This window comes from Ptychodera flava, chromosome 7 (assembly GCF_041260155.1).
Source record: "Ptychodera flava strain L36383 chromosome 7, AS_Pfla_20210202, whole genome shotgun sequence".
Classification (NCBI taxonomy): Eukaryota; Metazoa; Hemichordata; class Enteropneusta; family Ptychoderidae; genus Ptychodera; species Ptychodera flava.
The window spans coordinates 33305800-33542519 of NC_091934.1; the positions used below are offsets into that span (position 1 = coordinate 33305800).

The 236720-nt window shown below is 38.4% G+C and overlaps 10 protein-coding genes and 3 long non-coding RNA genes across 19 annotated transcripts; 9 read left to right on the top strand and 4 right to left on the bottom strand.

Annotated features, from left to right (window-relative positions):
* The first annotated feature begins 7174 nt into the window (after nucleotides 1-7174).
* On the top strand, nucleotides 7175-8269 carry LOC139136455 (solute carrier family 35 member G1-like). Its single transcript, XM_070704180.1, has one exon. The coding sequence runs from the start codon at nucleotides 7175-7177 to the stop codon at nucleotides 8267-8269; it is 1095 nt and encodes a 364-aa protein (XP_070560281.1).
* A 15592-nt stretch (nucleotides 8270-23861) lies between these two features.
* On the top strand, nucleotides 23862-24896 carry LOC139136456 (tropomyosin Tod p 1.0102-like). The gene has a single exon (XM_070704181.1). The coding sequence runs from the start codon at nucleotides 23862-23864 to the stop codon at nucleotides 24894-24896; it is 1035 nt and encodes a 344-aa protein (XP_070560282.1).
* Nucleotides 24897-47261: 22365 nt separating this feature from the next.
* Nucleotides 47262-57418, bottom strand: LOC139137334 (beta-galactoside alpha-2,6-sialyltransferase 2-like). Of its 3 annotated transcripts, none has more exons than XM_070705369.1 (5): nucleotides 57131-57418; nucleotides 55190-55408; nucleotides 53343-53539; nucleotides 48784-48961; nucleotides 47262-47612 (listed from the first exon to the last, which is right to left on the bottom strand). In XM_070705369.1, the coding sequence occupies exons 2-5, from the start codon at nucleotides 55377-55379 to the stop codon at nucleotides 47377-47379; spliced, it is 801 nt and encodes a 266-aa protein (XP_070561470.1). In that variant the 5' UTR covers nucleotides 55380-55408; nucleotides 57131-57418; the 3' UTR covers nucleotides 47262-47376. The 3 variants fall into 3 exon arrangements, with proteins under 3 accessions (XP_070561470.1, XP_070561468.1, XP_070561469.1); XM_070705367.1 differs by having other exon boundaries at nucleotides 55190-56158; XM_070705368.1 differs by having other exon boundaries at nucleotides 55190-56158; nucleotides 57057-57418.
* A 3550-nt stretch (nucleotides 57419-60968) lies between these two features.
* LOC139137331 (uncharacterized) lies at nucleotides 60969-67722 on the bottom strand. The gene is made up of 3 exons (XR_011553369.1): nucleotides 67519-67722; nucleotides 64700-64781; nucleotides 60969-64074 (listed from the first exon to the last, which is right to left on the bottom strand). It is a non-coding gene; the product is annotated as an uncharacterized lncRNA (long non-coding RNA).
* A 7239-nt stretch (nucleotides 67723-74961) lies between these two features.
* Nucleotides 74962-90183, top strand: LOC139137332 (beta-galactoside alpha-2,6-sialyltransferase 2-like). Its single transcript, XM_070705364.1, has 4 exons — nucleotides 74962-75692; nucleotides 76947-77143; nucleotides 85885-86065; nucleotides 89605-90183. Exons 1-4 carry the CDS (start codon nucleotides 74996-74998, stop codon nucleotides 89838-89840), a joined length of 1311 nt encoding a protein of 436 aa, XP_070561465.1. The 5' UTR covers nucleotides 74962-74995; the 3' UTR covers nucleotides 89841-90183.
* Nucleotides 90184-93990: 3807 nt separating this feature from the next.
* On the bottom strand, nucleotides 93991-113644 carry LOC139137335 (beta-galactoside alpha-2,6-sialyltransferase 2-like). Of its 4 annotated transcripts, none has more exons than XM_070705372.1 (5): nucleotides 113507-113644; nucleotides 104631-105262; nucleotides 98912-99111; nucleotides 97924-98101; nucleotides 93991-96381 (listed from the first exon to the last, which is right to left on the bottom strand). In XM_070705372.1, the coding sequence occupies exons 2-5, from the start codon at nucleotides 105166-105168 to the stop codon at nucleotides 96110-96112; spliced, it is 1188 nt and encodes a 395-aa protein (XP_070561473.1). In that variant the 5' UTR covers nucleotides 105169-105262; nucleotides 113507-113644; the 3' UTR covers nucleotides 93991-96109. The 4 variants fall into 4 exon arrangements, with proteins under 4 accessions (XP_070561473.1, XP_070561471.1, XP_070561472.1 ...); XM_070705370.1 differs by having other exon boundaries at nucleotides 113209-113625; XM_070705371.1 differs by having other exon boundaries at nucleotides 104631-105260; nucleotides 113131-113625.
* LOC139137752 (uncharacterized) lies at nucleotides 100478-103062 on the top strand. The gene is made up of 2 exons (XM_070706018.1): nucleotides 100478-100662; nucleotides 100842-103062. Exon 2 carries the CDS (start codon nucleotides 101287-101289, stop codon nucleotides 103060-103062), a length of 1776 nt encoding a protein of 591 aa, XP_070562119.1. The 5' UTR covers nucleotides 100478-100662; nucleotides 100842-101286.
* On the top strand, nucleotides 103532-104108 carry LOC139137338 (uncharacterized). The gene is made up of 2 exons (XR_011553370.1): nucleotides 103532-103855; nucleotides 104038-104108. It is a non-coding gene; the product is annotated as an uncharacterized lncRNA (long non-coding RNA).
* Nucleotides 113645-116890: 3246 nt separating the features above from the next.
* On the bottom strand, nucleotides 116891-127834 carry LOC139137336 (tetratricopeptide repeat protein 17-like). Its single transcript, XM_070705374.1, has 3 exons — nucleotides 127237-127834; nucleotides 118664-118850; nucleotides 116891-118048 (listed from the first exon to the last, which is right to left on the bottom strand). Exons 1-3 carry the CDS (start codon nucleotides 127506-127508, stop codon nucleotides 117482-117484), a joined length of 1026 nt encoding a protein of 341 aa, XP_070561475.1. The 5' UTR covers nucleotides 127509-127834; the 3' UTR covers nucleotides 116891-117481.
* A 195-nt stretch (nucleotides 127835-128029) lies between these two features.
* LOC139137333 (dolichyl-diphosphooligosaccharide--protein glycosyltransferase 48 kDa subunit-like) lies at nucleotides 128030-139088 on the top strand. Its single transcript, XM_070705366.1, has 11 exons — nucleotides 128030-128206; nucleotides 129535-129645; nucleotides 132159-132245; nucleotides 132804-132907; nucleotides 133724-133818; nucleotides 134818-134911; nucleotides 135559-135707; nucleotides 136116-136263; nucleotides 136977-137097; nucleotides 137749-137855; nucleotides 138339-139088. Exons 1-11 carry the CDS (start codon nucleotides 128065-128067, stop codon nucleotides 138492-138494), a joined length of 1314 nt encoding a protein of 437 aa, XP_070561467.1. The 5' UTR covers nucleotides 128030-128064; the 3' UTR covers nucleotides 138495-139088.
* Nucleotides 139089-145767: 6679 nt separating this feature from the next.
* LOC139137339 (protein unc-93 homolog A-like) lies at nucleotides 145768-199271 on the top strand. Of its 2 annotated transcripts, XM_070705376.1 has the most exons (5): nucleotides 145768-146055; nucleotides 148607-149694; nucleotides 150279-150543; nucleotides 151404-151607; nucleotides 198709-199271. In XM_070705376.1, exons 2-5 carry the CDS (start codon nucleotides 148645-148647, stop codon nucleotides 198759-198761), a joined length of 1572 nt encoding a protein of 523 aa, XP_070561477.1. In that variant the 5' UTR covers nucleotides 145768-146055; nucleotides 148607-148644; the 3' UTR covers nucleotides 198762-199271. The 2 variants fall into 2 exon arrangements, with proteins under 2 accessions (XP_070561477.1, XP_070561476.1); XM_070705375.1 differs by lacking the exon at nucleotides 198709-199271 and having other exon boundaries at nucleotides 151404-152287.
* On the top strand, nucleotides 156720-171176 carry LOC139137340 (uncharacterized). Its single transcript, XM_070705377.1, has 5 exons — nucleotides 156720-156904; nucleotides 162073-162380; nucleotides 164170-164311; nucleotides 165293-167468; nucleotides 171071-171176. The coding sequence occupies exons 1-4, from the start codon at nucleotides 156724-156726 to the stop codon at nucleotides 165445-165447; spliced, it is 786 nt and encodes a 261-aa protein (XP_070561478.1). The 5' UTR covers nucleotides 156720-156723; the 3' UTR covers nucleotides 165448-167468; nucleotides 171071-171176.
* LOC139136210 (uncharacterized) lies at nucleotides 188921-190677 on the top strand. Its single transcript, XR_011553153.1, has 2 exons — nucleotides 188921-189062; nucleotides 190040-190677. It is a non-coding gene; the product is annotated as an uncharacterized lncRNA (long non-coding RNA).
* Nucleotides 199272-236720: the final 37449 nt, after the last annotated feature.

Sequence of the window (236720 nt, forward strand, 5' to 3'; positions counted from 1 at the left end):
GGGTGACCCGTTTGTTGTGTGATTTTATAATGCTGCCCATGTTGTGCATGCAACTGTAGCTTAATTTGAGTGTATTTCTGTTAAGAACTTTATGTAATTTACAATCCTTTGGGAAATGTTTCTCAAGGAGACGGAAGAATTCCTTTCCGACGTTGGTTTTCACACTCTTACTGTAGGGTGGGTTGTACCATGTAATTCTACGCTGTCTGCTCCTTGTTTTCTTTACCGGCTTGTCAACACGTGTGTAATTTAGCTGGTCATCGTACCCACTGGCCTTAAGTGCTTCACTGTAAATATCACTGCATGCCTTGTTGAACAGACTCTCATCGCTGGATATTGAGGAGATGCGCTTTCCAACTGTATCGGGGATGTGTTTAATTATGGAGGGAGGGTGGTTGGATTTCTTATTGACATATATCGTGTTGTCGTTAGGTTTTCTGTATGGGTAGTATTGCCGTTGCTCAAGTTTAGAGTTATGTCAAGGAAGTTCACGATACTTCTGTTTACATCGATGGTTACTTTCAGGCCGAGGTCATTGAACGTCTTTGATAAGTCCTTTTTCATTCTATCTGCTTTTCTGCCAGTGGCGTTCTTGATTACACCCAGGCCGTCATCTCTATATAGACCAATATTGTTTTTATCGAAGGATGAAGCAAGTATGTTGAGAATATAAAGCCCCACCAGTTCACATACCTCAGCTCCTTATATATATATATATATATATATATATATATATATATATATATATATATATATATATATATATGTAAGGATATGGACGAGGCTAAAAATAAACCGCTTCATCTATGATTTGTTTGTGTCTTTCTTTAGGATGCGTGCGATTTCTTCCCTGTGATGAAATCAACCGTTTCGTTTTGAATTCAAAGATACAAGGTGTACGTTTCCGGCAAAAAACTGGCAATATCGAAAAAAAAAACCGGTTCAAAAAAAAAAAAGTTAAAAGAGTGCTTTAATGAATGGGACTACTGGACACTACAAAAACGTCACATGGCTCTCGTGCTTTCATATCAACCCTTTTGGTTTTCACGAATATTTTAATTCCGGTCGTTGTTACTGTTATTCATTCGGTGATTTGACACAAAACTGTCGAAACACCGTATATTTCCCACAAATTTGTCGGGTTTTTATATGGTATTTAAAGTGCATAAAGTGAAATTTCGCAAACTTTGACCTTGCATAAGTTTGTATAAATTTACACTTCTTTCTCACCAAACATAGAACTACTTGTCATGTTAAAGTTGAACCAAATCAACGTTTTAATCTTTGGTTTAAAAATTAATTTACATTTACCGAATCTTTGCAAAAAATATGATTTTGAGCAAAATACACCCTGTTATGTACTGTATATATAACACAGTGCAGCGCCACCTCAAACTCGGGGCTGAGTTCCGGTGTCTGTGAATGCCCTCAGCATACGTCACGTCATGCCAGGTCAACGGGCTTTACCGGGTCGCACTATCATGCCGTTCATACACAGGCCATTAAAACGCCTCTGAAACGGTTCTGGGCCAATACTGGCACAGAAAGTTATGTGTTGACACTCCGAAGTGGTTGTGAAGCGTTTCAGATTTGAGACGGTTTAGTTGGCCCGACCTGAGCCGTTGTAGGGATTAACTCTATCTGCAAATCGCTGTGTGGACGGACCGAGCCGCTTCAGAGGCGTTTTAAACGCCCTCGCGCGACAGGTATTTGTAACATAAACAAACAAAAACCAACATACAATATTCACTTTGGTCATGGCTGCCGAACACAGCTCTACGTCTTGTGGAAATAACTGGTCAGACGACGAAATAAGTTTGCTGATCTGAGTCTAGGCAGACGAAAGCATTCAGAGAATACTAAAGAGAACGTGTCGCGACAGCCTCGTGTACAAAAAATTGCAGAAAAGGCTCTACAGAGAGGTTTAAACAGGACAGCAAATCAGTGCCACGACAAGCTCAAGGCACTGACACTAAAATACTTTAAAGAAGTTGTCGACAGCAACAGACAATCTAGTATCGCAGTTTGACATATCGACGATTTCGGGACTAATATCGATACTAGACGATACTAGAATGAACTGCGGTTGTCCCGTGGGAAGCCGCGTCTATGAAATCGCCGATATTTACCGGCGATTTGGGGACTCTAATATCGATACTATGACAGAACCCCATGGACGATACTAGATTCTTTCAAATCGCGCATAAATGTCTGATATGTATAGGAGATTTTACCGTCTTACAGTTCTGGTGAAACCCGACTTCCAAGGACTGACTCTAATATCGATACTAAAACTAGATTCTGTCAAATCGCGCGTAAATATCCTATATATATATATATATATATATATATATATATATATATATATATATATATATATATATATATATATATATATATATATATATATCGGAGATTTCACCACCTTAAAAGTTCTGGTCAAACCCGACTTCCAAGGACTGACTCTTGCTTTTATACTAGACGATACTAGATTCTGTCAAATCGCGCGTAAATATCCGATATATATCTGAGATTTCACGACCTCACAGTTCTGGCCAAACCCGACTTCCAAGGACTGACTCTAGCTTCGATACTAGACGATACTAGATTCTGTCAAATCGCAAGTAAATATCCGATATATATCGGAGATTTCACCACCTTACAGTTCTGGTCAAATCCGACTTCCAAGGACTGACTCTAGCTTCGATACTATAGACGATACTAGATTCATCCGAATCGCGCGTAAAAATCCTATATATATCGGAGATTTCACCACCTTACTGTTCTGGTCAAATCCGACTTCCAAGGACTGACTCTACCTTCGATACTATAGACGATACTAGATTCATCCAAATCACGCGAAATATCCTATATATATCGGAGATTTCACCACCTTACAGTTCTTGTCAAACCCGACTTCCAAGGACTGACTTCAGCTGCGATACTAGACGATACTAGATTCTGTCAAATCGTGATAAATATCCGATATAGTATCGGAGATTTCACCACCTTAAAAGTTCTGGTCAAACCCGATTTCCAAGGACTAACTCTTGCTTTCATACTAGACGATACTAGATTCATTCAAATCACGCTCAATATCCGATATATATAAGAGATTCAGCCCTACATAGATCTAGCTAAGCCAATCTAACTTCGATATTGTATACAGTCTGGTAGCCATAAATATCGGATATCATATAAAAGTGCAATGTCGCGGTGTCCTCCATCAGGAGCGACACAGGCAGAATATCGATGCCTTTCTTCGAATAACTGTCTCAGATCCTCGGTAATCGGCTGTCTGTCAATCCCAGTAAGAACACCAACAGAATACCTGTTAGCTATGCTAAACATTATTCTGAAAAACAACACATTCGAATTAAACAACGTGTTAACTACAAACAAACATGTGGGTGCGCAGTTGGATCACCATCGTCACCCGAGATTGCTGATCGACATCATGTTTCACGAATTAGAACTGAAAGTCATACGTGAACACACAACAAAAATATCACTATGGTGTAGATTCAGAGACGATATTTTCCTAATCTTCATTGGAACGGAGCACGAGCTCCACGAATTTATAAAAGTAATTAAAAAAATGCATCCTTTTTTCAAATTTTCATATTAAAGTTCTTCACACGAAATAACATATCTTGACCTAGTCATTTACAAAGGTCAACAATACAACAACGAAAACATACTAGCCACTAGAACGTACACAAAACCAGCAGATACTATGACAGAACTCCATGACCTTGCCTTGACGTTTGTGTGGTACGGAAGTTATTTTCACGAGTGATGCGGTGTATCCTGCGGCCGTATTTTCACGAGCGAAGCGAGTGAAAATACAGCAAGGATACACCGCATCACGAGTGAAAATAACTTCCGTACCACACAAACGTCAGGGCAAGGTCATGGAGTTCTGTTATTATTACATATGTTCCCAAATTACACACGTTGGTAACTTCGTCGAGCAAGTAAATTCTTGGATCGGCGGATGGATATTACTTAACCTATAGAGTTATTCGCCCCTCAGCTGGTACACTCAAACAACGTTCACTCACACACACACAACACTGCAAAATGTTTTCAAGTGAAACCGTTCGTATTTTATGTCATTATAATCGAAATTCACGTACACTGGAACAAGAACAATGAGTAAAACTTCAAAACGAGAAAGTCTAATTATGTTATCGGTTGAATCATTCAATCTGAGTCGGAATCGGAGTAGATCACTGAAGGTCGGCGACGTTTGGAGGCGATGCAACGTCGTCGCGTGATATACAGGCGAAGACTGTTGAGATAGGGAATTATTTCCGGTGATGTTGAAGGTAAAGTTGAACGATCCACCACTGATTTGTGCATTTGAGAACATCCCTGGTAGTTGCGGAAACTGATGGAGGGCATTAATTTTGATGCATTGACGACAAGGGACCTCGAATAGCATGACCGGCCACCGGTCGCGGTGTATGTTCGGCGGGCATCAGGCTTGTACTTCCGGTCGCGGTCGATTGCGGATCAAATGCAGGTTGTATACCGGCGAGTATGTTGCTCATCTGACGCTGCTGGTCTGCACTGGCCATAGAATAGCGGTTGAGTAATGTTGGATTTTTGTGCCCGCTTAGCTTAGTTGTGAAGCCACAGTTGGTGGAACGCCGGCATCGAGCAGTCGTTGTACGCAGGCTTTACCGTACGAGCGCTGTCAGTGAGGCCCGTCGCTCTGAAAACAACGGGCTAGCAATTGATCTAACTCAGGTGGTGGAATGTTCAGAACTTCGCAAGTTAGTTCTGTCATGGTGTGAAGCCATTCCTTGAAAAGTGCCACTTCGCGTCTTGTTTTCATTTTCGTGTTTTGGTTTTCTGCGGTGCAACTTTCGACATGTCAGCTGTGTTGACACGGGCACATCTCCCTGTGCAGTCCCAGACGGCACTGTCAACGACGCTACCGTCGCGATATCCTTCGAAAATACTTGTTTCTCAAGTGTCACAAGGTGTTTCCATTGTGTCTCCGTAATAAAATTCACTTTCGAAATGATCAACATATTCGCAATTTTGCCAGTCGTAATGCTGGTCCTCCATCGAGCGGGTTTCAATATACAGTAGACGACAATTTTTACCAATTTGAAAGTATAAAGTAGTCCGCCAAATTTGATACTCATTTGCATAATTTAGCGTGAAAATACCGAAAAATTATTGAATGGGCACGTGACTAATTTGCATAGTTATTTGATGGCTTGTGACATTCTCCCTCAATCTGTAAGTACGTTTTTAGCTGTTTGACAAGGAGTTTATTGTTAACATTTTGTGTTATTATGATAAAATTAATAAAGTGTAGGAAGCAACTGTGTAGTCAATATGATATGCAATTTATCCTGCCAAAAACCGAATTTTGAAAAGGAACTATTTTTCTCATATGCACATTACTGAGATTCAATACCAACTTTATGTGGTGGGGCACAATAGAATAATCTGCAGTACATATGTAATAAATTCCATCATGTCATCCAAAATCACCCTTCAAGGGCCTGATCAAAGGCGAAACATAAAGGTACATGAGGACATGTAACAACGAAAAGGACTTTAACAACAAAGTCAAAACATTTAATGAAAAATTGCTACAACGAGGATATTCACAACAAGAAATATAGAACATCAATGCGGAAACAAATTATGCAACATTAAGAACACATTTAAAACACAAACAAAACACAACAACAACAACACAAATAAAGTGATATTTTCTACCACATAAAGTACACATATCAAAACAAAAGACATCAAACAAGCACTCCTGAAGAACTAAGAAGAAATAGAAAAAGACCAAACACTAAATAATTTATTCATGATGAAACTGATCATCACAAAAGAGCGACACGCTCAATAAATGCACAAGTACACAATCTTACAGAAAAGACCGAACAAAATGAAACACAATCAACTGACTCGAATATAAATATTCTAGCTTCCTTACTGGACGAACAAAGCACTGACAATGATTAAGCCACAAACAGTGAAACAAAAATCCAAGGGGAGAAAATATCAAAAAAGCGACTGAGGAAGAAATCACACTGGTTTCGAAACGTAGCGTCAAAGGATCACACTGTCATTCGACAGCCAGATTACGACTACGTCTCGCCATGACTTATATCTACATCAATAGCCAAACGCACAAAATAAAACATAAACACAGAGAACGAAAAAATAGTGCAGGTGATGCGTGGAGCCGCTTTCCCTTTATTACAGTTCTGAACGTATCAAACACAATCATTTGGTCCATTAAGGCGACAACGACTCTGTCTGGACCGCATATGCAGCAGGTAAAAAAACCCAGAAGACAAGCCAGTACGACGTCGTTCATTTCAGCCATCTTGTTACAATACCGTATGCTTGGTCATACATACCTTTTGAACTCGAGAGGGCGCATTAAGACATCTTAAATAAATTACTCATAAAACAAGTGTGTAATGTAAAAGGAAAAGCAGTTGAGATTATATTTGTTGATTAAATCGGCATAACTTCACCATCCAATTATCCCAACTTAGTTCAAATTGTGTTAGTAATGATTTGTTATTTCCATCAATTTGCATGCTGTTCTTTCATCAAAATGCTTATTGATCCAGCCTCAGAAGGGATTTAATATTTATTGAAATCCACTGTTTTGAATTTGGATAGCAGAGAACATTCTCACTAAAATATAGTGTCTGCACAAAAAAAATATCTATCAGTCGCTGCGGATACATTATCTTTCGGGTCCTCCGACCCCGGTATGAATACATCCCAATTTTTTTACTCTCGAAACATCCTTTAAGCAGTTTCTGCCTGTTTATGTATGCATAATTACATGCGACAAAGGATGTCGACTTTGAGAGCAAAGTAGCGCAGTGGGAGTTCCACATTTGATGTCCCGGAGGGGGTGTCTGGATGATTTGAGAAAAAAAGATTCACAGCAATTGTCAATGAAAAAAATTGGCCAGAGAAGGCCTGACGAAAAAAGGCGGAAGAGTGGAAAAATATCGTACAATGTATCAGGTAAAAAATAATGCTACCTCATCAATCTTCAGACCCCGCCCGGCCCCAGGATATCAAATGGTCTATCCCTTATCGATGTACACTTCTATTTCATTGACGAAGTAGACCCCGTAGGAAGCGCACTCTCTATCCATTTCAAGCCACGATGGAACCTCCGTTAACACTTGTACGGGTAATACACGAATACGACTCATCAGACGATGACGAGTTATTCAACTGGAACACGGACATTCGGAAGCAGAATCCTCGGAGTCGACTTGCGAACTTCATCGATTCCGCACTCGGTATCACCCTGGCCCTACTGAGCGGGACTTCCTACGCTGTCAGTTCTGTGTTCATCGTGTTCGCCCAGAGAGCCGGCGTCACGCAGTATCAGATCAAGTTCCTGTCTGGCGTGGTCGGTACTCTGACGGTGGCGCCGTGCCTTGTCTACAAGCAGGTGGACCCGCGACTTGAAACGTGGAAAGACCGTTTCGCCATGATCGCCAACGGGGCTGTTGGAACTTTGGCGTCTATTGCTCTGTTATATGCACTGCCGCTGGCTCCGCTGGGTAATATCAATGCCATCATACAAGGTATGTTATCAATCGTGACCGCGACTCTTGCATGTCTGTGCCTTAAAGAATTTTGTCGTGTTTCAGAAGCCGTGGCGTCTGTCCTTAACGTAATAGGCATTCTGCTCATCGCCCGACCGGAGTTTCTAGCACCTGCGCACACGGCATCGAGCAAAAACGAAACCTTGGCCTACGGTTTGACGCTAGTGTCTGTTCTGGGTATTTCAGCAGGATACGTCATCGGGCGGGCGGTCCGCGGACGGGTTAACGTCTACGCGATCATGTTCTACAACAGTTCGGTTGGGACAGTTATGAATTGCGTTCTCATGCTCGTCGTCAGTCCCGCTAAGTGGGACATGGAAGCAGACGTTGTATTTTTCGTTTCTGCAGTGTGTGTCAGCACTCTGTTCAGTACATGGACGCGATACAAGAGCTTGCAGTTGGAGTCGGCGGCAACCGTCGCTCTTCTGTCGAACATACAGCTTGTAGTGGCCTACCTGGCCGATATTTTCATCTTCAAGTACACGATTTATCCCCTCGACTTCGCCGGCGCCGGTGTCGTGGTCCTCGGTTCCGTTGTCGTCTCCATCACCAGTTACAAGAAAAACCATAATGTCAAAAAGCAACCAAAGACAGACGGCAAGACGCGGGAGGAATTGACTGCACTCACAGCACTGGAGGAGTGAAACAGCATACATCCAATTCTTCAAATGTGTCTTTAGATTGACAACGCCATAGTTGGCTGCAGAAGTTACAAAAATACTTCAAATCCATGCACATTGTTCTACGCGTGCCAAAAACCTTATTTCAATGAGAATAAATCGTAATGTGCAAAACAAAATCCTAATTTCAAGATGGAGAAACTTGCTCTTTGGTAGACTGTATCCGTGGCCGAAGCTCTGGTCTTGATAGACGCTAATATACTTTTGCTTTACATGTCACCCTGCCCATCAAATTCACAGGGAAGCAAACAAATCTTTGAAATTTTAAAGTTTTGTTTGAATATCAAGTGGTGTTTGTGGATTTTCAAACATGCCTAATAGCTGTTCATTTGGAAGTGTAGTTTACTCGTTTGCAAGGAACCATCGACGGTAGAGTTCCCCCTCTACTGTCTATGAAGGAACTAAGATTGAGGAAAACAAAAATGAATTATTTTAGTTTGAATAAAATCACACATTTCTTTTCAAGAGACTTATAAAGTAAATTTGTCGATATGAAAAAGGGTACTTCACATACTGCTTTGCCGTTGATAAACTATGGCTGTACCTAGGTAAGTGCTGTATATTTCCTGCCCTGGGAATATTCCAGATTTTTTCACTGTGGATAGCACTTGTTAGTAGTCACTCGGATGTAGTGGTAGAAAGCTGACGCTTGTTTTAAAGGGACATAAGCTGTAACTTTTGGCAAGTTTTTCAGTATTCTGCTTCTGTATATCAACTACCGTGTCTGACCCTAATCCGTTAGTCATGTTGAAATTTGGAGTATTCTTTTTGTCAACACAGCTTGTATGTGTGTTGTGATCATTGTTTATTGTTACAAATGAATTCTAATCCGGACTTGAATACAATTTTCAACAAAAACAATGGAGATTATACCCATATAGGTTGTGTTGATATGCTAAATACCTGGCATTAAAGTACAGTTTAGGAATCCAAAGCAGAAAGCGTAGGGAAACCACAAAACAAAAGTTCGGAAAAAATAGCCAAAAAATACAGCTTATGGAGCTTTAATGGTCATTGTTTTTTAATTTGCACGCTCTCCGTTCCTGTCGATTCCAAACACAAGAATTTTAAGATTTTCAGGTACTCCTCTTAGCCTTCCTTGAAGATATATTAAGCTATTAATCATGATTTAAGGATTCAGAGAGATAAGATCAATACACAGCAAAACCATTGAAGTCTTAGCACGAAACGTGCTTGCCCATAAAAATGGCAGAAGCTTTGGAAAAGGGTACTATACTGCTGTATGGAGTCAGTAAGCCAGGGGAGTCCCCCGAGGTGGTCACGTGATTAATTGTTGATTATACTGCTTCATCTCTCCCAAAAACCGTTCAACTCACCCGAGTTTAAGTTTTAGCATAGGATTGCAAACAGTACGATTCCGTTTGCGTGATAGATTGCCACGTACAATTCCTATAATCTTTGACGGTGCAAGGACTCTCAATTTTGTACAAGACTTTTCAGATCGACCGCTTATAGAGGCTCGTTTTGAAGTTCTTGTGTTACATGAAGCTTTCACCGTCTTATTTGTCTGGAAATCGAAAATAACACAGAGGTAGCGGCCATTTTGAATTTAATATGTCAGTAAAATTAAGTTAATTCCTTTCTCCCGTACTAAAATTTGCATGTTGACCACTGACTTTTATTTTTTATTTTTAAAGAGAATGTTTGAATGTTTCTTTTAGGAAAGCTTGAGCAAAGTCTTTTACTTTCGTAGCGCATACTACCTTAAAGAAAAGGTAGTGATACTCTGAGAACGTCTTCGGGTGTTTATGATCAGTTACTGATAGTGACGTACAAATCGTATCGCAAACACCATTTGCAAATAAAATGTGTACTTCTTTTTTTGGGTTGGTTTTCTGTGCATTGTCGGTATGGACAGCTCGCCCATTTAGAGAATATGAGACAAAAATTGCCAAAAGTTGCTCGAATAATTTTATTGCTTTGATTGTGAGAACTATGAGGGGCACCTGATCGCATCGAATTAGATGAAAAGGTACCATCGAATTAGATGAAAAGGTATCATCGAATTAGATGAAAAGGTACCATCGAATTAGATGAAAAGGTATCATCGAATTAGATGAAAAGGTATCATCGAATTAGATGAAAAGGTATCATCGAATTAGATGAAAAGGTATCATCGAATTAGATGAAAAGGCATCATCGAATTAGATGAAAAAGTATCATTTCTGAAAAATTAGAAACGCATTGAATGTATAATCTAGTCAATTCTTACGCGAATTTTCGACTGAATGGTGGTGTTGGTCTGTCAGCTTGCAGCGTCTCTGCTGCTCTTGCACCAATGATAGTAAACTTTCCCCCAAGTCGAGGGGCTTATGAATATTATTACGGGGTAAACTGAAGGAATAAACTTCCGCAGTTGGTGGGGTGATCGCGATTGGCGAGCCACCGCTTCCTCCCGAACAAAGTCATAGATAAATGCGAAGCAACAAGTGTGCAAGACTCGCAGGTTTGACAGGATCTATCTGGAATAATGATCGGTGCAGATAATATTTCTATGCACATTGTTCAAAGGGCTGTAAAACAGCTTTGCGTGCTAATTCACTGTCAGCTCTGTATTTAAATAAAAATGAGGCAACGGTATTTACACTTTATGTGTGAGAGTGAAAGAGCTGCACCGATACCTTTGCATTGAGCTACTCTCGATATTGAGATTTACTGCCGTCAAAAAAGACTGAGTACAATAAAAAAATCAATGTCTTGTTTTAATCTACTGTAGCTTGAATACCTGTCTAAGCAGCCTTTTGTGTCATATTCTTTTCTCTTTCATGACGATAACTGTTTTGAATTGGTCGAATGTTTGCTATATCGGAGAAAAACTTCAACAATACACTATTTAAACAATTATTTATTTATTTATTTCAACTTTATTTCAGACAAGTTAAAAAATAACTGTCCATAGCACAAAGAAAGTTAAAAGGACACTATAAAAACTATACAATTAAATACTGAGAGGAAATAAAGAGTAAATTAACAGAAGCCATCTATCAATCAATCCACGATCACTTTAAAATCTGCTATAGAGAAGCTTTTGCCATTTGTCTTGCAGGCCAAAATAAGCGGCGTCAGAGTTTAATAGACTCTTTAGCAGTTCGTTTTCACTATATAGAAGTCTACGAACAAAACTGTACACAGCTTTCCTCCTCAAGATAGGAAAATTGTCAGTTTGGTTTACTACAAATGCAGATGAAATACTAGCATTTCGTGGTAAATCCAACAACCTACGTAAAGCATTATTGTGACACACGTGCAAACTACGGATTGCTGACGCCTTGTAATCACACCACAATTGTATACAATAGAAATTATTACAAAATGCATTAAAAAGCCGAGTTTTAACACGGAAGCTACAGTTGCTGAATTTTCTCAAAAGTACATTTGATCTACCACATAACGCCCTTCGCTGAGAAGCAATATCAACATCATCCTTAAGGTCAAATCTAAAGACATGACCAAGATAAGTAAATTGTGTAACAAATTCTAAAGGTTGTCCTCCAAGTGACACTGATGGAACATTCTGAGTTTTGTTTCTTGATACAAAATTCATACATTTTGATTTTGAAACATTATAAACAATGTCGTTCTCAATAGCGTATTGTTCACATACATCAATAAGCTTTCTCAACCCTTTAATAGATGGTGAAAGCAAACACATGTCATCAGCATAAGATAAGTTATTTAACATAGTACCGCCTATTTCACAGCCAACTCCACAACTAGCCAGTGCTCTGTTAAGATCGTCAATATACAAATTAAAAAGAAGGGGGACATAATGCCCCCTTGACGGACTCCATTTGAAACTGTAAAAATTTGAGAAGTAGACTTTCCCCAACGTACGCAAAACTTTTGTGAGCAGTACCAAAATAAATCAGTCTAATAATGTACAGAGGTACTTGCTTCTCAATTTACTTCTTTAAAAGTGTAAAATGATTTACTTTATCAAACGCTTTTTCTGCATCAAGGAAGCAGACGTAAACTGAGCTTCCATTTTTCTTGTAGTATCTAATCGTTTCTTTTAGAAGAAAAATACACATATCTGTACCATGTTTCTCTTTGAAACCAAATTGATAATCACTAGTTGTCAAATACCTTTCACAGCGGTTTAGTAAGACACTCTCAAGGACTTTAGAAATGACACTGGTTAAGGCAATTGGACGATAGTTATTCTTATTCGACAGATCAGCAGTTTTGTCTTTCACAAGAGGAACGAGGATGACATCTGTTAGATTTTCAGGGACAAACCCATGCAATAACATGGAAGATAAACACAGCGCAAGATGTACAACCAACTCAAGTAAGTTAATGCATGGGTGTTTGTACCCATCAAGCCCAAAAGTAAGAAAATGATCAATTATCTTTAAAAACCACCAGATTTGATTGATATTTGGCTTAATTATTGGAATTATTAAATTCTTCAAAAAAATGTCTACCTAAATCTTGACGAGTTGAGTCACGTGACCAAATCGGATATTTTCCCGCCAAAATTTACGTCTTTATTAATCTTAATATTCCAACCGTAAACCGTTAAATTTTCTTGATTTTCTTTGCACTTTTGGAAACAACATCTATCATATTCTTTCAAAAATACATGGCACTCATGAAACTCTATCTATACTTCTTTCTGATATTCAAAATATTCATGTTAAACGTCAAAAATATTGTATTTGTTGTTTTTTGTGAAGAAATAATATTCAAAATTCAATAATTTTGCATCTGCCACTATGTTTAACACAAGCTCCTATCCATTTTACATTAATTGGTAATAATATTTTAAATATTTTGATGTTTAGCGGTTGGAATATTCAGTTATATGCAATATACAATTTTGGCGGGAAAATAACAGATTATGGTCACGTGACCTGACTTAGGTAATATATTATGATAAATTTCAACTTAATCAAATGCGAAACATATTTTTGGCAATTTTCACAATTTTCTGACCAGGTCTGATTAAAAAGTATGTTCAAACTGATTTTGCATGTATGTAAGCCTATGCCCATGCATTAACATACCTGAGAATTTACTACTTGCATAGCGTAAATGCTCTGCCCCAATACCATCAGCGCCTGGGGATGTCCCAACTGTAAGGTTGTCAATAATTTTACGAATCTCATGAACACTAACAGACATCTCTTCAGCGTAAGGCACAGAGATGAGTGTTGTCTGTACAAATCTACTGTGTTTACAATTATTAACAGAATTCATAAGTTTTTTGAAATGATCACCCCACAGGTTTGCGATATTTTGCTCGCCTTTTACCTTGTTTATACATGTTGCTAGCGGAACTTTATTGCTATTCACTTTGGTGACAGCTGCCCAAAAATTCCTATGGTCATTTACAAGTAAAGAATGTGCCATGCTATCAGCACGTTTACTGGCTTCATCTTTCCTACACCTTCTCAGAGAATATTTGAAAATTGATTTTGTACGACGCATATATTCTGCAATATGGCCAAACCTTGGTTTATTGGCAGATTTCCAAAGGCTATAGGCATGGCGAGCTGCACTATGAGTTTCTTTAACCATTTCGTTCCAGCCTGGTATAGGATGATAACGTGTTGGTCTACGTGAACAGAATGTGTCATCACATTATATAAGCGTGATATACTGTTCTTTCGCCCAGTGTTCTCCCACCCCCACTCGTCAATGGCCCGCACTACAGTGAAACAACATAGACTCTATAGTCAATATGGGACACTGTATCAGCCACTGTCTTCTGTATTAGCCAAAATGAGCTCTCTCAGACACGTATTTACATATTACATAATTTGCATACATTTGCATAGTAATAACTGACACATATTCTCAAAAATTTAGGGACTTTTGCATCTATCGCTAGTTGCGGATGAATTTGCATCTTTTCAACAGAACAGAATGCTTTATTGATATTCTGATCGTAAGAATTTGATTTCGAGGAGGTTATCATTGTCATAATTACTCGAAAGATATGTCTTCTCTCAGATACCGAAAGAAAACGTATTGTAAAATATCTTGCAGGTGCTGAACTTCAATGATCAACATGTTCCGTATATCTGTCAAAAGGTAAAACAAGGAAGCATATTTGACAAAACTGTTCAGATTACATGGTGATCAAGAACATTCCGTGTCAGCCATTTTAATCAGACTGGGATCAGATATTGGAATCGAGTTTTGCTAAACCACGCGGGTCAAGCTGGTCAAATACATGGTAATGGGAATGGGTTGAAAGTGAGGGCGGTGTTCTAGAAAAATGGCATGGAATGCAATCAAATTGTTTGGAAACATGGGTATATTGTAAATTTGTAGGTGTCGCAAGTGCAAACAAACAGATGAATTGTAAAACACCTCGTGGAGTATTGTACCCCGGCGGTGATTCACATTAAGACGCAAAGAAAGATGCATTTCTTTTATATTTATGTAAAACGGTGAACACTAGAAGACCAAGACCGCTGCCCGCCGAGCGGGCTAAGAATGCACTTCCTGAGACCTGGTATATTGAAGAAATACTTAAAAGTCGACGACAGAATATTTTAAATTCATACACACACCGAGTTTTAGAAGGAACCAGTTTTGAACTGATATGCTATTGTGTTCATTATGGGCAGACGCACCATTTAGCAGTGTACTCATTGCTGGAACCATATTTGATCGTAATGCTACTAAAATCCACGTACGCTCATACACATATACAGACGTCGGTACGATGACAACACCTAAAGTGAAAGAGGCAGCTTAGATTTTACACACTCTGTCTCAATATAGTGACACAATACTTGAATTAAAATATAAAAGCCGCAAATATCCGTCGATAAAATTTTCATTTGTGATGGGGCCTTTGAGTTGCAAATTTACTCGTTTTTTAATGTCATGATTACTGTTTGATGTCGATGATCCGACGTGATCGGACGTGATCGGACATCAGGATCTGTATGACGTCAGCATGTATATATTGCTCTCAATCGATAGTTCCATGGGTTGGAAGTAATCTGAAGCGATGCCTTTGTCTCTTAGTCTCTCCCAGGTTGTACACTGATCGCTTTACAAACTCGTCGATTCGAACTATCGGTCGTAAAGTTCTACTTTTGAGCGGATTTACTGAGACGCTAGACAGCGACGATGAAGGCTTAGTGCGTTTTCGTGTTACCGACCATTGTCGTGTCATTTTAATTTTTCCGAAACGTGTATCTCCGGGTGTCATGGTCTATACGCAAGCAAAATGCAAGAGTCACGTTCAAATCATGAATATTCGAAACATGTCGTCCTTTAAATCTCCACCCTCTCACTTTCCATATGCGTGGATTTAACTTAAAGATGGATACGGTCTACAGGTGAATTTACAAACACATTTCCATTACTACGGTAAAGCTGGCTGTTGCATAGCTTTGGATCCAGCTGTGTTTGCAGGGTTTAACTCTTTTGAGCGCTTAAGTCAATTTTTGTCACCTTTAGAAAATATAGCCCGGTCAATTTTTTCAGATTTTTAGTCCCCACAGACACCGTCCGGGGGGACTTATAGGTTTGGTCATGTCCGTGCGTGCGTGTGTGCGTGCGTGCGTGCGTCCGTGTGTGCGTCCGTGCGTGCGTCCGTGCGTCCGTTCACGCAGATATCTCAGAGACGTCTGGAGCGATTTCATTCAAACTTAGTACGAGGATTATCACCTATGCCATACATATGCACATCGATTTGTTTTACGATCTGATTCAATATGGCCGTCTGGCAGCCATTTTGTTTCCTGTATTTGATGTCAATGCGTATGTTTACGCAAATTTCTCAGTGATGTTAGGAGCGATTCCATTCAAACTTGGTACATAGATTACTCTAGTTGTTACACATATGCACATTGATTTTTGTCTTGATCTGGTCTAAAATGGCTACGTGGCGGCCATTTTGTTTCCTATATTTTACGACTGTACGGGCGTTCACGTAAATTTCTCAGCGATGCCGAGTGGGATTGCATTGAAAGTTTATACCTGTATTAATCTCTATCATATATATATGCACACCGACTTTTGTAATGATTCGATCATAAATGGCTGTGTGACGGCCATTTTCTTTCCTGTCTTTGATATCCATCCACAGGGTCCCCAGGTATGATCCACAGGGTCCCCAGGATGAAATTAATATTAATGCTGTGTCCATGCACAGGGGCTTATGAATGCAGATATATATCTGAGATATTCCTGTGCCAATTCTTTTTAGTCCCCACTGACACCGTCTGGGGGGGGGACTTACAGGTTTCGTCATATCCGTGTGTGTGTGCGTCCGTCCGTCCGTCCGTCGGTCCGTTCACGCAGATATCTCAGAGACGCCTGGAGCGATTTCATTCAAACTTGGTACAAGGATAGTACCCTACCTCATACAGATGCACGTCGATTTGTTTCACGATGCGATCAAATTTGGCCGCGTTAGAGGACTTTTTAGTTTACGCCTCCATAGACTCCCATGTATAAGGCTGTTCTCCATAGACTCCCATGTACCGGTATAAGATAAGGCCAAGAAAAATAAAATTTAGTTTCTCATCGTATTCATATTGCAAAAAGGATGCAGTGACACAGTTTTTAGTCCCCACAGATAAAGTTTAGGGGGCTTATAGATTGGGTCATGTCTGTCCTTGAGTCCATCCGTTCACGCAGATATCTCAGACACTTTGACAAAATGTCACGTGACCTTGGTGACCTTTGACCTCAAATATATATATTTGTCCATAACTCAGTAACCACAAGTGCTAAACCTTTCATATATAGTATGATGGGACACCTTATGACGCCACATATTGTACCTCATTAATTATGTGCATATCTAATTTTGAGCGAGCCAATAGAGCTAGAGGTCTGATTTTTGGTATATAGTTACAACTGTGCAATACAATTTTTTTAACAAAATGTCACGTGACCTCGGTGACCTTTGACATCAAATATACATATTTGTCCATAACTCAGTAACCACAAGTGCTACACTCTTCATATTTGGTATGATGGGACACCTTATGATGCCACATATTGTACCTCATTAATTATGTGCATATCTAATTTTGAGCGAGCCAATAGAGCTAGATGTCTGATTTTTGGTATATAGGGATAACTATAGATAGAAATTTTTTGACAAAATTTCATGTGACCTCGATAATCTTTTACCTAAAATACATGTTTATGTCAATAAATAAGTAACCACAAGTGCTATGTCTTTTATATGTAATAGGATGGGAGACCTTATGACAACACATGGTTTACCTCATTAATTATGCACATATATAATTCTAGGCAAGCCAATAGAGCTAGAGGTCTGGATTTTTGCATATAGGGATTAATTAGCAATAACCGGGTAACCGGGTAATTAAACTGACAATTAAATTCAGCCAGATAATTAAACCCGACCAAGGTTCATATCACACAATAAACAAACCAGGAAAGAATGATTATCGTACAATTTGCGTTGCAGTTTATATTAAGGGTTTATTTCACTACAGCTAAAATCTCTAATACTAACGATAATAATAATAAAGAATAAAAACAAGGGTCTACAATGATTAAAACCAATGGCAGTATTACTGGAAAATAATTTCCAGGCGCAAAATCTAAAGTTCATCCACCATAATAAAGTTCCAGATAATTCTAAAATGGCTGTTGTCTAGGGTTCATTCACTTAGCTATTGTTCATATGGCTGTACAATGGCTTCTCTGTAGGTCAATGTCCGTCCTGTTGCTATGACGATGACAGTCTATCCAATAGGAAACTACGTTACACACACAGAGTCCTTCCAGCAGCTCCTCCCTGGGGATTTGTTATTCCAACCCTGGTAGCAATACTCGAGTTGATGATTGACTCGAACAAATTCCAGGCACTCCTTGGCTCTTCACTCGGGCCACACAATAGGAACACACAGGAACACACGCAGTCTACCAGTAATTCATTAACTGGATCTCCTCTGTAAAGCACAGTCATGTAAAAGACCAATGGCAATTATGTAAGCGTTTCCTTCTGTTTACACTATCTCATTCAGGATGAGACTAAGTCAACATGATAGCAAATACACTGTTCAAAAATCCCATGAAACAAAGAACTAAGAATCACAGAAAATTTCCTTCAAAATCGGAAAACCCAAATTTCAACATGTCTAAATAAAACTTCACTACTTTCATAAAGAACTACTAGAATCAAGCTAACTACAGAATAACAACTTAGAAACTTTTCATCCACGGTATATACCGGTAATTGGGAAACACATGGTCCTTCCACGTTGTAACTTGAGGGGTGTGTCTCACACTTTGAGACTTTTAAAAGTTCATTGTTTTCAATACCAAAGGGTTCAAATACACATACCTGTAAAGCACAGTCATGTAAAAGACCAACCACGTTGTCTTGGAATTTTTTTCTTGGCAGTAAAACAGATAATAATTCCTAAACGTACGTCCACACCAAAGTACTGTCTTCAGCAGTGAAAATCAGTAGAGCATTGCAATGCATTGTGGGCGAAGACGCTATCAATGAAATTCCACACATGTGTCATCACACTCAAACAACACGCAGCAGATCTAATCACATGACTTACAATCGTAACCGGGGTTACACATTCCCCTCAGATGCTTACACACTCCGGGTGTAAGTTACTTTGGTAATTGATATAATGAGGCTCAAGTTAAAACATTAAAAACTTAAAAAGGCAATTTTTTTTTTCGAAATGTCACATGACCTTGATGACCTTTGACCTTGATTATACTTATATATGCATAACTCAGTAACCACAAGTTCTTTATGCTTCAATATTGATAGGATAATAGACCTTAAGATGTCACATCTTGTACCTCATTTATTATGCGCATATGTATTTCTTGGCTGGCCAATACAGCTGGAGGTCTCATCTTTTTTCCTGATTTAGAACCATAACTTAGACATGCCACTTGTTTCAAATTGGGAACAATGATATAGACCTATGTGTCCATAGATCTGAACGCCACACTCCAGTGATACTTCTTAATGACCACATTTCCCTGCCCCATCAAGACTAATACTCCTATTACAAGTGGGGACTATGTCATTGTCAATGACTTGTTGTTAATATTTTTAAACAAATGGACCCAATGAAATGTGATGTCCATTTGGTCCAAAATTATCAAAAAATTACAGAAAAAATTCATAAAAATTGGTAAAAATGTTTCACTAAAATTTTGGTGGGAAAGGGTTAATAGTCGTAAAAGTCAAAACCAGCCCTTATAAGGCAGGAATCCCGCCTGTATACGTAACCACCACAGCTATGGACCACAGCAAGCTGTTGCAGTGACCGAACTAAGCAATTCATACTAACAAGAGCTTTCAATTTGTTTCTCAAGAGAAAACAATTTAAGCAAATCTCTAGTCAGTACATATTGAAAATGTCGTCCGCATCATGAAACTTGAAATACGATTTCCGATCGAATTTATATTTCATTTAGTAAAAGATAAAGTTTAATTCCTCGGCGCCTTCATTTGGTCCCCATGGAAGTTGTTAAGTACAAAATTACGATTAATACAAATTTGTAATCCGCTGAGAGGGCGATTATTTAAAAATACAGGAAATCTCATCGATTGGTTGAAGAAATTCTAAAAAAGCTATTACAGTTTCCCCGAACTTATCATTCTGTTAATGGGGAGCTGATTTCAATGGTGAACAAGTAGCATTCGATACGCAGGGAAAGTTGAATCAATTTGTGAAAATAAATCCATCGACGTTTCATGTCAATGTTGTGTTCAAATAGACTGCCTTTCCTATATTTATCAAAGCGAGTTGGAATTTTCACTGGTCAGCCTGAGGCGGTATATTGCAGAATGTGTAGTATTACCGCTAATGTTTACGACAATCGATCATTCTGTTAAATTATTGTATTTATACTTAAATCTATAGCAAGGTCAATTTTAGAGGCGCTTTTCAGTTTCTTGTGATTCCAAGAATGTGTTTCTATCCTTTCTACCGATTTAATTTTCAACACGGCATCTGTGTGTATTTGTCTGTCTGTCTGTCTGTTTGTCTGTCTGTCTTTTTGTTTGTCTGTCTGTGATTTCCGATGTTATTCTTGACAGATGAATTATAATATAGTCAGAATTTATTTGTCAATATAACAATGCAAACGTTACGTATCCTGCATACGCAAACAGAAGAAAAAAGAAACCAGGAAATTTGGTGACTTGCATAAGTTTGCATAAATTTACACTTCTTCCTCACCAAACATAGAACTACTTGTCATGTTAAAGATGAACCAAATCAACGTTTTAATTTTTTGGTTTAAAAACTAATTACATTGACCGAATCTTTGCAAAAAATATGATTTTGAGCAAAACAAAATGAGATTATATTTGTAGATTAAATCGGCATTACTCCACCATCCAATTATCCCAACTTAGTTCCAATCGTGTTAGTAATGATTTTTTTTATCTCCATCAATTTGCATGCTGTCCTTTTCAACAAAATGCTTATTGATCCAGCCTAAGAAGGGATTTAATATTTATTGTAATCCACTGTTTTGAATTTGAATAGCAGAGAACATTCTGACTAAAATATAGTGTCTGCACAAAAAAAGTATCTATCAGTCGCTGCGGTTACATTATCTTTCGGGTCCTCCGACTCTGGTATGAATACATCCCAATTTTTTACTCTCGAAACATCCTTTAAGCAGTTTTATGCCTGTTTATGTATGCATAATTACATGCTATAAAGGATGTCGACTTTGAGAGCAAAGCAGCGCAGTGGGGGTGGCACATTTGATATCCCGGAGGGGGTGTCTGGAAGATTTTAGAAAAAAAGATTCACAGCAATTGTCAATGAAAAAAAAATCACCCAGAGAAGGCCTGACGAAAAAAGGCGGGAGAGTGGAAAAAATAATTGTACAATGGATCAGGTAAAAAAGATAATGCTACCTCATCAATCTTCCAGACCCCCGCCCCAGGATATCAAATGGTCCACCCCTTATCGATGTACATTTCAACTTCATTGACGAAGTAGACGCCGTAGGAAGAGCACTCTCTATACATTTCAAGCCACGATGGAACCTCCGTTAACACTTGTACGAGTAATACACGAATACGACTCATCGGACGATGACGAGTTATTCAACTGGAACACGGACATTGGGAAGCAAAATCCTCGGAGTCGACTTGCGAACTTCATCGATTCCGCACTCGGTATCACCCTGGCCCTACTGAGCGGGACTTCCTACGCTGTCAGTTCTGTGTTCATCGTGTTCGCCCAGAGAGCCGGCGTTACGCAGTATCAGATCAAGTTCCTGTCTGGCGTGGTCGGCACTTTGACGGTGGCGCCGTGCCTTGTCTACAAGCAGGTGGACCCGCGACTTGAAACGTGGAAAGACCGTTTCGCCATGATCGCCAACGGGGCTGTTGGAACTTTGGCGTCTATTGCTCTGTTATATGCACTGCCGCTGGCTCCGCTGGGTAATATCAATGCGATCATACAAGGTATGTTATCAATCGTGACCGCGACTCTTGCATGTTTGTGCCTGAAAGAATTTTGTCGTGTTTCAGAAGCCGTGGCGTCTGTCCTTAACGTAATAGGCATTCTGCTCATCGCCCGACCGTGGTTTCTAGCACCTGCGCACACGGCATCGAGCAAAAACGAAACTTTGGCCTACGGTTTGACGCTAGTGTCTGTTCTGGGTATTTCAGCAGGATACGTCATCGGGCGGGCGGTCCGTGGACGGGTGAACGTATATGCGATCATGTTCTACAACAGTTCGGTTGGGACAGTTATGAATTGCGTTCTCATGCTCGTCGTCAGTCCCGCAAAGTGGGACATGGAAGTTGACGTTATATTTTTCGTTTCTGCAGTGTGTGTCAGCACTCTGTTCAGTACCTGGACGCGATACAAGAGTTTGCAGTTGGAGTCGGCGGCAACCGTCGCTCTTCTGTCGAACATACAGCTTGTAGTGGCCTACCTGGCCGATATTTTCATCTTCAAGTACACGATATATCCCCTCGACTTCGCCGGCGCCGGTGTCGTGGTCCTCGGTTCTGTTGTCGTCTCCATTACCAGTTACAAGAAAAACCATAGTGTCAAAAAGCAACCCAAGACAGACGGCAAGACGCGGGAGGAATTGACTGCACTCACAGCACTGGAGGAGTGAAACAGCATACATCCAATTCTTCAAATGTGTCTTTAGATTGACAACGCCATAGTTGGCTGCAGAAGTGACAAAAATATTTCAAATCCATGCGCATTGTTCTACGCGTGCCAAAAACCTTATTTCAGTGAGAATAAATCGTAATGTGCAAAACAAAATCCTAATTTCAAGATGAAGAAACTTGCTCTTTGGTAGACTGTATCCGTGGCCGAAGCTCTGGTCTTGATAGACGGTAATATACTTTGGCTTTACATGTCACCTTGCCCATCAAATTTTTAAAGGAAGCAAACGAATCCCTGAGATTTTTAAGTTTTGTTTGAATATCAAGTGGTATTTATGGATTTTCAAACATGCCTAATAGCTGTTCATTTGGAAGTATAGTTTACTCGTTTGCAAGGAACCATCGACGGTAGAGTTCCCCCTCTACTGTCTATGAAGGAACTAGGATTAAGAAATACAAAAATGAATTATTTTAGTTTGAATAAAATCACACATTTCTTTTCAAGAGACTTATAAAGTAAATTTGTCGATATGAAAAAGGGTACTCAAGTAAGTTAATGCATGGGTGTTTGTACCCATCAAGCCCAAAAGTAAGAAAATGATCAGTTATCTTTAAAAACCACGCGACTTGATTGATATTTGGCCTAATTATTGGAATTATTGAATTCTTTAAAATTAATGTCTGCCTAAATCTTGACGAGTTGAGTCACGTGACCAAATCTGATATTTTCCCGCCAAAATATTCCAACCGTAACCCGTTAAATTTTCTTGATTTTCTCTGCACTTTTGGAAACAACATCTATCATATTCTTTCAAAAATACATGGCACTCATGAAACTCTATCTATACTTCTTTCTGATATTCAAAATATTCATGTAAAACGTCAAAAATATTGTATTTGTTGTTTTTTTGTGAAGAAATGTTATTCAAAATTCAATAATTTTGCATCTGCCACTAGTTCCAACACAAGTTCCTATCCCATTTTACATTAATTGGTCATAATATTTTAAATATTTTGATGTTTAACGGTTGGAATATTCAGTTATTTGCAATATACAATTTTGGCGGGAAAATAATACATTATGGTCACGTGATCTGACTTAGGTAATATATTATGATAAATTTCAACTTAATCAAATGCAAAACATATTTTTGGCAATTTTCAGAATTTTCTGACCAGGTCTGATTAAAAAGTATGTTCAAACTGATTTTACATGTATGTATGCCTATGCCCATGCATTAACATACCTGAGTACTTCACATACTGCTTTGCCGTTGATAAACTATGGCTGTACCTAGGTTGACCGGTGGAGTTACGTAAGCAGACACGTAGCAGCATGTTCAATATCTGAGCTCCGCTATTTTCGACGAATTTTCGATGGGTGACTGGTACTACAGCCTAGAGAAGTTTGCAAGCAAATTTGGTAAGGTATATAGACGTGGATTTTGAAAAATGGGAACGGATTTGGAAACATTTAGGCGTAGAATTGGATGTTTTGCTGGTGGCAACCCATTGAGGCAAAGCAAACTGCCAAAGATGGCGACTCTGTGCATACCAATGTGGCATATGGCACTCGCTGTCAAGTTGTGCTTGTTTGGTTTACTGGTCATTTCTGGTAACATTGAACGGAATCCCGGTCCACCAAAGTTGAGAAGTGCCGATTCAGAAGCAATAACCAAAGAAGATATTACTGCTTTACATGAAAAATTAGACACCATAATAGCTGATACGAAAGCCATGAACAGTAACTTCGCACTACTTCAAACCAGGATTGACAATGTTGAAGAAGATATTAATGATATCAAAGAGCAAATGAAAGAAGAGTCGGAGAAATTGAATGAAATTGAAAAGTTAAAATCTGAAATAGATTGTTTGAAAAGAAAGTCAAGTGTTTCTGTTGACTCAGATTCACAAGCAAGTCCTACGACCTGGTTGAAAACAATGCTTGACGAAATGAAAAAGTCAATTAACGAAATAAGGAAGGAGAAAGATGATCAAGAAAACAGAAGTCGGCGAAACAATTTGGTGTTTTTTGGTGTGTCACAGAATGGGGACAGTGAAACGTGGGCCGAATCAGAAGAACAAGTAAAGCGAATTATTCATGATAATCTTGGGATGGAAGACATCGTGGAGTTCGAACGTGTGGATAGAATTCCAAACGCACCATCTGTTCGCGGGTCAAAACCTGTCGTTGCCATGTTCAGAAATTACAAAGACAAGGAAAAGGCTCTTCGTAAGGCTTACAAGTTGAAGCACACGAACATTTCTATCAGTGAAGACTATACAAAAAGAATACGTGACATACGTGGCAAGCTATCAGATCTCCGCCGTTCTCTTGTCAAAGCTAATAAAGACGTGAAAGCTTATCTACAATATGACAAACTTGTCGTAAAGGAAGCGCACTGTAAACGCGTGTTTCGTGTCAACGAAGAGTCTGGGCAGATATCGGAACGTACGTACAACTTTCGAGGTGAAAGCACTGAATAGGGATGTGGTCAAGGCCCATACTGTAGAGATGTCAGGTCACTTTCTCTGTTGGTATGGAACATCAGAGGACTTAAAGTGTATGTCCCGCATAAATTCAAAGTTAATTTTGCTTAAAATGAGCCATGCTATATGATTTTGCCACCCCTACTTTATCAAATAAATGCATCACCCCAATGAAACGACGCGGTTAAATATTATTAAAATACAATATGTTGTGCGACTTTGAAGTTAGCTGCCATTCGGGTCGTTTCGGAATTCGCGGGCATTGCCACCGGAAATGACGTAACTAATAGAATGTACGAGTGAGTGTGTTCACCTCGGCCATAGCGAATGCTTACCGCTGTGGCTTCAACATGGTGAGAAGTTACGCCTTTGGTGGCTGAAGTAACTGCAGCCATTGTCAGTTTATTGCATTTAGGATGATGTATTAGCCGCATTTGACAAAATTACAAGAAAGGGTCGGAAAAGAGGCATTCAGACAAGCGTTTTCTGCGGTGCACATTTTCGAGTGCCGTGACTTAGAATAAACACGGTTCGGAAGCCAGATGTACGGTAAGATAGACTTTAATTCCCGGAGTTACTACATCGAGTACCAGTACGACCATTGTCACCAGAAAGCTTCGCGTGTATCATCATCAACTGTGGACAAGTGCGAGAACAGCAGCAAGACTGCGACAGGTTGCCCAAAACATGTCAAGGATGCGGGGGCCGCGGAGAAGTATGGCCGTGTTTACATCCCCAAGACTGATCGCCGATTCAGATGCTTTACGAAAGTGACTGTAAATAAATAAATGAATACAAGTACTAGATCCAATGCACGTGTGACTCTATAATTAGTAACGTTAGGAGATATCTAATTTTATATTCCTAAAAAGTTTACGTAGTGATTGACTGACTCTTTGCGAGACTGAACGATAGGTTTTGTATAATACAGCACGGCGCTGCCAGTAACAGTGACACAACGTGTAGCAAAGAAGTTTATACTGTTGACGAAGCAGTCATGTTGTCGTCATCTGTTCCCTTCTGCTCGACTAAGTCTCCCCTAAAATATTTTAGCTTCTTTGAGAATTTCGCAGTCATGAAACAATGAACACTGTGCTTTATATCGCTGACACTTAATCAAGAAAAAAAAGTGCGGAAGCGTAGCTGATCACTCCGTCCATAGACCCTAAAAACGGATGCTCCGTCACAGAAATGGCCGGCTGAGCCGCCCGGCCTCGGGTGCCAGTGTGCCCGATATTTACATCATGTCAATTTTAATGTATTTCTTCCCGAGAATTTGGCTAGACATGTCTTTACGGTCACATATTTTTAAAAGTGCCAATGTTCATGTGAGGTTTTATAACGCCAAACTGAAGATTTTGCGGCGAGAATACTACCTTTGGTGTTTATGCTAACATGACCCTCAGCCTGTTCCACTTCCAGCTGTTGAATGATAGGAAAGATGTGTGTTATGAACGGTGGACAATTTTCAACTTGATCTCTACTACATTTATCTACAAGCGTCATGGTGTAATTCAAATTTTTATATACAGATTTTGAACGAGGCAATATGTGTTGAGAAGTAATAATAAGGTGGGATGGCAACTACAGACTTATATTTATATTTTGTTAGCTTGCGGTTGTGTGTACGGTAGTGCACTGGTGTGTTTGACTGTGGTCATGGTGGGCTTGTCACTGACGCGACGGTCAACAAGAGTTCCGCTCTTGTTCTCGTTTAAGTTAAGGTTCCGACTGTTAAAATTTGCAGGCCTGTAAATTCTGAACAGCTTTGTCATATCTTCTGTGACGATGACATTCTCAGTTGCACTGCTTTCACTCATGAAATTATCACTATCTCCATAGTCAATGCACGAAGTCACCATCACCCATTCTATTAGTGACGTCACAGCTACTTACGCCAAAACGGGGCGAGCTCGGCAATTTCCGGAAAATGTCGCCATGATGGAAATCGAAAAGTGCAACTTTTCCCGTGTTTTCGTCGAAATAACATAATACAACCGTCTAAAAACCGCTCAAATAAGCTTCAGTTTGTGTGTAAATGTTTGTTTTATTAATACCAATTTCATTGACAACCAGAACTATAGTATATGCCCAAAGTCAAACGAAAAAGTCTCAAAATGTGGCAGGACTCACCCTTTAAAAGGAATATTGGTAATCCAGAATTTTCTTCCTTGTGTGCGAAATATGATATTGTTTGCTTACTAGAGACATTTTGTGTAAAAGACGATAAAGTAAATTTTCTTTCTGATTATAAAGTATTCTTATATCCTGCTGTCAAACGCTCAAAAAAGGGCGTCCCAGCGGCGGTGTTGCGGTTTATGTCAAAAAGTGGATTTTCAACAAAATTATAAGTTGTAAAACTGACATTATAGAAAATTGTGTTTTCCTACAGTTTGAAAATTCTTTGTTTTCTTCTGATAAAAATGTTACTTTTTGTTGCTGCTATTTACGTCCTGACAACTCTTTAGAAGATATAGTAAACTAGATGATTATCTGGTTAATGTGTGTGACGGTAATAATATTATTTTGGCAGGAGATTTCAACGCCAGAACAGGTAGACTTGACGATTATATAACCGACGATTCAGTAGCACACATTCCGGTATTGGAAAATGTAAATTATATCCCAAGTGTTTTTGACAGTCCACGTCGGTCAAAGGATGACGTGGTTACACCTGCTGGCAAGGTATTGATTGATTTATGTAAAGGAATGGACATACATTTTTGAATGGCAGGGCTGGCAGTGATAGTGTTGGGAATTTTACTTGTGCAACAGCCTTGGGAGCCAGCGTTGTGGATTACATGATCATGTCTGCCGATTTATTTGAGTGTGTGAACGACTTTGACATTATACCTCGTACTGAATCTGACCACTTTGCATTATCTTGTAATTTACTGTCAAGTACCACGCATGACATTGTCTCTACAACAAGTGGTGATGGCCAATGCGCAAAGCTTGTTCGTTACCGTTGGTCAGAAAATAGTAAATCTAGGTATTTAGAAAATGTCACTTCTGTTGAAACATCAAATTCTTTCAAAAATGCTATTGCCATCTTACCTGATGTAAATACAGCTATTCGTAAATTTACCAGTGCATTGCAGTTTGCAGGTGAAGGTATGAAAGTTTCAGATTGTAACAGAAATAGTCGTAAAACACAAGGTTGGTTTGACGATTCATGTTATTTCAAAAAAAGACTTATGTACGATAAGTTGAAAGACTTTCGGAAAACAAGCTCATATTCTTCACTTAAAGAGTATTTGACAGCAAAGAAAGTTTTTAAAGCGACTTGTAGAGATAAAAAAACAAACTATCAAGATGCCATTAAGGAGAAACTGTTACAAGCTTTCAAGGAAGGTGGTTCTTCAGACATATGGCAGATTTTGAAGACATGTATGAACCGTAAAAGCCATACTTCAAATGTCATCAGTTTAAATGAATGGTATGATTATTTTAAAAACCTTTATGTACAATGTAGTGACACTGATGTAAGTGACCAGTCTTTTCGTGAAACTGTCGAAGATGCTATAAGTAATTTAGTTTCATCGCCTTCTCAAATGCAAGCCGAGGACGGAGAACTAAATAATGTATTACAGAAGATGAAATACTGTTAAGTTTAAAAAGATTAAAATCTGCTAAATCTCCAGGAGTTGACGGAATCCCGGGTGAATTTTTCAAATTTTCATCCGCTGTTATTACTCCTTTCCTTCTCATTTTATTTAATAGTATCTTTGACTCAGGAGATTTTCCTGAGGACTGGGCTATAGGTGTCATTATCCCTCTTTTCAAAAAAGGGAATAAAAACGAAGTTAACAATTACAGAGGAATCTCACTGCTTAATGTTTTTGGAAAAATTTTTACATCAATTTTAAACGAAAGATTATCTATCTGGGCAGAGTCCAATAACATAAGGTCTGACTGTCAGGCAGGCTTTCGTAAGAATCACAGCACTGTCGATAACATTTTTGTTCTACATGCGATTACCCAAAAATACCTTGGTAGACCTGGTGGAAAATTTTATTGCCTTTTTGTAGATTTTTCAAAGGCTTTTGATAGAGTGAATCATTCCTTGCTATTGTATAAATTGTCACTTCTTGGTGTATCAGGTAAAATGTTGTATATCTTACATTCTATGTATTCAAATGTCAAGTCTTGTGTTAAATCAGGGTCTTATGTATCACAATATTTTGATTGTCCTGTAGGGGTTAGGCAAGGCTGTATGCTGAGCCCAATACTTTTACCTTTTTTATTAAAGAACTGAACGACATGCTAGTAAATTCTGGTAATTTGGGGATTCAGTTAACACAAGACATTTATAATTTATTTGCTCTGTTATTTGCTGACGATGTTGCCATTTTTGCAGACGTGTTGTAAATCTACAAAAGTTAATTGATGTTTTAAGTCTTTTCTGTAAAAAATGGGAAATGAAAGTAAACATTGATAAGACCAAAGTTATGGTTTTCCGCAGAGGTGGCCATAGAGCACGTTCTGAAAAGTGGTTTTTAAACGGTCAAATGTTAGATGTTGTAAGTTATTATAAGTATCTGGGTTTGTTACTTTCATCTAGAAATACTTGGGGGAAAGCAGTATCGACACTTACTGACCAAGCCAACAAAGCGTTAACGGCATTATATGCTTCTTCCAAAAAGTTGAATGGTTTTCCTTTTAAAATTCATTTTCAGTTATTTGATTCAATGATTCTCCCCATTTTAATGTATTGGTCAGAAATATGGGTTATCAATACTATGACAAAGCTGAGAAGGTACAACGTAAATGGTGTAGGTTATTTTTGGGTCTGCCTTCCAGTGCAACGAATGAAGCAGTGCTTGGAGAATGTGGTAGATTACCCATTTTTGTCAGAACTCTGCAACGCTGTGTGAAATTTTGGCTTAAGTTAACTGAACTGCCACCAACTAGGTTGCCACGCCAAGCTTACGTCATGCTTTATAATTTAAATTCTCTTGGCAAGCAGAACTGGGCAACTTCAATAAAACATATTTTGTATTCATACGGTTTTGGTTACGTATGGCTAGCCCAGGAAGTGGGTAACAAGGAAAGGTTTTTGTATGAATTTTTTACTAGAGTCCAAGATGTTGCTAAACAGCAATGGTGGGCAAATTTGAATAGAAAACAAAAAATAGCGTCAATGACACTGTAGCTCCCATCCTGGACTATTTAGTGTTTGTTCTCTGGTCAGATATTTGAACATGTGTGAAAGGGATAAAGTGCATGAAGTGAAAATACTTAAATGAAATGTACTGGAGACAGTGAAATATGTTTAATGTAATTATTCAGAATATAAAATGGAAAACATACAGAATTAGATATATCGAATACTGTGATACAACCATTAACTCAACAAGTCATTTACAATGACATAGTCCCAACTTGTAATAGGAGTATTAGTCTTGATGGGGCAGGAAAATGTGGTCATTAAGAAGTATCACTGGAGTGTATATGTTGAGATCTATGGGCACATAGGTCTATGTCGTTGTTCCCAATTTGAAACACATGAGGCATGTCTAAGTTATGGTTCTAAATCGGGAAAAAAGATCAGACCTCTAGCAGTATTGGCCAGCCAAGAAATACATATGCACATTATAAATGAGGTACAAGATGTGACATCTTAAGGTCTAATATCCTACCAAAATTGGAGGGTATAGAACCTGTGGTTACTGAAATATGCATATATATGTATAATAAAGGTCAAAGGTCATCGAGGTCACATGACATTTTGAAAAAAAAATTATATTGCTAATTAATCCCTATATGCCAAAAAATCAGATCTCTAGCTCTATTCGCTTGCCCAGAATTAGATGTGTACATAATTAATGAGGTAAAGCGTGTGTTGTCATAAGGTCTCCCATCCTACTAAATACAAAGGTTATAGCACTTGTGGTTACATATTTATTGACATAAACATATATTTTAGGTAAAAGGTCATCGAGGTCACATGACATTTGGTCAAAAAATTTCTCTCCTTTAGTTATCCCTATATACCAAAAATCAGACATCCAGCTCTATTGGCTCGCTCACAATGAGATATGCGCATAATTATTGAGGTACAGTATGTGGCGTCATAAGGTGTCCAATCATACCAAACATGAAGGGTGTAGCACTTGTGGTTACCGAGTTATGGAAAAATATGTATATTTGAGGTCAAAGGTCACCAAGGTCACGTGACATTTTGTCAAAAAAATTGTTTTGCTAAGTTATCCCTATATACCAAAAATCAGACCTCTAGCTCTATTGGCTCGCTCAAAATTAGATATGTGCATAATTAGCGAGGTACAATATGTGGCGTCATAAGGTGTCCCATCATGCCATACATGAAGGCTGTAGCACTTGTGGTTACTTAGTTATGGACAAATATGTATATTTGAGGTCAAAGGTCACCGAGGTCACGTGACATTTTGTCAAAAAAATTGTTTTGCTAAGTTATCCCTATATACCAAAAATCAGACCTCTAGCTCTATTGGCTCGCTCAAAATTAGATATGCGCATAATTAATGAGGTACAATATGCGGCGTCATAAGGTGTCCCATCATACCATACATGAAGGCTGTAGCACTTGTGGTTACTGAGTTATGGACAAATATGTATATTTAAGGTCAAAGGTCACCGAGGTTACGTGACATTTTGTCAAAAAAATTGTTTTGCTAGGTTATCCCTATATACCAAAAATCAGACCTCTAGCTCTATTGGCTCGCTCAAAATTAGATATGCACATAATTAATGAGGTACAATATGTGGCGTCATAAGGTGTCCCATCATACCATACATGAAGGCTGTAGCACTTGTGGTTACTCAGTTATGGACAAATATGTATATTTGAGGTCAAAGGTCACCGAGGTCACGTGACATTTTGTCAAAAAAATTGTTTTGCTAGGTTATCCCTATATACCAAAAATCAGACCTCCAGCTCTATTGGCTCGCTCAAAATTAGATATGTGCATAATTAATGAGGTACAATATGTGGCGTCATAAGCTGTCCCATCATACCATATATGAAGGGTGGTAGCACTTGTGGTTACTGAGTTATGGACAAATATGTATATTTGAGATCAAAGGTCATCAAGGTCACATGACATTTTGTCAAAATATCCGAGATATCTGCGTGAACGGATGGACTCACGGATGGACGAACAGACGGACATGACCCAATCTTTAAGCTCACTGGACTTCATCTGTGGGGACTAAAAATTGTGTCACTGCATCCTTTTTGCAATATGAATACGATGAGAAACTAAATTTTTTTTTTTCGTGGCCTTATACATGGGAGTCTATGGAGATCTGCCTTATACATGGGAGTCTATGGACGTGTAAACTAAAAATATGCAAATTTCACCACGATTTGCCCAAATTTGGCAAAGGTCACTCCTATGCACTTCCATACCAAGTTTCAAATCAATCGGACTTGTGGTTTCAGAGCAGGAGATTTTTTGACCAAAAATGGGAGAAAATTACAAAAAAATTCATGAAAAATAGCAAGTCCAAGATACTGACCCAAGATGTGCACAATCATTTCATGTCAGCCCAAAGTACTTACATGCTAATTTTTCATGTAATCTGCTCAGTGGTTATTGAGTTTTTTCAATTTTGACTGTTTTTACATTTTTTCACTTAATTTGCATATTTTTGGCAATGACAACTTCATTTGAACAAAATCTCATCTATAGCCCATCATGCATGTACACACCAAATATCAAGATGAAATGTACAGCGGTTTTGGAGTTTTTGATGTTGACGGACAGACATACAGACATACAGACATACAGACATACAGACATACAGACATTTCCCCAGCCTATAAGAATAGCTTCCATTGCCATATATACATATGGTATGGGAGCTAAAAATGCGTTCGTATACTTGTTTTAAGAGTGCTTTAGAACCTGAAAAATATTTGTTTATGAATTGTAATTTCAAATTCCGCCAAATTTTTGCATGTTTTCGTTGTGCGTGTCTGCCATTAAACGTTGAAGAAGGCAGACGAAGTGGTACTCAATGTAGTGTCAGATTTTGTAAAATTTGTAAATCAAACAAGGTTGAAGATGAATACCATTTTTTATTTGAATGCCCTGCTTACACAGATTTACGAATAAGATATCTTCCCAGTGACTTTATTATACATCCTAATCTTTGTAAATTTTATCGCCTTTTACGCACATCTGATAAAGAATTATTACGTCAGATATACACATACATTTATAAGGCTTTTCATTTACGTAAAGAAGTGATATGTTATGTAAATTAATCTTGTTTTGTTCCTGGCATATTGGCGGTTTTTTTTCCATAATTATTTGAAAATGTTCATTTGTAATTATTTCATCTGGAATGTAACTCCTTTGTATAGGGGCCGGAGGCCTAGAAATACAATAAATCTATCTAATAAATTATACCAGGAAGCTGTACCTAGGTAAGTGCTGTATATTTCCTGTCCCGGAAATATTCCAGTGTTTTTCACTGCGGATAACACTTGTTAGTAGTCCTAATGTAGTGGTAGAAAGCTGACGCTTGTTTTAAAGGGACAAAAGCTGTAACTTGTGGCAAGTTTTTCAATATTCTGCTTCTGTATAACAGGGGTTTCATTAAGAGCCGGCAGCCGGCGAAATTGACCGGTTACTCTCACGATTTCGCCGGCTACTTTTTCTGAATATTTGAACTCTTTCATAGCTAAAATATGACTGTTTTACCTTCTGAAATGATACGGAAAAGTTTCACAAGCTGTGTAATCAAACTTTTCAACGGCTTTTGAAAATTTAGAAGACGAGCGACTACTACGATAGCCTTGTACTACCATGCAGCACGGTGTTGAGTATACTGCTTCAAGAAAAATCGGAATTGCAACGGACGATTCTATTGGCTACCTGAATTGCTGATTCCTATGTGGCTACCTGAATTGCTGATTCCTATGGGGTGACCTTTTTATACGGCAATGAAAACGTGCATACTACACCTGTCGGCCGTCGTTAGCTCAACTCAAAATGGTCGACGAACAAATGAAGACGGAAGCGATCGCAAGGTCAAGCTTCGCCATACGATCTTTGATTTTGAAGTGGACCAAGAAACAAAAGAAGGATAATTACGTGGATTAAAACTGCCTTCGAAGGCAATGACCTGATTTTTTTTTCTCAAGAAAAAACTTCCCGATTACAGTTCGGATTTTAGTAAGCCGACGTGCGTTGCACTGCGGTAGGCGTAAATGTGAAGGTGTATAAGCAGCTGGAGGTATGATATGTACTGCTTTTCGGTCTAACGACGCCAATAAGAATGTCGCCCAGAGTGGTTTAAAATACGATCAGATGTCTAAAGTCTCTTCAAAACGATCGTCAGGTTAAATCCAAATGTGAGCTTCTGAACGTACAAATTTTCATATCCTATATCAAGGTTCTTACTTTGCATACCCATATAGTCAAATAACCTTGAGGATCTTTGATTCTATTTGCGAAATATGGTAATGATTGTCATTTTTTATCATTACTGTTATATAAATTATCCTTTTTATCTCCCCACTAATGGTATAAAAGTCCTTCATCTACAGATTTCCATACCAAACATCAGGGTTCTTAATTTTAAGCATAACATTATACATTAATGAAAAGTTTCTCATTTACTGTGCTTAAAATATGAGTGTTTCATCCAGGATGGCATCAACAAGGGGGATTTTCCCCCTTTACCAGAAAATTTCGGGGGCATTTCATCAGTTCATGTGTTCTACTTGTACCTCTAAGGTGTGACTGGCACCATTTCATTGGGGGAGTGGTCCCCCTTGACAAATTGGGGGTGCCAACATTTCAACAGAGGGGGAATCCCCTATCCCCCTGTCTAGATGTAACACTGTATAATATCATCTACATATCAAATTTATATCATTAATAATAGTGAATTATTATAGTTTACCTCCTAAAAGCATAGAGGCTCTAAAGACTTCAGTTTTCTTTGTTCAAAATATCGTCAACATTACCAAATTTTATCGTTTTTAATTATGAATTATCATATTTAGGCCTAATCTCCCAGAAAAATGGCTTTTTATGATATGAACACAAATTGCCCTGGAACACTGCTGACAATTATCCTGAAAATACTAGAAATTCAAGTGACTGTGAGCTGTAAAAAGTGAATTTTAGCTCATTTTTCAGGGTTTCCGGCCTTCGGCCGGGAGGGGGAACACCCCCTCCCGGACCCTCCCCCAACGACGACCGCTTTGTGGTCATGGCAGCTGCAAGCCGCCTACTTTTCCATTCTGGCCCCCTACTTCAAAACTTAATGAAACCCCTGGTATATCAACTACCGTGTCTGAGCCTAATCCGTTAGTCATGTTGAAATTTGGAGTATTCTTTTTGTCAGCACAGCTTGTATGTGTGTAGTGATCACTGTTTATTGTTTACAAATAAATTCTAGTCTGGACTTGAAATACAATTTTCAACAAGAACAATGGAGATTATACTCATATAGGTTGTTTGATATGCTAAATACCTGGCATTAAAATACAATTTAGGAATTCAATGCAGAAAGTGTAGGTAAACCACAAAACAAAAGTTCGGAAAAAATAGCCAAAAGATACAGCTTATGGAGCTTTTATGGTCATTGTTTTTTAATTTGCACGCTCTCCGTTCCTGTCGATTCCAAACGCAAGAATTTTAAAATTTTCAGTTACTCCTCTTAGCCTTCCTTGAGGATATATTAAGTTATCAATCATGATTTAAGGATTCAGAGAGATAGGATCGGTACATAGCAAAACCATTGAAGTCTTAGCACGAAACGTGCTTGCCCATAAAAATGGCAGAAGCTTTGGTAGAGGGTACTCTACAACTGTATGGAGTCAGTAAGCCAGGGGAGTCCCCCGAGGTGATCACGTGATTAATTGTTGATTATGCTGCTTCATCTCTCCCAAATACCGTTCAACTCACTCGAGTTTAAGTTTTAGCATAGGATTACAAACAGTACGATTCCGTTTGCGTGATGGATTGCCACGTACAATTCCTATAATCTTTGATGGTGCAAGGACTCTCAATTTTGTACAAAACTTTTCAGATCGACCGCTTATAGAGGCTCGTTTTGAAGTTGTTGGGTTACATGAAGCTTTCACCGTCTTATTTGTCTGGAAATCGAAAATAACACAGACGTGGCGGCCATTTTGAATTTCAAATGTCGGTAAAATTAAGTTAATTCCTTTCTCCCGTACTAAAATTTGCATATTGACCACTGACTTTTATTTTTGAGTTTTAAAGAGAATGTTTGAATGTCTCTTTTAGGAAAGCTTGAGCAAAGTCTTTCACTTTCGTAGCGCATACTACCTTTAGAAAAGGTAGTGTTACTTTGAGAACGTCTTCGGGTGTTTATGATCAGTTACTGATAGTAACGTACAAATCGTATCGCAAACAACGTTTGGAAATAAAATATGTACTTCTCTTTGTTAGCTGGTTTTCTGTGCATTTTCGGTAAGGACAGCTCATCTATTCAGAGAATATGAGACAAAAATTGCCAAAAGTTGCTCGAATAATTTTATTGCTTTGATGTGAGAAAGAGGGGCCCCTGATCGCATCGAATTAGATGAAAAGGTACCATCGAATTAGATGAAAAGGTATCATCGAATTAGATGAAAAGGTACCATCGAATTAGATGAAAAGGTATCATCGAATTAGATGAAAAGGTATCATCGAATTAGATGAAAAGGTATCATCGAATTAGATGAAAAGGCATCATCGAATTAGATGAAAAAGTATCATTTCTGAAAAATTAGAAACGCATTGAATGTATAATCTAGTCAATTCTTACGCGAATTTTCGACTTTGAATGGTGGTGTTGGTCTGTCAGCTTGCAGCGTCTCTGCTGCTCTTGCACCAACGACAGTAAACTTTCCCCCAAGTCGAGGGGCTTATGAATATTATTACGGGGTAAACTGAAGGAATAAACTTCCGCAGTTGGTGGGGTGATCGCGATTGGCGAGCCACCGCTTCCTCCCGAACAAAGTCATAGATAAATGCCAAGCAACAAGTGTGCAAGACTCGCAGGTTTGACAGGATCTATCTGGAATAATGATCGGTGCAGATAATATTTCTATGCACATTGTTCAAAGGGCTGTAAAACAGCTTTGCGTGCTAATTCACTGTCAGCTCTGTATTTAAATAAAAATGAGGCAACGGTATTTACACTTTATGTGTGAGAGTGAAAGAGCTGCACCGATACCTTTGCATTGAGCTACTCTCGATATTGAGATTTACTGCCGTCAAAAAAGACTGAGTACAATAAAAAAATCAATGTCTTGTTTTAATCTACTGTAGCTTGAATACCTGTCTAAGCAGCCTTTTGTGTCATATTCTTTTCTCTTTCATGACGATAACTGTTTTGAATTGGTCGAATGTTTGCTATATCGGAGAAAAACTTCAACAATACACTATTTAAACAATTATATAAGCGTGATATACTGTTCTTTCGCCCAGTGTTCTCCCACCCCCACTCGTCAATGGCCCGCACTACAGTGAAACAACATAGACTCTATAGTCAATATGGGACACTGTATCAGCCACTGTCTTCTGTATTAGCCAAAATGAGCTCTCTCAGACACGTATTTACATATTACATAATTTGCATACATTTGCATAGTAATAACTGACACATATTCTCAAAAATTTAAGGACTTTTGCATCTAGCGCTAGTTGCGGATGAATTTGCATCTTCTCAACAGAACAGAATGCTTTATTGATATTCTGATCGTAAGAATTTGATTTCGAGGAGGTTATCATTGTCATAATTACTCGAAAGATATGTCTTCTCTCAGATACCGAAAGAAAACGTATTGTAAAATATCTTGCAGGTGCTGAACTTCAATGATCAACATGTTCCGTATATCTGTCAAAAGGTAAAACAAGGAAGCATATTTGACAAAACTGTTCAGATTACATGGTGATCAAGAACATTCCGTGTCAGCCATTTTAATCAGACTGGGATCAGATATTAGAATCGAGTTTTGCTAAACATCGCGGGTCAAGCTGGTCAAATACATGGTAATGGGAATGGGTTGAAAGTGAGGGCGGTGTTCTAGAAAAATGGCATGGAATGCAATCAAATTGTTTGGAAACATGGGTATATTGTAAATTTGTAGGTGTCGCAAGTGCAAACAAACAGATGAATTGTAAAACACCTCATGGAGTATTGTACCCCGGCGGTGATTCACATTAAGACGCAAAGAAAGATGCATTTCTTTTATATTTATGTAAAACGGTGAACACTAGAAGACCAAGACCGCTGCCCGCCGAGCGGGCTAAGAATGCACTTCCTGAGACCTGGTATATTGAAGAAATACTTAAAAGTCGACGACAGAATATTTTAAATTCATACACACACCGAGTTTTAGAAGGAACCAGTTTTGAACTGATATGCTATTGTGTTCATTATGGGCAGACGCACCATTTAGCAGTGTACTCATTGCTGGAACCATATTTGATCGTAATGCTACTAAAATCCACGTACGCTCATACACATATACAGACGTCGGTACGATGACAACACCTAAAGTGAAAGAGGCAGCTTAGATTTTACACACTCTGTCTCAATATAGTGACACAATACTTGAATTAAAATATAAAAGCCGCAAATATCCGTCGATAAAATTTTCATTTGTGATGGGGCCTTTGAGTTGCAAATTTACTCGTTTTTTAATGTCATGATTACTGTTTGATGTCGATGATCCGACGTGATCGGACGTGATCGGACATCAATATATTCAATTCAATTCAATTCAATTACTTTATTATCCACAATAAATGTAGAAATTTGCCTTCAGGCTCATCATATACAAATTAAAATAGTAAAACTAGCAAAAGCATTCTAAAAAAAGGGACGCTATTACACATTGAAAAAAGGATTATAAAGGATCTGTATGACGTCAGCATGTATATATTGCTCTCAATCGATAGTTCCATGGGTTGGAAGTAATCTGAAGCAATGCCTTCGTCTCTTAGTCTCTCCCAGGTTGTACACTGATCGCTTTACAAACTCGTCGATTCGGACTATCGGTCGTAAAGTTCTACTTTTGAGCGGATTTACTGAGACGCTAGACAGCGACAATGAAGGCTTAGTGCGCTTCCGTGTTATCGACCATTCTCGTGTCATTGTAATTTTCCGACACGTGTATCTCCTTGTGTCATGGTCTATACGCAAGCGAAATGCCAGAGTGACGTTCAAATCATGAATATTCGAAACGTGTCGTCCGTTAAATCTCCACCCTCTTGCTTTCCATGTGCGTGGATTTAACTTAAAGATGGATACGGTCTACAAATATAGCAGGTGAATTTACAAACACATTTCCATTACTACGGTAAAGCTAGCTGTTGCATAGCTGTGGGTCCAGCTGTGTTGGCGGGGTTTAACCCTCTGAGCGCTAAAGTCAATTTTTGTCACCTTTAGAAAATATACCCCAGTCAATTTTTTTTTCAGATTTTTGTCAATATTTTTATAACAAACTGTACCCAATGGAATGTGATGTCCATTTGGTCCAAAATTATCAAAGAATTACAGAAAAATTCATAAAAATTGGTAAAAATGTTTCACTAAAATTTTGGTGGGAACGATTACAGCACTGAAAGGGTTAATAGTCGTAAAAGTCAAAACCAGCCCGTATAAGGCAGGAATCCCGTCTGTAACCACCACAGCTATAGACCCACAGCAAGCTGTTGCGGTGATTGACAGAACTATAAGCAATTCATACTAACAAGAGCTTTCAATATGTTTCTCAAGAGAAAACAAGTTAAGCAACTTGAATCTCTTGTCAGTACAATATTGTAAATGTCGTCCGCAACATGAAACTTGAAATACGACTTCCGATCGAATTTATATTGCATTTAGAAAAAGATAAAGTTCAATTCCTCGGCGCCTTCATTGGGTCCCTATGGAAGTTGTTAAGTACATAATTACGATTAATACAAATTTGTAATCCGCTGAGAGGGCGATTATTTAAAAATACAGGAAATCTCATTGATTGGTTGAAGAAATTCTAAAAAACCTATTACAGTTTCCTGTAACTTATCATTTCTGTTAATGGGGGAGCTGATTTCAATGGTGAACAAGTAGCATTCGATACGCAGAGAAATTTGAATCAATTTGTGAACAAAATCCATCGACGTTTCATGTCAATGTTGTGTTTAAATGGACTGCCTTTCCTATATTTATCAAAGCGAGTTGGCATTTTCACTGGTGAGCCTGAGGCGCTATATTGCAGAATATGTACTATTACCGGTCACTTTACGTCAATCGATCATTCTGTTCAATTATCACATTTATACTTTAAATCTATAGCAAGGTCAATTTTAGAGGCCCTTTAATTTCAGTTTGTTGTGTCTCTGTCCTTTCTGCCGATTTAATTTTCAACACGGCATCTGTGCGTATTTGTCTGTCTGTCTGTCTGTCTGTTTATGTGTCTGTCTGTCTGTCTTGCTGTCTGCATGCCTGTCTGTCTGTCTGCTGTGATTTCCGATGTTATTCTTGACAGGTAAATTATAGTATAGTCAGAATTTATTTGTCAATATAACAATGCAAACGTTACGTATTCTGCATATTGCTTTGTATTCATACAAGGCAGTCGTTTCATTTTTAATAATACCTGATAAAAATTACTCTTGTTCTTATAAAACAAACATGACGAAGTATTGAAAACAAGTTATCGTGAATGGAATGACCACCAGCGAAGGTCTATTAATAATGTACTACTACATCAAGACTTGAAAAGGGTAGGAAAATCGGTCCAAGGGTCTAGGACTGGCAAATATAAAACAGAGTGTTACATTACGTCATAGGCGTAATAAAGTGTATGTATTTAACCAGAAAATCTTAATCTTGACAGCTATGTGTGTAAGCAAATAAAGCTAATTAACATAACGGTATACACACACACACACACACACACACACACACAAACAAACGTAGACAAACAGGCGGTGGTTTTGAAAACAATCAATGTACTTCACCAATGTCTGTAACTCCATCCGTACTTGAAAATAGTCGCAGATTGACGCACTTTGAACATAGCTCACAACAAGGAACAGTGAAATGCCCGTTTGACGTGTAGACGTGTATATTACAGCCACTCATGTAAAGTTTGTGCTCAGTGAAGATTTTTCAAATAAACAACAACTTTTGGACGAAAACTGGACTGACCTTTCCTACTGTAATTGTTTCTTTATCGATTCAGCAGAAAAGTTTCGTATATATATTATATATATTGATGCGGTCACAGTCGTTACGTGATGACAAATCCTAGTCTATTGTATTGACGACTGCCGCTTGCCGTTTAACAATACACGTAAACAGTCACACGATAAACTTTGCACGTATTAGGAGCACTGTAGTATTTTGACCGTTTTTATTCGAAAACCGTCCGTATACGCGTATGACGGTGACAAAAACAACACAAGGACTTCTGGCGTAAATTCTTACTGAATTACTTAAAGCAAACCAATTTGAAATAAAACATCCAACATGCTGCGCGGTGATTCTTCAGGACTTTGCAGGTTTCTGGTGGAAACTTCTCCAAATTAAACAGACCCTATCTCAGTCAACGCCGGAATGACGAAGAACTTGAACAGAAAGTACTGGACACTTCTTGGCAGAAGAGGTACCTGGATTGATCCCCGCTACTTGGGAGGCAAAGTATACATGCCAAGGGAGAAATAAGTCCCGATTGCGTACCAGTGTTGGTATGATCTCTGTACCCCTCCCAATCGGCCTTGCATGCGACAGCACTGGCATTAAATACGCACGTCTAACGCCTACAAAACCAAAGTGGGTATTTTGCGGCTTGCGGGCAAGTTTTTATAAATTATTGGCAATATTACCTAATAAAACGATTGTTTAACCATAAGAAAACCCTTTCTGAATGTGTGTTTTTAGAATATCGCAAAGGCTTGTTGAATCAAAACGAAAATCGAGATGCTGCCATGACATCACAGCTAACCATGTTGAATGTCCGTTATGAGGAGTAAATGAGCAAATCTTATTGGCTAATTCCCAATTCTGAACAAGCAAACACTTCATTGGAACATAAAATTGACGTGTCTTTCCCGTTAGCGGTTGAAATGAAGAAACGCCAGTTTTAAAACTTATAATCGGTATTCTGTACGCCACCAGCGGCGACAGCTTAAATCTTTCGTTTTTAAAAAAATGATCTACAGCATATGCGTTTTGTTGCCCACGATTTTACACCAGTGGCGTATATGCTACATTACGGAGCTATTATGAGAAATTGTATTGTACGGTTTTTAGAGATGTGAGCAGTTTAGAGACACTTAGACAATTACATCAACTTTTTGGATATTGAGAAGTCTTGTAATGATATTGCGAAATCAGTCATGCACTCCGGCCGTGCACAAATCATTATAGCCCACTGCTTTCAGTTCCATTTGCAGAGAGATGGTATTTTTCAAATGTCAAAAAGCTGGATTTTAGCAGAAACTCTGCGCTTGGTCTAGCTGTTATTCCACAGCTGAACTTACGTCCCGTTTGTTCATACGATCAGTATGACCTTGTAATCTTTTTGACACTGAAACTGTGTCAAAATCCCGAACAATAGGCCTGGGCCTATACTGACATGAAGACATGGCTGATGATTAATACATAACAATGAAACCCCGCAATTAACATGCAGCATGGGCCCGAAAAACACTGTCTCGGGAATGATATGCGAGAAAACTGAGTCTCATGGATGCTTGGCAGGCAAGTGGCGATATATTGACTACGAGAAATTTATTGCAACCTGCAAAATACCGCAACCGGCTCTTTTCAGGGCCACAACATACTTCCAAAAGAGAACTACCGTAAAATACTGGCCTGCAGATCAACACACATCACCCATATGTCACCTGCAGGTACACGATGAACAAACAAACAGGGGGGGGGGGGGCAATCTGTTTTAAACCATGAAGCGGTCTGTGTCTGAATCACCTGAGACTCACGTACACAAACCGTTAGTATTTTGCCCAGTAGTAAGAGTCGTTTTGTTCATTGATTTCATCGTAATCGATGTACCCAGCAGATGTTTGATCGTTTTCACGTTTCTGCGTCCCCTCGTGTTTGACAGCTGTTTGAATGCTATATCTATTGTTCTTTGGACGCTTCGAACACAGCGTCGAAGCAGTTTTGGCATAAAAACCAACTTTAAAAGGAAAATTTAGAGATTTTCGCCAACAAGGTGATGCCACAAGTATTCACAAAACGTAATATATTTGCACAGTGCTTATTTTTTTACGGTGGTTCTTGAAAGATCCAGATTTTCGGGAGCATTCGTTGACGTTGCTTTCGTGTGCCACCTACGTTCAATAATGAGCCCTCCAGGGAGATAGGGGGTATTTATAGATATCCAGAGCCTTTAACGATAAATGGTATTACAAGATCTGGTGCAAGTTCTATCAAAATGAAGGTAAAAGGAATAAAGATATAAGTCGATATGGTTTTTGCCCCAATAGAGGTGGTAAATGAGGTTCAAATAGCCTCGTTTTTCAAAACTTCGTATCGACAGATCTCGATAATCGGACTTGAGCGTTAAGTAGGAATGACGTCAGCACTGCTATTAATCGATGGTCAACTAATCGGAAATACAGCATTTTGTTATGTTTATTCTGAACATCCGTCGATTTACTCTGTTCAAGATAAATATTGGTAATGGAGGCGTTCTTTTCTACGGCTTTAATGATACCCTGAAATAAAGCGACGATGAATACTCAATGTTATGCAGTGCATCGACCCTGAAGGGCGTACTCAAACAGGTGTCATTTACAAGTCCTTTGCCATTTTTAATACTTGTCCTAAAACATATATTCTGAAGTAACTGATCCCTTCCAATCTCATTTTTGAATTGTGTCTATACAATCAAGGACCCTGTATTGTGTTTGTAAGAGACCGCTCCAACAATTTGAACGACTTTTCAGTCAGTATAATTAAATCAGCAAGGAATGTCAGAGTAATACCTCTTGACATGAAAATTTTACACACAAACACACACACATACATACATACATACATACATACATACATACATACATACATACATACATACATACATACATACATATATCTATGTATGTATGTATCCATCTATGTATGTATGTATGTATGTATGTATGTATGTATGTATGTATGTATGTATGTATGTATGTATCTATCTATCTATCTATCTATCTATACATATATATATATATATATATATATATATATATATATATATATATATATATATATATATATATATATATAAATAGAATGGTACGTCCCGATCATATATATATAAGAGTGTTGAGCTAGTATTACTTTCACTTTGTCTGTCTGATGATTGCAGGATGCATGAAACTTAAGTAACAGATACCATTACTTTGAACTTGAAGTTATTTTTTGTTATTATACATAACGCTCTGCTTTAGCATCGAGCACTGTAATTTCCCATGAGGACATCTGTATACTTCGATATATATATATATATATATATATATATATATATATATATATATATATATATATATATATATATATATGTGTGTGTGTGTGTGTGTGTATATATATACACATATATATATTATATATATATAATATATATATATATATATATATATATATATATATATATATATATATATATATATATATATACATATACACACACATGATTTCTTTTAAATTAACCATTCGATAAATATGTAACAAAAATAACTAACACTCACTCATTTACGTTTGATCAACCAATGTGGGGTCTGTGTCATCAGCGATGACTTGTTTTATTTAATTATGAATACCTCATTCAAACACCATTGGTTGTAATACATTTACAAGCATTTCTCTTTAAATAAGAATGTGCTTTCTTGTTCTACTCCCAGAATCGCGTGGAAGTGCCTGCATTGGACTTGTCAACACTGCCTGAGTTTGTGCATTGTCCGATATTAGACTACTGCTTTTAATGGGGACACGCAAAAGACAAAAACTTGGTTTGAAAGCAAATGTTATCGACTGTTACAGATATTCTCTGTTTAAAATTTTTACGGACTAATCATGAAATCTGATGGAAAACAGATTGTTTTCCTCACTCTCCTTTCCCAAGATATCAACGTAACATTGCAGGAAATTAACATTTTCTATCAAACTGACGCACGATGGATGGCTTGTACAAATTATACAAAGATAAGATTTCCAAGTTTGATAACAAAATTGAAAAAGTGTAACCCTGGTAACATCGTAGTGACATAATGAACGTAAAATAGCAGTTTTCAATTAATTCGATGACATTTTTGACAGGTACCCATATACGTATCTACGAACGTATTAGCCGATCTTTCATATACCCTAGTTTGATTTGCCGCTTTCCAAACCAAAAATACTTGCACCATGATTGAAAATGCCGAACGTGATTGCGGACAGGAAATGAAGGCCACCCATTTGCGATTTTCCAGTTTCTACAAGGGGAATTCAGAAACCAACACACTTTATTCTTTCTCAGGTTTAAAGCTACGGTATGCAGAGACACTTTGAAATGTAGTGAAGGAAAGGTTGCCACCGAGTATTCGTTTTCTTTTTTCGATGTCTTAGTATAAAATGATCTAAATATTTCATGTTTAAATATCTTCAAATGTAAGAAAATCATATTTTTTCTTCAAAATTTATCTTGACGCGTGAGCATAATATTGAGGATACCCTGCATCTGGTTGAAAAACTCTGTTCTATATTTTGCTTTTTTATACCACCCAAAAAACACAACCCGAGTCGTAATCTACACAGCCCCGCCTGGTATTTTGGTGTTGGCGAAAATGGGTTAGGGCTTGATCTCTGGGAGTGTCCGTCCGCCTTGCAATAGAGGGCGCTACCAATACTTGTTATGCAGGATCGTAAAAGCTTTATCACGTAAGGTTACTTAATATTTTTTTTTAAATTTGAATTTGTCACAGTTGCAAATTCCATTTACCTTTTGGATTACCGAGCAATTCAGCTCTTTGCACGTAAGTGTACTTGACATTGTCAGCATCTCTCACTTAGCAACACCACTCTGGCCATCTCTTAGCAACGAAGTCCAGTTCTCTGCGACATTTAGCGCAGCTCAAACCAATAAAATCATCAACATAAATGTATACCATCCGCCATTTTAACAATATTTGCTCTTTACATGTAAGCTTTGTGAACATACAGATAAAAAATTCGCCTTTATGGGCAATAAACCCGGAAGACTGGTGATCGAAAAAAAATTCTCCATACGTGTGAGGGCGTTCTCTCCCATAGCATTACACTCGGACGAAAATCTACAGGTACGATAATTATGGTTAATTGCTTAATGTCAAAAACGACAATTCCGTGGTGCATAAATATATTCACCAAAGTCCAAAAACACGGATTTTTTTTGTACTAAAGAACAATGCATGATATGAACCATGCAAACATTTGAACCCATCAAGACATAAATTTCAGCAAATCAGAAAAAAATCAGACAAAGTATAGCTGCATCCTTGTCTTTATTTTCCATTCTTCAAACAGCGATTTATCGAAGAGGGTTACATTTTCAAGAAAGTCGTTCATCCACAGTTCCTTAAAATAGTCAAACGACAACGACAATGCCGACCAGCGGCGACGGTGAGGCAGGGAGCTCTACAAAGACTGAAAGATCCGTCGCTCGAGGGCGCTCTCCACACTCGCCGCGACGGATCTTCCAGTCTAAGCTATGGCTCTATCTTGTAGATAATTGCAATACGTACATGGTCTGAAATTTAATGAACAGCATAATCTGGCAAGATTAACCCGATTAAATTGCTTCAATTCAAGGATTGGAGCACTCAAGGCACTCAAGTAAAACTATTTTAAGTCACCAAATTCATAGTTCCCGAATGATACCCATACAGAATAGGGCAAGCAGGTTGATCGAATTTTAATCCCGAATGTCCGGATTAAGTTCAGAATGGACAAGTTCACAGAATTGTTTGAATTCACCCAATTGGCGTTTTACGTAGCTCTGCCTGGTTCCACCTTGTTTCTCAGCATGACAGACGAACATGGAAGTCGAAAACTTTTTGACGTACACCGTCATACACATCATTTACGAACACAGAAAGACAGTCATTTATAGTATTTTGTTCAGTTTTCCTATTGTTAACTTGTGCAAAATGTCAAAGTTACTTAAAGTAACGAAATGCGAGCCTGCAATCTGGATTTCAACCTTGACCACAGGCTTCACCTTTATAGCACGATAACAGCTTTTTTTCAAATTTCGATAATCTTTCAATTACTGATGATTTTCACCCACTCCAGTGCATATAGGTTTCAATGGAGAGTTGTTTAGCGATATTTTCCTTTTCAATAAACGATAACTTACTGCAAGATTTCAGGAAGTGCGAATGTCAGTTTTTCAATTTATCTTAATTTACGATCTGTAAATCGTTTATTCAAAATAACTGTATGCAAATGAGGAGAAGGTACAGGTAGAGTAACAGTATATGGTTGGATGTAAAACGTCTGATTAACATAACGTAGCAGGGAAGCCGGTCAGTGTAACGAGCCCCTTGTCTGATGCAAGCGGATCTTGAACTACGCCCTCACTCATCCTTTTCAGAACGTCCCTTTCGGAACTGACAGGGTGCCACGACAACGGTGCGCACGGACGGTCCATCGGGAAATAGTGACAGCTGGAATTATCCGGTGTAAGGTACCCGTAGATGTCAACCTTCTGACATAATCGCAGCATAATAAGGATTCCTGGAAAAGACAATACCTTTATCAAATTTGAAATACAGAAGCAGTAGCTCAAGTTAGCTTCTGGAATATCCCTCATATATTTTCCACTCACGATTTTATTTTATTAATAGTAAATGACAACAAAAAAGACAAATTCGGAGATACTTTTCATTTATATTCATCTCTTCTTGATTTCCGAGGAAGGTTTTCTGCTTTTGTTTCTCGAAGAATGGTCATCTATCAACGTTACAGTTTATAGATCAGCACTAGGGGAACCACAGGTGCTCGCAGGGTTGCTGGTACAGTCGGATCAAAGGCCGACGCCCTGGACTTTGAGGTCAAAAGGCCGAACGTTGGTAGTTTCCTAAAGAATGGAAGTTTGACATGACAAATCGGCGAGAAGTCCAAAACTTGCAAAATAAAACATCCATCCTAAAAAAAAAATTACACCGGCCGCTCGAAAGTACCTTCAAAAGTTCAAATCTTTACTCTGGCAAGTGCATTTCAGCATTTGGTGAAGCGTGCCAAATCTAGGTGAAAAGTCACTGTCAGGTTTCTCCGCATTCACGTTGCCGTCCGCTATCGGGAAGTTTACTTTCCTTGGGTTTAGACTTTTCGCTGATATGTTGTGTCAAACTTTCCATTCTTCAACTACTCTGGCAAGACAAGCCTGTATAGTCTTGCCAATGCAAGATATGTATAATACAGATAATACTATCCATGCTGTCATATGGTGAAATGTCTTCAAGTTCACACAGCGATAACATGCGAAGAAACACCTTCATTCTCGGAATACTTGTATTGTACACTAACCAAGGCTTTTTGAGTTTGTGGATGGTTTGGAAAATGAACTGAGCCCCTCCGGCTTTGTCCTACATAACCCCATTTACAGTAGTCAAATTTGTGGTGACCCCCCAACCCCCCACCCCTTTCTGGTTCAACATCCAATCATAATAACTGAACTCTACCTCGAGAGGTTGGGTGGTCAAGGGACAGATAGAACTGCCTCAGTAAGGGCGATCGGTGAACTGGGACCTGATTGCGTCGATCAACTGGTTTCGTGGGACAGAAAATCTTCATCACTCCGACAGAAAGACTTTCACTGGAAACGGGCATGCGCTGAACGGTAACCTAAACGGAACACGAAACCATGTCTCCTGAGAGGAGAAAGGTGTGGATACGAATTTAATACCTGTAAACCCTGAAGTCGGCACTTCTTTCCTGATGGTATTGTTTGTGTGTTCCTGGATAAGGTCCCACGCACTCCATAGAGACGATGGATGTATTATGTAGGGTACCTTCTGCGCATGTCGATGACGCCAATATACGTAGTCGACGAAGAAGCTCCGGACCTTTTTGTCTGCGTACCACTGAAACACAAAGGTTAGAGGTCAACTGTGAATCATCGTCCACGTTCAAACGAGGACTCCCTGCCCACTCTGAACCCGAAAAATCCTTCTTCGCCCTTTCTCCCATCGTATCATGAAAGCTCCTTGCCACCTTTCCACGACAAGGTAATATTTTGACTTGTCTGTAAGTGGCTGCCAACTGGCGCTGTTGACGAGAATAAAATAAAATACAATACAATAAAATAAAATAAAATAAAACAAGGCAGTATTGCTGAAGGCAATGAGTACTTGGGCCGTGATAGAGTAATTTTGAGGACAATATATACTACTATTCAAATATGGTCTTGAATTTCCTCCTGTCAATGAGGCATTTGATTAACTGGTTATTAAACGAAGCAATGGCATGACAACGGCAAAATATGTCTAGCAACTTTTGTGGAGTTTGAGGCAGGGGTTCTTTATTTATAGCGGGAATTGCTTAAACTCCTTAAATATTCAAATTACAGCAAATTTCTTTTGTTCTCGATGGTAGATGTCTAATATTTAGATGGGCATATTTAGATTTCTACCCTATAGTTATCCCTATATACCAAAAATCGGACATCCAGCTCTATTGGCTTGCTCAGAATTAGATATGCGCATAATTAATGAGGTACAATATGTGGTGTCATAAGGTGTCCCATCATACCATTTATGAAGGGTGTAGCACTTGTGGTTACTGAGTTGTGGACAAATATATATATTTGAGGTCAAAGGTCATCGAGGTCACGTGACATTTTGTCAAAATAATTGTATTGCTAAGTTATTCCTATATACCAAAAATCAGACCTCTAGCTCTATTGGCGCGCTCAAAATTATATATGCGCATAATCAATGAGGTACAATATGTGGTGTCATAAGGTGTCTTATCATACCAAATATGAAGGATGTAGCACTTGTGGTTACTGAGTTGTGGACAAATATATATATTTGACGTCAAAGGTCATTGAGGTCACGTCAAATTTTGTCATAATAATTGTATTGCTAAGTTATTCCTATATACCAAAAATCAGACCTCTAGCTCTATTGGCTCGCTCAAAATAAGATATGCACATAATTAATGAGGTACAATATATGGTGTCATAAGGTGTCCTTTCATACCAAATATGAAGGGTGTAGCACTTGTGGTTACTGAGTTGTGGACAAATATGTATATTTGAGGTCAAAGGTCATTGAGGTCACGTGAAGTTTTGTCAAACAAATTATATTGTTAACTTATCCCTATATACCAGAAATCAGACCTCTTGCTCTATTGGCTCGCTCATAATTAGATATGCACATAATTAATGGGTACAATATGTGGCGTCATAAGGTGTCCCATCATACCAAATATGAAAGGTTTAGCACTTGTGGTTACTGAGTTATGGACAATAATGTATATTTAGGTCAAAGGTCACCAAGGTCACATGATATTTTGTCAAAATGTCTGAGATATCTGCGTGAACCGATGGACTCACTGATGGACTCACGGACGGATATGAGCCAATCTATAAGCCCCTGGACTTTATCCGTGGGGACAAAAAAACTGTGTCACTGCATCCTTTAGGCAATATGAATACGATGAGAAACTAAATTTTATTTTTCTTGGCATCATACATGCGAATCTATGGAGAACTGCCTTATACATGGGAGTCTATGGAGGTGTAAACTAAAAGTCCTCTAACACGGCCAAATTTGAAAGCATTGTGAAACAAATCGACGTGCATCTGTATGGGGTTGGGTACTAGGCGTGAACGGACGCACGGACATGACCAACCTATAAGTCCCCTCGGACTTCGTCCGTGGTGATTAAAAACAACGCAACAGTTATTACAGCTACACCGGCGGTAGGTTCATATCCAGAGCCCCGTACGGTCTGCCGCCGTCGCTTGAAAACAATCTCATGCACCCGGCCATATGGGCAGCTGGCTGGATGCATGACTTCCCGGAGAAGGCGAGCTGTCACGTTCAAGCTCAGGATTATTTGTCGATCAAATTTCAGTAAATTTACCTTACCTAGATGAAATTTTGTCTATAGGCTGAAATTTCGCCGAAGTTTGACAAAATTACATCGATTTTTCAGGTTCATATGCGACATTTTTGAGTTTTGAGTGCAGACAGAAATAAGTTTTGAGGCAACATGGCTGCGACCCCATGTTGACCCCTAGCCCTGCGTACGATGCTATGTGCTACAGCTAACACACAGCATCGTACGAAGGGCCAGCGAGAGAGTTGCCGACATCGACGGTTATTTACGAGAAGTGAATAAAAGACTGTCATTTTTGGAAGCGATCGAGTAGCTGAGGTAGGCTGGGATACGACTTGGGCCCAAGAACGCTGAATTTCGGCAGTAATTTGGCTTTTTACGTCAAGTCCCAAAATGGATTTGAAGTCACCGACCCAACGTCTTTGCAGGGCTGTGGTGAGCGGGGCGGTTTAATAGCTGTAGCGGAACACACAGCATCGTACGCAGGGCTAGTTGACCCCCAAGTGAAAATGTGTTCGCGATCAAATCTTCCTATATTTTTTTCAGAATTTTCAACAAAATCATTGCTTCTTACATCTTTTGTAAAATATAAAATACTAAAATAAAACTGCGATGTGCCATGTCTCCAGATTTCTAAAATATCGTTCGTTGACCGTTCGACGCAAACTTGTGACGCAGTTGAAATTCAATACTGACCGCCAAATAATCTTAATGAGACGAGATCAGTCTAGACATCCTCCAAATTATCCAACCATTCGCATTGGAGTTCAGCTCGCTTAGAGTATCATAACATTTTTCGGCCTTCTTTTAGATCGACCCTAATATCTCCATTTAGGAAATAAATACACAAGCTACCTCGACAAAACTTCGTGCACCATCCAAGACCAAACGCACTACAAATCTGTCTTGACGTCATCATCTCCTTACATGGTAATCGGCATACCGTATTTTTAGCAAAGGGGACACAGAATACGTCGGAGTATTCAGTTTCAAAACGTATTACATTGTGTGATGTTGTCAAAAAAAAGTCATGTTACTGCAGTGGTATAAATTACAAAACACAAAAGTTCAAATCAGTTTATTTTGGACTGGCTTTACCCAACATTTCATATTGTTTCTTATGCCAGATTTGACCACGTGCTTACTGGCGACCCTTTTCATGCAAATTTTGTGTCAAATGATGTGTTCCCCTGGAAAAACAAACGTACGATTTCTAATGAAGGAGGCGAAATTTGCCCTCAAGACGCGAAACCACCCCTTACGCGTGGGTGTACCTAGCTATTTTTAACGAGCTTCTCGAATCTGCAGCTCTATTTCGAAATGATGGTCTGGTTTTCTCAGCTCAAGGATAAGTGTTCTCCATCGCTGTGGGCATTACTATTCTCAACCGGGGGTACAGTTTCCAGTCGTAATGTTTTTCATTGTGTCCGGGATATAAAACCTTTCCTTTCAAACTTTCTCTTTGATTAACACTAATCCACATCTTGTCAGTGATTAAACATGTTTCAAGTTTAAATGTTAAATTCTGGTCTCGAGCCCTCCTGTTCGACCAAACCGAAATTACCCCTCCCACTTTGGCTCGTCCAGTGGGTGTAGCAAGGGTCGTGCCGTCGCCTAGGAAACGGAGGGTGCATTAATTGTTGCATTTCGATGCACATTTTGATTATATTCAGAAGATTTTGTGGCCAGAACTCAGATAGAGAAGCATTTATATTCACATCTCACTTATTAAAGACTGGCTGAGAGCAGCACTTCCATTCAGTTAACATCATTACGCCATTTATTATGCCAAGAAAGATGAAGCCAATACATTTTGCCCTCCCTGGTCTCAGCCAGAAATGGTTATACCTTACAGTTTTTTCCCACGGAATGAAAACAAATGTACTTGGGCTGAGGCCCAAGTAAAATAAAATAAAATTTATATCACCCAATACGACAGTTAATCGTACTGGCTGATGTAAATAAAATTTATACCACCCCATAAGATAAACTGTCGAACATCGTTACGTACATCACCATGACAACGTAGGTTTACGTTTCAAATATCTCATTATAACAATATCAAAGACGATAACCGACCGGTCCCTTCTCACTGAAGTTAACATATTCGACCACAGACAGCAGATTATTAACCTTGGTATCAAAAATGTAGACTCGGTTCATTAAGTTGGTGATTGTATCAGCGGTACATGCTGGTCAGGGAAAAAAGAGTCGCCATTTTCCTACTATATCGCATTTGCATAATGATTTTTTTATTTACAGACTTCTACCATGGCTATCAAAAACGTTAAAATCCCCCTGCTTGATGATAGTGTCAAAATTGCACCCGCCGGGAGCAGAGAAGCTGCTTTCGAACTCCCTTTTACGAAACCCGTATCGTTGATTGCACCCGCTTACCCTAACTAAGTTGCCATTGTAAGGACCAGCTTTCCATAGAAACAAAGTCTCGTTGTTCACGAGATTCGCAAACTTGTTGGCGTTCCTTTCTTCCAGAACCTGGCCATTTATCAGTCGTATTGTCGTCTTTGTCCCGACATCCTTTGCGAACCCTTCAGTGGGTGCCATATTGAAACGAAGCACAGCCTCGTGGGAATCTGCAAGATTGACAAATTATTATAAGATAACACTATTGGGTAGTTCTTCATAAGTGATATCAAAGTTCAGTGCTGGAGCAAAATTAAAGTGTAAGTTCGCTGATTTAGTGTACATGTCGACAAGTGTACACGGCAAGATCAACCCCTTGCCAAACTTTAGCTTTGACAAGATAGTAAACTTATTTTGACCCCTTTCAGGCTATAGCGAAGAACTACACACTTTGGTGACTCCGTTTGATGTCAAAGAGGGGAAAACTTGTGTACATATGCTGACAGAATTTTCGTCATCTTCGGCAAAAGTTTAGGCAGGCCACCAAACACGGACAATTGTCAATTCGAGCAAACTTCTCAGGCTGTTGGCGGTATCTATTGGAGAACAATCTGAAAGGCCCGTTGAAATTTAGAATCAGCCTGAAAAATGTGCTTCAATTTCAGTACCTATACGTGACACGGCATCTGCCAATGAAATTAAAGGGGCAAAGTCACTCTTTGTTGCCTCTTTGTGATAGTGTCAGTTTTTTTAATTTCCTACATCGAACTAGGGAACGATGATGATTCGCAATTAGAACAAATAACATCAATATTTTCAACCTATCGTACGAAGTGACACAAACAAACTTTTATTTTCTAATTTTGGTTAATCTGCAATATCTCCCACGTCAGAATTTTACACGTCAGCATGTTGTACGTGTTGTACACATATACAGGTGACGCCGCGTAATATTTCAACGTGAAAATCCAGGTGGCAACATAAGCTGCCATCTTTACCTCAGTGATTGAAAGGCATCGCCTATCGAACCTTACGGAACAGTAAACATGTCTCCATGTGTGTACAGCAATAAATGGTGACACGGTTGTGTGCAGAACTTGATTTCTGGGTGAAGAACGTGAAATGTTTTACAGAATGTGCAATCTTGTCTAGGTGCAAGCACAATTGAAGTTGCCCACAGTTGACCAGTTGTTCCAAGAAGTCTACACAAACTGATTTTTCATATCAAGAAAAAGGGGAATAATGCGACTTTGACCCTTTGTTTTCACATAACTCAAATGTTCACTCGACATAACACTTATTTCAACTCATTCAATATTGATAGCAGTCGGCTCTTGAAAAGCGAGATCATCTGTCAAATATCAATTACATTACACCAGTCTAACGGTTGCAGAAGCGAGAACATCGCCTCTTTTTCTACTGTCTTTGGGCCGACTTGGGAGTTCTGCCGAGTACCTCTTACAGTAGACTTGGTTCAAGTCGGTGGTTACAGTCATTTCAGAAGGTTACAAGCGCTGGTGATATTTCTGTTTGAAACGCTTTTAGTGGTGATAATCACAGCACAATCAGAACCTGCACAGGCTTTCTTCGCATGCATCTGATCATGCGGTGCACCACGTGGAGGGACCGTGGGTGCACCTGCGAATGTGTGGAGCGAAGCGATCGGCAGTTAGTTATTACCGGAATCCGGCGATAACTCCACTACGTCGCGGTGTCGAGAAAAACAAGTCGCGATTTCTCTACTTCATAGCATTCACCAAATTATTTTTTTATTCACAGACTTGGACAAGGCCTACTCTTATGTAGCAACTGAAACGCTAAACATTCCGCAGTATCAAAGATAGAAATTTGAAAAATAAAACAACACACAGCATACTCACCTATTTCAGACCCAAGGGAGGAGTCATTCATATAACTGGAACTACCAACAACGGCACAACTTTTGAATGTTTCTTCAAACTTCACAAGACCATTGTCGTCTGGAAAATACCGCGCCAACCCCATTTCCTTGTACGGACTGGTGTCTTTATCCAGAATATGCAATTTATGCCCGGCTTTGAATCTGCACATAAGGTCTCTCCCATTTGCTGATGTATTTCCTGTGTTATCAGTATACACAACGCCGTGAGATTGGGGATGCCGCATTAAATTTATGTTATCGAATTGTCTATCATACTTTTTAAAGATTTGTGTTAATCTTTTGTCATGAATGTCTGGCAACATTTCTGCGAAAAGAGCCCTTGTTTCAGCCTTTCCAATATTTGAATTTCTCACTGTCGGGGGATATTTTTGCTCTGACCTCCCTTCTTCTGTATCAGGCGAGTTGTCTTTCTGCACATACTCTGGTTTCGTTGCCTTCTGCAGCTTCCAGCCCTGCGTGGAAACCGGCACTGGGCGATAAAGACGTGATCCAGACCCCAGGCCGAAGATGGCCAGAGCACCCAAGCTTATGATGACGAAAGTCGACAAGATAGCGACGCGACGATAAATATGACGACTCCTTGCCTTGGAAAACCCGCACATCATTACTAATAAGATGGGTGTCAACTTCTCAATACATGCAACTTATGCAAGTTGAAACTCAAGATGTTTCCAAATACTTTCTTCGCAGTTCCATTTTCTGACATGCAATTAGCAAAAACCAAAATCGGATCGATATTGGTGCACCTCGATAAAACGAAGGCCCGTGTCACACACAAGCGATCGGCTGCCCAGATGTCTGCAAATTACGTGTGTCTCTATACGTAATGGATATATAGCCCCCTAACTTTGCCTTTGTTTCGAGGGTAAGCGGATTAGCAATCTCAGAAAACGCGCTCTCAATCCTTGTTATGCCATCTTTTTATGTCCTTGAAAAAACAACAACAAAAGTTTTTCATTAGTCGTCTTCCTTGTCATTTTCACTAAATACAGGACATGAAACCCGTGACTAAGTCATATCATATGTAACTGTTTAATTTATATTTTACTCTTGTCAATCTTTCCGGCGTAAAAAATAGAAACTTTGCAAATGATAGCGTCTGTCTGAAGACCGGAAGGAAATATGAATCTCTCACAAATGGCGGTAGAGTTGCTGTGACGACGTGGAATATCAAAAATTTTACACTTCATTGCCGGTCGATAAATATTTACATGTAACCGCCTCTGATAATTCTAGACCCGTGACTGGTCTCTGTACCTCGCTTGCGGTGCATTTAGAGGAGAGAGAATACAGCAGCCATGTGAGATTCACGATTTCAGACTTTGATTGCTATGTGAACAGAATCTAGTGCTCAGACAGGGTTGGGCAGGGACACAAAGGAACGGCAAACGAAATAAAAGGTTAAATAAAATCCAAGGCCGTGCATGGCTATTGACATGCGCCTTTCAATAGGCAAAAGTTGGCTATTGACAGGCGGGACGTTTTTCGCCAAATTTCAACACATTTTAGCGAAATAAACTGCCCAATGCTTGTTAGAGTGTTTTGTAAAGCCTCTCCAAAGTATATTACGGACAAAGTCGCCGCAATGTTGCATAATTGTAGACTTTAAGCTTACCACTTGTAATGTTACACCAACTTGAGTCAACTTGGTAGCTAGGATGTTACTATAGCAGTACTCGTTCACCAATTTTAAGATATTATTTACTATTTGCTATCTTATTGGCTATCTTTTTGTCGTAAGAAGATAAAGCACGACCTCCAGTTCGAGGCGTCGTTGTCAATATGACGTGTATGTGACCTTTTTTTTACAGCACCATTCGACTTACCCTCGGTTCTACATGTACCTGAAAAACAACATCTGAAAGCTGTCCTAAAGTGTCAGCTACATTGATTCACGAACCTGCTCGTTTTCCAGCCACGCTCTCTCTCCACAGTTTAGCCTAGTGTACTCATTCATCTTGAACCCCTGTTTGCTTCACTGTAGCACTGAGCAACAACAAATTGTACGTCTTGCACTAGCACATGGCGTTCAGAGGGAACAGCTTCAAGAGCATCTCCGAGGGCTTTTGCTTCTACGGAAGAAATACAACTGGTGACCAGCCAAGTGACCTTTGTTGTCTCTTGAAAAAGAAGTGAGTCCTCTTAAGGGAACCAAATCTCCAGCGGCGTCTGGTCGCAGGTGGTCTACAGAGGGCGTCCTCTGTTAATGATTGACATACACCGTGGTGTTCTATGTCAACACAACATCGGTAGGAAATGTCAACGTTCCAGTACAACTTCAGAGCATGAACTTGTCATCTGTTAGTTTATTTTGAATAGTATGCAGTCTTGCTCTCAGATAAGTCAAAATGACAATACTATAGTAAGCTCACGCTTTCTTGAAGAATTATTTTTATTATTCTCACCTGCAATGATGACTAACAACAAAATCATAAAATCTCCAAATTAAAGAAACTCTTATCAGAGTATGGAGTTTAACGTGGCGTTGGTACTTCATCACCAAATATCTTCACTTACTGACCTTGCACTTACAATAACAGCAAAGGTAACCTGATAGCTGTCGGGTAATAAAAGATATGGATGTCAACAGGTTCATGGTCAATGTCAATAACCTGGCTGCCTGCATTACATCATCATCATCATCGTAGACTTTAGAGCTAGCCAAGTGCCACGATTACTCTACCCACATGCAGTCGATGCCTTTCAGGAGTACAAGTGACGATGGGACGTTTGAATTTCGCAATGGGACAAGAGACTTGTGACGAGGCCCTGCTGCTGTCACAATCTGATAAAAATTCGGTGCCATTTCTAATGATAATGAGCTGTGATGAATCCACGCTTTATTGTGTGTGTATATCTTTACAGCTGAAACACGGTTTCGTATTGTTGTTCATGAGATTCTCTGAGTCTGACGAGATATCTCTTGTTTTCTTTTTTGAAAGGCAATCGTGGTAGGACATTAATAGCGGGTATCTGCCAGTTATAAGTATACTCTGCCCCGTACCGACGAGACCACAGTCCGATTATTAGCTGACAAAAATGAGAAACAGGAGTCGCCAACTAAGCTATTCGTGCAAAAGGTGTTTATGCGCAGTTTTTGCAGCGGGCGGGGAGAAAAACTCAATATTTACTGTGGGCTGGGAACAAATTAATTTTTGCAGTGGAGGGGGAGAAAATTTTTGATGGTGGGTACCAGAAAATACGTAGGGGGAGAGGAATGCCGTGGTTGATAGAACTTCGGGGAGATTTAAACGCCAACTGAGAGTGGCGAATAGACCCTAAAAGCGTTTTTAGGGTCTATGAGGGGAGCATTGTTCCAAAGTATATACTGCTCGCAAGGTTTTGCGTTGATCTAGGTTGTCTAGTGGGCATCTATAGTGGGCAATCGGTAATTTCAGTAGTGGGGAGAGAGGGCAGAGGGGAGCTTGAATTGTTGTGTTGAGTGGGGAGCAGGCAGACCATAGATACTGGAGGGCGCGGGCATCAATATGCCCTGTTGGAGGAGGGCATATTTATTGTCCGTATATGCCTGTGGGAGGACAGTTACGAACAGCTATACTTTACCCATCGTCGTAAACCACGCGCCTCTTTACGGCAACAGCTCAGCGCTACCCGTTAAGAAACTTGATTTTTGCGTAGGTCAGCGGAGCGATTGCTCTGGCTCGCGAGAATGTACTTTCCCCTCCAAATTTTAGGTCAGGGACAAAACTTATTAAATCGGTATATCAATCTTCTAATCATGTTTTGTGACGATTTTGCGAAATTCATGAAATTTACCAGTTGGCGGCACGTGAAGACAGCAACTTGCAAGTTGAGATGGCAATCCTTACGATGGTGTATATGGTAGAATAGTCACATTTGATGACAATTTGAAATTCATGCATCGTCATCTCAGAAATTCTGAACGACGAGTTACTGTATGTTTATTTGTAAAACCCATGCAAAATTGTTTCCAATCTGTCTTTTTTTGTCGAAATGAACGGTCTGCAAACTTGTGAACATTGGGTTTAAGATTAATAGGGAGGGAACGAAGGGTGGAGAGAGAGGAGGCCACACCAGAAAGAGACAGAGAGACACGTGAGGTATACAAGACAGGGACAGACAAAGAAAGAAACGTAAAGACAGCAAATAGGTGCATCCAACGAAGAATGCGCTTTTAAAGGGGCCCATATTATGATAAGATATATTGTGCAGGACAAGGAATGTGAAATGACTAATTTTAAGTCCAGAGGGTAACTAATTAGCTGTTCATAATTTGCCCTCCAACTGAAAATTTTTCGACTTACCCTCCCGCACTCAAAAACTTTATTTTTATCCACTCCTCATACATTTGTGCCTATTCCCCTCCCCATTGTCAGTTGTAGAGGCTCCCCTGCCCTGTCGCGAAAAAAACTTTTCGATTTGTCCTGCCCTGGAAAAATTTTCCCTTAAAATTTTATCATTTTCTTGCAGACGTGAACTCCCCTGCCTTGTGATGAAAAAACCTGTCGATTTCCCCTGTCCCTGTTTTACATGTAACTTCCCGTCTCCTCGTCCCCCCACTGGTCTCCAGGCCAATCAACCGATATCTGCCCTGCCCGACAAAAAACTAAAACCTGCTCCCTGCCAGCTAAAACTATGTCCCCTGCCCAAGCGAAATTCAAATTTCGCCTGCCTTTGAAAAATTGCTCCCAGGATAGCTTTTTCGATGAGTAGCTCCGTAGATAAACCATGCGAGCAGTACAGTATACCTTGGAACATTGCTCCCCTCTAAGTTATGTTTTGCGTTGATCTGGGCTGCCTAGTGGGCGTGTTGGGCAATGGGGAATTGCAGTGCGGAGCGGGCACACCATAGATACTGGAGGGCAGTGGGCATCAAAATTCAGTGGGAGAGTAATAGAATCTCACACCCCCAAGGACCTGGGATCAGATTTCTCACACGAGTTGGGGATATTTTGTCTCGGCGAGTGTGAGACAAAATATCCCCAACGAGTGTGAGAAATCTGATCCCAGGTCCTTGGTGTGTGAGATTCTTTTTCTCACATGACCACAAAATGCATCAAATTCACATTAGACACGTACAACAATATCCAAAATCGTAACAACTCTGTCGTCTGCCACTGTACTCTGACCTGCTTACTTTGTAGTTCCGGTCCGTGTGTTACTCGTCGTGCCATTGGTTTGCGCGTGGAACGAAACAGACTGTTTATCATCCAATCACAGCTTGTGTAATATTTACTGCAGAGTGTGGGACGATTTCTGAGAGTGTGGGATCGATTTTTCCCACACCGTCGATCCCGCACTCCCAGCGGCCAGGAATGTGAGAACATATTTTCTCACATTCCTGGCCGCTGGGAGTACGGGATCGACAGTGTGGGAAAAATCGATCCCACACTCTCAGAAATCGTCCCATTGTATGTAAATATAAGACGAGCTCTGATTTGATGATTAACGGTCTGTTTCGTCCCACGCGCAAAATGGCCTGTAGACCAGTACGCGCGCACCCGGAGTATGTCATGTGGTTGCAAGCCTGTCACACGAGTACCAGTAGGACGTTCGCCCTCTATGGTCACCTCTCTCGTCCGAACATGTTATGCAGAGTTGCATTGAACTTACAAGTATAACTGGTAAGACGGCACGTGTTTTGCCTGAAAAATGTCAATAATTTTTCTGTTTTGGTAGAGCAATTGGGTGTGAATTTATAAGAATTTTTTTTTTCTCTGATGGTGAAACAAGACAGGAACAACAGTGACACAGGATCATGTTTTACTTTCCAAGATTTTATTCATTTCAACAATTCAAGATTACAACAAGTAACAACACAATTTTACATAATCAAATTTTCTAAGGTTAACAAAGGATGAAGAGTGAATAAAATTAACGTTTTCCTGTGGTAAAAATCTTACTTAGGGAGTCGTAATTATTTACGACCTTGGGGGGAAGTCGGGGGAATTTCGTAGTATTCTGAAATTTCGAGTAAACCCCATGCCAACCTCTAACACAGAAATTTTGACTGATCCCTCCCCTCCCCCCAACCACTTAGACCAGTTAAATACCAAGACATATATTTGTAACATTTACAAAACTACAGCAATAGTACAGACCTTTCATATCCTGCTGGAATATCATCGGTTACCTCATGACAGTTGAAAAAGATGTGACCGGCAAAAGGAAATTCAGAGTCACAATAAAATGTAGATACAAAAGCTCATGCTGTAACCACTATCCAACCATATAGTATTGTTTACCATACAGTATTGTTTATTTTGGATGGGCATCATGACAAGGTTTCCACTAAGATATCTGACAGGGCAGAATTTGAAAGTACAGGAGAACAGTCGGGAGGCGCGGGGGGGGGGGCAGTGTCAGAGTTGTACCCTCTCGTGTTGAAAATTTGAGATTGATATGTGCAATAATGCAGTCTGGTGCAACATGAGAGATGTTATCAATTTGTGTAAAACTGTTAGAACACCCCACAGGGGAAAAGTGTGAGAGGCGTGTCCCCTCTGCCACGTCGGAAACTTTGAGAAATTAATGAGTTCAATGATGCAGTCTGGTGTAATATTAGGTGTTTTCTATTTGTTTTTACTAAGTAAAACTGTCAGAACACCCCAGGGGGAGAGGAAGTGACAGGGGGTCGCATTAAGAATTTTGAGAAATTGATGAAATGGTGCAATCTGAGAGGTATTTCAATTCATTTTGTACCAAAAACTGAGCAACCCCTTTTTTCTCTCAAATTTTGAACAACCCCCTTATAGCTTTCAATTTTTTGAGTGACTACCCTCACATTCCTCTGACCCCCCCTCCAGGCCCTTATGTTAAATTACTCTAAAAGACCCATAAAAATATTCTTGATGCCTTAGAACTAAATTTGTGAACAACATGTACAGTAAAAGTGGTCAACTTCGATGCAGTCTTGCTGATGCATTTTATGGGGCTTGAACTCACAATATCTACAATACTAATTCGCCTAGCTTAGCAGTCATTAAAACCCCTACAAATAGGCGTTTCAACTAGCAGCAGCCTGGTGGCTCATGTAGCTGTACTGTGATAATATTCAAGAGAATCCATAGGATAGCTAGGTGTGTGCCTCAATCAGGCAAAACAACAGTTAGCAATAATAACAACAGTAATAAATATCAATTTCTGCAAGTCATTTAAAAATATACCACCAAGGGCACAGTATTGCTCCTATCTGACAAACAAAAAGAGGTATTCCTATTTCCACTTATTCACTCAAAATACTATTGTGTTTGCAAAGAGTTTGAACTTTCAATTTTCATAGGCAGAATTCCGTTTTAACAGCCTCTTTTCAATTTTGTAGATCAACAGTAAAAATTTGATGGTCCTTGCTTGAAATGTTAAGATTTACTCAGAGTTAAGTTATACACAGATGAGCCAAGAATACAATGTGCAATATACACACCAAATAAACTGGTGAGAAGGAAACCTCCAACAGGTCAATTAACTTTCAAATGTTGGACGTCAGAGAAAAATTGAAAGATTTCAATAACTTCCTAGTTGTATGAGTAGTATGTGTAACATTAAATGTGAAAACTTCTTGGTTTCAGATAAAAATGTGCAACTATATTTTGATAATTACTGCAAGCAAAATATATTGTAAGTCAACATTTTCTACTGCAAGTTCGAAGTTGTAATCAAAAGCAGGCAACCACTGGTAATTGGTCGATGATAACTGATAAATTCGAACCTTGGAAGGAGTAAATATATGCAGTGTACTGATCAAAAAACAATATGGTGTCAGAGGGATAGGTCGTCAACAGTAATATCGTTGTTTATTCTGTTTGTGTGGTGAAGTGACCAGATATTATCATTCATCACCCATCTTCTTCAATCTACACATGATTTCACTCGGCTGCCTTCATCTTTGTGAAGATTTACTTAATTAAGTGATACCATGACAGATTTTTTTGTTTATGTAACAAAATGATTGGAACTGATACAAATAAAATGGAGTCTGTTTTAATGGTATGGTGCATCTTGCCATATGCCTTCTTGTGGATTAAAATCCCTCATCAGTGTATGGGGTTTCCTCCATGAAATATTTGCTAAAGTTGATCCACTACATGAAACATAGTTTTACAACTTTTTTCTATATCATATTTCACTACAAATTGGCACCAAATAAAACTACATTATTTTCAGTGTCTTCAACATTGATTTACAAAGTATTCAGATTTGGAATAGGTCATTCAAGTTTGCAGACTAATATATTGGCTCCAAAAATAAAAAATCATGGGTTCCCCCAGTTTGAAAAATGATTTGGTTTGGTGCTCTCCAGGGATTTTTATAAGAAAATGCAAAGCTATCAGATAAACACCAATTAGACAAAAGCACTTTTTGACCAAAATTGACAAAAATTGCTCCAAAAATACAAAATTTTGCATTTTCTCACTGTATAAAAATATCTGACTTAAGTCATCCTAAGGACCTGTATACTGAATATCAAAAAGTCTGGCAAGGAGTTTTGAAGAAAAAAATAGATCTACAATGTCAAAAATAATCTCAAAAATACAAAGTTGCATATCTTGGCACGATTTTACAAAATCTTATTGCTGTCATCCTAAGGGACATGTATAATCAATATTAATGTGTCTGACCAGAACTTTTGAATGATATTTTTGGTTAAATATGACAATAATTGCCTTAAAATTTAAGTTTTAAAATATTTCATAACAATATGGACAAATGTCAATAAGGTTATCCCTGCAGAACAGTATATTTAGATTTCTGTGGCAATACTAGAGTTTATTTGCTTCTTCAAGCATAACCATTCTTTTCCTTGACATAAGGTAAACTTCAGCCTCCTCAAACAACACAATTGTGATGTAGTCTACAACAAACCTGAGTGAGAAAAATAGAAATATAGATATACTGTTAATACATTTTTGTATATTTCTTTCACCCATGTAAACCTGTGGTAGATAATGTCATAAAATGTATGATATCATGATAGGGCTACCCCATAAACTTGTGCACAGTAACATTGGAAATGTAATTCAATAGAATGTAATAGTTCAATAATTATATGAGTTCTGTGTGCAATAAAAATATTTGTTAAAATACTCTTATTTAGCACTGGTGTTGATGACCTCCACTGCTTATGCATGTGGCTCCTTGTTGAGTCTGATTACCCAGTATACTGTGCACCAGGATGCTGATGTTTAAAACAAGTCCTTACGGCTGCTTTCTAATACCAGTGCAATCACACATACAAATGCTATGCTGACAAGCTAAATATTGATTTTTTAGCAATCATTTTGTAGTAAAATAACAATTTACAGTGGACAAATATAAATAATGAAAAAAATATCAAAAGTAAGCATTACAGGCCCTCTAAATTTTTGAGAGTTGTAATATAATAACTTACACAATTATCCCAAAACCATTCACAGGATACAGCTCAAGTTGTAACAACAAAATGGTACACCAATGTGAGAAGCAACATATGAACATATACCCTACTTACATTGACGTTTCTTTCACATTCCTCTTCCAAAACAAACTTCTTACCATCTGTTGTTAAGGCAGTGTCATAGCATTCAAAGATACTGTCAAAACAAACAAAAATCCATTATTACATCAGAATGAATAGACACTGTTCACATACGTTTCATATTAAAAATTAGTCTTTTTTTAATACTCTCTGTTTTCAACAGACATGCCATAAACCTTCAAAGACATATATGCCAGAGTTTGTTTTACTTTGTATATAAAAAATGATATCAGTCTTGCAATGGTTATATATAAGTGGAGCTGACAAACAGTTGCCCTAAATGGGCAGTGACACATGTGATTTGAATAAAATATCACTTTTAACATGGTTGTCATTTCCTTCTTTTGGCAGGTTACATCTGAACATATTTTACAGTACATGATCCTCATACAAATTAAAATGCCTCTTATTCAAAATGTAAGAACTTTATTGCCAATCAAAAAAAGTTTTGTTTAACAACATTTAAAAAAAATAATGTGAAAATTTAAGAAAGTTTGACCAAGTCAGTATGGAGTTAAATTGTTTGGAAATCTTGAAACTGGAAGAATAGTGAAGCCAGGAATTGGGTGATTTGCAAACATTTGCAAAAATTAACACTTCTTTATCAAGCAACCTACGACTGCTTGACAGCCTTGAAGATGAACCCAAATAATAATATTTTAATCATGGGTTAACAATTTCATTAAATTAAATGAATGTCTACAAAAAAGTGATTTTGGTGCAAAATACCCTGTGTTGGGTGCAGCGCCCCTTAATTAGCAAGTTTTATACCACTGCAAAGTCTCTGTGCAACCAGGTGACACATTCTGACTCAGCATGATCTAACAGCAGATTCCTGCATAAATTTTTTATTTGAAAACTTGAATCACTTTTTAATAGCATAAAAAGAGCAAAACAAAGGAGAAACTTAGATGACAAAGCCTTATAAGGGAAAGAGAGATGTACCACATGACTCCGTGCAACCAGGTGACACATTGTGACTCAGCATACTCCTAAAGCACACGACTGCATAAAATTTTGATTTTGAATCACTTTGTAATAGTATAAAAAGAGCAAAACCAATGAGAAACCTTAGCAGTCACAGCCGTAGCACAGTAAGAGAGATACACCAGAGTGTCCGTGCAACCAGGTGACACATGGTGACTCGGCATACTCCAAATGCAGATTTTGCAAAAAAATTTGATTAGACAACTTAAATCAGTTGGCGATAGCACAGAAAGATGAAAACCAATGAGAAAACTTATCAGTCACAGCCTTAGCACACTAAGAGAGATGCACCAGAGTGTCCGTGCAACCAGGTGACACATGGTGACTCAGCATACTAAAAATGCAGTTCCTGCAAAAAATTTAGATTAGACAACTTAAATCAATTAGTGATAGCATAAAAAGATGAAAACCAATGAGAAAACTTAGCAGTCACAGCCTTAGCACAGTAAGAGAGATGCACCAGAGTGTCCGTGCAACCAGGTGACACATGGTGACTCAGCATACTAAAAATGCAGTTCCTGCAAAAAATTTAGATTAGACAACTTAAATCAGTTGGCGATAGCATAGAAAGATGAAAACCAATGAGAAAACTTAGAAGTCACAGCCTTAGCACAGTAAGAGAGATGCACCAGAGTGTCCGTGCAACTAGGTGACACATGGTGACTCAGCATACTACAAATGCAGTTCCTGCAAAGAATTTAGATAAGACAACTTAAATCAGTTGGCGATAGCACAGAAAGATGAAAAGCAATGAGAAAACTTAGCAGTCACAGCCTTAGCACACTAAGAGAGATCGATAGTGTCCGTGCAACCAGGTGACACACTGTGACTCAGCATACTAAAAATGCAGTTCCTGCAAAAAATTTAGATTAGACAACTTAAATCAGTTGGCGTTAGCATAGAGAGATGAAAACCAATGAGAAAACTTAGCAGTCACAGCCTTAGCACACTAAGAGAGATGCGCTAGAGTGTCCGTGCAACCAGGTGACACATTGTGACTCAGCATACTCAAAATGCAGTTCCTGCAAAAAATTTAGATCAGACAACTTAAATCAATTAGTGATAGCATAAAAAGATGAAAACCAATGAGAAAACTTAGCAGTCACAGCCTTAGCACAGTAAGAGAGATGCACCAGAGTGTCCGTGCAACCAGGTGACACATGGTGACTCAGGATACTAAAAATGCAGTTCCTGCAAATAATTTAGATTAGACAACTTAAATCAGTTGGCGATAGCATAGAAAGATGAAAACCAATGAGAAAACTTATCAGTCACAGCCTTAGCACAGTAAGAGAGATGTACCAGAGTGTCCGTGCAACCAGGTGACACATTGTGACTCAGCATACTAAAAATGCAGATTCTGCAAAGAATATTTGATTAGATCAGTTGGCGATAGCATAGAAAGATGAAAAACCACTGGGAAAACTTAGAAGTCACAGCCATAGCACACAAAGAGAGATGCGCCGGAGTGTCCATGCAACCAGGTTTATAATGCTTTGAGCATTTTCGACCGTTGTTACTGAAGCAGTGCCATGAATACAAAAGCAAGCACAGTAGCTATGTACGGCTTTGGACCATAACAATCAAACACTAAAGTGCTGAATCTGTCGAGGTCGATCATGATGACTGATGTACAGTCAGAGGCGGACTGTCATGTAGACCTGATTTCGTCTGACCTCTGAATTTTAAAGACCTCTGAATTTGAAAACCGCCTGCATGCTAACACCAGAGATATATGAGAAATCGTATCCTTGTGTTACAAGCCCACGATCAAGAATCGAACAGACTACTATACTTGTACTCACTTGCTTCGAAATGGCACAAATGAAAACGTGCTTTGACAACCAGAGCTAGCACAAGGTATCAAGAATGCAAGGAATTACCCATGCTTGGACTTTCAACTCTGATCTTTGACATCGAAACATAACCAAATATGGGTGTGTCATAGCCAACAACCACATGACATATTTACAACCAGATGACAGGACTCCCAAACGCGCGTACTCCCTCTATCAAAATGGCACGACGAGTAACACACGGACCGGAACTACATAGTAAGCAGGTCAGCCGGAGTACAGTGGCAGACGACAGATTTTTCATGATTTTGGTTAATGTTGTATGTGTCCAATGTGAATTTAACGCATTTTGTGGTCATGTGAGAAAAAGAATCTCACACACCAAGGACCTGGGATCAGATTTCTCATACTCGTTCAGGGCTCGAAATTAGCGGTAGTCCCGCGTCCACAGACTACCAACTTTTCTCTGGGGCTACCAAAGTCTATGAAATGGTAGCCCACATGGACTACCAAAGCGTGGGACAGTACTTGGCGTGACATGTCCTGTCTTTCACTTTTGGACGAGCTAAATGCAGTCAAATCCAGCTAGACACAGTGATTAAGGCAAGACTATGACATTGTTTTGCAAATTACAAAGACGACCTTGCGATAGAACTTTGCAACAAAGTTTCAATATCTCAACTGATGTACTTGGATGACAGGAACAGAAAATGATGGGCAATGAAAACGTATTCTCATTGCATTTTGATCAAAATGTATCTATCACAAACTCCTCCCTACTACAGAAAGCCCATGGTCTGTTTTTAGCCCTGCTGAGAAGGTGTTGGTCATTATACCATGATGACTATAAAAAACGGCATGCAACTCTGAGAATGAAATGGGTTGTCAATACAATGATAGGTCACAAAACTTTTTAGAGTCACTGTCGTCAATTATACCACTTTCCTTTGGGTAATAAGAGTGTGCAAGTATTCACATCAAATGACTAACAAATTCACTTCAGGGCAGAATCTTGAAAAATAGCTTTCTCTTCTCTTGTTCAAAAAATTCCTGAACTAAAATATGCATGGACTACCAGCCATTGTCACTGTGCTACCGACTTCAGAAAATTGTAGCCTAAGTGGACTACCAGGGAAAAAAGTTAATTTCGAGCCCTGTCCTTGGAGATATTTTGTCTCACACTCGTCTTCGGCTCGTGTGAGACAAAATATCCCCAACTCGTGTGAGAAATCTGATCCCAGGACCTTGGGGGTGTGAGATTCTATTATTCCATATATACCAGTGGGAGGGCAGTTGCGAACAGCTCTACTTTCCCCTCCAAATTTTAGGTCAAAGTCAAAAATAAGTAAAATCGGTATATCAGCCTTTAAAACATGTTTTAGTGACGATTTTGCAAAATTGATGAAATTGACAAGTTGGCGGTACCAGACTGGTACGGTGCGGCACGTATCACTTTAATCTAAGTTGACCATTAATGTTTGGTCAGGTTTAACCCAGTGAACTAATTGTTAGATCACTTTGAGATCACTTGATTGTGTTATCCTGTAAGGCGCTTTAAACAAAATTCTTTGTTTGCCGTCCGCGTGCTGGTAAGTTTTCAGAGAAAATTAAGAAAACAAACACAATGTTAACTGTATTACAGATAAATATTTCTAAAAAGGAAACCAAATAAAAATTGAGCTTATGTGAATACACTTGTGTTTTTATCTGTGTGATTTTTTCCCTGGCTAGCTGGTAGGTTTTTCGAAAATCGAAGGACGGCAAACAAAGAATTTTCTTTAAATGGCCTAATTTGAAATCACATTTATTACATGGGAACTAAAAAGCATGTGAACGAAAATATTTGAGCTTGATTACACTATTGAATTTATATAAGTGATAACAGTTACCGTTGCCTATTTTTCACGAACAAGAATTAAAGCCCCACTCAATAGCTGCGAATTTTATCCATTATTATCATGATCTTATTTTCAAATCAAAGTTGGTTGGTGTAAATGTGCTAACTTAAGGTAGTACGCTACCATTCTATATAGGAGAGCGCCCTCTTTTGTCCAGAAGATGCACATGTTCCTTTTAGACTACCTAACCTGGTGAGCGTGAATAACAGGACAAAATGGCAAAAAATCATGCTAGTGACCTTATAATATTTCTTTCAGAAGTTTTTATGAATCAAAAGAATCGAAATTATGTTTTTGTACTGAAAAATCGACAGTTATTTTTATTTTGAAAGATCAGTAGAGAAGAATTAACAATTGTAGCTCTGACATAATATCAGTAAGCTAGAGGGTCAAATCTCAGGTCTAACAAAATTCACCTTTTTTCCTCACTCTTTGCTGTTTAGTAAGAAAATTTGCGCGGTGACCCCAACTTTTTTTGCTTCTAAATCAAAGAACACTGTCTGATTGATAGATATTGCTGTACTTTTTAACATTTTGAAAATTATTTTGTGCATTTATATGAAGTTTATATTTTTAAAAAAGACTAATTTTACAGCTAAATGATAAATTTAGGGTCTAATATTTAATTTTTAAGACAAGACATCACAAATTTTAGTTGATTGTCCTAATTCAGCTGTCCTGGCGATGCAAAAATGTGGTATGCACACTGGGATCTGTTAATCGTTTGCGATAAAATAAAGATTCTGCTGGTAAGTGCAAATTTCGCAAAATGGGAGATTTAGTGGTTTTCTGTCAATTTTGGCATGTGTTTTTTCAAAAATTTTGCGTGGGTACCCCATATTTTTTTCATATTTTTGCAATGTACACATAAAGATTATTTCAGAAAAGTCAACTTCAAGAATGTCCCAACATTTTTTGGAATGGTAGCGTACCTCCTTAAAGGCGTATATAGAAGTATCACAGCTTGCTGATTTTGACCATGCCTACACATTGTAACATGGTTGCCGCCCTCATAAGTCCCCACGGAAAAGTACAAAAAACAGTAATTCCTGCACATACACATCTTGATCGTACAAGAAACAAGCATGATGCCATTTACTTGAATGCACAACACACGAAGGCCAACATTTTGTTGTTGCAATCTTTATTTTCTCTGTCATATGATTAGCTTTTGAAAATGGCGGGAAATCTAAAATGATGTTAAAACGTTGGAATTTACATGCCACTTTCAAACTTGTGACAGTGTTGTACACTTTTTCAATCTTTAAAGGGAAGAAAACTCCGGGAAAACTGGGAATATTTTGAGATCGGTTTGTTACACAATTGCTGCTATTGGGGCTTTAATAACAGCCCTACCTAGCGATTGCCAGCTTGAAATGGACGCGCCGTCACGATTAAGGTTGAGCTGCACGTTACCAAAAAGCAAAGTTATTTTCAAAGGAATATTTCTCATCAAAGGTAACAAGGAAACCCTCTCATACTATATAAGCAGAGAATCTTAAGTTCTATGGTAGCAATAGTTTACTTAAAGGGTGAAAAGTATATATTTGGTGCAAAACCTCAATTTTTGTATTTATGATAAAATTAATTTAGAAGTCAAACTTTATCCTATTTTCTGAAATGCAATGTTTCAACTGAAAACAATAGTACATGTAGTAAAAAACGACTATTTTATTTTGCATTTCTATCCTCATTCTAAAATGACAGGGGTTGAAAGACTGACGCTCAAAAAAAGTGATTAAAAACATAATTAGAAAAATTTAAAAATGCCTCTTATTACCGAACAAAATAAGTTGTTTTATTTTATAGCATATAACCAACATAACGTGAAACTTTTAGAAAATTTGACCAAGCAAGAATGGAGTTAAATTCTTTGGAAATTTTGAAATATTGGGAGAAAAGAGAAGCTAGGAAACCAGGTGTTTTGCATAAATTTGCATAATTTAACACTTCTTTATCACGCAATTTACGACTGCTTGATAAGCTAAAAGGTAATCCAGCCAATATTTTAATCTTGGGTTAACAAATTAATTAAAAATGAATAAATATTTACAAAAAAGTGATCTTGAGCAATATAAGGTGTGTTTCGTGCAGCGCCCCCTTAAAGTGAAGTGGGCATGCGCATTCGCATATCAAAGACATCGATACTTTGCACTGTATACAGTTACAGGATTACAAGACTGCTGTTCATATTACACCAAATCTACCTGAACAATAGGAGGCATAAAACGACAGCTGTTTTATCTTCAGACGGTGCCTTTCACTTGATTGAGTCCGTCGCCGAACATCACAAACGTCGGACTAGGGCAAAATCGGTGTAGACTGCGGTGTTTTGGTCGGATGCAATTATCGTGATTATAACCATCAAATTCAGCTGATTATTGGTTGCGTCGAATAGACTGTCTGCAGAGATACAGGTATGTACGAGTTAAAAACTTTCAAAACCCCCCTAAAAGTGATCTCAGTTGGTTTCTTACAATGTGCACTCGACTTTCACTGAACTACTTAAACAGTTACACATAATCACAGACTTGTCCAGTCAGTGTGTCTACAGTCACCGACTCCCAGCTGCTAGGCGATGGGCACATCCCGTTTGCCGATCAAAGTCTATTTAAGTACCACCCCTTTGCACTTTGTGTATGGGTTTGTAATTTACGGTACCTGTAGTTGCAGTTGGACTGACAGAGAAATAGATAAATAAACAGATATGAATATACTCAGGGCTCAATACTTGGCCCTACACTTTACTTAATTTACATAATGACATACCAAACTGTTCTGCCTTTTTCAACTTTAGGCTTTTTTGCAAATGATTCTCATCTGTTCCATTCCGTCCACAACAGTTCAAAAACCATTTCTCTTGCTTAGTATAAATTTAAAATTTCAGAAGGTTGTAAATTGGTATGACTGTAATAAAATAACTATAAATGCTCAGTGACTAGACAGTTTATTTGTAACGTATGGTAACTGGAAGCAATAAAATTTTAGAAAAATCGAAGGTTCACTTTATTTCAAAGCTATCACTTCATTTCAAAACTATTGCCTTAAATGAACTTGATTATACTTCTGTTGTTGGAGTCACAATGGACAACCGATTGCATTGGAAACTATACTTTAATTTGAAAAAGCAGTTGATTAACTGGTGTATTTTATGAATTAAGATGTATGGCCCCGCAAACAATTTTCGTTATGCTATATAACTTCTTTATTTTACCTCACATCTCTTTTAGTTTAAAGTCATGGGGAAGTACGTTCAAATTATATCATTTCGATATTTTTGTCATTCAAAAAAAGAATCGTGCATTTCATATCAGGAAGTAGTTATCGGATAAATGGATTTACACACGTCTTCTGATCTGCTTGTAAAAGTTCTGCTTTTTGCGTGGGTAATGTTGACACAACGTTTCGTCCTTTAAGTAGGACTTCATCAGGTGAAAATATGTCAGAAACAAAATAAACGAAAAATTTAAAACCAGATCAGTGAACTTGTGTAAATACATCCATCTGCTGTTACCAAGCCACGCTACGAACAACACTGGGAGCTATCTGTAGAACTCTACCTTACTTTACCAACTAAGAACGTTTGTTTAACAGCGTAGTTTTGTCAGCATTGATGTGTAACTTTAAAATTTGATAAACAATATTTGTTTCGGTGGCGACATTTTGAAATCAACTCAGAGCATTTGTTTAACAGGGTAGAAATGTGTAGCTTTTCTGATATACAAAGATTACATCACTTGGTTATGTTAGAGTAACTCGATGCTTTGTCAATAATTAACCACGAGATGTCAAAGACTTGGTTCTTTACTTTTAAGGACCAGACAAACTTTGAGAGCTCTGTACATGCCGATACTTTTCGTTTCGGAAAAGTATCGGCATCTGTCTATCTATCTATCTATCTATCTATCTATCTATCTATCTATCTATCTATCTATCTATCTATCTATCTATCTATCTATCTATCTGTGTGTATGAGTGTGTCTGTGTGAGTGTGTCTGTGTACGTGCGGGTGTAGGTAGGTAGGTAGATGTTGATCGTTTTCTCATTTAATTTCACTGAGTGCAAGGTATCTGTGATCTGATACGGGTCAGAGATATAAATAAATAAATAAATAAATAAATAAATAAATAAATAAATAAATAAATAAATAAATAAATACTTGACAGATACATTAATTTATTTAGATCGATTCACTTTGATAGATGGATAGATAAATACAGACATATTCAGAGTAATAGAACATTTCTGTATCTTTCAATATCTTTAAATTGTAGTTTTGTTACTACTGTAGTGAAATTTTTGTCTAGCATATTGGCAGAAAACCTGCAAAATATAATTTTCTCCACAGATCTTCAAAGGCAGTGTACAAAATTTAGACCAGAAAAGAATGTTACTCTTTTGAGTTTGAAAATCTGTCCCCGAGCTGACCTCTGCTCCAATTTTGAATGATTGTCAGGTCAAAGTATCACCATGGCAACTTTCTGTATACGGTCCCGTTTGTTCAAATTGCATCACACGTAGCAATGACGGTAACTTAACGTTTACAACCTACCTTTACAGTGCAAATAGTTTTACCCGTGATTTTTTTCACGATTTCAGCTTCAATTCAGGCCAGTGTCACAGAATTGTAGTTGCCATTATTCGATACATGTACTCTCGACTCATCACTGCAATTTGAGGGCAGTCAATAGATAAGGTCGAGTGTCTGAGTAACAGGTTAATGGGCGTACATCCTCCAAAGCGGCTGCAAATGCATGGTTTCATAGGCATTCGGACTGCCTACTGACCCTCGTCAGTGATGCGATCGTAAAACCAAATCACAGCATGTTAAAGGGTGCAGGGCTTTCCGTCTGCAGCTAGATAGACTGTGGATATGCCCAGTTTTGCGCGCTTCTATGTCACCGTACGGCATTGTATATTTTTGTTAAGCACACTGTATGACTTTGTAACCCATGAAAACACATGGGGCTATCACGCGCAGCCGCAGACGGAACGCCCCTTACTTTCGACTGACCCTTCTGCATCAACTAAATCGTACTGAAGGATAGACCCTTATAATTTTAGTCTCTATTATTGGAGTTAATCGTCGGTAGAATGTTTTTACGTAGCAATGACAGGATAGTTGTAATCGAAATTCGCCAAAATGTTTCCTTTACCGGCAAGCCATTGAGTTGGGACAGGCAACTTGGTAGGTTAACAGTATTCCAACAAAAACGAGTTAAATTATGTTACTTATCAAATCGATGGCAAATTTCAAATTGAATCTCGCAACACTAAACGTCAAGTTATAATTGCGTTATTTTCGGGGCTATATTTCAAATTAAACAAATTGTCAAATACATCTCCAATTCAAACACATGACACTCGACACCACGCTGATTTCAGACACACTACAAAAATCTTAGCGGTTAGTTTGGACTGGTAACTAAGCTTATTGATAATGGACGTTTCAGGTCTAAAGCGCTATTGAATTGAAACTCCAGAAACGTTCAGCACTGTTTCAATAATACGTGTCCTCTTAATTTTTCGTTCATTTTTGTTTCTTTCACAACAGAAAGAAGGTCAAAATCCATCCATCGTTTTGAGTAATGTCCGGACTCTTGAAGTGTCGCCATCGCTGCATCGCCATTTTGTCGATCTTCAGCGTAATCAATGTAAGCGTCGTGACCTACCGCTACCTGACATGTCAATCACTTCTTCATCATATAACGTCACTTCCGTCAAAGTGCCGGAAGTGGCACGAGCCAATTAAAATGGCGTCTACGGCGTCGAGTAACGTATCACGAAACCACACAACATTTTCAAACCATAGAGATTTAATCACTCTGCAGAAAGCAGAAAGTCACAATGACGAAACTGCGATCAAAGAGGCGCCAACATCACAGGGCAACTTCTCACGCAATCACACAAGCAGCGGAATTTCCCCTGGACCGAACTTCAAGTTGCCAAATCTGGATGGCAAAGAGTTTGAGACAATCTTGGAAAAGTACGACAGGATGTTTGACAACAGTTATCTACTGTCACATCCGAAGTCCCATGGCGTTAAATACACAGGCATCATGGGTAAAACATCATTAGTCAGCGGGAGAGATCTGCTGTGCAGATTCAAAACGGCGCAAAAATTGTTCTTTCTCGATCAGAACACCAGCCCATACAAGGAAATCGGACTAGGTCAGTACTTCAGAAATGACAATGGCTTTGATAACTTCAAGAATATATTCTCAAGCTGTGCCGTCGTGGGCAGTTCGTCTTACATGAACGGATCTGCCCTTGGAGCAGAAATAGGTAAGCATACCTTTATTTTGAAAGTATTGCTTTTTTGAACGAAAATATCTTAATATTCGGAGTATTAGAAGATATTATGGCTTACATACACCATACGGTAACATGCGCCTCGAAGCAGATAGTTTTGCAGTAATGGTCAAAACGTTAACTTTACACATGGGAACTTTTACAAGTACTTTCTTTCATACATTGTCAGGAGTGAAAAATCAGAAGTCACCGTGCCAATTTTTGAAATACGAGATTTTCAATTTTGCAGATATTGGAGATTAAAGAGTTGCATCATGATAGACTGCATACGTTCTCAATTGTGGAAAAAAAATCGATTCCCCACAAAACTAAACTATGAAATCTTAATTTTATCGGCTTACTTTTGTGAAAATCGGGAATTTTATTTTCGCCAATAGAGATAACACAGTAATAGCGGCTATTTTTAATTTCAAATATCAGTAATTGTATGATAGCTTAGCCGACATAAGTGTGTGTGACGTCATCTCCTACAGATTTCTAGCATTAGTGATAATGTATCCGATTATCCAGCATTTTGATCCCGTATGTTTTTTATATCAACAAATTCACTGGCAGAGCCAAAACTATAAAAATAATAGCAATAATATATCCACCGGCCTATATAATGGACTCAAGCAAACTTTGCACTTCTCTGTGTACTCAGGTTCGTCTCGTACATTAGTGCGAAGTTTGCTTTCGTCCATTATTGGTCGGGAGGGGGTATATTATTGCCTAAATATCGGATAAGTTGTTTCTGTTGTACCAAAATTTGCACGGTATCCCCCGATTTTTTACTCTTTATTTTGAAATTGAATTGCTGAAAGTTTGCTTGAGAAGGGTTTTAACAATTTAGGTTTATCATATGTCTTCCATTTTCAAGGCCCGAACCTCCTTAGTTTAGTCGGTTACATTGTCGCTTGTTTTCTCCAATTTCTGCTCTGGGACTAAGCGCCCAATACATGCATATCTATAGACGGTTCGTCTAATGTGTATATGCACACGTCTTTTGGGAACCGTAGGCGCAGAGCGGCATTGGGGAAAACAAGCGACTGTGATCGGTCAGGGTGCTTACAATGCAGCTTTTAAATCTTTGCTGGATGGTGTATCGAGTTGCAGACTAGTTGTCTTAGATTGAGAGCGGAACGACAATAATTAAATGTTGACAACCATACGAAAGAAAAGGTGACTTTTCCAGATCGTATCCCGACCGGATCCTTACTACTTTCTTTCATTGTTTCATCGGTCTAGATTCCCACAACGCTGTGCTTCGTTTCAATATGGCACCCACCAAGGGATTCGAAAAGGATGTCGGGACAAAGACGACAATACGGGTGATAAACAATCAGGTTCTGGGAGAGAAGAACGCCGACAAATTGGCCGAGATCATTGGCAACGAGACTTTATTTCTCTGGAAAGATGGAGTGTATAATGGAAATTTGTACAGGGTAAACACGTAATACATTGTGTGTTTGCTTGCTAACTTCGTTTTAACGTAATCAGATGAGGCGAGGCTGTGCCGTACACGGTGCAGGTACCATAATATACTCAGATTTATACTTGCCTTGTACCCCTGTAGTATATCTATACACTTGGGGCAAATCTGTCATCTAGGTGCTGCGCCTTATGATGTATTGTATGATTATTTGTCCGTTTTATTTGAAGCCATACACGACAAATTAACATAATTTTATTACCATGCCTAGCTGCACCCTTTTCATACTTCCTTTCATAAGTCTGTGCCGACCTTTCGCTGAAATTTATCAACTGAAATATTTTCCGGCATGTACGATAAAGTCACTTTTTTACAGGGCCCCGAAACAGTGTCTCATTGAATAGGCCGTCTGTTGAGTCTCCCTGGTAACATAAACACACACAAAGCTGTAAAACTCAAATTAAACATTATTTTAGACACAACCCTGCCGATTGATAAGACAGGAAAAAACCAGAAAAAGTTTTAACTGAGATAAATCCAGACGATGTCGTAAACTACAGTAACTTCATTGTCTGCAGGTCGTAGCTTTGGACGATCCCAAGTGTGTAACAAAGACGGATGAATGATAGAAATCATTAGAGTGGCGCGGCATAAACAAAATTTCCATAACAATTCCATAACAATTAACAATTAACAATTAACAATTTCCATAACAATTCTGCAATTTTGGGATAAAAGCATGAAAATTTGGTGTGGATGTAGATAACATAACATAAATTATCATAACATAAATTAATTTGGAACGCAAGCCATCGCAGGTTGAACATCATTCTGGTGAGGCGGCTATTGTTAAACATAGCGACCATCAATTATTGTAACATCCCATAGATGCTGCTCTACGGATTGTTCTGTGGTGAATAGTTTATGTTGATCTATTACTATCATAAGTGGCCGTTAAGATTACTATTTGCATTTTTTTTATTATTTTATTATTTCATTTTTACCAGAGTAGCAGATTCTCTTAATAAAAAATAAATATGGTGCCACAAGGTAAAAATGGAGGATTAATATTGCCAAATTGAATGTTTTTTACAACGAACATATGTCACACGAGTAGTTCTGTGTACTTAGATTATCAAAAGGTACTGTTCAGAGTTTTTTATTCTTATTTGTAGTCTAGTCGTCGATACACCAGTTTCAGCCATTTTTAGAGTTTTAGCTGGTGTGCATCAAACGTGCAACAAAACTCACTAGGTTTTGCAAACTATAGGCCTAGATCAGCCCATGGCGGTGGTGGGGAGGGTATGAAGCGTCCGAGTGTGAGAATAGCCTATCCCTATGTTCTGGCGATGGATGGGGTATTTCTTAAGGTAGCGGTAAAGGCTAGAGCATCAGTTATAAACTTCAATAAAACTATTAAAACATAAAAGTAGTCAACATTCTCTGTGGAATAAAAAAAACTAGACATTTGGGCACAAAGGCATTGCAGAGTTATAGCCCGTTGAAACTTCTGAAAAACTGACCAAATAAGAGGAAGTAAGGGAGTCCTTAGTGTATTAACTATGGTAGAGGTCCCCTAGCTTTTAAAAAAATGTTTGAAAAGGGAAAGTCATTTTTTACTGTTTTTCAGGAAAGTTTGACAAGGCAGTGCTTGCATTCAGAATGCGTGACTGCTATTATAATGCATTTTTAGATTCTTTGAGTGTCAAAGAGGTGTCAAAACTGAGATTAACCAAAAAGACTGCTCTGTGACTTCAAAAGAGGGGTGCAAATATGGCTTGTTTTCAACATTTTTGAGAGAATAACAGTTTTCCTACATAATTTTATACCAATTTAATCCAACCTTTGAAATGAGATATGGACATGGAATTTTTACAGCCTATTAACAAGGTTACAGATAAGATTTGTACGGCACAATTTTTCTGTATTTGAAGTACTTTTTAAAAAATCGTATTTTGAAATTTGAAAGCATTTTTAATAATTTTTTGATATGTAAACCCATGTAAAATCATAAAAACAAATTTTATTTACAAATCCTGCCGTACAAATCTTACAATTAATAGTGTTAACATATTTATAACTAATTTGGTAATATTAATTTATTATTAAATTCAAATATGTAAAAAAATATGAAAAATTAAATTTTAATATTGATTGGTGTCATATTTCAAAATCATGGCTACAAATATACAATTTTTATATTCTTTGGTGAGAGTATTAACTAAGGAAGTTATCCTGAAAATTTGAACTAAATATCTTGATTCTAACACTTGAAACTTGACATTAACTCTGAGAAAAGAATTGGTGTATAAATAGCCTTTACCGCTACCTTAAGTAGAAACGTTGAGTATGTGCAATATTTTGACATTCTATTTATCGTTTCTAAACTTTATAAATTAGCGCATAGACAAGTTTTACAGGGCGTTCTTCATCTTTAGGCCTAACGTGAAACATTGTGCGGGGAAGGCAGCCCAGTCTCTCACTCTCGTTCATCTACATTCATATATGTAGGCCTACACACAAAAGAGTACAATAATATTTACTGTATAGCAAATCTTGAAGGTTTACCGCTGAAAAACAATAAACACGATTGGAACTAATCTGTGATAATTGGATGGTGAAGTAATGTCGGTTTAATCTGTAAATATAAGCTCATCTGCTTTTCTTTTCAAGTTACACACTTGTTTTTATGAATAATTACTAATATCGCAACATTCAGCTAAATATGAAAATCCAATTATCTAAAATTAGTTCCAATCGTGTTATTGGGGAAAATCTCTTAAACAACACCATAATTGTCAATGTTGGAGATATATAATTATTGGATGTAAACTATCATTAGTACATTATTGGCTTTATTTAAATTTTGACCACGTGGAGAATACGTGTATTTTTATATCAATTTTTGGCTATATGTATTATGTTTTATCCATAATTTTCCATAATTAATTGAACGTAAAACTGATTCTGTGTAATTTGATATTAATTTCCTTGTTTAGAAAATTATTTGATGTCCGTGCTTGGAACCCCCCGTACTTTTGCTCGCTTTTGCATGGCTAGCTAGTAGCTGGCGAGGAGTGATTTATTAGTCCCCACGGACACCGTCCTGGGGGACTTGTAGGTTTGGTCATGTCCGTGCGTGCGTGCGTGCGTGCGTGCGTCCGTCCATCCGTCAGTTCTCGCAGATATCTCAGACATGCCCTTGTCAATTTCTTTCAAACTTTGCACAAGGATAGTACCCTACCCCATACAGATGCACGTCGATTTGTTTCACGATGGGATCAAATTTGGCCGTGTTAGAGACTTTTTAGTTTACACCTCCGTAGACTTCCATGTATAAGTCAGTTCTCCATAGACTCCCATGTATAAGGCCAAGAAAAATAAAAATTTAGTTTCTCATCGTATTTATATTGCAAAAAGGATGCAGTGACACAGTTTTTAATCCCCACGGATGAAGTCCAGGGGGCTTATAGATTGGGTCATGTACGTCCGTTCGTCCATCCGTGAGTCCATCCGTTCACGCAGATATCACAGATATTTTGACAAAATGTCATGTGACCTTGGTGACCTTTGACCTCAAATATACATATTTGTCCATAACTCAGTAACCACAAGTGCTACACCCTTCATATACGGTATGATGGGACACCTTATGACGCCACATTTTGCACCTCATTAATTATGCGCATATCTAATTTTGAGCGAGCCAATAGAGCTAGATGTCTGATTTTTGGTATATAGGGATAACGTTAGGATAGCAATTTTTTGACCAAATGTCATGTGACCTCGATGACCTTTCACCTAAAATATACCTTTATGTCGATAAATAAGTAACTACAAGTGCTATGTCCTTTATATTTAGTAGGATGGGAGACCTTATGACAACACACGCTTTACCTCATTAATTATGCACACATCTAATTCTGGGCAAGCAAATAAAGCCAGAGGTCTGATTTTGGCATATAGGGATTAATTAGCAATACGATTTTTTTTCAAAATGTCACGTGACCTCGATGACCTTTGACCTTGGTTATACATATATATGCATAACTCAGTAGCCCCAAGTTCTATACCTCCAATTTTGATAGGATATTGGACCTTAAGATGTCACATCTCGTACCTTATTTATTATGCGCATATGTATTTCTTTGCTGGCCAATACAGCTAGAGGTCTGATTTTTTTTCCCGAGTTAGAACCATAACTTAGACATGCCTCATGTGTTTCACATTGGGAAAAACGACATAGACCTATGTGCCCATAGATCTCAACATATACACTCCAGTGATACTTCTTAATGACCACATTTCCCTGCCCCATCAAGACTATTACTCCTATTACAAGTAGGGACTATGTCATTGTCAATGACTTGTTCTTTTCAACGTCAATGGTTTATTAGATAGATATGGGTTCATGCCAATAATATTTTGGTGATCGTATTTTTTGGTACTAATTTCTTGGTTGTACATTTGTTATTCAAATGCAACATCGTTGTACCATAGTCATTTATTTGTATTACTCCACTTTCATTCTTTTAAACAAACATGACCGACAGGGAAAGCAAAGCTCAAACACAATTCTATCCATTTGTCAGTCATGTCCATGCTTGGCACTCCCCGGACTTTGGCTTGCTTTTGCATGGCTAGCTATCTGGCGAGGAGTGATTTATTCTTTTCAATGGTATTTGCATAGGCTCAGAAAGTCAGTTTAAACGACAATCCTAAACATTTGCCAATCATCTTCTTGTTATCCACTTGACACGTACACCTCTGAACTAAGCAAGGTAGTGTTGGCTGGCTAATGAGTTGATCAAATGTGATAGAGGGACCGTGGTGATGTATTCCTATAGAAACAGCGGCACTCCAATCCAGATTGAAACATAAACCTCAAAGATTTTAGATAGTTCAGTATTCACAAATAAATTGCACATTCAGTGACATACAATTAGAATAAAATTTACCCCAAATTTTGAACGTTTTGAACATGTCAGCCCAGCTAAATTTGAACTACTTTATAAAGAGTAGCAACAGTAATTATATCGACCAAGTATCAGAGACATGCTTTTCAACTGTAAAACATCCAGTAAAACTGGAGTTAATTCTTAAAGATTATAAAAGATAATTAGATCGGCTCAATATTGGATACATCCAAAAAATATTTTACTCAAGAATGCCCAGCTAAACCTGAGCTAATTTATAAAGTTTAGAAACGATAATTAAATCGACTAAATATCGGATATATCCAGGAAAAAGTTACCTCGAATGCAAGCTAAATTTCTGCTAATTTATAATGTTTAGAAAGTATCATAAGAACAGCAAAATATTGGGTATATCTATATTTTGGGTTAATGAAGAAAGCTCAGCTATATGACATCTATAGACACTTCTGCTAATTTATGAAGTTTAGAAACGATAATTAGAGCAGCTAAATATCAAATATATACATAATATTTTGTAATGAAGAAATTCCAGCTGTCTGACATATCTATTAAAATTTGCTTCAGGAACTCCCAAGTAAACTTGATTTAATGTACAATCTTTATTGAAACGATGGATCAGCTAAACTTTTCCTAATTAGCTGCGCTTATCATATAGCCAAATAGACTTTGCATACAGTCTAGCAAAAAAACCTATAAAGGCACAATTCCGAACCTTACTCCTCATTTATTTGGTCGTAAGTTCAGTATTCTTTTCTTTTTTCTTCTCCTTCACAGCTGGTAGAACACACACTTTGATTTAATTTTCAAAAAATTGCTCTGCCAAAAATATTTAATTAGATTGTCAAACAACACGGCTAGTTTTCAATCGGGTTTGAACTCACAACATACGGCATCCAGTCACCTAGCGGAGAGGCTACAGACAGAACCGCTCGGCTAAATCCCCACTCTCAGAAAAGAGTGGTTCGATAACCGGCTGAGTTGTTACATTTTTCTGACTGCGACCCCTCCACACTTTGTAGAATTTGTGAAGCACTCACGCACGTACGCTCACTATCACACATCGCGCACACAAACTTTATCGAAGCGAAGCAATGAATACATCACTTTAACTGGGCGAAAGACAGCCTCGGGGACCAGCAGAGCTATCAACCCAGGGAAGAAAATACGGCTAGTTTTCAATCGGATTCGAACTCACAACATACGGCTCCCAGTCGCCTAGCGGAGAGGCAACAGACAGAACCGCTCGGTTAATTCCCCACTCTCAAAAAGAGTGGTTCGATAACCGGCTGAGTTGTTACATTTTACATTTTTTTTCAATCGGATTCGAACTCACAACATACGGCATCCAGTTGCAGAAGCGAAGCAATGAATACATCGCTTAAACTGGGCGAAAGACTGCCTCGGGGACAATTCTGTCCGCCAGCGGAGCTATCAACCCAGGTTACGGCTAGTTTTCGATTGGGATTTTAGGTCAAATCTTACAAAGCAAATTTAAAACAAAAAATTAATATGCGATGTTGAGATCATCCATGACCATGATTTTGGCTGACTACTTTCATAAAGACGTGTTCGATAAAAATCAATATCTAGGTACCCCTCCAAATATGATCCCAGTGGCTAATAAATCATATCTTCCCGTTAAAACTTCATTTCATATTTTTTGACATACTTTTGACATGCTTGTTTCAAACAGAAAGATTTCATACAAGCATTGCCTTTTGTATTATGTATAGCAAATATGGTACAATGCAAGATAAGCCGTAATTTGCGATTTAATCTTTTGGGGTATTGGGTAAGTCTTGGCTCTATTTCATGAAAACTAGGAAGGATATTACACATTACAATTTGTCATCTTAAAGAGGAATAAATAGCCATACTAATGATAACCTACAAACCAGGTTATGTACAGGTTATGCTCAGCAGATGACTTACAAGACGGGTTTAAAAAAATGTTCGTGGTTCTCAAAATCGTGATTTTACAGTACCCTTCAAAACATGACCGTAACATCCATTGCATCCCAATATTTTTTCTGTGAAAAGTCAATTTCATTTTAAGACAGATTTCATACAAAGCATTACCTTTTGTAATATGTCTAGGTAAAACATTGTTAGAATTTAAGACAGGCTGTGACCGTAATTTGCAATATAAAATTTGGGGTATAGGGTAAGTTTTGGTCATATTTTATAAAAACTATGGCACATATTGCATATTATAAAAGAAAAATTAAATGCGTTTCAATGTTACTTACTAGCTGGGTCATGTTAAAAATAAGCTCAGCAGATGACTTACAACTTAGGGATTAAAAGCATGCAAGTCGGCAATGCAGTGATTTTGCGGTACCCTTCAAAATATGACAAACAGAGCTATAACATCCTAATATTTTTTCAATTAAAAGTCCATATTATATTTATAATATGTCCCTGTCGTACATAAAACAGATTCCATACAAAGCGTTGCCTTTTGTGTCATGACAAGATAAAAAGTTGTCGCAATGTTAGATTAGTTATAATTTGCGTTCTAAACTTTGGGTATGGGGTAACTTTGGTCCTATTTAATTAAAAAATCTATAGAAGATATTGCATTATTACATTATGTCAATTTAAAGAAGAATAAATTGCCCGTCTAATGATACCCAACAAGTCAGGTTATGTTAAAAAAGCTTACTAGATGACTTACAAGTACTTACTAGAAAAATGCACGTGGGTCGCAATTTCATGATTTAGCGGTACCCTTCAAAACATAACCGTAAAAGTTACTGTATCCCATTATTTTTTTTCTGTTGAAATTCCTTTTTCGTATTCTAGGGATCCCAATTCCCAAGGCTTGTGAAAAATACAGGTTTGTTATCCTAGGGGGTGCAACGTAGAACCCCTCTAGCCCACGGCCTAATATTTCTTGACTCCTGACATAGTGTTATCCTTTGATAGCATCTAATAACGTTCATTTTATGCATCAGAATTGTGTTTTTGTCTGTATTTACCCGTTTAACACGTCAGGTGGTGACGAAAACTTTGAAAGACAAGGCAAATTACTCATCTCATAGATTCTAATTGAAAATATCCACCCAAAGTTACCCGACATATTCTGCAGTTGACATTTAATAGGCGAGAAATCCCTTCTCTGGCGGCCATTTTGAAAAATGGCTGCCATGGCAACGCTTTAGCAGATTTTCGGTGGCTCTCTATCTGACTTTGTCCAAATATATATTAAGACTCATTTGAGCCAAAGTTGGTGCTTTTATCAAAAAATGCACAATGGATGTGCCAAGTTGCACGACTATTACATGTTTTCACCATGTACACAATGATATAGCAATTTTTGCCATAAAGTTTGGGAGGGAGCTTGTGAAATACGTTGCAGTCTCATTGCCTCCCCGGCGTCCGCTACGCAGCTCCCTCAGGTTGCATTTCTGTCACATGAAGAAACGCCCTCAACGGTCTTCGAAGAGAGGCCTAGGCTTACTGATCTGCGCTCGGCTCAACTGTGAGGGCATTAGAATGGTATGAGTTCGCGTAGCCGTCGAGGGGATGTGAGAGAGTGTAGCTGCATTCCGTGCTTTATCATCAGGTCTGCATATTGCATGTTTGTTAGAAATAAACATAAATCTTTCCAATCACATATTGTAATGAAATTTTACAACCACTTTGTCCAATTTTACAATATGGAAACGTTCAGCGTCCTACTCTCTAAAGCGATACATCAAGCTCAGAAATCTGATAGTGATCGCGTGGCTTCGATTAATCTGTTTGATTCTCTGAGTTTGCACGGTGTGTCACATGCAATAATTCGAATGTTGCACAACAATTGTTGTTTCAGTGGTACAGAGAGAGAGCCACTCAGAACTTCTTCGCCGATTTTCTAAAGTGGGTTCATCAACGTGGGCAGAGGTTACAGCCTTATGTCATTCACCCATCGTCTCTGTGGAATGCCTGGGACCTGATTCAAGAACATTCCAAAGAGGCCATCAGAAAGGAAGTGCCAACGTCAGGATTTGTGGGTAACTGAAAATTATGAACCTCGCCATTTGTCTGGTACTTTTTTCCGTTTGAAGTTTACCTTCTTTTAAGATAGGATGCGCCTCGGAAACAGACATTCAGCCTCTCAAACCTTTACAGCGCTCTTTTGGTCTAACTCTCAAGGGTGCTCATTTTGAAGCTCGTGGAATAATTAAAGTTTTCATCTACTTTTTTGTGTGAAAATCGAAAATTTAAACCCCTCCCCAAGGAGTTTTTCTTTCTCCTAGAGCTTTAAAATGAGCCCCCACAAGTTGTAGATCAGAAAAGAATTGTAGAAAATTGAGAGTTCAAGTATCTGTACCCGAGTCGTGTTCTACCTTAACGCGATTATAGGCTTGGCTCTAAATGTGGTATCGCATACAAGATCAGGACAATTTTTCTGTTTTCGCGTCTGCAAATGTTTACTGCTTTAGCTTTTCTTTGGATCCCATAGCAGGGTCTTAGGGAGCCTTCTGTAATGACAGGGGTTGGGCCGTGGGAATTCCGTGCGCACCTGTACTGTACCAGATATGAACTGAAAATGCTCACGTGTTTCATTACATATTGCAGTTATGTGTAAATTTTAACCTTTGCCACATGTTTGCAACTTCATTTAAAATATTATGATCAACGTAATGAACAATAATCACAACTGATTAGGTCATGAAGTATACAAATATGTAATTAGCTGAAATAAAAATATCAAAGTTCTTTTACGGCTGCCATTGTATCACCACTTTATATAGAAAGTGTAATTACCGTTGGCCAAGTCCTTCAAGCCATATATGCCGAGCTGTGAAAGCTCATTAGACATGCAAATTATAAATTAGCTGACATGAAAATGTGAAATGACTTTTGATATTGTTTTAACCTGGTATAATCATCAATATACATAGCATGTTTTGCAAACTTTGATCAAGTAAATCCACTGAGTATATATCCCTAATAAGCAAAGGTCATTAAATATGTAAATTAGGAATTGGCTTAAGCAAAAATGCTTAATGATTTTCAACAATGTTGTATCATGGTATCTGCAATATATGTAGCAAGTTTTGTCAACTTTGGTCAAGTTGATTCAGATATATATATCTCTAATTAGGAAAGTTCATTCAATATGCAAATTAGCAATCGGCTGAAGAGAAAATGCTTAATGACTTTCAATAATATTGTATTATAGTGTCTTTAATGTACATAGCAAGCTTCATCAATTTTGATCAAGTCAATTCAGATAAATATCCCTAATTATGAAAATTCATTTAATATGCAAATTAGGAATTGGCTGAAGTAAAAATGTTTTTTGATTTTCAATAATATTATATCACAGTATCTTTGATGTATATAGCAAGTTTCAACAACTACAATCAAGTTAATTCAGATATATATCCCTAATTTGGAAAGTTTATTAAATATGCAAATTGGAAATTGGCTGAAGTAAAAATGCTTAATGACTTTCAAAAATGTTGTATCATAGTAGCTTAAATACATGTAGCAAGTTTCATCAACTTCGGTCCAGTCAATTTAAATATATATCTCTAATTAGCAAAGTTCATTAAATATGCAAATTAGCAACTCTCTTTCATATCACCCCTTAATGGTTCCCGCTGCTGATATATCTTGGTGTGATCAACATTTGTAGCAAATCTCATCAAAAAGAGTGTTGTCGTTTTTAATGAATATCCGTTTTTTCTAAAATCATTAATTATGCAAATGAGCAAAAAGTATGCAAGTCACACCCACCAAAAACTAATCAGTTCTTGCCATTTGCAAACTTAATCTATGTACTAGATTTGATTCTGATCTGGTAAGCCGTTTTTGAGATATCGGACCAACAGACAGACAGACAGACAGACATACAGACAGACAGACAGACAGACAGACAGATAACGGACACACAGACAGACAGATAGACAGACATCGCTGCGACATATGCTCACGTGTGTAAACACGTGAGCAAAAAATGTGACCCTCCCCTATCCTTGTATCTAAAATGCGACCCTCCCCCCTTGTCCGGCATTCTAAAACTTGACCCTCCCCCAAACAGTATTCTCCCCAGGAATGACTGAAATAGTATCAGCTAATTTGCATCACAATTAGTTTAATTGTTATGTAAGTTACGGACAGAAATCACAAGATGAGGATTCGGGCGCAATTTATCACCCAAACGTTTTGCAGGGTCATGCATTTGCGAGAGGGCCACCATATTTTGAGCAACTATAAGGCGGCAAGATGTGGCTCATATTGTGCTTCACCAAAAATATCAAATCATAATAGCAAACTATTGACAATTTTCCTTCACACAACAAGCTATATCTGTACATTTATATATGTTTGATAATATATGTAAATGTACTTTGCTTTCAGTGGGAAGAAAAGCATATATGTGTGTACAAGAAATGGGATTTTTCGATTTCATTGAAAATGTTGATTTACTATACTTGCTAGTCTGTGAGGAAAATATGAATATGAAAAAGGAATTGGAATTTCACCGAAATGTTTATTCACTAGACTTTGTAGTCTGTAAAGAAACTATGAATAATTTTTTCCAATACAAAAATAGGTAAATCTGTGTATTTATGTACGCTTGATTATTCATATGAATGTACTTGGATTAGACTAGGGTGGTTCACCAAAATGTAGATTCACTATATATGGTAGTCTATGAGGAAACAGTGAATTATTTTTTCCAATACAAAACTAGATAAATCTGTGTATTTGTGTATGCTTAATTATTCATAGGAATGTACTTGATTAGACTAGGGTGGTTACAAATGGATGCATGTGCAAGAAATTGGATTTTGAAATTTCACTGAAATGTTGATTCACTATACATGGTAGTCTATGAGAGAACTATGATAAATTTTTCTGCCAATATAAAACATAAAACTAACAATATCTGTGTATTTATAGACATTTGATATTTGGTATACAGTTTGCCATCTTTCCCATATGTTTTTGTTTCTTATCTTTCATCAGTTTAAACCGTTCAAGGTGTATAATGTAGGATACCATTGCATCTTCTTTGCTTGTGAAGCTTGTCAATAATGTGTATATATTTAAAAGAATCAATGTATTTGGTTGGCAAATTCCTATTCAAGAAATATCAAATGGACATTCAAAGGCTTGGCCGTAAAGTCATCTTCTGTTAAAAGTGACCCTCCCCCCAAGATAGCTTGATAAAAAGTGATCCTCACCCTTGGACAGTTTTCTAAAAAGTGACCCTCCCCCTTGCACAGTTTTCTAAAAAGTGACCCTCCCCAAATTCCCTCGGTCCTACCCCTTGTAATTAATGAAGGCTCCCTTAAGCTCGATGGTGATTAAGTGCAGCTTTCGTAAGTGTTTATCCGAAAGCCTCGTAAAAGTTTCGTTCAGATTCGAATAAGTCCTATTGCACTTTTGTCATAGTAGTATTCTTGTCCTTAATCTTAACCTGCTGATATCTTATGGCGTACTTGAGATTACCAAAATTGATGATCGAATGATACCAGTAGGGTAATTGCAGCGACACATCTTCAGCCAAAAATAGTGTTGTCGTATTTTCCAGGAGTCCTCATCATGCTGCGATTATGTCAGAAGGTCGATATCTACGGTTACATCACACCAGATAATTCCAGTTGTCACTACTTTCCGATGAATCGACAGTGCGCTCCCTTGTCTTGGCATCCAATTTTCCCCGAAAGAGGAGTTGTGAAGAGGTTGAGTGAGCGCGCTGTTCAGGATCCGCTGGCAGCTGAAAAGGGACTTATCACTGTACCTGGCTATCCTTCCGTGTCATGTTGAACTTTTCCGTTTACACATGTACCTTACGATCGTCCAAAGAGAAGCCTATGACATATACAGATGCCTCACATATATATTTACATATATATTTACATTATTTCTACCATGGTTGGAAATCTTTAGGTGGAATGCGCATCGGACAGATATTTGGACCCTCAAACGTTTCCAATTCTCTTCTGATCTATCACTTGTGGGGGTTCATTTTATGATCTTGGCGTGAGAAAACGTTTTACCGTCTTAATTGTTCGAAATCGAAAATTTTATTTTTCTCCATAGAGTAGCACAGGGATGGCGGCCATTTTGAGTTTCAAATATTGGTATTAAAATCTATTTGTTTCTCTGGTACCAAAATGCACGGTGACTCCTGATTTTTATTCTTGATTTTGAAAAAGAATTGTATGAAGGTTTCTTGGAGAAAGTTTGAGCAAAAGCTGAGGTCTTCCACTTTCTAGGCGCATATTACTTTAACTAGAAGTAGGATGATAATAATTACATTTACAGAGCAAGGTATTGCAGTAGGCATCCATATGATTACATGACAAGCATTCATATCCTATTCCAAAGACAGTATTGGATGACGTAATCCTATGAAGAGATGCTCGTTTAATTTATGAAAATTTGAGTTGTGATGTTGTTGTTTTGAGGGAAATTAGATCGTCGTCAGAAAATTTGCTAGTTTAAAGGTTATGGAAATCCAGCTCTCGTGTGCTTGCCAATCCAATATGATCTCATCACCGAAATGTAGAGACGATTGAAGGTGTCTGACGTAGAGGGCGTTGAAAGTGACACGCACATATGTTTACAAGTGGAAGTGAAAACTTTGTACGTTATAACAGTGGGGTTAAAGGTATACAGTCACCTGTAATCTAAATATGCCCATATATGGTCAAAGGAGCGTTCTTTGGTATTCAAAATACCCATGTGAGGGTGCTGTTTTTCAAAAGCGGCCACCCGCTTAAAATGTGTGATCGGTTAGATTTTCTTTCCATGGTAACTGTGGCAAAATTGGAACAGATGACAGTATACCTTCAATACCCAAAACCTCTGTCGTAATTTGTCAATTTGCCAAATTGTATGCTTTTGGCGTAGATCCATATAAAGAGTCAGTTATCCGTTAATCACAGTAAAACTCTTACCTGACCGGATGACAGTTCAGACAGCTGTTACGTCATCAGATTGACAACGCCATAGAGTCATTAGCACCTAGAAAACGTATACGACATTGACGTCAGCGAGAGAGATTAGCCATAGCACGGATCGATATCTTGGTTTTACAGAAGGAAAGCGGATGAGTACGTTTTAAAACAATCATATTGACAAACCTTAATGGTAGCCACATACGTTTATTTTCCAGTGGAGACTGGGGGTCGCCCTCAACCATAAAACCTCTTTCACAGGGCCGAATGCAACTATGGACAAGTCAGGCATTCATCCAGAGAACTGAAGACTTCACAAAGCCAGTAATCTTAATTACAGAGAAAATACTAGCTTATTATTGGGTAAAAATGATCATTTGCAGGAGTGCAGTGACAAAGTCGGCCATTTTTCATGAATTTTGTTTGATACAAGATACTACTTATATTGATTGACATGTTGAAAGATAATGAATGGGTGACCATGCATATATTCGAGCCCGGTTTTAGACACGATAAACGAAACATCGCGAAAAAGAATTAATAGTCATGACCAAGAATTAATGGTCATGACCATTAATTCTTTTTCGCAAATGGTTTCATGTATCGTGTCTTAAACCGGGGTCGAATATATGCATGGTCACCCATTCATTCAGTATATTTCAACATGTCAAACAATATAAGTAGTATCTAGTATCAAACAAAATTCGTGAAAACTTGCCGACTTTGTCCCTCTAAGTAGAATGCTCCTAGCTCGCGGACAGACGTTGACTCTCAAACTTTTGCAAAATAATTGATTGTCAAAAAAAGTATTTTTTAATGTGAGAGTCCTAACGTCTCATTCTACAGGTACGGTACCGTAGGATAAACAATTCTCTAGAGCGCGCGCATGCGTAATCAATTCGTCGTTCTACGTTGAATCTACAAACGCATTTTGTTTTAACCACATCTATGTGTCGTCTGCGAAGAAATCTGATTGTGGAAAGCTAGTTTATTCAAAAGCAATGTGCTAGTACTTCTGATAAATCACCAGTCACACAACTCATTTGGCTGCTCATATAAGGACGTGAAGGAAGAAAAATCTTGTCAAGAAACTAAAAAAAAATACCGTCAAGGACAGTGTGCTCACATTCGGTTTGAATTGGTAAATTCAAGAAATATTTAAACCAGAAAAACAAGAATGACAAAAGCAAATAAGGTCTGCAACTTAGGTATATGTACTTGAGGTCATCTTTAGGAACATGCATATCAACTTCTATAGCAATGGGACAAGCAGCCCTACATACATAAGCAAATGTCAACAAAAAAATTAGCCAGAGAAGTTTGACAAAAAGAAAAGGTGGGAGACTGGGGAAAAAATAAAGAGTGGGAAAAAATGTACAAGGGATCTGGTAAAAAGTCACGCTACCTCATCAATCTTCTATCCCCTACCCCCTACTGAATATCAAATGTTCCACTCCTTACATAAGACCAGCTGGCATGGCAGCAAATGTATTTACAACCTTGGGGATGTTTTAATTAATGCCATGAGTGCTATTATTCGAATGTAAACAGCACTTAAATCAGTTACAGATAGTGAAATGCATTCCACTGTGGGGGGGGGGGGGAAATTACAACATCTGGAATTATCCTGGATCCAAATTTCTCATCAGTTCTTGTGTGTCTTACATGCAAAAATTGCAAAAATTGGTTAGCAATGAAAATATCTACCTCAGCTTTGTTTTCTGGATCAAATTTTACTACAGATTGATATTAAATATGACAAAATTATGTTCACAGCCTTCAAAACCCTCTCACAACATATCCTGGGTTGGTGTAGGTCATTTAAGGTCACAAAAGAAAATTACCTAAAATATAAAAATGTGGAGGTTTCCAAACACTTTGAGCAGAAAATTGATCTCATAACATCCCTCGGGACTTTTGTACCAAATTACAAAGCTATCAGACAAGTAATTTTGAGAACAAGTTTTCTTGACCAAAAATGACAAAATTGTCTTAAAAATACAAATTTGTATATTTCAGGACAATTTCCACATATCTAACTATTGTCATCTCTGGACATCTGTACACCAAATATAAAGCTGTCTGTCCAGGGGCTTTAAAAAGGAATGTATCTTTTAAGATTTTTTGACCAAAAATGACAAAAATTGCCCCCAAACAGTAATATTTCCAATTTTGTCGTATTGCAACAATTAAAAGGGTAACACCCTTGCAAACATCAAATTTGAGAGCAATTGGGCTAGTGGTTTAAGAGAAGAAGACATTTTACTTAAAATGAGAAAAGTAACCAAAACATTCAGCAAAAATACAAAATTCAAGATATCTTCACGATATTCATTAAACTGATTTTGATCAACCTTAGGAACCTGTATACCAAATATCAAAGCTATCAGATTAGTAATTATTCAATAAAAAAAGTTTTGACCAAAAATTTGGAAATTGCCCCAAAATTACAAATATTAAAATTTCAATTCAATTTGTATACACTTGACTGAGGTCATCCTGAGGAACATGTATACCAACTTTCAAAGCAATCAGATGAGTGGTTTTAGAGGAAAACATTTTTGACTAAAAACAGGAAAAAATTACCCTAAAAATAGAAACATACAAATTTCATCCCAAATTTTAAACACCTACTTTAAAATGCCTAAAGGAACCTGCACACCAAGTTTCAACCCAATCTGACCAACGGTTACAGAGTTTTAGCAATTTGCAGGGTTTTTCCTTTTTTCCCCTTATTTGCATATTTTTGGCACTGACATGTTGATTTGAAGAAATTCACATTTCCACCCCTAGGTGCACCTGTACACCAAATACTAAGACAGTAGGTGATGCGGTTTAGCTGTTTTTGATGTGGACGGACGGACATACATACATACATACATACATACATACATACATACATACATACATACAGACATACATACATACATACAGACATGCAAATGGCATGCAAATGAACTGATTCAGCTTATACGATTACCTCACATTGGTATACCAAATGTGAGCTAAAAATGTTCAGTTTCATAGTAGATATATTTTATTGCAGATTGTGAGTTGTACAATGAGTTGTACAAAGAAAGTCGTCGATCAGTCTGCAGCTATGATGGTGCGCTCAAATACATATTGAGAACATAAAACAATCGAATGACATGCATGTGCCATTGACACCAGAGCACGTGACTCAAAACGGTTTGACCTTTAGTAACAATCCGATGTTTATCATCGCAAACTATCGTCTACAATATGTAATGATAGTAATTTTAGGAAAATTTTCAACCATCCCCTTTCGGACATTTAGACAACAAAAACAATTTAAGGGGGTGCTGCACCCGACACAGCGTATTTTGCTCAAAAATCACTTTTTTTGCAAATGTTCATTCAATTTTAATTAATTTGTTAATCCATTATTATAATGTTGTTGGGGTCACCGTTTAGCTTGTAAAGCAGTCGAAAGTTGCGTGATAAAGAAGTGTTAATTTATGGAAATGTTTGCAAATCACCCGATTTCCTTGCTTCTTTCCTCCCAATTTCAAAATTTCCAAAGAATTTAACTCCACTCTGGCTGGGTAATTTTTTTTAAATTTTCACACTATGTCCTTTAAATTCTATAAAACAAAACGAGTATTTTGTTTGGCAATAAAGTTCTTACATTTTGAATAAGATGCATCTTAATTTCGCTAATCATGATGTTCATCACTTTTTTGACTGTCAGTCTTTCAACCCTTGCCATTTTAGAATGAAGATAGATAATGCAAAATAAAATGGCAGTTTTTTCTACATATACTCTTCTTTCAAGTGAAATATTGTATTTCAGAAAATAGCGTCAAGTTTTTGACTTAACTCATTTTTTATCATTAATATCAAAATTGAGATTTTTACCCAAAATATACACCATCTTCATCCTTCGAGTAAACTACTGCTACCATACTAAACTTTAGAGTCTCTGTTTTTTGAAAATATATAGTATAATGGGATTTCCTTTTCATCTTTGGTGAGAAATATTGCTTTGAAAAAAATTGTGTTGGCAACATGCAGCTTCACATTAATTAAAATAAATAAACGGAAAACATTGAAGGCATTCGCCTATCGAGTCACGTGACTTATCCTCAGTAAAAAAGTTGTGGACTTCGCATTCTTTACGAGATATCGCCCTCTATGGCCTATGAGATGTCGCTCAGTAATAACATAACGAGGTCAAAACTTTGGTCCAGGGGAAAAATAACAAACTTATCTTGCATTATGTCCTCGTTTGACTTGCCATTCAGTTTTTAAATTGGGACCGAGAGATAAGATCCCGTCACTGGAAATGAAACTCTTGGTAAAGGCTCGTGTGTCCATTGCACGTTTGCTTAAAAACCTCAACAATGAACTTATTTTGCGGACAAAGTCAAGGGCGGCTCGAGGTCGACGATTCCGAATAGTCTTAACCACCATCTTCGCATCAGAACTTTATATTAATTCTCACAAACTTTAATAGCTTTTATCTGATACTACGGGGCCACTCTGCATGATATGGAAATGTATTGTGGTGATAAAATCGACTTCTCGCCACAGCAAATGTTGGAGATAGGGGTCTGTTTTAGTTATAAACGCGATTGGAACTAATTTGAGATAATTGGTTGGTGAAGTAATGTCGATTTAATCTACAAATGTTATCTCATCTGCTTTTCTTTTGATATTACACACTTGTTTTTATGAGCATTTTGCGATATTGCAACATTCAGCTATATGGCACCGAACACTTTTGAGAAATTTGCACAATATGAAAATCCAATTATCCCAAATTAGTTCCAATCGTGTTTCATAGTTTTCATTGCAAGAAGTTCGGTTTGTTTGTGACACGAGCTACATTCAAGCATATTCTTATCTTTTCAGGCACCTCTGGTATAAAATTAGTGTATAACCTAAAAATTTAGTACTCGTATTTGCTTTGCCTGTTAAAATCCACCATTTTGAAAACATGGTCCATCGCCTGAGATTTTTATGATTCTCTTTGGTGGCAAAATTCTATTTAGGGTACCCAGAATTGTCCTAACTTATTCCAACTTGTGCGAACTCAGAATGAGAGTGAAGACACGAAACACAGCGTTACACTATTTTCGAATAGGGTTAATTATTCCACGCGTACGCTGATTAGGGTATAATGGGGTTTCTGAATGGTACAACTACAGTTAACAGTTGACGGTGGAGTACCCAGGTAGTGTGACTAGTCCCTTGCCACTGCGCCGGATCTTGAAGAGCGCCCTCACTCATTCTCTTGACAACGTCCTTTTCGTATCCAACAGGGTGCCAACTCAGCGGAGCGCAGGATCTCTTCATTGTGTAATAGTGGCAGGCTGAGTGATTTGCGGTTATGTACCCGTAGACGTCAACTTTTTCACACAAGCGCAGCATTATGAGAATCCCTATAAAACAAAAATAAAAAGTCGACTTCATAGGCTATGTTGTTACTCATCCAGCAGAAAGTTGGTGGTCTTGAACTTCCTAGAAGTTTTGTTATGGTGCCCCGAAACTCCCGTCTAATGTCGTGCTCTGATTTTTCGTTACAGCAATAAAGCTGCTCATTTGACTGTGAATGGACGTTAGTTTAGAAAAATCGCATCAACAATTGTAAGAGCTAAAGTTTACTTTTGTATTCAACAATTACCTGTCGTCGAATACAAAAGTAAACTATTTTTATGTTTTTAACAATTCGGGATTGTTCATGACTTCGATATACTTGTGGTACTTGAACGATAAATGCAGTCTCACAAAGGAAATCGTCCCCTTGTTCACAATGCCATAAAGCATCTCATGCATAATCAATTGAACTCATAAAAAAACCTCTGAAGACCTTCTTTGGCCATGAAAGATTTTGTGAGCTCTGATGGGAAAAAGCCACATGTGAAAGTGTAATTAAAGCAACCTACACTCGCCACCCTTTACAGACAGAGTCTTTCTGTTCATTCAAAGTTAATGAATAGTCCCGATGAAGAAAACTTCTTAGATTGTTGCGAAACATTTATTTAAAATCAAGCTCATGATGAAAGACTGGGGCAACTTATTTAGGTAATATGCGCCTCGAAAGTGAATGACTTTAAATTTAGCTCTTGCAAACTTAATGAAACTTTTAACCATTGTCTTACCAAATCAAAAATAAAAATCAGGCGTCACTGTGCAAAGTTCAATACTAAAGAAAAGTATCTAACATTTACTGATATTTTCAATTCAAAATGGCCACAATCATTGTGTTAACTCCACGGTTGAAAATAAAATTTTCTATTTTTTAAAAGCTAAGACTGAAATTTTTTCTCAAACTAACAGCTTCAAAACATGAGCCCCCACCAAGCGGTAAGACCAGAAAATTATTGTAAAAATTTGAGAGCCCGAAAAGCTGTCCCCGAGGTGCATTTTACCTTAAACCCTGATTTCAACCACTTCTTACTATTTTTACGGAAGTGGATTTCGTCGGTTTATGTAATGTTTACCTCTACCCAATGTCTTAAGGGTTTTAACTCATGTCTTTTCATCGTTATTTTATTGCAGTGTAAAGAATTTTTTTAAAATTAAGCGCTGCAGTTGCTACAAGGTGCCGGAAATAACTGTGATACATCTATGTCTGTCAAAGTTCAAATTTCTTCAGTAAACATTTCTTGAAAAGCCTCCCCATATGCTTACAAAGTTTGCTTTTACAGATAGCCAAAAGGCGTAGTATAGTACTTTCTCCATGTTGGTTTAACCCTTCAACGCTTGCCGCAAATTCTCTGGCTCTTGTCATGGGCCATTTGCAGAACTGATGATCTAAGTAATCTTATTGGCCAATCGAGCGATTTATGGTGGCGTCGTTTTATTAATATGAAAACAACGGCTAGACTAAAAGATCCGTCGGGGGGGTGTAGAGAGCGCCCTCAAGCAACGGATCTTTCAGTCTACACAAAGGCCTGGTAGACAAGAAAAGGCAACCTCACCTGTAAACCCAGAGGTTGGCACTGTCTTTGTTATATCCTTGTCTGCGTGCTCCTGTATCACGTCCCACGCTTTCCACAATGATATCGGGTTTATCATGCGAGGTTTCAGTCGCGGGTGACGATAACACCACTGGATGTAGTCGATGAAAAACTTCTGCGTGCTTTTGTCTGAGTACCACTGAAAGGCAAGGTGATACAGCTGCTGTCAGGTGGTCTGTTTTCACGTTTTTAGGGAGAGTTCAATGGCAAGTATTATGAGAGTCCTCTGTTCGCCTTTAGATCTTATTCTGTCAGCAATCTGAGCTAGAGAAGAGACAGTGATTTTCTTCACAAAGGGGAGATTAAATTGGAAGAACGACAAATTGAACATGGCATAGGAAAAAATACTCTGTTTAAACTGTTTATGTTTTCGTTAAAATACGTTTTCTTGCAGTTTCTGTGCGACCCCATGCACACAAATATTGCGGTAATGTTTTCACGATTGACATAGCTAAAACACCAAGCTTTTGCTGTAAAGAATAAGGAGCAAGATTGATAACTTTACAAAGGCAAGCGTACACAGTTAGTAAAGATCATCTCCAAAAGCTATTATTCTGACATTTATTCAGTTATTTTCATCATATATCCAAATATTCGTAAACAACGAACAAGAATGATTAAACAAAGACTGCAAATTCATCATAACATATATATTACATGTAAGTGCAGACACTCACAAAACATTAAAACCAGTGGTATAATACACAACAAGCAGAATTGTGATAAAACAAGAACACAATTAAACATTCAAAGAGACTATAATAAATAAGTCCATGCAAATACATGGTAATCATATCCTTGCAGTAATCTAACGTAATGTATATACACAGATATGTGGACAGACAGACAGACAGACAGACAGACAGACAGACAGACAGACAGACAGACAAACAGGTATAGGGATCGACTGGGCGACCCGCCAAGAGAGTGAAATCTTTTCAGCTTGTACCTGGTATAGATTTCCATTGTAGGGTCCAGTTCTCCAGAGAAAAAACATCTGGTTGACATTTGCTGCCATCTGTTCAAACTCTTCGACGTTCTTTTCAAGCACCTGACTGTTTACAAGGCGTACTGTCGTCTTGGTGCCAACGTCCTTTTCGTGTCCTTCAGTGGGCGCCATGTTGAAACGAAGTACAGCGTCGTGTGAATCTACATTCAAAAAAAAACATGCATGTATGTTATGACGAGTTTTGCCATCTCTTTTGCATCGTGATGACGTCATACGTGCACACAGACGAGATAATGTTCTCAAATAAACGTCCTCATATATCTTTGGATAATAGGCCTAATACTAACAACAACAACAATAACAACAACAACAACAATAATAACATCAACAATATTAACAACGATTGCCATCATCATCATCATCATCATCATCATTACGAATCGAAGAATCTTTGAAACAGTAGAAGGGATATCTTTTATTTGATATATCTGCCATATATATTTATTTTCTTGCAATATAAATACGAAGGGGGCGTTCACTTATAAGTGAGGGGCCGGCAAAAGATGGGGATCAGCTTTAACAGGACAACTATTAAGAGGAGAACAATGTTTTCTTTACATAGCACAGCGGGATGAGGCAACTTCCGAGTTAAAAAAAAGTCCATCGTATCAAAAACTGGTTTCGTAGAAAAATATAAAAAACATTCTTGGAAATAAAAGGCTTCCATTCTTTAAAGTTGGCAATATCTGCAAAGATACAGCATATGCTGTAAGCCTATTTACTTGTTCTGGAAAAAACCAAGGTCATTGAAAAACACTTTTCCGCTCAGATGTTCACATCAACACAAACCGCATATGTGTAATGGTCATTGTTATTGTTCAAATTTTAATCTAATTCGAGAGGTTAAAGGGACAAAGTCGGCCTTTTTTCATGAATTTTGTTTGATATGAGATACCACTTATATTGATTGACATGTTGAAAGGTACTGAATGAATGGGTAACCATGCATATATTCGACCCCGGTGTTAGACACGATAAGCGAAACCATAGCGATAATGAATTAATGATCATGACCATTAATTCATTATGGCGATGGTTTCATTTAATTTGTTTAAAACCGGGGTCAAATATATGCATGGTCACCCATTTGTTCATTATCTTTCAACATGTCAAACAATATAAGTAGTATCTCGCATCAAATAAAATTCATGAAAAATGGCCGACTTTGTCCCTTTCATATTATATATATATATATATATATATATATATATATATATATATATATATATATATATTATTTTTTTTATCATTTTTTATCATATTTGTTTTTCAACACATTTACATCTTTTAAGTATTGACATTGAATTTTACCCTGTATTTTTACCACTTTTTTATTTGATGGTGATCATATTATTTAAAACTTTTACATCTTTTTTAGAATATTGACACTGAATTTTACCCTGTACTTTTACTAGTTTTTTATTTTGATGGTGAATTTTCACTTCAGTAGAGTTCTATTTTCTCCTGGCTTAAATATTTCAGTACCGGTTGGTTTTCCTACAGCTGTCTCTCCACTTTCTAAGACATTGTTGTTCATTTGTATTGTACACCGGATTGCATATTTCTTACGTCTGCATGTGATGTACATCGCATTCAATATATGCAAATCAGCTTGTAGGTGTCAATCACCCAATGCATTTCAACCTCTGCTCTGGTTGGTTCAGTGTCATTTCCATCTTGACAGTCAACAAGTGAGTACAGTCTTGCGTTGTTCCACAACTCTTTGTGTAGTATAGATCGTGTTGAGTCCGAGGTCCAGTTACCAGTAAAAGTACTTTTTTTAGAGTTTCGCTTTTCGAGTTCGTTTCAATTTTTTAGCTTCCTGTATTTTCTTTCACATGCTTTATAGTCTGTTATCCGTTTATTTCAGTTTTTAACCCTGATGAAGTGGGATTAAGCCCACGAAACGTCGGACAATAAAATTTAGTTTGTAGTGAAGAACACTGTGTCCTAGAGTTGGTGCTGCTTGACCTATCCTGTCAATATTGAAAAAGGCTTGTGCCAAGAGAAACGTGAGACTTCATATAGCCAGAAAATCTGCGGCCTTATCAGACATTAACAATATAATAAATATCAGTGGAAAAGAACTCACACCAGCTGCCACAACATTGCTCAACAGAGGCTTGGGATTTATACCCACACCAAAATCCTGGGACAAATGGAAATTCATTGAGGATACTCACTCATACCATCGGCGATTACGATTAAAAGAGTTCTTTCACGACACTGAAAATGACTGTGAAAACAATACTTGTGATCTCCCAAAAGAACTGAGAATACCAAGTAAATGGACTCCACGAACAGGTAGGGATCAAATGCTCGATAAATACTGTGAAACACAAATGAAAGAAGTATTGCAATACAAGTCAGATACGTCGTCCCGCAGAGACAATATCACTAAAGAACAGAGACAAGAAATCAGAAAACTGAGGGATGAACCGTCTATCTATATCAGCAAAGTCGATAAAGGTGGCTCTGTTATCATTTGGAATAGACAAAGCTATATAGAAGTTATGAAAGAACATTTGTCGGACATTAAATACTATCAACAGATTAGTGAAGATTTGACACCTACAGTTCATGCTAAAATCGTCGAACAAGCAAAGAAAATGGAAAATAATTCAACAATCTCAGCCACAGAAGCAGCAGCTATTTGCTACGAACACAACATCACTACTCCGTATATGCATGGTTTGGCAAAATGGCATAAGATCCAGAATCCTGATACCAGCCTCCATCGTAAACCCCCAGTTAGGGCTATTATCTCTCAAATCAATAGCCCTACACAAAGAGCATCCATATGGCTTCATCACAAACTGATGGATATTGTACCACAGTATTGCAGGGAATTAGTCAAAGATTCCACTGACTTCTTACATCAACTCCATCAAGCAAATTCCTCACAGATTTCAACGTTACCGGCGGACTCTCTTCTGTTCAGTTTGGATGTAATCAGTTTATATCCCAATATCCCGATTGATGAGGGCCTGGAAGCACTTAAACATGCATTCGAAACATGCACCAAATTCAACGCTACCAATACTGATGACATCATTGAGTTAGCCAATATTGTCTTACGTAACAATGGTTTCGAGTTTTGTGGAGAACATTATATTCAAATCCATGGGACAGCCATGGGTACGCCTTTCGCTCCTATGTACGCCAACATTTTTATGAGCTGGTTCTGGAGAAAAACCGAAAATTATAATGATCAACCCGATCTGCTCAAAAGATTTATTGATGATCTTCACGGTATATGGACACTCGGCGAAGACAAATTGCTCCGATATCACAAACACCTTAACAGTATACACCCATCTATCAAGTTCACTTTGGAGTATGGTAAAACCAAGCAACATTTCCTCGACATTTCTACAAGCATAGTGAACGGGAAAGTGGAGACTGATCTCTACACCAAACCTACTGACAGTGGAAGATATTTGTCTCCCTCTTCACACCATCCAAGACACATCTTCAACAGCATTGTATACAGTGGAGTTATCCGATTGCGCAGAATATGTTCACTCGATATGTGGTTTGATCAACGGGCCAGTGAATTCAAGGACAGACTGATCAAATCTGGTTACCAGGGCAACAAAATACAAACCATTATAGATGAAGTTCGTAAGAAACCAAGATCATCCTTTCTCCGTTACAATAAAAAGCAATCCATGGATAGAGTGGTTTGGGTCAACGACTTCAATCCTATGCGACCAGACGTCAGACAACTAGCCAAAAGACACCATAAAATCCTGCAGCTCTCTGAAAGAATGTCTATGGTTTGCCCTACACCTCCCCTCATTTCGGACAGAGTTTGTGCCAATCTTGGCCAGTTGATTGTAAGACACAGATTACAACAACAACAACAACAACAACAACAACAGAATAAATGGAGCTCACGGCCATGTAATGATACTAGATGCAGAGTAATGTGTTCACAGATGGTCACCACGGACAGCATAACAAGTCATAGCAACGGTAAAACCTTCAAAATAAAGGGACAGTACAACTGTAATACTGAAAATGCCCATTTATTGTGTATTTGTGATATTGCTTATGTCAGTATGTTGGCCAAACTAAAAACAAAATAAGGTACAGAATGGCCGGTCACAGAAGCATGATAAAATGTAAAAACAATGATCTCGATAATCCAGCACTATTTGTAAGTCAGCATTTTAACCTTCCCAACCATTCAGTAAAGAATATGAAAGTCATTATCTTGGAAACGGTTCATAACAGTGATCACAATGGTAAAAATTCTAGGGACATTGTTGAAACAAAGTGGATATTTTTACTTAACACCATGTATCCAAAGGGACTCAATAGAGAGTCACCCATTCCTGCTATAGTGTAGCTTTTTATTCAATCATTGACTTTCGGGTATTTTTCACCCTCCCTGTCAGTTTGACTACATACGGGTGATACCTTATTTTTATCACATTTTTTATCATATTGTTTTTCAACACATTTACATCTTTTAAGTATTGACATTGAATTTACCCTGTATTTTTACCACTTTTTTATTTTGATGGTGATCATTATTATTTAAAACTTTTACATCTTTTTTAGAATATTGACACTGAATTTTACCCTGTACTTTTACTAGTTTTTTATTTTGATGGTGAAATTTTCACTTCAGTAGAGTTCTATTTTCTCCTGGCTTAAATATTTCAGTACCGGTTGGTTTTCCTACAGCTGTCTCTCCACTTTCTAAGACATTGTTGGTTCATTTGTATTGTACACCGGATTGCATATTTCTTACGTCTGCATGTGATGTACATCGCATTCAATATATGCAAATCAGCTTGTAGGTGTCAATCACCCAATGCATTTCAACCTCTGCTCTGGTTGGTTCAGTGTCATTTCCATCTTGACAGTCAACAAGTGAGTACAGTCTTGCGTTGTTCCACAATTCTTTGTGTAGTATAGATCCTCGTGTTGAGTCCGAGGTCCAGTTACCAGTAAAAGTACTTTTTTTAGAGTTTCGCTTTTCGAGTTCGTTTCAATTTTTTAGCTTCCTGTATTTTCTTTCACATGCTTTATAGTCTGTTATCCGTTTATTTCAGTTTTTAACCCTGATGAAGTGGGATTAAGCCCACGAAACGTCGGACAATAAAATTTAGTTTGTAGTGAAGAACACTGTGTCCTAGAGTTGGTGCTGCTTGACCTATCCTGTCAATATATATATATATATATATATATATATATATATATATATATATATATATATATATATATATATATATATATATATATATATATATATATATATAGTAACATGCAGACGATATACATAGCCGAGCACTGCTATTGCCATCATGACTTTATATATGAAAATGAAGAACACAGATAAAATTGTCAAAATTTACTCTGGTATTGACACGGGGATGTCGAATTTATTTATCATGTTATCTTGATTTGGTGGCATTGGTCAGATTCACTGTGGTTTACTTGAAGATTGAGAAGACTTTGATGGCCTATGCGCCGGCTACCTGGCGACACTATTGAAGGCCCCCTATATCATGCCATTAGCTGTTTACGCACATCGTTACATTACCGTTTAATTTCATTTTCGACATGGCAAGTAACATCGGACGGCCATGAAGTGAAGACAAAGACACAATAGTATATATATTACACAACAAATAGAGCTGTTTACCTATTTCACTACCGAGACCGCTCCCATTCATGAACGACGAACTAGCTATGACTGCACAACTCTTGAACCTGTTTTCCAGACTCTCAAATCCACTGTCAGCTGGGAAATACTCGGCAAGTCCCATTTCCATGAAAGGGCTCGTATTCTGATCCAAAATGGCAAATTTGTGTCTTCTCTTTAGTTTGCATACCAGTTCATCGCCTCCTGCTCTGTTACCGATACTTCCAACGTAGCGAACGCCATTTCGATTATGCTTGAGGGGTTTGAAAGACGTCCTTTTAAATTGCGCCTCATATTTTCGTAACATGCTCAGTAATTTGGGGTCTCTTAAGTTGGGTAACTGAACGTCAAGGTGACCATTAATGTTCGCCGTATCCGTTGTAGTCCTCTGGGAGCGAGGGAGTGACGTCGGTAACTGGAACGCCATCCATTGTTTCCTTCGATGAAAACTGAAGGTAGCTATTACAATCACATTGAAGGCGATGAAAGCCAGCAGGGCTAAGCGGAGCCGATATAGAGGGGCCGGGTACAATGCCATCCTCGCGATGAATGTCGAGAAAAATGCCCCACACCTCCTGTAATTGCTAGGCTTGCTGTCTTCCCGTAAGTCCAGAAAAGAAAACTCGGAATATCTGTGAACAAAAACATATTACGTTATTGAACCCACCTCTATGATGAACTCTACTCATCAGTATTGACATACTGTGTCATATAGATCTTGATTTGGTTATTATTATAGGATCAAAGTAATTACACATATAGTGGCGTTGAATCGTTAAAGGGAGTGGTCGTCGGAACTGCGCATGTGCAACATTCTTGTTTACAAACAATGTATTCCATGCACTATATAGATACATCACGTCAAAATAGCTGCGACATTTAAATTTTACGATGTACATTATGACAAACATATTTTAACTTTCGTCAATCGCCAACGTAGCTTGGATACAGTGTTTATATCGGTCGTAGTGGTCCCAAGCGACCTTTGAGCGCCGTTCGGACGACCCCTGCACCGCCCTTTAACTGTGTTGATCAATAAGTGTATCGATAATATTCATTTGCTTGTGTGCACATGCATTTTGCACAGTTGCCGATTGATGAAATGTTTGATTCAAAGGGATTAGTTTAACTTTGATTTGATATCTTTTTCAATATTTTTGTACTTCTGTGCTGACTGTATTTTGTTTCATGGTCTCCTCCCTGAGACCAGTCGTCACCGTAGCTTGAATCTGAACCCGAGCCGATTGCTTTCTGTGACATCACTTGAATTCATCAACCGCCAACAATAGCAATGAACACAAAGGTAGAACGCGCGCCCAGGGGACAGATATTCAGACTCTCAAACTTTCATGATTCTTTTCTGATCTACCACTTGTGAGGGTTCATTTTGAAGCTCTTGGTGTCAGAAAAATTGTAACCGTCTAAGTTTGAGAAAAATCGAAAATTTTATTTTTCTCCATAGCGTTAACACAGGGATGGCCGCCATTTTGAATTTCAAATATCGGTAAATCTTGGGGTAATTTGTATCTCAAGAACCAAAATTTGCACGGTGACCCCCGATTTTTATTCTTGATTATGAAAGAGAATTGTTGAAGCATTCCTTGAGGAAAGTTTTAGCTGAAGTTTAAGTATTTCACTTCAAGGTGCATACTACCTTAAATATGCAAGCTCGGTGTACTTTATAGGGACTGTGTCTACAAGGTGAATTATGAGTATTAAATAAAAAAACATCAAGAATAAGAGATGGAAAAGTATTCGGCTGTTCGTCCTTGAATTGTCTGAAGGTGTGAGCCTAATATTTGCGAGTCTATCATTTTACACTGACTCCATGTTTTGCCTATTTATCAGGTCCCGATGCATTTTCAATGCTTTGCTGAGATCTACGTGAGTTTTGCAAGAAGACTGCTTTGTACTCTGAAAGAAAAACAGCATGCTTCAAATGACACTGTTGTTGCACTGTGGCTGGTCGTATCCGTTGGAACTCATGCATACAAGCAACAGCAAGGCTTCAATGCCTTGCTGAGATCTACGTGAGTTTTGCAAGAAGACTGCTTTGTACTCTGAAAGAAAAACAGCATGCTTCAAATGACACTGTTGTTGCACTGTGGCTGGTCGTATCCGTTGGAACTCATGCATACAAGCAACAGCAAGGCTTGTAAAACAGTACTTATATGGAATCTACAGTTGCTCTGAATCAAGCTTAATACAATATCTCTGAAATAATAGAACATAGTGGTAGCCATGATACAGCGTTTGCGACTATGGAATTAAAAAAAATTAAAATTGGCAAAATTAGAAGCGGCATTCCGAGGAATAATTTATTTTGCCTTGCCTAATGTTGACAAATGCCGTCGAGATTGGTTTTCTAGGAACTGCTTCCCCGGTCCTCAACGTATGGTTTCCCTTGTGTAAAATGGCAAAGTAAAAATTGGAACAAAGAAAATACAAATTTGTCACGTGTTACAGTCACTGTTTTATAATTACCACAGAGGCCCGAGAATGGTCACGGTAAAACAAGAATAAGAGAAAGGTACGAGACTATTCTTGTTGTTTTAAAGTGCAAAGTTTGTTTGTTTAGGTTTTTTTTTGCGGCGAGTAAAGGATTGAATTTTTCTTGCTTTTAAAACAAAGATATACATGTCTTCGGATGTCTAGCTATACGCAAAGCAAAGCGCTTTAATCATTATCAGACTTACCTGTACCCTTCCTTAATTATATGCAGGAAAAAAACCAAGATGATATATATATATATATATATATATATATATATATATATATATATATATATATATATATATATATATATATATATATATATATGTATATATATATATATCCATGGTTAAAAAGTTCGTGAAATATGCAAATTAGTAATTAGCTGATGTACTAGTATTAGAGGTAAATGACCTTTGACCTTTACAGATTTTATATCATAGCTTTTATAATATCATTCTGTAGCAAGTTTCAACAATGACTTTGACCAATAATCTAGGTACTAGTTTATCTTTAATTAGGAAAGTTCTTTAAATATGTAAATTAGTAATTAGCTGATGTGACAATTACTGTAATTTATGTTAAATCATAGTATCTTCGATGACTGTAGCAATTTTTAAGTTTCAAATTCGATATACACACGTCCCTAATTATGAAAGTTAGTTAAATATACAAATGAGCAATACCATCTGTACCAATATTTATAAGACCTGATTTTGTCATTCTGTGAATATTTGATTCCTAAAGACATGATTATGCAAATTAGTATTACTTATGCAAGCCACGCACATCCAAAAACAAATCAGCTTGTTCCATCAATTCCCGAACACAATATATTTAAGCAATAAAGCACACCCAGCGACGGTATACCAAGAGATTTTGACCAGTTCACGACATATATGCACGTTTTAGTCTCTGCGATTTGCAAGTGTTTTAATTCCCGCTGGTCGGTCAGTGTTTTACTGTATTTGTTTTTACTATTGCAGTTTTTATTCTCTGCTTTTTAACAAGTATTGTATCTCCCGCTGGTCGGCCTATTTCTACTATATGTGCACGAGCGATAGCGAGTGCATATATGAAGTGAACTGGTCAAAATCGAGTGGTATACCGTCGCCGGGTGTGATTTATTGCTATTATATCATAACAGTATATTGAAATTCTGGCGTGGAACGTCATAAACAGAGTTTTGCTCAAGCTGAGAGCTCGCGCGTATGCCAGCCATGGTATATCCCCAATATACCACGGTTCTTTTCGCATCTCGACCAATCAGATCGCTGCATTAGCGCAATCGATATACTGGTATGATATAATAACTGATATTTCATTTCAGCCGATGAGTCGCGCCTAAAGGCTATCAAAGAGACTTAGAGACGGGTAAACTGACGGACGGACAACGGTACGACATCAATAGCTCACGCCTGTGAACCCGTGACCTTCAAATTATCTGCACGAATATTATACACTTGTATTTAAAAGATGTGGAGGATTCAAATAATACTGAGTCACTGATAGCATTGTTAGTTGGTCCAGGAAAATTGAACATGTGATAAGGTTCGAAGTTCCCTTCTCTCATTAAATTTGGCCGCAACGATGAGTGCCATCTTCTTGAAGAGAGAAAGGTCTTACCTGGTTTCATCCTTCACGAGAGAGAGAGAGAGAGAGAGAGAGAGAGAGAGAGAGAGAGAGAGAGAGAGAGAGCGTATGTACTATCTCCGTGGAGAGAAAAAATTTACCTTCTGTCACATGTTATTCGCACGGTGAAAGAAATTCACGGCAGAAAACTGCAGCACCACAAGCTATTTACGCCTCAATGACTGTTTCAAATGTCACGACGCTACCTTGCACAGGCAGAAAAACATCCAAACGACACGTATGCGTAACAATGTGTTGGCGCATCTTGTGGTTTGCATATTGGAGGCCATTACAATCACATTGTTAGATATTTACATGCAAATTACAGCTGTAACAATATCAGTTTTGCCTTTAGGGACTGGTCAGTTTCTTAAGCCTGGGGGTGGATTCATGGGGGGGGGGGGTCACCCTGTTTTTGACTTTGGTGATGGGGGGTCACCATGTTTTTGAAATGCCCAATAGGGGGGGGGGGTGTCAGTGTGTTTTTGAATTTTAACACAGGCTCATCATTGCCTAAAATGCTAGTGTCAGCCATAAATTTCATCATTCAGTTGTATTTTTCGGCGCGCCCTTCGGGTGCGTAACTTTAATAATCAGTCATATTTTTCAGCACGCCCAACTTTAACATATCAAGCAAACATACATCGGAGATATCTGTATGTTCAATATTTCAAGCTCATTATTTTAATATATCAGACATTTTTCTGCATGCCCTTCAGGTGCATGACTTTAATATACAAGGCATATATATCAGCGATATCAGGATGTTTCATATTTTTCGGCGCGCCCTTCGGGCGCCATACCTTAATAAATCAGAGATATCTTGATGTTTGCCAAGTGAAAGTGTACCATTCCATGAAATCTGCATTTCATATGAAAGGATGACAAATTCCTGATACTTTTCTGTTCTCTCTATGAGAATTCAGTATAAGAAAGCAACATGCACAAATATTTCACAATATATATTTGATACAGTGACTTATTTTAGAGATAGAAAAATGACAAGATATCTTTCCTTCTCATTGATGCAATTATTTTCCTTTGTTTCACAGGTTTTCTGTAGAAAGATGCTTTTGTATGAACAAAATAACAGTTAAAAAGGCAGTTTTTGTCATTATTAGCTGTGCTTTTATGGTTTCAATGTTACAAGAAAAGGTCCTCTCAGACACTGTACACATCAGATTTGGCTAAAAAAGCTCTCTATGGCTCCTCATGAGATTTAATTGGATGGTTGGCAAGTCTTAACACCAATCAAAGTTTTTGATTCACTGCTTTTTCCTCTTTGATATTAATGATTGACATCCATTTCTGTACAACAGTTCAGGACATCTGGTTAAGCATAGAAAGTGTGAAATACATTCACAGCTCATTCAAAATGTACTGTATTCAAACTTTAAGATTGACACTTTGAAATTCCTATCTTACAACTGACATGTCAAAAATTTCATTAAAACATAGAATGACTATTTAAAATATAGATATATGTAAAATGTAATATATATATATATATAATATATATATATATATAGTATATATATATATATATATATATATATATATATATATATATATATATATATATATATATATATATATGTATATATATTATTTATGTCCACCTTTTGTTTTACCTATGTCGCGCCCCGGGGGGTCACCCTGTTTTCGAAATTTGGAATAGGGGGTCACCCTGTTTTCAAAATTTGGAATAGGGGGTGGTCAGCCACTTTTTGACGTCGGCAAAAAATAATCCACCGCGCCCCCCCCCCCCCAAGGCCGCAGAAACTGACCAGTCCCTTAAGCGTATTTTTACAAGGACCACCGACTGGACATCGACGTAAACCATGCGCCTCTTTACGGCAACAGCTTAGCGCTACCCTTGATTTTTTGCGTAGGTCAGCGGAGCGGAAATTATTGCTCTGGTTCGCGAGAATGGGAAGGCAGTGCTGTGGTTGATAGCTCGGAACATTAAGCTGTGTCAGTGGTGGGCAAGGTTTACAACTGTTTTTTTGGGGGGCAGGCAGGCAGGCTATAGATACTAGAGGGTGGTGGGCATTATAATTTGGTGGGAGGGCATGCTTTTCGCACATGCTGCTGGAAGGGCAGTTTAATACGAAGAGCTTCACTCTCCCCGCAAAATTGTATGGTCAAGGTCAAGAATATGTAAAATCAGTATATCAGCCTAAGAAACATGCTTTGTGATGATTTTGTAAAATTGACTGAATTTACCAGTTGCTGCGCCTGACAGATCCAAATTAATGGAAGAATTGAAAACGAACGTGGATGTGAACCCCCTCCCACAATGTCCTCCATAAAACTCCATGAGCAGTAAACCATGGACGAAGCAGCATCCATGGTAAAACCATGGAGATACCGCCACGGTAAAACTAACTCGCACTTGAACGTCGAAACATGGTAAATAGCCCTACGAGAATGGCGAGAGTGTCCGGCTTTGGCTACGCCACCTCCCACCTCCGGAGTTGGGAGGCGGCGTAGCCAAAGCCGGACACTCTCGTCATACTCGTAGGGCTAGCTAAATGGGAGAACAATAAAGTCGCACATTTGATGTTGTCCTCGTGTAAGGCTGCGTTCACAAAAAAAACGGCTAGGGGGGCTGGAGGAATTCAGGGGGGATTCGAAAATTTTGGGGATAGTGGAGGGGGGACTTGAAAATTTTGCTCTACCTGTAGGGGGGGACTTGAAAATTTTTTGTTCCCGTTTGAGTTTTACATTTTCCAATTCCAAGTTTTTGTAGGTAATTCAATGAAAAATGAGTACCATTTTTTATGTCATCAAAATTTTGTAATGTTAGTAATAATTTAACAAAATCTAGAACCATTTTGTCACATTTCACGACTTTTATCTCGAAAAAATCTAAACGTGTGATTTGTCGTAAAAAAACAAACTCGAGCCTTGTAACAGGGTAGAAGCTGCAACTGTTGATAATTTCTGCAATATTTCTATGTAATATAACAACTACAGTTTCTTGCTATCTCCCTACAGCATGCTCAAACACACACTATTTAGTTGTCGACAAAGCCTGTATATATTTAATATAAATATGTATATGGTGATAATTTAATTGGAGTCTAGACTGACAGTCAGTTGTCAGTGATACAAATGCATGGTAGACATACATAGGCTGTGATAGCAAGCTGAATACTGGACAATTCAACATGCTGTAGGGAGTAGAACAAGAACGCAGTTGTAAAACTGAACAAAAATATTGCCAAAATTATCAAAGTTAATACAGCTACTGCCTATGGGTAGTGTCACTACCATTAATGCTCTGCTACTGCAGTGTCACTGTCACTGTATACCTGAACAGTGACAGAGATAGCTCTGACCCTGATGTACATGGTAATTGAAGAAGAGTTTGGGTCAAATGATGCTCATGACAGTGAAACATACTTGTACACAAGATTAGGCCAGAGAGCAACACATGGAAGAACACATAGAAATTTATTAATTCTGGCATATTAAAATAATCAAATATTAAAGAAAAAAGATGGGGTCACTACGCTTGATTTTCTAAATTTTCTCATTCTTGTTATAAAATAATACAGAAGTAAAACTTTGAACAGTAAAGACTAAAAGAAAAAATATGTTACCAAATGGAATTATTTATTTTTGTAACCAAATTTGCAATTATTACACCCAAAATTTCAGAGATTAAAACATTTATTTGATGGAATATTTTAACCTTCCGGTATTGTCAATTTTGAGGAGCATCTAATTCATATATGTCTTGTAGTTTTGAAACAATTTTTGGTAGGTCACTGTGCAATACGGCAATTAGCCAGAATTCACAATTGTCCTACTCTCTCGTGATTGTCATTTTGTGTGCTCTTCAGCAGGAGCAATTGACCTGGCCAGAGTTGGATTAACTCAAGTTGGCTTTCAGACCAATAAATCTAAAAAATTCACTGATGCATTTAAAGAACTTGCCTTGAGAATATGACTATACAAAGTGCTAATACAGGTAGTGTTGAACACCTGTGAGCAGAACGGCGCAATACATATTTATTTTTTCTGCGCTCACATCCTTTACAAATATGCGGGCCTGTGATAGTTGGGGGGTTTTGAAAATTTTTTACCATATAGGGGGGGGGGGGCATTTGAAAATTTTTAAGGGTCCTTAGGGGGATCTAAAAAAAAAGATTTCAATCGAGATTCCTCCAGAGCCCCCCCCCCCCCTAATTGTTATTTGTGAACGCAGCCTAAATAATGTGTCTCTACATGTGATGAGTAACAGGGAAGATTTGTTCAGCCTCATGAGGTTCATCTGTCCGGACCTTTAGCGAGGTTGAATTTTCGCGTACATTCACTTTATACCGATCGATTGAAGCTAGGTCATACACTAAAAGATGAATCTTACCATCTTTTGTTGCGTGACCTCGTTATTCATCGATTGACAATGGTAGTGTAGCTGATTGTGGAAGTGAACGACACCTACTGTGATTGAGTTGCATACACGGTACCGTCTTCGACGGAGGGGCCCTTCGACAGTGGTCCAGCCGTCTACTTCAGTGCAATGCATGTAGTCCTAATGTCATGGATGGTAGGGTAGGCCTACAGCATGGAGCTACCAAAAGAGAACCAATGGTACCTCGGATCCATGGGTACAGCCAGCGGAACTTCCAAGGCAAGAATGTGAAAAGCACTTCAAAAAGCCATGGACGTAAATAAAGACTGTGATTGCGCATGTGTCAATACATGAACATAATTATCGACTACAAGACAGAAATACATACAGAAGGACGTTGCAAGGGCGACAACAGCAAAGAACACGCCACTACTTCATGGTATGAAGTTTACATCGCACCTCCATTCACTGACCGACGATTGACTAACACGCAGTTGTAGCCCCTGCAGGAGCCTTTATGTCGTCCTTTCACGAGTCTGAACAACGTTATGTAATATTTAAACAAAAGTAAATCTCATGTTTGAAGTATTCCTGGTTGAGAACCTTTCGGGACAATTGAATCTACTACTTTAAATTCAGTGCAGTGTTACAAATACATTTGTTGTATTGTTCTTTGATATTGCTATGTGTGTGTTGAAGTTTGAAGCTGGCTGGCGGACAGCTTTCTCTTTCCAAACCAAATATTAATTTTGTTCGAAATACTGAATGGGTATACATATCTGTAACAAATTCTTGTTTTAACTATAGACTTTAGAGAAAATGAGGGTCCATGTTATTTTAACGTAATTTTCTTTCATTAGATCAAATTTTAATAACCACTTTAGACTTGCTCCAAATATGTTTGCATCTAACTATCAAAACTGAGTAAATCGAAGGAATAAGCTTAAACTTCAGCAGACTGTAGCGTTACTAGTACAGTTGTCGGCTGTTGCGTAGGCCGTGGGGTAAACGCGATGCAACCAGTAACTGCGGCTAAGAAAAGCCATGCGACTTGGGAAGGCTTGGATTCTAAGACGATAATGAACAATATGCGTTTCGAAGATTAGCATATAATTACTATCTATTCGTTACATAAGAGAATTCCTTTGATTGACGCTTGTGTCACCAGGTGTTGAATGCGTATATATTGGTGTAAAAGGTCTTTTGTCTTCAGTCTCTGTAGAAACTCCACGATGTCCACACAAGTATTTTTATGTGTATATTCTCTAAATCTTGTAATGCAGTTTTATAGATCTTGTAAGTCTGTTGCCTTTAGACAATGCGTTGTAAGGGGGGAATTGTGTAAATAAAAGAGGTGAGTCTTTCGAGGGTACACAGTACGCTCGTGGGGTGTGACGACCACCGCATACCGCATATTATCGCTGTTGTGTATCATTTAATTATCAATTCTCGAAGTTCAGTACAGATTGGCTTTTTCCCCGGTGTATCTGAACAAAACGACACACCGCCACTAACGGTAAGACTGATGGTTTACTTTGTTTTCTTCCCTAGAATATCACGTAGTTTTGTGCTTCAAGACATACGCGAATAGCCGGGGAATGTTTGAAAAACAGGCAACGTAGTATTGTGACAAACTTTTGAAAGCCAATACTTGCGTTTTGTCTTTCCCACGTCCAAGTCCGTACCTTGTGAAAGTCACATGTGAACTCGAGCATGTTGATTAAAATGACTCAAAGATAACGTACCACCACTGGCAACCTTACCAACGGCTAAGATTTGCAGTACAATGGGGGCAGCAGCTTGTTACAGCGAATAATTTGGAAATATCCCCAGCATATACATATATACTGAAACTATATCATTATTTCACCTTACCCGCTGTATCGGTAAGGGGTCATGCATAATTAAACACGTACACGCTTTACAAAACTCTGATAGCAGGAGGGAGTTTGGTTATGTTTTGATAATTTTGCATAATGCAGCTGGATATACAACATACTTTCACCATGGAAGCGTTGCCTGTGCATGATGAGCCAACATCCTTTAATAAGATTTTGTGTTGAAATATTCCTCATTTGAGAGTCGCCCAGCAGTTTAAACTTGAGACTATTTAACTCTATGTATTTAAAGGGAGGGGTAGTCGAAACTCTGCTCAAAGGTTGCCTTCGACTGATGGAAACACTCTCTTGGTTACATTTGCGATTGATGAAGATTGAAACGCCTTTTAAAGGTATACAGTCACCTGTAATCTAAATATGCCCATATATAGTCAAAGGAGCATTCCATGGTGTATAAAATGCACATTTGAGGGCGCTGTATTTAAAAAGCGGCCACCCGCTTAAAATCTGTGATTGTTAGATTTTCTCTTTCCATTGTACCTGTGGCAAAATTGGAACAGGTGACAGTATGCCTTTAACTATGAATATCGTAAAATTTAACTGTTGCAGCTATGTTGACATGATGCATCTAGATATTGTGCATAAAACGCATTGTTTGTAAACAAGAAAGTCGCACACGCGCAGTTCCGACGACCCTGTAAAATCGTGATTTAATCCTCGGATTTTCACTCTTCTGAAATTCATTCGAGGGGAGTGTCTGGGTGCCGAATGTAAGGTTTTAATTGCCTCATGCATGTCTCAATTTTCCACAGTATCTCTGTCAGTTCGTGGCTTCATTCACGGTTCCAGGGAGCGTGCTCTTTTCTGCTCTCCCAAAGTAGTATGTGCCTCAGGGACAGATATTCAAACTCTCAAAACTTTTACACGACTGTTTTGGTCTACCATTTGTTTTGGTTCATTTTAAAGGTCATGGAGTAAATAAAGTTTTCACTGGCTTACTGCTGTGAAAATGAATTAAAAAAATTACCAATAGAGTTAACACCGGGATGGTGGCCATTTTGAATTTTAGATGTTGTCGCATATCGTGGAATTCGTTTCTCTGGTACCAAATTTTGCACAGCAAGCTCCGATTTTCTTTTATGATTTTGAAAGCAAATGGATAAAAAGTTTCCTTACGGAAAGTTTGAGCAAAAATTTGCCTTTCATTGGCAGCAGTAACACCCCAATGCTGATTCTAGTTACATGTTCCCTCAAACATGTCAAAGCCAGGGTTAAAACAATGACACTTAAACTCACATTAAAAAAATAATCCACTTTGTCCTACGTGAAAAGTATTTTGATCAAGTTCTCACTAATAGCTCAATCGTGCAGACCATGAAGTAATGTTTGGTGATTGTGAAACACTCTCATTAAGTTTAAAGGTATACTGTCACCTGTTTCAATTTTGCTAAAGTTACCATGAAAAGCGGGTGACTGCTTTTTAAAAACTTGAATACCAACGAACGCCCCTTTGACAATATATGGGCATATTTAGATTACAGGTGACTCTATACCTTGAACTTGATTATTGCAAAACCATTGGATATAATCTAGCAAATTCCAGAGCTATAGCAGACACTTTTCGCAAAAAGTATATCTCCTTTTTTATGACTTGTCAATCAAAAGAAAAGTCACTGTCAATGACATAGTCTCACTTGGTTAATGAATTTGGAAACATGGACAGAAAAGATGATTAATATTGTGTCGTATCACAAAAATAATCCACGTGCAGATATGACATGGGAGTAATCCTGTGCCAAGTTTGAAAGAAATTGCTCCAGCATCTCTGAGAAATTAGTGTGAATGGATGGACACTCAGGACCAAATTTAAAAGTCCCTCCGGACAATCGACTCATTATGTTCGGACCAAAAAAACGACCACTGAGACAATGAAATACGCACATATACATGTACAGATAATTTATTTGGCTAAACAGCCTGGTTTTGTATGTACAAAAAACAATGCAGAGAACAAAAAGTCAAGAATCATTCGCAAAAAATTTGTATCTGAAGTAATTATTTTAGCATGAACATTTCTCGTTCACTTTCTCGATTTTGAAATGTGGTTGAGAAAAGTTATCTAGGGGCCCAGATGAGAGGCATGAGGTGCTCTGATGGGGAAGTTTTTCCAAAACTCAACACTAGGTAAACCTTTGTAAAACCAAAACAACGAATTACTCGCTGCCCAGTATGAAATGGAAGGAATTTGCCTATAGTGATAATCAAGTGATAATCAACGAGAAATGTTCAAACCTTAACGTGCAAAAAAGTTTCAGTTATTAAAATTAGTAGATTAAAAACATGGTTTGTGATATTTCGTCAATCACTGTAAGTCTGGCATTTCTGATGTTGACAACTTAAAAAATAAGGCAGTAACAAAACGTCACATCAGAAAGCAGGCCACTGAAGGATGAAATCCACGTTCAAGGTCAAAAAAACTGGGAAGAGAAGAATGGGGTCTTCTGGTTTCAGAGTTTGACAGTTCCCTATATGTTGTACTTCTTCAGTTTCAGAAGTCTGGGGGGTACAGGAAACCTGGCCCTGTCCCAGGGGACTGCACACTTGGGACGCCTGGGGTTGTGGCTGCTCTCTTTGTGCCCTTCGGTGGCTAGATGCAAGCACACAAAAACGCAGATAATCAGACAGCCGATGATTATAAGTGTGTAGACAGTGGCGCTGGAGTTCGGCGGCGACTGCATCTCTTCCAGGTGGAGACGGATCGGGTGGAAGGTCGGATTCAGCTCCTCTGCGTGTCGTAGGTGGTCTGCCGCCTCCCGGTAGTGGCCGAGACTCTTCAAGATTTCCCCGAGAGTGAAATGCTGCAGCCAAGTGTTCTGTTCGGGGGACTTCATCTCCAGCGACTTTCGCGTGAGGTAGACGGCGTCCTCTAGGTACTGAAGGTTAAACAATATTCTGGCAAGGTTGATGAGAATGTCCGGGTTGTTTGGCTGCAGACTGAGCGCCTTTCTGAAGCATTCAATCGCCAACAAGGTGTTGCCTTTTACACGCCAGAAATTACCCACTTCGTTCAAAACGGAAAGCGAGCTTGGATGCTGTAAACAAACAAATACAGATATATCATATGTCTTGCTTATGCAGCGTAAGTACTGACTGAACTCCAAAAGCTTCACAAATGACAGGAGTCTGGCATCAAACCCTTGACAGTTCAGTGCATTTTCTCATTTACAGCTCAATTTGAAATAAGCTGCAGCTGAGCACATTCCAGATATGAAAACCCCCAAGTTATACCTACAGGTATTTTTACAGAGTTATGTTTATGACTTAAATACCTTCCGCAAAATGACAATTATGTGAAATTCTCATCAAGTCATAATGTAGGGCAAACAAGACTTTTCATTATAATTAGATTTGTCACAAGTTGTGCTGCTACCAAAGACTGTACTACAGTCAAATTCATAAATACACTGGGAGCTGCTAACAATTCTGGTACACAAATGAATATCACTCTACTTGTTGATATTTTTGGCTGGAGTTTTCTGGTATCTTCTGCACAACAAAATGAAACCTCTCACACTGAGAAAGGGAGTCAGAGAAACATTTCTATAATTATTATATACAACAACCTTGACCATTCACAACTTATGGTCACTTTTTCCAAAATATCACAACTCTATATCTGTGTGAACAATAAAGTGTAATATACTTACATGTTGAATGTTTTGTTTTAAGGTGGTTTCCAGTGAGTTCATATCGATTTGGTCACCTTCTGTCTTTTTAAATATCATGGCAACTTCAGGCTCTGGAAAATTGGGATGTGAATGCCTTCTGCGGATTCCTTCCAAATGGTCATAGTCTGTCTTTACTGCCGGTTCTCCACACTGAAGACTGTCAATGCTAAAACAGACAGAGATAAATGATTATTGATTTATGTTAAGCTATTGGTACAAATGGTACGGCATTTTGGGCTGTAGCTGTACTGTGGTCACACATGCCACTGGTTGCCAAGTGTGCTGTGATTGAGTGATGGCTATTCACAATGTGTTTCTGATTACTGTGATACAATCACAACAAGGTTACAGACTGATTAATCCTTTGAGTGCTGTAATTGTTTTCCCACCTAAATTTTAGTGCAAAATTTTACCAATTTTTATGAATTTTTCTTTATTTTTTTTATAATTTCGGACCAAATGGACGTCACATTTCATTGGCTACAGTTTTTTTCTCAAAATTTTGGCAAAAATCTGAGAAAAATTGACTGTGGTTTATTTTTTAAAGCGGACAAAAATAGACTTTGGCGCTCTAAGGGTTAAGATTGTGTTCCTGTTGAATACCTGGATTGATGTGTCACCCGAATGGAATCACCCTTGGAGCCTTGCCGATGAAAATTTACCATTTCTGCTCACATTTCAAAATCAGTTGCAAGATGCTGGACTGTGGTTTCTGAGTTCAAATAACCTGAAACAATCGGTAGAGTCTAGACAACACTCTTTCAGCCGTACATTCACTTGACAAACCACTCTCAGTGACTGCTTATTGTTGTCATGGCTATGACAACATTGGCATATATACAAGGAAATGTTCTTTGCCAATTTCTTAAAATGTGTTTGTTACATGTATGGACACATGTGCTCCTTCACCTCACAACTGTCGAAGACTTGCGGAAGAGATTGATATAGTTCTCAACTTTTTAAACAGGGCAAGCTGTGTGGGTAAAGTACAATAAATCACAGGCCGTGTGTGGTGCCAAGGGACTGTGAATAAATGCACAGAACAGGCAACAAATCATATTCTTCCACAGAATTTTCCAGCTGATATGAGTCAGAGTGTATGGCAGTCATACATCCCCGGCCCCATCGCCATGCCCAGTAGATTGAAGTTTTCTTCACCATATCAACTTCAGCCACAGTTGATATGTGTTGGACTGATGTGAAGTAATTCCAGAGTGCTTTCTAAATGCTCTCAGAGCTTAGATACCATGCATGTTAGGGGACAGGCTGATGACAAAATTGAAACACTAAACAAAATCTTGAGAAACACTGAAAATGATAAATAGCTGTGATCAGGTTAACCAAAATCATATAACAAAATACTTATGAAAATTGTTGTGTCAATGTCAAATTCTACATAAATTTAAAGGGGCAGTTCTCAATCCCTGGTTCTCACATTAGTTGTTGTTGACATCAAGTAGTTACATGGTGTTAGACCATAGTTTTCCTTTGAATTTTCCATCATGTTGGCCACATTGCCTCTACTACATGTAGTTGATAAATGGACCTGCCCCTTTAACGTGATGGAAAACTGCCCTATGTTCAAAATGTAGGGAAGCTACACTTTATGCCTTTGGCAGCTTATTGTGGGACCTTCCTTGCCTGGCAAATGTATGCGTATTTAGTGGTGTACGAAATTCAATTATTTCCAATTTAAATTTAATTGAAATTTCAAGAATGCTCAATTATTTTATGAGCTTGCAAATTGTACCATCATGAGTTCCACTTGACAATGTCATTTGTTCTATACCTACAGCAGTCTAAATGTGGGATTTTTTGTTATTTATGTCATTGGCAACTGTTTTGAACTATAATATCTCATATTTTTGAGTCGTCTTGTGTTTAAACGAGTCAACTTGGTAACAAAAGCATTACTTTTGTCTCATTATTTCAGGGTTCACATACAAATAACAGAAAATCACAAAACAGAGTACTGAAGTCTGGAGTTAGTAGTGTCACTGTGCAAAGAAAGCAAATGTTTTACCACTGCAGTATATCAGCAGTTTTATCATCAAAAGCAGTGATGTAATTGTTGGCTGTACCATAAGATTGATGCTGTATCCAAGTAACGGTTACCATAACTACATATTAGAGTATACATGTGGGTGTTTCCTACTCAGTAGCGACATCTTGTCTGTTGAACTGCAGCAAATATTTTTAATCACAAATTAAATTATGTAATCAATCTTGCTGTTTTATATAATAAAGAAGTGTATTCTCTGTTTCAAAACTCCCTTACACCTTGGCCAACCAACAGTGTTTATTCAGGCAGGGATACTCCCTCAACTGGAGACATTATACTATGCCAACTTCACATGCCATGTGGAACAGACCATGCATTTTGACTAGAGCAAATTAAGCTTTACTTGAAAAAGCAAGAACTTCCATAAGCCAAACCCATGATTTACTCACAGCCTGGTGGGACTATGATTTACTGCATACTTAAAGTCTTTCCAAGATTTGCATTTTACTTCAACTGTTATTTATTAACTTCCGTCTTTTATTTTTAATTTATGTCTCCTGTTTGCTGTTATGAAACTATTACACTGCATAAACTGATGTGCTGCCAGTTTGACAGACGATGGAAAGGAAAGACATACATTCAATCAACAAGTCAACAAAATTTGGGTGTTCAATTGCTGATGGTTACACCGTTACATTTTTGTGCAAAGACATACATGTAAATTTGATAGACAATAATTTTTTAGCTCAGGAACTATCAATCGTTTTGCTTGGAGACAACCTAGAGTTTTAGCTCTCACAATTCTACTTGGAAACTGGACTTATTCTGACAAAATTGTAAGATCAAGAATACATGCAGGGATTAGTGTTTACAAGACCACTGGATCTACCGTAGTACTGGCATTGAGACTTGCTAACTGCCAAGTGGATTTGCTTGATTCACACTGACATTAACTGGAAACAAAATAACGGCTAGAGTGAATTAATTCTTTGCTCTGTGTCAGCATCACATAAATAAATGGAGTTTTCCAGGGAGATAAAACTCAAAAGTTTTCTTGCAGAATTCTCCATTGTTGACAGCACTCTGTCACTAAACAATGCCATGATTTCTATATTTCAGCAAAATACTTCCTTACAGCGATCATATTACAACCATTGAACCATGTGGTGAAGTAAAATTGTATGAGGAAACTGTCAAACACTGATTTTGTGTAAAATTCATTTCCTAACTGCTTACCCATCTGTCTTTGAAATTTAGAGTTTACCAAACAAAAGAATTAACTTATCCTGGCCTCAATAGTATTCTACAATATCACAGCATACATCGGTTGCAGTGATAAAACATTAAGTCAAGTGACCTGACTTTTCAAACCTCTAATAAAATTATGTGAATGTACAGATGGTTGACTACTTTCAGCTCACTATAAATCATTATGTGAAATGTTGATTAGTAATAGCACACTTTGCCTAGGTCTCAGATCCCATGTGTTGTAGAGGTACACCAATCTAGGACATTAGAGCAGTAAACTGGATTATAACAAGTTTCACTGAATTCAGTAAATTTGTTATCGGAGTCGCGCCACACCACATGTGGTGACTATTCACCAAGTGAAGACATAAGCAGTCAACACTGCTTGGCTTAATCACCACCCTTGATGATCTACCGATTATAACAATGATACAAATGTGTACAAGAATGACTCTACATCTCTGAAATTGCAGTAGCAACAACTGGCCTTGGTCATCAGGGAAATTTTCACAATGCGATGTTAGATTTTGAACAAACAGGAAAGGCCAAGACATGATAGCAAGTCAATCGAAATTGTGTTGGCTATAACGGAAGAACAATCTTCAAATCAGTTGTCTGACTGTCTGAATCAAAGATTGATTGTTACTCTATGTCCAAATGGGGACCATAAAAGCAGGACTATAGCAGTAATATCTATGTATAACACTCTGGGGCATTGTATTGGCACAGAGAGCATACGGTGGAGAGAATTTCGTTGGACAGTCCATTCTTAACGTAGTTTGCGCCTCGAAATTGAAAGACTCAAACTTTTGCTTAAACTTTCCTTGATGAAACTTCCAACCATTTTCCTACCGAATCAAGCAAAATAGCACCAATGGCACTTGATCACAACTGGCACATTGTGAAACTACTCTATCTCTGGGTACACCTGTACATGAAATACTGAATTGGTAGGTGCTGCGGGTTTGGAGTTTCTCAGTAAATGCACACAGAAAACAAAGTCCCGAAGTAGCGAATTCCAGCCATTTTCAAACCACACTGTTTGTCAGTGGGGTAAGCAATATTCGCAAAAATCACATTTCCAGGCTAATAGACTATGTTTTACGAAATCACAACGTCCTTATTACAAAATAAAACGATCTTTGTCTTTAAATCAATGCGCCAGTAAACAGGTCCAGCAGCTAGTTATGTCATCAAGTCTGTAATGTTAAGGGTCATAACAAATGTGAGAAATCTAAAACATTAAATATGTTGTTTTTTATCAATTTTATTACCAAAAGCGCATGAAAATCTCTGATACTTTGAATCAGCCATCCTGCATATTTGTAACATTCATCAAAACCTCATTTCTGTTCCACAACTCATTAAATAGTCCACAATGCAGGATTTGTGTACATTCCAAAACTACATATATGAAAGACCCCTAAAATCAATTAGTTAAAGGGGGGTTAGAAATTTCCCAAAACTATCTAACCGCTGCTCCGTTGGGCTCCATTTTTCCGAATCGGAACCTTGGAATTAGTCTGAATATCTCTACCAAATATCAATGCAGTCTGTTCAGCGGATTTTGACTTTTTGTCGTTTACGGAAAATGGACACTGTCCACCACTGGTTGAAGCTAACCCTATATCACAACTTCCAGATGTGATAATGACCTATGGTCATTATGTTAAAAAATACCGCCAATGGCGCTTGGACATAATGACCGCCTAGTATTATCGGCATTTATCAACAACCACACTCACTGTGAATTAGACAGACCACGAAGTCAATGAGCAACATATAGCTGAAAGACTATTTTCACATTGTGATTTTAAGCTCATTTTTATGAGAAAAGAGACATGTATATGTATATGGAGAAAAAGCAGAAGACATATTTGTAAATTGTTTGTTAAGTGACAATCATATATGCATCTCTTGAAATTTTGTGGTTATAAGGTATAACAGTAGTGTAAGAATAATGAGGTTAGAGTAAGTTAGTAAAGCTAAGTTGACAGTAATTAAGATTACAAAATTATACACTAAGCTGAGGAAATCTGAATGAAATAAATGTTGAAAAGTAGCAAAGTCATGGTCATCTTTTGTCAAATACCTTGTGTAAGTTCATGAACTTTACATAAATCTTGCTGTAGATTTGTTGCTAATGGGCAATAACTGTGTTTCAGATCATTTCAGAGCAATCCATCCATGACAGGTTTAACTTGTAATATACTTCTGTTTAAAGGAGAGAAACTTCTCAAATAATTTTTTTCCCTGTAATTTGCTGTGAGAACACATGGACAGATGCTCAGGACTCTATGCTGGTGCTACCTTGATAACTAACCTACAACTTGTAACGTCATTGTCTAACCTGTTCACCCCAATTTCCTGTAGACAGGTCCACACTCTCCATTGATAACAATGGGTTTGGGCCATACCATTGTAGTGAAAGACTGTAACATGTGAGGTTGTGGATACTTAATCTCTGGAATGTCAAAGTCTGTATATTGACTCAAGGATGTTTACTTAACAAATGCCTAGGGTCATCTCAAAAGTGAGGATCTAAACTATGAAATATGTTTTTTCTAATGCTTTTGATGCCCAAAAGACCATAGAAATCTCTTATACTTTGAATCAGCCATCCTGCATATTTCTAACATTCATCAAAACCTCATTTCTGTTCAACAACTCATAAAACAGTCCACAATGCAGGATTGGTGTACATTCCGAAACTACATATATGAAAGACCCCTAAAATCAATTAGATAAAAAGGGGGGTTAGAAATTTCCCAAAACTATCTAAACGGCACTCCGTTTGGCTCCATTTTTCAGAATTGGAACCTTGGAACCAGTCTATGTATCGGTATCAAATATCAACGCAGTCTGTTCAGCAGTTTTTGACTTTTTGTCGTTTACGGAAATGGACGACATCAAACACTGGTTGAAACCACCTCTATATCACAACTTCCAGTTGTGATAATAAAATCAGGGATCACATTGAAAAGTTTGGTACTGACAAACAAATTTCCTGACATTAACCACTACATGTATTTGAAATTCAAAATGGCCGCCATCCCTGTGTTAACTCCATGGGGAAAAACTTTTGAAAAACTATGACAGTCAAAATTTTTCTTAATACTCCAAGAGCTTAAAATTAGCCCCCCCCTCCTCTAAGTGGTAGGTGATAATCAGAAAAGAAGTGTAAAAATTTGAGAGTCCAATGTCCCTGAGGGGCAATGCCGCATTCTACCTCAAGTAACAATGTGTAAAGATTTCTACATGGTTATGCCACAGACTAAAGTGTAATTTGGTAAGAAAAAATAAGCGTCAAAACAATGCTGCTGGGCAAATCGCAAAATGCCTGCAATAACTGTATAGCTATGAGGTGTTCTAAATAGGATAAGATACATGTATACATGCAAGGTACATATTAGTATCTCTTTGATTTTGTATAGATGTAGTGTGTCAATGATGATTTCCCCTAATGTGTTTGTGAAGAACATTCTGAAATATCTAAACAGTATCCTGTTCACTTTGTTGGGCTTTGTCGGTGTCTGAAACATCCTCCCAACCCCCATTTCAGGACAAAACACAAACTGCATTGACCAGAAATGCTGCACTACATCACTACAACTAGGCCTGACAAAGGCATATTTTGGTAGAGCTCTGTATGGCGTGAATTTCCATACAATGAAGGCTTTCAGCTTTAGGAAACAAGAGCTCATGAATTTTCACAAAGGGCTCCGGCTTGAACCAATGTAAACAGTGTATTTACACCATAACTGTCCGACTGTGAAACGGTAAACTGTGAACCAAAAGCAGAAGTGGAAACCGATAATTATTGTCAAATTAGGAGTTGATTCAAGTGAGGCAAGGGAGACAGCAGAAATCACAATTTACCAACTGTCAGTGCAAAATTGTGTCACTATAAGTAAGAAAACAGAACGTAAACTTATCATATCAAACCGTTAATATTCATATACGGACCAGCATATTAATTAAACTTGATAAAGCACTTTCATAGTGTAAATATTCGCGGAAACAGAAGTAATGCGCAGGTTATATTATTTCCTGCAAATTGCTGGCGACCCTCAGTATCGTGAACTTTCACTTTCGTCTGAAGACTTTAACAGTCCGAAAGGGAAAGTACACTCAGTGTGACAGTTTTCGGACGACCTCAGTTTTCGGACATTTAGTGACATGCTGTCAGTTACACTCACTTCGCTCCGTATCGATAGCGTTTTACAGGTCATGTGACCTCATATTAAGTCAGGTGACACTGTTGTCCCGTTTTCGATAGTTTTTTTGGTAGAAGCTATTGAGTTCACTACGAGCGGCGGTCACAAATTGTCGTCTGACACCGCGTCAGTGATACTGTCAACATACTGCCGTCAGGTCAAAGTAACTGAAATTTTGAATAAAGTCCTGATTTAGCATTTAATTTTGAACGTGGGGGAGAATAATGATTTTGAAAATATTCTTTCCGTTGTTCGCTACGATTGCATGTAGTTTTAACAAAAACTGCGCAGTTGTTTCGAGAAAAAAAGTACATTTAATGAACGTAAGAAGTGTACAAGTTTTCGGACAGACAATATTTAGCATAATTGTGTAAACGTAGTAAGTGATTTACTGCGTAAAACCTTGACAGGTAAATAATTCCATACGATGAAATATACTCGCTATTTTTATTAAATAATGCCTGTGCGATTCTAATACAAACAAAATATGCGATGGAAACAATTATAAGCAATACTCGCTGAACAAACTTAGCGAAGTTAGCCACACCGTACGATACAAGGTGCCGAAAGCAACACACAGAGAGACAGCCCGTGTCCGATATCTAAGCGCTATACACGTCGAAATATAGTTGAGTCGTCCATGGATTAAACATAACTAATTATCATGAAATATTCTTATATACAGTTTTCTAAACACATCGAAATTAATAATCGGTGGTTTGAAGTTTCAAATTATCAATACTTAGCTCCTAATCACATTCCAAACACGACGTCCGATTTTTGGGATTGCAGTCCGATTATTACGCCTTCAACATGGGGTCAAAACTTTGGCAACTTTGACCCCGAAATACCACTCCCGTCGTGTCAAATGAGTTTGAGGATAACCACAATAAAGTTTCGAAAGGTATGGTAATAAGATTTCGTATTGCTGGTCATTTAAGAAACGACTTTGGGCGAAATTCACTACCCTGTCCGAAAAATGTCACACTGAGTGTACTTTTATCTGCGGGTCTGACCTACGTATACATAGCCATAATATTTACAATATACATCGATTAAATTCTTCGCGCACCGTTTCACCTTACCTATCACAAGTTCGAGTCGATGTTTCACAAGACTCAATGTCCTCGTCGTCCTCAACTTTTCCGAAACGGTACTTTCTTGCCAGAATGCTCAAGACGGGGTCTTCACTTGCGACCTGTAGCGGGTCGTCGTGCGCCGGAGTCACCAAAACGACACCATCTTGTTCGCTCAGTTTCCAATGGGTCGCCGATGACGACGGGGAATTACTCTGAACAATATTCACTGAGACGAAGTAAAATGCCACGTATGTCATACATGGCACGTCACAAAACATCGTAGATGTTTTAGAGTCCTCCAGTCTGTCAAAGAAGTGTGAAAATTTGGCGATGAAAGTGACGACTACACCGACCGTGTATTTATCTGTCAAGTTTGATGTCCCTTAAGTGCAAGGTCAAAGGTTAAAGGTCGTCCATCTGTCTTTGTTAGATATTTTTGAAGTTTTAGTGCTCAAAATGACATTCACGAATGAAAACAAGAAAACTCTAGTTTGTTCAACAATAAAATCAGGTATATGTAACAACATTCTTCACATATCTCGAGTAGATTTGCAACAGAGCTCTCTCGTATGTTTCCACGTTGGCTCTTTCTGATTGGCTGATCGCAATTTTGTATGTCCCTCCGCCAAAACAAAGTAGCTCACACATTAGAGGGGACATGTGTCACATTTCCCTTTTAAAATGGTGTATATTTGACACAATCTGTATAAAATTAGAATGTTTTTAATTTATGAAGTTTCCTATATAGAATTATGCCCACTTTACTTAAAATAACTCTAGCAACCTGGTTACTGCAGGTCACAATTATATTATTCCTCTTTCTTTTGGTTCAAGATGGCGGCTCCAGTCGGGACGTTTGTAGTACTGGCGTTTATGGTTGTTCTTAGCACTGTGAACGGTGCTGGAAATACCCTAGTATTGCTAGACAACATGGCAATGAAAGAGACACATTCAATCTTTTTCAAATCTCTAGCAGGTTGGTGCATTTCTATTTAAAATCGGCTGAATTGCTATCACACGTGAACTTACGGTTCAGTGTATTAAACTGCACAGTGGTGTTCGCTATTGGGATAAATGCTGCCACCAGCAAGCAGCTGGACACTTCCTCTGCCCTCACAGAATTTCGGTGAAGTATGTCTATGTATAGTATGCCGAGATTTTCGTGACATCTTCTTATTTTACAAAAAAAACCCTGAAAAACAACAACAAAAATTTCCTTATGTATAAGCAGCCCGTAATTTTCGCTTATTTCAAACATGGAGGTAGTAGTACTGGTACTACTACCTCCATGTTTCAAATAAGTTATTTGATTTTAAGAGGAAATTCATTGCATGATTCAATCAAACAAGAATTTTATTGAGGATGGTTTTTCATATACATGTTAAGGTATACTTGTGAGGTAGATACTTGCACTTCTATGCTTGTATGAAGAGTATGGTCAAATAATGGTACAGCTGTAAAGAATATGGTTAATGATGGCGCCGCTAGGCTGATCATGCGATTGTGGAAAATTTGCTCGGAAAAATTTAAAATAAAGGATAAAATTTATTAGAAAAATTCTGTAAGAAAATTAAATATTGTTTATGGAAGAAGTCATCTATAGCTGTTATTGATGTTTTTTTCAGTAATTATTTATTACTTTTGAGATGGATCTGAATAATGAATAAATAATCATTAAAAAAGTAAATTGATAGAAAAATAAATGAATAAATTAATTTGCTGCTAGGGATGTTCAAAATCCCTTCAATGTGTTCTTGACAAGTGATTTTTTTTGTGTAAACAATGATTTCACCAGTTGCATCATCTCCCAAGCCAGCAAATCAGCAAACGGAGTACATTTTGAGAGGTGTTACAAAGATCAGGATATGGGACAGTACTACTGAAAGGGACAAATTGTCCTTGTGATGTACACTGGCTTTCTATGTGTACACATGTCTTATTCCCACTTTGCAAGCCTTTGTTTTCCACTGAATTTGAAATCCATTGAAACAATTTGGTTTCTGATTAATCTCACCAAGAAAATGTTTCGGTTTTGGTTATTTGTGGATACATTCCCCTTATCAATATACAAGGCAAATCATAGTCCAAGTTCGTCACAAGGGGATTTTTAGGCATGGGCCACCCCTCTGTTTTTTCCAGAAATCTATTCATATGTTAATAACCATACAAAAAAACATTTTCACAACAAAAGAGTATGCAAATTATAAACTTATGCAGATTGGTTGCCCCTCTCGTTGTTTCAAAGCTGTGCAAAAACACTTATAATGTTTAATTTTTGTTTTTGTTCTATTTCTTCATGCACAGATCGGGGTTATGAGCTAACATTCAAGACTGCAGATGACTCCAGTCTTAAACTAGTCAGCTATGGTGAATTTTTGTATGAACATCTAGTGATATTTTCACCATCTGTTTATGGTAAGTCTCTTGTACTTTGAGAAGTAATGACATTGATTCATAATAAATGCAAGAATTCTCTTTTGCACCTGTAGCTAGACACCAACTTATCGCAAGTGGCAGAAAATGAGAAAACCACACTCAAAGGCTCATTAACTTTCTCTCTATTGTTCTGCTTTCTTGAAGTGTTTTCTTCATACACTGCTGTACATTGAAAAGTTTCTCTTTTAAATTTGCTCTCATGATACTGCAGTGTTCTCCCTGAATAAGGTAACAGGGGCGTGGCGCCCTCTTGTAAATTCCGAGCGCCCCCTTGCCAGAAATGAAAAAGATTTATTTTTTTGAAAAATAAAACAATAAAATGTACGGGGAAAAAAGTTGACAGTGATTTACAAGCAAAATGCGAGCGTGAGCGTCGATCCTGCAGACTTCAAACGTAATTCTCATCGATCTTGCAAATCTCGCGAGTTTGTGATGTCATCCGAGATCATAAGCCCATGTGCAACTCATCGAAGGCAGCCATATTTGCATGGCTCAGTCCGTAACGGTACGTTAGCCACGGTCCCTCCATAGGGACCGTGCATTAGGTAACCGACTTAGCTGAGTAAACATGGCAAGGAGCTTGAGCGTAACCAAGGACAGCAGAGTACACTGAAGTTTTTATAGGAGGTTAGAATTTCGTTTGTGTATTCCTTCCAAAAGCAAAACAACCTAATTTTAGGCTCGGTCGGACTTGTATCAGGATGAGAACACGTGAGTGTTATGGTGATAATTTTGCCATCGATGAATAAATGTATGTCTCTAGACTCGCTATGTTTTCGTTTGTAATAAAAGTTATGGAACACTGTTTCAGATCTCTTTTCCTTTGAGTTTTTTGTACGAAAAAAATCTGAAAAATGCTCCCCAAACCTGAGTGTTATGGTGATAATTTTGACATCGATGAATAAATGTATGTCTCTCGCTACATTTTCGTTTTCAAAAAATGAAATCTTCATAATTGAAATCAGTGAACTGTAATAAAAGTTATGGTACACTGTCTCAGATCTCCATTCCTTTGAGTTTTTTATACGAAAAAAATCTGAAAAAAATACTCCCCAAGTGCCACCAAATAACACCATTTTAATCGCTGTTTTTCAAAAGCTCCAACGGCAGGAGGGGGGACACCCCCCTCCTGACCTCCCCCCGCGACAGGGTTCGACATTCGTGTAAAATGATCACTATCCCGCAGGACCAGTAAAATGTTTAATTCAGTGGTCCTGCAAAAGATTCGGTAGTCCCATCTGAAAGTCTCATGACAAACTAGGCAATAACTTATTGTTCGAAAAATGTTTTATTTCACATTAAAGCAAAACTCTCAGCACTTACGTCCGAAATAATGGACAACCATCTCGCTTGATTAATCATAGAAGATAGTTTGCTCCGCTCACAATCGGCTATAGCAGAAACAAATTATCGTGCCCTTTTGTCATTTCTATACGTAGACCCGACATTCAAACCTTTTGCTTCATATAAGTCACACAACCGAGGAAAATCGGAAAATGGTCTGCCATATTTAGCGAGAGCATGTGACGTTTTGAAGAGAACAACCAGTCTGCTGACAACCTCTTTATTCAAAGATAGAATAATTTTATCGGCCCGAGTCTCGCCAGGTTTCGCCTGCTTGGCTTCCAGCTTACCAACATTCCTGCTATGAGTAACTGAGATGGCATGTGCCTTAACAGAATCTATTTTAAAATTCGAACATCCCGTCACAAAGGTGCCCACAGCGTCAAATTTTCGACAAACCTCGCAGTACATTTTCCCCTTACCATTACTGACAAAATAGGGCAGCCAAGTGTATTTCGTTTTCCAAGCCTCCTGAAATTCACGTACCCGGACGTTATCATCGTAGCACTTGTTTTTTCGACGTATCTCTACTGTAGATCGTGCCTTTTTTACAGCCGGGGAGTATAGCCAACCAAAAAACGTTCCATCATTAGTAAAAAATCAGAGCTGAAAATAGATCGTGCGAGTAGTTGCGAGCAAACGGAATAGACGACGCCATTGAACTATGCGCATTGCATAGTGCGCACCCCATACAGCGCCACCGGCATTGCCACCGGCCATGTACACTATCTGCGTGAAAACACCGGCGCAGTAGTTTTTCAATGGCCGCGCACTTCGAAGTTGCTGACGATCAGTAGATCGTGTTTATTTGCAGTTTAAACCAAAAGCTACTTATCGAAAAGTCACTATCCCGTCGGACTTGCAACAAAATTATTTTACTAGTCCTTAAAAAAAGTTACTAGACTCGGGATAGTGGGCCAGCGTGAATGTCGAACCCTGCCGCGACCGCTGACGCGGTCGCTTGTGGTGCTTCGCACCACGTCTTCGCCCTCTTCTCAAAAAATCCTGGGGAGAACACTGTACTGCTTTCTGTGCATTTTGTAGTTCTACTCAAAAATATGCTATTGCCGCTAAATATGTATTTTTAATCTGTAATGAATTTTATTCGTTGGTATAAACTATACATGTTTACCTTTTTCACATTTCAGAATTTGGTGGCAATATTGATGTAGCTGCAATTACAAACTTCATTGATGGAGGTGGAAATGTCCTGGTAGCTGCCAGTTCAGACATTGGTAAGTTTGTATTGTCTTTCCTCCAATTTTATATCAGTGCTATTCTTGTTGCACTGTATGGGCAGTCCTCCTGTAAATTTTACCACGGTACTCTAAACATTTAACAAGGGTTCCCTGTGGGTATTACAAGAGAATAATGGCAGTTTTATTGAAGTTCCCAAACCATTTTGCCCTTTAAAATGTCTTGACCTTATGGACTGAAGGAGCTATTTACTCCACAAGATGTAAAACTGGCTCCAAACTTGAAAATACCCTGCTGCTGTGACAAGTTGGTTCAAGGAATCTTTATATGCTATAATAATTTGGAAATGTGTTTTTCTGTCAACTGTCAAAGTTGTGTGAGAGTTACGGAATATCTACATTGTCTCTCAACTAATTCCAATTGTCACAGTGTTCTAGCAGAAGTTGTACTGAAAATATATACTTGATCTGCCAGCAAGAAGTTAAGCTTTTGCAAACATATTTAGTGCTCATGCGGACATTTTTGTGCAGATTGTGTGCAAATTTGGAAAGAAGTGATGCTGACAATACATATTTACATCACATTTATACTATCAGGTGAACCACTCAGAGATCTTGGAGGGGAGTGTGGTATTGAGTTTGATGAAGAAAAAACTGCAGTCATTGATCATCTCAATTATGACACTGCAGATGAGGGACAGGTAAGTCACCAGAATTGATGTCCTCCACAGCTGTAGATTTTTTTTTTTTTTTTTGGGGGGGGGGGAGGGGGGGGGCAATAAAGTTTACTAACATGTCATTACAAAATTTCCATAATCTGTTCTTTTGTAAATTAAATTACAAACCCAAGTGTAATATTTATATTTCAAAAATAAATATCAATCTACAGACTAGTAATTGTCTTTGGATGGTAGTTTGCTTGGTATGCATCCATACATCGTTGTCTTGTCAACAGTATTCAGTCTGGGATTTGCAAACTGTCATATATCCAGATACGGCAAACATGAATACACAGCTACCAAAGAGATGATGAATATACAGGTGCAAAAGCAAAGAGTTGTCTCACTCCTTGAAATCCCTTTGAAAAAGAAGTTAGCATGTTACATATCTTATTGATGCATCCAGGTGAAAAATTGGACAATTATGTATCATTTTGTGAAACAAAGGGTTGGTTTACTGGCACTACAGTATGTAGGCTTAGCATACTTGTACAGGGAGAAGGTGGTATCGTACACTTCTGCACCATTGTTTTGAGCAAATTACTTTGAGTGACATGGTTTTGCACACATGAAAGAAGTTACATAGAAATGTTGAGCCTCTTTTATGATCAGCCTTACTTCTTCGCTTTTAATGGTGTGACTAATGTCGTAATTGAAGTGGGAACAGTGTTAGCGTTACTTCTATATATAAGATAATCTGTATCTGGTGTGAAAACATGTCATTCTTGTCCTCGTATTCAAGTGTTTGTACCTTGTTTTGTCATATAAAATCACATTGTTGTCTTTCACGATTTGCAGCACACTCTGATTGTAGCCAAGCCGTCTGATATGATCGATGCCAAGACAATCACTGGAGAAAAGAGTTCTTCTCCAATTCTGTTCAGAGGAGTTGGGTAAGTACGTGTACAGGCAACTCTGAAAATATGAGGGTTCTTGAATTATTCAAAAGTGCACAATCATCGTTATAGAGTACGGTACAGTGCATGAACCTGACTCAAGTTTTGAGTGTTATTCTTGTCTTCCTTCTGATACATATCAGAAAAGCATTTAAAATATTTAGTTCGGTATTGGGAGGCCCACAATCTATTGGAGGATACAGAATGTCATTGAGCATCCAAATAACCCACGTGCTGAACAAAGTTTGAAGAATGTTCAAAGATATCAAAACAAATGAATGTATGACCTTGTAAGGCTCCTACAAGTTACCGCTCACTGGCTGAAATGTTTGCTGTCAAATGTTTTTATCAGCCTTGAAAGTTGAAGGTCCTTAGTTTTATTTGCCCCAACAACATGCTTGTTGGGAGCAGCGTGTAAGTTTGCTTCCAATATTCACTAAAGTTCACAGCATTTCTGATCTTCTTTTCTGAACAAAGCTTGATGTAACCCAGCTCAAAGATCTACATGTACTTATAGTACTCAGCCTAAGTTTGCTCGACAACTTCACTTGGCCTCTTTCAAGCTGAGTACAACACGGTACATCATTATAAGGAAGACTGTGTGACAGACTGGCAATCACATGTCTATCCTTCGTAAAGTGTTGAGATGGACTTAACTTTAATCAGTTGTTATTCCTGCTATTAGCATGCCATGGTATTCAGTTTTATAGATCTATACCGTATTTGTCTGAGTTTTGTGTTTGGCAACACAAAACGGTGGTAAAACTAGGGGAGGGGCTTATATTCGGATGAGTATGGTATCTTCAGAGTATCCTAGGCTTTGCCAAGTGTACCAGCACTGCCCTCCCCTTATATAGCTATGTTGATGATCTTATACTTTAATCAAAGTATGTGATACCTGAGACAAAAACCACAAAAATACTAATTGATATGAAAGCGTAAATGATTTTTGAAGGTAACTAAGTAAAGTTGCGATTGTGGATTTTTTTCTTTCAGTATGACTGCTGATCCAGACAATCCATTGGTATTGGATATTCTCCATGCATCATCCACTGCGTACTCTTTCTTTCCAGATGAAAAAATAACAGAGGTAAGCCAAAACTACCCTTCTGCTCAGTATATCAAAATTCTTTTGTTAGACTCAGGTTTATTAAATTTTAGTACAATAACTCACTCAGTCAGTACGCCATTTTCCCCAACACTGTGAAATGAACATATATGAGTTACATTTTAGGTTTGAAGGAAATTACAAAGTCTTGTCAATTTTATGAGTATGCTAATGCACTTCTGGTTTCTGTCCTTAGGCTGTACACTTCTCAAACTTCAAGAAAGTTCAAATCTTTTGCTGTAACTTTCGTCAACAAAACTTTCAACCATTCTGTTTCATAATCAAGAATGAAAATCCGGGGTTCTGTGTCCGAAATTTTGGAATAGAGCAACAAATTTCTTAAAATTTGTCAATCTCTAAAAATTTAAGTTTTTGAATATCTGTCTACTTTAATGCATGTACTTATTGAATGTAATCTATCATACACACTGTAGTTATGGATATTCATATCAACTGAGATTACGCAGAAATGCAGAGTCACATTGTGTCTGGCATGACAGTTTGATCCCCACTGAATTCTGCACAGGGACTGCTTTCACTGGGCAAGCAAGTGTGCATTGTCAGCTAAAGCACCTGTGCAGAGGCCCACGTAGCACAACTGACATACTGTGATTTTGTTTCATCATCAGTATCCACATGCCGTTGGTAAGAACACATTACTGGTTGCTGCACTTCAAGCCAGGAATAATGCCAGGGTGGTTTTCTCTGGCTCCGTGGATCTCTTCAGTGATGACTTTTTCCAGTCATCTGTCCAGATTGCTGCACCTGGGTCCAAGAAGTAAGATGAATTTTTTACGTCGCTTGAATTTTATTGATTTTAATGTATCAAGCACACTTAGAGATATGTGCAGTGTGTTTCTAAGAATTCAATAATTATAGGTCGCATCATGTCATCACAGAGCACATCACAGGCCCTGTCATGCTCTGGTCATTCCTTCACACCACCTTAGTCTAAAACCTGCATTAAGGCCATATCAGAGCTGCAAAGATTAATTTACAATTCAGTCATGTTGTGTCTGGAGAGATACTTCCACACAAGTTTTCTTGTGACAATTTGTATGACGGACGTAGTTACTGAGATGTACATGGAAAGTGGCTCAAATGTATCATCAACATATAGCACTTCTTAGGACTTTGTGGACATTTTCTTTAACCACTCAAGTATTACTGGTTTTTTTCAATTCAGATTTCCAGTGTCTGGGAACCAGAATCTTGCCATCGCCCTCTCTCAGTGGGTGTTCAAGGAGCATGGCGTGTTGAGAGTTGGTCAAGTCAAACATCACAAGGTTGGTGAAAAAACTCCACCGGCTGCTTACACCGTAGAAGATGAAGTGGTAAGAAGCCAGTTTGTAATAATCTTTCTTCAGAAATCCTGCCGCAGCTGTTTTGTTCTGTGTTGCAAATTGAACAACAACAAAAAAATGCCGATAGAGAAGGGAAGGTCTCAGTCTGTTAAATTAGACACATGCAGCATCATATTATCATTTGTTTTCCTGTTCATACTCCTTGTAACTAGTGGAACTTTGTTTAATTTTCACCTTTAGTGTCTCCAATCACGTACAAAATTAAAGTTCAAAACTATGAAAAATAACAATCGTAATTTTGATATTTTCAAAATAAACGTACACAGATGGACATTGATGTGGGCTGACTTGCATAGCCAATGAGTTAAACAGAATTTGAATGGACCCAGAACAAACAAAACCACATGCAGAATCACAGAATTGAGCATGTGCATGTGTTTATCAACATGTAATAACATGCGTCTTCAGCATCCATTTTCCATAGAACACCGGAGTAGTCGGGACATATTTTACTCTGTAGTAAGCACATTAAATTGTGAAAGATTTTGCATTTGCAAGATGTAAAATTCAACTAGCTGTGCAGTTGTAAACTTTTACCCCAGAGGAGACAGAGAATTAGTTTTACGTTAGTGGAACTTGTCACAACCCTCTAATATGACTCTAGTTATCTTTTGAGAGTGAATAAATATATATACCACACAGTCCTTTTCAATGATATAATCTTTAATTCCTTTCCATCTCAGGAGTTCAGCATAGTAATTGAGAAACTTTCCAATGGAAAATGGATTCCATTTGATGGTGATGATGTACAGTTAGAATTTGTACGCATCGATCCATTTGTAAGGACAACACTCAAAAGAAAAGGTAAGCGGAAATTTGATTGTATGCTTTTAATGCTTGACGTCTCCCTCATCATTTGTGACAAAGACAAAAAGGCACAAAATGATTTAAGAGACGACATCAAGCCTCGAAATAATCAGTCTAACTCTGCTAAGCAGTTTGTCCTTGTCAGCACATATAATGCTTTGCTTAGAAGTCAAAATATAGCAGTAGGTATCATGATTTCCACAACAGTCAATGCACGGATTCCTATAGCCTTATTTAGAATTTGTGATTAAAGGTTATTAGCAGAGGATGACCATAATCTGCTGTGCATGGAAATTTAATCATGAGTTATGTTATGATTGTAACATTAAATTAGTCTTCTGTAGACAGACAACATGAACCGACAATTGACACTGAACCATCCTGAGCCTGAATATTCAAAGGGCGTACATGTCTCACTAACTCTGATCTTGCTGTCTGGAAGCATGCTGTGAACAGCAGTTTTCATTAAACCTCTCACAAAACCGTCCAGAATCTGGGTAACATGTTGGGACATACTGAAGCGGCTGCTCATAGTGGAGGTGAAGAGACAGAAATATTGCCACAAGTGGTTCCCAGCACAAAACAGAAATATAACAATATGCTGATGATAATTTGTGTTTTCATCTCCGTATTTTTATGATTTAACAGGTGACAGATACCACACACAGTTTACCTTGCCAGACGTCTATGGAGTGTTTCAGTTTAAAGTGGATTACAACCGTATTGAATATACTCATTTGTATAGCTCAACGCAGGTAGGTTATGTCACTCCTGCCAATTATGATGTGTCTAGAAAGAAAATTTGCTTTGATGTACAAATCTGATACATGTTTTGTTAGTGTCAAATTTAGTCGGTGCATAAAAAAGATAATATTATTGTAAATTCTCTGTTGAATGATATCGCAAAAGGGTCTTCATACAAGGGAATAATATTTCTGAAATGTAAGGTGTTGTGTCCAATTCAGGCATTCTTGATGTCAGTAGGGACAATTCTTTGATACTGCAGCTATGAATTTAGTATGTGGTTTACAAACTGATTTCAACATCGTTCACACCATATAACAGGACCTGTCAGGTTTTTCCGCTGTAACTTCTGAAAACTTTCTGGTATTTTTGTTGTGTCTTAAACATGAAAGAAAATGTAACTTTTTTCAAGATTAATGAATAAGGGAATTACTTTCAAACGTTAGAGTTATATTTCCCTCTGATATTGACGTCATCATTCTTTTACTCTGCAGGTCTCGGTGCGTCCACTGCAGCACATCCAGTTTGAGCGTTTCATCCCGTGTGCGTACCCATACTACGCCAGTGCCTTCTCAATGATTGCCGGTGTCTTTGTCTTCAGTCTGGTCTACCTACACCACAGAGATGAACGCAAAGAAAAGGCAGAATAATTTTTTTTAAAAATGGCAGACACAAAGAAAGCAATTATTTGTATAAAGTAAAGAAAACTGTCAAGAGAAACACAGAGAAAGGATACTATTTGAATCACTTTGCCCCGATTTCAGTCAATGGAGACACTTTCTACTTTGTATTTGTTTCAAGTATGATAATGAACTGGCATTGGATGTGATTAATCATGTGACTGCAAAGAAAGATTGCAGGTCAAGTTGTCATTGGTCATGTCAGATCACGTGACAGTAGGACCAGTCGATTCCATTTGAGGGGTGTTAGTTACTGTTAGATGTATTGTTTTAGACCCATACATCGCTACCCACGTCTATGCAGCTTTCATGTCCCCTCAGAACTTGCCTAAATCTACACATGCCATTGACAAGGTGCATCTCACAGAGAAAGGATGCCAGGTTTTCGTACTCTTTTTTTGTATTTTTTGATGAAACATCATGCTTTATCACTGAAATATTATCTTCTTGAGGAGAAGGGTGTTCATCATTGACTGGAAGCTGGGCTTTGCTACTTTGCAACATCATTGTAAAACAGTTTTTACAAGTGCAGTGTCAGAATAAACATGAACTGTTTAAATTTTATGTTCACAGTGTCTGTGATTGTTTGTTACAAGTGTTCATTTCATCGTGAGTGACACAAACACTATATTTCTAGTGGGATATATGGTATTGAAAAAGTATGGCAGGCTGGCTGGAAATAATTCTCAATCTCATTCAGTGGCTTTTTTTGGCCAAAAAAGCCACTGAATGAGATTGAGAATTATTTCAAGCCAGCCTGCCATACTTTTTCAATACCATATATCGCCAAAGGTATATGGATAGGCAAAATTTTAGCACCCAGGTGCTTTAAGTACATATAAATTTGCACTACCAGCATGATTTATATAAAGTTGCATTTTTTTGATAAACGTGTGTTTGAAAAAGTCTGACCTAGTTTCATAAACTAGATTTTGACCGCATCTCTGAAGTGAACAGCAAAGCGGTGAGCGTCAACAGAAGTAGCCAGACCGTTGAGAGCGCCTCATATCAGAACGGAGATTACCATACCAGTGGGCGCTGGCCAAAAACTCTGGCTTGCGAGATTGACCATAAAACGTCCAAATATTCAAGTATGGAAGTGCGTATTACAGAAACCAAATCACAAATCGCCGATGTGATACAGACATTAATCTTCAACAGTATGTATCATGTTATCAATCCAATGTTGAAAGAATTATATTAGTAAAGAATTTCGTAGCAACATATCAAGTCGTCGCTGTGTTATCTACTTGCTCTATCTAAAACGCAAGATCTCCCGTTTGAGGGCGCTCTTAAAGACGTCAGTTCAGCGAAACTTCCGGAACGTGATATCTCTTTCAATGACTGAGTAAAATATCGTTCACCAGAGCAATGTAATGACGGCAAAAATTTAAGCAACCAAAACCGAACTTTGTGAATTTAAAACCAACATCCTGAATAAAATGACATATTAAATTTATACAAAGAAGCTTGTCCACTGGAAATAATGCAAAAAAAATCATTTGAACGACGTTACTAGTGTGCCGCATAACTTTTGTCAGGAAGGGACTCCGACCATATAAGTATATTTGAGTGAATAAATAATCGTGCTAGTCATCGAGTCGCGTGACCCCTGAGGCTGACCTGAGATATGACTTCATGTCCAAAAGTAGGACGAAAACATGCCACGTATTCAAGAGAGTGCGTTTTGTTGAATCACGTGACGTTCTCCTCGGTTGCAGCGGCCGTAGCACGATCTATGCCCTGTCATGCCTATTCTCGTAGCGTGATCTCTCTCGCGGCCCATCTTTTGCGATGCAGAATTTTTTGTCACTCTCACCTTCAGCTACTGCAAGGAGTGGGCCGCCCTATTTCCTATCAACCCAGGCCATTACCCCCTCCCCTAGAAAACTTGAAAAAACTACCTGAACTCCTCGTTCGCGTCATTGCCGGAGTAGACTTTTGATTTGTTGGTCATAATCCTGTTATTTATGCCATTTACAGTTGTGTTCAAATCAGCAAAATTTGGCCTAGCATCACAACCAATGTTTAAAACCCGGAAATAATTCAAGTTTTCAGATAACGATGGTCCCTATAGAATGTACTTTGTCATGAAAGATTCGCATGGCTAGTTCAACTTGACTGCGACGCAATCTATTTCATCGATCACAGAGTCATCATCTCCATGAAGGCATATATCTAGCTCATATTGGTCACAGCCATTGCTTCGTAATAATTTAAAACCTTTCTCCCAGTTGTCCATCTTTCCGTTCTTCCATGAGTATAACCACATGTCATTGCAGCTGTTTAATTGTCCCCCTTCCCTCATTTTGTAGCTTTCAACCATACACTGTATTCTGACTTGCACAGAATGAATTGCCACGTAGGGTCCTGAAGGCGACCAATGAATGATACACTGGATGCAGGCCTCGTTCACTACTGAGAGTGGGGAAGAATGATGAAGAGAACTAAAAGGTGGCTAGCTCGTGCACAAGGACATATATTGTCGTCCCGTCAAAAAAAAGGTTTAGATCCCTAACTAAAGGTGACCAATTTGGACGCTGTCACTAGGTAGAGACCTATCATTAAGATATGCGCCTCGAAAGTGAAAGACGTAAAACTGTTGCTCAAACTTTTATCCTGTTACCATGCAAACCAAGAACAAAAATCTGGGGTCAACGTGCAAATTTTGGTACTAGAGAAACCACTTGAAATTAGCTGACATTTACCGATATTTGAAATTCAAAATGGCTGCTTTCCCTGTTTTACCTCAAAATCGGTAAGAGAGAAAATTTCAGATTTTTAAAAAAAGTGAGACAGTAAAAATGTTTCTTACTCCAAGAGCTTTAAAGTGAATGATTACAAGTGGCAAATCAGAAACACTGAAAAGAAAATCCTGCTCCCGACGCGCATATTACCTTTCAAGTAAGCAATAGCGACGTCTTACATAAACCGAAGCGTGATTACCATTTCCACCGTGCTTACACAACTTATGCTGTAAAAGGTCTTTTCAGACTTGATTTGCCCAGGGCAAGATGTCTACAGATAATACTTTATTCAGACTACAGATAAATGACGTAAGACAGATAATATGAAGAGCATTGCTTTTAGTTTACAAGAGTATTATCGCACCGGGGAAAAACTCCGCTTTTTAACATTTTTAAGATTATTAAGGTAGAATGCGCCTCGGGGACAGACCTAGAGCTCTCAAACTATTACAATTCTTTTCTAATCTACCACTTGTTGGGGTTCATTTTAAAGCTCTTGGTGTAAGAAAACTTTTCATCTACTTATTTTTTTCGAAATTCCAAAATTTTATTTTTCTCCATAGAGTTAACACAGGGATGGTGGCCATTTTGAATTTCAAATATCGGTAAATCTTGGGTTATTTTTTCTCTAGTACCAAAATTTGCACGGTGACCCCAAATTTTATCTTTGATGTTGAAATAGAATGATTGAAATATTTCTTACGGAAAGTTTGAGCAAAAGTTTAAGTCTTTCACTTTGGAGGCGCATACTCGCACTCTGTGCTATGTGACAAAACACCCCCCTAAATGCAATTTCAGTTCGATGGTCCATCTCCGTCTACAATAGTCGAATGTCTGACCTGTGCATTAGGCTTTACTGATATCGAATGATATGGCCTAGAGGCCCACAGTCGCGAGTGGAGTGATACGTACCGGCCGCAACGTACTATGCATATAATAATTGGAAGTTGGGAAACGGAATGGCCGTTTTACGCACCCCTCGCCGAGTTTGGAGGCCGATTTCCCTCACAATAAGCATCAACTATATACTAAACCAGCATCGATGGCCTCCAATACATCTTAGAATTCATACCTACAAGCCTCTTTGCGTCAAAAACGACCTTCTGTCCGTTTTTGGGTGCGATTTCCGTGTTTTTGACGTGATGGAACACTTTCATTCTACAGCTGTGGGCGGGGTCAGACCAGCCGCGCTGTGATTGGCTAATTTTTTTCCGATCGACCCATGATGACCTCTCTTGTTTAGATCGCTCACGGCCCGGTGGTTTCAATCGGGTTCGAACTCACAACGTATGGTATCTTGTCACCTAGCGGAGACATTAAAATTAGGCTATAGAAAGGGATTGCTGATAGGCATATTCGAGAAGACTGTTAACCGTTACTCAAAGCTACAACCACTGCGGGGCGAAACTATGCCCGAGTGTCTCATATTCTGCGAAGCATATTTTTACCTCGGAGCACTTTTTGGCCGGTTGCTAGTGACGACAGCGAACACATTGTATCAATTTATTTTCGATAGAATATCGATCGAAATCGTTAATCTGCTGGCGTATCGGCTCATGCGTTCAGGTCACGTCATGAATATGTCCACAATAACCCGTATATATTGACTTACATACCATAGTACCAACGTATCCGTTGGTTTCTTGAACTTAAATTGAATCGTCGACACTCTTTACAGTTTTTTTGATGTGTTTATGTTTCAGCACATTTTGGCGCACATTGGCCAAGTTTTGCGCCATTTTTGGGTGGGAAGGTCATGCGAGTGAGCAACACAACATAGTATCAATTTCCAATAAACAATATCGATCGATAACGTACACCGCTCGATGACAGTGGACACTTTGCGCCCGTTCGCCTCCGTTCTGTTTTATTTTTTCAAATTTACTGGAATTTTTATCGTTGATATTCGCCCAAATTTGGTCTATATTACAACAAAATGACAGATATTTGGGCTGTACAACTTATGAGACGCATACTGGTTAAAATGCGTCAATTTAAGACCCTTGTTCTGCATATGTACACGCCGTAAGATCGCCAAATATGGACGGCAACAGTCCGTATATTTCAGTGATCGGAATAAAAAAATGCAAATAAAACATTTTCATGGAGAAATTCATCATTATTCATTCAATTTCATCATTATTCGTTCAAATTGAGGAATTTGCACCGGCGAGAAGTGTGCAGTCTGTTCGGTGTATTATACGTCATTGTTTTCTATGGGAAATCAAGCCTATTTGCCGCGTTGTAAAATGAAAAATATATCTGAAAAAAAAAACCAAAAAAACATTAATCTAATTTTTTCATTTCGCTTTAATTCTTAAAGTGTTTGAGATAACACAGTGATGAAACTTTCGTTTTATTTTTTTGAGTTTCCCTCTTATTTTTATGAAATGACAAGTTAACGATCGTTTGGCTGTTGACTGTGTTTTTCACCTATTGTGTATATGAATAATTAATTATCGCATAGCTATTTTCAGATGCCAAAATGTCATAATTGAAAGGTCAACATATAAGGAAATTGAATCTGCAACGCTTTCATCAATATTAAACTGTGCAGGAGAAAATTTGGCGAAATTTTAAACATAGAGTTGAAGGCGGATTTGACTCTCTGTGCCCGTTATGATGTGTGGTGAAGACACTGAATCATGTACGGTGCTCACTGCGAATGTACTGTGATGTCGAGTTCTGAGACGTGAAGGTACATTTCACCAACTGTTTTTTACTTGAGACTTCCAACTGTGTGGTTAAGTTGCCGCTCATCTGTGTTGATGTATCAACTTCGTTCGGTGTCTCTCGGCTGTCTGTTCTGTACAAGCATTCTAGTGAGTCTGCAGTGTTTTGTTGGTGTTTTTTTCCTACACAGGATGTGTGTGTTTCGCAGTGGGACAAGCGTTGTGACAGGGAGGACGGCGCGCTTGGAATTAAAATCCTGAAATCGGTTCTATATACAAGACAGTGAAACAAAAATTACACATTACTATACATTAAACGCAAACCACCAATCTATGGACGCGTCGCGGCGGACGATGTGTACGTGTGGAATTGCTTTCCCTTTACTATATTTATACAGGGTCATAGCACTATCGATTCGCCAGTGTCTCGCCATTTATTCCAAACAAAATAACTACAATGATCCTGTTATTCACCATATCGTAATATAAAACAACTTTGGTAGAGCAGGTGTGAAGTAGCCTTCATTTCCTATATGAGTTTGAACCCGATTGAAACCACCGGGCCGTATTTATGCCTCAAACGAGCGATCAAAACAAGAGAGGTCATCATGGGGTCGATAGGAAAAAAATTAGCCAATCACAGCGCGGCTGGTCTGACCCCGCCCACAGCTGTAGAATGAAAGTGTTCCATCACGTCAAAAAACACGGAAATCGCACCCAAAAACGGACAGAAGGTCGTTTTTGACGCAAAGAGGCTTGTAGGTATGAATTCTAAGATGTATTGGAGGCCATCGATGCTGGTTTAGTATATAGTTGATGCTTATTGTGAGGGAAATCGGCCTCCAAACTCGGCGAGGGGTGCGTAAAACGGCCATTCCGTTTCCCAACTTCCAATTATTATATGCATAGTACGCGGCGGCCGGTACGTATCACTCCACTCGCGACTGTGTAGAGGCCTGACTAAGCGAGGCCGACCAGCGAAACGCCACCTTACAACCGAGCTTGGCACAACTCCCGGGGATAACACTCAGTCCCGGGTTGGGTACAGGTGTACCTTGTTCAGTACAAATAATTACGAGTAGAAACTCCACTAATGAGGTCAAAAAGTCTGTATCTTTGATCCAAATACTGATGTTAAAGATCGAATAGCGACAAGTACCCGGGAACCACGAACCCGTGATAATATACGGTAGCATGCCGCATGTACGGCACCAACGGGTCTTGCCGAATAATTAATAAGGTTTTTTGTAGGGTCAAAAGTTATCCCAGAGTAAAAAATTACATGGGTTTTGAGTCTTAAATAATCCCTCCCTTGGTCGACAAAAACAAAATAAAAAAGGCAAAATTAAATCATGAAAATTTGTTCACAACTGTGGAATAAATTTGTAAATCATAACTCAAAAATTTAATGTACTCGTTATTTTTCTGGTTGAGTGACTATAGCTGATTGTAATCACTCCGAACTGTTTATTTCGCTAGTCAAGGGTGTTTCTTCGGGCAGGTACTCTCCCCCAAAACAAGACGGGAAAACTTCAGTTGCGCCGACCTGATAACCAAGCCGTGCGGACCAGACAAAGCGTCAACCCAGGCGCTCCCCAATCGGTGATTTTCATTTTATATAGCAAGAAAGATATCCGTTGAGAACGCGTTGTTTAAATGCCAATTCTCGTGGTGTCAATTTCACTGTATTTTTATGTATTTATAAATGTTTTCATGTGGTCTTAAAAATGCTAACGCTCGTTACGGGTTTCATTATGGTGTAAGTGCGGTTACGGTAAATATGCCGTGTAAACTGGATGTAAACCGATAACGACGACAACTACCGTTGGTGGCGTTCGCAGGCCGAACATGGGAACGTTGTACTAATTATCGTGTTTATATTTAACGCGACTTAACTTATCACAGAAGTCGACCAAGATTACCCATTTGGACTGCAGATTATCCCATATGATGGTAGAGTAGTTGACGGTGTCTGGTTCAACATTGAACAAGCTTCAAGACTGTCCAAAGTGTTAATGGTAACGACACGATGAACAGCTGGGGAGTAGGAACAGAATATTGCTGCAAGCCAACCACCCTACCATAGGAATGCACTATCAAAGTATTGGTGACGTACGTTGTTATGATATATCCTGTTAGGTTCAACGGTCGATTTATTTATGTTATATGAAAAGACAAGGAGTTAACCTACGTGATTTCATTCGCACCATTCTGTTCGGAGTATTGTTCATTGTCACAGCTCCGCTATCCCCCCAAAAGCGCACCAGATCGCACTGTCGTATTCTCTCACTTTGATACAGGACGATAAGCATCGCTTGCTGTTTCGTGACCCCATCTATCGGGGCCACGTAGTCTTTGACCTTTCTCATGTAGCGCTCAAACACTGTAGATTTTATCGCCTGTCGCTATTTATGTCATGCCTGCGATCTTTTTAAGTGAGTCACATATCACCACGCCACCAAGTTTACCGCAGCGCTAATAATCCCTTTTATCTCAACTTGATGTAAAATTTATTCTGGGGGTTGGCCAGGAGGGCCTCCCCAAGACACGGAGAAAAAAGTTAAATATCATTATAGCATTGTATGAATATGAATAGGAATGCTTTTATCATCATGGAATATAAATTATTTTGCCACTTGACCTTGCTTGTTAATTGATAATGTAAAGTAAACATGAACCACTCATTGCCTTCGGCTAAATTTATTCTTGCTCAACATTCCGTCGTTTATAATCAGAGAATTAGAATGCCGCCGGTCAAATTTTCGTCGGGTGTGGTACAATAAGATTTTAAACTTAGTGTTGTTTTCAGAAATCGACAAAAATCTTTTGGAGAAATATGTTTATATGCTGATTAAATTCTTTCGTAATGTGGACAGTGACCAAATTGCTACTTTGTCAAGATACTGGTGATGATATGAGATTGATACGCTGTGGTACACTAAGGGGCCGTCGATAAACAACGATAACGCACCCGAAAGGCAATTACTTAGTTTAGGCGAGGGTAAGACCCCGATTCGTTATCGCACACCAAAAATCACAATAAGCTTTCTGCTGTAACAAATGAAAGATATCTTCAAAAATATCTTCAAACCGTGAAACCATGAGACATACGATATTTTAATAGCAACACATGAAATCGTTAAAAGTCATGGCATCGAGTAATGGACGAGTTTTTCAGTGACCACTTTTTGATACATTTGTACCGGGAGATATCATGATAGATCGATACTTTCTGAACTATCTTCGGTAGTCAAACCACTCTTTTCGGTAATATGTAGAAAGAATATACACGTAAGTTTGTTTATCTATATTCATATATAGATTTTGCACAATGTTGGCGTCAAAGACAATTGGTGTACAAGATATCCATGCATATAGAAAGAACATAGTTTTCCTGAAACCGATTTCGCATGAAGGAATTTAATGTTGAGGGGAGGGAGAATTGACACCATTCTAGTGCGTACATTTATAGTGCGTGTACACGCTTTTATTATCGACGACCCCTAATAAGCTGAGATACAAGCAGACTTTATCAAGATACAGACAGGCAAATTTCAGTTTATCAAACCTGTTCGCCCGACAGGCGCATACGGTATGCAGATCGGTCTCCATTGTGAACTTATCGAACAGGAATTATATGGCAAAGATCGCCGTTCCTTAATTTAATATATAGTAAGTTGTTTCTCCCCGATGAAGTTGGCCATTCCGCACATACCATGCTGTATCTGAGTCAAAGAAGGTAGTGTCTATTCGTTGCATCGAGGCATGGTGATGACATGTAGCCCTGACGTCATACCAGTCTGCGATTCTAGCTTTTGCAACTTTTTCTTTAGAGTTCATTTTAGATTTAATTAAAACCGAATGATTGGGTTATACGCAATGTAGCAAAGTGATCCCTACATTGTGGGGATACAACAAGACCAAATTGTTCAGCCTACTGCGCAGACTCCAAAAAATGTGTGTGTTACATTTTAACTATGGTTCAGAACACCGCTTTGAAATAAACGTTACCACCGCAAATATATGAAAAATCTAATCCGTACTTGACTCAGGCGTGATTTCCATATTCATTGATTTCATTAGAATCACGTAGTCCTAAGTGTAAACACAAACAGATTATGGTAAAATTCAGTTGGTACTTCGAACAAACTGCTTTACTTCCTATCATACGCCTTTCGGTAAAGTCGACGATCACCTTTCACACAATTTCCCTCTCAAAGGGCAGGCAAATCAATCTTGATTGAAGTAGTAGAAAGAGCCAAAACTGAATTTTTCGCAGATCAAATATGAAATAAAATATATACTTAAGAAGCTGTTGAAATGACTTTAAGTTTAATATGACCCTAAAAGGGAAACAGTCGTCGGAACTGCGCATGTGCGAGTTTCTTGTTCACAAACAATGTATTTCGTGCAAGATATCTACATACACCTCATCATCATAGCTGAAACATTTAAATTATACGATGTAGATTATGACAGACATGCTTTAACTTTCATCAATCACCATCGTACCTTGGATACAGTGTTTACATTGGCCGTATGGGTCCCGTACGACCTTTGAGCGCAGTTGCGACGTCGGTTGTATCCCTTTATAATCAGCCAATCTTGGTCAACTTTCTCCAATTTGATATTATAAATTTCTTTCTCATTCATTTTTATTCAGATTGCATCAATCACAAGACGAAATAGAGCAAGGGGAAGATGGATCGTTACGTCAGAACATTTGGCGAAGAATCTGACATTGACGCGATGGATTTCTTCATCGCGAACGAAGAGAGTGAATACCTGATTCTCGACGAGAAAAGCGACGAACGAGACAAAGAGAGAGATTTTAATCTCCAGCCTGATGCACGCTGTGGGGACATTCGGGAATCTAAGGAAACTTACCTGAAACAGGATAAAGTTGAGCGGAGAATATGGAGGAATTTGTTACTCCTCGGAGTTGCGTTTTTTGTCACATTTACTGCGCATGACACTTACCAATCTCTGCAGAACGTGACCGACTGCAATTTCGGTTTCTCTTCGCTGATTGTCACTCACTTATCTGTGATTATCTCTGCTTTGATTTTGCCGAATATTGTCTTACGTTTAGTTGGGATAAAATGGACCGTCATTGGTTGTATCTCATGTTATATAATCTACACACTGGCGAACGTTCATCCCCAGTGGTACACCGTCATCCCCGTGTCTGTTCTTGACGGTGTTGTGGGGGCGCCCTTGTGGACGAGCGAGGGCACCTACATCAGCACCAGTGCGTTTCTCTTCGCCGAAGCTACCGACGAGACGCCAGATGGCGTGCTCGGAAAGTTCTTCGGCACCTTTTCGGCCGTCTACAACTTAGCAGGAATTATCAGCGGCATTGTCTCATCGGTTGTATACGAAAAAACGCTGTCAAATTCTGATCAGGGCCAAGAGTTCGGACAGGCCGGAATTGCAAAAACTTGCGGCGCCAACTTCTGCTGGGCAAGGGAGACCATGTACAACACTACCGCAGTACAGTGCAGCTCAGTCCCTTTGAGTACTACAGCTATTCTGGTGGTAACCTTCGCCATTCTCAGTATTATGTCCGTGTTGCTAGTGGTTTTTCTTGTTGACAAGTTACCAGGAGACAAAACAGCGTCGGACACTCCTTGCCTCAGCACCACCTTCGCAACAGTACATCTTTGGAAGGATTACCGGCTCTGGATGCTGGTTCCGATTATATTCTCAGGGGGGCTGCGAACTGGTATCATTACTTTGGATTTTGCCAAGGTAAGTCGTCAGGGCAGCAACTGCCGCATGCCAATTTCCACGGTCAACTGAACCAGCAATTAAACTTCAGCCGAAAGCCGGCCACTGCACGATTGAAAATGACAACTGGCTGTAAAGTAAAAGTAAAAACCACTCATACTCAGTAAAATTGCTATTACGGCTCGCTTTCTTCCGTTTACATGTCACACTTGATCTTGAAGAAGTCTGCATTGGTTACAGTAGACTCAAAGATCCATGAGGGCGCTCTCTACGCTCCTTCGAGCGACGGATCTTTCAGTCTAAGAGTGCAGCCACCCATAAGGCAAGCACATACTGTTTTTCTTGTCAAAGGACATTTTCATGGGCAAGATAAACATGCACAAGTACGCGTAGGTCATATTTTCAATAATTTCCCATTAGGTAGAGCTGAAGTGCCAAAAACAAAACTAAAATGTGCTCAATTGTTTGTCAATATTTGATGAAATGTGCTGTTTGTGCTGTGTTTGATGCTGTCGCTAGACAAGACATGGACAAAAGTTACATGCGAATAGTTCATTTAATGCTAAAAGTCAGCGGTAACAAATCAAAAACTGTTTCTTCAACAGTCTTATGTATCTTGTGGCATCGGCGTGGAGTACATTGGTTATGTTTCCATGGCAAATTCCATCGCCTTGGTGATCGCTGCCTTTTTAACGGGACGACTGGCAGAACGCATCGGAAGAATTTCTCAGTTGGTCTTTGGGATGGCATGTGACTTCGCTCTCATAATCGTCATGTTGGTATGGCAACCGGGTGATCTAAAGTCAGTGTATTTCTTCGTTTCTGCTGCATGGGGAGTTACGGATGCGCTTATCTTCGTACACATTCGATGTGAGTTCAGTGTTGTGTTTGATAAAAGCCATGATGAAAATGTACGTACGTACGTACGTACGTATGTATGTATGTATGTATGTATGTATGTATGTATGTATGTATGTATGTATGTATGTATGTATGTGTCTATCTATCCGTCTGTCTTTGCATGCATCAGTGTGCGTATGTACCTATGTTGTAGGTAGGTAAAGTATAAAAATGTCGCCATCAATATCATTCCCTATATATTTGAGTCGTGTCAGAAATTTATCGTCATATTACTGCAAACGTGATCAACTGAGAACTATCTATCGAGCAATTCATACCATTACCTCTACGTCAGTGTCTTCTCTTTGATGGTCCATATGAACTTGCAAATGTGAATGAAGAACGAAGTACAGGAACGACATCAACAAACACAATAATATCATGTTCATCATTATCATTATCATTATCATCATCGTCATCATCATCATCATCATCATCATCACCACCACCACCACCACCACCATCATCATCATCATAATCATCATCATCATCATCATCACCACCACCACCACCACCACCATCATCATCATCAACATCACCATCACCACCACCACCACCACCACCACCACCACCACCACCACCACCACCATCATCATCATCAACAACAACCACCACCACCACCACCACAACAACAACAACAACAACAACAACAACAACAACAACAACAGCAACTGAACTGCAAATTAACTGTACAAAAAGAACTGGTGATATTATCAGTCTATATTGGGAGTGATGTGTTCCCTATGTGACATGAAATACCCAGTGAGACAATGTTATCTTAGTTGAGTTTGGATTTTGACTGATTTTTTGTCATTTTTATTCTCCATCAGCTTTCGTAGGCATTCTGTTTCCGGAGACTCTGCCGGCAGCTTTTGCTAACTTCTACCTGTGGACTTCTCTGGGGACAGTCGTGTCGTTTGCCATGAGTCTAATTCTATGTCCTGCCGCAAAACTGTGCATACTGATGGCCATCCAACTGGTGGCGCTGGCCCTCTACATCGCCATGGAATACTTTCACTACAAACAGAAGGGAAGTCGTTGCGCGAATGGAACCGATGTTATACCTGGACAATCGAATTCTGACAAATAGTCCAATCTGACGTAAGAAGACATTATGCTTTGTGTGTGACTTGTCGACTAATTAAATCATTCGCGTATATTTTTTACGTATATCCGTCTTAATGATTTATTTGTGTTCAAATTTTTTCACTTTCCTTTGGGGTTTGCGATCCTGCATGTTTGACGCGATGACGTGGATTTTGTCAGCTTCTGGAGGGCTTCACACATCAGCCAAGACAAGACAAAGTGTGGTCAAATACGGATTTATTTTCACGAGAGCTTTACCAAAATAATTAATATTTATGAAAGTTTTCTTTAAAATTGGAAATTGACGCTGGTTGGTGGATCGTCCTTTTCCACCATGCAGTAAACCATAGACCCTCGAGTTTTTCTCGAGGGTCTATGAGTATAAACACATCAAAATTTAAATACACTGTCAAGACTCAACCAATGAAAATGCAGTGATAACCAAGCGAAATTTTTATCTTAACCAGTCGTGTATGTGTGTTTTGCTCTTTCCGAATTTGTACGCCTTCAACTCAGATTGCTTCCAATAAACATTTTTCTACAGATGATACAAGTAATGACGTCAGTGGTTTCACGATTACCATTATTAACGCATCATTAAATTTTAGGAAAATTTTTGGAAGGCTGCACAACCTTTGTAAAACTCTGTTCTAGTACTCTAGTCGTAATTATACATGGCATTGGCCGAAATACACCGTCTTGCAAAAGGATTTCAACAAGCAAATCACAAATGAGGTCTCGGCGATTGAGCTAGCTGCTCTAAGAAGCCAGACATGTTTAGCAGTAGTGGCCACAGATCGTAAACACGCGGCGCGTTTTGCCTGAAGCATGACCGTTTTTCAAAGTTTTAAGGTTGTAGTTTTCACGAGATGTGTCAGGAGTTCGCTGGTCGCGATTTACTGGTAAATTTTACATAGTGATTTTACCGACGTTCCACACTAGGCATGCATCGCGTTTTTACCCCCCAAATATTATGATCTTCTGCAGTTATAAGAATGTGTACAATGACCTGTATCCTTCTGCTTTGTCTTCGATGTAAATCAACCAATTTTTGCACACACGAAACAGATTTTCCCAAACATCCGTATTTCGTACATAGAACTGAGGTCGGCGGAATGATATATTTCCTGAGAGAATCTAGGTCTCGGTGGCCCATCGATCATGCGTGAAGGCGGTCGCACAGACAACCACTCAGCTAGCTGTCTTTATTTCATGACCGACCTTAATCGTTGAATGCCATCTGCGACATGCATGGAAGATGGCACAGAGTTGTCAAAAACGTCAATTGATTTCCATTTTCAATGAATATTTCCCCTATAATGTGGTAGTTGCTTGTTTAAATAACGAACGTGACAATGAGAATAAAAGATTCGTTTTGTAAAATAGGGTTCGTTGGATGTTTTCATGGAGTTACAAAAGTCCTACATCGTGACCTTTGAGAACTCTGTTTAAGGCAACCGAGACCTTTATTAAAGCCCTTTGGAAGGAGAGAAGCGCCCTCAACTAATGTGATAATAGTTGCCGCGAAGCGTTTCGCAACCTCCTTGAAGTGTTTTCCTTTTTTAAAAATCGAGTGAGTAAGTCATTAAATCAATAATTGACCGGCTGAGAACAGCTCTGGTCTCAGATCACCTTGCCAAACATTAAACAGAACGGTGGTGAAGCTCTTTTACTCTTGCTCTGTGCTTGTCATTCTCGACATCTCGTTGATCATTTGTGCCTGTGGTATAATGTATGGCTTTTGTAGCGGCGGCTTAGGTGCCGACTATATAGACAGTAAGGCGGTCTATGACCTGATCAAACATCGGCGTCATTAGCTGTTCTACTGAAAAAACCAAACTAGTAGCATATGAGCACTTCCAGCAGTCGTGCTTTAATGGCAGCAATCGCCTAAACCACTGTCTTTGACACATGTATAGATTTAACTTAAAGCGTCAGAGGCTGAAAGCAGTTTCTGGTGTCCAAGCATCTACTTCTACATGTAGGGTTTGTGGTCTTAATCAGCCTGAGAGGTGGATCATTCGATAACCGGAGGGGTGTCTGGCAGATTTTCAAAAACAAATTTAAAGATTGCCAGCAACTGCCAATGTGAAAAAAGTAGCCAGAGAAGGCTTGACAAAAAAGTGGGAAAGTTGAAACAAAGTGGACAATGGATCAGGTAAAAATGAAATAATGCAACCTCATCAATCTTGCAGACCCCCGGGATGTTAAATGGTTCACCCCTTATCATGGAGGTAAAAATATTTGACCTCACAATAGGTGGAGATCTATAACGAGTGCAACAAAGTGAAGAATTCGTTAAAGAAAACCCTCGATTCTAATAAATACGAATTTGAGAAATACAAATTTGAAATCAAAGCAGGAATAGATATTGCTAGCGATGACGTGTCTGCAAGGGAAAGGCATGTCCGTAAATTAACTGACTTGTTTACGGTAAGTCCATGTACCCGTGCAAGAACGTTCCATCCTCATGACTTTGTTCTGAATATTTGCATAATAAAAGCGGTGGAGTTGGGGTCCAAAATAGCCACGTATTTCAACCACCATGTCAAGGTTAAACTGAATATGCAAATGAGAATTGTACGGATGCCATTTAAGGGATTGGAGTCTAACAGGGGCTTTGAAACATGTCGAAACTACGCACGCATCACAGGGAACAGCTGTCATGTCCATCCCCAGGGGTGGGGATAGGGGTAGGTGCGACTTGGTCTCAGCACAGGTTTCTTGTTGCAATCGTTTAATTTTATAGGTTGGAAATCAAACACATCGGATAATAGAAGAAACATTGTGATAAAACTGCCACTTATAGATCCAATTCTTTTAACTGGCTCTTCCTTTTTAACGATTTTATGACATTTACAGAATTATCGACGTGTTTGTCGCAGCGGCAACAAATTTTTTTCATGCCCTTTCCAGACGTAATTCCGGGCAAAACCAAGTAGTCTAGAAAATAATCATTTTGCCAAAAAGGTTCTAACATAAGACCAAGACACCAAAAGACTGGTACTATAAATCTTCATTGGCAATACATATCATACTCAATATAAAATTAAACGATATCAACAAGATACACCTGCCCCCACCGTCGGGGACGGACATGACCACTGTTCCCTATGAACGCGTCGGACATCTGAAGTAGGGCCTAGTTCATTAGCATACATCGTATATGGGACGGTCACCTGTCGAAGTCATTTCAGAAATCATTAACAGACGATACCGCTGGGTCCCTGTCAGATCTCACGACCTGCAATCAATCGTTGCTGTGTGATCTTAACGTATATGATACCAGGTATTCTCGTACCACTGGTATGTTTTAAATATACTTTATTCCTTTGTTTTCACGGAGCAAGCGGCGTTGTAGCTACCCGTAGACGCTCGAATGGCACTATGAATCGTCTTCGTTAGTATTGTATTTATTTATGCAAATCGTATAAATGAGCATTGTTTCGGTATTAAGATTTTATGACATGATCCTTATCAGCGTGAAATGTTCATCGCCTCGCATCTTGCATTGTATATATTTTTAAGGATCGAATGTAAGTCTTGCTCTTCAAAAGTATACCGCAATTTTAAGCGAGACACAATTTTTGACACAAATTCTATTAACACGTATAACTAAATCAGTGTGCCCCTTCAATCTACCACAGAAATACATATTCAAAAGATGCAGGTAAAGCAACATGCTCGAGAGTTATTACAAAAGACAGATTTCATTAAATCAAGAGAGTTGATTTCAAGTGACTTTTCAACTTGTATTCGTAATTGCCTTCAGGAAAGAAGTACTTTAACAATATTTGTGAATACCAAACCCGGCTTCAAGAAATTGGGTCAGGATTCTTCTGCCTCACTAATTTGTAGGCGGTCCGTGGTGAAACTAGTGACCTCATTATGTGGTAAATCTTACAAGCAAATTTTACCTCGGGACCACTCCAGTAAAAAGGCGTTTAGATCGGTTATACAATGCAAGATGCGAAGGCGATTAACATTCCACAATTATAAGGATCATTACCATAAAACCTAAAACCGAAACAATGCTCATTTACACAATATTTTTTGTGTGTGTTTGGTCTCCAATTTGGTTGACAATGTAGTCGACCTTATTTATTACTCATGAACCTCACAATGGGAGCGCCCATTTTACTCTGGCATTATCATAAAGATTTGCCAATGATTATCAACATATATATCGAAACGTACATTTAAATATTTTACTATGTTGCGAAACAAATGATGTCATGATGTAAATTCTAGCCAAATCATGCTGACACAGCCAAGGAGTGATTGCATCCTAGTTCAGACCTCATGCCAATTCCAGCAGCACTGCTAATTAAAGGAGCAATTCTCAATCCCTAGATCTATCATTCGTGATTTTATTTCATTGTTCTCCGTGGAATGTTGTGTACAGTTGCTACATTTGCTCAGAGACAAAGCTTAAAAAGAACCTGTCCCTTTAAGCTCGGAAACAAATTCTAATAGAAAAGTAAGGTGTAATTTTAAAATCACAAGCCCAATCTGGGCGATACATGCAGCATAATACTTTTCAAAGTGTCGGGCACCATAATCGATTTCCGTGTAATTTATCATGATTCTTAACTTTTATTCTGCAGGTTTTGTTTGCAAAAATTAAACTTGTTTCCAACCAGATTTACGTGCAGCGTAAACTGACTTCTGTTCCTGTTGATTGCTTTGACAGCACTCCTGTAGACATGCAAGTTGATAATATCAGTGACAAACTTCTTTTGTTGACATTTTTGAACCCCCTGACAGCGAAAAGTGAATAGAGGGGACAGTTTAAATGTCGTTCGTATCAATCGTCTAGCGGTCCCATTGCAATAATCGTTGTGTAATTATTGTTTTACTGCTTGTGCACTTTCAATACACGAATCACATTTTGAAAATAGCAAATGCTTCATATTTTACCTGCGTTTTAATAAACAAGTTGTTGACTCATGATTCAACATCAATGGTAACATAATTCTTGTCACAAATAGACGAACCAAATAGTCTTAGAGGCTTGTAACATGTTTAACATAATTTCAACGTCATATCTCCAAAAGGAGAAAAATGGACGCAACTGAGCTGCGGAAATATTGTCTGCTTGGAAAAAACGACGACATCGCTGTACAAAACACGAAAGATATTGTGGAATTGATGTCACTTGACAAGAGTGACAATCTCTTGGAGGTCGGATGTGGAACTGGAGGACTGTCGAAATACCTATCCGCATATGTGAAATCTATAACGGGTAAGACACTGTCTACCACTTGATGCGAATTTGAAATAATTACCTGCTAATGACATGTCTTCTTTTTCAAGTTAATGCATTTTAAAATACATAAACTGTACATTTAAAATACATAAACTATACGATTTTTTGCCCTGTATTATAACTAACAAAGAATCACAGGCTATCTAAAACGATTAAATCCATGCCATTTATCAGATCGAAATCAAAGGGGAATATAGAAAATTTGTTATCTAAATTGCATTTTGTTACGGAATTCCGGATCATAGAAATTGCGTTTAAGGGCAAATTTTTAAATAAAATACTCTGAATTTGGAAACACAATCATCAAAAGTACTCGGTATGCGAAATATACTTTGTGGGCAAGGCATTTTTCTGGATTTGAATAAACTTTTGTGTTTACAGGAGTTATGTTAATATTATTCATGCGGTTGTGGCTTTGGTGACACGTTTTATAATATACTTGAAATATTGAAATTTGGCGAGTGGCCTATCTATCCGTATTTTGAGGCATCTAAATTTTCATGCTCAAGCAGAAGGAAGAATATTCAAATATGGTCGACTTTCCCTATTTAATTATAGTTTAATTATCGAATTCGATGAAAAATAACCGATATTACATTTAATGCTGTGTATTTCATTAGCAGCTGATGCTCGAAGAAGATGTGGGAGACATCAATAAGTAATAGTTGGAGAGTATTCAGAGTTCATATTAACTAACTGAATAGAGGCAAAGGTATCGCCTTACAAAGCGCTTTGAGATAATCGAATATTGAAATTTGGTGTTGAACAAGAAGTTTCAATTATTCGTGGTGCGTATCTTGACCTTGTGTCTCACTAGTACGTTTCAACAATCACGTATACGGACCAAAGCAACCAAGTTTCCATCTGTTTCAGTTCATGGACAGGATGGTACGTAGTCACCGTTATTGAAACGGGGTAGGTCCAGGACAAACTTTCCGGGGTAATTAGGCCTTTAGGCCTCCGTCATTCAAAAAGTTCAATGGTAGGTTGATAAAAAATAGACTTTGCAAGGTACCAATCACCGGTGGAACGTTGATGCAATCTGCAAACCTTCACTATTCAATGATAACGTCAGAAAAGTGTTAGTTCCCACCGTCTGGAATGATGGATGCAAAGTTAAATTAATGCTGCAAGCAGCGTTGGCGGGGCCCGAACGTTTGCCATTGTTGTAAGTACTTGCACTGATGAGTATACTATGAGGAAATTTTGAGCTTGAATGGTCTCTTGGTTCTTGTACAGAAGACTTTATTAATTTCATCTCGTGGTTATTATAGGTTTTTTGTGAAATCAAATATGGCCGCCAAATCACGTGACCGATCCATATGTCTTTCGAAAACTTGATAGTACTCACACAAAGGATGATAAAAACAAACTTTTAGGTGGAGTGGTGCTGAGGAAAAAGATTTTTGAATATTATTCGCTAGTAATCTTAGGTTATTTGCAAAAACCAATATGGCCGCAAAACCAAGTGACCGATTTAAATGTTTGTTGCAAACTTCAAAGTTCTCACACTAAGGATAATATGAGTCAAACTTCAATTCAAACAGCATGTTGGTTCCGGAGAAAAATATTTTCGAAGATTAAATTGGTCTTTTTTGAAAATCCAATATGGCCACCAAATCACATGACCGGTCCATATGCCTTTCGCAAACTTGATAGTATTCATACTAATGATGATATGAGCAAAATTTCAGTTCAAATAGTGAGGTGGTTCTTGAAAAGAAGATTTTTGAATATTATTCGCTGGTGATCATAGTTTTTTTTGCCAAACAACGCGACCGATAGAAATGATTTTCACAAAGATGATAGTACTTAAACTAAGGATGACAGGAGTGAAATTTAAAATTAAATGGTGCTTTGGTTCCGGAGAACAATATTTTTAAAGATTAAATTGGGATTTTCACAATATGGCGGCCAAACCACGTGAACGATCCAAATGCTTTTCGCAAACGTGAAAGAGCTCCTACATGGGATAATAAATGTAAAATTTCAGATCAATCAGTGTTTTTGTTCTCGAGAAGAAGATTTTTAAAGATTTAATTGGTATTTTTTGAAAATCCAATATGACGGCCAAGGTCACGTGAACGCGATTTCAATTTGCAAATTCCCAACACCTAATACTCTGCTTGCTATACAAAAAATTTCAAAACGACTAGACATCTAGGTCATCAGGACAAGTCATTTTTAATGTTATTTTTTCGAAAATCCAAAATGGCCGCCGGGTCATGTGATCAATCGAAATTTGTATACCCAGACGCACGAGGACTTATAGGTACCTATTAGCCCTACAAGTTAGAGGAGTTTACGTACAGCGGCTTTTGAGTTCTTCGTGAGCAAAAAAGTTACAGAAGAACATGAAGAGGAAGAATAATATTGATCGCTTCAAAAACAATAGGGGCCCAGCCCATGAGCCCCTGATGAAAACAGGAAAGATTCCACTGCTCTCCGCCGGTTTGTGATGATGCTGAAAAATAACCTGATGGATTCAAAACAAGAGAAAAAAGCCACCACGTGCGTCCCGTGTACCAAAGGAACACTTCTGATGACCAAGTTTTGATCCGGCTTAAAGAAGGCGAGACGAAATGGCGTCTTGAAGTTACAAGTGTTCATCAAGCGCTACTGAAAAGATAATTAAATCATCAATATACACCTAAGCATAATGGTGTAACATATTCCTAAAACTAAATTGCATGGCACGCTGTGGACAATTACTCTCTTGTCTAGTGTAACTAGTAGGCATGATTGTGAGCACAAACATAAATAGTCTTAAATTTCCAACAAAGAACGTCCATGTCAGTGACCAATTCTTGTATTCCTCTGTTTTGCAAAACCTCCATCTATTGAAACAAATCTTCCATAAGCTGCTTAATATCAACATAGTGTTGGCCTCGCTGTTGGTTTAGTGATACTTCCGCTGTTTCTGGTACTTCTTGTTCTTGCTGTCGATGATTTTACCAGATATCAGAATAATATAGTCGTGCAGCTTCGGTTACTTCGGGTTCTCCACCAACTTGTTACAGTCTTTTAGTGGGGAATATGAGTTGAGGTACCAATCTTGATCGTAATGCTTTCTTTAACTGAAGCTGGCGCACAGGTTGTCGGTTGTAAGCACAGCTGTGGGTCTTTATTAAGAAATGACAGTGTCGTCATATTCCAGGTCTCGAAAATCTTTTCTGTAATCTCTACAAAGTTACACACTTTCTGAAACCTCTACAACTACAACATTGTTTTAATCATTCAATGGAAACTGTGATCATCTCACGGAATGACCGTCAGTCTTTAATGTTCCATGAGACAAAGCATGATCATACCATGGAATGTCAAAGTCTCGATTGTTCCCATTCACGTTTTACAGCTAAAGGTGTCGCGGTATTTATTTAACTGGACTCAAATCTTGGTTTAGTAAGAGATATACTGATGATCAGTATTGCTTATGATACCGCCTTTGGGTTATCGAAATAGTTTTAAATGAGGATTCTGTAAATGTTCTGCAAGTTTAGTATCATGTTATCCATATCCTTATCCTTATGAAATTCAGCAAGTGTGACGACGGGTAAGGGACGGACAGAAATTACCGGAGGAGGACCAGTGCTTTGAGTAGTGGGTCGCCATTCTTTGCGCTAGTATACGTGAGGAGTCATGAAATTTTGCGCATGCATTCGGGGGGGGGGGGGGGGGGGAGGTCTCCATTGTTTGTGTAACTGTAAGTAGGCAAAATGTGGAAGATGTGTTTAAATGACTGCTTCTGCGTCGAAGATTTTATAATCAACTTCTGAATTTAATCCACAAACATAAAATCATGATACAGTGGAGTTTATGGGACAGACCATTCATGCCTTCCTCCGCCCCACAAAACTAGATATATGTCTGTATCCGTACATTCATATGTGTTTGATAATTGATATAAATACACTTTACTGGATGTGGGAGGTAAGAAGTGCAAGTGTTGAAGTGTGTACAAGAAATTTGATTTTAGAATTTCACCGAAAATGTTTAACGCACTTGTAGCAAACTAATGAACATGTTTTCCGAAACAAAACCAGCTATATTTGTGCAATTATAGATGTTCGACAAATAATATAAATTACGTTGACCAGAATAGGATGGTTTGGAGTGCATATGTGTGGGCGCAGGCCTAACTGAAATTTGATTTTGGAAATTTATCGAAAATGTTGATTTACTATTCATTGGCCGATGGGTAAACTATGAATAATTGCTTACTTATACAAGACTACTGTAACTATATCTGAACATGAATAAATGTTTGGTAATTTGATGTTACGTAGACCTACTTGATTACTAAAGGCTAATTGAAAGTGCAGATGTGAACAACACATGATGTTGGAATTTCACACAAAAATATCAATTATCTTCCCTTGGTAGTCTAGAGGTAAACTATTAATAATCCCCCCAAAGTTATATACATACATGCATATATTGTTAAATATTGACTTATGGGCTGTAATGGGTTTCTTGACAATCAATAATGGTGCACTCTGTTCAATTACATGGTAAATTATAAATGAAGGTTGACATTACAGCTCTTGTCCCGTTTCATTTGGAACAGCCAACTGTAATCAACAGATATATTTCTTGTGATATGTGATCTCTTTTTTCTCAAATTCATTAAAGTATTGATTGAAGGCGGTTATTTGTAAAGGTTGAAAGTGTTCTTTGAAAGGTGAAAGGTCAAACGGGAATTTTTTTTGTCAACTAAGATGCTATTGATGTGTTCTGTTATATAGAGGGGGGGGGGCTCTTTTTTGCGCATGAAAATTGGGGAGGGTCACTATTTTTCGTGCAGCTTCATTTTGCTCTCCTGTTATATCTGTCTAGTCTTAGCATTAGGTAAATCATTAGAAGCAAGCAAACAAACAAGCAAACAAATATATAAGCATAGCCTTTATAGGAATTTGAGAACATGATAGGAAAAGGAAATTCCATGTAAACGTTACCCATGATGCTTTATCTTTAATTTAATAGTAACTTAGAAAAATATATTTACGGAAGTACACCCGGCCGTACAACAGCAATTTGAAGGGAAACACACACTGATATTTAGGTTACAACAAGACCAAAAATGTAACTAAAAAATCTCAATCTACTCTTTTGTATGTATCATCGCTGAATTATCATCCTTCCAGCCTTTGACGTCTCTCCTGCGATGATACAGGAAGCGAGAGAACACTTCCCAGGCAACAACATCGAGTATCACGTTGCTGATGCCAGGGACCCATCCTCTTACGAGAAATATGGCGCCCTCTTCGATAAAGTGGTCGCCAACTATTCTTTACAGTGGATGGGGGATCTATCGGCATGTCTACCGGGGATCTGTCATTGCCTAAAACCTGGTGGTAGATGTTACATAACCATTTCTAGCGAATATCCTGAAGATACATACTCTAAGATAACTGCGTATTCGAAGAATCCTAAATGGCAGGAATATATGCAGGTAGGATGAGTAACCTGTTAGGATCACTGACAATAAATACGACATCACAGCATTTTCTTTAATTGGTTTCATCTACGTGAATGAATGAATGAATGAATGAACGAATGAAATGAATAAGTCGATCAATCGACCAGTCGATCAATCAACCAATAAATTAATCAATTAATCAACCAATCTGTCTGTCTCTCTGTCTGTCTCTCTGTCTGTCTCTCTGTCTCTCTGTCCGGCTGTCTGTCTGTCTGTCGTACGTATGTAGTATGTCTTAATGTACGTATTATCTATGTCTGTCTGTTTGTTTCTATCTACTCATATATCTATCTATGTGACTATGTATCTACCTATCTTAACAATGTATGTATGTATGTATGTATGTATGTATGTATGTATGTATGTATGTATCTATGTATCTACAGTGTTCGCAGTGACTTTTTTCTCCTCGCGTACGGCATACGCATTAGTCTGCTAAAATTGCGTAATGGCTGTATTTGAATGCGTAGTTTCACTTCCGCACTCAATTGATGGAAAAAAAACTGACTACAAAATACAATTCAATAAACCTACTCTATTCGGATTGTACGATGTAAGATTATTTTAATGAAAACAGTTTAACGAACAACTTGAACAACTGGGCATTGTTTCAGACATGCTGAAATGTAACATCACAGGGCATTTTTTTGGTAACCGGTGCATCATCATCACAGCTCACGGCTTCATTGTGGCGCTGATCCCCTGTTGTTGTGTCAGGACAATATGTCGTGGATTCCGACATGGGTTCAACTTCACTGCGCTTCTCCGTGTTCTCCATGTTGGGTTGCCCGGTAGTGTCTTTCGAATGACCCCCCGAATCATTTTTTTCACGGACTCGTAGAGCAAAGTTGAAAGAGAATAGAGTTGTCTGCTTTGACGCCATGCTGCATGTGTGCTTTGATCAAATTTGGGGACAGTGAGACGCGATAAGAGCACAGTTGTCATTTACTTTGTTGCAACATTTCTGTCAATCACTCACTTTTTGTCAAAAGTTTCAGAAACTAGCGCTCGCCTGAAAATTAGCAACGTAATTCATAGGCACAGCTGACATGATAACGTGCCTTTGAACTACGATGCCGATTTTTCAGACCACGCCCAGAGAATCTGAAACTTTCCACACAAAATGAGTGATTGACAGAAATGTGTTGCAACAAATTTAATGTCAAGCGGGCACTCTTCTCGTCTGGTTGTCGCCTAAGCTCAGTCGCGGGGAGTGCTTTTGGAAACATTTAACTGTTATCCTTTGCGTATAGAAAACGCATAACGATGGCAAAAATGCGTAGAGGGTCAATTTCAATGCGTAAATACGCATGATTTTTACGTAAATGCGAACTCTGTATCTATGTATGTATGTATGTATGTATGTATGTATGTATGTATGTTTGTATGTATGTATGTATCTATCTATCTATCTATCGATCAAGCGACGGCGCGAGCGAGTAACCAAGCGATTAGTCAACTGTATAACCGTATATTATTAGGAAAAGACGTGTACGTTTGTGTATTTACACTGAGATGAAAGGTGATGAGAAATGGAGTAACGCACGGTAGTCTTGGTCCGTGGCAATGGGCATTTAAGTCTAGGCTTTCAAAAGCAAAATGATATTTCGAGAACATGTCACGAAACAACAAAATTGGCAGATAACTCAAGGCAACAGATGCAAACAATAAAAATGTAATACATAGTAGGTGAATGAGATATGGTACTTCTGTATGAGCTATCTTTGAATGAGTTCTAATTTCTTCTCTCCACTTCTGCTAGGGATATGAGTGGCCCTATCATCCATTTCCAGGCAATGAAGACGACATGAGGAAATTGCTCCAAGATGCAGGATTTAAAAGTCAATGTATAGATTGCAAAGCATACGTTGAAGAATTTGCCCTCGATGAGACAAGAGCGAGAGGTAATAATTAAAGGGCCAGTAATGCTATTTTTTGTTGTACTCCCAAAGTAAAGTTGAAATACCCTCTATTTAGCTTGTCCACAAGGCATCTATATGTGGAAAATGCAATGTTATTGTTTTCATTTCAATTCTAGTCCGGACCAGAATTAACTTGCCAACAATACCAACGCAGTTTACACATGTACAGACTTATTGACACTTGAGCTTAATACTGTGTATCAACAAGCTCGGGGAGTGTAACAAGAAATTATGGTTGACATTCAAAACAAAAATAATGGAAAAAGTCATCAAAAAGTAGCATTACTGTCCCTTTAATGTTATTTTATGATAATAAAATATACAGTTTTTGCAGAAGTTTGATAAATGATAAATGTATTATTCAATTAGCTAGATCAGCTGCCACAAGATTGTCATTAAAATCCACGAGCAGACGGTTTTGTTAACCCAGTACTACCACCTTCTCTACGAATGCTGCTGTATGAGCTATCTTTGAATGAGTTCTACATGTTGCTGTATGATAAGTTTAAGTCGGTAGATATGCATTATTTTTCTCGAATAATTGTTACTCAGTGTTGATAAAGTAATTGTCCATGAAAAGATACTGATAATAAACAATCGATAAGATTGTATGCATTTTTTGCGGGGCCAATGACTATCCCCTCCTCAGTGTCAATTTCTGAGTCTATAAATATCTTTCCACACGCCGCTGTACCTGTGGTCTTGTTTATATGGCTCTATTCTCCGAATTATTTGTCTGTCTGTTTGTCTACGTGTCTGTTTTTACTCTATTTTCAGAGTTCCCCCCCCTCTCTCTCTCTCTCTCTCTCTCTCTCTCTCTCTCTCTCTCTCTCTCTCTCTCTCTCTCCCCCCCCCAGCGGACTAACTCACTCATGGTCCTATCTCCTGATCTGTGTCTCGTTCATTATTCAAACAATATATCTGGTAATATGTTTATCTTTTATTTCTTGATTCTATTAACAGCATATTGCCGTGCTTTTATGGGCGCAAAGGAGAGAGTGCCCTGTGAGAGACAAGAAGAGTATATGAATGAAGCTTTCGAGTTTGCAACGAAACGCCAAACTGATGGAAGTTACATATTGACCTGTAAAATCCTCTCTGTTGTTGCCGAAAAGTGAAGAGAATAGACAATCAAATGTTATGTTGTTATGACTTGGTCTTTGTAGAATATAGTAGAGTAGTAGAGTAGAGTAGAATATCACAGAGCGTCTAGAGTATAGACACGACAGACTTGTGCACGATTAGATACGGACTTTTTTTCTTTGTCGACGGCGTTCCATACAGAATTGCCCGCTGATAGTGAAGGGCAGATCGTCGACAGTCCCTCGTGCCTTTATTGCCCTGATCATCAACTTTACCACTGTCTCGGTGGCAAGTGTCGTAGAATTTTCTTTTCCCAAAAAAGGAGGCTCGAGGGCGAGTGCAGGTTTTTGCCCAGCGAAACGTTCTTGCCGCTCTAACCGGCAAAGGCCACAACGGGCAGAAATGTACAAGCGGCTGTCGACAGTCTACTAGGCGAAAGGCTGCTCAATCAAAATTACACAAGTATATAATCGTAACCATAATTGCCTTCATTCCTAAATTAAAGAGGGGAGGATGTCGTCAAAACTGCGCCTGAGCAACTTTTTGGTTTATAAACAATTTATTTCATGTGCGATATCTAAATGCATAACGTCAACGTCAACATAGCTGCAAAATTTACAATGTAGGCCGACATTGGGACAAACATGATTTAACTTTCATGTAAATCGCCAAGATAACGTACCTTGTGTCGTTTGGGTACCATATGACCTTTGTACAAAGTTCAGACGATCCCCTCCCTTTAAATTTTACCTAGTAAGTTTTTTTTAGCTTTTTGCCAAAATTTTGATAAAAAAACTCTAGCAAATAAAATATTATGTCCATTTGGTCCAAAATTATTCAAAAAATGACAGACAAATTCGCAAAAAGTAGTAAAATGTTGTAGTACAATTTTGGTTGGAAAAAATTAAGGCTCTGCTGATGATAATGTAGTTGAGACGAGATGTGTTAGGAGTTCGCTGGTTGCGATTTACTGGTAAATTTTACATAGTGGTTTTACCGACGTTCCATGCTAGGCATGCATCGCGTTTTTCCCCCCAAATATTATGATCTTCTGCAGTTATGCGAATGTGTACAATGACCTGTATCCTTCACGCACGGTCTTCGATCTAAATCAACCAATTTTTGCACACACGAAACAGATTTTCCCAGACATCCGTTTTCCGAACATAGAACTGAGGTCGGCGGAAAGATATATTTCCTGAGAGAATCTAGATCTCGGTGGCCCATCGATCATGAGTGAAGCCGATCGCATAGACAACCACTCAGAGTTGTCTTTATTTCATGACCGACCTTAAATCGTTGAATGCCATCTACGGCCTGCATGTAACACGGCACAAAGTTGTCAAAAACGTCAATTGAGTTCCATTTTCAATGGAGATATCTCCCTTCAATGTGGTAGTTGCTTGTTTAAACAACGAACGTGACAATGAGAATAAAAGATTCATTTTGTAAAATAGGGTTCATCGTCCGCGCTTGAACAAAATGGATGTTTTCATGGGGTTACAAAAGACCTTTAACTTTAATGACGCTCTATGGTGATCGTTTCCACAGGCGCTCGGCACAATCCCAAGTCCATCATATGACATCTAGGATATATTCCTCGATAAACGTGGATATAGAATTTTTAAAGGCCGGACTACTGGAAGCATATTCATGCTGTGTCCATTTTATCCCTTTTTCTGCCACTTAGACGACGTTCGGCCGCTCGGCTCGCTCACTGAGTAATTTTGACAAGTACAGGCTACATCGTGATCTTAGAAAACTCTTTTAAGGCAACCGGGACCTTTTATTGATGCCCTTTGGAAGGAGAGAAGCGCCCTCAACTAATGTAAGCTTGATAATAGTTGCTATATACAAAGCGTTTCGCAATCCTTTTGATGTGTTTTCCTTTTTTACAAAGCGAGTAAAGAAGTCATTAAATCAATAATTGACCGGCCGAGAATACCTCTAGTCTCAGAACTGAAGGATATACTTGATAGCATAGATGTGTCTTTATTCTAACAGCTAGATGTATACTTTTTCTCCCTACCCTTCTTCGGACTATCTGTTCTTTAAAGCCCGGGGCGAAATGGACCGGGATCCGGATTAATGCCAAGTTTGGATGGGCGTTTTTGGGCATGGCTCTGCATAATGAGTCTGTTGGTAACGGTTGCTATCGTTCGCATTATCTGGGTTGGCTAATCTGTTTGCTCTCAACTCACGCTCTGACTATAGGCTTAGGTACAGCCTTCGCAATACGCGAAAGAAAAAAGAAAGAAGGAAAAAATATCAATTTCATAAAAACAGGAGCGTGCTGAGTTGATCTCCTGAAGTTTTTGCTGAGTTGATTTAATGAAGTTTCGGGGTCATGTCATCGTTCGAGAATGATTCGGCTGCTGACCGCCATATCTACATACGGAAATGGCGCCGTACGCTGTGGAAATAATCATCAAGAAAGTAATAAACATAAACATTAAAAATAATCCGAAGCTGGCAATTTCGTATGTTGAAATCACGAATTACCGATCTAAACATTGACTGAGAAACACGGTCAGGAAAATGGTAGGAAATAGGTGAACGACGCGACGTCATGGCCGATAGCTAAAAATAAAAAAATAAGTTCACTACATCACGGAAGGATCGAGATTTCCATGAATCTCGCGTACCACGATATCTGTAAGCGATCGAGGTCGGCTGGTCGGTTGCTCTGACGGTGATCCCGGACAACTAATCACGAGTTATGTTTATTTTCGGAGCAATGGGATGAAACACGAACTGGGTTCATAGATATCTTCGTTATTGAAGAAATCTAAGGGAGCGTTCAGTTATTATGGCCGGGGAGGGGCCGGCAAAATCCAGGGGGGGGGGGTCACCTCAAATTTGAAAACTGCAAAGGAGGGGGGGGGGTCATGTATTTTTCAAACAGCTCAGAGGGGGGTCACTTAAGTATCTGTCCCGTCAAAAAGCAGTTTCAGTGTTCAGAAATATTTTGTGAGATAAAAATGATTCGTTGCATGATTTCATTCTCTGAAGTTATTCACCTGTTAATCTGAACAAAAGTATAATTATCTTTCACATGAACATCTTGACTTGACAACTCTGAGGCTTGTCTTATTGTAAATCAAGCTCACTGCACTGAGGGCAATGAACAATTCCTATTATTTACATATTAGAGATATAGCAAGTTTTGTCAGGGAAATTATTTAACAGTTACCTGTACTGAGACTACTAGTACCATGAAAAGTTAAATAATACTTTTAGGTGAAATTCCAATATCATAATTGTTGTCCATATCTGAGCTTTTAAATACCCCATTTGAATCAAGCACATTTGTATCAATTATCAAACACCTATAAAACCACAAATTAATTTAGTTTAGCATTGTTAAAAAAATTATTCTTAGTTTTCTCATAGACTCCAGTGTATAGTGAATCAGCATTTCGGTGAAATTCCAAAATCTAATTTCTTGCACACATATCAACCTTTAACCATCCTAGGCTAACTAAGTACTTAAAAATGAATTATCAAATGTCTATAAATAAACAGATTTTGATTGTTTTGTATTGGAAAAAAATTATTCATATTTTCCTCATAGACTCCCATGTACAGTGAATGTACATTTTGGTATAATTCCAAAATCCAATTTCTGGCAAACACATCCATTTGTTACCACCCTAATCTAATCAAGTACATTGATATCAATAATCGAGAGTACATAAATACATGGGTTTACCTATTTTTGTATTGGAAAAAAATTATTCATACTTTCCTCATAGACTCCCATGTATAGTGGATGAACATTTTCAGTGAAATTCCATAATCAGATTTCTTGTACACATAATATGCACCTTTAACCATCATATTCTAATCAAGTACAATTATGTTAATTATTGAACGTCTGTATATGCACAAGTATACCAAGTTTTTCATTGGAAAAAAATTATTCACAATTTTATCATTGACTCCCATTTTATAGTGGATGAACATTTTTGGTGAAATTCTAAGGTCAAACTTTTTGTCCACATGCCAGTTGTAACATCCCTATTTCATTTAAGTACATTTATGTAAAGTATAAAATATCTATAAATGCATAGATATAGTTTTGCATTGAGAAAGTGTTACATAGGTTCCTCATACTTGTATGAGAAAATATATGTATACCATGTATAGTGAATCAACATTATCAGCAGCTGATTTTAATTAAATCCAAATATCAAAATATGTACACACACGCTTGCACAAAAATATTGTGATCCACCAGTAATTTCTGTCCAAGCTCTTTGAGGGGTAATTTCAAAATTATAGCAAGTCAGAATGGGAAATCTGAGCATTAACACCTTTTGAGTTTGTAAGGAAGGCCATTTGAAAAAATCTAAGCTCTTTTTTGGGGGATTCTATCGCTCCATACCCCTGAGGTGTTTGTGTGTGCAGCTAATTTACTCAAGCAATGTGGGGGGGGGGTCATGAAATTTTTGTCATCTTGAAAGGGGGGGGTCAATAATTTTTTGGTACAATGGGTAGGGGCTCTTCACTTATTTTGACTGATGCGCAGGAAGAATTTGCCGGCCCACCCCCGGCCATAATAACTGAACGCTCCCTAAGTCCAACATTTGTCGAAATCATACTATGTAGTGCCAACTCAATGAGCCGATCTCGGACACACGTATCAAGAGGCCTTAGCCTTTCGAAGAAGATCGGGTGACGACGCGTCAACGCTCACTTGCTCAGCTTGAACTAACATTGACAAATACTGTTTTGATGTCTTTACAAGCTTTGTTTCATTATTATAACAGAAGTCCAAACGTTACTGGGGCCACCGGTATGTCATAACCTTACCAACCCTCAGAACACGACATGTCATTGCCATGTGTGAGAACATGTGTACATGTACAAACCATAAGGCCGTTTTCAGGGCTAGCATTTATATCAAAAGCGACTGTAGCGTACCGGTACTTTCAGCCGTAGATTTGGGGAGGGGGCTGTTTAAAAAAGTGGCTCTCTTTGACTGACTGTAATCAAATTGATCATGGAGGCTACCGCCATTCTTTAATATTTAGTTGTTTTCGATGTCATTGTAAACTATGGACTCTGCCTGCAGTTATGTAAAATACAGTTGTACGCACTTTTTGCAAGGATACATCGTACCGGTACTGACTCATCTCTTGCTAAGTCACGACCGAAAATGGCTCACTTTCGCGATGTCTGTGCATCATAAACGCTTGTTAGTAAAATAGTTTATGACAACCACGAAGTTTTCATCCTGTGTGCGCGCTAATATCCATGTAACTCTAAGCGTACACATGGTTTGTTTACATCGTAATTATTCTCGTATGCACAGCAAATGTTTGACCAGTTTACACCTCTGCGCCTCACTGAATGATTGGCATTTGTTTGAATCGCGGAACGACTGTTCCCAGGGGTCCATTTCCTTCGTTACGAAAGCGATTTTTCCCCTAATAGTCGTAATTTTAAAGGCTTTGTGAAACTTTGCGGACACCTGTATGGCCTACGTGTTTATGAAACAGTCTATGTTTATGGTATGCCAATAATGTTTGTTTGAGAATCGCTTCGGCTGATTTTCACGGAGCGGTCTACCTTGCTGTTGCCAGTTGTCACTCAAGCGCCATTATGAATTTTCGATGAGTTAGGGGTCTTTTATATCCCGCACACCGGTTTAAGTCTTTCGACGTCACACAGGCAGATGCCGGCAATGTCATATTCCTAGCGTGGGGTGTACTAAAGGAGCAGCGACTCAATGAATCAATTAAAATTTTGTTTTGATGTTTTCTGTGTATTGGGCTTAATATGTATATTCTGTTTGATTGTGTGTGTATACAGATTGATCACTGATTGAAAAGAAAGCTCTAAAATTGCAGTTAAATTCTAAGTCCTTTTTCCCAGTAGTTGTTCACATTTGGGAAGGTTTTCGTGGTTTCCCCCCTAAATTCTAGCGGCAATATCTTTATCCTTTCAGTCCAAAACTCTTCTGAAACATCGTCACCGAGCGATCTCGAAACTCCTTCGCGTAGCAAAGTCAATCTTTCAGCAAATCATAGATCATTTCCTAACATGACAACCGTTGTCATTCAGTTACTGATTAGAGTCCTCAGCCTTTCAGCTTTTGAATAATTTGTGCGACAGAGGACTCAGCTGGTATGGCCTGTGGGTGCAATGCCGTTACCCTTGCCAAACATTAAACAGAACGGTGGTGAAGCTCGGTTGCCCCATACTGTGCTTGTCATCTCGTCGGTCATTTGTGCCTGTGGTATAATGTATGGCTTTTGTAGCAGCGGCTTAGGTGCTGATTATAGACAGTGAGGCGGTCAGTGACCTGATCAAACATTGGCGTCATTAACTGTTCTCGGCTGAAAAAGCCAAGCTAACAAGCATACGAGCACTTCCAACAGTCGTGCTTTAATGGCAGCATTCGCCTAAACCACTGTCTTTGACACATGTATAATTATAACTAAAGGCGTCAGAGGCAGAAAGCAGTTTCTGGTGTCAAAGCATCTACTTCTACATGAAGGGTCTGTGATCTGAATCATTCTTAGGGATGAACCATTTGATATCCGGAGGGGGTTTGTAAGAATTTCAAAAAAAAAATTGCCAGCAAATGTCAATGAGAAAAAAAAATAGCCAGGGAAGGCTTGACAAGAAAAAGTGGGAAAGTGGAAACAAAATGTACAATGGATTAGGTAAAAATGAAATAATGCTACCTCATCAATCTTCCAGACCCTCCAGGATATAAAATGGTCCACCCCTTATCATGGAGGTAGAACTATGTGACCTCGCACAACAATATGTGGCAGTCTATGTCTAGGGCAACATTAAATATGAATTTAAGAAATTCAAATTTGAAATCAAAGCAGGAGTAGATAGTGCTAGCGATGACGTCTCTGCAAGGAAAAGACGTGTCCGTCTATTAATTGACTGGTGTACGGCAAGTCCATGTACCTGGCAAGAATGTTCTATCATCATGACTTTGTTCTGAATATTTGCATAATGAAAGCGGTGGAGTTGGGGTCCAAACTAGCCATGTATTTCAACCACCGTGTCAAGGTTAAATTGAATATCCAAAGGAGAATGGTATGAACGCCATTTAAGAGACCGAAGTCCAAGAGGTGCTTTGAAACATGTGGAAACTACGAACGCATCACAGGGAACATATGTCATGTCCATCCCCAGGGGTGGGGGTAGGGGTAGGTATGACTTGGTCTCAGCACAGGTTTCGTGTTGCTATACATTGAAAATCAAACGCATCGGATAGTAGAAGAAACAAAGTGATAAAACTGCAACATATAGATCCGATTCTTTTAACTCGCTATTCCTCAAACGCGATTGGAACTAATTTGGGATAATTGGATGGTGAAGTAAGTTCGATTTAATCTACAAATGTTATCTCATCTGCTTTTCTTCTCATATTACACACTTATTTTTATGAGTTATTTGCGACATTGCTAATTCAGCTATATGGCACCTAACACCTTTGAGAAATTTGCAAAGTATGAAAAATCCCAAATCCCAAATTAGTTCCAATCGTGTTCTTATTGACGATTTTATGACATTTACAGTATTATTGACGTGTTTGTCAAAGCGGCAACGAGGCTGAATAGGTTTTATATGCCCTTTCCAGACGTAATTACGGGCAAAACCAAGTCGTTAAGAAACGTGTTCTGGAAGAAAACAATCGCAAAGGTGCAATGTGCAGCTTCAAAAGTTACTTATACATGCGATAAGCGACAGCACACTGATGACCGGTTGTTTTCACTGACCCATCAGACCCAACAAAAGAACTAAATCTGAGTCAATCTCTGCCATTTTTTCAAACGACTGTTCAAAGGACAAATGCAAGACACAGTGAAGGAAAAATAATCATTGCAAAAAAGTGCTAGCAAAAGACCAAGACACTAAAAGGTTGATAGTATAAATCTTTATTGGCAATACATATCATACTCTGTATAAAACTAAACGATAGCAACAAGAAACCCGTGCTGAGACCAAGATACACCTGCCCCCATCGCCGGGACGGACATGACCACTGTTCCCTATGCACGCGTCGGACATCTGAAGTAGGGCCTAGTTCATTAGCATACATTGTATATGGGACGGTCACCTGTCGACGTCATTTCAGAAATCGTTAACGGAATATAGCGCTGTCTATATATACGTAGGAATTTCTCCTCTACGCATAGTTCCTGCCTTGGTCCCTGTCAGATCTCACGACCTGCAAACAATCGCTGCTGTGTGATCTTAACGTCCATGATACCAGGTATTCTCGTACAACTGGTATGTATTAAATATACTTTGTTCCCGTGGTGTTTTCACGGAGCAAGCGTCGTTTTTGGCACCCATAGACTCTCGAATAGCACTATGAATCGCATTCGTTAGTATTTATTTATGTAAATTATATAAATGAGCACTGTTTCAGTATTAGGATTTATGGTAATGATCCTTATCAATGTGGAATGTTCATCGACTCGCATCTTGCATTGTATAACCGATCTGAACGCCTTTATATATTTATTTACTATTTAATTTATTTATTTATTTATTTATTTTATTGTAAGGCCTTCAACAGAAGAGCAAGAAAACAAGGCCTACACATACACTTTCAAAGCAAACAGAAGTAAACCCTCGATACAGGACAAAAGAAACCACAAGTTTAAAATGGTCTTAATTACATATTAAGAAGATAATGACTGCAAATCCTTTGCAGGCAAACTGCGGCGAATACGGAAAGTCAGTCCACCTGGCCTCAAACATATCCTCATAGTTTTACGGATCGAATGTAAGAGTTACTCGTCAAAAATATACCACAAAAGTGAGACAACATTTTTGACACAAATTCTGTACGTATTACTAAATCAGTGTGCCCCTTCAATCTACTGCATTGAGTGAACATTCAAAAGATGCAGGTAAAGCAACATGCTCGAGAGTTATCACTAAAGACAGATTTCATTAAATCAAGAGAGTTGATTTCAAGTGACTTTTCAACTTGAAGTTCGTAATTGCCTTCAGGAAAGAAGTACTTTAACAATATTTGTGAATACCAAACCCAGCTTCAAGTAGCTGTGACAGGATGTTTAGGCCTCACTAATTTGTAGGCGGTCCGTGGTAAAACTAGTGACCCCATTACTGGATTTGTGGTAAATCTTTCAAGCAAAGTTTACTCCGGGACCACTCCTATAAAAAAAGGCGTTCAGCTCGGTAATATTATACAATGCAAGATGCGAGGCGATTAACACTCCACATTTATAAGGATCATTACCATAAAACCTAAAACCGAAACAATGCTCATTTACACAATATTTTTTTCTTTTTGGTCTCCAATTTGGTTCACAGCGTAGCCGACCTTATTTATTACTCATGAACCCCACATTGGGAGCGCCCATTTTACGCTGGCATTATCATAAAGATTTGCCAATGATTATAAACATAAATATCGATACGTACATGTAAGTATTTTACTATGATGCGAAATAAATGATGTAATGATGTAAATTTCTAGCCAAATCATACTGACACAGCCTGGAGTGATTGCATCCCTGTCCACATGCCAAGTCCAGCAGCACTGCTTATTAAAGGAGCAATTCTCAATCCCTGGTTCTATCACTGTTTATGTCATTTTAGTCCATTGTTCTCCTTGGAATGTTATGTGCAGTTGTTACATTTGCTCAGAGACAAAGCTGATAAAGGACCTGCCCTTTTAAGCTCGGAAAAACATTCTAATAGAAACGTAAGGTGTAATTTTAAAATCAAAAGTGATATAAGTTTTTGGTCACAATGAACATCTACATGAATGTCTCTTTTTCCATTTTGTGCGAAAAATAAAAAAAAATGAACCGGCGAGCTTTAGTATTGCAAGCGCAGACAAATGATACGAAAAATGCTAAATGTGAACAATGATTTTCGCGTGGGTCGCCGGTACATTGTAGTTCGTTTGCTTCTGTAACACCTTAGATTTATAATATTTTGACCTTTTGCCCACAAAAGTCATTCTATAACTTCATCACGTTGAATGGAAACGAGGGATGTTACATGAAATGAATATATCTCACGTGGAACGAACGTACCTCACGTCATATGAACACATATCAGTTAGCCAGATTATTTGTAAAGCAAATATAAGTTATATAACGGTGTTGTATTTTTAGAACAGAATCTATAAAAAGACAATGGTTTAGAAACAAAATACAACTTCATCTAGAGGACCCAGGCAATACTTTCTCTGTAGTCAACCTGTGATTGTAATCTGAGTGCGGACAGTGCCGCTCTTCGTTTGCCATAAAGATCTGAAGTGGTGAGTACAACCACAGAGTAATATCATAGACAGAGTGGCAACACTTGCATGCCTTTTGTTCCATGGTCGTCTCGGTAGACTATTGGCTTTTCATATTAAAATGAGCTTAAAAGGTGTTAAACGTTTTGGAGGCTTGGTTTGTGGTTGATAATTACACGAGATTATGCGAAACATACGACGAGATGGCATCGTACTGCCAGTCGCGTAGCAACCATAGTTACTTTGTGAGCTCATAGGCCAGAAACACTGCCTCACGTCAATCAAAACATAACACGCCAGCAGTTTCATAAACATGTTCTTTCTTGGCGCACGTGTAAAAGACGGTATGACTGACCGTAAACCATTGAGTAAAACCAGACAGTATCGATAAAAGACTTTCAAATTTGGTTCAAACACACTCATTATATATTCATAAAAATATGAGAGGAATTTTTAAAACGGTAAAACCCACTTTCCTGAAGCTCGAAACACTCCCGTTTTCGCCAGCACATCAATTCCGATCAGCACCACACGACAACAACAACACAAGCTTTGTCGAACATACTTTCGCTTAACAATTGGTGAAAATCCGAAAATTACCGAAGGGTGCATGGTCGGCACTCTTCGGAAAAGAGAGCCAAGAGCTTCGTGAGGCGAGGCAAACATGGATTGCTTATGTAACCGATTCACGCCTTAAACAATAGCTGTTGCCACTCTGTCTATGATATTACTCTGTGGTACAACTGACTACTTGGTGTGCGCACCAGTTACTCAAAGTATTACGATTTCTCGTAGTACCTCTCAGTTATTTAGACTTGGAGTGAGTGACTCCCTAACAACGACAATCAACACACAGAGACGTGACACTTCATTAGCTCATATTTGGTATATCTATATTTACCAAAGAGAGGTTATATGGTAAGTCGTTGGCGTCTCTATGTCTGCATGTCTACACGTTTGTCTGTCTGTAGCTGTGGCCAACTTTGAAAAGGATACCAGCCTTCTGCAGAAGAAAAGTACGAAGAGTACAAAATGTATTTCTACATGTATCTCAACTGGCAATCACAAGCCCGTTTGGGGCGATACATGCAGCACAATACTGCCAGGTACCACAGTCGATTCCTTTGTAATTTGTCATGATTCTTAACTCTTATTCCGCAGGTTTTGTTTGTAAAAATTAAACTTGTTTCTAATCAGATTTGCATGCAGCGTAAACTAACTTCTGTTTCCTGTTGATTGTTTTGACAGCACTCGTGCAGACATCCAAGTTGATATTATCACTGACAAACGACGTTTTTGGACCCCCTGACAGCGAAAAGTGAATAGAGGGGACAGTTTAAATGTCGTTCGTATCAATCGCCTAGCGGTCCCATTGCAATAATTGTTGTGTAATTATTGTTTTACTGCTTGTGGTTGCACTTTCAATACACGAATCTCATTTTGAAAATAGCAAATGCTTCATATTTTATCCGTAATTTGCTCTCTCATGATTCAACATCAATGGTAACATAATTCTTGTCACCAAAAGACGAACCAAATAGTCTTAGAGCTTATGTTTCACATAATTTCAACGTCATATCTCTACAAGGAGAAAAATGGACGCAACTGAGCTGCGGAAATATTGTCTGCTTGAAAAAAACGACGACATCGCTGTACGAAACACGAAAGACATTGTGGAATTGATGTCACTTGACAAGAGTGACAATCTCTTGGAGATCGGATGTGGAACTGGAGGACTGTCGAAACACCTATCTGGATATGTGAAATCTATAACGGGTAAGATTACGGCGCGCCAAATGTTTCAAAAATATTTATCGATGAAGTGCAAAAATAAACTGCAGGTCATTACGGAAAGAAATAAGTAAGAAAAGTACAATTAAAAACCAAAAGACAGAAATGTCATTTAATACTTCATTTTAACTTGAGAATATTCGTTAAAGTGTAATTAGGAAATAAACAATTTGCAACGATTTGAAAAAGTCATACATCCATACCTATCGACATACATACACGTATAATAGTTCGAGTAAAAGGTGCAATTAGTGCTGATTTTACAAAAAAGTATAAGATGTTTACAGTTGTACGTACACAAAAATCACAGGAAAATCACCAAAAACCACTACTACCACTCGGAAAAAATATCACAAAAAATTAAAATGTGAACCACATACAGAAAATCATAATTATAAAATAATCAGACAAAAAAGCCATGCAAACAAAATTATTTATTAAATTAAAAAGCAGTACGTCTCATAAAAAACGTATTTTAGATAATCAAAAGTATAATATGAACCACCAGCCGCTTCAACACTAAAGAGAGAAAATCAGAGAAAAAATTCGGCAGTGATGGCTCTAGACAAAAGTGGACATCATCTACTAAAAAAAAAAATAAAAAAAATAAAAATAAAAAAATAAAAAGTGCCATGGACACAGCAAATACAAAAAAACGCGTGGGCCTGTGGAAAGAAAAAACAAATGAGCACTCGCCACAGCAAAAAAAAAAAAAAAGAAAAAAAAGAAAAAAAAAAGAAAAAAAACCGAGCACTCGCCACACCAAAAAAAACCCAAACGCGTGAAATTACAACAAATTTATTCAAAAAACTCATGGTTCACGTTTCCTTCGATTGATGAATCCCCAACAGCTGGGAATCCGATCACCACATACTCAAATATTTGACGAAATATTAATTGAGCATTTCAGTGATAACTTTGACATCTTGAATCCTAGCTCTGTTTGGCTGGGCCCAGCCAAGCAGAGCTACTTGAAACCGTACTTGATGAAGTGCAGTGCAATATCACCTAGAGAACGTCCAGGTTAACAGTGAATAGTTCCAGAGAGTCAAGTTAACTGAGCCAATTTGAGACAGTCCACAGTTCAGATCACGAGCGAGACGTACAACCCATGTCCCTTCATAGCAACACTGCGAACATATGGATGCCTTAGGTGCATTACGGCAGGGGGCTCACTTCAGGCCTTCCACCGCGCCACTCTGTCATCGCCGTTATATGATTTCTACACGGTTTCGTGTGGTTCGATACATAGCGGCCACCGCGTGGTATGCATACCATGCCGCGGCCGCTATGTATCGAACCACATGTAACCGTGGATTTCTACGATGGAATGAATTCAAATACCATGATAATAAACCACCTCGTTGTTTGGTAATTCCTCGTCAAAGATCACCCAAATCATTAAAAATGAATAGTTTTGAAGAAATCTGCCGCGTGTTGAGAGAACGTCCATCGTTATCCGTGTTCGACAAGACGAGCAACGCAACTATAAACACGCACTATGATGCAACCGTGATCCCTCAGGACCGGCACAAGCCTTACTAGTATGGCGAGAGTGTTCGGCCTTCGCAACGCCGGACACTCTCACTATACTCGCAGGGCTAGACCGGCACACACACGACATGTAGATCCCCATTGCAGAAAGCTTTACCACACAGTCCAATATATGGAGCTACGATATTTGTGCAGTATCCTATACATAGCTCTGGGTGGCAGGGCGGTGAGTTACCGGCGTTATACGGCCTGTATTACCCCTATTTGTAACAATCAACCCTATTTGTAACAAAATTTAATTTTCAAAAAAACTTTGCCGTATATGTTGAAATGTTAATAAAATATGCATATTTGTATGTTTGAGGGCAATTTTCTTTTTTTTTTCCTTGTCAAAACTCATTTTTCCGAAACTGCTTTTGTTACAAATTGGGTTGATTGTTACAAATAGGGGTGACATGTGTCAACCCTATTTGTAACAATCAACCCTATTTGTAACAAAACCTAAATTTCAAAGAAACGTGGCCGTATTTGATGAAATCTTGATGAAATATACATATTAGTATGTTCGGGGGCAATTTTCTTTGTTTTCCTTGTTGAAACTCATTTTTCCGAAAATGCTCGTGAGATTAAATTTCGTTGTGCAGGTTCCTAGGGATAAGAGCCCTACTCGTAAGATATAATCAAGTCGTGCAGATACATGCCAAAGGTTTTTTTGGGGGCAATTTTCACCATTTTCGGTCAAAAATGTTAAAGATCTTGTTTTCTGGCCGAAATCATACTAAACCTATATGGGGTTAACTTTTGTTACAAATTGGGTTGATTGTTACAAATAGGGTTGACGTGTCAACCCTATTTGTAACAATCAACCCTATTTGTAACAAAATTTAACCAACTTGAAACAAAACCTAATTTTCTACAAAACTTGGCCGTATTTGATGAAATCTTGATGAAATATACATATTAGTATGTTCGGGGGCAATTTTTATTTTTTCCTTGTCGAAACTCATTTTTTCTGAAAATGCTCGTTAGATTAACTTTCGTTGTGCAGGTTCCTAGTATAAGAGGCCTACTCGTAAGATATAATCGAGTTGTGCAGATAGGTTTGTTTCGGGGCAATTTTCACCAATTTCGGTCAAAAATGTTAAAAATCTTGTTTTCTGACCGAAATCATACTAAACCTATATGGGGTTAACTTTTGTTACAAATTGGGTTGATTGTTACAAATAGGGTTGACGTGTCAACCCTACACAGTAAGTGAGGCTACCCACAATTCCATTTGATTTGTGTGCTCAGACATTATTTGCTAAAGGCTTCTTCAATTTTATCAGTTTCTGAACAATTTGAAACTTAGAATTTAATTTAAGGATTATTGGTTAAAACTATGTTCCAAAATTATTGATCATCTTTAAAATTTAGGAGTAAATTGAATGAGAAGTCGATGTTTGGAGGTGCTAAAAATTGCACACTTGTCATGGTAAAGTTATCAGCAACTGAGATGGTCTCATCATACCACCTGTCAGACATGCAAATTTCCTTTGTTACAAACATTTAAAAAAAATCAATACCCTTTCTTTTGCTAACACAGATGCAACTTATTCCCTTAGTTTCCTTGAAAATATTGTGTATGGCTGTCAAAAATCTATGTCGACAAAATCACAAAATTGCTATCTCCTCTGCGGAAAAGGGGTTGATCTTCTCATTATTCACAGTGAGAAATTAGAGAATTATGATTATCAAAACTATGGTCCCAGAATTTTGATATATGGACCGAGCTGTTCTGTGTACAGAAGAAATTTGCTCCAGTTCAGTGAGTGATCTCCGTGTGTACGGATCATGGAGAATTGTGGGTAGCCTCACTTACTGTGCCCTATTTGTAACAATCAACCCTATTTGTAACAAAATTTAACCAACTTGAAACAAAACCTAATTTTCTACAAAACTTGGCCGTATTTGATGAAATCTTGATGAAATGTGCATATTAGTATGTTTTGGGCAATTTTTATTTTTGAGTGAGTTTCGACAAGGAAAAAATAAAAATTGCCCAAAACATACTAATATGCACATTTCATCAAGATTTCATCAAATACGGCCAAGTTTTGTAGAAAATTAGGTTTTGTTTCAAGTTGGTTAAATTTTGTTACAAATAGGGTTGATTGTTACAAATAGGGTTGACACGTCAACCCTATTTGTAACAATCAACCCAATTTGTAACAAAAGTTAACCCCAATATAGGTTTAGTATGATTTCGGTCAGAAAACAAGATTTTTAACATTTTTGACCGAAAATGGTGAAAATTGCCCCAAAACAAACCTTTGGCATGTATCTGCACGACTTGATTATATCTTACGAGTAGGGCTCTTATCCCTAGGAACCTGCACAACGAAATTTAATCTCACGAGCATTTTCGGAAAAATGAGTTTCAAGAAGGAAAACAAAGAAAATTGCCCCCGAACATACTAATATGTATATTTCATCAAGATTTCATCAAATACGGCCAAGTTTCTTTGAAATTTAGGTTTTGTTACAAATAGGGTTGATTGTTACAAATAGGGTTGACACATGTCACCCCTATTTGTAACAATCAACCCAATTTGTAACAAAAGCAGTTTCGGAAAAATGAGTTTTGCCAAGGAAAAAAAAAGAAAATTGCCCTCAAACATACAAATATGCATATTTTATTAATATTTCAACATATACGGCAAAGTTTTTTTGAAAAATAAATTTTGTTACAAATAGGGTTGATTGTTACAAATAGGGTTGATTGTTACAAATAGAGTTGATTGTTACAAATAGGGTTGACACGTCAACCCTATTTGTAACAATCAACCCTATTTGTAACAAAAGTTAACCTCATATAGGTTTAGTGTGATTTCGGTCAGAAAACAAGATTTTTAACATTTTTGACCGAAAATGGTGAAAATTGCCCCAAAACAAACCTTTGGCATGTATCTGCACGAATTGATTATATCTTACGAGTAGGGCTCTTATCCCTAGGAACCTGCACAACGAAATTTAATCTCACGAGCATTTTCGGAAAAATGAGTTTCAACAAGGAAAACAAAGAAAATTGCCCCCGAACATACTAATATGTATATTTCATCAAGATTTCATCAAATACGGCCAAGTTTTGTAGAAAATTAGGTTTTGTTTCAAGTTGGTTAAATTTTCAACAAAAGTTAACCTCATATAGGTTTAGTATGATTTCGGTCAGAAAACAAGATTATTAACATTTTTGACCGAAAATGGTGAAAATTGCCCCAAAACAAACCTTTGGCATGTATCTGCACGACTTGATTATATCTTACGAGTAGGGCTCTTATCCCTAGGAACCTGCACAACGAAATTTAATCTCACGAGCATTTTCGGAAAAATGAGTTTCAACAAGGAAAACAAAGAAAATTGCCCCCGAACATACTAATATGTATATTTCATCGAGATTTCATCAAATACGGCCAAGTTTCTTTGAAATTTAGGTTTTGTTACAAATAGGGTTGATTGTTACAAATAGGGTTGACACATGTCACCCCTATTTGTAACAATCAACCCAATTTGTAACAACAGCATTTTCGGAAAAATGAGTTTTGACAAGGAAAAAAAAAGAAAATTGCCCTCAAACATACAAATATGCATATTTTATTAATATTTCAACATATACGGCAAAGTTTTTTTGAAAAATAAATTTTGTTACAAATAGGGTTGATTGTTACAAATAGGGGTTATACACGGCCTGGCCGTGTAAGGCCAGTAACTCACAGCCCTGATAGGCCTACAGAGAAATAGCGGCTGCTTGATCAGTGTTTGTCAAGTCGGGCGCGTTTTTTTGCTTTTTTCCCTTATAATCAGCATTCATTGCACCTTTATATATCAAATACACGTGTATGTACGTCAATAAGTATAGGATTGTGGTATTTTCAAAATTTTTGCAAACAGTTTATCTTCTCATTACGGCTTAAAGAGTATTTTACAATTAAGTATTACATAACATTCTCCCCTTTTTTGCAATAATACTTTTCTATTTTATTTTCTTCCGTAATTCCATCGAATTTTTATTTCAATCGAGAACGACGGTTGCACGTCATCTTTATCTGTACAGACACATTCAAATATTTAATGACACATATTTTCAAATGAATGTTATTTTTGTGAAAAAGTACATTAATAAAATACAACGATATGGAAGAAATAAATTTTTCTTTATTATTCATACACGTTTTATACTTTATTTAGAAAGAAAATTTGACAGTTTATTTTTGCTCTATGACGATAAATATTTTTGAAACATTTGGCGCGCCGTAGTAAGACACTGTCTACCGCTTGATGCGAATTTGAAATAATTACCTGTTAATGACATGTCTTCTTTTTCAAGTTAAAGGCAGTTTAAAATACATATGAACTTGGCAAATATGTGTGACTGATGATTTTTCGCCCTATATAATAACCAAAAAAGCATCACAGCCTATTGTTACGTAAAAAAACGAACAAAAGGCGAACTCAGCAATTTTCGCATAAAACGAAATTTATTACAAAAATAAAACGAATAGATAAGTCATGGGATAGAATACAAAGTGTAAAAGTCCACAGGCTACTATCTCAGCTGGGACAGCACAAAACTCCAGTCTCAGAGTTGTGTCAGTCAGTCAGATAATTGAACAGTCCTTTAGTTGAAGGCTTGAAGTTGCACAAAGTTCACCAAATGTCTGACTGGAAATGTGTGTCGTCCCCTTTTTATACTCATGTGGTTATATACGAAAATATAAGAACAATCTGGAACTTCTGTTGATATGCTAATTGCTGTTCCAAAAATATCTCCACTAGAATAAACACATGACTAATTGAATTTCCAGACCATTCAAAACACGACTGATTGAATTCAAGGTCATGAAGGACAGCGACCTAAAGAATGTTCTAGATTAATTAAACTCAGGTCATGAGTTTGGGGGAAAATGACTCACATAACACTATCCAAATGCAAAACGATTAAATCAGTGGCATTTTCAGATCAAAATCAAAGGGGAATATGGAAAATGTGCTATCTAAATTGCATTTCGTTACGGCATTCCGGATCATAGAATGACGTTTAAGGGCAACTTTTTAAATAAATATCCGTGACTTTGGCAACACAAAAATTAAAATTACTTGGTATGCGGAGTATACTTGGTAGGCAAGGCATTTTTCTAGAATTAAATATATAAATGCTATCCTGTGAATCAACCTTTGTGTTTACAGGGGTTAAATGCCAATATTATTCATACGGTGGTGGCTTTAATGACACGTTTACTTTAGGCAGAAACTCAAATATTGAAATTTGGCGTGGGGCCTATCTTTTGGCATTTTCAGGCCATCCAAATTTCTATGCAGAAGCACCGAGAAGAAAGAATATTTGAATATGGTCGACTCTTTCATTGTCGTCCCATTATCTAACAACCGATATTACATATAGTGCCGTGTATTTCATGAGCAGCTAATGCTCCAAGAAGATGTTGGAGAATCAAGAAGTAATAGCTCGAAATCCAGAGTGTATTTAAAGTTCATATTAACTAACTGAATAGAGGCAAAGGTATCGCCTTACAAAGCACTTTGAGATAATCGAATATTGGAATTGGGTGTTGAACAAGAAGTTTAAATTATTCCTGGTGCGTATCTTGACCTTGTGTCTACATTTCAACAATCACGTATATGGACCAAAGCAGCCATGTTTATTGGCGGCAATTTCAATTACAAGTTTCCATCTGTTTGAGTTCATGAATAAAGATGGTGCGTAGTCACCGTTCTTGAAACAGGGTAGGTTCAGGACAAACTTTCCGGGCTAATTAGTATTTTCGCTATATAGGCCTCCGTCATTCAAAAAGTTCAATGGTAGGTTGATAAAAAGTAGACTTTGCAAGGACTGGTCGAACGGTAATGCAACCTGCAAACCTTCAAATGGTAACGTCTGAAAAGTGTCAGTTCCCACCATCTGGAATGATGGATACAAAGTTAAATGGAAACAGGAAAGATGCCACTACTCTCCACCATTTTGTGATGATGCTGAAAAATAACCCGATGGATTCAAAAGAACAGAAAAAAGCCACCGCCTGCGTCCCATGTACCAAAAGAACACTTCTGATGACCAAGTGTTGATCCACCTTCCCGGAGGCGAGACGAATCCGCGTTGAGATGTTGAAAGTGTTCATAAAACGCCACTGAAAAAGATAATTAAATCATCAATATACATCAAAGCATAATGGTATAACATATTCCTAACACTGAATTGCATGGCACGCTGTGGACAATTACTCTCTCGTCAAGTGTAACTAGTAGGCATGATTGTTAGCACAAACATTAATATTCTTAGATTGCCAACCAACAGCGTCCATGTCAGTGACTCATTCTTGTATTCCTCTGCTAGCTTTGTATCACCTCCATCTGTTGAACCAATCTTCTATGCGCTGCAGAATATCACCATAGTGCTTGCCTTGCTGCTGGTTTAGTGGTACTTATTCTGGTTCTGGTACTTCTTGTTCTTGCTGTTGATGATTTTACAAGATCTCAGAATCATATAGTCGCGCGGATTCGTTTACTTCGGGTTCTCCACCAACTTGTTACGGTATTTTCGTGGGGAACATGAGTTGAGATACCAATCTGGATCCTAATGCTTTTTTAACTGAAGCTGGCGCACAGGTTGTCGGTTTTAAGCACAGTTGTAGGTCTTCATAAAGAAATAACAGTGTCGTTACGCTCGAGGTCTCGAAAATCTGTTCTTTATTCTCTACAAAGTCACACTTTCTAGCCTGCAGAACTACAAAATTGTCTTAATCATACAATTGAAACTTTGATCATCTCACGGAATGATCGTCAGTCTTTAACGTTCCATGAGATAAAGCAAGATCATACCATGGAATGTCAAAGTCTCGATTGTTCTCATTCACGTTTTACAGCTAAAGGTGTCGCGGTATTTATTTAACTGGATTCAATTCTTGGTTTAGTAAGAGATATACTGATGATCAGTATTGCTTATGATACCGCCTTTGGGATATCGAAATAGTTTTACATGAGGATTTTGTAAATGTTCTGAAAGTTAAACATCATGTTATCCATATTCTTATCCTTATGAAATTCAGCACGTGTGACGATGGGTAAGGGACCGGACAGAAATTACCGGAGGAGGACCAGTGCTTTGAGTAGTGGGTCGCCATTCTTAGCGCTAGCATATGTGAAAAGTCATGAAATTTAGCGCATGCACTGGGGGTGGGGGGTCTCCATTTTTTGTGCAACTGTAAGAAGGCAATATGCGGAAGATGTGGTTAAATGACTGCTTCTGCGTCGAAGATTTTATAATCAATTTCGGAATTTAATCCAGAAACATAAAATCATGATACATTGGAGTTTATGGGACAGACCATTCACGACTCCCTCTGCCCACAAAACTATATATATGTCTATATATGTACATTTATATTGGTTTGATAATTGATGTAAATACATTTTACTGGATATGGGAGGTAAGAAAAGCAAGTGTGTACAAGAAATTTGATTTTAGAATTTCACCGAAAATGTTTAACGCACTTGTAGCAAACTAATGAACATGTTTTCCGAAACAAAACTAGCTATATTTGTGCAATTAGATGTTCGACATATAATATAAACTTAGTTGACTAGAATAGGATGGTTTCGAGTGCATATGTGTAGGCCTAAACGAAATTTGATTTTGGAAATTTACCGAAAATGTTGATTTACTATTCATTGGCCAAAGGGTAAACTATGAATAATTGCTTACTTATACAAGACTAACTATATCTGAACATGTATAAATGTTTGGTAATTTGATGTTAATGTAGACCCACTTGATACATTAATTGAAAGTGCAGATGTGAATAAGACATGATGTTGGAATTTCACCCAAAAATATCAATTATCTTCCCTTGGTAGTCTAGAGGTAAACTATTAATAATCCCCCCCCCCCAAGTTATATACATATATGCATATATTGTTAAATATTGACTTATGGGCTGTAATGGGTTTCTTGACAATTAATAATGGTGCACTCTCTTCAATTACATGGTAAATTATAAATGAAGGTTGACATTACAGCTATTGTCCCGTTTCATTTGAAACATCCAACTGTAATCAACAGAATTATTTATTGTGATATGTGATCTCTTTTTTTCTCAAATTCATTAAAGTATTGATTGAAGACGGTTATTTGTAAAGGTTGAAAGTGTTCTTTGAAAGGTGGAAGGTCAAACGGGAAATATTTTTTGTCAACTAAGATGCTATTGATGTGTTCTGTTCTATAGAAGGGGGAGGGCCTCTGTTTTTTGCGCATGAAAATTGGTTAGGGTCACTATTTTTCGTGTAGACACTTTTGAGGTGTCACTATTTTTCGTGCAGCTTCATTTTGCTCTCCTGTTATATCTGTCTAGTCTTAGCATTAGGTAAATCATTAAAAGCAAACAAACAAACAAGCAAACAAACATATAAGCATAGCCTTTATAGGAATTTGAGAACATGTTACGAAAAGGAAATTCCATGTAAACATTACCCATGATGCTTTATCTGTAATTTAATAGTAACTTAGAAGAATATATTTACGGAAGTACACCCGGCCTAACAACAGCAATTTGAAGGGGAACTCACAGTGATATTTAGGTTACAACAAGACCAAAAATGTAACTAAAAAATCTCAATCTACTCTTTTGTATGTATCATCGCTGAATTATCATCCTTCCAGCCTTTGACGTCTCTCCTGCGATGATACAGGAAGCGAGAGAACACTTCCCAGGCAACAACATCGAGTATCACGTTGCTGATGCCAGGGACCCATCCTCTTACGAGAGATTTGGCGCCATCTTCGATTAAGTGGTCGCCAACTATTGTTAACACTGGTTGGGGGATCTATCGGCATGTCTACCGGGGATCTGTCATTGTCTAAAAGCTGGTGGTAGATGTTACATAACCATTTGTAGCGAATACCCTGAAGATACATACTCTAATATAATTGCGTATTCGAAGAATCCTAAATGGCAGGAATATATGCAGGTAGGATGAGCCACCTGTTAGAGTTACTGACAATAAATACGACCTCACAGCATTTTCTTTAATTGGTTTCATCTACATGAATGAATGAATAAATGAATAAATGAATACATGAATGAATGAAATGGATAAGTGTATCGATCAGTCAATCAATCAACCAATAAATTAATCAATCAATCAACCAATCTGTCTGTCTGTCTGTCTCTCTGTCTGTCTCTCTGTCCGGCCGGCTGTCTGTCTGTGTGTCTGTCTGTCGTATGTATGTAGTGTGTCTTTATGTACGTATTATCTATCTATCTATCTATCTATCTATCTGTCTGTCTGTTTCTATGTATGTATGTATGTATGTATGTATGTATGTATGTATGTATGTATGTATGTATGTATGTATGTATGTATGTATGTATGTATACATATCTACTCATGTATGTATCTATCTGACTATGTATCTATGTATCTATCTATGTTACTTATCTATCTCTCTATCTCTCTATCTATCTAGCTCTGTCTCTCTATCTATCTATCTATCTATCTATCTATCTATCTATCTATCTATCTATCTATCTATCTATCTATCTATCTATCGATCGATCGATCGATCGATCGATCAAGCGACGGCGCGAGCGAGTAACCAAGCGATTGGTCAACTGTATAACCGTATATTATTAGGAAAGGATGTGTACGTTTGTGTATTTACACTGAGATGAAAGGTGGTGAGAAATGGAGTAACGTGCTGTAGTCTGGGTCCGTAGCAATGGGCATTTAAGTCTAGGCTTTCAAAAGCAAAATGATATTTCGAGTACATGTCACGAAACTGCAAGACTGGCAGATAACTCAAGGCAACAGATGCAAACAATAAAAATATAATACATAGTAGGTGAATGAGATATGGTACTTCTGTATGAGCTATCTTTGAATGAGTTCTACTTTCTTCTCTCCACTTCTGCTAGAGATATGAGTGGCCCTATCATCCATTTACAGGCAATGAAGACGACATGAGGAAAGTGCTCCAAGATGCAGGATTTAAAAGCCAATGTATAGATTGCAAAGCATACGTTGAAGAATTTGCCCTCGATGAGACAAGAGCGAGAGGTAATAATTAAAAGGGGCCAGTAATGCTATTTTTGATGATTTTTTCATTATGTTTATTTTGTATAATACGCTAGTTCTTATAATACTCCCAAAGGAAAGTTGAAATACCCACTATTGAGCTTGTCCACAAGGCATCTACATGTGGAAAATGCAATGTTATTGTTCACATTTCAATTGTAGTCCGGACCAGAATTAACTTGCCACAATAACAACGCAGTTTACACATGTACAGGCTTAGCTGACAAGCTTAATACTGTGTATATCAACAAGCTCGGGGGAGTAAAACAAGAAATTATAGTCGACATTCAAAACAAAAATAGTGAAAAAGTCATCAGAAATTAGCATTACTGTCCCTTTAATGTTATTTTATGATTATAAAACATACAGTAATTGCAGAAGTTTGATAAATGATAAATTTATTATGCAATGAGCCAGAGCAGCTACCATAAGATTGTCGTTAAAATCCACGCGCAGACGGTTTTGTTAACCTTAGTAGTTACCACATTCTCATTGAACGCTTGCTAGTATGTTGCTTTATGATAAGAGTAAGTCGGTAGATATGCATTATTGTTCTCGAATAATTGTTACTCAGCGTTGATAAATTAAGATACTGATAATAAACAATCGATAAAATTGCATGCATTTTTTTCGGGGCCAATGACTATCCCCTCCTCAGTGTCAATGTCTGAGTCTATAAAAATCTTTCCACACGCCACTGTACCTGTGTTCTTGTTTATATGGCTCTATTCTCCGAATTATTTGTCTGTCTGTTTGTCTACTTGTCTGTTTTTACTCTATTTTCAGTGCCTCTCTCTCTCTCTCTCTCTCTCTCTCTCTCTCTCTCTCTCTCTCTCCCTCCCTTGCCCCTCGGCGGACTAGCTCACTCATGATCCTATCTCCTGATCTGTGTCTCGTTAATTATTCAAACAATATATCTGGTAGTATGTTTATCTTTTATTTTTTGATTCTAAAAACAGCATATTGCCGTGCTTTTATGGGCGCAAAGGAGAGAGTTCCCTGTGAGAGACAAGAAGAGTATATGAATGATGCTTTCGAGTTTGCAACGAAACGCCAAACTGATCGAAGTTACATATTGACCTGTAAAATCCTCTCTGTTGTTGCCGAAAAGTGAAGAGAATAGACAATCAAATGTTATGTTGTTATGACTTGGTCTTTGTAGAGTATAGTAGAGTAGTATAGTAGAGTAGAATATCATAGAGCGTCTGTAGAGTATAGACACGACAGACTTGTGCACGATTAGATACGGACTTTTTTCTTTGTCAACGGCGTTCCATACAGAATTGCCCGCTGATGGTGAAAGGCAGATCGTCGACAGTCCCTCGTGCCTTCATTGCCCTGACTATCAACTGTACCACTGTCTCGGTGGCAAGTGCCGTAGAATTTTCTTATCCCAACAACCGAGAAGTGGAGGTTCGAGGGCGAGTGCAGGTTTTTGCGCAGCCACAACGGGCAAAAATGTACAAGCGGCTGTCGACAGTCTACTAGGCGAAAGGCTGCTCAATCAAAATTACGCAAGTCTATACTATCGTAACCATAATTGCCTTCATTCCTAAATTAAAGAGGGGAGGATGTCGTCGAAGCTGCGCCTGAGCAACTTTTTTGTTTATAAACAAGGTGCATAACGTCAACATAGCTGCAAAATTTACAATGTAGGCCGACATTGGGAAAAACATGATTTAACTTTCATGTAAATCGCCAAGATAACGTACCTTGGTCGTTTGGGTACCATATGACCTTTGTACACAGTTCCGACGATCCCCTGCCTTTAAATTTTACCTAGTAATTTTGTTTTAGATTTTTGCCAAAATTTCGATAAAAAACTATAGTAAATAAAATATTATGTCCATTTGGTCCAAAATTATTCAAAAAATTACAGACAAATTCGCAAAAACGGGTAAAATGTTGTAGTAAAATTTTGGTTGGGACGAGATGTGTTAGGAGTTCACTGGTTGCAATTAACTGGTAAACTTTACATAGTGGTTTTACCGACGTTTCACGCTGCATCGCGTTTTCCCTCCCAAATATTATGATCTTCTGCAGTTATGCGAATGTGTACAATGACCTGTATCCTTCATGCATGGTCTTTAATGTAAATCAACCAATTTTTGCACACACGAAACAGATTTTCCCAGACATCCGTTTTCCGAACATAGAACTGAGGTCGGCGGAAAGATATATTTCCTGAGAGAATCTAGGTCTCGGTGGCCCATCGATCATGCGTGAAGCCGATCGCATAGACAACTACTCAGCTAGCTGTCTTTATTTCATGACCGACCTTAAATCGTTGAATGCCATCTATGTCATGCATGAAACACGGCACAGAGCTGTCAAAAACGTCAATTGAGTTCCATTTTCAATGAAGATATCTCCCTTCAGTGTGGTAGTTGCTTGTTTAAACAACGAACGTGACAACGAGAATAAAAAATTCATTTTGTAAAATAGGGTTCGTCGTCCGCGGTCGAACAAAATGGATATATTTTCATGGAGTTACATAAGCCCTTTAACTGTAAGCCTTTTAATGACGCCTTTGGTGATCATTTCCACAGGCGCTCGGCACATTGCTAAGTCCATCGTCTGAGTATAACATCCAGGATATATTCCTCGATAAACGTGGATATAAAAATTTTAAAGGCCGGAATACTGGAAGCACATTCATGCTGTGTCCATTTTATTCCTTTTTTAAAGCCACATTAAATAGCATATGAGCACTTCCAGTAGTCGTGCTTTAATGGCAGCATTCGCCTAAACCACTGTCTTTGACACATGTATAGATACAACTAAAAGCGTCAGAGGTAGAAAGCAGTTACATGGTTTCCAAGCATTTTCTTCTACATGTAGGGTCTGTGGTCTGAATCAGCCTTAGGGGTTGACCATTTGATATCGGGGGGGGGAGGGTCTGGAAGATTATCATAAAAAAAATTGCCAGCAAATGTCTATGAGAAAAAAATAGCCAGAGATGGCTTGACAAGAAAAAGTTGGAAAGTGGAAACAAATGTACAATGGATCAGGTAATAGCTTTTTATGCAGGAATAGCTTTTTCATGCCCTTTCCAGACGTAATTCCGAGCAAAACCAAGTCGTGGTCTGGAAGAAAATAAATTGCAAAGGTGCAAAGTGCAGCTTCATAAGTTACTTGCGATAAGTGACAGTACACTGATGACCGGTTGTTTTCACTGACCCGTCAGACCCAACAAAAGAACTAGATCTGAGTCAATGTCTGCCATTTTTTCAAACGACTGTTTAAAGGAGGACAAATGCAAGACAAGACAGTGCTAACAAAAGACCAAGACACCAAAAGGTTGATAGTATAAATCTTCATTGGCAATACATATCATAGTCTGTATAAAATTAAACGATATCAACAAGAAACCTGTGCTGAGACCAAGATACACCTGCCCCCACCGCCGGAGACGGACATGACCACTGTTCCCTATGCACGCGTAGGACATCTGAAGTAGGGCCTAGTTCATTAGCATACATCGTATATGGGACGGTCACATGTCGACATCATCTTCAGAAATCGTGAACTGAAGGTACCGCTGTCTATATACACTAAGTAAGTTCTCCTCTACGCATAGTTCCTGCCTGGTGTCCCTGTCAGATCTCACAACCTGCAATCAATCTCTGCTGAGTGGTCTTAACGTGCATGAAACCAGTTATTTTCTTGCCACTGGTATGCTTTAAATATACTTTGTTCCTTGGTTTTCACGGAGCAAGCGGCGTTTTTTTTACCCGTGGAAGCTCGAATGGCACTATGAATCGCTTTCGTTAGTATTCATTTATGCAAATTATATGAATGAGCATTGTTTCGGTATGAAAGGGACAAAGTCGGCCATTTTTCATGAATTTTGTTTGATACAAGACATTACTTATATTTTTTGACATGTTGAAAGATAATGAATGGGTGACCATGCATATATTCAACCCCTGTTTTAGACAAATTAAATGAAACCATGGCGAAAATAATTAATAACTACTTTATTGACACACTTTACCCTAAGGAAAGGGTAAACAGCGTCATACATAGAGAGAGCCTTAAAGTGGCTTGCCTGTAAACCAGAATTAGTCAGAAATGGGTTTGTCAGTAAGCCACACAGCACTGATATTGGCTTATCTTCAAACCAGATGGAACCAGAATTGGCTTACTGTTAAGCCAGAGAAGTGTGATATTGGTTTATAAATAAGCCACTGTTCAGTATTATCTGGTGTATGGGCAAGCCACTATGGCGCGCAATCAAGGCCAATATTCGAACTCCCAATTTTTAACTATCAAACTCAACATTCAACATTCAAACTCCCAAATTCCAACTATCGAACTCAACATTCAACTCTTGAACTCAACATTTGGGATTCCTATTCCCCATTTTCAACTTTCGAACTCCACATTTTCAACTATTGAACTCAACATTCAACATTCAAACTCCACATTTTCAACTATCGAACTCCACATTTTCAACTTTCGAACTCCACATTTTCAACTTTCGAACTCAACATTTGGGATTCGTATTCTCCCTAGGCATCCCTAACTTGCTTCATTGTAGTTAACCACGTTTTTCCTTCTGGGCCATAGGCCTACTACGTCAGAATGCGTCATAGATACGTCACATGACGTTTCGGAGTTTTAGAGTTATTCCTATGTGACTTTCTAGAGGGTCCAAAAATATGAACCGGAAACACTTGTGATGCTATAACTTCAAGATTTACCGCCGACCTCCGCCATCACTTAATTTGGTCGCTATCATGTCGTCTAATGAAAAGAGCATGCATGCGTGGCTCGCCATGGCTTATTTTAAAATTAACGACTAGCTTGTTAATTTCCACATTAACAGCCAAAACACAACTCAGACACTAAACACACCAAAGCACATACAAGACGAGATGGCTGATGTGTGAAGCCACTTTCCCTTTATTTCACCATGACCACTATGTTCAACATCATGTATTTCACGTTGCACTAGCTGGACAATACGCTCACTACACATTCCAATGCCACTTAACTGTGACAAAAGTCTAACAAGACTCTCACACCTACGTGACACATATCTCCGTCTGTCGGGCTGGTCAAGGTCAAGTATCAGCCTAGACAAACTACCACTGACGTGGTCACGAACGAACTCGGTGTCGTCCGTGTTCAAAATTAACTGCGAGGTCACCATGTGTTTGGGACTCCCTAACAAAGTGATAAGTAGTTTCATGTAAAATGACACCGACGATTTTTTTAAAGTCGTATTTGACTATATGTATGCTCATTTTGGCTTGTGTTCGCTGGCTAGTGGTCTAGGGGGACCTATGACTTCGATAGTTGAAAATGGGGAATACGAATCCAAAATGTTGAGTTCCATAGTTGAAAATGTGGAGTTCGAAAGTTGTAAATGTGGAGTTCGAATGTTGAAAATGTGGAGTTCGATAGTTAAAAATGTTGAGTTCGATTGTTGAAAATGTTGAGCTCGAAAGTTCAAAATGTGGAGTTCGAAAGTTGAAAATGTGGAGTTCGAAAGTTGAAAATGTGGAGTTCGATAGTTTAAAATTGGGAGTTCGAATATTGGCCTTGATTACGCGCCATAAGTCACAGTATCTCAAACATGGCTTGCTAACAAGCCTAGTTCTTATAATAGTGGATTGCCTGTAAACCATTCTTTAGTACTAACTGGCTTACTGGCAAGCTGAAGTGTTCTTTACTTGGCATGTATATATGCCGTATCAAAACCCAAACTGGCATGCACAGAAACCAGACTTGGCATGCCAGAAAGCCAAAAATAAGCCAAAATTCACAACTCGAAACAATCCGTTTACTAACAAACAAGCCGGTTTATTTTGGCTTGAATTTAGCTGGCCGGCAAACCAGAAAAACTTGCAGTGTACCGTGTTAAAAATTGTAAGATTTCTTAAGAAATAGTTTTCTGAGTGTCTTAACCCTTGACCATGTTCGACAAAGAGTTATTGGACGTTTTACGTTCTCTTTTCCAGCTTTTGGATAACTTCTCAGCGATTGATCCGGCGCGCGTTTTTCTGAGCGAAGGGGCAATCGTACCGGGAAATGCATGGTGATCGAAAAAATCGTGCTCCATCGTGCTCCGATGACCGACAAGAATAGTTGACCCATCGATGCAAAGCTTAAAACATTCTCCATACTACGGATGGCAAGGTAAAATTGAAATTTGACCCAAAATAGGCGATTTTGTCGACAAATAACTTACTGCAGATTTACAAGGGTCAAATCCTGATTTCTAGGAGCGGTACCTGGCCTTGAAAATCATTCAAAGATGTAATTTCTGATGTACTAACCAATTGTATCGGTCACCATCTTGACCGTACTAAACATTGTGCATAACGTCTACATCTACAAACTACGGAGTGCTAAAATAAAGGGTGAAATCAAGCCAAAAAGTTCCGAACTCGTTGCAATCTACGAGCCATGGTTAGCATGGTTAACTATTCATGACGTTGACGACGGCAGGTTCGCTGATTGGTCAATCATACTATCCTCTATATGGATATTACCCGGACTGGTTACTGGAAACGTATTTTCAGGCGCACAATTAAAGTTCATCCACTATACTAAGGTGATTATACAATGGCTGTTGTCATAGGGTCCATTCACTTCACTGACATTCGTATAGTCGTGCAATGGCTGGTGCTAGGGTCTAAAGTCTGTCCTGTCGCTATGACGATGACAGTCTATCCAAAAACTACTGTTCACACAGAGTTCTTCCAGACGATCCTCCCTGTAGGGTATGTCTCATACTCTGAGACCTTTAAAAGTTCATTGCTGTCAATACCAAAGTATTCAAATACATGTACCTGACAAAAGACCATCCACGCTGTCTTGGATTTTTTTTCTTGGTAGTAAAACTGATAATCATTCCTAAACGTACGTCCACACCAAAGTACTGTCTTCAATCAGTGAAAATCAGTAAAGCATTGCAATACATTGTGGGTGAAGACGCTCTCAATGAAATTCCACACATGTGTCATCACACTCAACAACACCCAGTAGACCTAATCACATGACTTACAATCGTAACCAGGGTTACACATGTTTAACATTATTTCAACGTCATATCTCTAAAAGGAGAAAAATGGACGCAACTGAGCTGAGGAAATATTGTCTACTTGGAGAAAACGATGTCATCGCTGTACGAAACACGAAAGACATTCTGGAATTAATGTCACTTGACAAGAGTGACAATCTCTTGGAGATCGGATGCGGAACTGGGGGTCTGTCGAAACACCTATCTGGATATGTGAAATCTATAACGGGTAAGACACTGTCTGCTGCTTGATGCGAATTTGAAATGATTAATTGTTAATGACATGTCTTCTTTTTCAATTTAAATGCATATGAACTTGGCAAATGTGTGTGACAAAGTGATGATTTTCGCCCTGTTATAACCAACAAAGAATCACATGCTATCCAAATGCAAAACGATTAAATCCGTGGCATTTTCAGATCGAAATCACAGGGGAATTTTGAAAATGTGCTATCCAAATCGCGTTTCGTTACGGAATTCAGGATTATAGAAATGACGTTTAAGGGCAACCTTTTAAATAAATCACCGTGACTTCGGCAACAAAACAAATCACAATTACTTGGTATGCGTAGTAAGGCATTTGTTTCCTATATTTGAACAAATAAATGCTAACCTTGTATTTACACGGGTGAAATGTCAATATTATCCATACGGTGGTGGCTTTGGTGACACGTTTATTTATTTATTTATTTATTTCGAGAACCAGCTCATACACCAAAAAGCATACAGAAAAAAAGGGGGACTGATAAACTATAAAAAAAACTATAAAAACACTAAATCATGAAGGAAATTAAAACTGACAGACAGAGAAAACTTTAAAAGCAGTCGGAAAACAGTCTTTTCCAGAACAGGCTACCACACATGATATATGTATTGATAGCAGCACTAATAAGAGAATTTTCACTATTCATCAGCCTCATATAAAATTTCGAGCGTAAAGTGCGCTGTTTACTTTCGAAAGTCAAAATGTTGCTCTGTACAAAAGTGTTCGAGATACTTAATCTTCTGTCAATACCAAACAAGATTCTAAAACCGTTGTTATAAGCAACGCGAACATTATTGATACACTGATTTGTGAACTTACTCCAAAGATGTGAGCAGTACATAGAAGTACAATATGTTATAAAAAGTCTCGTTTTGACAAAGTACGAACAGTTCCAAAACTCACGGATTAACATGTTAGCTCTGGCATAAAACAACCTCATTTGACGCTTAATATCATCATTATCATCGCACTTGCTGTTGAAAATGACACCAAGATAAGAATGCTTATCTACAAAAGAAAGCTCTTTGTCATACAAGTACACATGCGGTATCTTACGAATATTAAGCATATTAGGCAAAATGGCAAGACACTTAGATTTCAAAGCATTAAAGACAATATCATGGTCATTAGCATATTGAGTACAAATATTCAAGAGGTTGTTGATACCCTTTACACTAGGACAAATCAGTACTATATCATCAGCATATAACAGGTGATTCATGCACTTTCCACCGTTTACTTTAAACAAAACTGAAATATTGAAATTTGGCGTGTGGCTTATCTATTGGCATTTTTCAGGCCATCCAAATTTTAATGCAGAAGCAGAAGAAAGAATATTTGAATATGGTCGACTATTTCATTGTTGTTTAATTATCAAAGCACCGATATTATATATAGTCCGGGGTATTTCGTGAGCAGCTGATGACGAAGGAGATGTTTGAGACATCAATAAGTAATAGCTCGAAATCCAGAGTATATTCAAAGTTCATATTAACTAACTGAATAGAGGCAAAAGTATCGCTTTACAAAGCACTTTGTGATAATCGAATATTGACATTTGGTGTTGAACAAGAAGTTTCAATTATTCCTGGTGCATATCTTGACCTTGTGTCTCACTAGTACGTTTCATCAGTCACGTCTGGGGTAATTAGTATTTTGGCTATAGGCCTCCGTCATTCAAAAAGTTCAATGGTATGTTGATAAAAAGTAGACTTTGCAAGGTACCAATCACCGGTTGGACGTTGATGCAACCTGCAAACTGTCACTATACAATGGTAACGTCTGAAAAGTGTTAGTTCCCTCCATCTTGAATGATGGATGCAAAGTTAAATGAAGACAGGAAAGATGCCACTACTCTTCGCCAGTTTGTGATGATGATGAAAACTAACCTGATGGATTCAAAGGAACAGAAAAAGCCACCGCCTGCGTCCCGCGTACCAAAAGAACACTTCTGATGACGAAGTGTTGGTCCGAAGGCGAGACGTAACCGCATCGAGTTGTCGCAAGTGTTCATTAAGCACTGCTGAAAAGATAATTAAATCATCAATATACACCAAAGCATAATGGTATAACACATTCCTAACACTGAATTGCATGGCACACTGTGGACAATTACTGTTGGCAATTTAAGAATATTAATGTTTGTGCTAACAATAATACCTTTCGCTAACTTCTACCTGTGGACTTCTCTTGGGGCAGTCGTGTCGTTTGCCACGAAGCTAATTTTATAACCTGCCTCAAAACTGTACATACTGATGTTCATCCAACAGATCCAACTGGTTGCGCTGGCCCTCTACATAGCCATGGAATAATTTCACTACAAACAGAAGGGAAATCGTTGCGCGAATGGAACCGATGTCATGCCTGGACAATCGAATTCTGACAAATAGTTCAATCGGGCGTAAGAAGACATTGTGTGTGACTTGTCGACTAATTAAATCACTCGCGTATATTTTTTACGCATATCCGTCGTAATGATTTATTTGTGTTCAAAATTTTTCACTTTCCTTTAGGGTTTGCGATCCTGCATGTTTGACGCGATGACGTGGAGTTTGTCAGCGTCTGGAGGGCTTCACACATCAGCCAAGACAAGACAAAGTGTGGTCAAATACTGATTTATTTTCACGACAGCTTTACCAAAATAATTAATATTTATGAAACTTTTCAAATTGGAAATTGACAGTGGTTCGCGGATCGTCCATTTCCATCATGCAGTAAACACATCAAAATTTAAATACACTGTCACACCAATGAAAATGCACACCAATGAAAATGCAGTGATAACCAAGCGAATTTTTTATCTTCACCAGTCGTGTATGTGTGTTTTGCTCTTTCCGAATTTGTACGCCTTCAACTCAGATTGCTTCCAATAAATTTTGCTACAGATGAAACAAGTAATGACGTCAGTGGTTTCACGATTAACATTATGAACGCGTCATTAAATTTTAGAAAGGACGCACAACCTTTGTAAATTTAAACTCTGTTCCATAACATGGCATTGGTCGAAATACGTCTTGCAGAAAGATTACACTAAGCAAATCGCAAAGGAGATCTCGGCGATTGACCTAGCTGTACTTCCAGGCAGGTTTGAGCAGTAGTGGCCACAGACCGTAAATAGGGCACTCTTTGCCTGAAGTACGACCGTTTTTCGAAACTTTAAGGCTGTAGTTGCGTCGGTATATCAGGAGTTCGCTGCTTGCGATTTACTGGTAAATTTGTTTTACCGACGTTCCACACTAGGCATTAGTCGCGATTTTCCAAAAATCTCCTGCAGTTATGCGAAAGTATACAATGACCTGTATCCTTCATTCGTGGTCTTCGATGTAGATCATACACTGAAACAGATTTTCCGTTTTCCCAAGGTAGAATTGAGGTCGGCGGAAAGATATATTTCCTGAGAGAATCTAGGTCTCGGTGGCCCATCGATCATGCGTGAAGGCGATCGCATAGACAACCACTCAGCTAGCTGTCTTTATTTCATGACCGACCTCATGCATGAAACACGGCACACAACTGTCAAAAACGTCAATTGAGTTCCATTTTCAATGAAGATATCTCCCTTCAGTGTGGTAGTTGCTTGTTTAAACAACGAACGTGACAACGAGAATAAAAAATTCATTTTGTAAAATAGGGTTCGTCGTCCGCGCTAGAACAAAATGGATATTTTCATGGAGTTACAAAAGCCCTTTAACTGTAAGCCTTTTAATGAAGCCTTTGGTGATCGTTTCCACAGGCGCTCGGCACATTGCTAAGTCCATCGTCTGAGTATAACATCTAGGATATATTCCTAATAAACGTGGATATACAAATTTTAAAGGCCGGAATACTGGAAGCACATTCACGCTGTGTCCATTTTATCCCTTTTTTAAAGCTAAATTAAATAGCATATGAGCACTTCCAGTAGTTGTGCTTTAATGGCAGCATTCTCCTAAACCACTGTCTTTGACACATGTATAGATATAACTAAAAGCGTCAGAGGCAGAAAGCAGTTACTAGTGTCAAAGCATTTTCTTCTACATGTAGGGTCTGTGGTCTGAATCAGCCTTAGGGGTTGACCATTTGACATGGGGGGGGGTCTGGAAGATTTTCAAAAAAAAATTGCCAGCAAATGTCAATGAGAAAAAAATAGCCAGAGATGGCTTGACAAGAAAAAGTTTGAAAGTGGAAACAAATGTACAATGGATCAGGTAATAGCTTTTTATGCAGGAATAGTTTTTTCATGCCCTTCCCAGACGTAATTCCGAGCAAAACCAAGTCGTGTTCTGAAAGAAAATCAATAGTAAAGGTGCAAAGTGCAGCTTCATAAGTTACTTGCGATAAGCGACAGTACACTGATGACCGGTTGTTTTCACTGACCAGTCAGACCCAACAAAAGAACTAGATCTGAGTCAATGTCTGCCATTTTTTCAAACGACTGTTCAAAGGAGGATAAATGCAAGACACAGTGAAGGAAAAATAATCATTGCAAAAAAGTGCTAACAAAAGACCAAGACACCAAAAGGTTGATAGTATAAATCTTCATTGGCAATACATATCATACTCGGTATAAAATTAAACGATATCAACAAGAAACCTGTGCTGAGACAAAGATGAACCTGCCCCCACCGCCGGAGACGGACATGACCACTGTTCCCTATGCACGCGTCGGACATCTGAAGTAGGGCCTAGTTCATTAGCATACATCGTATATGGGACGGTCACATGTAGACACCATCTTCAGAAATCGTGAACTGAAGGTACCGCTGTCTATATACACTAAGTAATTTCTCCTCTACGCATAGTTCCTTCCTGGTGTCCCTGTCAGATCTCACAACCTGCAATCAATCTCTGCTGAGTGGTCTTAACGTGCATGAAACCAGTTATTTTCTTGCCACTGGTATGCTTTAAATATACTTTGTTTCTGGGTTTTCATGGAGCAAGCGGCGTTTTTGTTACCCTTGGAAGCTCGAATGGCACTATGAATCGCCTTCGTTTGTATTCATTTATGCAAATTATATAAATGAGCATTGTTTCGGTATAAAAGGGTCAAAGTCGGCCATTTTTCATGAATTTTGTTTGATACAAGACATTACTTACATTTTTTGACATGTTGAAAGATAATGAATGGGTGACCATGCATACATTCAATCCCTGTTTTAGACAAATTAAATGAAACCATGGCGAAAATAAATTAATAACTGCTTTATTGACACACTTTACCCTAAGGAAAGGGTAAACATCGTCATACATAGAGAGAGCCTTAAAGTGGCTTGCCTGTAAACCAGAATTAGTCAGAAATGGGTTTGTCAGTAAGCCACACAGCACTAATATTGGCTTATCTTCAAACCAGATGGAACCAGAATTGGCTTACTGTTGAGTCAGAGAAGTGTGATATTGGTTTATAGATAAGCCACTGTTCAGTATTATCTGGCGTATGAGCAAGCCACTATGGCGCGTAATCAAGGCCAATATTCGAACTCCCAATTTTCAACTATCAAACTCAACATTCAACATTCAAACTCCCAAATTCCAACTATCGAACTCAACATTCAACTATCGAACTCAACATTTGGGATTCCTATTCCCCATTTTCAACTTTCGAACTCCACATTTTCAACTATCGAACTCAACATTCAACATTCAAACTCCACATTTTCAACTATCGAACTCCACATTTTCAACTTTCGAACTCCACATTTTCAACTTTCGAACTCCACATTTGGGATTCGTATTCTCCCTAGGCATCCCTAACTTGCTTCATTGTAGTTAACCACGTTTTTCCTTCTGGGCCATACTACGTCAGAATGCGTCATAGATATGTCACATGACGTTTCGGAGTTTTAGAGTTATTCCTATGTGACTTTCTAGAGGGTCCAAAAATATGAACCGGAAACACTTTTGATGCGATAACTTCAAGATTTACCGCCGACCTCCGCCATCACTTAATTCGGTCGCTATCATGTCGTCCAATGAAAAGAGTATGCATGCGTGGCTCACCATGGCTTATTTTAAAATTAACGACTCCCTTGTCAATTTCCACATTAACAGCCAAAACACAACTCAGACACTAAACACACCAAAGCACATACAGGACGAGATGGCTGATGTGTGAAGCCACCTTCCCTTTATTTCACCATGACCACTATGTTCAACATCATGTATTTCACGTTGAGCGGCTTGCACTAGCTGGACAATACGCTCACTACACATTCCAATGCCACTTAACTGTGACAAAAGTCTAACAAGACTCTCACACCTACATGACATATATCTCCGTCTGTCGGGCTGGTCAAGGTCAAGTAGCAGCCTAGACAAACTACCACTGACGTGGTCACGAACGAACTTGGTGTCGTCCATGTTCAAAATTAACTGCGAGGTCACCATGTGTTTGGGACTCCCTAACAAAGTGATAAGTAGTTTCATGTAAAATGACACCGACGATTTTTTAAAGTCGTATTTGACTATATGTATGCTCATTTTGGCTTGTGTTCGCTGGCTAGTGGTCTAGGGGGACCTATGACTTCGATAGTTGAAAATGGGGAATACGAATCCAAAATGTTGAGTTCCATAGTTGAAAATGTGGAGTTCGAAAGTTGTAAATGTGGAGTTCGAATGTTGAAAATATGGAGTTCGATAGTTGAAAATGTTGAGTTCGATAGTTGAAAATGTTGAGTTCGATTGTTGAAAATGTTGAGTTCGAAAGTTGAATGTATGGATTCGAAAGTTGAAAATGTTGAGCTCGAAAGTTGAAAATGTGGAGTTCGAAAGTTAAAATTGTGGAGTTCGAAAGTTGAAAATGTGGAGTTCGATAGTTTAAAATTGGGAGTTCGAATATTGGCCTTGATTACGCGCCATAAGCCACAGTATCTCAAACATGGCTTGCTAGCAAGCCTAGTTCATATGATAGTGGATTGCCTGTAAACCATTCTTTAGTACTAACTGGCTCACTGGCAAGCTGAAGTGTTCTTTACTTGGCATGTATATATGTCGTATCAAAACCCAAACTGGCATGCACAGAAACCAGACTTGGCATGCCAGTAAGCCAAAGATAAGCCAAAATTCACAACTCGAACAATCCGTTTACTGTCAAACAAGCCGGTTTATTTATGGCTTGAATTTAGCTGGCCGGCAAACCAGAAAAAAATGCAGTGTATTGTGTTTAAAATTGTAAGATTTTTTAAGAAATAGTTTTCTGAGTGTCTTTACCCTTGACCATGTTCGACAAAGAGTTATTGGACGTCTTTCGTTCTCTTTTCCAGCTTTTGGATAACTTCTCAGCGATTGATCCGGCGCGCGTTTTTCTGAGCGAAGGGGCAATTGTACCGGGAAATGCATGGTGATCGAAAAAATCGTGCTCCATCGTGCTCCGATGACCGACAAAAACAGTTGACCCATCGATGCAAAGCTTAAAACATTCTCCATACTACGGATGGCAAGGTAAAATTGAAATTTGACCAATAGGGGATATTTGTCGACAAATAACTTACTGTAGATTTACAAGGGTCAAATCCTGATTTCTAGGAGCGGTACCTGGCCTTGAAAATCATCAAAAAATGTAATTTTTGATGTACTAACCAATTGTATCGGTCACCATCTTGACCGTACTAAACATTGTGCATAACGTCTACATCTAAAAACTACCGAGTTCTAAAAATAAAGGGTGAAATCAAGCCAAAAAGTTCCGAAGTCGTTGCAATCTACGAGCCAAGGTTTGCATGGTTAACTATTCATGACGTTGGCGACGGCAGGTTCGCTGATTGGTCAATCATACTATCCTCTATATGGACATTACCCGGACTGGTTACTGGAAACGTATTTTCAGGCGCACAATTAAAGTTCATCCACTATACTAAGGTGATTATACAATGGCTGTTGTCATAGGGTCAATTCACTTCGCTGACATTCATATAGTTGTGCAATGGCTGGTGCTAGGGTCTAAAGTCTGTCCTGTCGCTATGACGTTGACAATCTATCCAAAAACTACTGTTCACTCAGAGTTCTTCCAGACGATCCTCCCTGTAGGGTATGTCTCACACTCTGAGACCTTTAAAAGTTCATTGCTGTCAATACCAAAGTATTCAAATACATGTACCTGTAAGCAGAGTCATGTCAAAAGACCATCCACGCTGTCTTGGAATTTTTTTCCTCGGTAGTAAAACTGATAATAATTCTTAAACGTACGTCCACACCAAAGTACTGTCTTCAATTAGTGAAAATCAGTAAAGCATTGCAATACATTGTGGGTGAAGACGCTCTCAATGAAATTCCACACATGTGTCATCACACTCAACAACACCCAGAAGACCTAATCACATGACTTACAATCGTAACCAGGGTTACACATGTTTAACATTATTTCAACGTCATATGTCTAAAAGGAGAAAATTGGACGCAACTGAGCTGAGGAAATATTGTCTACTTGGAGCAAACGATGTCATCGCTGTACGAAACACGAAAGACATTCTGGAATTAATGTCACTTGACAAGAGTGACAATCTCTTGGAGATCGGATGCGGAACTGGGGGTCTGTCGAAACATCTATCTGGATATGTGAAATCTATAATGGGTAAGACACTGTCTGCTGCTTGATGCGAATTTGAAATGATTAATTGTTAATGACATGTCTTCTCTTTCAATTTAAATGCATATGAACTTGGCAAATGTGTGTGACAAAGTGATGGTTTTCGCCCTGTTATAACCAACAAAGAATCACATGCTATCCAACTGCAAAACGATTAAATCCGTGGCATTTTCAGATCGAAATCACAGGGGAATTTTGAAAATGTGCTATTCAAATCGCGTTTCGTTACGGAATTCAGGATTATAGAAATGACGTTTAAGGGCAACCTTTTAAATAAATCACCATGACTTCGGCAACAAAAAAAATCACAATTACTTGGTATGCGTAGTACGGCATTTGTTTCTATATTTGAACAAATAAATGCTAGCCTTGTGTTTACAGGACTTAAATGTCAATATTATCATGCGGTGGTGGCTTTGGTGACACGTTTACTTTAAACAAAACTCAAATATTGAAATTTGGCGTGTGGCTTATCTATTGGCATTTTTCAGGCCATCCACATTTTAATGCAGAAGCAGAAAAAAGAATATTTGAATATGGTCGACTATTTCATTGTCGTTTAATTATCAAACCACTGATATTATATATAGTCCAGGGTATTTCGTGAGCAGCTGATGCTCGAAGAAGATGTTGGAGACATCAATAATTAATAGCTCGAAATCCAGAGTATATTCAAAGTTCATATTAACTAACTGAATAGAGGCAAAAGTATCGCCCTACAAAGCACTTTGAGATAATCGAATATTGACATTTGGTGTTGAACAAGACGTTTCAATTATTCCTGGTGCATATCTTGACCTTGTGTCTCATTAGTACGTTTCATCAGTCACGTCTGGGGTAATTAGTATTTTGGCTATAGATCTCCGTCATTCAAAACGTTCAATGGTAGGTTGATAAAAAGTAGACTTTGCAAGTTACCAATCACCGGTTGAACGTTGATGCAACCTGCAAACCTTCACTATACAATGGTAACGTCTGAAAAGTGTTAGTTCCCTCCATCTTGAATGATGGATACAAAGTTAAATGAAGACAGGAAAGATGCCACTTCTCTTCGCCAGTTTGTTACGATGGTGAAAACTAACCTGATGGATTCAAAGGAACAGAAAAAGCCACGGCCTGCGTCCCGCGTACCAAAGAACACTTCTGATGACGAAGTGTTGATCCCGAAGGCGAGACGAAACCGCATCGAGTTGTCGAAAGTGTTCATTAAGCACTGCTGAAAAGATAATTAAATCATCAATATACACCAAAGCATAATGGTATAACACATTCCTAACACTGAATTGCATGGCACACTGTGGACAATTACTCTCTCGTCCAGTTTAACCGATAGGTATTATTGTTAACACAAACATTAATATTCTTAAATTGCCAACAACCAAGAGCGTCCATGTCGGTGACCCATTCTTGTATTCCTTTGCTTTGTATCACATCCGTCTGTTGAACCAAATCTTCTATGCGCTGCTGAATATCAACATAGTGCTTGTCTTGCTGCTGGTTTAATGGTACTTTTACTGTTTCTGGTACTTCTTGTTCTTGCTATTGTCGATTTTACTAGATCTCAGTATCATATAGTCATGCGGCTTCGGTTACTTCGGGTTCTCCACCAACTTGTTACGGTATTTTCGTCGGGAGCATGAGTTAAGGCACAATCTGGCTCCTCATGCTTTCTTTAAACTGAAGCTGGCGCACAGGTTGTCGATTTTAAGCACAGCTGTAGGTCTTTATTAAGAAATGACAGTGTCGTTGTATTCAGGTGTCGAAAATCTATTCTCTATTCTCTACAAAGTTACACACTTTCTGAAAGCTCTAGAATTACAAAATTGTCTTAATCATACAATGGAAACTGTGATCATCTCACGGAATAACCGTCAGTCTTCAATGTTCCATGAGATAACGCAAGATCATACCATGGAATGTCAAATTTTCAAATGTTCTCATTCACGGTTTACAGCTAAATGTGTTACTGTATTTATTTAACTGGACTCAATTCTTGGTTTAATAAGAGATATACTGATGATCAGTATTGCTTATGATACCGTCCTTGGGTTTTCGAAATAGTTTTAAATGAGGATTCTGTAAATGTTCTGCAAGTTTAGTATCATGTTATCCATATTATTATCCTTATAAAATTCAGCACGTGTGACGACGGGTTAGGGACTGGACAAAAATTACCGGAGGAGGACTAGTGCTTTGAGTAGTGGGTCGGCATTCTTTGCGCAAGCATTATGAAGAGTCATGAACTTTTGCGCATGCATTTGGAGGGGGTCTCCATATTTGTGAAACTATAAGAAGGCACGATGTCGAAGATTTGGTTAAATGACGGCTTCTACGTCGAAGATTTTATAATCAATTTTGGAATTTCATCCACAAACATAAAATCACGATAAATTGAGGTTTATGGGACAGACCATTCACGACCCCCTCCGTCCACAAATCTAGATATATTTCTATATCTGTACATTCATATGCGTTTGATAATTGATACAAATACACTTTACTGGACGTGGGAGGTAAGAGCTGCAAGTGTGTACAAGAAATTTGATTTTAGAATTTCACCGAAAATGTTAACGCACTGGTAGCAAATGAATAAACATTTTTTCCAAAACAAAACTAGCTATATCTGTGCACTTATAGATGTTCGAAAGATGGTATAAATTTAGTTGACGAGAATAGGATGGTTTCGAGTGCATATGTGTAGGCCAACAAGAAATTTGACTTTGGAATTTTACTGAAAATGTTGATTTACTATTCATTGGCCCGTGGGTAAACTATGAATAATTGCTTACTGATACAAGACTAACTTTACCTGAACTGTTTTACATGAATAGATATTTGGTAATTTGATGTTAATGTAGGCCCACCTGATTACTATAGGCTTAATTTGAACAACACATGATGTTCGTATTTCACCCAAAAATATCATTTCTCTTCCGTTGGTTGTCCAGAGGTAAACTATTAATTATCCCCCAAAGTTATATACATATATGCATATATTGTTAAATATCGACTTTTGGGCTGTAATGAGTTTCTTGACAATCACTAATGGCGCACTCTCTTCAATTACGTGGTCAACTATAAATGAAGGTTGACATTACAGCTATTGTTCCGTTTCATTTTGAACAGCCAACTGTAATCAATATAATTATTTATTGTGATATTTGATCTCTTTTTTATCGAATTCATTAAAATCTTGATTGAAGGCGGTTATTTTTAAAGGTTGAAAGTGTTCTTTGAAAGGTGAAAGGTCAAACGGGAAATTTTTGTGTCAACTAAGATGTTATTGATGTGTTCTGTTACATACAAGGAGAGGGCCTCTGTTTTTGTGCATGAAAATTGGGGAGGGTCACTATTTTTCGTGTAAACACTTTTGAGGGGTCACTATTTTTCGTGCAGCTTCATTTTGCTCTTTTGTTATATCTGTCAAGTCCTGGCATTAGGTAAACAATTAAAAACAAACAAATAAACAAACAAACTAGCAAACAAGCGTATAAACATAGCCTTTATAGAAATTTGAGAACATGTTACGAAAAGGAAATTCCGTGTAAACGTTACCCATAATACTTTTTCATGAATGTAACAGTAACTTAGAAAAATTATTTACAGAAGGTCACTCGGTCGTACAATAGCAATTTGAAGGGGAACTCACACGGATATTTAGGTTACAACAAGACCAAAAGTGTAACTAAAAAACTCAATCTGCTCGTTTTTATGTATTATCGCTGAATTATCATCCTTCCAGCCTTTGACGTTTCTCCTGAGATGATACAGGAAGCGAGACAACACTCTCCAGATGATAACATCGAGTATCACGTTGCTGATGCCAGGGACTCATCAACCTACGAGAGATACGGCGCCCTCTTCGATAAAGTGGTCGCCAACTATTGTTTACATTGGTTGGAGGATCTATCGGCATGTCTACGGGGGATCTGTCATTGCCTAAAACCTGGTGGTAGATGTTACATAACCATTTGTAGCGAATACCCTGAAGATACATACTCTAAGATAATTGCGTATTCGAAGAATCCTAAATGGCAGGAATATATGCAGGTAGGATGAGTCACCTGTTATAGTCACTGACAATAAATACAACATCACAGCATTTTCTTTATCTGGTTTCATCTACGTGAATGAATAAATGAACGAATGAATATTTGAGTGTTGAGTGAATGAATGAATAAATCAATCGATCAGTCTATTAATCAATCAATTAATCAATCGATCAACCCATCTGTCTGTCTGTCCGTATGTATATCTGTCTGTCTGTATGTATTATCTATCTGTCTGTCTGTTTTTATGTATGTATGTATGTATGTATGTATGTATGTATGTATGTATGTATGTATGTATGTATGTATGTATGTATGTATGTATGTATGTATGTGAGAAATGGAGTAACGCGCGGTAGTCTGGTTCATGGCAATGGACATTTGAGTCTAGGCTTTCAAAAGCAAACATGTCACGAAACAACAAGACTGCCAGTTGCGTATACAGATAACTCACAAAGCAACAGATGCAAACAATAGAATATAATACATAGCAGGTGAATGAGATACGGCACTTCTGTATGAGCCGTGTACATGAATGAGTTGTTTTTTCTTCTGTCCCTTTCTACTAGGGATACGAGCTGCTCTATCACCAATTTAAAGGCAATGAAGACGACATGAGGAAATTGCTCCAAGACGCGGGATTTAAAAGTCAATGTATAGATTGCAACGCATACGTTGAAGAATTGGCCCTCGATGAAACAAGAGCGAGAGGTAATAATTAAAGGGCTAGTAATGCTATTTTTTGATGATTTTTTTCATTATCTTTATTTTGTATAATATGCTAGTTCTTATTGTACTCTCAAAGGAAAGTTGAAATACCCACTTTTAAGCTTGTCCACAAGGCATCTATATGTAGAAAATGCAGTGTTATTGTTTACATTTCAATTCTAGTCCGGACAAGAATTAACTTGCCAACAATAACAACGCAGTTTACACATATACAAGCTTACTAAGGTGTATATCAACAAACTTGTGGGGATAAACAAGAAATTATGGTTGACATTCAAAACAATAATTGTGAAAAAAGTCATCAAAAATTAGCATTCCTGGCCCTTTATTTTTTTTTATGATAATAAAACACAGTATATGCAGCAGTTTGATAAATGATGAATTTATTATTCAATGAGCTAGAGCACCTGCCACAAGATTGTCATTAAAATCCACGAGCAGACGGTTCTGTTCACCTAGTACTACCACCTTCTCTACGAATGCTTGCTATAGTATGTTGCTTTATGGTAAGTGTAAGTCTGTAAATATGCATTATTTTTCTCGAATAGTTACGTTGATAAATTAATTGTCCATGAAAAGATACTGATAATAAACAATGGATAAAATTGCATGCATTCTTGCCGGGCCAATGACTATCCCTTTCTCAGTAACCATGTCTATGAGTCTATAAATATCTTTCCACATGTCACTGTACCTGTGTTCTTGTTTATATGGCTCTATTCACCGAATTATCTGTCTGTCTGTCTGTTTTACTCTATTTTGCCAGCCGACTAACTCACCCGAATCTTTATCTTTTATTTTTTGATTCTATAAACAGCATATTGCCGTGCTTTTATGGGCGCAAAGGAGAGAGTGCCCTATGAGAGACAAGAAGAGTATATGAATGAAGCTTTCGAGTTTGCAACGAAACTTTAAACTGATGGAAGTTACATATTGACCTGTAAAATCCTCTCTGTTGTTGCCGAAAAATGAAGAGAATAGACAATCGAATGTTATATTGTCATGACTTGGTCTTTGTTACCCCGTGCGAGTAGAATATGATAGAGCGTCTAGAGTATAGACACGACAGACTTGTGCACGATTAGATGTATACGGACTTTTTTCTTTGTCAACGGCCGCTGATGTAGAAAAGCAGATCGTCGACAGTCTCTCGTGCCTTCATTTCCCTGAGTACAACTTTAGCACTGCCTCGGTGGCAAGTGCCGTAGAATTTTCTTTTCCCAACAACCGAGAGGTGGAGGTTCGAGGGCGAGTGCAGGTTTAATATTTGCCCAGCGAAACTTTCGTGCTGCTCTAACGGGCAAAGGCCACAACGGCAGAAATGTACAGGCGGCTGTCGACAGTCTAATAGGCGAAATTAAGGCTGCTCAATCAAAATTACACAAGTCTATACTATCGTAACCATACTTGCCTTCATTCCTAAATTAAAGAGGGGAGGATGTCGTCGAAACTGCGCCTGAGCAACTTTTTTGTTTACAAACAATGTATTTCATGTGCGATATCTAGGTGCATAACGTCAACATAGCTGCAAAATTTACAATGTGGCCTACATTAGGACTAACATGATTAACACGATTGGAACTAATTTGGGATAATTGGATTTTCAAATTTTTTGAATTTCCCAAAAGTGTTAGGTGCCTTAGAGCTTAATGCTGCAATAATACAAATTACTCATAAAAACAAGTGTGTAATGTAAAAAGAAAAGCAGATGAGATTACATTTATAGATTAAATCGACATTACTTCATCATCCAATTATCCCAAATTAGTTCCAATCGTGTTGATTTAACTTTCATATAAATCGCCAAGATAACATACCTTGGGTCGTTTGGGTACCATATGACTTTTGTACACAGTTCCGACGATCCCCTCCCTTTAAATTTTACTATGTACATCATGATAAACATGTTTTAATTTTTACGAATCGCCAACGTACCTTGGACGGAGTATTTATATTCATAGTGTGGGTCCCATACGACCTTTGAGCGCAGTTCCGACAACGCCCTGAAGATCTATAGGAGTTCATTCAGTCATAAGTTAACACAACCCAGAAAATGATTAAACAGGCAATGATGGCATATGCAATAAGTTACATTTCAAAACACGCTCTTAAAATATCATGATTAGTTATTCGTTATTGAACACTTTCAGAAACTATATTAATATTATTAGAATCAACTGGTACCTGTATTATTCTTTCATAGAATTCAAACTTCTTGTGTGTTTGTGAAGACATACGTTTTGTGTCTCTGTTGATGTACCGACATTCACTTTTTTGTCTAGATTATATCACAGTCCCTCTATATCACTGGGACCGTGATTATATGTAAATTAACCTGTTTTCGGGTGTTTTTATTACAAACTTTCCATCAAAGTACACATCGGGGTTGATGACCGGTAAATGTTACCAGACCTACTTATACACACAGGTCGATGATGACGCAGATATAACATTATGATAATTGTTGACCAGGATCGCACTCAATCGTCACTACACCAACAATGTATTGAAGTAGTCGGCTATCTACTCATGACAATCTGATGAAAGTGAAATGCGCCCCGGGGACAGATATTCGGGCTCTCAAAGTTTTTCAATATTACTCTTGTCAACTACTTGTGGGAGCTCATTTTAAAGCTCCTGGTATAAGAAAAAATTCACCGTCTTCGTTTTTTTGAAAGTCGAAAACATCTTCCCCATAGAGTTAACACAAAGATGGTGGCCATTTTGAATTTCAAATATCGGTAAATGTTGGGTAATTTGTTTCTCTTGTGCCAAACTTTGCATGGTGACCCCTGATTTTTATGCTTTGAAAGAGAATGGTTGAAAGTTTCCTTGAGGAAAGTTTGAGCAAAACTGCAAGTGTTTTACTGTCGGGGCGCACACTAGGATTTTTTGCTGTTTTGGTATAGTCCCGTCACTACGTCGTCAGTAAGGCGATTATTGGCTGAGATAAACAGCAGAGAACAAGCAAAGGAGGACACGTCTCCATCCTTACATCTGCATGATCTGATTTTCATCAGATTGCTGTCTATTATGACGTGACCCATTTTGTGTGGACCGTTTGAATTTCGATTTAGAAGACGTGTGGGCTAACAAGATGTAACTATTAATGCTAGAATTTGCATGCCTAGTTAGCCTATGGGAGAAGGTTGTCATCCGTGCAGGGCAAAACTAAACATTTTTTTGGCAATCATGCTGAAAGTTGAAATGGTCGAAAGCGGGGAAATTAGGGGCAAAGGACTGTGTAGTCGGCGCAAGTTCCGAAAAGTATTCTGTCAAATTTTTGAACGCGAAAAGATTTGCAAGCCTGAATTCTGACACCCCTACCCCTGCCAACAAGATAAAATAGTTCACCCCTAATGGGACGAAAAAATACTGTAATCCGGGTTCTGATGATCTGCAAATAAATATAGGCCCGTGTAACATTCTGGACTTGCTGTAACTGGCCAATCAGTGGGGAGTAAACGGTGCAATTGTTCGGGTACACGTTGCTTCACTCTATACACGACGCTGAGAATTGGCACGAAAGATACTGAGTTCCAAATCGAGGTAAGGAGTTAAATCCCGTTGGTCAGCCTTTTTAATTTCATTTTCAAGAGTGATTTCGGTGTATCATCATCACCTGATCATTGACCTATTGCATAGGCACACTATGTTTTACAATACGCATATATAAATTGCCACGGTAGTGCAGCTGTATCAACGCTAGTTACTTTCATCACAGTTGTCCATATGTTTGCCTTACGACAACAGAGCCAAAGGGCCTTAAGACGTTATTAATTAACAATTGACAAAGGTGAAAAAAATTATAAATTTATTGGTAAAAATTTAGTATTTCTGTCATCATTGCATGCTTACAAAAGTACCGAGCTGCACTGGAATCCTGAATGATGATCAGTATTTATGCCAAACTCAAGCAGTTGCAGTAGACACCCTCAGAAATATGGTGATGTAGATGTAACATTATATTGCACAGTAAACTTTGTTCACGGTCACAGTACTCTCTGGGCACGGAAATCTCCCTAAGCAGTTGTAATTGTTATCAACAGTATTCATCATAAATTTAACAATTTTTACACTCTTGCTACACTAATAACGCCTTATGGCCATGTGACAGAGCTAGATTATGAGATTTGGTTAAATTCAGTGATTTTGTACAATGTAACCATTTCAGTGCGTTGTTACGCAGTATAGTGCTACCTTTTATGTGAAACGCTTTGAGCTATGACGACCACAGTACAACTCTGTATAGGGGAAACGTTCGGGTTGCTGCATTGGCCTATCTATGCATGGGGTGAGCCCAGTGAACTATAGCTGGAGTGAATGGGGCGGTACCTGTTTGGAGAAATGGTAGGGGTGAGCGGCCACACATAAAGCCCCATACCCCATTTTAGACCAAAATCCGTTATTTTAGGATCCCATTTTAGAACTCTATAACCTTTTACAACGAACACGATTGGAACTAATTTGGAATAATTGGATGATGAAGTGATGTCGGTTTAATCTGTAAATGTAAGCTCATCTGCTTTTCTTTTTACGTTATACACTTGTTTTTATGAGTAGTTTGTAATATTGCAACATTCAGCTATAGTGCACCTAACACTGTTTAGAAATTTGAAAAATATGAAGATCTAATTATCCCAAATTAGTTCCAATCGTGTCCAGTGTAAAAATCTATACAGTCGTTATTTACAGAGCATTATGTAAAGCTAAGCTGTCGTACGGCTGGGGCACTAGCAAAGTCTTTATGCACTGATGTTTATAACCCCACTTTAGACCACATCACTGAAAAAGCCACCCCAATGGAAGGCACGTATATCAGGTATATGCATTTGCAAGTGATTGAAGTGACCCCCGGGTGTGTGTGTGTGGAATGATGCACGGGTGAAATGCTACTGTGACGGACACACTAATCTTTTCAATCCTTCAGTCAGTTTTATGCTCTTGACAGGCACAAGCTGCAGGAGAGCTCCTTCATGTATGGAGTCAAAGCACGATCTCAAAGCTTCCACAACTTCTCGTGATGTTCAGGGCCTTCCCCTGTGAAAAATTCGGTAAAAACTCTCTGAACGGCGACAAGTACTAAAAATAATCTTGTAGTTGTGCTGCTGTTTTTGCCTGGAAAAATTCACAAAATCAAACTGAGAAGAAAGTCTATGCCATACTCCGGGGTAAAAATGCAGAATGTGCGCATGCGAAAAAGGTCGCATTTCATCATACTGACCATATAAGTTCGACATCTTATGTTGATTCTTATCCAAGGATTGGCCTATGAAATTGAAAAAAGCATGTACAAACAGTGAAACAATCTAAGAGGTGTTTTGAATTTGCTTTTTTACGAAGTAAAACTGTCGGAACATCCTAAGTGGGAGGGCGCGAGAGGGGTTGTCCCCCTCTCATGCATGGAAAACTTAGAGAAATTTGTGTGTGTAATGGTGCACTCTGAGAGGTGTTTCACTTTATTTTGCACTTGGTAAAATTATTTGAAAATGATATTGGACACTGTGTTTTTATGACATTTTTGCATGATCAATGTTTGAGTCACAGTATTTAACAACCAAACAATGACAATACATTTTGTAAAAAACAGTTCTCTGTTAACTAGAAATTGAAGACCAAAGAACATGCAGGAATGGAAAATATGTGACCTTCTTGTGTCATTTATCCAGCTGCAAGCTTCCAATGAAAAGGCTGAAGACAATTAGAATATGTTTTTGTGGTATAAATTAAGGATGAATTCACAACAATTCAGTTTTGTCCTAGATCCTGTGAAAAATTTGAGTGTGCAATGTTGCAGTCTGTTGCAATCTGAGAGGTATTGTCACTTTGCTTCTTACTAGTTAAACTGTTAGAACATCCCAAGGGGGAGAGCACGAGAGGGATGTCCCCCCTCTCGCATCTAAAATTTTGGGAAATTGATGTGTGCAATGGTACAATTTGAGAGGTGTTTTCAATTTTTTTTGCACTAAAAATTGAGCTACGCCCCCTTCTTCCTCTCCACATTTTGAGCAACCCCTTGAAGTTTTCAATTTTTGAGTAACCCCCTCCCGTTCCTCCGACCTCCAGGCCGTAAATAATGACGGCTTATTAAATAGTAGTTAACATCACTCTGATAACTATTCGCTTCGTCAAGTGTCCGGCCACTATCATTTGATTAACTTCATTCGTCTTTTTTCACATGAAGCAAAATGGACGCAGTCGAGCTTCGGAAATACTGTCTACTCGGAGAAAATGACGAAATCGCTTTACGAAATGTGAAGGATATTCTTGAAGTGATGCCACTTGAAAAAAGTGATAAACTCCTGGAGATCGGATGTGGAACTGGAGGACTGTCGAAACATCTATCTGGATATGTGAAATCTATAACGGGTAACTACAATTTCTGCTGTATGATTCGATATTTGAAACATTTCTGTATTCAGAATTAAAGTGGATATGATCAGGGTTCAAGCTTATATCCATTTAGAGGTACGTACACCTTAAACAGATGCATCTATTGAAATGGGGGTTTTTCTTTGTACATCATAACTAAAAAAAGTGACAATCCTATGTTGTTGTTGACATTTGGACCGTTTTGGCTTTCTATAAAATCACTTTCTGAATAAAAAGGTTTCATAAATCAATATAACTTCACTTGTCAGATGGATAGATAGAAGTTTAAATGATAACAAAAAATGCATAATATCTGTTAAATGATTCCAAGTGAATACGAAAATATAAATTTCCCCTCAGGGGTGGTGGTCATTTTGAATTTCAAATGTCGGCTATTTTGTAGGTAATTTTGTATTCTTTTATATCGAAAGTTGTACGTTTATAGTCTTCTAAGTTTATAGTCTTGATTTTGAAAGGAAATCGTGAAAAGCTTTCTCGAAGAAAGTTTGAGCAAAGTTTAAGTCTATCAGTTTCGAGGCCTCCAAATTTGGACTGCGCCACTGACAGCTAGTTTAACGACGGCAATTTTTATCTCAAGAAGTTGCAAAATTGCGAAACAAAACAAAAATTGTCAACGTCATTAATGGACTATCACTCTTCCAGCCTTTGACGTCTCTCCTGCGATGATACAGGAAGCGAGAAAACACTTCTCGGGCAATAACATTGAATTTCACGTTGCTGATGCCAGGGACCCATCCGCCTATGAGAGATACGGCGCCCTCTTCGACAAAGTAATAGCACACTATTGTTTACACTGGCTGGAAGACCCTTTGGTATGTTTACGAGGGATCTATCATTGTAGTTCTCAAACCTGGCGGTAGGTGTTTCGTCAACATGCAATGCGAGGTTGCTGAAGATACATTTTCCAGCATAATTGCGTATCCAATGAATTCAAAATGGGCGAAATACATGAAGGTAGGATTAATAATGCTAGGTAACACAGCGCCCTCCACGATACAATTAGCAGAGGGAAGTAGTCATGCAACTAAATCATTTACGATTGGTCTATTTTTGCGGACAAACAGATACCAAATGTTTTGTAAATGTATCTCATGATAGGGTTTTGAGTATATTTTAATGTCACTGCTCATTTGAAGAATAAATCCGAAAAAATGCGAAATATTTCTCGGTAGGATAAAGCTTGCTGATAAAGAGTTGACATGAAGGCATGTGTGTTTAATGACGGAATATAATATATTCCGTCATTCATCGGACCCGGGTCTCTGATGGCTGACTCTTCTCTTGTCTCTATCCTTTCCCGACAAGGATACGAGTGCTCCTACAATGCGTTCAAGGGCACTAAAGATGACTTCAGAAAACTGCTAGATGAGGCGGGATTCAACAGTCAATATGTAGACTACAAAACTTACATCGAAGATCTTGATTTGGATGAAACAACGGCCAAAGGTAAATCATTTGAGAGTGGTCATTATTTTTCCTACAGAACTTGCGATACGAAACTCAAACTTTCTGTCATGATCGCAAATATCCATAACTGAATAAATTAAAGTATAAATACAAAAAGTTTGCAAATGTAAGTGGGAAGAGAGATTGCCGTAACGTAATACACCGTATTTCTTACAAGATTTCGTTGTTTCTCAAGGCATATAATTATGGTATTATATTATTAATATTCATATGGTGTATTGCTATTGTTATCTGTCTCAAAGTTAGTATTCAATCCTTTATCATATCTTGCTCAGTTTCTCTGTTCATGTCTGCCGGCCGGCTGTCCATCAGTCGAGCATCTTGTAGTTTCTCTATCTCATGCTGCATGCATGCAGGCATGTATGCATGCATGCATCCATCCATCAATACGATCAACTTCATCTATCTACGCATTAAAATTTATTTCATTGACAGCGTATTGTCGTACTTTGATGGGCGCCAAGAATAGAGTTCCACGTGACAAACAGGAAGAGTATATGAACGAAGCGTTCGAGTCGGCGACGAAGCGCAAAACCGAAGAGGGGAGGTGCATTCTGACCTCAAAATTGCTCGCTGCAACAGCGCAAAAATGAAAGGGGATAAACAGAAGATTCACTGCTAGTAACAGTTTATCTTCATAAAGCTGCGATGTCATCGCCTCTTTTCAGTTATTATTGATACTCTCTGACTTCCATTCTCAGGTTCTCAGATTCTTAAAGGTAGAACCACAGGTCGATTAGGCATTATTTGTCATTATTTTCCTATTATTATCATCAAAAATGATTATGAATATTGATAAATTATTAATATGTATGATATAGAATATTAAAACTTTTTTGCAAACAATCCGTCTACTTTGTGTAAATACCGTCTGGAAACCAAATTGTTGTGATACTTTTGATCATTAATAAATTATGATTATGTCTGGAAACCCTATTGTTGTGATAATTATGATTACTAATAAATTATGATTACTAATAATAAAGTCACATTTTTCACATAGTAATCTCTACTTAGATAAAAAACCCTCTCGAAATCCATATTTAGTTCATGATATATGCAAAAGCATACAAGTGACACCATTGCACAGGTTCAGTCTACAGCGAGAGTTACTACACAGTGTATATACTCTCCGTGGTAACTCTCGCAGTAGACTGAACCTGCATGGGCAATGGTACCAGTGTCACTTGTATATTTTGGCATAGATTGTGAAACTATGTAAGGGTTCACCAGAGGGTTGTTCACATAAGCAGATTACAATGTGTAAAATATGATTTCTTTAATCATAATCATAATTTATTAATAATCACAATTATTACAGTAATGGGGTTTCCAGACGGTATTTACACAAAGTAGATGACATTGTAAAAAAAAGTTTTAATATTCTATAACATTCATATCAATAACTTATTAATATTCATAATCATATTTAATGACAATAATGGAAAAACCATCACAAATAATACCTTATCGACCTGTGGTAGAATGCGCCTCGGGGACAGATATTCCGACTCAAATTTTTATAATCCTTTTATGATCTACCACTTATGAGGACCCATTTTAAAGCCCCTGCAGGGAGGAAACATTTCACAGTCGTAGTTTTGTCAAACATAGAATTTTTTTTTGCCATTGAATTAACACAGGTGTGGAGGTTTTTTCAATTTCAAATATCAGTAAATGTTAGTGATTTGTGCCTCTAATACGAACTTCGCACGGTAACCCCAAATCGTTATTCTTAATTTCGTAAGAGAAGGGTTGAAGATTTAATTTATGGAAGTTTGAACAAAACCAGATCTTTCACGTTCGAGGCGCATACTACCTTTAAGTAGATTTACTCATAGTGATATCGCCTGATAATTTCATAACTTCCGTACTTTGTCAGAAATTGAGTTTATGATGCATTTACTAGCAAGTAGCAAGCTGAATAAGATTCACCTTTGTGTGTTTCAATAGGCTATGGTCGTTTACATCCAAGCAGTTGTGATCTGATTCTTTGCCTGCCGAAATGTGATACCCTAGTATTCTAAATTTAGGCAAAGAAATCCTAATTTTTCTCCAAATTATGGATGCTTAAACTTTGCCACGTGGATCTGTGGACATTTTTATCAGCGTAGCAAATACGATATTTTACGATTATTATTTTATTAAAGGGACAAAGTCAGCCATTTTATTTTCATGAATTTTGTTTGATACGAGATGCTACTTATATTGTTTGACATGTTGAAAGATACTAAATAGTTGGGTGACCATGCATGTATTCGACCCAGATTTTAGACTAATTAGATGAAACCATGGCTGAAATGAATTAATGGTCATGACCATTAATTCATTTTCGCGATGGTTTCATTTGTCGTGTGTAAAACCGGGGTGTAATATATGCATGGTCACCCATTCATTCAGTATCTTGCAACATGTCAAACAATATAAGTAGCATCTCGTATCAAAAAAATTAATGAAAAGATGGCCCTTTACCGGTATAACTTACACGGATGACGAGAAACCTGATCAGATCAGGGCATTGTATAAGTTATTTGTGTATATGCATGAACATCGACGTCCCCACGACTTGAGTAGCAGGGTATTTTTATCATAGACCAAATCCCTACATGTAGTAGTAAGTTATTGTTCCCTTCCGTGACAAATAAGAATTTTTACACCATTTTATTCATTTATCTAAAGGGAGCGAAGGAAAAATTAACCATCCATGTAACTAAAGTATGACCCTGACCTATATACGAACTCACGCGCAGCAGTGCATTGTCCTGAACTAAGTGGGGAAATTCCCTGCTGAGTCAGGTCCTGGACTTGCGCAATACACTAGCTATGACTCACCCCCACTAACAAAACGGAACGACATTCTATTCTCTCTCATTTGTTAGATAGATTCTGACTGAGCCGTATCGGAGCCGGTCTGCTCTTACAAAGGCAACAGTTCCGAAGGTGCGGGTCTCGTTTCTGGATGTGAATTTTATCTGCTGGCTGTTCCCTTTTCACTATGTTTGGAGTCGTCGGAACGAGCGGAACCATAGGGATGTTGCGCAATACCCCTACCGGAACACTGTTGTGCAATACCCCTATCGGGACGTTTCCAGCAGGGGCTTTCCAGGAATTTCGCAATACCGTTCCAGTTGCTTAGTAACTTGTGATATCATGTTCAATGTCTGTCATTCTACAGTTTTCAGAAAATCGTTCCGATAGGTTTCTGTGGAATTTTTTTCTGAGCCACTCTAGTTAACTTGTTCACCCGATAGATAAAATTTTAGTAATTTCCTCTGAACTTAAAATATGTCGGAAGACCATTACTTCAAACAAAATGAGACGTTTCAGATGAATGGTACTGATATCTAAAGTGTTCACTCTTTTATCTCTACGTACAAATGTAGTTCCTAAGTCGTTCTCTACTCTATTCCCACCAACAAAACATTCAATACTCATTTCATTGCGATCTTTATCAATACTTATGATAATATCACAAGATGTTCTGTTATCTGTTTTCATAGCATAATATCCAACCAAATCGTCAAACTCGTCTCCCGTAGCTAACTTTACACATCTAATGAGAACTGTACCATGTGGAAGTATTTTCATATTATCAGTCATCTGTTGATTTACAGTCTGTAAAGTGAGAACAGCTGCCTCATCACCGACACTTTTAAGACCCAGTTTCTTTAAAGTTGTGTCCCAAAATAATCTTACTGGAACTCCGCTAGCTGTATACGAGCAATAATTCTCCCCCTCGTTTATCCACCTTCTTAGTGTATTATCTGCCTTCATTATTGTATTAAGAGGACTAATTTTAAGGTGAATCGGTATACCAAGAAGTGCAATGTATGGATTCGTAGGAGTAAGCCAACTACGAAAATCTAACAACTTGTACTTGTTAACATTGCTATCGAAATAAATAACATTTGGAGTTCCTGGCAGTTCAGTAACTCCACCCGCAATTTCACTATCCAAGATATCCAAGATGTTACGTGGTACATTATAAGGTCTGAATTTCTGACTAACCGAATCCCACGTCAGAGCAAAAGGAGTTGGATCGTTTGAAGCCTTTGTAGCGTCAATTACGGTTTCATCAATGTCTGTAAGTTCAGAAAATTCTACAGCATGCTCGTGGGAGGGTGGCACCGCGGCATTGGCTAAAACGAAATATTTTTCGCGGTCCTTGTAACGAAGGACGTAATCCTTATTATGATTAGCAGCCATCTTAGTATTATTGTTAACTTTAACATCACTCAGATCTTCGAGCTCAAGATTTTGTACATGAATTGTACCTAGACCGAAGCCACTTGGATCAGACATAATTATACTATATACAGTGAAAATTAAAATTATACCTTGTAATATACACAACCATGGCTTCAGCTATAGGAATGACAGTTCTCGGTGCTGTATTAAATGCAACGGCATTCACAGGAGGAAATATTATCGGACAAAAGCTTTCTGGGAATGGTGAGGTCTTCTGGAATGGTGAGCTCTTATTGAAGAGAAGTCCGACATGATAAAGCATTAGAAAAATTTGAACATGATCGCAACGTCTGGTCAGAAAAAAGATTACTACAGGCTGACTGGGAAAGAGAAAATCAGGCAAAGGATGCACATGCTGCGGCTGAATTAAGAGATACAGTTGCAGAAATCCTTGAAGAAGCAGCGGCGCAAGCCAACTATGCATCAGGCAAAGCAGTTCAATTCTCAGATTATTATCAACCCAGTCCTGAGCAAAAGAAATATGAAATGATTTATATTGCTGGAGGATTGGTCGTGGGATGGTTTATGTTACACCGGTAGGCGGAACGCACCGGCCCCGCTTCGGGACTACAATAATTCAATACAATAGCTAGTTGGCCAGTTATTGAAATTCACCATGTTTCCATCCTGATCCGTTATCCAGATACGAATTGAATTCATCCAATCTCCCCCTTTTCTCAATGGCATAGAAATTGCTCCGTTTTTAAAATCGTAAGTAACCTTTTCACTTATTTCTTTTGTATCCCGAACGGGAAGTATTTGTAAACAGTCCGATAATTTTCCCTGTATGTATTCACCTGAACCAAATGAAACATAATTTCCAGTAACATCGACAACATCTGAATGAACTATATATTTAGTGACTGTTAAGAAATCCACTCTCTTCGGACTCATAGTACTTTTTATCACAGGGTTGTCCTCAGGTTTATCTGAAGCCGACGACGTTGGCGAAGCTACCTGTGGCATTGAAATAGACTTTAACATCTTCAGCCAGTGTTAGATAAACATGGCCTGTCGGTAGATTTTTTTCAAAATTAATTTTTTGCTTCAACCAGATTGCTTTGTTTAACGTATCGATATTGTAGTTACCCGGACGTATTGATTTTGTCGTCTTATTTTTTGGGTCGTTTCCTTCCTGATATTTTAGTACATTATTCGCCCTCGTTATGTTATGCCATGAATGTCCACACTCTAGCAGTCTTATCTTCGTAAACTGTGCCATCCCAATGCAAGGGTTAAAATTAACAGTAACCGGTTCACCTGTTTTGCTTACAATCCAAATGATCATCGTTGTACGTTGTATATATTACTAAGTATAATTTTTTTGATGAATAATATTCCGAAGGTGCCCATTACAAAGTATAAGGTTCAGCGGGAATAATATTTTTCTGTTCAAGGAGATCTTTGGTCGCAACTGCGGCAGCAGTCGCACCGCCTAATTTTGCCAAGCGAGTTAAATTTGGTCGACTTGGATCACCCATATCCATCTTCAAAAATTTGCTGGAGATCATTAGATATCCCATCGCAAGTCCTGCGATTACAATACCATCGTACATTGTGTTTACAACTGTTTTAGTATCCATGATTGCTGACTAGTATATAAAATAAAAAATAAAATAATTATGGAGTTAATCCATCTCATACAATGTAGAGGAGCTGGAAACCCCCCCCCCTCCCTCCACTCGGAACCCCTGTCGGAACTGTTCCGGAGGGAGCCGCTACGGGCTCTGTTTTTTTCGCTTTCTGAAGCGGTTCATCTTTCCGGGTGGGACAGGGGGTATGCCGAGCACGCCCCCAATATAGCCCTAATGCAGTCAATGAAACTCCCACAATTCCTAAAACAAGATAACATTTATTATACCAGCCATCACACTGTTGTGGTGTCGTAGGCGGTAGGTCTATACAGTTTGCTTCAGTCGCTATCGCGGAGCTCACGGCGCTGGTCTGAATGGCTTGTCGCTTCTTCCACTTGTTTTCCCTGTTCCATTCCACTAATTTCTTGCCCGCAGCAACTCTCCCTGGATGCTTCGTCGGTAACGTCACTTTCTCTATGTTGCGCTGTGGCGTAGGGAAGGTCGTCGTTTCCGTTTGCGGTGTGGGCCCCGTCGTCGTTTCCGTTTGCTGAGTCGGAACCGTTTGCGAAGTTGAATCCATTTATTTCAGGTACTATATTAAACCCGATTTTTTTAAAATTTAAATGTTTACCCGTAATTAAACCGGTGGAAATTAGAGCAATCAGGGGCCCCCACGTGTACGCCTATCCGTCCTGATAATCGTTTTATTTCACTGTTTAGAATAAAATCCTTTTTAAGATCAGTGGCATAGTTATCTCGATCATCGATTGGAACTATGACTTATTGCGCGGGCTCCTAGATCTATGAAACTTTGAGTGATGGTATCACTTATAAGAGAACTGTATTTCGCTTCGTACATTTTGAAGGCTTTATCCACCGTTTCATCTTTCCATTTTTCTACGTCAACAACTGTAATCTCCTTACCAAAATATAACTTGCTTTGACCACTTGCGATGACACAGAGTATTTTTTCACGTTTCGTCTCTATTATGGATCGAGCGTCCGACGCTGCGGTTGGCCCTTCGGAATGCGCTGTCGTATTTGCCGCTGCCGATGACTTTATTAAATTCTCCATTGTTTGCAGTATGTTATCTATTCTTAGTAAAAAATAAAAAATTCGTTTAAACCTGAATCCGAAATAAAGTATTAACATAGTCTGGAATGTTAGAATGATTCCGACAGGGATTCCGGGAAAATTCTCCTCCATTTAAATCTACATATGTATATAGAAACACAAATAATGAGTACAGACTTATTCCCAGTTGCTTTTCAATTGAATAAGACGAGCATACCAACAGTACAGCATGCTGATATTCCTACCAAACCGAACGGGGGAATAAAACCTATTCTCATGGACTTAGAAATATATGTAACGCCGACAGAAAAATTTACTTTTCATCCTCGGGATGTGTTCAAAGATAACGTAATCACTCATCGATCAGCGAAAGAAAGTAATGTCTGGCTGGGCGGACCAAACATGAAATACTGGGACCAGCAACTGAATTTCGCTGTATGGTGCAGCACTACTGGTTGTGGTATATCATTCGCCCATCTCTTTGATAAGAAATTTCCGCCCCAAATACGATCATTCTGCCGTTTCCATGTATATTTTACAATACGTCGTATCCTTCACGAAATGGGCGTTGCACTTCCAGACGATACCCCCACCTTCAAAGCGGGCGACAATCCGTACAATCTCGTCCAATATGAACTTCTATGTACTGAATTTGGAAATATAAGTCCAACGAAGTCCGACTTTCGATATCGAAAAGGTCAGAACTCAGGTCTTGGTTATGGTTATGAATATTATACTAATCGTGGGCCCGTTCGGCAGCCAAAAGCGATATACAACGGTCATGACTTTTTCCTCTCCGCCGACGGAGGCATTTTCTATACACATACCATTTTTGGAAAGAAAAAACATGTACTGTCCGACAAAGAACGACCGCACTACTATTTCTTCCGAAATGATGGATCGGAGGGACAATATAATAGTTTCATTCCTCTGAAGGGAGACTCGGGACTAACAAAGGCTGGCCTAGCCCGCCTCAATGAAAGCCTTGAAGCCTACGTATATTGCATACTCGGCGCACAAGCAAATATTCGCAGTACCATAGTGGGTGATACTGGCAGTGCAGAGCAAGTCCGAAAAGAATTCGGCGTTCTCCTCGAAGATGAAATTCGTAATACCGACAAAGTAATCAGTTATAGGCGATATCAAGACACAATAATGAATACTGGTGTCAAACTTGATATGGCAGTCTCACCCAATTTACTTCTCTTGACGTCTGAGATGGTTATTCTTTCAGGCCCGGCAATCTCAGGTTATAATAATGAATTGCAATACGCAACAGAATCTATGGTGTTCAGGGTGAATGGTGATATAAACACGGAAGTTCGAGAAAGTGCTATACATGAGATGGAAGGAGGGGGGGAGGCGGATCCTGTGAAGTGGCAGGACGAGCCCTCCGGAGGGGTCGGAGGAGCGACTGATACGAGTCGGGGATCCCCCTCCCCTCCCCTCCCCCCGGAACGGGCAGCATCTGCAACACTCACCGCAGACCCTATTCACGAATTCGGCAAAATTGGTTTGTTATCTTTAGCAATATTCATTACTATTGTAGGTACTGGAATAAAGTCACTAAATATATAGTTCATTCAGATGCTGTCGATGTGACTGGAAATTATGTTTCATCTAACTCGAGCCAGTAACTTAAAAGAACTAGAAGAGATTCATTATATTAATTTACAGTATATAGATCCAGAGGAAATGTCAATATACGTAACCCCGCCATTCAACATGATTATAACTGGACCGACATATTCTGGCAAAACAGAATTATGTTGGATCTCCTCACCGGTCCGTACTTAAGGAAATTCGAATATGATAGTTTTCATTTGCCCAACATTCATGAATAATAAAACGTATAATAAAAGATTCATTTTCACCGATGATAATGTGTATTCGTGTTTCCGGTCGGATCGATGCTGTGAATGATACATTAACCTACGTACGTGAACGAATGGGCCGGCACGAACACTTTAATAGTACTCGACGACTGCGCCTGGTCCAAAGATATGAAGAAGCGCAGAGTGAGTTTTAGTCCAACTTGGTTTCAACGCAAGACACTACGGACTATCTGTCTGGGTTCTGACTCAGCAATATACTAGTATTAGTAAACCATTCAGGGCAAACATAAAGATGTTAGTACTATTTTACACACCGAACAAGATAGACAACAAAACTATTATAAAAGAACATGGAATGGAGATGTCAGAACGGGAAGCCGTGGGCCTAATCAAGCAATTGAAAAGGATACAATTCAGTAAACTAGTATTTAATTTTCAGCATCCGTACGGCATAAAATTATTCGTATAATATAGCAATTATGGAAGCTGAAGGCTCTACCGATAGGAATCTCGAAGGAACTCTTAGAGAATTATATTACAACCCGAAAACTGGTTTTGGAGGTGTACAAAAATTATATGACGCAGCACGGGCCAGCGGACTCCACGTTACTAAGAAAGAGGTGCAGGACTGGTTAAAAACTCAGCTAACCTATAATCTACATAAACCGGTCCCTCGTACTCGTGCTACGGGCCGGCGCGTTTTTGTAACATCGATAGACTCTCAATGGCAAGCGGATCTCGTGGAATTCCCTCCCCCGTTCGCAAAAGAGAATCGTAACATTCGATACATGCTAACAGTAATCGATGTGCTCAGTAAATACGCATGGGCCAGGCCGATACAGTCAAAAACGGCGGATGATACGTTACAGGCACTACAAGACGTGATTAAGAAATCTGGGAGAAGGCCCGACAAACTTCAGACAGATGAGGGGCGGGAATTTACTAACCGAAAAATGCAGGGGTGGCTCCAGGAGTCAGGCATTCATTGGTTTCACACCTACAGTGACAAAAAAGCTAGCGTCGTTGAACGTTTTAATCGGACCCTCAAGACGATGATGTGGAAATACTTTACATATAAACAGACACGAGAATGGCTTTCTATTCTACCAGAACTTCTTGAGAATTACAATAACACCGTACACGGAAGTATCAAAATGAAACCCAGGGACGTAACAGAGGAGAACGATTGGCAGGCATTTTATACACTATTCGGTCCTGAGTTGGCAGCCGGGGGAGTTGACCCTGAATTCAAGCCGGGAGAACGGGTTCGAATTACAAAATACAAGACCACTTTTAAGAAAGGATATTTACCAAATTGGACAGAGGAGATTTTCGTAGTTTCAAAAGTGGTGTATGCGGCTGGCTGGGAACGCCACCAGTTTACAAAATAAAAGATCTGAATGGAGAGGAAATACTTGGCACTTTCTACTCCGATGAACTTCAGAGCGCCCTTTCGGAACGGGGAGCCGACGAGCTGTACAGAGTAGAACGAATTTTGAAGACGAAAAAAATTAGAGGAAAGAAATATTATCTGATAAAATGGCGCGGCTATCCAGAAAGTTTCAATAGTTGGGAGCCAGAGGAAAATGTTATTAGAACTTCGTAATGTTCCGAAGGAGTACTTCGTAAGTTCCTGTGCTGGTACTTGTCAAGTACTACGTAAGTACTTCGTAAGTTCCTGTGCTGGTACTTGTCAAGTACTAACGTAAGTATTTACGAAAGTTATTCAGTAAGTACCATGGAAAAAGTCTTAATTTCTGAAAGCTGAAAGTGACAGTTTACCATTATTCTTCCAACCCACCTGGCCAAGTATTTATCATGTACTGTCGTAAGTAATGTTCACTTACTGCATCTTTTTCGGCAGTATGTGGATGAGGTGGTACCTCAGTTCCTGAACATATTAAGTTTGCAAGATCTTCAAAACGACTTCTCATGTTACCACAGTCCGTTCTTTCGAGTCCCCCTTTTTCAGCTTTATCGATAAGTTCTGGTTGAAGTATAATGTACACAACTGACATGAGCCATAGACAAGTAACTTCAAAGTCCCCCCTTTTCATAATGTCAAGTGCTCGTAGGTCAAACGGAGCATTATAAGCACACACAGATTCACAAGCGTTAAGAAGTTTGTGTAGGTTCTTTAGTGAGACTCGAGGTTGTTCTAGTTGTTCTTCACAAGGTGGGAAGTACGCTTTTTCAAGTTCCTCCTTGCTGAAACCGTCTATTAAAAATCCCTGGCTACCGCCGCTCCATCTAATTCCAAAGTCAAAAGCTCGTGGATATTCTACTGGTCCGACTGTCTCGGTATCAATTGTTGGATTAAGTATATTATTGAGAACGAGGGGCGTAAGACTGTTCCGAATTACCAAACATGGAAGCCTGTAGTCGTGGCAAATTTCTAAGAAAGTCTGTTTGAACTTGTTGTGAATCTCTTCTAGTTCTTTTAAGGCGGCTATTTCGTACGACCTGGCTCGAGTCAACACATTCCGCCTGCAATAATCCCAGGGCATATCTTTGAATATGATAATGAAACTATGTAAATGGTCAAATGCTCCAGAAACAATCTTTTTTTCTTCCGCTGCCACGCCCCGGATTCTAGAAAAAGTTAGATGTTGAATTATGGAAGAGTCACAAATAATGTAGCGTTCCGAAGGGAGGGAGGCCTGACATTGTAAACTAAGCGTATGATCTATAAACTGTTTCTGAAAATCGGCAATCGAAACGTGGCGCCCATTATAAAAGTCGGCAATGTTGCTGGAAAAACTAGTGTCAAATTCTGGTACGTGATACGGATCCAAATTTACTGCATCGTAACTCTTACCACTTCCAGTTGGTCCATTTATGAATATGTATGACATTTTGGTGATACTATATCATAGAAAAAATTTTTTTAAATTATTTTTATTAAGATATATACGATAAGACAATGACAATCCTTTCTATTTCAACTGCAATAAAAATACTTGAAACCGGAGAAGAGAATATTCAAATCAGTGACGGCAAACTCATATTTGGTGAATCTTTGGTAGATCCTTTCATATACGTAGACAGTGAGCTAGAAGTGGTTTTCCCCATCGGACCTAAGTACGGTTCGGGAGGAGATCCTGCTACATGCGATGAAATGTGTGTCCGTTGGCAACCGAGTCTTCAAAAGTTTACAGATTTAATAATATTCCGTACCCTAGGTGAAAGTTTCGATGCATCTACTGCTAAAAGTTATGCTGCAAGCCTGGCCGCTCACTCCAAGAATCCTATCGGAACCGAAGGGAATTCCTGCGCATTTTACAATCCATCTAAAGTGTATCAGAAGCAAGGGAGCGAGGCACAGCCAGTGGCGTATTTTAAATTTCGGTTTAAAAGAGGAGGAAACACTTCCGATTTCGCTACATGTATTGATATGGTTAAAGAAATTGACTGTGCTTTTAAAACAGTGAGTCCATTGCCAGTCCGAGAAAATCCTGCTATTGTACCTCGTAATATCAGGAAAGGTAGTAAGATAGAATTCTTAGCATTTAAACCGCGCTTAAGTAAGCGTGCTCTTTCTTTCACTGTTGAGAGGTTATTTTGTGCTGCGCCTAATAAACCAGAAATTCAAGATGCGGAAGAACTAGTCGACTTAGAAAGATTAGGTGAGATATATAAACAAATAAATGCTGACAAAAATATTATAGTGGATTTTGATGACCTATCATAGAATAATTATTTTTCATTTTAAAAATTTTTAGGATAGTATATATCATAAAGATGGCCCGTCGATTACATACAGCATTCAAGGGAGCAGTTTTACGAAAAGAATTTCCTGAAGTCAAGCGAGTCGAGGATATCGGGGAGCTGGTGGATATTGAAGGTATGGCCAAAGAAAGAAAGATGTACTCTGTTTATACCGAAATGGAAGTCAAATTATCGGATCCGAAAACTGGTAATACACAAAATCGTACATTGCCTGTTAAATTAAAAGATACATACTCAAAAGATGTAAGAGGGGCGGATGTGGGGCAACAATTAATAGATCGCTACGATCGTATGCTTGATACAATTGAAGCTGTTGAGGGTTCTGGTCTCGTTCTCGAGGAGATACTTAATTTTGAAGTAAATCTAGTAGAAGTTTTACTCGGGGCTGGCCCGGAACGGATTCAACTTCCCGGATGGTTAAAAAATAAGCATTGTGTTAGCGATCTTATTCTACCGGTGGGGGTCGAGAATTGTTTTCAGTATGCCGTCGTAACAAGTATAAAGTTGAGCGATCCCGAGTTTCGTGAAAAGAGGGGTGGTCAGGTAAGGAGAAACTGGAAGACGTACGCCCCATTTATGGCTGACTACTGTTGGGAAGGTATTCCCTTTCCTACGCCCGCCGATCTGACTGTGTTCAGGCGCTTCGAGCAGCAAAATCCGGGCACGAAACTTCAAGTGTTTCAGATCCACGAGTCCGATCCCGACCCGTCAGACATAACTGTGTTATATAGCGGAGCCGAGGGACCCGTTCTGGGAGCGGTTCGGGTAGCAAATATATTACTGATAGTTGGTGGGGAGGAAGGAGAGGGTCACTTCGTGCCAATTACTTCGTTAAATCGTCTTCTTAATTCTCATACTAATCGTAAGAATAAGCACAGAAGAAAGTGTATTTGCCTGGTTTGTAAAAGAGGTTTTAAGTCAACAGAAGAATTAGAAGAACATCAGGTATACTGTGGAACAGACGCCGCCCAGCCAGTTTTTCCTAAGGAAGTATGTCAATTTGAAGGACATCGGAAGAAGGTTCCCGCCCCCTACGTCGTCTATGCAGATACTGAGGCAATTATTGAGAAGGGGACCGGTCGACATATTCCAATTTGTCTTTCGTATGTTATGGTGGAACGGGGGTGGGCCCCTTCGGAACGGCGGCCAAAAGTTTATGGTAAAAGAACATTCACAGGTCTCTCCTGTGTTACAGAATTTCTAAAGGATATGAAAGAACGGGCCGAGTATTATTCGAAATCGTATTATTGGAAAATAATACCGATGAAAGATAGATCTAATTACAATGATCCGGTCTGTATTGCATGTGGAGATGAAGCCAGATACCGAGTAGTGAAGGAGGAGGCGACCTTTTATTGCGAGGGATGCCGGCCGTCGAGAACCATTCCTATCTACTTTCACAACCTCAAGGGATACGATGGTTCTTTTATTTTGAAAGAATTACATGAAATAGATGATGGGGGTTCCGGACCAGAGCCTAAAATCATAGCTAAGACGAGCAATGGTGGAATTATGGGTCTCTCGAAAACATTTATTTTTAGTGCCTCAATTGTTGTTGCCGGAGGGAAGAGGGAGATAAAGAAATGTTTCTTTTCTATAAAGTTTATGGACAGTGCTCAGTTGATGATGGGGTCATTGGCGAAGTTGGCAAAAACTGTGCCGGAGGATGGGTGGACGGTACCACTTTCGTACCCGGACATTCAAAGGGCAAAAGGTTTCTTCCCATACGAATATTTAGACTTGGTTGACAGACTGGGAGAGGGGGAGCTCCCGGAGAGGGGCAAATTTTATAGCGAATTGACGGAAGAGGGGATTTCTGAGTCTGATTACGAACATGCATTGCGAGTATGGGACGAAGTTGAGTGTAAGACGATTCGTGATTATATGGAATTCTATTGTGAGACTGACGTTCTACTTCTTGCAAATATATTTGAAAATTTTCGTGACACATGTTTAGAAGCATATAAGTTAGATCCAGCCCACTATATGTCGGCGCCCGGCTTGACATGGGATGCTATGTTACTTTACACGGGTAATAAATTTGGGCTCATTCAAGATGCTGAGCAGATGAATTTCGTACAACGGGGGATTCGAGGCGGCATCAGCCAGTGTAATATTCATTATTTACAGACAAATCATCCAGCTTACGTCGCCGAAGGGGCTGGTGAAGCTGGCGGGAATTACGATCCGGAGAAACCGGTGACCGAAATAAAATATCTCGATGCTAACAATCTTTACGGCTGGGCAATGAGTCAAAAAATGCCTACTGGCGGACTTCATTGGATGACGATGGAAGAGTGGGATGAATGGTATGCCCGAGGCGGAGCTGGCGGGGCGTGGGGACCCGGCGCCACCTTTCCACCAAGTTTTCTAGAAGTAGATCTAGAATATCCAGCCGAATTACATAAAGAACACAGCGATTTGCCATTAGCACCGCATCACTATGAATTTCCTGATAGGCAGGGCAGTCGACTGATTACAAGTGTGTTGGACAGAGAGAGATACGTCTTACACTACAAGTTGCTGGAATTCTATCTTCGGATGGGAATGAGATTAAAAAAGATTTATCGGGTGCTTGCTTTCGATGAAGCTCCATGTCTCGCGAAATATATCGACTTTAACACTAAAATGAGGGCAAACGGGAAGACAGATTTTGAAAAGAATTTCTATAAGCTGATGAATAATGCAATGTTCGGTAAGACAATAGAAGATGTTCGACAGTACAGAGACTTTAGATTTGTTTCGGACTGGAACGGTACGGATAGCGGCCGTAAAAAGATTCAGAAGTATAATCCAAAGACGAAACATATAACTTTCATAACTTCCGAAGAGGATGGCGATTCCTGCGACAGTGCTCTCCTGGAACTGAAAACGGATGAGCATAGATATGTAAAACCAGTTTTCATCGGCGCCGCAGTACTGGAACTTTCTAAGCTGCTAATGTATGAGACGCATTACAATTACTTTCGGGCCCAGTTCCCTGGAATACGATTAGCCTACATGGATACTGACAGTTTTGTTTACAGTGTACCGATCCCGGACGTAACTTTCAATGATATAGTCCGAGAAGATGTTGAAAAGAATGGTAATGAGTCTATATATGATACTAGTGGGATGAGCGGCCCCGATTTTCCGAAGATTAATAAAAAAGTGATAGGTAAATTTAAAGATGAGTTGAATGGTGAACCTATTCTTGATTTTGTCGGCATACGCTCGAAAGTGTATGCTTTTCGAACTCCCGTTTCCGAGACGAAAAAAAATAAAGGGGTTAAAGATGTTTGTGTTAGAAAACATTTGAACTTTGAAGATTATAAAGATCTATTTGAAACTGGGAAGAAGCCGGAGCCGGCACAATTTGTACAGTTTGTACGGAAAAAGGCTGGAGAAATCCGTAGTGAAAAGCGTAGTAAAATTATGATGGCGCCAAATGATATCAAACGTGTGCAGTTATACGATCTGGACACGGGCGAATGGCTGGCAGAAACACGGCCGATAGGAATGACGGGTCATGGTTAAAATTGTAAAGACTTTAATCTACTATTTTCAACAGTGACCTGGGCATCGCTAATAACATAAACGTGGGCAAATATATTGTCATCGCGAGCGTCGTCGGCACCCTTAACTGAGGTGTCTTTCTTCAGAATTTCAAGTTGAATTCCGTCCTTGTGTTCATTACTCTAAGACCATTTCCATGAAATTCAATATCTTTAAAATTACGCAGATCGATAAACAGACAAAATTTATTCTTCAAATAATCGACCTCATCTATATCATTTCACACCAATCTTTATCTTCAGCAAAATACCGTCGTGTTTCTTCCAAAATTGTCTTGGTATCATCTTCTGAGCGTACACTTATTTGCAATACCTTCGATTGATACAGACACAGATTCAATGGAGGGGTTAAAGAAAAGTTCACTGTTCAGTTCTGTCTGATTCTGATTTTTAGTGAAGAGTAATAAGATACCTCTAATGCTACGTCGTGGTACATTTATATTTTCATTGATAACCGTGTCCGATTCTTTGAATTGGATTATTCTAAAATAATGTATATGCTCGTAAAGGTAACTTTTTCCACCGTTGTAATAACCAGCAGTTTCTATCGCGAGTTTGGGGTCCGAAATTGTTTCGTATTCCATTTGAATGTTTTTTAATTTATAATTGGCTGTAACAACATTATTACTGACAAGTAATTGGGAGGCAGGTGCAAGCGTAATTTCACATTCGATATGACTCCCTAACGCTGATGGATATGCAACTCCATGGCCTGTTATGAGGGGGTGAGTGAGACGAATAGCATATTTTGTTTTATATGTGTCGAAAAGTAAAATATCGTCCCATTTTGAAAGCCTGTCGGCATTTGCATCGGCCGCGCCGCTTCTTAATTTTCTTAGATTTTCGTTCTGAATTCCGTACAGTGTCATGTTCGTTCTCTCCTTTTTATGTTTGAAGAGATCGCGATAACATTCAATAAGGTTATATTTATTCAAATCGAAAAGTGTCTGACCCTCAAATGTGAGTTTCATACGCTCCACCAAATTTTTTGCAACATTTTGTACTACTCGGTTATCTTCATGTCCCATTACTTCGAGATCAAAAACCAGGTTGAAAGTATCTGGAACTAGTACTACTCCGCTTTCTAACTTTGGACATCGTATGTTAAGTGTCTGGCCTGGATCTGCCACAGTTGGATTATGAGCAATCACATGATGAGTTCTTTCTGACTTCGTTCCCTTCGGTATTCGGTTGGTGAAAGTCGGTAATAATGATCTATCGTACCCCATTTTTGTGTAATGTATATAGTAGAAGAAAAAATAAATTACAGTTGAAAAGAAAATTAAGTTTCACTTCGTGTATATAATGACTTAGAAGAAAAAATCACATCTTTACGTAAATATTTCCGTCTGCCTGAAAGATAAATCGATTGCCTGTGTCGCGAATCAATCGAAGGACCCAATATTCTTGGAGATGTTGGACTTCCATTTCATCATTGTCAATCTCCTGAAAGACGTTTATGAATTCTAGTCGCTTAAAGAAGTTAGTCTTTTGACATTCTTTAATGAAAGCTAAAATGTTATGATACAGATTATCATCTTTGAGTCGGACACCTGGATTTGCTCGAAGGATATGGCGATTTACCCGCCGAAGTTTGCACCATTCCAATTCGACAGAGAAACCAAACAGGTCTTTATTTTTAGAAAGAAACTTTGCAATATTCTTTTCACCAAACATGCCGATTCCGTAGGGGGGTGATATATTAATACATAATTTTATTTATAATGACTAATGTTAATCCAGTTAAAAATATCCATAGCTGTTCTCCAACAAATCCGACAACCGATCCTGCTGTTTTTAATAGAAAACTGACAAGGGAGCCGATTAAACCTGGTATTGCAGCAGCACTTTTTGCAGCCAAGGTTTTTAACCATTCGCCAAATTGCTTTACAATTTCTTTCGCTTTTGTATATACTTTGGGCGAACCTGAACCACCTGTGTTTGCTCCAGTTCCTGCTCCCGCTCCTCCTCCTCCTCTAGTCACAGCCAGGGCAATTGTTGATATTGTCATTCCAAGGGCAGTCAGTATTGCAGCGATTGTAATACCATTTCGTTTAAATAATTCTGTCAGTTTCAGCCTGAGTGACAATTCTGGATCAGAAATTACATCACGAAGAGACCTAGTCGTAGCGAGACTTTCACGTGCCCCGCTAATCTTACCATTTTCGTATTCAATTCGATTGTCAATTTTAGCTTCTCTTGTTATGAGTTCAGCTAGTAGTTTCTCGGCTTTTTCTTTTCCTTGGGTGTGTTCTACAGGAATTTCCTCTAACTGTTTTTCAACTTCTCTTTTCTCTAGCCTTATTTTAACTTTTTCATTGTTAAGGTCGCTAATACGCATATTCGCAATCCTTAATTCATCATTAATAGCTCTATATTCTGGGTTTAGATTGTTCCATTGTTCGATTTTATTTTCAAAAGCTTGTATTTTGTCTGCATTACCAGACGCATCTTGTCGTAAGAATGTCAGTTCATCTTTGTAAATACCCATGTCTTCTGGCGTCATCTTCTCAGCCGGTATTTTATCATTTTTCACATCTTCAGAATACAATGTACGACTCACATATTCGGGCTCTGTGCTAGAGTGATATTCGACTCCACTCAAACTGTATACTTTATTTACAAATTCAGAACCTCCTTTTAACTTTTTTAATGTGGATTTCTCTAAAAATCTACTTCCTTTATCTGTTGTAACTCTGATTTCTTTATAATACAGATCATTACCAATAATCTTAGCATTTATAATCAATTCGTTTCGTGCATACGGATTAGTAATATTATATTTGTCTAAGAGTCGTTCAGCCATTTGCTTTGTAATTTCTACTCTCTGTTTAGTCGCACGATCTACATACGGACTATCTCGTGAGCTAGCCTGGAAAGGATCGACTTCTGCAAGGGCATTATCATCGTCTATAAAGAATGTTTCAGCAGTAGCGTCATCATCATTTAAATTTGCATCATCGAAATCCTGGAGTTCTATATTTTCTTCTCCTCCTTCTGCCATATTGTATTTCTATATTACTACAATTATTTTTTATCATCCCTTACATATACAGTAAAAAATGCACATCTCAGTTGTTGAAAGCGTTGAACAATTGGCTGATTACATAGAAAGAACAAGTGCTGCAT

Excerpts from the sequence above, each read along its gene's own strand:
- LOC139136455 (XM_070704180.1), top strand. The coding sequence starts at position 7,175 with ATGGAACCTCCGTTAACACTTGTACGGGTAATACACGAATACGACTCA.
- LOC139136456 (XM_070704181.1), top strand. The coding sequence starts at position 23,862 with ATGGGAACGGATTTGGAAACATTTAGGCGTAGAATTGGATGTTTTGCT.
- LOC139137334 (XM_070705367.1), bottom strand. The coding sequence starts at position 55,835 with ATGATGTGCGGGTTTTCCAAGGCAAGGAGTCGTCATATTTATCGTCGC. Across the intron at positions 53,540-55,189 it reads CTCCCTTGGGTCTGAAATAG|ATTCCCACGAGGCTGTGCTT; the intron begins GTGAGTATGCTG and ends TCAATCTTGCAG. Across the intron at positions 47,613-48,783 it reads GCCGACTTCAGGGTTTACAG|GAATCCTTATTATGCTGCGA; the intron begins GTATTAAATTCG and ends TGTCTTTTCCAG.
- LOC139137332 (XM_070705364.1), top strand. The coding sequence starts at position 74,996 with ATGTCCGGACTCTTGAAGTGTCGCCATCGCTGCATCGCCATTTTGTCG. Across the intron at positions 75,693-76,946 it reads TGCCCTTGGAGCAGAAATAG|ATTCCCACAACGCTGTGCTT; the intron begins GTAAGCATACCT and ends TCATCGGTCTAG. Across the intron at positions 86,066-89,604 it reads GCCAACGTCAGGATTTGTGG|GAGTCCTCATCATGCTGCGA; the intron begins GTAACTGAAAAT and ends CGTATTTTCCAG.
- LOC139137752 (XM_070706018.1), top strand. The coding sequence starts at position 101,287 with ATGCTCGATAAATACTGTGAAACACAAATGAAAGAAGTATTGCAATAC.
- LOC139137335 (XM_070705372.1), bottom strand. The coding sequence starts at position 105,168 with ATGGCATTGTACCCGGCCCCTCTATATCGGCTCCGCTTAGCCCTGCTG. Across the intron at positions 99,112-104,630 it reads CGGTCTCGGTAGTGAAATAG|ATTCACACGACGCTGTACTT; the intron begins GTAAACAGCTCT and ends TTTTGAATGTAG. Across the intron at positions 98,102-98,911 it reads ACAATGGAAATCTATACCAG|TGGTACTCAGACAAAAGCAC; the intron begins GTACAAGCTGAA and ends CTTGCCTTTCAG.
- LOC139137336 (XM_070705374.1), bottom strand. The coding sequence starts at position 127,508 with ATGTTTTGTGACGTGCCATGTATGACATACGTGGCATTTTACTTCGTC. Across the intron at positions 118,851-127,236 it reads TCGACTCGAACTTGTGATAG|CATTGACAGTCTTCAGTGTG; the intron begins GTAAGGTGAAAC and ends TGTCTGTTTTAG. Across the intron at positions 118,049-118,663 it reads TAAAACAAAACATTCAACAT|CATCCAAGCTCGCTTTCCGT; the intron begins GTAAGTATATTA and ends GTTTGTTTACAG.
- LOC139137333 (XM_070705366.1), top strand. The coding sequence starts at position 128,065 with ATGGCGGCTCCAGTCGGGACGTTTGTAGTACTGGCGTTTATGGTTGTT. Across the intron at positions 129,646-132,158 it reads ATTTTCACCATCTGTTTATG|AATTTGGTGGCAATATTGAT; the intron begins GTAAGTCTCTTG and ends TTCACATTTCAG. Across the intron at positions 136,264-136,976 it reads ACACCGTAGAAGATGAAGTG|GAGTTCAGCATAGTAATTGA; the intron begins GTAAGAAGCCAG and ends TTTCCATCTCAG.
- LOC139137339 (XM_070705375.1), top strand. The coding sequence starts at position 148,645 with ATGGATCGTTACGTCAGAACATTTGGCGAAGAATCTGACATTGACGCG. Across the intron at positions 149,695-150,278 it reads TTACTTTGGATTTTGCCAAG|TCTTATGTATCTTGTGGCAT; the intron begins GTAAGTCGTCAG and ends TTTCTTCAACAG. Across the intron at positions 150,544-151,403 it reads TATCTTCGTACACATTCGAT|CTTTCGTAGGCATTCTGTTT; the intron begins GTGAGTTCAGTG and ends ATTCTCCATCAG.
- LOC139137340 (XM_070705377.1), top strand. The coding sequence starts at position 156,724 with ATGGACGCAACTGAGCTGCGGAAATATTGTCTGCTTGGAAAAAACGAC. Across the intron at positions 156,905-162,072 it reads ATATGTGAAATCTATAACGG|CCTTTGACGTCTCTCCTGCG; the intron begins GTAAGACACTGT and ends TCATCCTTCCAG. Across the intron at positions 164,312-165,292 it reads CGATGAGACAAGAGCGAGAG|CATATTGCCGTGCTTTTATG; the intron begins GTAATAATTAAA and ends TTCTATTAACAG.